The 259,717-nt window shown below is 41.7% G+C and overlaps 2 protein-coding genes across 13 annotated transcripts; both read right to left on the bottom strand.

Moving 5' to 3' along the window:
* Positions 1–2,791: 2,791 nt before the first annotated feature.
* On the bottom strand, positions 2,792–56,175 carry LOC144509904 (intermediate filament family orphan 2-like). Of its 4 annotated transcripts, none has more exons than XM_078238879.1 (10): positions 54,933–56,169; positions 29,775–29,835; positions 27,989–28,099; positions 14,852–14,992; positions 13,887–14,035; positions 9,198–9,318; positions 8,606–8,638; positions 8,010–8,099; positions 7,694–7,824; positions 2,792–6,688 (listed from the first exon to the last, which is right to left on the bottom strand). In XM_078238879.1, the coding sequence occupies exons 1-10, from the start codon at positions 55,826–55,828 to the stop codon at positions 6,583–6,585; spliced, it is 1,839 nt and encodes a 612-aa protein (XP_078095005.1). In that variant the 5' UTR covers positions 55,829–56,169; the 3' UTR covers positions 2,792–6,582. The 4 variants fall into 4 exon arrangements, with proteins under 4 accessions (XP_078095005.1, XP_078095006.1, XP_078095008.1 ...); XM_078238880.1 differs by having other exon boundaries at positions 28,004–28,099; positions 54,933–55,993; XM_078238882.1 differs by lacking the exon at positions 8,606–8,638 and having other exon boundaries at positions 28,004–28,099; positions 54,933–56,175.
* A 21,457-nt stretch (positions 56,176–77,632) lies between these two features.
* Positions 77,633–252,220, bottom strand: ubr4 (ubiquitin protein ligase E3 component n-recognin 4). Of its 9 annotated transcripts, none has more exons than XM_078238861.1 (107): positions 252,066–252,220; positions 235,933–236,030; positions 235,273–235,376; positions 232,157–232,286; positions 231,901–232,040; positions 231,487–231,589; positions 229,662–229,803; positions 229,246–229,370; positions 228,362–228,483; positions 227,240–227,299; positions 224,585–224,775; positions 223,654–223,753; positions 222,689–222,826; positions 221,144–221,261; positions 220,123–220,310; positions 218,019–218,178; positions 216,842–216,927; positions 215,184–215,353; positions 214,516–214,798; positions 211,125–211,269; positions 210,044–210,123; positions 209,641–209,769; positions 208,514–208,696; positions 207,634–207,756; positions 206,409–206,638; positions 205,293–205,414; positions 203,561–203,658; positions 202,367–202,524; positions 201,578–201,790; positions 198,408–198,509; positions 197,791–197,891; positions 195,320–195,518; positions 193,530–193,718; positions 193,204–193,267; positions 192,759–192,950; positions 192,578–192,648; positions 191,266–191,413; positions 187,838–188,071; positions 183,750–183,953; positions 182,855–183,037; positions 180,948–181,106; positions 179,620–179,772; positions 178,588–178,815; positions 176,786–176,943; positions 175,627–175,801; positions 173,443–173,677; positions 171,193–171,356; positions 168,669–168,885; positions 168,062–168,278; positions 163,126–163,158; positions 161,027–161,090; positions 159,710–159,844; positions 159,005–159,179; positions 156,087–156,227; positions 155,428–155,549; positions 155,060–155,171; positions 154,155–154,285; positions 153,630–153,807; positions 152,858–152,962; positions 150,813–150,950; positions 150,030–150,198; positions 149,773–149,869; positions 148,852–148,959; positions 147,761–147,874; positions 145,295–145,504; positions 144,811–144,960; positions 144,471–144,698; positions 142,849–142,927; positions 141,967–142,203; positions 140,595–140,760; positions 134,009–134,153; positions 133,795–133,880; positions 133,554–133,641; positions 132,857–133,050; positions 131,821–132,060; positions 129,636–129,774; positions 129,307–129,432; positions 127,973–128,101; positions 127,411–127,754; positions 124,860–124,950; positions 120,482–120,566; positions 120,135–120,262; positions 119,887–120,016; positions 118,743–118,900; positions 116,722–116,831; positions 115,862–116,003; positions 113,793–113,874; positions 113,517–113,690; positions 112,021–112,142; positions 110,792–110,989; positions 107,623–107,703; positions 107,285–107,372; positions 106,997–107,124; positions 102,042–102,149; positions 100,526–100,645; positions 97,381–97,571; positions 96,853–97,026; positions 96,497–96,596; positions 92,642–92,860; positions 89,739–89,852; positions 89,489–89,631; positions 88,113–88,238; positions 86,799–86,993; positions 85,572–85,796; positions 79,761–79,851; positions 79,148–79,310; positions 77,633–78,046 (listed from the first exon to the last, which is right to left on the bottom strand). In XM_078238861.1, the coding sequence occupies exons 1-107, from the start codon at positions 252,197–252,199 to the stop codon at positions 77,982–77,984; spliced, it is 15,600 nt and encodes a 5,199-aa protein (XP_078094987.1). In that variant the 5' UTR covers positions 252,200–252,220; the 3' UTR covers positions 77,633–77,981. The 9 variants fall into 9 exon arrangements, with proteins under 9 accessions (XP_078094987.1, XP_078094988.1, XP_078094989.1 ...); XM_078238862.1 differs by having other exon boundaries at positions 150,813–150,944; XM_078238863.1 differs by having other exon boundaries at positions 173,476–173,677.
* Positions 252,221–259,717: the final 7,497 nt, after the last annotated feature.

The raw sequence follows: 259,717 nt of genomic DNA, 5'->3' as shown, positions 1-259,717 counted from the left end.
ATTCCACCTTGTTGAATGGCCTCTGAAAATCTAAATATACTGGTTCCACTTTAGCTATCAGAGAAATGGTATTCTGATTGCATTCTTAATTAAGCCAAGAATCCAATGTGCTTTAATAGGCTTCTCAATCTGTTCTGCCATATTCAAGGATTTATGTACACTGAGTCTCTGTTTCTGCACCCATTTTAAAGTTGCATAATTTAGTATATATTGCCTCTCAATCTTCCAACCAAAATATATCACTTTACATTTGTCCGTTACATTTTATTTGCCATTTTTCTACCCATTTCACCAGTATGTCCATTTTGCCAAATGTGTCATGATCCTTATTATTTGCTAAATTTCCAGGTTCCATCTTATCTGCAGGCTTTGAAATTATGTCTTGTATACCCAGGTTCATGCAATTAATGCAAGTGGTAGCCCTGACACCAACTCCCAGGGAATATATATGCTTTCCTCCATTCTGAAAAACAATTGATCACCAATATGCTTCTTTCTGTACCTTGGCCAATTTAAAATCCACACCACCATCCTTTAATCTCATGGGTTTTAATTATGCTTACAAATCTATTACACAGTTCACTGTCAAACACCTTTTGAAAGTCCACTTAATCTTCTCCATTATTTTGAAGTTCGAAGAATGCAATTAAGTCAAACATGATTTGCCTTTAATAAATCCATACTGACTTGTCTAATTAACCTGCATTAATTTTGATGTGTTCATAAATTACAAAGGGACATAATAAAGCAAGTTGTCGAAAACTAAGAGTTCAATGATGGAAATTGTGAAGTCATCCACTTGGACACAACATGGACAGATCAGTATTTTCCAACTGGTGAAGCACTGGACCTTTTGAAAGTATATACATTGGTTATGGAGGGAGTGCTGCATAGCTGCACTAGACCAATACTAAGTTTGGAGGATTAAATGGAGGACAAGTCACATAGGCTAGGCTTGTATTTACTAGAGTATAGATTAAAGATGTCGGAGGTATTTACAATGATTAAAGGAGGATTGATTTTCCCTGGTGGGCAGGGAAGTCCCAAGCAAGGAAGCATAACCTTAAAATTAGAGCTAGATCATTTATGGGTGATTCAAAGAAACAAGGCAGTAAAAGGGAGGGGAAATCTAGAAGTCACCCCAAAAAGTTCAGCAGTTAGAATCAGGAGCAAAACAAAATTTGCACAACTAAATGGATACATTTTTGTTCCGTAAAGGTATGAAAGATATGGAGTCAAGATACAGAACAGCATTACCCGAGCAGCAGAGCAGACGGCTCTCATCCAGATTCTACAAGTGGCACCTTTCTGTCTTGTGTTATTTAAGAAAATAAAACACTTCTGTTCTGTGCAAAAGAACCTACTGTTTCTTCTACGAATCTCTGAAGGAAGCTCAGCCAATATTGTTTGGTAATGTGATTTCAATCTGTCCCTACCAGTTTTGCACTCTGTTGCCCTGCAAAGTTTGTATCTTTTGTATTTGTCCTCGTTGTATTTTGCTAAAATCGTCATCTTTCAAGAGGAAGTGTGCTTCCAAAACATGGCATCGGTATTTAAATAGGGCAATGAATAGATTTCATCTTGGCTCCTGGTTAGAATCAGAACCCAAACTCAGATGTATTTTTGTCTAATTTGAATGAGATGATTGGCACGTACAGATTAAATAGAATTTGATAATGTTATCAGTTTCGACATTTATGCAGTTTACAACATTTGTTGTAGTTTCTCTTTTGTTCCCCCCGCCCCCCCATAAAAACCATTGGCTTCCAAATTAGTGTCCGCAAATCCTTTGTTCTCCATTGGTCCATATAATTAAGACTTAAAAAAATGAATGAAAGTCTTCAATCACAAAAGTGGATAGAAATGGGAGCAGGGTTCCCCACACAGAAAAGTTTAAAACCATCTATGAGAGCTGGCCATTGATTATTTTTCCAGGTTTGCCGTCCGTTCAGCCTCTATTAATGTGTAGCAGCACGTTTTGCATCACATATTTACAGCAGTAAACGAGGTAGGAGATGGCAAGACAAGGACACACTTTTTATATTTCTAACCTTTCAATGTTGGGCATTTACTATCAGAACACATTAACGTGTTCGCAGGATATTGATCATAACTCAATATTCAATTGAATACAATTCAGCGGGGACAAGGCAATTCCAGTGATTTAAGATCCCCACAGGATGGTTGCCAGATTTAGAATCACAGAATTCCTACTGTGCAGAGGAAGGCCATTAGGTCCATCGATCCTGCACCGACAACAATCCCACCCAGGCCCTATCCCTGTGACCCCACGAATTTACCCTTGACACGAAGGGGGCAATTTAGCATGGCCAATCAACCTATCCCGCACATCTTTGGAGTGTGGGCGGAAACCGGAATGCCCCGGAGGAAACCCACGCAGACACGGATTTGCTGAGAAAATGTAGCATTTGCTCCTTCTCACTGGCTTTTCCCCCAATACACATATTTTCGAGGGTAACTGGCCAAGTCCAATACAAATTATAATGTCCAGTGTGATCCATTCAACACGGCAGAAATTTAGCGGCAGCTGTTTCTTTTTGTTTTTGAAAAAAAACACATTAAAAAATTACAATACAGCCACAGGCACAAAATCGATGCAGAAATGTTGCAGCACAAGGGCAAGCGTAATCCAACTAACGGCGTCAAACCCAGTACTGAAGAGCGACTGTAACCGGACACCAGAAATTGCACACATGGGAAATGTTACTTTTCCCACCCAGCGTCATGACCGCCTGATAATAGAAAGCTGCAGTGTCTGCAAACACGAGGTAAATTAATCATCCACTTTATTGCGACCTTTTTGCAGTTTAATTCCATACAGGTATTAACCGAGAATAAATTGACAGTTTTGCACCTTTGATATACCTTTATGGGACCCCACCATGACTGACAGTCAGTGAAGCAAGTCCCATTCACACTTATAAAATAAATTAGCTCACATCCACGTTTGCACAATATACTGGGGATTATAAATAAAATGGCTGGTGCCGAGTTAATGCATTAGAAAACTCCAGGTTACCATTTATACATCGCCACATGGTGGCGACAGCCACGAGAATTAGCGTGCGTTATCGACATTTCAGTTCTTGCTCAGCAGTCAATTGGAGATCGTGTTTCTCTGTCGTTACAAATATCCAAAGAAATAAAACTGAAATGTTAGCATCTTTTAAATGACAAGAAAACAGCAGTCAGATTACTTTGTTGCATCTAATCCCTTTTCACATTAACTCTGAGCAGCCTTGCCAACGAGGAAACAAAGTTCCGCAAAGCAATCGATTTAATAACCACATCAAAGCCACCCTTGCCATGGGTACGAACTTTTAAAAAATATAGGCAACCACGGAGAGCCAGTTGTAGTCACGAAGTAAATTGCACCCAGTGTGGGAGGGGGCACAAATTGCCAAATCAAATCCATTAAACATGCAGTCGTCCCCAAGTCTTTCGTTAACTGCACAGACCACCATGACCAAAGCAAAAAATGGAGTGTATGGAATTTATTTTCAGAGTTTTGAGAGAACAAGAGATTCGTGTAATCCGCATCCCGATTAGATACCAAAACAACACCACACAATCTCTGCCTCATCAAGTAACCATTTCAGCAGATACATTTAACATTCTGGGATCCAATGCATGTTCATTTAAATAAAAGTATTTAAACTATTTACAATACTGTCAAATTGCCAAACCTAACTCCCCAGGGAAATAAGATAGGACATTATCCCATTCGGTGGACTGGCTTCAGGAGAGGACAGGTCGGAGACCCACAACAGGCCAGCTCAGCATTAAGACTTCAGTTAAAACATCCATTTGTTTTTGACCATCAGTTTTCACCGATCTTTGCTCTGCTCACAGGTAAATGGTTCAGTCTTTGAAAAGACAACTAAACAAAGCACATTGGCCAAGAGTGACATTGTTACAAAGTTTAATTTAGTGTTTCACCAGAACCAACCACACTGGATAAAGGCTTTGACTGTGAAAACTGTCACCCAATTGCCAATTTTTAAGATCTAAATTTTAATGAAGACAGATCACTTGGGTACACTAATAGTTAGAAGATTAAAGGAGGAAGTACTTTGCTCTCCTGGATTGTCAAAACATCCATGCTTGGAAAAGCCAGCTGTCCTATTCACAGGTATTGACCATAAAAGCCGCAGTGGGTCTTTTCTCCAGTTATACTCCATTCAATTCAAGCATCCAATGCAAATACAGTACTTCCACAACAGAATGGGTAAATTATAGATTTATTAATTCTAGCTACCATTTACACTTTATACAAGGAACAGGCTTAATGGGTAATTTCACGTTCTTAAAATTCAGTGGTTGTCAAGATGAGGGATTTATAAGTTAAACTTTTTTTTTCATTTTGGCACCAGCATAGGCATTATTCCTTGGGCAACTGCAGAACGACTCAGATGCAGAGTAAAGCTCTTTCTGCTGAGCCAGAGCAATTCTTCCTTTACTTACAAAGTTCCCCTACTGCAGCATCAGTGCCAACTTTACTTATTTTAAAACCACCATATTATGGCCTGAGATAATAAATTTGAAGCAGAATGTATGGGTGGTAGGACAGCATTTAAAACTGACTACACCAGTCAGTCCTACACTAATGTATATCGTCATTAAAATGTAGTTGAGAGAAAGGAGTTCTTTAGCTATTTGAAATTGGGAGTATAACGAGCAATAACTGGCTTCAGGGATTGTTCTCTACAGAACACTTACTCCTTTCTAGCTATAGCTTTAGACAGGTTTTTTGAGTATGTACAAAAATAGAACCTTCATTCCCAGAACTTCACCCAGTCACTGAAATTGTCTTCCGATGACCACATGCTGATAAAAATCTAAAGCAGTTGAGACATTCCCACAAAAAAAATTAAGATGGATATAAATCAGAGGCTTGGTTACCAAGCTGCTGCAATAAACCAACTAAACAGCATCTCAAAATTAGTGGATATGAAGCCTGATGGGAGGTTAGTTATTAAACTGATTTGCTAAAGAATTTGAGAAAATATATAAAATTCAAACAGTAAGGTGCAGGGCACTTTAAAAAAACAAATATATGCAATAATTTTTAAAGTTAATAACAGCAGTTTTTTGTCAATATTTCCAACTCCATGACTCTAAGTCAGGGTGTTACTGATGACAACATATTCTACACCATGGTCAGATTCCAGCATGGGCAACATAGAAGCCCCCTCATTTTAACACTGATACACCCCAGGTAATGCAATTACAAGCAATCAAGTGCCTGCTTTACAAACTGAGCTATTGTGTGTGCTAAACTGATATGGGGCAAAAGACAGCAAGTAAATAACATTTCTGTGCCAAGTATCACCACTTGTGGACGGAATAAAAGTGCTGTGACAGGAACATCCTGCTTGCGAGACCAAGGCTCAAAGCTCAGACGTCCGTGGTGTTGCCTGGTTCTGGATCTTCTCATGTGAAGTTGCTGCTGGTTAATGGATAATCTATTAGAACACACGTTAAAAACTATTGTTATCCATAAATAACATCTCCTGTCAATCAGGATCGTTGAGGTATGTTTTGTTTAAAACTGAATTGCAAAAGGATTCCAAGGATTGCAATTGATATTAAATGCCAAATTTACGGAATAGAAGCACCAAAGTTATCAATTGTTCATGGTCACAGGATCATTTAATCCCATATATTTCTATTCTGTTCAACTTTAAGGCAGATTCCATCTAGCTTCTTTCTGGGGCCACATGGCAAAGAAATGAAGCCCAACAATTCAGAAAAAATCAAGGTGTTCTAGATTATATCACGGTTGTGCCGAATTTGATCTTGTGGGAATAATGGTTAAGCAATCAGATAAATTATCTAGTTTCCAATTTATAAATGTAATCCAATTGTTCAGAAAAGAGCAGCACCCTACACAACTTCTATGATAACTTATGCCCAAATACAACACTGGCAGTATTGAGATATTAAATACAGCCCAATGAAACAATGATTCTGCACAGGTCACAATAATCCAGCCCTTTAGCAGCATCAGTTTACAGAGGATAAAGACAATCGAGGTTTACGTTCATAACTTTCAGTGCAGAATGAATTGACCATGCCAAACAGTCCAAACTGTTTCAGCGATTGCTATGTGATTACAGCAGTTTAATCAGATTCAAATTGTTTACATCAAAGACCTGTAGAAACCCAAAATGGCCAGTGATCCCATCTACCAAATAACATGAACACTCAAGTAAATAAACCACTTATTTAACCCATTCTACAATTATTAACAGCTACCACATGCATTTCAAAAGACACTTTGTTCTCTTTCAGAAATGCTGCAGAGTTCATCTCCCCCAGGGAGGTGAAGGCTCTTGATGTATAAGGCAAGCCACTTGCATAGTAGTCAACATCACGGTGGGTTTCTGCACCAGTTGGGAGTCCTCAATGTTTTTCTGTCTGATGGTACTGTTCTGTACAACACCAATGCTCAGGGCTTGACTATATGTACATGTAAAAAGCCCTTTGCACCCTAGCAAAAATAGGGTTAAAAGGTAATTGCTGTAGGTACAGGCAGGTTGAGTCACATGTATCCATTCATCAGCTCACAGAACTATCGCCTTCACCATCTCGCTCAAACTCATCAGTGATTTCATCTGTGTTCCCTGAGTCACTGCTTGCTGCAGAACTGAATGATGGAGATTTCCTGTTGGGTAGATAGAGAAAAGGAAGTCTCAAATTAATCATTAAAAGTTAACTGGACACAAAATCATTCTCTGAGATCATAGAATCTCAGAGCAGGAGAAGGCCATTCAACTGATATTGGTTCTTTGAAAAAGCTATCAAATTATTCCTACTCTGCAGTTCTTTCCCCATATCCCGATAATTTTTCTCCCTTCAAATATTAATTCAATTCCCTTTTGAAAGTTACTACTGAAATTTGCTTCCACCACCCTTTCGGGCAGTGCATTCCAGAGCCATAATAGAATGACATGCGTGGTTACTTGCATGCACAATTTGGCCAACAGGTTGAACTGATTGAGAGATGCCATGAATTGCAAATCTCCAGAACTTGCTTGGCAAATTACATTGCTCTGCCATTTACTTCCCACAAACAGCATCATGCCCTCACTCCCCCCATTATTTTTGTTAACTTATAGGATCTGCACAGGAAGTTGTGTTTAGTACATTCTCCTTTGTCTCTTTTCATCCTCAATCCGATCTTTCTTTTCCTTTCTATTCTTTTTCCATGATTGGACTAATTAACTCTTTTTTGCCTCAACCGTTCCTCAGTTTCTTTCTCAATTCTTAAATTTCACTGGTGAAGGATTTAGAAAGTCGGTCCTATTCACTGATGTCCCAGATGCCTCATGCCCTCGCCATGCTGTTATCAGCTTGCGCATAGCAAAATTATGGTACAAGGCTTGTGAGCCGAAGGGCGCAAAAGAAAAACTGAGCTCGTTGCCAGACACCTCACTCCAACTATTGCAAACTTGGGTGGGCAATGTTAGAGAAACCATCCAACTCCTGCTGAAACATTCCCACCACTGACCTCCGCATTAAAACATCACGATGTCAGATCTAAAAACAGCTAGATCAGATTAATGTTGAGTTGAATACTGTGCACAAGTAAATGTGTAGCAATTTCCTTTCCTTAGTAAGGTTGGAGAGATTTTTAAAAGTCCGAGAAGTTTATCATGGGCTCTCTTACCTGCCTCCTGACTGTTTAATGAGCCGACGACAGGTTTCCATTTGCACATCGAGGCCACGCTTCATGCTGCACATTTCCATGTATTCATGGAGGTGGCGGTTCATATCGCTTTTGGCACTGGTTAACTCCAGCTAAACCAAAAGAAGATATAGTTACAGTGAAGCACGATCAGTGGGTTGAGGGGTGGAAGAGGAGGCAACTCATACATTGAGTGAGAAAAAAAAATAGGCAGTGGTGAAGTGGATGCAAAGCACGAGATTGTTTTAAAATTAACATTTATGAGGCACTGTGTAATGTATACTGAAATAAATCTCACCTCTATTTGGTCAATGGTTTCCTGATACTCCTTTTCCCTAGTTTTGAAGAGTGATTCCGTTTCTTTGATCACAGTTTCCAATGTTTCATCCTTTGAGTAAAACATTAATACATTTTTAACTCTTCAATATCTATAAATAAGAATAATCCCCTCTGTTTGAGACCAGACTAGATGAACATTAATAAGTGACCCTTCACAAAGTTCGAGATCAGCATGAGCAACAGAAAAGCAAAGCTTCCATTATCGAATCACTTCTGCAAAGAAAACACCTCTTTCAGGCTGACAGATATGATTGCAGTTATTGCCACTGATTGTGTACATTCTTTGTACACAACTGAGATTTAGCACCAAGACCTCAGGTGAATGAACACCTTTGGGATCAAAATGATTCCCCTCTCCATCTATAACCTGCCTCTAATTCTGCCGCCAAATTTGTCCAGAGATACCGGGACCATTGAAGAGGGGAGAGGGCACATCCTGTATTATGGCCGACACTAAGGCAGCAAGCACCACTGAAGATGGAATTACATTACCCATAACTGGCAGTGTTACACCACTCAGATATAGATTTCATGGGAGTACAGGCTAGTACTTACTGTAGTCTCCACATAATGTGCCATCCAGGTAGCCTGGAGGAGGAGGGAAAAGAAAAATCAGAAGCTGGGTAAATAGAGGCCAGGTTATTCAGCCCACTCTAACGGTCGCGAACACACTACCTCTGACAGATAGGAATAACAGCTTATTCACTACCTTATCAGCTGAGAAATGGTTAACAGCAACATTGCAGATAATGCAAGGAGTCAAAAAACAAAATTACACGACTTGCTCACATGCAAATACTGCATCTGGGGTTAGAGTGGTCACTTCAAGATGCAAGGAAAAGGAGGGCAGTACTGGACTCTCTCTGCTTTATGTATTTTAGAGGGGCAAACTACTTATTTACTTTAAATTTACCAATGATTCCAATGAGATCTTAAGCATGAGGAAATATTACCCTAGTTCAATCAGAATCTCTGGGGCAGACATTCATTCTATACAAAGGCTTCACTAATGAATAACAGCCAAATGTAGTGTGGAACTATAGCCTAGTCAGAGCTTTTTGAGACATCTCTTAAAATTCAGAGTATGGTAGGCTCCACACTTAGTCTGCCAGTATACACAGAATTATTCACTTGTAAATAGGAGTACCTCTGCTGGAGGTTCCACGATGGCCGTGTACTCAGCAAAATCTTCCCAAAGCAGTAGGGTCTCTTCATTTTCTTCCCAGCTCAAACTGTCACAGTCGTCCTCAAAGTCAAATGTCTCTCGCCTGGGAAGAAACACAAATGATAAATTCCAGATATACAATGGGTAATGCAGGTTTGTGTTCCAAATGGTTTCTTCGCTCCCGAAGTCATCAAGGAATCAACAAGAGCAGGGAATAATATACAAAGTAGAAGACAACATTTGGTACTATATATAACTCCAACAATCAGGGTGAACAAGAGGAAGAGAATTTTTAAAAAAGCTAAATTTTAAACATGCTGATCAAGTGCAAAAAGACTGCTTTTTAGAAATGGCAAAAAGGGTACTAGAAAAGACGTGGAATAGAATGAAAGGATTGTTTCTGGTTTTGATTAATTTATCCCTTAAAAACATTAGGGTAGAATAAAATAATAAGACCATTTTAGCTGTGAATGTTGTGAAAGACATGGGAGAGAAAGAAGAAAATTCCTAAATTTGAATGTGTAGGAAATGGACAGGAAGAAGGAACAAAAAATTATAAATATACTCAGGAATGCCAGGAAGCAATGAGCTATGCAGGAAGGGATTTGGAGGAAAATAATGCTGGAAACAAAGTAGAAATGTAAAACAACGATCAATGTCAGCAGTAAACAAAAGCTGCAGAGGGAAGCTAGCCCACAAAAAAGGACAATGGATGGTTTTTAAAGTTGGAGAAATTGAACTGTTTAACCATTATTTTTCAACATGGTTCACAAAAGAAATGGGGTGAGAAATACCAGAACTGGAGGCACAGTTTAAACATAAATCTAGAGTGAAATGTTTTGAAATCACAAGGAAACATATCGAGAGGGTTCTTGAAACTCAAAAGCAGTTAAAGCTCCTAGCTTTGATAATTTTCAGTCCAGGATTTTGAAGGAATTGACAGATGACTGAGCCCTATTGCAGATATTTTTCAGGGACTCTGGCCAAATCCCAAAGGTTTGAAAAACTAAGTGTGTGACTCTCATCTTCAATGTACTGAGGGATGTTGCATCAGTTTTTCATAATGCATCCATTCTTAGCTCTTGGGCGTGGTTGGCAAAGCTTGCATTTGTAAGCCAGATCAGATGCAAGGTCAGGTTTCCTTTACTGAAACACTATGTGAACCAGATGATAAGCTGACAGCTTCATTATCACATTTAACAATACCAGCTTTGTATTTCCATATTTTTAAAAACCAAATTAAAATGATCATGTTGTTACAGTAGATTATTAGTCCAGTAACAACCACTGTATGATGCTCTTCCACTGTTTGGAAGTGATTGAAAGGGATGGATTCAAAAAAAGAACTAGAGTAGACATTTCAGTTCTGGGGAAAGGATGGGGTCAAAAGCTAGATCCCAAGAGGTTAAAATGAGAATTAGGAGGCTTATGACAATTGTAAAGGTACGTAATACAGTAGAGAACCAAGCAGAATACAGAGATTCATGAGAACGGTTCCAGGGGTGAGGAACTTCAGTTTATAAAAAATAGATTGGAAAAATCAGTACTGTCTTCCTTTGGAAAAAAAGGAGGTTGAGGAGATTTGATCGAGATATTCAAAATCAGGAGCGATCAGGACCTAGTAGATAGGGAGAAATAGTTCTCATTTGTGAAATAATGGAGAATGCGCGGGCACAGGTTTAAATTCATAATAGTGGTGGTGACGGGAAGAAAAACATTTCATGTAGCAAAGTGATTAACTTCACTGCCTGAATGTGGGTGAAGGCAGGTTGAATTTAAGCATTTAAAAAAGAATATAGTAATGGAAGATGATGAGAGCAATGGCATCAAGTGAAGTTTTCATTTGGAGAGCTGATGCAGACACGATGGGCCAAATGGCCTCCTTCTGCACTGTAATAATATGATTCCGAGCAGAGAGATCTAAAAGAATGAACTGTGAGGGCGGCCAAAGGTGAATAGATTAGTAGCCAACATAAAATTTGAACCTAAAAGTCTTTTAGAAACACCAATATTAAAAAGGGTAGTCAAAGAAAGGGTAGGGCTGCTTAAGTGCCAAAAGTGAGATATTCTTGTGTAAGTGGAGACATGATTGAGGTACTAAACTTTGCATTTGTTTTCAGTAAGAATATACCGCCAAAGCAGTAAATGAAGGAGTAATATAAAAACAGAGAGAGAGAAATATTTAAAAGGTCGTCAATCCTCAAAGTAGAAAAGTCAACTAGCTTAAATAGGATGTATCCTCGGCTACTGAGGCACGAAAGGGTGAACATTATGGAGATTCTGGCCATAATCTTTTGTATATATGGGGATGCTACTAGAGGATTGGAAGAGTGCAACCCAGTGGTTGGTGTTGGAACCCTTGCTCTTTTTGATACATTTTGATATCCTGGCCTTGGGTATGTTTGATGATCAAAACTTGAAAATGAGGATGTTAACAGACTTCAGGGAGACAGACTAATAAAATGGACAGACACTTGGCATTTAACATAGAAGTGTGAAGGGATGTATTTTAGTAGAATGAATGGTGTGTTATAGATCACTCAGGCAGTTTGAGTTCCTGCAGCAAGATGCACTTTTACATGCATGCTGTACTCTGCAGCTATGGATAGCGATGGTAGAGGCTCCAAATTTCTTTCCATCATATGGCTGACCAGGAGTCTCTCCTGCTCTTACCACCTGCCATGTGTGTGTTGGAAAGATTTGCAGATTGGAAACATGTTTGGCCGCATTATGAACCCACCTTCCTGGGTGATCAAGTCCTGGGATGGGACTTGAACCCAGAGCATCTGGTTCAGAAGCAGAAATGCTACCCACTGCGCCACAAGATCACCCTTAGGATGAATGAGGAAAGGCAATTTAAACTAAGTGTACAATTTTATAGGGGATGCAAGAGCAGGGACATCAGTGGGTGTATGCACACAAATCTTGATGCTGGCAGGACAGGTTGAGAATGTTATATTTTTTAAAAAAGCATACAGGATACTTGGCTTTAACAGTGGCACGCATTACAAAAGCAAGGAAGCTTTCAAACACTAGTCATATCCATAGATCTCTGAAGGTTGCCACTCAAGTGGATAGAGCCGTGAAGAAGGCCTATAGTGTGTTGGCGTTCATTAACAGGGGGTTTGAGTTTAAGAGCCGTGGGGTTATACTGCAACTGTACAGGACCTTGGTGAGACCACATTTGGAATATTGTGTGCAGTTCTGGTCACCTCACTACAAGAAGGATGTGGAGACACTGGAAAGAGTGCAAAGGAGATTTACCAGGATGCTGCCTGGTTTGGAGGGTAGGTCTTATGAGGAAAGGTTGAGGGAACTTGGGCTTTTCTCTTTGGAGCGGAGGAGGTTGAGAGGAGACTTGATAGAGGTTTATAAGATGATGAGGGGGATAGATAGAGTGAACGTTCAAAGACTATTTCCTCGGTTGAATGGAGTGGTAACTAGGGGGCATAACTATAGGGTTCATGGTGGGAGATATAGGAAGGATGTCCGAGGTAGGTTTTGTACTCAGAGAGTGGTTGGGGTGTGGAATGGACTGCCTGCAGGGATAGTGGAGTCAGAAACTTTAGGAACATTTAAGAAGCTATTGGATAGGCACATGGAGTACTTCGGGATGATAGGGAGGAAATAGCTTGATCTGGGTTTCAGACAAAGCTCAGCACAACGTTGTGGGCCGAAGGGCCTGTTCTGTGCTGTACTGTTCTATGGTGGAAGATATAGGAAGGATATCAGAGGTAGGTTCTTTACGCAGAGAGTGGTTGGGGTGTGGAATGGACTGCCTGCAGTGATAGTGGAGTCAGACACTTTAGGAACATTTAAGCGGTTATTGGATATGCACATGGAGCACACCAGGATGATAGAGAGTGGGATAGCTTGATCATGGTTTCAGATAAAGCTCGGCACAACATCGTGGGCCGAAGGGCCTGTTCTGTGCTGTACTGTTCTATGTCTATGTCTACTAGTTATAACCTAGCTGAAATCTTGCATCCCAAACTGGGCACCATACTTTAGTAAAGATGTCAAGGCTTTGAGAGAATGCAGAGGAGGTTTACTAGAATGGTAGAAGGGATGCAGGGCTTTAGTCAAATGGGAAGACTAAATAAGCTGAGATGTTGTGCTCAGCACAGAGAAGACTGAGGAGTGATTTAATAGAGGTATTTAAAATCATGAAGGGTTTTGATAGAGCATAAAAAAATAAACCTTTGTGAAAGGTTGTAGGGCACAGATTTAAAATTATTTTCCACAGCTGGGCACTTGCCTCACTCATTTGTACTTTTGCCCCCAATATAGAATTTAGTGAGTAGAAAATTACATATATATCTTCCCATCTATGAAAGCACAGTACAAAAATACACCCACATCTCCATGCTGCAGCACTAGTCACATTTAGTAAAGCATCTCGAAGAGTGTAGCATCAATGATGCATTCCTGAATTGAGAATAACCATTATCCTCCTGCGCATCCTGCCCACAAAGCAATCCAAAATTAAATACATTATGGAACTAAATTAATTGAACTCATAAGGCTTTAAAATAACCACAAAGGATGTTCCTCCTCACCATCTTCCCCATGCTAATAACCAAAGATCAATAGGAAAACCACTTTGGTTTAGTCATAAAAGATAAACTACTTTTTTTTAATACAATGTAACCCGAGGAATATTTTACTTACAGTTGATTGAGCATTCGCTTCATTTCATCAGTTATATTGAGGGATGTGCTGACATCATCATCAGAGTGCCGTGTGGTATCCCCATCAGTTTCTGAGCTCTCATCATCACATGCTGGCTTCTTCTCTTTCTTTTTGCTGACAGTTGCCACCTTAAGGTAAAGAGCAGGATGAAGTTAAAAGAGCAGGATCGCAAAAGGTAGTGACTCCTATCGAGTATAAGAGCAGCAAAATAAAGTAGGTTAACATATGGCTGCAGAAACGATGCATGGGGGAGGGCTTCTGATATCTGGGGCATTAGGACCAGCTCTGGGCAGGATCTGTCAAGATGGGCAAGTTGTACCTCAACGGGACTGGGCTGGAACTAATGACATTGTGGAAAATTAAATAATGCTTTGGAGGAGGGTTTAATCTAATTTCAATATTTGACTTTTTTTTAAAAAAAGGACACAAGGAAAAGACAGATTGGTAGAATTATGAGACAGCTGAGGCAAGAACCATTGTAGTCGACTCAGATGTGAGAAAACCTGGCTCTAAACCAGAAACAACAGGTAATTAAATCAGTTTTCATTTAATATTTTAAAACTGTAAACAAAATTGGAATCATTCTATTTTTCATTTAAGCGCATCTGAGAAAGGCATATCTACTGATTAAATTGCCAACTAATTCTCTCAGAAATTCTATAGAACAGATAGAATTTAAATTTACAATGATATGATTTGTAAAACAGGTGACCAGTTCTTAAGCCTCAGCAAACATTGCTCTGCAGATCCTTTCCTGTAATAAATGATTGCCAAGCAGACAGGCCATGTGAAACAGGAAACTCAGTCTGAGGAGAGCTATTCATTAAATATATTACATCTGAAATCACTCCATGGCAGGGATTGTGTTAACCTACTAATCACCAATATCAAAGGGCTTTACTCCCACGAATATAAACTGAATTTCAATTGCTGTTTTCTTTCACCTGGAACATTTTGCTCATATCCTCCGAGTTTCGCTGCTGTGCCACATCACAGAGTTTGGCAGTGATGTCAATCCTCCGGCAGATATCCATATCCACTTTCATCGCCTTCTCTTGAATCTTGGTATCCAAGTCAGACATTTGCTGCAACGGCACAGAAGGTAATTCTATCATAGGTTTTATGAACTATGCTTTTGGATCGGGTGATGTAAAGTGAAACTCTCATAACTTTGATTAATTCCTGCAGTCAAAGGCAAATCAATGCAAACAAAACTCGCACAAGACAACAGCAAACATTTTTTTTTAAATTGCGCATTTCACAAGGGTATAACAATTACACAAACACTGGCAGCTTTGTTTTTGCTGTTCACTGTATGCATTTTTGATTTTAAAGTAACAAACGTGGTCAGAACCATTTTGTTTCTCCCCAACATAAACCACACTAACAATTGTGCCTCAGAAGTCAAATAGAAGAGTCAACAATTCCATTTATATAGGCGCAAAATGCACTATCAATTCTATTTAATTTTAAAATGTTTATTTTCCAAATATCAAGAGGCAGATTTAATAATTACCCCAACAGACGATCATGTCAACAGACGATCATGTCAACAGACAGCAGAATGTATTACATACAGCCAATCTCAATTACTCATGTTCCCATTATCTGTTCTCACTTGTTGAGAGTTTTCATGGGACCTGGAGAAACAGCAGTGCTTTACAAAGCAACATCACCTGCTTTCAGTTGTTAGTGACATTTTTAGTAGTGTACACAGACTAGCACAAGTAAAACAACAGTATTAAAGGGCTCCGACACAGAAAAAATGTCTACACTCACCAAGATTAAAATAGATGACCTGCTGTGAGAGCCCTAATGCTGTGGTTAGTAGCTGGTACAATAACAATCCAATGTTACATTATGTATATGGCCTGTTCATCAGCATTTCAAACATTGCACATGTTTAAAATATTTGCTGTATCAGCTTACCAATTTGCTTCCAGATATTGAGGGGCACGCACATTAATCTCTTAGGGCAAATATATCAGTGTAGCAACCCTTTAACAAACGATCTAGTTCTTCGACTACAGTTCATTAGTGATATTAAATGAAGCACAGTTTTACAAGTCTTAGCGCTTATCTCATCAAAACTCAGGTTAGCAAGTTCACTTGAGTCAATGATAGTTTAAAAAAGGGTAATGGCAACGTTTTCTTTTGCCCCATATTTCCCTTTACCTTGTGTTATTTTTTCATTAATCTAATGTTTGCTTTAACTTCTCAAATTTGAGAACAGTCTTTAACACGCTAATACTGGAGACAGAATATATTTATTGATCAGAGTTAAATATTTCCCATGCTGGTCTTTATTTTTCCACCCAATTAATTTTGATAGGTCGTTTTACATCCCATTGAAAATAGCCAATTTCAAGCCAAGCTCTTCCTTTTCTTTAAATATTTTCAATAACCAGTTCAGTTATGGTCACTATTTACCAAGTGTTCTCTTACCTTTCTTGCTTTGTTACCCAGAACCATATCATTGCTTCTTTCCTCGTTAGAGCAATACTGAATAACAAAACAGTCCTGCACGTGTCTTATTTACCCCTCCTGTGTTGACCAAAAAAATTCTTATTCCACTCCACATTTGGATATTTGAAATCCCCTATATTTATACTGTAAGCCTCAAAATTATCTACAAATTAAATTGCTATTTCTTACTCTTTGGTGTTCTGTAATACCCTCCCAATACAACAGATTCAGTATTAAAATTTTACAGCCTGGAATAGTTAACTCCCTACCTTGCCTCAGCTGGAGTCAAGTTTTCATTAAAACTACATTCTGGTTTCACAACCTTATTTCCATTGTATCACACATGCAAATAAAATACCATGACCCATCATATTCTTTAGTACGTTTCCCTTTAGTTCTTTTTCACTATTCTAAAATAAAGTGGTGATAATTGAACGTAAATCAAAAGGAGGAACTTACTAGATTTAATAAGTAAAAAAATAAATGTTAAAATAAGACAAAATAGAAAATTAGACCTGGTGGCCTCTCCAGGGTATTAAACAGGGTAGAAGGGAGATTTGTAGACGTTTTACTCATGATCTCAGAAACACTCTCAATTGAGGAACTGATCCCTTAGATTGGAAAATTGTCAATGCCACTCCACTACGGGGAGGTTATTAGAATCTATTTGGCACATAGTGACAGAGCACTTGGGCAAACATGAACTGATTAGAGAACCAACATGGAATAATGGAATGCAAGATACCTCACTATCCTAGCTGAATTGTTGAGCTGACCAACGTGATAGATAAGAGAGACAATCAATAAGTTTCCACACGTGAGTGTATTAACAAAATTGAGTGTGTATGGAAGGGAAGGCAACCCATTAGAAATAGGTGGGAGAGATACTGAAGGATACAGAGAATAGGAATAATGGATATGCTTTCAAATTGGCAGGATACAACTAGTGGTGTCCTACAGGGGTCTACCGTGGGCCTCACTTAGCTGAAGGAAGAGAGATCATGAAGTATACCCAAGTTTGCTGACACCAAGTTAAATAGTACAGTAAGTCATGTGAATAGGAGTGGAAAGTTGCAAACAAATATTGCTGGTTTTGCCTATTCATTTAATCTATGGTAACAAGTGGATATCAAGCAGAATGTGTCAGGTCATCTACTTGGAATCTGAGACACAGATCAATAGTACTTTCTAAATGACAAGCTAGCAACTGGAAAATGAGCAGAGATTTGGGGTTCAAATACAAAAATCACTAAACACTAAAAATGATACAAAACAATTTTGAAAGGCTAATGGAATATTGGGCTTTATCTCAGGGACTGGAATCCAAAGAGGTTGAAATTATGATGGTTATGTAATGCTGTGATGAGCGCAGCATTTGGTTGTCACCATACCTTAGGAAGGAGAGATTGGGCTTGGAGGGGTTACAGCACAGTTTCACCAGAATAGTACTGACTGGAGTAAAGGGGTTAAATTATGGAGACATTTACATGGGCTAGCTGGAATATAGAAGGAGATGATGTAACTGATGTGTCTAAGATGATTGAGAAACTGTTTCCTGTAGGGGGAGTTCAGAACCAAGGGCCAAAACATTAAAATTAGAACTAGGCTGCTTGGGGTGATGTCAGGACGAACCACTTCACACAAGGGGTAGTGGAAATCTGAAAGTCCCTCCCCCCCAAAACTTTTGAGGCGGGTGGGTCAATAAAAATTTTTAAACCGAGATTGATTTTGTTAGACAAAAGGTATAAACAATTACAGACCAAGGCAGGAAACGATACAGATCCATTGTGATCCAATTGAATGGCGAAACATTCTGGAGAGGCTGAGCGTGTACCTAAATGGTCAGTTATTCCAATACAACATTTCTGCCTTACACATGCAACAGCAACTTGCTTCATTCTGTAACAGGGTCAATGTAGAAGATAGTCCCAATGCAGGTCTCATGTTGTTCATTTTAAACTCAAATGTATCAATCATGTGAAAAATTTACAAACGTAAACAACTACATCGTACTTCCCCCGACAAGCACACTGTCTTGACACCTTATCTCAAGTCATAACATTTGATTATAAAGTCATCACTGCTGTATGTCTTTATTCTACTGTACAATATGCTCAAAGGGATCAATGCACTCAAATCCTCCACACACAACCTTGAAACCTGCAAACATTCATTTGGCTGCCAGAATGGAAATTTCTAAACATACAGACACCCAAGCTTTAAGGAATGACAAACTTAATGGCTAGTAAAGATTGAAGCTTCTATATTTACAGCAGGAAGGTCTGTACACTAGCTAAATGTGGGCACAGCACCCAGCAAAATTGCAGTTAAAATTTTTGATCTCAGTCCTAATCTAGTTAGGAAAATGACTGCATCAACCATCTATATGACAGTGATCCAGCTGCTTCTTATTTTCACATGTGGTGCCCTTGCAGCAATCATGGTGTCTCTTCTCCATCATACATTATAAGTGGATTAAACATTCGAACCACTGTTCAACCTTTGAATATGCAGCACTTCCAAAACCAGTGCTTGCAGATTGCACATCGCTATTAATAAAATGCCCACTCACAACCTGCTGTCTAGCCATCCATTTTCTCCTTGAACTCCCAGACAAAACCAATTACAAACATTTATCAGTCCTCATTATGACCAAAGAGTCTTTTGGGTCCATACTAAGTTGCAGTGCCAGCAAACAAACGGCAAAGAATTAAATGTATTCCAGAGCTTAGCACTTTTTCTTTTAAAGTGAGCAGAGGGAGCGGAGAGAGGAAAGATTTTGACAAATTGTCAAGATCATTTGCCTCTGCTTCTGAATTAATCATTGCAGAAAACAGATTTATTTCAAAACTGCAATAGCATTTCTGCTCATAAACCAGTACAATTTTTAAGATCAGCACAATCAAACATTTCTCAAACATAATGAGCCAAGTAGTCTCCGGTGCTGTAAACTTTGACTTGTATTTGATCAATCAAGACACAAAAAGAAACCTTGCATTGATTAAAAAAAGCTCATTCAGCAATCAGAGTTACAAGAGGCTCATTAAAGAAACTATTTGACTTCCACTTCAACTACCATATAACAAACTGCATTCAAGTGGAATGCATCTGAAAGCGGAACCTCCAGCAAAAATCATAGTCACATTCCAGTAGCAATTCTACCAAATATGGCATGAGAATAAACATATCGCAGCTGTGGCTAAATCTTGCACACCCACACTGCTGGGTCTGTAGTCAGCAGAATCAAATATACCATAGATGATAACCATCTGGAGTCTGGGCAAGTCAAAACTCTAATGAGAATTCCAGATAACAAAGACAAAGTTTCAGCTGAAATTTTATTTGAGACATGACATCATCCTGACTCAGCAAGCATGTCATGTCTCAACATTTAGTGTGGATTACTTTATAGTAATTGATCGGTTTTATTTTTTACATTTGGAGTTTGGTTTTACATATGCTGTATTCAAGCCAATGCTACTAATTACTATCAAGAATATCCAGTCAAATGTAATTCTTAAAAATACCCTATGCTGAACTTTTCAGTTGCTATATCTGTTCAGAATACGATTAACTCGGACAATCTTTAGCTGAGTGCCTACTTCAGGGCATTTCTCATCTGTGTCATTTTCAACTTTGATATACCCCCATCAGTGAATCATTAAGGACATGTGATTATTAGCATGAGAAATTGAGGTTCTCGAGCCCAAATTTGTTTCAGAGACATGGGCACTGTTGGCTAGGGCAGCATTGATTGCCTGTCCCTAACTGCCCTAGAGAAGTTGGTGGTGAGCCAACTTCTTAAGCAACTGCAGTTCAGGTGATCTAAGTACACCCACAGTGTTTCTAGGAAGGGAATTCCATGATTTTGACCCAGCAAAAGTGAAGCTTACTTCCCACAAGCAAAATGATCCTTTGTTGCATCCTCCTGGGAACTGTACAATGGGTACTATTTCCCAGCGATAGCACCACAATAGCCTCAAGTTTCATGTAATTTCAGGTCAACTAATTTATGATCAACCACATTTTATTAAAATCAAAAACTACACAACATATCAGATGAGACACATTTCACTCTCTAGACAAGACACCAACTGGACTTTCCGTTACAGTTCAATGAAAAGGCAGAAACTGAGTGGTAGGAGCACATTACATATCACAAACAGAAAGAGATGCTGTAAAGGGAGGTTTAAAGAGGATCAATAAAGTGATAATTGTCAAATATTCAAATGGTCACTCAAGAGTTCACTGGCAGAACAGATTGAAGCTGAAAATCAGTACACCCTATCTAAGTCACCAATGGCAACATACATTTAACATAAAAGCAGCTCCAATCACTCATCAATATAGAAGTGAATTAGAACAGATCGAGCCTCAAAGTGGAGAGATGGTGAAAATTTGGGTTTCGAGAAAGCAAAAGAAAGAAAGGGGCTTGGGGAAGTGTTCCAGAGAGCAGGGATCTGTAGTCAGCAGAATCAAATATACCATAGATGATAACCATCTGGAGTCTGGGCAAGTCAAAACTCAAATGAGAATTCCAAACCTTAAGTCCAAGGTTTAATCATCAGGGTTGGGCTAAGGGCACAATGTCTGAGTCAGTGACTTGGAACTCGTGGGAGGGTCGCAGGATCATAAACGAGTACAGCACGGAAGATTGTCACTCAGATCATCAAGTGGTGCGCCGACTCCTTTGAAGAACAGTCTAGTTAGTCCTACTTCCCCACCCATACCCCATATCTCTACAATTTGTTCTCCTTCAAGTGTTTAACATATTCCCTTCTGGAGTCTTTGATTGAATCTACAGGCAGCACTTTCCAAATCCCAGCCACTCATTCCATGAAAAAGCTTTTCCTGATATCACCTCCATTTGTTTTGTCAACATCTTGACTCTGTGCCCCCAGATTATCAACCCTTCTGCAATTAAAACAGTTGCCCCTTCCTTATTTATCTAAAATTTGAAGCATCTCTATCAAATCTCCTCTTAGCCTTCACTATTCTAAGGAGACAACCTTTAAAATTGTACCATTTATTTTGTATTGTCTCTCATGCATCACCTAACACTCATTTGCTGTGTGTCCACACGGTGCACCAGCCTATTCTCATGAAGTCTATTACTCTAAAAATTTTACAGACGGATATAGATAGGCTAGGAGAATGGGCCAAAATTTGGCACATGGAGTTTAATGTGGATAAGTGTGAGGTTACCCATTTTGGCAGAAAAAATAGAAAGGCAAATTACCTAAATGGAAAGCAGATTCAAAATGCGTGCGGGCAGAGGGATCACGTTCATGAATCACAAAGTCGGTATGCAGGTACAGCATGTAATAAAGGCAAATGGGATGTTGGCATTTATTGCAGAGGCGGGAGTATAAAAATAGAGGTGTTGTTGCAATTGCATAGGGTGTTGGTGAGACCACACCTGGAATAGTGTGCCGAGTTTTGATCTCTTGATTTGAGGAAGGATGTGGTGGCATTGGAACAGTTCAGAGGGGGTTTATCAGATTGATTCTGGGGATGAAAGGGTTGACGTATGAGGAGATTAAACAGTTTGGGCTTATACTTGCTGGAGTTTAGAAGGATGAAGGGGAATCTGATCGAGGTATATAAAATACTAAAAGTGATTGATAAAGTAAGTGTAGACCAAATGTTTCCTCTTCTGGGGCAATCTAGAACAAGAGGTCCCAGGTATAGGTTGAAAGGCAGTACATTTAAAACTGAGATGAGGAGGAACTAGTTCTCGCAGAGGGTGGTGAATTTGTGGAACTCGCTGCCCCATAATACGGGTGGAGTCTGAATCACGAAATGGTTTCAAGAAGCAGATAGATATATTTCTAATAAAAAAGGGATAGGGGGATATGGGGAACAGGTGGGGAGGTGGATTTGAGACCAGGAAGAGATCAGCCATGATCTGATTGAATGGCAGAGCAGGCTTGAAGGGGTGAATTTGCCTACTTCTGCTCCTAATTCCTATGTTCCTACTACTATCTTCCTCACGTTCAAGTCATCTACTAATTTCAAAATTCTAAGCATGAATTTTTATTTATGCCCTTTAAATATGCCTGTGATTGTGGCACAGGCCAGAGAAGACTGTAGAGATGCAGACAGGGATTAAGTTGCATTGAGGAACAAGATGCCGAAGATCAGTGAGGACTGTGGTAACAGATGAGAGAGCCAGAGTTTTACATAAATTGGAGTTTTGGGAGGGTGGACAATGCAAAGTCAGCAATAAGACCGTCAGAAGGATTAAGAGAAGCAACGAAGTGATACAGCTGGGTATTATCAACATATTGAAGCTTACTCCCTGATTTGGAAACTGTTGCAGATGGACAGCATTTACATAATCAAGTGAAATCCTGGAATGAATTGTAATATTTTACTGCGCAAAGTAGTCTCTTGCAGTTGTACCAACTGTCCAAAAGAACATTTAAGAACCATTGACCTGCCTATTTCCTTACAGCTTTTTTTCCATCTTTGAAGGAGGCCAGTTGATACAGCTGTTAAAAAGGCACGTGGGATCGTTGGTTTCACTGGCTGTCTTGTCTGGAGACAATACACATCTTTTTAGCCTGTCTTGATGCTCTCTCCACTCACATTGTTTTGTTTCTTAAAGACTTGATTAGTTGTAAGTATTCGCATTCCAACCATTATTCATGTAAATTGAGTCTGTGTCTTTATATGCTCTGTTTGTGAACAGAATTCCCACTCACCTGAAGAAGGGGCTTGGAGCTCCGAAAGCTTGTGTGGCTTTTGCTACCAAATAAACCTGTTGGACTTTAACCTGGTGTTGTTAAACTTCTTACTGTATAAATAGAGGCAGAGTTCAAAAGGAAGTTACGGTGAACCTTTACAAATCACTGGTTAGGCCTTAACTGGGGTAATATGTTCAATTCTGGGCACCACACTTTAGGAAGGCTTGGAGACAGTGCAGAGATGTACTAGATGAAAAATATATTCAGATAAATGGGTAGACAAGAGAAATTTAGATTTTTCTCCTTAAGCAAAGATGGTTATGTGAAAATTTAATAGAGACAATCAAAATTCTGAGGGCTTTCGACAGAGTAATTTGACAGAAACCATTTCCAGTGGCAAGAGAATCAATAACCAGAGGTAGTTGGCAAAGAACCTCAGAGGGATGAGCAAAATGTTTGTTTAAAAACAAAACACAGCGAGTTACGATAACCTCAATGTGCTTTCGAAAAAGGGTGGTGGAAGCAAAATCAATCATAACTTTCAAAAGGGAGTTGGATAAATACTTGAAGGGACAACAATTATAAGGTGATAGGAAAACAAGAAGGGCATATGGCTTAATGAATGGCTCTAAGAGCTAGCATGCGCAAAATGTGCCAAACAGTGCTCAGTGTTATATAATTCTTTTAAAAACAGCTGTGGATTCCACTTGCACCACCTTCCAGCTGGACATTCCATTTTCTAGCAACCTTGAGTAAAAGAAAATTCTTCTAATAGTTTCCTCCACTCTTGAGGATATTAAATTTATGGCTTCTGCAGTTCTGATTTACCTCATCAAGGCTCCTTAGACAGCATCTTCCAAATCCATGACCACTACCACCTAGAAGGACAAGGGCAGCAGACACATGGGAACGCCACCACCTGGAGGTTCCCCTCCCAAGTCATTCTGACTTGGAAATATAGAACATAGAACATGGAACATTACAGCGCAGTACAGGCCCTTCGGCCCTCGATGTTGTGCCGACCAGTGGTACCAATCTAAAGCCCCTCTAATCTACACTATTCCAATCTCATCCATATGTTTATCCAATAATCATTTGAATGCTCTTAATGTTGACGAGTCCACTACTGCTGCAGACAGGGCATTCCACGCCCTTACTACTCTGAGTAAAGAACCTACCTCTAACATCTGTCCTATATCTATCACCCCTCAATTTAAAGTTGTGTCCCCTCGTGCTAGACAACACCATCCGAGGAAAAAGGCTCTCACTATCCACCCTATCTAATCCTCTGATCATCTTGTATGCCTCTATTAAGTCACCTCTTAACCTTCTTCTCTCTAACGAAAACAACCTCAAGCCCCTCAGCCTTTCCTCATACGATTTTCCCACCATACCAGGCAACATCCTGGTAAATCTCCTCTGCACCCTTTCCAACACTTCCACAACTTTCCTATAATACGGCGACCAGAACTGTACGCAATACTCCAAATGCGGCCGCACCAGAGTTTTGTACAGTTGCAGCATGACCTCCTGGCTCCGAAACTCAATCCCTCTATCAATAAAAGCTAACACACCGTACGCCTTCTTAACAACCCTATCAACCTGGGTGCCAACTTTCAGGGATCTATGCACATGGACACCCAGATCCCTCTGTTCATCCACACTACCAAGTATCTTACCATTAGCCCAGTACTCTGTATTCCTGTTACTCCTTCCAAAGTGAATCACCTCACACTTTTCCGCATTAAACTCCATTTGCCACCTCTCAGCCCAGCTCTGCAGCTTATCTATGTCCCTCTGTAACCTGCCACTTCCCTCCGCACTGTCGACAACTCCACCGACTTTAGTGTCATCCACAAATTTACTAATCCATCCTTCCACGCCCTCATCCAAGTCATTAATAAAAATGACAAACAGCAGTGGCCCCAAAACAGATCCTTGCGTTACACCAGTAGTAACTGAACTCCAGGATGAATATTTCCCATCAACCACCACCCTTTGTTTTCTTACAGCTAGCCAATTCCTGATTCAAACCACTAAATCACCCTCAATCCCATATGTCTGTATTTTCTGCAAAAGCTTACCATGGGGAACCTTATCAAACGCTTTGCTGAAATCCATATACACCACATCAACTGCTTTACCCTCATCCACCTCTTTGGTCACCTTCTCAAAGAACTCAATAAGGTTTGTGAGGCACGACCTACCCTTCACAAAACCGTGCTGACTATCCCTAATCAAATTATTCCTTTCTAGGTGATTATAAATCCTATCACTTATAATCCTTTCCAATACTTTGCCCACAACAGAAGTAAGGCTCACCGGTCTATAATTACCAGGGTTGTCCCTACTCCCCTTCTTGAACAAGGGGACAATATTTGCTATCCTCCAGTCTTCTGGCACTGTTCCTGTAGACAATGACGACACAAAGATCAAAGCCAAAGGCTCTGCAATCTCCTCTCTAGCCTCCCAGAGAATCCTAGGATAAATCCCATCCAGCCCAGGGGACTTATCTATTTTTACCCTTTCCAGAATTGCTAACACCTCCTCCTTATGAACATCAATCCCATCCAATCCAACAGCCTGCATCTAAGTACTCCCCTCGACAACACTGTCCCTCTCCAGTGTGAATACCGACGAAAAATATTCATTTAGTGCCTCTCCTATCTCTTCAGACTCCACGCACAACTTCCCACTCCTGTCCCTGACTGGCCCTAATCTTACCCTAGTCATTCTTTTACTCCTGACATACCTATATAAAGCTTTAGGGTTACCTGCCAAAGACTTCTCATGTCCCCTCCTGGCTCTTAACTCTTTCTTTAGGTCCTTCCTGGCTAACTTGTAACTCTCAAGCGCCCTAACTGAGCCGTCACATCTCATCTTAACAGAAGTCTCCTTCTTCCTCTTCACAAGAGATTCAACCTCCTTAGTAAACCACGGTTCCCTCACACGTCTGCTTCCTCCCTGCCTGACAGGTACATATTTATCAAGGACGCGTAGTAGCTGTTCCTTGAACAAGTTCCACATTACAATTGTGCCCATCCCCTGCAGTTTCCTTCCCCAACCTATGCCAGCTAAATCTCGCCTAATCGCATCATAATTTCCTTTCCCCCAGCTATAACTCTTGCCCTTTGGTATATACCTATCCTTTTCCATTGCTAAAGTAAACGTAATCGAATTGTGGTCACTGTCACCAAAGTGCTCACCTACCTCCAAATCTAACACCTGGCCTGGTTCATTACCCAGTACCAAATCCAATGTGGCCTCGCCTCTTGTTGGTCTATCTACATACTGCATCAGGAAGCCTTCCTGCACACACTGGACAAAAACCGACCCCTCTAAAGTACTCAAACTATAGCTTTTCCAGTCAATATTTGTAAAGTTAAAGTCCCCCAGTACAACTACCCTGTTACTTTCGCTCCTATCCAGAATTATCTTTGCAATCTTTTCCTCTACATCTCTGGAACTTTTCGGAGGTCTATAAAAAACTCCCAACAGGGTGACCTCTCCTTTCCTGTTTCTAACCTCAGCCCAAACTACCTCAGTAGACGAGTCCTCATCAAATGTCCTTTCTGCCACCGTAATACTGTCCTTGACTAACAATGCCACATCTCCCCCTCTTTTACCACCTTCCCTGCACTTACTGAAACATCTAAACCCCGGAACCTGCAACAACCATTCCTGTCCCTGCTCTATCCATGTCTCCGAGATGGCCACAACATCGAAATCCCAGGTACCAACCCATGCTGCAAGCTCACCCACCTTATTCCGGATGCTCCTGGCATTGAAGTATACACACTTCAAACCGCCTTCCTGCCTGCCAGTACACTCCTGCGACTCTGAAACCTCATCCATGACCTCACTACTCTCAACCTCCTCGTACACCGGAGCTACAATTCAGGTACCCACCCCGCTGCTGAATTAGTTTAAACCCTCCCAAAGAGCATTAGCAAATTTCCCCCCCAAGATATTGGTACCCCTCTGGTTCAAGTGCAGACCATCCTGTTTGTAGAGGTCCCACCTACCCCAGAAATCATATATCACTGTTCCCATATATCCCTGTTCCTTCACTGTCGTTGGGTCAAAATCCTGGAACTCCCTTTCGAACAGCACTGTAGGTCTACCTACTCCACAGGGACTACAGCAGCTCAACACCACTGTCGAGGGCAATTAGGGATGGGCAATGAATGCTCCGTCTCAATCTCCTCAGCCAACTGCTCCATAATAAACCCCGAAAGAAGGACAACTCCAAGCATCTTCCTTCCCACCCCTCACAGTAAGACTGCTCCAGAAATGCCCGAATCCCCCCCTGCATTTTCACTCCAAATACCATACAAGTGGATTTCTTCAAATCTGAGTATCTATCTTGTGCATCGGCCCTTACTCCACATTTCTCTATAATTGCTTCTTAGCCCCTGACCGACACCAGTTGCCCACCAAGTCTGTTCTTATTACTTTGCAGTTGTTCCCCCAACTCCCATTCCTTTTTGGATTCCCTCCCCATTCAATTCCTGATCATTGTCTTCCCTTTGCTTCCCTTCCCATGTTGGTTGGTTTCCAGTGGCTTTTTCTCAGAAACAAGAACAAGAGTAGACCACCTAGACTCAAGTCCATTCTGTCAAGTTAGGAAACTCTTCTATGTGCACAGGATGGTCTAAGTTCAAAAGTCTTCCACAAATGGCAGTTGATGTGGGGTCAATGAGGGAAACCAATATCAAACCAAGCTGCAAAAATTAATGCATCTAGTGGGCACAGAAACCTCTTCTCATTTTATACAACATGAGTGAGAGGAGGATAGTTCATGCCATGTATTTCCTTTTAATTAAAAAAATGGATTAAGAGATAACAAAGTTTTTTTATTTTTCATTTATTTTTGGCCACATTACTGCTCATTATGATCTCTATCGTGGCAACTCTTTTGCTCACCTGTAAACTACTTACATCACTCATCAGGCTCTTAAACACAACTAGCTCTGACTTCAACTTTTCCACTTTCTCATTGAGTTCCTTCTGAATGGCTTCAGCTTCCTGAGAATCCTGAAATCACAAGCACAGAGCTCTCAGCTGTCACAAAAAAACCACGGAACAACTGCAAACATTAAATGAAGTACAGGTTTAGTTGTGACATCACAATCAGGAAACCGAGGATGAGCACAGCACGATCAAACCAACTCTGCAACTCTGCAATACAACCTTTTTGTATAGCAAAAAATCACCAGGTTGAAAGCTAGCATTAGCCTTTTCAGACTTGCTTTATTGTGCTGATTAGAATGAAGCATTTTTAAAAATGTAATTCTGAATTACATAAAAGGTTAAAGCATATGCTTTCAACTTTGGAACCCAAGTTTGAATCTACCTCAGACCACAAAAGGGTGTTGTGAAATGAGCCTGAAGCATCAACACAGTAAGGACGTCTGTAATTTGCAATTGGGTACAGAAAGCACATTAATTGACATTTTGATTCAATACAAGAGTAAGGAGGACAGACGTTAGCAGAATGAGCAGATAGGTTGCAGATGTAATTCAATGTGAAGAAGTTATGCGTTTGAGAGATAAAACAAGAAACGGAAAAATGTGGATGGAGTAAAAGTCTTGGTGCAAGTGCCTACAGATTATTCCATAAAAAAAGGCCAACAGTAATTTTGATTTTTATAAATAGCGTGATCACATACAAGACTGAAGATTCATGCAAGGCAATGGTTAGGCCAATGTCAGAGTAGTAGTGTGTGCAGTTTTGAATAACCCATTATATAGTCACAAGAAAACACAAGCTTAGATTCACCAGCAAGATACCATGAATGGAAAACTGTTTCTATCAAGTTCAAGAAAAAAAACTTAAAAGATATTGGCAGAAAATAGATTCCAGTCTCAATTTAAGCAGAGGATGCCATTGTAGTCCTGATTTTGCACAGAGTAGAGGGAAATTAATTTTGGAACTAGAAATCCACTTAATCACATCTCAAATTACAGTGCCCACATTTAAGTGTACAACCATGACTAACAAAAGAAATTAAGGATAATATTAGATCCAAAGGAGTCATAGAAAGTTGCCAGAAAAAGTTGCCCGAGGATTGAGAACAGTTCAGCTGAGATAGCGGGATTGTCATGTGATGAGAGATTGGGTCAACTGGGCCTGTATTCGCTGAAATTTAGAAGAATGAGGGGGGGGGATCTAATTGGAACACAAAATTCTGACGAGGGGATAGACTGGACACAGGGATGTTGTTTCCTCTGGCTAGAATGTTGAGTACAGTAAGAAGTTTAAGAACACCAGGTTAAAGTCCAACAGGTTTATTTGGTAGCAAAAGCCACAGAACATGGGGTCACAATCTCAAGTTACGAGAGGGACAATTTAGAACAGAGATGAGGAAAAACTTCTTCATTCAAGATGGTGGATAACCTGTGGGAATTTTTTTTTTGAAATCACAGAAGGCAGTGAAGGCCAAGTCACTGAACATATTTAAGTGGATAGATTTCTAGATCCTAAAGGTGTTAAGAGGTATGGAGAACACAAGAGTGTTGTGCTGAGATAGAGCATCCGCCACAAACAAATTGAATGGCAGAGCAGATTTGAAAGGCCGAGTGGCCTACTTCTGCTCCTATTTTCCATGTTAACACCCACCGTCCAAAACAACAACCCAAAGCATGCACACACCAATAATTCACTGATATTTTGGACTAACTCATGAAAAATAAAATGTTCATATCTTACCACCTGCAGTGCAGCCACAATTTCCTGCAGATGCTCTCTGAGACCGAGTTCTTGTTCCCACCTAAAAGGTAGAAGACAGATATTGTTACAACAGGAATCATAACACTACAATGATTGAACTAACAGTTTTCAAAGCAACACAGTAACAGCTGAGATAATAGTTGGAGCAAGTACGTCAGATTAATTTTGATGCAAGCCAACTTTTGTTCAATTAGGGAGTACATCTCAGATTATCAACTGCAGGTTACAATCCATTACCTTTCCCAACAGCAGACGCACCATCAGATAAAACACATCAATTTTCTTGACCTTCCTCATGTGCAATAGGATATAGGTATTTAGTTCTGGCCAGCAATTTGGAAAAAATCAACATGTCAATTCTATTTGCACCATTCACTTGCAGGGATGAGCATCAAAACATCAAGTGTCCCTGAAGTCGAATTTAGATCGTATTAGAGAAGCTATCACAACTCCGAGCCACCCAAGGAGCATTTAGTCACCAAAGCAGTTCCAATAATAAGTAATTTCACAACTGCTGATGCAAGTCTTGGATTATGCATCACCTCTGTGGTGGCAAGGTAGAGGATATCTCAGACTCAGTACAGAAAATTCTGACAGGGTGGGTTGGAGGAGAGTATGGTGAGATGATCATGGTCTATGGAAACAATAATAGCATTGAGATCTTATAGAGTTTCAGAATTTAGGTAGGAAACTTGAATAGTTTCTCAAAGGTAGTAATCCCTGGATTCCCCCAGTGTCTTATGCTGGTGTGTATAGGAGAAAAAAAATAAAGCAGATAAACATATGGTTGGAAAATGTTGCCAGAAGGGAGGGCTACAAATTCCTGACATATTGGGACAAGTTCTGGGAAGCAGGATCTGTAAAAGATAGGTTGCATCTGAAAAAGGCTGAATTGGTGCATTTCTGAAGGAAGGAAATGGGACCAATTGTTCAGCTCTTACAAAGAGGTACAATTAGTGAATGGTCTACTTTCACGTCTCACAAATTGTTAATCAGCCCACATGATTGTTAGGAAATGCAAATCGTACGTTTCAAAGAACACACTATCTTTTGATCAAAAGATCAAAGTGGCATGTTTTCTTCACTTGATTACCAGATGCTCGATGTGACCAAATAACAAACAATTATAATTTGCAGACACTAGTCCTTTGGACCTTCTGGACTGTCTAGCCAACTTCCGACAAGTTACGCTGGTGCATCTCTTAATCCAATACCTCTGAAGCCTGTGTGCTGGCAGGAACCAGCACAAGTATTTTTAAATCCAATCAGATTTTACGGTTTCATGTTCCATGCTTTTAATAAGTTCCACATGTTTACACAGAAATGTATATGACCAGAAAAGAAACCCGAGGTTTATTGAGTAGAGTTCATACTTATCGTTTCACTAAAAATATTTTGCACGAATTTCTCATCATACTGAATTTTGAAATGTGTCCTTGAATTTTGTGAACAGAAAAACATTCGTATCCAGATCTCCAAAACCTTTATTCTTAAAAATATTCATTCTCTTTTCAAGACAGAAAAGCCCTAAATTGCTAACTCACTGCACCAAGTTCTGTCCTTTTCAGTCTGGAATTAATCTGATGCATAGCTTTTCTACCTCATCCAAAACCTTAATATCCTTTTAACAATGAGGAGAACAAAACTCTATTCTGGATATGGTCACAAAGCCACAATTTGATAACTATTTCTCTTGCCTTAGAAGTTACACCTTTGGCTGTAGATCCCAACCTTTTATTTTGCTGCCTCTAAACACTATAAAAGGAATAATTGGCAATTTGGTCGTGCAAGTTCACTTGGGGATCAGCAATCATAATATGATAGAATTCTTCATCAAGGTGGAGAGTGACATAGTTAATTCTGAGACTAGGGCCCCGAATCTAAAAAAAAGTTACAATGTATGAGGTGCGAGTTGACAATAAAGAATTGGGGAATGCTACTTAGAGATGACGATGGACAGGCAATGGTAAATATTCAGAGGGCACGAGTGCAACAATTATTCATTCCTGTCACACAAAAATAAAATGGGAAAGATGGCCAAACCATGGTTTACAATGGAAGTTAGAGATCGTATTAGATCCAAGGAAGAGGCATACACGTTGGCCAGAAAAAGCAGCAGAGCTGTGGATTGGGAGCAATTTAGAATTCAGCAAAAAAGGGCAAAGGGAATAAGGGGAAAATAGAGTAGAAGAGTAAGCTTCTGGGGAACATAAATCTGACTGCAAATGCTTTTGTAGGTATGTGAAGAGAAAAAGAATTGGTGAAGACAAATGTAGGTCCCTTGCAGTCAGAAGCAGGGCAGTTTATAATGGGGAACAAAGAAATGGCTGACCAACTAAATACATACTTCGGTTCTGTCTTTGCAAAGGAGGTCACTAATAACCTACCAGAAGTGTTCAGGAACACAGGGTTTACTGAGAGGAAGAAACTGAAGAAATCAGTATTAGTAGGGAAATGATGTTGGGGGAATTAATGGGATTGAAGGCTGATAAATCCTCACGGCCTGATAATCTATATCCCAGAGTACTTAAGCAAAAGGTCCTAGAAATAGTGGATGCATTGGTGGTCATCTTCCAATAGTCTAGACGCTGGAACAGTTCCTACAGATTGGAGGGTAGCAAATGTAACCCTACTATTTAAAAAGGGAGGTTAAAAGAAAACAGGGAATTATAGACCAGTCAGCCCGACATCGGTAGTGGGGAAAAAGCTAGATTCCATGATAAAGGATTTAATAGCGGAGCACTTGGAAAACAGTGGCAGGATCGGACAGAGTCAGCATGGATTTACAAATATTGACAAAATTACTGGAATTCTTTCAGAATGTAACTAGTAGAGTTGATGAGGGGATATGATTTATTTGGACTTTGAGAAGGCTTTTGACCAGGCCCCACATAAGAGATTAGTGTGTAAAATTAAGTGCATGGGATTAGGGATAATGCATTGAGATGGATAGAAAACAGATGGGAAACAGAGTAGGAACAAATGGGTCTTTTCCAAATGGCAGGCAGTGACTAGTGGGGTACCGCAGGGATCAATGTTAGGACCCCAGCTATTCGCAAAGTAAGTTCATGATTTAGATGAGGGAACTAAATGTAATACCTCCAAATTTGCAGATAACACAAAGCTGGGTGGGATGGTGAGTTATAAGGAAGATGTAGAGATGCTTCAATATGATTTAGACAAGTTGAATGAGGGGGCAAATGCATGGCAGATATAATATGGATAATGTGAGGTTATCCAATTAGATAACAAAAACAGGAAGGCAGATTATCTGAATGTCTATAAATTGAGGGGGGGGTGGGGGAGAGGAGGAGGAGAATGTGCAATGAGACTTGGGTGTCCTTGTACACCAGTTGCTGAAAGCACGCAGATGCAGCAGGTGGTGAAGATGACAAATGGTATGTTTGCTTTCATACCAAGAGGATTCAAGTACAGTAGCAGGGATGTCTTGCTGCATTTATACAGGGCCTTGGTGAGACCACACCTGGAAAAGAGTATGCAGTTTTGGTCCCCTTATCTGAGGAAGGATATTTTTGGAGGGAGTGCAGTGATGGTTTACTAGACTGATTCCTGGGATGGCAGGACTGACGTACATGGAGAGATTGAGTTGGTTAGGATACTTGTTGGCATTTAGAAGAATGAGGGGGCCATCTCATAGTGACCAAGTATCTATTAATTTTTAAAAAGTTTTAATTTCTCTTTCTGGGTAGATGCAGGGTAGATGCAGAAAGCATGTTCCCGATGGCCAGGGGTCACAGTCTGAGGATATTGGGAAGACTATTTCGGACTGAGATGAGGAGAAATTTCTTACCCAGAGTGGGGAGCCTGTGGAATTCTCTACTATAAAAACAGCTAAAGCCAAAATGTTGTGTGTTTTCAAGAAGGAGTTAGACATAGCTCTTGAGGCTAAAGGGATCAAAGGATATGGGGGGGAAAAGCGGGAACAGGTTAGTGAATTGGATGATCAGCCGTGATCATAATGAATGGAGAAGCAGGCTCGAAGGGCTGAATGGCTCCTGTTCTTATTTTCTATGTTTCTATACCAAAAGTGCTCAACGCGCTCAGCAAAACCCCTTCCTAAAAATCTTATTTCTGTATTCACATGAATGCATTTCTCTTTTTTTATATAATTCATCCTCAAGGGCAATAAGTGTTGACCTTGCCAGCAATCCCAAGGACAAATTTGAAAATAACTCAACAAGCCAGTTTGTCTAAGGATATATGAATTCTATTTGCATTACAGCGAAGAGTTTGTGCAATCTTCTGTTTCAAATGTCTTGCTCAATGCTTGAATAATCTATTTGTGTACCGATTATTAATTATATTTAGTGAAAAATTAACACAAGTATAACATAATTGACAAAAGAAAAATAGTTAAACATGACTTTACATGGACTAAATTGCAACCTGTTCTGTTCCCCATGCTACTAAAAGTGCTCCAGGCCAGCCTCGAATCTTGCTCGACTGCTGCTAATATTTTAATACCTTTGGTTCAAAACTACGGGACAGAGGGATTAAGATTTAGAATCAGACTGGAGAGCCTTCTTTTAAGTCAACTCTTGAAATACGCTAGAATAAAAAAATCCGTTTATTACCTGTGCAATGCATTTACATTCAGACTGTTCTCAATCCATTCAATCCACTAAATTTGGATAAATATCACCAAAATAACTGTCAGAAAACTGGGACAGTTGTCTGTCTTTGGCATAGAATAAGCTTTTACACTAATTGATTTGCTCAAGGTTCTCTTCAGAAATCTATTCAATTTAGATCCAAGTTGCTCTTCTCAAAATGAATGAGCCTATGATATAAATAGCAAGGCCAGTTCTACTTAATTATTGATATGGTTGGGAAATCCTGGTGAAGCAAACATAAATGCTGCACTGGAGAGAGGAAGAGAGGAAGAGGCTGGTCTGAACTAAGCATTAAAAAAGACCAAACCGCTTGATCTTGTTTGTAGGGCCTTCTATTGTGCATTATTGTGAGGCTAACCAAAAGGTATAAGCAATGGGCTAAGAGGGTCACCTCAAGGGATGGTTGTCCTTGCCCTTTTGCAAGACACCCCAGGCAAGGGTTCCATGACCAATGGTAGTGGAACCAGCAAATTTTCAAGATGTTGATAGAACAGCTGGAGCCTCCAGGGACAACGACTATTTATACGCAGAGAATCCTTCAGAAAGAGGACTTGTGTTTTCTTTTAAGCTAACAGGAAGTGAACAGGAAACCAACTCATATTCTTTTCCTAGTCACATTGCTCATTTCTCATTAAAGCTGAAAATGGAAGGCCCTTGAGCAAATGAACAATGAAGTGCAGCGGCATGGAGAAATGAGCAAAGGACCTTTCCAATATTATATCTAACAGTGCATTTTAAGTAGGACAAAATAAACTCAAAACAATACAAAGGATTATTTTTCTCTACATCACTGGCTGATCAGCCAAGCTCTAGGAAAACAGTACACGGCACAAGAAAAATCGGAAATGCACCGACCATGGTAGAAGAAAATAATACATTAACTCTTCTCTCATATTCACAATGTGAAGAGAAAATCACAATATAAAACTATATACAAAGAAATAAATAATGCTGTGAAAACTATTGAGGTATTCCCCTCTGGTCCATAGCAGGGAAAATGCTGACACACAATTCCCCCGAATGGCCTATTTCTTGTGGCTGAAGAAATCCTCCCAGAGGCAATATGACCTTCCAGAGGAACCCCAACATGGTCTTCATTGCCACAAATCTAAGAAAATTGTCGAGAACAAAACCACAAACTCTTCATTGCATTTGTCAACCTGACCAAGGCATTTGACTCATGTACTGCAACAAGGCCTGGATTGTGCATCAGCTACACTTGAGAATTTTAGAGAAAGCCCATCAGTAATGCCTCTGCCTCATCCTCCAGACACAATGGAGGGACTGTGGAACAAAAACTTGTGTCCTTCTTGAAGCCAGCTCCACACAAATGGCAAAACTCCCACAAAATCAAATTCAATGGGTGGGCATCATGTCTGGATAGCCAAAAAAATCCTCCCTAGCCAGGTCCTGCTTTCAAAGACACTCTGAAACTCTTCTTAAAGCATGGCATCTTTGATATTAATGACTGGGAGGAGCTGACCACTAATCATTCAGAATGGCAACAACTTGACAATCAGGCTGCATCATGCTTTGAGTCATAATTTCTTAATAATGAGGCAGAGCAGTGGCAAAGGAGGAAAGAATAAGAATCAAATCCTAGTTTCAGGACCTGCTTACCTCGTAGAAATTTATGAACCCGAGTAGATGTCAACCATGAATCGAGGGACATTCAGCGACAGCAATAAAATTACTAACCTCCAATAGCTCTCAAGCTCAATACACTTTCCATAATTGACGGTGTGCAGTTGAATCAGGTCCACTCTAAACTGTCCATTCAATGAAACAGGAAATTGGGGAACATAAATACATATAACTTCCATTGTAGATGTCTTTCACAACCTCAAGATAGCTAAAGTGCCTGATTGTGGGCAAAGTACTTTTTATGCACAGTTACTATTGGAATATAAGAAAACATGGCAGCCAATTTGCACTTGGCAAGGAGCAATAAATGTTTCCTAGAACACCAGGAGAACTTGCCCGCTATTCCAGAAGTGTCTTGGCATCTTTTACTTCCACCTGATGAAGCAAATGGGACTCACTGCTCAGCTAACAGAAAGCAGCACTCCCTCAGAACTGCAATTAAAAGTCAGCCTAGCGCATGTACTAAATTCTTGGAGTGGCCTTGAACTCTCAGCCTTCTGATTCAGAAGGAAGTGCTACCAATACAAATATTTCTCCACTGAGTAACACCCAAAAAGGCTTGTCCAAAGGAGGGAAGAAAGAAAAATCAAATGCATGTCCTCACACCTGTGACCTCAGAGCAACATCACACAAGCTGTTTACCTTTAATGGCAATGAGAATGTGCCAGAATTTATATTTATATTGTAGTCTACATTTTGCTTGATAAAACACAAATTTAGAAAGTAAATAACTCACTAAAACATACAAAAATAATTCATTCTAATTTTAGCTTTGACATTATTGTATATGGTCAGAGAATACTTTCCTGCAGAGAATCCTGATGGTACTCTGTTTGAGATATTAAGGATATCCTACTATGATCGGTTAGTTGGTTGATACAATTTGTCCATCAGGGTAGAAATGTATAATGCATTATTCTGCTCCTAGAAGGCGACATTTCCCATGAGCTTACAAAGAGTAATTATTGTTCGACCTATACCTGCACAAATCCAACTTTTACTTTGTATTCTGATTGCAAATCATAACCCAGGCCAATTTAGAGGCTGTGGACATTGAAAATCCCATATTTAATGTTCGAAGAGATTTAGGTTATGTTTTAAATTTCTATATTTTTAATTATTACATACACATTTCCTTTCAACTCACAGATATGCTTGTATCAAAATATAATGTTTTTATGATGTTAACTAGCTATTTCCCCAGTGGCAATATTCACAGTGAGCATGAAGATTTACTGTTTTATAACAGGGATGTTATGCAATACATCCAGACCTCTGATTCATTATCAGAATAAATTATAGAATGTAACAGCACTGGAGGTGGGCACTCTGCCAGCGCTTTGAAAGTGCAATTGCATTTTGTCCCATCACCCCAAACAGTTGCCCATTGCTCTGCAAGTTCCACATTTTCAAATACCTGACCAACTCCCTTTTAAAATTACTTATGGAATCAAATTGCACGTCACTTAGGTAGAGAGTCCAGATCCTGACAACTATAAAAGAGTAAAAAAAAATTCTTCCCTCCTTTTCTGGATCTTTTGCCAATGATTTTAAATCAACAAGCTCTGATTATTTAGAAACCCAAGTGACCTATAAGATTTTTTTTAAAAACACCTTATCAACATTCCCTGGATGTGCTATATAGACACCAAGATGCCTCTGCTCCCTACATTTCAGAATATTACCATTATATGCTGTCTTTCCATAATTGTCTTCCCAAAGTGTATCACTTCTCACCTCTTTGTATTGAGCCTCATTTGCCATGCTTCTGCTCAGTTCATCCTAAAACCTACAAATATCCTCATTACTATATATTAAGTTGCCAAGTTTTATATCATTTGCAAACTTTATAGTGCTGCTCCCTGAATGTAAATCGTTTATTACATTTGAAAAGAGCAATCAACTTAAAACAAACTCTTGGGGACCACCATTGCAAACCACCTCCTAGGCTGAAAAACACTTATCCGTCACCATTCACTGCATCCAGTCACTGGGCCAAATCTGTCACAATCCCCTCAGTTCCATGGGCTTCAATCTTCTTAATAAATGTCCCATGGGCACTTCATAGGAATGCCTTCAGAGTATCATATAACGTCTATTGCACAACCATAGTCAACCTTGTTACCTCAATTAATTCCATCAAGTTACCCGAACAGTAAGAAATCCATGTAGGGTCTTTTCAATAAACTACGGCCTTTCCAAAAAAAAAGTTCATTTTATCCCTGATAATGTTTCCAATAATTTCCCTACCACCCATGTTAGGCTGACTGGTTTGCAGTTTCATAGTTAATCCCTTTCCCCTTCCTTGAATAGTGGCATAACATTAACAACTTTCATATTGTGGCACTAATTCTGTATCCAATGGTGATTGAAAGGTTATGATCAATGCCTCAGCTATTCCTATCTCTACTTCTTTCAGCAACCTAGTGTGCATTCCATCTGGACCAGGTGACTTACCAATAAAGTCCCATTTTATAACAAGTATCCTGGAATTTTATGCAAAAAATGTGGTGTCTTGTGAATGTCTTGAGTATTAGATCTTTTACTATATACTAACTTTAATCCCTTACCCTTTTTGAAATTGCCATTTAAAGCAACAACAGTATGCTGGTTGTCGGTGGACACCCTGGGGGTGGAGATTTCTGCTTATTTGACACAAGTAATTGGGATTTAAATACCCAGCGATAAAAAATGGAAACTTGGGCATTTGTTTTGTTCATAATTATACTACACTACCTATTGGTTCCTAAATCTGAACACATTTGGTTGCCATGGAGAGGTGGCAATAAGAGCTGTGCACAAAAAAATTCCTGCAACTGTATGTGTTCAAAATAGTTGTAAAATTACACCCATAATTTCAGGAGTAGCAAGAAAAAAATCATTTTTGTTTTATTGCTTTTTTTGAGCAACGAGATCATATTTTTTTCAATGTATTTTTACTGCAGTGCATGAGTCATGTTAAAAATTGGAAAGTTTCCAAGGTAGCATATCTTTAGAAATACGTATGTAATGTGCACAAATGGCTTGAAATTTTAATTATCACATCAAAAAATATAGGATGTGAACTTTGGGTGACATGTCCCAATGATATCTCAGGGGAAATTCCAGCCTTGGTGAGTTAGGGTGGATTTTAAGTGCACTGGGAGTTAACCTGGGTTTTTGGTAATCTTGAGGGAATGACTTTATTGCTTGATAGTCTGGGATTGGGGTGAAGCAGCTAGCATGGTCCAATATAACTGTGCTGGAGAATAATGAGTTTGGAAAACTATGAAGGGAGGTTATGCTTCAGTTACACAGAGCACTAATGAGACCACATCTGGACTATTGGTCACCTTATTTAAGGATGTAAATATATTGGAAGCAGTTCAGAGAAGGTTTACCAGACTATTACCTGGAATGGATGGGTTGTCTTATGCAGAAACATTGCACATGCTAGGCTTGTATCTGCTGGAAGCAGATTGTTGAGAAGAGTAAGAGGTGTCTTGATTGAAACATACAAGATCCTGAAGGGTCCTGACAGGATGTGGAGAAAATGTTTCCTCTTGTGGAAGAAGTTGGAACTAAGGGTCATTGTTTAAAAATAAGGGGCTGCCCATTTAGAATCATAGAAACCCTTCAGTGCAGAAAGAGGCCATTTGGCCCATCGAGTCTGCACCGACCACAATCCCACCCAGGCCCTACCCCCATATCCCTACATATTTTACCCGCTAATCCCTCGAATCTACACATCTCAGGACACTAAGGGACAATTTTAGCATGGCCAATCAATCTAACCCGCACATCTTTGGACTGTGGGAGGAAACTGCAGCACCCGGAGGAAACCCACGCAGACACGAGGAGAATGTGCAAACTCCACACAGACGGTGACCCAAGCCGGGAATCGAACCCAGATCCTTGGAGCTGTGAAGCAGCAGTGCTAACCACTGTGCCGCCAGTGATGAAGTGAAACATTTTTTTTTGAGTCTTTGGAACTCTTCCTGACAAGGTGTGGAAACAAAGTCTTTGAATATTTTTAAGGCAGAGCTGGATAGGTTATTAGCAAGCAAGGAGGTGATAGGTTAATCAGGGTAAGCAAGATGCAGATTTGTGGTTACTATCAGGTTAGTCATGATCTTATTGAATGGTCGAGTAGGCTGAAGGGGCCGAATGAAGGGGCCTTGCTCGTATGTTAAGGGGGAATCTATGGTTTGGCAGAACAAGAGGTGCTCTCAAATTCCTTGGATCTTCCACATCACCCAGCTTTCCCCCGAAGTAGTTTTTTCTTTTATAATGGGAAATGTACTACTTCACATTTACTGCATATTGATTTCCACCTGCCACTTTTGTTGACCATGCCACCTATGTAGCAAAATTCCACTGCAGCTTCCTTTGATCTTGTACTATTTACTATGCTTACCTTTTTAGAATGGACCTCAAATATGGACACCAAACTTTCTCGTCTCATATCAAAATCACTGATATGTTATACATGGTGAACAGAAACAAAACCTATGGGATACTACAACATTCCCAACCACAGAGAAACTATCCTTCATTCCGACTGTTTCCCAGTTTCTAAGCAGTTTTTAAATTCAACTTGCAGCCAACAAGTTATGTACCCCTTAGTATTCTCCAATAGTTTCTGGTGTGGAACCTCATGGAAAGCTTTCAAGGTAAATCCGTGTACACCACAACCATTGCTTTTCTCCATCCATGACATCCTTGCCTCCTCAAAGAACTTGGATCAGGTTTGTCAAGCACAGTCCTCCTTTCCGAGATCTTCACTGGTTGTTTCTAACAATCTCCTCTTCATATATTTAATAATTTAATCAGCAATTGACAACTGCAAAATATTTTCAACTACAGATGTGAAACTGGCCTGTAATTATCTGGGTTAGCTTGGTCACCCTTTTTCAAGAAATCTGTGTAGGTATTTATTTCTGTACACTTGCCTCTGCCTCTCTCTCCACTCCCTCTTTCACAATTGTCCCCAAGCAGAATGTGACACCTCTAGACCAAAACACAGGTAAATGCTAGTCTGAGAAACTTTCAAAGGTCAACCTGTTTTTCTTAAGATAAAACTATTCAAAATAGGCTGATGAAAAACACCATCTCTGTGAGCCTTGTTTTGTATATGGTCTCAACTTCAATTTTCCACGTCGTTTACATTGAAACCATTCCCAGAGAACACAAACTGAAACACTTCAATAGAAGCTGAAGCTGACTAAAATGCGCACAGTGTAAATGCACAAAATACAGGTCTGCTTTCTGCTAAGAAATTCAAGGTATGGGTAAAAATTAGGGCTGAATCTCTGCACGGGTTTATCTACCCTGCTGCCATAACTTCAGCAAAAGTGGTGTGGAAATTTTGGAAAAGATTACGAGTGTGAAGGTTTGAAATTCACCGACAGTCTTGTCCTCATGCTGTGCCAGAAACCTGATCAGTTTGGGTGTGGTGGATCCCACCACACCTAATCAGGCGTGGCTGACTCTGTTCCAAGCGTCATTCAAATTTACTTAGTGTAGCTTAATGCAGGATTCCATTTATGACATGCTACAATCTCAATTTAATTGGGTAAGTCTGTACTTGTCAAAAGGACATTTTTGCAGACGAGTGGAAAAGTTCACTCCACTGAAAGCTTAGCAACAGTATTATAATCCACCAATATTCAAGAAACAAACAGTCCCAAGACAATTAGAAAAAAAACAACATAACCTATTTGCCAAGGTAATAGCAAAACAAAACTACTGCTTCCCCATGTAATTTGCAAAACCACCCAAACGCAATGTACTTAAGCTGACTCGTGCAAAATTCAGGGAACAAAACAGTTAATCAAATTAATTTAAAATTCAGAAAGTTTTTGAAAATTATGTTTATATTTCTACAATGATACATAGCCTGTTGACTTTAACAGTATTCCTGCAGCCTCCCAGTCTAACAAAGCAACTACACAGCTGCGATTTCACTGAATTTCCATTAGCTATGGTAATACGGTAATCTCAAAACCACTAAACTAGGAACTAAGTCAGTGTTAGATTTCGGATTTTGCTAGTCTCTGGCTATTCGAGCCAGCTCAAGGATTGTTCAGGCCACTGAATGAGGGAAAAGACTTATGTGAAGGCATTAACTAGTTGGTGCACCAGTATGCCAATGCAGCATGTAGCCCAACAAGCCGGTAAGTTATTTTACATAAAAATTAATGCAAAACAGCTTAAAAAACAAGCAGTCTTTGGACATCACTGGTTTTTAAATAGCCAGATTTGGGACACTGTACTTGTATAATCCAGACGAAGGCAACGGAGACATTTTATATGAGCTGCTCTCATTTGCTCATCAGGTTTCTCTGGGTGGTGGGGAGAAAATAAAAAGGAGAGAACACAAGGTGAACTTGGTTTTTAGATAATTAGCATTGTTCATGTTCTTTTGGAAGACAACTCAAAACCACAACGCTTTCCCCAATATGCATTACCTGTGATTTGATTAAATTCTTGAATAATTCTTGAACAGACAGATGGGTAAGGCTTAGTAGATCCAAAGTACATAAACCACCTCTTTTTCATTCAGCTGTTGCATCATTAAATTCCAACCTTGTATAATCATCTCTTTATTCCAACAAAGACGCAATACCACAAATCAGTTGGTGAGAGAACTGTGGTTTTGATGATACACCCCTACAACACACCACAAGGCTTGCAAACAAGAAAAAGGTGCTCATTAAACATTAGTCAGATTTTGCGAACAACTGTAATATAGAACACACTGTTCAGCTCTCACTTTCTCTGCCCTTCAAGAGTAAATATTAAAACTCGCATGCTACTCTCAAAGTTGTGCGCTCTGGCTAACATATCAGAGAAAAAAATCCAATGGTAACAATTTAATTGTTCATTTATCTCTTTGCATTTGTAAGATTTGTTAGCATAGCAAGAAAGGCTGGCATATTTAGCTCCATCTCAACAACCAGTGCACACTTAAAATACATTGTTAACTATATGAAGTCAATAAATGACTATTTTCTCAAGATACCGTACAGGTCTAATTTATTTGCAAGCTTTCATCCTAAAAAGATAATCCCCATTTCCCCAATTACATTGCAGGTGAGCAGAGAGTACAACCTAAGATTGACAGGTTAAAATCGTCTATCGTAGGAAGGTCATTCTGGAGATAACTTGAATCCCAAAGAGAGCTTGGTCAACACGAAACCCTGAAGTGGATTTATTCAAAAGGTTGTGCACGCTCTTTGTACATATGTAAACAGTCTCTTCTAGACTAGCTCGCAGTCACCCTGGCGTGTGCCATTAGTTCTTTTTCCAAGAATTAAAAAATGGTGAAACCCTAGATTAGAGCAAACCTTCAAGTTCACAATATCAAAAATGTATTACTCATAGTAGCCTCACCCTAGCCCTATCCTACCCAACCCACAACATCATTTAATTATGTGTAGACAAACATGCAAATTCTCAGAATAAATGACAAAATGTTTTCATCGCCAAGTCAACTTTGATGTGTTTTGAGACACACCTTGGCGTTTTGGTGTTGCAACTTGCCTAAAAAAATTAGAATGCAGCGGAATCATAAAACATCATCCTGAAAAAACACTGAATTACAGTCATGACCTCCTCCCAGTAACCACTAAGCTTCTGGCACATTTGAAGTGCAAACAAACTTGAAACAACTTGCGTTTATTTAAAAGTTTCCACTATCTTAGAACAAACAAAGTGCTTCAGATGCAATTAAGTGCTCCTACAATGCAGGCAGTTGATTTGCACACAGCATGGTACCACAAACAGCAATGACATAAATTGCTAGATAATCTGTTTTTGATCATGTTGGCCAGGACAAAGAACTCCCCTGCTCTTTCTCAAATGATGCAATGGGAACATTCATCTGAGAGGTTGGATTGTGCCTTGGTTTAACATCTGCACTGTAGGGATTCTATGATTCTATCTCACCCAGAAAGATAGTACCACAGACAGTGTAGCACTCCCTTGGTACTACACAAAGTAAGAAGTTTAACAACACCAGGTTAAAGTCCAACAGGTTTATTTGGTAGCAAAAGCCACACAAGCTTTCGGAGCTCCAAGCCCGTTCTTCAGGTGAGTGGGAATTCTGTTCACAAACAGGGCATATAAAGACAGACTCAATTTACATGAATAATGGTTGGAATGCGAATACTTACAGCTAATCAAGTCTTTAAGATACAAACAACGTGAGTGGAGAGAGCATCAAGACAGGCTAAAAAGATGTGTATTGATGGCTGTCTTGTCTGGAGACAATACACATCTTTTTAGCCTGTCTTGATGCTCTCTCCACTCACGTTGTTTGTATCTTAAAGACTTGATTAGCTGTAAGTATTCGCATTCCAACCATTATTCATGTAAATTGAGTCTGTGTCTTTATATGCCCTGTTTGTGAACAGAATTCCCACTCACCTGAAGAAGGGGGTTGGAGCTCCGAAAGCTTGTGTGGCTTTTGCTACCAAATAGACCTGTTGGACTTTAACCTGGTGTTGTTAAACTTCTTACTGTGTTTACCCCAGTCCAACGCCGGCATCTCCACATCATGACTACACAAAGTGTCAGCCTGAATTATTTGTTCAAGTCTTTGGAATGGCTTAAACTCTCAACCTTTTGACTGAAGAGGAACAGTACTATCCAAGGCCAGAGTGCAGCTTGGATAACTGGAACAGAAGGAGGCCATTCAATCCTGTTCTGTCATTCAAATTGATCATGCCGACTCAACTCCGTTTACCCCGCCGTCGCTCCATTTCCCCTGATACTTAAAAGTCCATCAATTTCAAAGTCCTAAATATTCGACCATACACCACCTTTGGGGGGGGGGGGGGGGGGGGGTGATATGCAATATAAATTTTACATTTCTACTTTCCTACATGTATTATGTAATGTGATTATGTTATGAATGCCATGATATGTTTGACAATAAGTTATTTCTACCTTCAGTCACATTCCTTTCTCAGGAGATGAAGGAAATTTGGCATGTCCGCTACAACTCTCACCAACTTCTACAGATGCACCGTAGAAAGCATTCTTTCCGGTTATGTCACAGCTTGGTGTGGCTCCTGCTCTGCCCAAGACCGCAAGAAACTACAAAGGGTCATGAACGAAGCCCAGTCCATCACTCAAACCAGCCTCCTATCCACTGACACTGTCTACATTTCCCGCTGCCTCGGAAAAGCAGCCAGCATAATCAAGAACCCACGCACCTCAGACGTTCTCTCTTCCACCAGGAAAAAGATACAAAAGTATGAGATCACGTACCAACCTATTCAAAAACAGCTTCTTTCTTGCTGACATCAGACTTTTGAATGGGCTTACGATGCATTAAGTTGATCTTTCTCTATGCTCTAGCTATGATTGTAACACTATATTCTGCACTCTTTCCTTCCTTACATAAGGTATGCTGTCTGTATAGCGCGCAAGAAACAATACTTTTCACTGTATACAAATAAATGTGACAATAAATCAAATCATTACACATGTATGAAATGCGAGATCTATGCTGCTAGATATAACAGTGCGAACTGTTTAAAATTCTTCGTTCAGGTTTAAAGGAGCCACATGTAAACCCACAGATCTCCTTAATAGTTAAGCAACTTTCTAACAGACAGCTATTTGTTCTACATTCTTCTGCCGGATGCAAGAGATAATTTGATCTCACTACCGAATACAGCGTTAAGACATCATTTCGGTCACTCATTTTTCACCCAACACTTCACACCAGTATTAAATTTCACTTAACCAGGGCATTGGCTCATTTTTTGTAATTCATTTATCCCAAACTTATCACTGCCATTTCTTAGAATATAAAATTATCAACTATTAAACTGCAGCAACACTTATTCAAAACTTGCCAGCGTCATAAAGGAAAGATGATGAATAGCATTTTAAAAATCTTACTGTGTGTCTGGAAGTGACTCCTAATTGGAGAAACTTTTGCTATTATTTTTCTGAATAATCTACAATTTCGACAACTGGTTGCAGCCTCATTTGCCCATTGTTCTTGTACCCATCGACGTAAACCATCCTTTTAATTCCCAAGGCCATTTTATCCTGTCTACAATTAGGATTACCTTCCATGCATTACAAAAATTATAAGACATGTATTTCAGATAAATCTTGAGTTTGGGATCGGGAATCAAATCCTGCAAATGCAAAGAGAGCCCTGGAAACCAAGGTGTTTAATATAACACCGTGTCCACATAACAGACATAGCCTTAGAATCACAGAATCCCTACAGTGCAGAAGGAGGTCATCTGGCCCATCAAGCCCGCACCAACAATCCCACCCAGGTCCCACCCTCCCTAACCTCACCTATTTACCCTGCTAATTGCCCTGACACTAAGGGTCAATTTAGCATGACCAATCAACCTAACGCCCACATCTTTTGAAGCGTGGGAGAAGCTGGAACACCCGGAGGAAATCCATGCAGACAAAGGGAGAGAATGTGCAGACTCCACACAGACGGTGACCCAAGGCCGGAATTGAACCCGAGTCCCTGGCGTTGAGAGGCAGCAGTGCTAACCACTGTATCATCATGCTGCCCAATATACCTTGGTATAAAACAATTCCCCAGATACAATTAGAGGAAGTTGGAATTTTAAACAATAAAAATATCAATGACATTGAGGAGATTACTGTAAATATATGTGGTATTATACAATTTGGATGCTTTTACAGCATAATAAATCTGCCAGTTAAAGATTTAGTGAAAGCTTACTACATTATTTCTAGCCTTCCAAAGAGTAAGATGGCAAAATAAATTGAAAGCAGCTTTTCGGTTTATCCCATAAATGGCAAATGAAAATACACTCCTTTCAGTGAACTTAGCAGAGCCAAACACAAGATTACTCTGAAACACGGGAGACAAAAGTATCTCGAGTAACAAATTACAGACTCCAAAACATAACACCAATCATTAGTATTCGGATCAGAAAGAACTGCAATGTACTATTCAATTTCTGAAGCACCCGACTACAACTGAGTCTCTTTGTAAACAAGCTCTCAGTTCAAAAGAACTTGCAGTTCAGATAAATGAAAGGTTGACAAGAGCTCCAAGCCTGGTGAAACACAACCACACCATTGACATTTGTACAGCAAAATTAAAAACTGGGACAACCAAACAAAAAAGCCTAATTGAGAAAATATTAGAGGTCAATTGTAGTAGGCATTTTTCATTGAGTCAGTGAAAAGCTAGTAAGTTGACAGTACAAGCAGAGTAGTGATTTAAAAGAATTTTCTTAAGCTGCATTAGTGCTGATCCTCAGTCTGGATAAATGGGGAAGTTAGCAGAAGGGGGGCATCATCTGGCTGTAAAACCACCTCCCAATCCAAAATGATCAGCCAGTATTGTGGCGACTCCACCCGTCACAGTAAAAGCCAAAAGAGAAAGAATTAACTTTTTAAAACTAATTTTTAATCCTCTCAAAAACGTCAACAGACCTGTTAGTGTGGCACTAAAATAAATATGTGCGCAATGGTGACAAGTACTCCAATATAGAGATCTGCTTTCCCCGAATGGAGGGTGATGTCAAGCCTGGATGGTAAACATGATAATGCCAGTTCACAATATCAGCATCAAAATCTGTATCTTCAGTTTAAGGCCATCATTTCAAAACTGACTGAACAAGACTGCCAAAATCTGTGCTCATGTGCATATGTTCCTGGAGAGATTACTGCCCTATTATACTAGGTTTCTCGTAGCAGCGTGCATACTTATTTTCATAAATTTCTCCCAAAATCAGAAGAAGGGCATTTCAAAAAATCACACCACTTCCAAGAAACGATGGAGCAAATTTGATTTGTCACATGTATTAGTATACAGTAAAAAGTACTGTTTCTTGCCACTATACAGACAAGGCATACTTTTCATAGAGAAGAAAATGAGAGTGCGCAGAATGTAGTCATAGCCAGAGTGTAGAAAAAGATCAACTTAATGCAAGGTAGGCCCATTCAAAAGTCTGATGGCAGCAGGGAAGAAGCTGTTCTTGTTTCAGTTGGTACGTGACCTCAGACTTTTGTATCTTTTTCCCGACGGAAGAAGGTGGAAGAGAGAATGTCCGGGGTGCGTGGGGTCCTTAATTATGCTGGCTGCTTTGCCAAGGCAGCGGGAAGTGTAGACAGTCAATGGATGGGAGGCTGATTTGCGTGATGGATTGGGCCATGTTCACGACCTTTTGTAGCTTCTTGCGGTCTTGGACAGAGCAGGAGCTGTATCAAGCTGTGATATAACCAGAAAGAATGCTTTTTATGGTGAATCTGTAAAAGTTGGAGAGAGTCGCAGCTGACATGCCAAATTTCCATAGTCTTCTGAAAAAGTAGGTGGGCTTTCTTAACTATAGTGTCGGCAAGGGTGGGGGGGGGGGGGGGGGGAAGAGAGAGAGAGAGAATGAGAGTGAGAGTGAAAGAGACCAGGACAGGTTGTTAGTGATCTGGACACCTAAAACCTTGAAGCTTTCAACCATTTCTACTTCGTACCCGTTGATGTAGACAGGGACACGTTCTCCACTACGCTTCCTGAAGTCGATGACAATCTCCTTTGTTTTTTCGACATTGAGGGAGAGATTATTGTCGTCGCACCAGTTCACCACCTCATTCCTGTATTCTATCTCGTCATTGTTGGAGATCCAACCCACTACAGTGGTGTCATCAGCAAACTTTAAAATCAAGTTGGAGGGGAATGTGGCCACACAGTGGAGTATAGTAGTGGGCTGAGGACACAGCCTTGTTACATTAGAGTGCCTGGCGTTAGTTCACTTGTTTCACTCAAATATGGAAATCTTATTTTGGTTTCAACTCTGTTAGCTTCACTTTATTCCCAGTTCATCTGTGGGTGTCAGATTGTCAGCGCGAATCAGCTGGTTGCATTTTCTCCGTGCAGCAAAAATTTCAAGCCCCAGAGCAGCACTGGGCCAAACTCTCTGGCACACCATTGAGTAAGCGTCACATCAAAGATAGTGTCCTGTCGTATTGTTGAGATGAGATATTAAACCTGAAGTCACATTTGCCAGATTAAATGTTAAGCCCATTTGATGAACAATGCTTCTTTCATTCTCCCCTTCCTCCCACACCTGCCCATGTACTGATAGAATCGGATTTAAACTATCGACACTAAGTTTTACTTGTTTCCTGCTCATTTTCAGTTATAACCAATTATAATGAGCCTACATTATAACATGCTTTTGGATTGTGAAGCTCATTTATAACAAGCAATAAACAAACCATGAGCACAAAGCAGCAGGTATTTGAACTAAAGATTTATCAGACAGGATAGAAAACGCTGCCCATCAAGAGCGAGATGTCAAACATTCACAAACTGTGAAGATAAATACCAAAAAGAAACATTTAACCTGATAATCTGTCACTCAGGAGGAACAGTGAAATAAAGTAAAATTGCCTTGAAACCAAAATAACATCTCCATATTTGATCAGTAAGGCTAGCAAGCTGACAAGACATGTTGCTTAGCTCAATGGGCTGAATGTTCTCCTGTTGTGCTGTATGATTCCATGATCCCTCCATTTATGGATCAGACTCAAGTCCCATAAGTGAAAAATCAGTATATCACCAAAAGCTTTTGTTACAGGAAGGTCCGGAATGAAATATAGCTTAACTTCAGCCAAATGGCACAGTAGGTGCAAAGGTGTCAGTATTTGTTGACAAGGATTAAAATAATTGTGCAAGAGTAACTGGCGAATGTGGCAGAGACATTATGGGATAGGTAAGGACACCATTAAATTAATAGCAAAAATGGAAAAGTCATAAGATTCAGATGATATCTATATCTGAATCCTAAAGGTGGTTTGAGAAAGAAAAGCATTAACCACAAATTTTCAAATGTGTTTGACCACAGTTCAGACCAAAATATTGGAGGCTGGCAGTATTATATATACCCTGTTGAAAAAGGGAAAAATATCTAATTATACAACCACCAGCCATACTTCAGTTGTGAGTAAATTTCTACAGTTCATAATGCAGAATGAAATTTGTGAAAGATATGGATTAATCAGGGGCAATCAGCCATGGATCTGTAATGAGCAAATAGCATTCAATTAGCTTTATTGTGTTTTTCAGGAAATCAAGTTTGGATAAAGAGAATGTGATTTATGTATTTATAATGAGGCACAGGAGGCTTATGGTGTACAGAGATCTATGCTAGAGCCTCTTGCTAACCTCTACATAAGTTTTAACAAAAGAATGATATTGAATATACCAAGTGGGAGCATTACAAACCATTACAGAAAATATAAGAGGTAGGAATTGACAGAGTGGATAGATAAAACTCAGTACAAATATATGCAGTACATTTTGAGAAAAACAATGAAAACGAGGACAGTCCCCAGTACTTATGCGGTCTACACTAACAGACAAATAGCACTACCATTTACCAGTATCATAGGAGCCATTTACAATGCTGCTTGCAACATATTAAGCAGGCAAAAAGGGAGTTCAATAGGCTCTTCAATAAATTTACACTCTTTAATCACCTGCATTTCCAAAATAGCCCTTTACCTTGGTGAATGAATTAAAAAGTAATCAAAACTGAGCTGTGAAAGGGGAAGGGGAAATGGAATGAAACACAATCAAAACTGGCCATGAAGTCATATGTGTTGTTTAATTTAAGCATCCAAATATTGTTTCAGCCAGTCAAAAGTAGATTAAGCTAACTTCAGTCAACTAGACTAAAGCAACACCTATTGCTGACAAAGTAAGGATCAGGCCAAAGGCATTCACTGTTTATATGCAAATGCCACAGCAACCTCAAGCAAAGATACATGTACAATTAAAAAGTGGAAATTGAGACATCACTATCGGAGATATGCTGTCCTGCTTTTTGTAAAAATGGCATTTCTCCGACTGATTTCCCATTCAAATGCATCGAGAGACATGAAATTCACAGTAACTTCATTGCAGTGTTAATGTAAGCCTACCTGTGACACTAATAAATAAACTTTAAACTTTTAAACATTAAATTCCTGTACTTGCCTGGCAGATGCTCAATGAACCTGCCACAGAAAGTTAAATAATTTCAAGTCTAGGTACACTGTGGTAGGTGTTCAATACTACCAATCAACCTCTCTGGCAGTGAAAACAACTATAAGTAGTTCATTTGTGGAATCTTACTCCTCCAGGTTTTAATTGTTGTTGAAGATTTTTTCCAAATTAAAAATATACTTTGTATTTTTCTGCTCACGATTCAATCTTTCTCCCCCTCCCTCTATTTATCACTTCCCAATTTGACAATGGATTTCATTCTCATGCTGTCACAAACACAGGAAAATATCCAAACATAAATTGGACAAAATATATAGACAAGAAAGTTGTGCATCAGAAACACTTAACTAGGTGGTGGACCAGAATCAGTGAGATTCAAGGTTTGACTGGGAATAGCAAAGGCGGACATGAAATAATGGTTTAAGATATACGTTTTAAGGTTCAGTATTGCAACAAATGAAGATTCAAAGACAAGTTGTATTTAGAAAGTAATTTGAATTTCCACCACCAGCCATCCTTCCAACCAAGGCACACAGAAGGAACTGAGTTAGGAAGTGGGAGAAGTCAGAAAAAGGCTCTTTGAAAAAGGCCAACAGGTTTTTGGAATTTATTCATATGTACTGAATATAAAAGCAAAGAGGTGACATTGAACCAATGCAAAACATTTTAGCTATGCCAATGGGACCGCAGCTCTGAACATTTCATTGCTTTAGGAGAATAAAGACCAAAAAAGGTATAGTAATCACCAGCATTATGTAAGAAATTAAAGTTATAGTTAGGATGAAAAAAGATTGCTGATCACTGGAATGTAGAAAAATATTAGGGAGTTATTGGAAAATTATTTAAAAGCTTCAAAATTCAGAACTGATTGAAAAGAAAAATACATTGCTGTTAAATCAATAACAAAAGCATACAAGAGCAAAGGACCAAAAAAAATCTTACAACAGGATAAGAACACAGTTGGTTTCCCACAAATGACTACTGGGGTACAGATCATCATTGAAAAGGGGATTCATTATACATTTGAAAAGCAGAGACAGGCAGGGAACAAGTGAGAGCTAACACAAACAGATGTTAACATAGAAAATAGAAGCAGGAGTAGGCCATTCTGCCCTTTGAGCCTGCTCTGGTCATTCATTTTGATCATGGGTGATCAAATTCAATATCCTGATCCCACCTTCCCCTCCCATATCCCTTTGGTCCCAAGAGCTATATCCAATTTCTTCTTGAAATTACAACGTTTTGGCCTCAACTACTTTCTGTGGGATTTAATTCCACAGATTCATCACTCTCTGGGTGAAGAAATTTCTCCTCACCTCAGTCCTAAAAAGTTTACCCCCTTATCCTCAAACTATGACTCCTAGTCTGGACTCCCCCACCATCAGGAACATTCTGAATCCACCATGTCTAATCCTGTTCGAATTTTATAAGTTTCTTGGAGATGTAATGTGCCAAACATGATTTTATAGTTATTCTTCATATGGATAAACAAATACCCGATTACGTATGGTGGACAAGTGGAGTGCTGGTTCAGTAAACCTCGACAATTCAGTGTAACCTGAGTTAACTCACCTTCAGATCTTCCCATTCCAAGACGGTTGGCAATCAGTAACTCCTCAGAATAATTTGGCATGTTTCAAAAAGGGAAAATGGACCGACTTAATTGGCAGCATCTGAATGTGTGTTTTTAACGTTTATTTTCCTCTTTAGATTCCCTGAACTAGCCAGAGAGCATGCAGAAGACTTATTCGGAGGTTTCTGGGAGTGCTGCTTGGCAACCAAGCGCGAGAAGACGCAAGAGGCACAGGTGGACTCGTCCTCTGATTTGCCCTTCCATCCAATGAAGTACTTCACTTACAATCATGCCAAATACCCTTCCAAAGGCAGGAAGTCATCATGCAAAATTACACCCTTGGATTTTCAGCCTAAACTATTTAGCACAAGCCAACATGCTATGGCTGGGTCTGTTTACTTAATTTACTGTGGTCCTAGGTCAATAAATCTTCAAAAAAAAAGTAAAATCTTATGAGCTAAAATATTTGTCCCACCATTGACTTCTAAATACCTGCAATACAATGCCCAACCCAAACAGTTCAACATTTCTTACATTCAACACATTTCTTTCAGTCACTCCTTGATATTTAAAGTTGCCAAAACCACTAGAAAATATTCCAACCTCAGGTGATCTCATCAAGTCTACTTTCATCAATGATCATATTGGATTGCTAAATTAATCTACTGTGTTTGATAAGTGAATTTGAAATCCAAATTGATTGTATAAAATGGTGTGCAGGTCCATTGAGCAGAGAATTGTTTGGAATTGCAGAAATTTAGGTTTGACAGAGCTAAAAATTAGAAATACTTGGATTAATTTTCTGCATTTAGATGGAAGAAACACAGTTATCTCATTGAATTTATCTGCCTAGTGCATAAACTCTATGTATATAGCTTAAGAGATTTCCTGATTTCTTTAAATAGTTTGTTTTAAGTGTGTTCAGGTTCTGCAGAATAACAAAATCTCAACCGTTGACAATAGTTTCTAAAACTATGCATTAGCAAATGCTGGATTCATAACCTGTGTTCTACAGTTAACTTCCATCCCCTTCAATTATCAAATCTAAAATGAGGACGTGTTTGATCTCCAATTTAGAAATACATTTCATATGTCCCCTCCCATCCAAACAATGGTGGAGTTGCATTATATTGGTAGGCAAAAGATTGTTACGACATCAACATTTCACAACAATGCACAGAAACAATCTAAATCATGAATATGATTCCGCCACGTATAACACTACAAACAAACCTTGCTTGAAATGTGTAACAAATTATTGTGTGCATCAGGTGTCACACATAAACCATCTAGGTAACTAAATAAAAGCCGCGAAACCACACAGGTCATATTTTCATTACAACACTAGCAGTTAGTTTGTGTGCACACAAAGTTTGAAACTCGAGGCTCATTTTGTATCATATTTCAGGACTGATACATTTAATGGTCCTCACACATACTTGGGGATACTGATCGAGTTTAATTTGCTCAAAGAATCTTGCATGTTTGCCCATTTGAAACAGTACTGACTTGTTGGGTTATTTGTAGAGTGGGGAAAAATGAAGTGTCTCCAGCCCACCTTCCCCTGACCCCTGGTGGATCTTTCCAGGTCCATCAATGTTGGCTCTCCACTTGATCACCATTTCTTCAAGACGAGGACCTCGTTAGATCGTGTGTCAAAAATCTTTTGACAAACTCTTCAATAGAAATGGGTCTTGCAGTGTTTTACTACCTTGTGCAAACCAATTTACTAAACCTCAAAATTCACAATTCTTAGTGATCACACTGCGGACTATCAAATGATCCAATGTGACCTTAATAATCCTTTATGAAAGATTCGTTGATGGGTTTCAATTTGACCAGGGCCTCTTTATTGCTCGATAGAAACCATAAACCCGATGAACATCGTTAAGACATTCCAATCTTAGTAAAGGCTCCTCGAAGCAAAGTCAGCAATTCTTAGTTACAATTTTCTAATATATGTGCCATTTCCTTGATTAATGTTTTTAAAATATTGCTAGCAAAAGATCTATTCTTCAGAACAGTCTTGACACTGACTACTGTAACTGCTAATATAAAACATGCATGTGCAATGCTTGACCGTTACATGGCAACATCACACCGATTAGCTATCACTCCCAAACCATCTTTGTTTATTAGCTTCAATGGTGTGGATTTCCAGCAAGTTGCCCTTTAACTCTGAAATATTATAATCCTGCCCACTGTGAGCAGAGTAGCCCAGGCTGCTCATTTATCAGTCTCCCAGCTGCTGCCCATTCTCAGATATTGCACCAAACTCCGCAGTGAAAGCGCTCACTCACTTTTTCTTGTACTCATCCCGCTCCCTCTTCACTTTGGCCAGCACATTGTAGAGGGCCCGCAGCTCGGGGGTGATGGTGTCGATCTGAACACCGACTCCGTCCGGGTGGGTCCAAGACACGCCGGGTCCCTGCACCGTCTCCAGGCCGCCTCCCACCTTCCTGATGTGAGTGAAGCTCCAAATGGTCCCGGGGAGGCGGCTCGAGTAATGGTGGTGAGGCAGGGAGCCCGAACCGGGGGTGTAAGCGGAGCCAGCACCGGGTGTGTAAGCCGAACTGGAACCGGCACCGGGTGTGTAACCGACACCGGGTGTGTAAACCGAACTAGAGCCGGTACCGGGAGTGTAAACCGAATTGGAGCCGGCACCGGGAGTGTAGCCGGTGCCGGGAGTGTAAACCGAATTGGAGCCGGTACCGGGAGTGTAGCCGGCACCCGGTGTGTAAGCTGAATTGGAGCCGGTACCGGGAGTGTAGCCGGCACTGGGAGTGTAACCAGAGCCGGTGCTGGGGGAGAAACCGGTACCCGGCGTGTAAGCGGACCCGGAGCTGGGTGTGTAAGCGGAGCTAGTCGAGTAACTGGAGCCGGCGCCAGATGTGTAGCTATAGCTGCCGGCCGAGTAACTGTAGCCGGAGCAGTAGTCCAGCCGGGTCTGGGTGGCCACTGCCCGGGTGCGGCCCAGCCGGCTCCGCCGCGGCCCCTGGGCCGCCTGCAGCTGCTTCTCCAGCAGCTTGTTGCGCCGCTCCAGCTCATGGACCTTGGCCAGGAAGCAGCGGAAGCGCAGGTTGAGGGTCTTGAGGTGGCTGATGTTGGAGCCCAGGTCGTTCCGCAGCGCCAGGGTGACGGGGTTGGGCTCAGACAGGCCGCAGCTCAGCAGCGGAGGCATCGCCGCCGGGTTCATGGTCAGGGCTGGGGCTTCGGGACTCAGTGAAGCGGCCGCGGGCGGGTGCCCATGGCCCGGGGAAGGAGACGAGCTGGACACAGGGCAGGGCTGGGCCAGACGCCGCCTGGGTCTCAAAAATGGGAGAGCGAAGCTCCAGGGAACACGTCCGCGCTGCTCAGTCTCTTCGGCACAGAATCGCGTCGCGCCCGGCTTCAGGGTGACTGTAGAGCCGCAGCGTCAGAGCGCGCGAGGGGGGCGGGACGGCCACATACCCCACCTCTCGCGCGCGGCTCGGCCCCCTCAGCCTGAGTGCGCAGACTCATCCCCGCGAGCCGGGGCCGCGCGGGCTGGACGCCTTCGCCTGTGCGCAGACTCAACCCCGCGTGCCGGGGTCACGCGCGGCTGCTGTCTGCACCTGCATGCGCTCGCGCTTGAGCGGTTGAGGGAGTTGCTGAAATGTCGAGGCTACCGAAAGAACCCACGCAACCTTGAGGTATTCCCTCGCCACCGTTAAAACATCTTTCACCGAACTTCTCAATAATTTCTGACTGAAATCACTGTCGCACCGTTTTGTTTCCTTTGCAGCATTTTTTTTGTCCCCTGTTTTTATCTTCGGACTGCAGCGGTTCATCACTCTGCCATTCACACCTTTTCTGAACACATCTTTCGTTTCTTTGATTGTCCCATTCCCTTTTGCTCTATTCTATCAACTAGGAGGGTGGTTAGCTCTGCTGCCTCACAGCGCCAGGGACCCGGGTTCAATTCCGGCCTGGGGTCACTGTCTGTGTGGAGTTTGCACGTTCTCCCCGTGTCTTCGTGGGTTTCCTCCGGGTGCTCCGGTTTCCTCTCACAGTCCGAACATGTGCGGGTTTGGTTGATTGGCCATAGTAAATAAGTGGAGTTACGGGGATAGGGCCTGGGTGGGATTGTGGGCTGTGCAGACTGGATGGGCCAAATGGTCTCCATCTGCACTGTCGGGATTCTATAGGTTAGGTGGATTGGCTATGCTAAATCGCCCCTTAATGTCAGTGGGATCAGCAGATAAATACGTGGGGTTACAGGGATAGGGCCTGAGTGGGATTGCTGACAGTGCAGACTCGATGGACCGAATGGCCTTCTGCACTATACGGATTGTCTGAACTCATTTGTCATTTAATGCTTTCTGTCACACCACAACTTTCGATTTTCACTTTCCTCCATATATTTGATCTACTTGAAACCTATTACACTTTCAACTTTTGACAGTTCTGTTCGCAGGTTATCAATCTGAAATGTTAGCCCTGTTTCTCTGTCTGCACAGCTGCCAGACATGCTGAGTATTACAGCATTTTATGTTTTTATTTCAGATTTGTAGCATCGACATGTATTTTGCTTTTCTAACTTTGACCGGGTTTTTAGTCACCTGGCCCAATATCTCTTTCTGTGGCTTGGAGGTTGAATGTCATTTGACATATTTACAATGAAATCATCAGCAAAGAAGTGGCGAGAATTGGATGATAGTGAGTTGAGGAAGAGAATAAACATAGAAAAAACATAATGGGAGACTGGCACAGTGGTTAGCACTGCTGCCTCACAGTGCCAGGGACCGAGGTTCGATTCCAGCCTTGGGTGACTGTGGAGTTTGCACGTTGCCCGGGTGCTACAATTTCCTCCCACAATCCAAAGATGTGCAGGTTAGGTGGATTGGCCATGCACAAATTGCTCCTTGGCGTCCAAAGATGTGTAGGTTCGGTGGATTAGCCATGGTAAAATGCGCGGGATTACAGGGATAGGGTGGGGGGGTGGTTCTGGCTAAGATGCTCTGGCACTGCCAAAGGGGTAAACTGGCACTACCCACCAGGCATTGAGCAGTGCCAAGGGGATGGAACCTATTGGGGGTGAGCAGTGGGTGGGGGGGGGGTGGGCCCACTGCCACTCTGCATTGGGATGACTGAGAGAGGAAGGAAGAGGTGATCGGGGCTGGCCAACTGGGTGGGGGCAGTGCTGTCAGGGTCAGGACTGCTGGAGGGAAGGGCGGGAGGATCGGGAGATCAGGACTGCCCTGGGGGAAGGGAGAATCGTGGCTGGCGGGAGGGGGACATCGGGATTTGCCCGGGGAGGTCTGGGAGGCCAGCGATCAGGGGGTGGTGGGGTGGTCGGTAGGCCAGCAATGGGGGGGGGGGGGGGGGGGGGGTTGAGGGGCTGGCCAGCGATCGGGCTGGCCAGCGATTTGGAGGCTGGCAATCCGGGGCCACTGCGCATGCACCGATCTCCGCATTGACAGATCGCCGCATGCACAGTGGCCCACTCAGCGCTATGCTGCCGGCCTCTCGGGCGGGAATAGGCCCTGCCCACAAATTTCCAGAGTGAATCCCGCTTGGGCACTCTGTGATTTAGTGAGTGTCGGAGATTCATTCTGGAAAGAACGCTAAAAAAACTAACGGGATTTAGTCCCATTTTCCTGCACATTGGGGACTTAGAATTCTTTTGGGAGATTCCCGGCCATAATAGCTCAATCAGTTGGCTAACTGTGGAATCTTAGAAGGAGTTGCAACCACCGAAGGGAATAACAACAAAACAATTTATTAACAAAGTAACTATTTACAGAGAGTGCAAGGGTACGTTGACCTCGGGTGGGATTTTCCAGATTTGGGGCGAGCGCAGCTGGAAAATCCTACCCTCTATGACTGTGTCTAACGCTGATCACCACATATAACTGCAAGCCAGTATTTTCATCTTAGACATCCCTGGGTGGGCGCTGTGTAGTTCCTCCAATAGTCACATTTTTCCCTTAGCACCAGGCAAGTCCTGTTTAACCTTGCAGAAAACAATTATGGTTAGATCTGGAGTAGGAGAATAGGGGAATCATTGACCTCTCCTCATGTGGCCGGAATTTTATGCTTCCACCAGCAACGGGAATCGTCGGCGAGGGCACTAAATTTGGCATGGTCAGAATAGTTTGTTGCCTGCTGGCGATAATTCAGTTTGGAATTTTGTTCTTTCGACTTTGATAACAGGTTAAGGACAGGTCGAGTTTCTTGCTGATTTATGTTGGAGGCCACATTTGTATTAATTTCCATTTAATGAATGCTTCATTAAAAGACCAGCTCACTGGAATTACAAGAGTTATAAGACTGTCCAAGGAGGAGTCAGAGACTATCCTGGGGCTGAGGCCACAATGTCAGGCTACTCGGTGAGACTGCCCTGTCTGCGACAGAGGACACGCTGTCAGGAACATATTGAAGATATTGTTTTGGATCTGTGGCCACGCTATTAGAAGCATACTGAGGAGATTTCTGGGGCTGGGGCCATGTTGTCAGGGACATATTGAAGAGACTGTCTTGCTAAGATCAAGCATCAGATCAAGCCCAAGATGGAGTACAATGCCTTATCTTGTCAGCTTGGACCTTGTTTGTCTCTTTTATGGGGGACCATGAATTGGATTCAATTTGAATTTGATTTTTGGAGAGGCGAGGAATGGATTTGGGTTTGCCCATTCCACTCTGAGCATTGGCTTTGTAACTTTAAGGATGGGGTAAAAAATCAAAAAGATTATTGAAGATACTGTCCTGGGGCTGTGTAGGCCATGATAGAGGGGAAGTCATCTCTGGCAGTGATGGTTGTGCAAGCATAATGTGCAGGATGTGGTCAGTCATTGAACGATTTTGGTCTTGGGGTTGTTGGAGGCATGGTATTCTGAGGCAGGTGGCACAGTTAGGGGAGACACTTTCCGACTGTAAGTTGGGGCTGAAAAGAAATGGGAGTGGTATGGTATGATCTAATGGGGGGGGGGGGGGGGGGGAATGTAGTACCGGAAAGCAAGGGTGGCCTTGAGAAAAGGAGAGGTCAGGTTGACAAGCTATGAGAGCTTAACAATCTCTCAGAAAATGCTGGTTACTTTTAACCATGACGGTGGGTCATCATTGGAAGATACAATAGCCTAGGGACTATGTGTCTGCTGTGGAATGTGCTTAATATTACACAGGCGTATACACACAAGCAACTGCACATAGCGTAGGCCTTTCAACCATGGCGCCAATTAAGTCAATGTCCATGGCATCCTTCAAGAGACTGCAAGGCTCTTGGATATATGCATTACAGCAGCGTTATAATCATTGGATAACAGGATGCAATGATCAATAAAAGAAAGCATGCAGCAAGTTAAAATTGACCTCTATGAGAGGGGTTCAGCAAGACCATCTTGTGATTATTGCCAAACATTTAAACCCTATATTCATTGAAGTGTGCCTCCTGCATTGCTTTGTCATTTGGGAGAGATGTGGCCCAGACAGCTTTGGACACAGCAATCAAACAAAACTTATTCCCTTCATCAATATTGCTGAGCACTGATCAAGAGATGTGCTGGAGAATTGCTTTCATACCATGACAGTCCTCAACATCTCCATCTCATAAAGGTCAATCAATTCTAAGATCCCTAAGTCAATGACCTGCACAATCATGCCATGAATTAAATTTCAATTTGAGCTCTGTGTCTGCTGATGGATTCTGAGGCACCACCAGGAGCCAACTATAATCTTCACACCTAAGTGGATGGGTCACCTCTGGCATTACATACTAATTCTCCTCTAGCAGACATTTCAAATGCCACCGGTTGGATCTAAGTTTCATGGCATTGTGAAAAGCATGGGCAGACTGGACTAAAAAAAAAATTAACAAAAGTGTCTGGTACTGAGGTCTGGGCTTGATTGTGCTACCTCGACACTCATGGCATAGTTTTTCTGTTGATATTTATTTTTCAAGGGTCACAGCTCCACAGTGGCTGTCCCCCTGAGGGAGCACATTGGAAGCGCCAATCTTCGACATCCCTTTTCTCAGCACCTGCCTTCCCCACCAGCGCTCAGCCTTTCACAGCATACGTTTCTTGAAATCATGCTCTGGGGTTGGCCAAGAGTATGTTTCGTGCCCACTTCTGGGTTCACCAAGTACGTGCACCTGATGGGTGAAAAGTTCAGGCTATTAAGTATTTGGCCTGTTTCCATTACGTCATCAGGAGGAGAACCCAGACTACTGTAGGATCTTCACCCAGTGCAACTCCATCAATGTCTTCTCTTGCAAAATCACAATTATTCCGACTGCAGAGAAAGTTCTGTGAGGTTCCATCTTCAGTTGCTTTTACTTTTTCATGTACATGATACCTCTCGGTGACACCATCCATGGCATCTGCCCCGCATCGGAAATTGGCAGGGAGGCGGGGTAAGTATTTTAATTTTAATATAATTTAAATGCAATTAGCGGGCCTGGGCCTGATGTCTCCAGGCCCACTAGCCCTTCCAACACGCTAGAGTATTTCACTCCAGCGGGGTTTACAGTAGCTTCCCACTTCCGGGGAGCTGGTGGCCCAACCCAGCAGGAGTGAAGGGGGGGCAATCAGAGCCCCCCAGAGGGTAAGGAGGTGAGGGAGGTGCCCCTGGGCATTGGCACCCTGGCAGGGGTGCAAGGGGAAAAGTGATAATGCCCAGGTGGCATCTTGGCATTTATCATCAGGCATGGGGCAGTGCTAAGGGGGTGAAGCATATGGGGCAGGGCTTAGGGGGCGATTGGTGGAGGTGGGACTGCCACTCTGCAGTCAGGATCAGTGGGGAAAGGAAGGAGGCCAGCAATCGGGGTGGGCGGTGGGGGCATCCGGTGGGCTGGGCTGGAGATCAGGGTGGTGGTGGGGGGGGGGGGGGGGGGGGCGGAGTGGGGAGGAGTTCGGGGCTGGCCCAGGAATGATCGGGGAGCCAGAGATCAGGCCATGGCGGAGAGCAGGCGTTGTGGGGGTGGTGGGGCTGACCAGCGATCGAGCTAGCCAGCAATTGGGAGGCCATCAGTGTGGGGCCACTGCACATGTGCCGATCTCAACACTGACAGATTGGCGCATGTGCAATGGCCCACTCAGCGCACTGATTTCAACCTCTTCAGCAGAAATAGGCCCCTCGCCCTGAAATTTAATGAAATTCACGCTGGTGACCTCTGCAGTGTACAGAGTGTGGGAGATTCTTTTCTGAACTGCCACTGAAAAAAAACCCAGCGTGTATTACTTCAGTTTTTACATGAATTCGACACTTAGAATTTTTTTGGGAGAATGAGACCCCAGTTTCAAAATGGCAGCCTGAATTATCAATGGGGAAAGTTCCTTGCCTTTTGGAACATGGAATATTTGAAATATTTACTCCGGGAAAACTTTTTGTAGTTTATAGTTGAATCAGCGATTAAATATTTCTGTGTAGAATATAGTGCAAACCCCCCTCAATTCGGATGCCCACCAACTTTAACAATTAAGATATATTCATTTAAAATCTTCAATTATTAATATTGAGGAAATTAACCACCACCATAAAGGATCTCAAAATTCAGCAACATTGTTGCAGATATATATATTACAAGCCAGCTTTTAAAATTCACTTTCATTGTATCATTCCACTTTATTTACTTTCAAGTTTAGGAAAGAAAACGTATAAATGATTCCACCGTAGTTTCCATACCGTGTCCAGTGGCTTATCTGATATATATAAACCTAATGATGTTGTATTGGTTAGTTCTGGTTGAAAAAACTTGACTTGTACATCTGGAGTCTTCTGCCTGTAAGCTTTGTACAAAAAAATGTTTAATTGTAGCCTTTGAGTGTATTTGGCTTTGAAATTTCAGGCTCAGCAAATTCTTGTGTGGGGAGCAGGTGTTGAGTTCAGTAATTGTGAGAAAAATGTTTTATTTTAATTAGGATTATTCACGTTCTAACATATCCTATTCACTAACAGACTACTTATGTAATTGAAAGCTGAAAATTAGGAATATTGCTCATTTCCTCTGCTCAGGGTGTAAACACATTCCACTCTGTAGGGACAGTTCTTGACGTTATGAATACAGGGTGTGTTTTTGAAGGGAGTTCACAACACTATTCCCCTCCAAAAGCAAATTAAATGCGTAGGCATTGGGTGGATGTATAAAATACACAAAGTAACTGAGGCTCAAAAAACCATTACAATAAGAAAATTTCACTGTTACAAGCCTAGGTATAACAAACTAAAAGTGTCTCACAAAACACTTGCTTTACTTTTTGAGCAAGGCAACCAGCTGTTTGTCTCCTGTCTCTGTTAGGCAAAAGAGACTTTAAACATTTGGGTAATTTCAATTTTTATAAACCTCGGATTTCATTCCTGACCGTGGTTCCTTTTTGGGGAGAGGAATTTACATTTATTAAGAACATGGCTTGTGATTGCTGAACCTAATTTCACTAATGCGGCACAGGAATATTCTGACATTGAGGAGACTATTATTCTTGTTGTCTATGCCTTCTTTGACATTGTAGCTTATCCATTTTATTGTTTAACAGAACTCTAATCATTTGGTAGGAATGACGTATGGAGTTTGAGCAGCTGTGTTAACAGCATAATTAATCTTTTATTGTATACTGAATTTTTTTTTCCAATATACATTTTCTATTTGGGGAGGATTACAACTGTTGTGAAAGTGTAAACACAATGATCTGATAGGAGGAGAACTTTGCATGCCAAAGGTGTAAAGTTTATATTAATTTTGTCTCTCATTATAGGCTAAACAAATATTAAAATTAGCTACTCATATTTCCTAGAAGTATTTACTGAAAATTATAATGTGAAATTACTAATTGATTGTTGATGTGCACCAAAAAACCTAGAATATTTTGAGATAGAGGTACTTGATGGGTTAAAAGAAATGATGGTTAGCAATTCCCACATGCCAGATAACTTGCATCACAGGCTTGTGGAAACTCGGAAGGAGACTGTGAGATGGTAGCTAACGTCATGGAAAATATCATTGATCACTGGCAAGTTTGGCAGCTAACAAATTAATTGTTAGTAATGTAGAAATCTAGGAAAGGATTATCAACAGCTTCAAAAACATTACACATCTAAAAAAGCTGATAATATTTGATCTTGATATTTTGAAAACAAGTTTGCTTGTATTGAAGGAAATAACACAGGTTGAAAGGACAATATTAGTGGTATATATGGACTTTGAAGAGGCATTTGACAAAGTACTACATACTGGCAAAATTGCAGCCCATGTGATTAATATAGGCAGTGGCTGATTGAATATGAAATTGATTCCATTGCATTGCATGTGTGCTCTGTCTAAAGGTGTGTGCTTGGCTCATTATCTGCTGATGCTTCATCCTGAGCTTTTTACTTGGCAGTTTTCTTTGTCAGTTGTGGTTTGTCATTGCCGTCCACACTCGGGGACAGGGTGAGAAGGCAAGTCCCAACTCTACCCCAACTGAAACAGGGAATAATGCCATGCTGTTGGTGATATTTTGAATGCTGGCCATCTAGCCAATTGAAATAAATGACCCACCATAAAATTGGTTGGGGATCGGAAAGCAGACAGCAGGGCTGAGAGAGCAATTTTTCAGGCTGGAGAGAAATATTGGGGTCAGTTTTGGGCCCACTGCTCTTTTTTTATGGGACATGGGCGTCACTGGCTGGCCAACATTTATGACCCATCCCTACTTGCCTGAGGGCAGTTGAGAGTCGTGGCACTAGAGTCACATATAGACCAGACCAGGTAAGGACGGCAGATTTCCTTCCCTAAAAGACATTAATGGACCGGCTGGGTTTTTACAACAATCGATAATGGTTTCATGGTCTTCAGTAGTTTCTTAAGTCCAGATATTTTTTATTGAATTCAAATTCCACCATCTGCCATGGCAAGATTCAAACCCAGGTCCCCAGAACACTAGCTGAGTTTCTGGATTAAGTCAGCAAGACCATTAGACCATTGCCTCCCCTTTCTGATAAATATCAATGACATGGACATGGGTGTACAGGGCATAATTTTCAAGTCATGGAGGGTATGAAACTTAGAAATGTAGCAAATAGTCTGGAACATTTAACCGACACACTGGTGAAATAGCTAGAAATATGGCAGATGAAATTTAACACAGATTGTGAAATGAAATTTTGTTAGAAGAATCAATATAAAGTAAATGCTACAATTTTAAGGGAGGCGCAAAACAGAGAACACATACAGAAATCTTTGAAGGTGGCAGGACAAGTTGAGAAAATTGTTAAAAGAGGCATGTGGGATTTTTGGCTTTATTAATAGGGGCACAGAGTTCAGGAGCAAAAATGTTATGTTCAGCTTTTATAAATCACTGTTCATTCCCAGCTGGAGTACTGTGAGCAATTCTAAATCAAGGGGTGAAATTTTCCTGTCCTGCCTGCCACGAGAATTGTAGCAGGTGGGGGGGGGATCATGCAATGGACCATTGACCAGGGTGGGATTTTCCAGTCTTGCAGCGAGCGCAAGGATGAATCAATTCCTATCAGAATCAATCAATGGATTCAAGAAAGAGATAGATAAATATTTGATCAAAAGCAGGATAAAGGGCTAAAGGCAGAGAAATGGAGTTAGGATGAGATGGATATCAGTCATGATCATGTAGAATGGTGGAGCGGGCTCCAAGGGCTGAATTGTCTACTTTCGCTCCTAATTCCTATGAAATACATCAGTTATTGGAGAAGCTAGAAAAACTGGAGTTGTGCTGATTAGAGCAAAGAAGGTTAAAGGGAGACATGATAGGAATGTTTAAAATCATGAGGGGTTTCAATAGAGTAAATAAGGAGAAATTGTTTCCAATGGCAAAAAGCTCGGTAACTAGAGGACACAGCTTTAGCGTAGTAGACAGAAGAATTAAATGGACCATGAGGAAAAATATTTTTCAGCATTGAGACGTTATCATCTCGAAGGCTCTGTGTGAAAGAGCGGTGCCAACAGATTCTAGAATAACTTTCAAAAGAGAACTGGATAATTAAAGGGGGAACACTTGAAGCTCTATGGGTAAAGAGCAAGGCTAATTGTAGATTTTTTCAAAGGGCTGTCATGGGGAAGATGTGTCCAATGGCCTGCTTCTTTGTTTGTGATCCTCATGGTACCTTCAAGGGGGCCTGGATAAACTCAGCAGGTCTGGCAGCAGCTGTGGAGAGAAACTGAGTTAATGGGAGCGATTCTCCCATTCCGACCCGCTAATTTTTTGGTGGGTCGGAATGGGAGACGCGCACGTGCGCCGATTCACGGGATTCGTGCATGCGTTCCCGACGCATGTGCGTCTCCCACCGCCGAAGAGCAGGCGCGGTCGGGACCACGCAGGAAACCGGCGGGAAGACCTATTTTCAATGTGATTTAAATGTCATTATCGAGCCCAGGACTGAATTCTCCGGGCCCAATAGCATCTCCCACCCCGCCAGTGCAATTTCACTCTGCCGGGGTTTAGAGTAGCTCCCCTCTTTGGGGATCTAGCAGGAGACCCCACTGGAATGAAGGGGGAGCAATTGAGGCCCCCCCAGGGAGTCAGGCGGTGGGAGATGATGCCCCCTGGGCATGGGCACCCTGGCACTGCCCAAGGGGCAAAGTGCCCATGCCTGGGGGCCCATTACTGCCCACCGGGCATCAGGCAGTGCCAAGGGGTTGGGGCTTATTGTGGATGGGGCTTCGGTGCGATGGGTGGGGGTGTGGCGTCCTGCTGCCACTCTGCATTGAGATCTGGGCTGGAGGGAGGGAGGCCAGTGACTGGGGCAGGCTGCTTCCCATGGTGGGGGTCAGCCGGGTTGAGGGGGGATTTGCCTCCCAGGGGTGGGGGGGGGGGGCGGGGGGGGCGGGTGGAGATCAGGGTGCTCTGGGACAGGGTGAGGGGCAATGGTCATGGAGGGCTGCGATCGAGCCATGGGGGGGGGGTTGCTGGAGGGGTAGCACTGTCGGGGTCCCATGCTGGCCAGCGATCGAGCTGGCCAGCAAACTGCAGGCTGACAGTTCAGGGCCACTGTGCATGTGCAGCGTTCCAGAACTGTCAGACTCTAGCGTAAATAGACCCTGCCCCCTGACCTTTTAATGATATTCACAGTTGTGACCTCTGCAGTGCACAGAGTGTGGGAGATTCGAGTTTGAACTCCCACTGAAAAAACAATTGTTAATTACACAATTTTTCCTGCCAATTCAGCACTTAGCACCTTTTTGGGAGAATCGCCCCAAATATTTCGGGCTCATCTACAGAACCTGAGGATAAGTAGGACCTTGAAAGACAGGTTCTTTTCCTTCATATAAATCCTGATCTCTGACAGAAAGCAATTGGCAAACCAGTCTTCAAAGATTGCTGCTGTAACCTAGGCATTGCAGTTAGCCTTCCAACAAACAGGCAAATGAGATTTATTTTTTCTTTTAAAAGCTTGAGGGTTTTCTGACCAGCATTGGTTTACATTTAAAGCCAGCTACATTGGCACATAGTATTAATATTACAATGCTGTAATTTATTGTATATTTTCAATATATTCTCTTGCTGTAAGCTGCAAGGCTACAGACCAGATGCTAAAAGATGGGATGAGAATGGATGGCTCATTTATTTTCAGCCAGCGCGGATACGATGGGCTGAACAGCCTCTTTTTGTGCCATAACGTTTCTATGGTTCTAAGTGTCAACCTGTCTTTTGCTGCTTTAAAACCAGGAGCTTTTCTTCTGAAATCTTGGTCCTATTTGGCATTTTCTTCCAGAACAGGCCAATTTAATCTGTCTTGCAGACCTGTCTGGTAGCCGCTTTGTTCAATGTATTCCTGCAGCAGTTTTGGAAACTCTCCAACAGCTGCATGGTCAGCTGAAGCAATCTCCAACATCAACTTGATATTATGCAGCCAGGTACGTTTTTAAAGTGATCAAACCATCCTGTGCTGACTGAGAATCCTTTGGAAGTTGAAGGAGAAGCACCTTCTGCACCACCTTCATTGCCACCGGTAACACTAGCACTACCCTCTTTACTACTTTTTATGTGCTGCTTTATTTATGCTCTGAGTGGACCATTAACCTCCTTTGATGGAGCTCTATCAACGTGGGAAAGACAACACAGTTACATTGTTTTCTATGGCCTATAATTTCAATCTTTTATTTATTTTGGGACCAACATATGTTAAAGTGAGAAATTTTGAACATTAAATTGCAGATGTGCAAAGATTTGGGACTGTGATTGGGTGTACAAACACTTTTGTGTGGGCAAACAAATATGCGATAGAGGGGGTCATGAGCGGTGGGAGTTGACTGTACTTAACACTGAACTCAGGAAAAGGTGGCAGGGGAGTAAAGGAGGAAAAATACATAAATGGGAGGAAATGGAGTGAAAAGTGCAAGACATTCAAAAGCAGAACATCTGGATAAGGGCAGTTGGGAAGAATACGTGGCAAGAGGTCATGAGTGGGGAAAAAGGAGGATGGTAAAGGAAAGTCAACAATGAACAGAGCTGTATATGGAAATAGAAACAAGTAGAAATGGATGAAAATGAAGGAGAAATGAAAAAGAGCACTGGGAGAATTAAAAAGGAGAATCCAGATTTAGCCTTTTTTGTGTGGGAATAGCACAGAAAACCACTGGAAAAGGGAAAGAGGAATCCTATCTTAAATAGATGTCAGGTTGATTTGATTAGAAAGAGATATACCGGCATGAACTAGATAGGCGGGTGAAAAACCATTGTGAACGAACTGTGAATGAAGTAGAATGCTTTTAGAAAATTGAAATAGGTAGGAAAATAATAAATAAGTTTTGAATACATCAGACTGGTCTGTTGATGAGAAACTGTCACTTTGTTTTTCCTTTTTTTAAATGTAAAAATTCACAAATGTTCGTTCAACATTTGGATTTTCCCTTTAAGGGGGTTTTCAATTTTCTTTATTCATTCGAGGGATGTAGGTATCTGTCTAGACCAATATTTATTATCTGTCCCTAATTGCCCTTGAAAAGGTGGTGGCGAGCTGCCTTCTTGAACCACTGCAGTCTATGTGGTGTACGTATACCCACAGTGCTGTTAGGGACTTCCAGGATTTTGACCCAGCGACAGTGAAGGAATGGGCGATATATTTCTCCAAGACAGTGAGTGGCTTGGAGGGGAACTTCAAGGTGGTGGTGTTCCCATGTATCTGCTGCCTTTGCCCTTCTAGATGGTAACAGTCGTGTATTTGGAAGGTGCTATCTAAGGAGCCTTGATAAGTTCCTTCAGTGCATTTTATAGATGGCACACATTGCTGCTACTGTGTGTCGGTGGTGAAGGGAGTGAATGTTTGTGGAAGAGGTGTCTATCAAGCTTTGCCCTGGATGGTGTCAAACTTCTTGAGTGTTGTTGGAGCTGCACTCAAGCAAGGGGAGAGTATTCCTTCACAGTCCTAACTTGTGCCTCGTAGATTGTGGACAGGCTTTGGGGAGTTACTCGCTTCAGAATTCCTAGCCTCTGACCTGTTCTTGGTCAATGGTAACCTCCAGGATGTTGATATTGAAGGATTCAGCAATGGTAATGCCGCTAAATGTCATGGGGCAATGGTTGGATTCTCTCTTGTTGGAGCTGGTTATAGCCTGACACTTGTATGGCATGAATATTACTTACCACTTGTTCGCTCAAGCCTCGGTATTGTCCAAGTCTTGCTATATTTGGATGTGGACTGCTTCAGTGTCTGAGTCGTCATGAATTGAGCTGAATATTATGCAATCATTAACAAACACCCCCTTCTGAGCTGATAACGGAAGGAAGCAGCTGCAGATGGTTGGGCCTGGGACGCTATCCTGAGGAACTTCTGAAGTGATGTCTTAGAGAGCTGAGATGACTGACCTCCAACAACAATCATCTCCCTTTGTGCAAGGTATGATTCCAACCTCCTGATTCCCACTGACTACAATTTTATTCAGTCACTCTCATCTAACCTCTGGAATTCAGCTCTTTTGTCCAATTTTGAACCAAGGTTGTAATGAGGTTCGGAGTGGAGTTGCCCTGGCAGAAACAAAACTGAGCATCCGTGAGCAAGTTATTGCTTAAGCAAGTGTCATTTGATTGCACTGTTGATGACCCCTTTCTTCACTTTACTGATGATTGAGAGTAGACTGATAGGATGACAATTGGCCATGTGGATTTGTGTTCAGGACATACCAGGGTAACATTCGACATTGCTGAGTAAATGCCCATGTTGTAGCTATACTGGAACAGCTTGGCTAGGAGAGTGGAATGGTCTGGTGCACAAGTCTTCAATAGTATTGCTGGAATATTGTCATCACAGAGTGAATCGAATTGGCTGAAGACTGTTGCTGGGGACCTAAGGAGGAGGCCAAGATGGATCATCCACTCGGCCCTTGTGATTGGTAGAGATGCCTGGTTTGAATCTGAAACAAAAGCTTGGCTGTAAACAGTTCTCTGCTGCATTCTCAATGGTAACATCTCTACCAATCGAAGTCCACATGCCAACCACTCAGCACTCTCTTCACAGTGTATAATTTGTTGTCCCCTTATTATTGGCTTATCTTGCATATTGTCCCACAGTCTACTGTCAAGCATCAGCAAAGTGATGGAAGGCATCATCAAGTGTTGTCAAATAACACTTATTCACTAGCAATCTACTCACTATATTCAATTTGGGTTCTGTCAGGAACAGTTAATTCCAGCCTTGGTCCAAACATGGACAAAATGTATGAATTCCAGAGGTGAGGTAAGAGTGAATGCCCTTGTCATCAAGGTAGCATGTGACTGAGTGTGGCATCATGGAGCCCTGGTTAAACTGGAGTCATTGGGAATGAGGGGGCAACTCTACAATGGCTGACCACACCTATCACAAAGGAAGCTGATTGTGGTTCTTGGAGACCAATTATCTCAATCTCTGCACCAGGGATGAGAAATTTCCACCGGAAGGTGGATTTCCGATGTTGGGGTTTAGGAAATCTGCCATTTGCGTCTTTGTTTCTGATGTTCACATTTTAAAGCCTTTAAAGAAAATTGAGACACCAGTTGCACTGATGGTTGCTCCCAGCGGTAACTGCTGCCACTGTCCTTCAGGCAGATTTCTGGCCGATTTCTCAAAAAACAAAATCGGAAGTGCCCGGAGGTGGAAGAAGCTGAGCTCCTGCCCTGCTGTGTGGATCCCCGGCAATGACACCAGCCAAGGAAGAGCCGCAAGCATCCACTGATGGGAAGTGACAGTGACAAGGAACCAAGGATGGACAAGATGGAGAAATCCAGGATATTGGAAAATATGAGTGAATGGGTCTGAGTGGGGAGACTGCGAGGGAATGAATGAGTGTTTCTCGGTGAGAGGGCTGAGTGCTGAGAGAGGGCATGAGTGAGGGAAGGTGGTTTGGGAAGAACGGCTTCTGTTTAGAGGAGATGGGGTAGGGAAGAGGGCTGCTTTGTGTTGGGGGAGGCGGATTGAAAAGAAGGGGTTGTGTGTGTGTGGGGGGGGGGGGGGGGGGGAGAGGTGGCGGAGTGAGGGGAGAGATGAATGTGTTTGTACATGAGTAAAAACTGGGTCACATTAGAAAATAGTTTGAAAAGCACTGCCGTAGTCCTATGCCTTACTTTGCATGTACGTGACCCAGCAAGGTAATGTTCTGTTCTTAGTATGGACTTCATTCAGTATTACATGTACTAACTACATTGAATGCTGAGGTCACCGGTAATTTTATACAAATGCATTGGTCCATACTCTTGAGGGTAATAGAAGGTAAACAAAGGGAGAACTAACATTTCTATTCACTTGAAGTCTATCCATTTGAAGTGGCCTAGAAGCATTTCCATTTCACCACAGATCATTAAAGTGCTTTTAATGATCTGTTGATCTAATGATTTGTCACAAAAAAATTCAAACCGCTTTGTCTTCAGCTACTCTCATTGCTGCTCTGTACACTGCTGCTGGAGTTCCTCAGGGCAGTATCCTAGCCCCAATCACTGATGACTTTTGCCCCAGCATGTCAGCAATTAGTGTGTGTAATGAAGCAATATGTGCCTACATGCAGAAAGACCTGGATAATATTCTGACGTGTACAACATTGGCAACTAAGATTCACAAGTGTTAGACAATAACTATCTCCAACAAGAGAAAGTCTAACCACCTCCCCACGACATTCGATGGCATTGTTGAATCCATCAGCATAGCTCAGAAGCTTAACTGGACCAGCCACATAAATGCTGTGGCTACAAGAACAGATCAAAGATTGGGTATTTTGTTGTGAGTGACTCACTTCCTTGCTCTCAGGAACCTCTCGCCATCTACAGGGCTTAAGTCAGGAGTGTGGTGGAATATTCTTCGCTTGCCTGAATGAGCGCAGCTCCAGAAATACTCAAGAGGCTCAAGAAAATCCAGGAAAAGAAGCCTGCCTGATTGGCACCCATTTCCCATCTTAAACATTCACACGCTTCAGCAGCACACCGTGTCTGCAATGTGTGTCATCTACAAAATGCACTGCAACAACTTCCCAAGGCTTCTTAATCAGCATCTCCCAAACCCACAACCTCTACCATGTAGAAGGACAAGGATAGTACGCACAAAGAACCATCACCTCCAAGCTACACACTATCCATACTTGGAACTATATTGCCATTCCTTCATCATTGCTGGTTTAAAAACCTGAAACTCCCTATCTACTTGTAATGTGGGCGTACCTTCACTACACAGAGAGCAACAATTCAAAAAGGCAGCTCATCACTGCCACCTTTTCAAGGGTAATTAGGGATGGGGCAATAATTGCTGGTTCTGCCAGGAAACCCACATTTGTGGATAAATAAAAAGCACCTTTTTGTGTGCAAGGTTATTTTTCTTTATTTTCATGGAATATGGATGTCGCTGGCTGAGCTAGCATTTATTGCCCATCTCTGAGGGCATTTAAGAGTCAACCACAATGCTGTGGATCTGGAGTCACATGTATGCCTGACTGAGTAAGGATACTAGATTCCCCTTCCTAAAGAACATAAGTGAACCAGATGGGTTTTTACGACCATTGACAATAGTTTCATGGTCATAATTAGATTTTTAATTCCAGATTTTATTATTGAATTCAAATTTCATCATTTGCCATGTGGTGGGATTCAAACTTGGGTCTCCAGAGAATTACCCTGGGTCTCTGGATTACTAGTCTAAGAACAATACCACTATGCCACCGCCTCTCCACAGAAACCATATGATTAAGACAAGTTAGGTAAGCAAACAAAACTGACACACCTTTCGTGCAAAGAGATTATTTAGAGAGTATCCTCTCCCTTAAGGCTTTGGTGAAGAGAACAAAAAGAATAATAGACAAAGTAACAGGGTGTGGAAACATTTTGTATCAGGTTGCGCTAAAGCTTTATGGAAACTTTGAAAAGTGAATAAACTCCACTTTTTGCTACAGAAGCAATAATGATTGCCAAGAATTGAAATGACAATACTCCCCAAACTTGCAATCAGACTTGTCTGAACAGAGGCTTTCCAGCTCATGACGTACGACCTTAAAGAAATGAGTCTTTTAAAAATTAGTCCTTACCTTCTTAATACCTTGCATACCGCAAACACCATACCCAATTGTAGGTACTTCTCTGCCTTTTAATTTAGGTAATAGAATTTTGTGAAATTATCAAAGGGTGCGGCGAGAGAGGATGGCGGGAAGATTCAAGGACAATCAAAGAAATATTCATGTATAGAAACCCGTAGAAGTTTCCAGATTTCATGCCATCTCTCTTTGTGTTAAGACTTAACACCAGTGTGCGCGCCACACCCTTTGGGAACCACTGCCAGTAGTGGGCAATCTGTGGCCTGGGGCCACATGCGGCCCAGAAGACATTTTGTTGACCGTTGCCCAAGTATGGGGGTTGCCACAATCTGCTGATTATTGTCTGTGTAGTTTTTTTTTCCTACTGCTATGAAAACCAAGGCAAACGAAGTGAGTTGCAAATTGATTGCACATACATTGATTGTGAGACCAAAGTATAAATATTTTGTTTTTACCATTTGAAATTGACACTTCTATTAATATGTGATTTTCTGTAATTCATGAGATTTTTGGCATGTATAAATTTATTTCATCTGATTCATGAGGTCATGGTTAGTGAACAAGCCTGATTTCAGCCTTGCAGCCCACTCACTGGCCTAGAAATTTTGCTCAGATAAATTCATGTGCAGTCCGCACACTTAAAATGTCTACATTTAAAACAAATAATCAGTTTCATTGGTCAAAAAAATAAACATGCATTAATGGCAATTTCAAACATGCTAATTAAAGTATCTTAAGTTGTCAGTTTGTTTTGGGCAGAAACAAATATGTTCAGTGGGACAGACTTCACTTCTGAACTCCACCATTTTGGTGCTTGATTTTTTTGATGAACTGAAGCGGAGAATGTGCAACATTGGTTCAGATATTACAGTTTTCCTTACTACAGGAAACTTTCCAACTCATGGATTTCACCAATTACTAATTTGTACTTCTCATCAGTTCCTTCCTGCCTTGCTCTCTTTGACCAATCTTGTCCATTACAACACCTCCTCCACGATCATCCTCAACACCAGTGCCCTACAAAGCTGTGTTCTCAGCCCCCTACTATACTCCTTATACACCTATGACTGTGTGGCCAAATTCCCCTCCAATTCAATTTTCAAGTTTGCTGACCACACCACCGTAGTGGGTCGGATCTCAAACAATGTCGAAACAGTACAGGAATGAGATAGAGAATCTGGTGAACTGGTGTGTTAACAATAATCTCTCCCTCAATGTCAACAAAATGAAGGAGATTGTCATCAACTTCAGGAAGCGTAAAGGAGAACATGCCCCTGTCTACATCAACAGGGACGAAGTAGTAAGGATCGAGAGCTTCAAGTTTTTAGGTGTCCAGATCACCAACAACCTGTCCTGGTCCCCCCATGCCAACACTATGGTTAAGTGTTGCCCCGCTGCCTCGGCAAAGCAGCCAACATAATTAAGGACCCCACGCACCCCGGACATTCTCTCTTCCACCTTTTTTCTTCGGGAAAAAGATACAAAAGTCTGAGGACACGTACCAACCAAAACAAGAACAGCTTCTTCCCTGCTGCTGTCAAGACGTTTGATGGACTTACCTTGCATTAAGTTGATCTTTCTCCACACCCTAGCTATGACTGTAACACTACATTCTGCACTCTCTTGTTTCCTTCTCTGTGAACGGTATGTTTTGTCTGTATAGCGCGCAAGAAGCAATACTTTTTACTGTATTGTAATACAAGTGACAATAATAAATCAAATCAAATTAGACTCACCTCCTGCTCCCTCAATCCTTTCCCTTCCAATTCCAATTTGTCTCCAAAGTCTCTGAAAGGATTATTACTTCCCAAATTCAGTCCCATCTTTTTTTCAATTCATGTTTAAATCCCTCCAGTCAGATTTCCAGCCCTACCACAGCACTGAAGCAGCCCTTATCAAAGTCACAAATTACGCTCTTAAGCTTTCTCTGATAATTCTTCTTGACCTTTCCCTTTGCTGTCGTCCAGCTCAGTAGATCTACCCTTTGTTTGGTTCCATTCTTATGTATCTAATTGTGGGTAGAAAATCACTTGTCGTGGCTTCCACACTGATCTGCCCTTGGCTTCCTGCTACTTCTCATACCATTTAGTGATATCATCCAAAAACATATCAGAGCTGGCAACACAGCTTTCTCACAACAACCTCGCTCGACTGGTCCACTTGTCTCATTTTGTCACAATGCTTGTCTGACATTCAGTACTGGATGAAGAGAAATTTCCTCCAACCAAGCTCTGGGAAAATTGAAGTCAATAGGGGCGATTCTCCTAAAACAATTCTAAGTATCAAATTTGCCTGAAAGCTGGAGTAAATCACGCTGGTTTTTTTCAACGGGAGTTTAAAAAGAATCTCCCACATTCTGTGCACTGCAGAGTGCCTCAGCATGATTCACTCCAGAAATTAGCGGGCAGGGCCTAGTCCCACCCAGTGGACCACTGCGCATCTGTCAGCTCAGAGCGGCGCTTGCAGAGTGGCCCGTCTGCCGGCTTCGCGATTGCTGACCAGCCCTGCAATGCTGGCCCTCTGTCACCCCCCCTTCACATGGCCTGATCACTGGCCCCTCAAGCATGCCTGGGCCCAGCCTTGATCTCCCACCTCCTGCCCCCACCTCAATGCCCAGCCCCGATCACTGGCCTCCCTCCGCTCGATCCAAAAGTGCAGAGTGGCAGTGGGACCCCCCCCCCACGAGACCCTGCCCCATCAGGCCCCACCCCCATTATGCCTTGCTTTATGCCTGGTGGGCAGTGCCAAGATGCCCTCTGGACATTGGCACTTGGACAGTGCAGGGCTGGCACTGCCAAGGTGCCAATACCCAGGCACACCACCCAGATACTTCAGACCCGGCCCGCTAACTGTATTTAAAATATATGGAGATACTGGTTTAAATAATTTATGTGCTTCCCCACCGATTTCTGGTGCGGAGCTGATGCAGCTGGAAATCCGCCGCTGGGAGACGCTATCGGCGGGATGGCCAGTGCAGATCCCACAGATTTGAATCTCCAGGCCCACTGCCTTAATTTTGTGGTGCAGCGGGATGGGAGAATCACCCATTGTCTTTGATCTCTGCGACAATTTCTGCCCTCTGGCCAGTATTTTCATCCCTGGCAACTGTATGAAGCGAAGTCACAACCTTGGTGTTGTGTTTGACCGAGTGATGTGCTTTGTCACCAAGACTGTTTATTTCTATGGCTGGGACATTACCTTTCTCTAACGCTGCCTCAACTTGATTTTAGTAATGCCTTCCTGGCAGGGCTTCCATTTTCCATAAACTTCTGCTCTTCCAAAACTCTGCTGTCCATGCCTTAACTTTGTCTAAAAGTGTTTCACCTACCCTAGCTCCCAATCTGACAATGTTTTAATTATAAAAACCTCATCCTTGTTTTCAAATTCCTCATGGCCACATCCTTCTTGATCTGTGCAATGTCCTCTGATCCTATAGGCCTTTGAGTTTCTTTGTTCCTCATATTCTAGCCTCACGCATATCCTTGATTTTAATTATGCCAGCAGTACAACCACACTTAAAGCTGCCTTGGTCCTAAAATCTGGAATTTCCTCCTTAAAACTCTCTACTGCTCCTTAAAATCTACTTTGATCAAACTTTAGGTTATCTATCCTGATATCTTCTTTTGTGGTTCATGTCAAAAATGTTTTTATTGATGTTGCTCTATATAGGAAGCAAGTTGTTGAAAGCTGCTTAATCTATTTCACTTTAATTCAAAGGGAACGTATGATCTATTAATGCTGCCTTGTAATAGCAGCCATTACCTGGTGTACGAATCACAATTGTGGAGACTGTAGAAACCCTATACACAGGTCTGTTTCTTCCTGATCAGCCTTTTGGTACATGGGATACCTACAATTAGAATTTGAGATGGATACTATTTGAGATATCCAGCAATTTGTTATAGTTTGGTATTGGATAAGATAGTGATGGAATCTCTTAATGATGGGTGAGACTCAGACTTGATCTTAGTGAAATTTAGAGTAGAGCATACTGGAAATACAAGTCAGATGGCATCTGTGGAGAAGGAAACATTTCAGGTCGGAGATCTTTCATCAGAACATATTAGTGAAAGTTGTATTTAGTTGCACCTTTGTCCGCATTCTGTTATAATTGAAACGTGGAATTCGCAAAGTTAAAAGTAGAGCCATCTTCCCCTTTTTGATTTTATCAACTATTAAGAAAAGCCCAAATATGGAGAAAGCAAGAGGATACATTAAGTTCTGGTTATTTTCAGCGAAGTTTCCATGTTGGAACTTGGATGGTTGTATAGTAGATTCTTCCAGATTCTAAGTTCAGAAACCATGGAGTGTTCATCTTGTATATATCCAAGCTGCTGTTGTTTCACAAGCGTCATTACTTGTGAAACAAGTAGTCAATGTTTTCAACTGTGAACATTTCAAATGTGACATTAACCCTAGCCAAGATTTAAGTGTTTTTGCCATTTACTATGCAATTCACAAATAAAATTTTACATGAGCCCTAATCTGAGCTAGAGCTGGACAAGTTAAGTCTGTTTTTTCAATACTGAATCAATTATAAATTGGCATTGAGAAGGATCATGATTTAACTTTATTGGACGAAATAGTGAACTAGAGCTTTAGCACAACATTTAAATAAGCGACATGTTACTGTGAAGTACTGAATACAAGAACAAAATAGGAAATTAAACCAATTGTACTCCATGCAGTCAGGTTAAATGACAATTCCAGTATTATTCCTCTGTACACATGTACGTTAAAATCTTAAATCCAGAATGCTCACACTGAAAGAAGCCGTTGCTGCGGAACTGAGGCAGAAATTAATTTCAACTGCTTTTGAAGAGTGAAAATGCAAACACAATATTTCTAAAAGTACAGTTAAATATTTACTTTGTTTTTGAGTGGATGAATTTGGAACATTTTAGGGGACAGAATTAAGAAGGTCTTTCAGGAAGTTGTCAGGATCTTCAACTTCTGTTAAGAGACCTAAAAAGTAAACACAAAGCATTCATAGATTAAGTGATTCGTGTGGGAATTTGACTAAACACACCACCACAACTAAAAGTCATTAATTGTGTGTAACAAGTTTGGAGAGATTTTTGGGGAAATGTGATAAAACCAGTAAAGACAGGCCTGATCATTCAGTTATAGTACTTATTGGTATAGAAGCCCTACAGTGCAGAAGGAGGCCATTCGAGCCTGCACCACAATAATCCCACCCAGGCCCCATCTCCTTAACTCCACGTATTCACCCTTCTAATATCCCTGACACTGAGGGAGAATTTAGCATGGCCAATCCACCTAACCCACACATCTTTGGAATGTGGGAGGAAACTGGAACATCCAGAGGAAACCCACGCAGACACAGGGAGGACGTGCAAACTCCGCACAGACAGTGACCCAAGCTGGGAATCGAACCTGGGTCCCTGGTGCTATGAGGCAGCAGTACTAACCACTGTGCCACCGTGCTGCCCCATAGAGAGATGCACCACCTGACGGGAGCAAAATTCAAAATCTCATCTGCACAAAGAATATACCTGAAATTCAAATTTGCAATTCTCTGATGTCCACGATCCAAAGAATCATGTTGGTATCAACAACAGTGGATACAATTCTCATGACAAATGTCATCAGGCAGAATGAGCATTTGAGGTCCAAGTAAATCGAGGCATTTTTTTCCTAATCATTCATGAGATGTGGCCATAGTTGGCTGGGCCAGCATTTATTGTCCATTTCTAATTGCATTCTAGAAGGCATTTTAAGAGTCAACCATGTTAGTGGGATCTGGAATCACATGTAGGCCAGAGCAGGAAAGGATGGCAAGTTTCCTTCCCGAAAGGAAGTTAATAAATCAGATGGGTTTTTATGACAATTGGCAATGGTGTCCTGGCCATCATTAGAATTTTATGATTCCAGATATGGTGGGATTTGAACCCAGGTCCCCAGAATTACTAAACAAGCGACAATACCACTATGCAGCTGCCTCCCCCTAATGTTTAGCTACCTTGTTGCTTTGGGAGAAAGGTCCGCAGTTATTTTATACTGGGGTAGAGGAAGGAAATGAATGGACAGTATTTAAATACTAACCTGCAACATCTAGGAATTCAGCAAATGACTCAGCAGGCATGAATTCATCCTGGAAGGTTTTGAGAGATCTGTCTGTTGCCTCATAGATAGGCATGTCATTGTGTCGGATGTATTCGGCAAGAGAGTAGGACCAGCCACCCTCTGTGTTGCTTGTAGGTACCTTCTATAGTGACAAAGTAGAAAAAGACTTCAGAATAAAAGTGTACAATGCAGTAAACAGGAATAATTTGGCTAGTTTATGATGAAGCAGAACATACAGACATTAAGCAGTTTGAGGAAAAAAGTGGCACTGGATGTAAAATGAATGAACATTGAGAATTACATAACCAAACTCTCAGAATAATTAATCCCAACTACAACCCTGGTATCCATAACATAAATCATTATCTCCTCTGATTGCATTTTCAGTTTGGAGTGAAAACATGGAAATTAACTTGAATGAGCCTCATCAGAGCAGATGTGCAAAAACAGGCCAGGACAACGTGCCTGGTGCCTCCCTAAACAGGCCAGGGCAACGTGCCTCGTGTCCTCCTAAACAGGCCAGGGCAATGTCCCTGGTGTCTCAAATAAATCAGTGGAATTTGCTCGATACATCTCCAAATATATACCATACCTTAAATATTCCATACATAAGATCCACTAATCCCCAGCAGAGCAGCACAGGACGGTACACAGAGTATTCCTTCACAGATTTGTCAGACAATCTAAAAAACAACACATTTCATCAAAAATGACACAGAACATACTTCAAACAACTCTAAAATATAATTTTAGTTCATTGTACTTAGAAGCAGAAGAGTAGAGGGACTACTGAAATAGTGTTTAACACTGGTTCACGCAGTCTGCCTTATTCTTTGAAATACATTTAATCTCCACACAATAATAACTATCGTAATTGGCACAGTGGAAAATCACCAATGACATTATCTGTTTAAGAATATTTGTGTAGTTAGCAATCTTTCCTCATGCTACTCGATTGACTTCAAACAAATCTTTACTACACTGCTCTGAGAAGCAAGAAGTTAAAAACAAATAACCCAAAGAGTATAGAAGTATTACCAGTAATGAAACTAAATGAGACTTCAGCTTAGTACTGGCATTCCTGCTCTCAAATCAAAAGTCCATAGGGTTCAAGACTCATTCCAGGATGTCAGCATATAAAAAAGGCTGTTACAAAAACATACAGAACCCTTCACTTTATAAATAGAGATTTAGAATACCAAAGCAAAGATCTTAGAGAGGCTTTTGTTCTGTGAAGAGACAAGAGAAGTTGAAATTTCCCTCCTTACAGGTTTTCAAAGTAATGAGGGATTTTGCTCCAGTAGATAGGGAGAAATTATTTCCAATGGAAGAAAGGTCAGTAACCAGAGGACACAGATTCAAGATAATTGGCAAAAATTCCAGGGCGAAATGAGAAGTTTTTCATACAGTTATGATGATCTAGAATGCATTGCCTCAAAGGGCAGTGGAAGCAAATTTAGGAAATTTAATACACGAAGGGAAAAAAATGTAGGGTTACACACTGAGAATAAGACTAATTGGATAGCTTTTTCAAAGAACTGTCATAGACCCAATTGTCTGAATGGCTTTCTTTTGTGCTTTAGGATTCTATGATTATCTTGGCTAAATCTAGAGAGAAAAATGTTGTATTCTGATAATGTTAAACTGAGGCCCTTATATTTGTTCAAAAGGTCCTTTGGCGCTCGTCAAAGTGGGAGGATGTTCTCTTGGTGTTCATGCCAATAAGTATCCTTCAACCACCATCATCAAAATAGATTAACTGGTCATTTGTCTCTCTGCTATTTGTGGGATTTTGCTATGTGCAAATTGGCTGGAGGGTCTGCCAACAATGATCATACATCAAAAGTAATTCATTGGTTATAAAGAACCTTTTGGCGTACAGAGGATGTTGAAGTTGCTATATAAGTGCAAGTTTGTTATTTTCCATTCCGTAGTAAAATTGTAAAACACAAATATCAGCCAGGAAGAACACAAGGAGGATAGATATGTGAAGCTAACTTTGTTAGCTGGAAATATATTAAAGTAGCATATATGCAAGTATTAGGTCTCTAAGGACCTATTTCTTCAGGCCAGCTTGCACTTGGCAGCATCGAAACATCTAAAACTCTCACCTACCAAAGGAATAATGTTTAATGAAAGATACCTCCTAAAGGTATCCCTCACATTGGTCCAAGAAGCCATAACTTTCTAATAGGTTTCACTATCCTGGAACATCCTGAATGAAGCAAGTTACACTCACCATTCAATTTTTTAAACAGTTGTTTTGCAATGGGTTTGCCTACACTGTCAAGGTTGACAAGACCTTGCCCTTCATTTATCAAGCAGGCCCATGTTCAACGGATCAATACTACCTGAAGCAGCAAACTTCTCATCCAATCATGAGATAGGGCACAAGTGAACTAATCTGCACTATTTATTAGGTGCTGCAAAGACCAAGGATGTAATTTACCTGAACATGGCTAAAGGATTAAATGAAAACCTTGCACCTATCTTCAAAAAGGAAGTGGATGGTGTGAAGGTTATACACTAATAGAGGAAATTATGGACAGAATAGCAATAAAGACGTACTAAAAAGATTTGCATTATTGAAAACTGATAAATCACATGGAATGCATCTTATGTTGTTGAAATAAATGGCAGAGGCTATGGTCACAAACTTTTAATCCTCAGTGAATACAGGAGTAGTACTAGAGAACCAGAAGGCTGCTCATGTTATAGCACTATGCGAGAAAAAGAGGGATCAACCTGAAAACTACAGGCCAGTCAACCTAACATTGATGATGGGAAAGATATTGGAAAACATTATCAGGGATAAAACAGACTTTCACTTGGAAAGGCATGAGTCAATCGAAGAGATTTGTTAAAAGTAAATTGTGTCTGACCAACTTGATTGGACTTTTTGGAGGTTACAGAGAATAATGCAGTCGGTGTTGTATCAAGGACTTCCAGAAGACATTTAACAAAATGTAACACTGAAGCTCATGAAGGTGTTGGAAGCCCATGGTATTAAGGGGAAAGTGGCAGTATAGATATGAATTTGGTTCAGTGACAAGAAACAGAAGGTGTTGGTGGGTAAATAGTTTTCCAGCTGGGAGATGAGAGTGGTGGTCCCAAGGGCCTTGGGTCCATTACTATTGTCACGTACACAAATCCTTATAGGGACAGGCAAAGTTAATAAATTGGTTCAAAATATGGGTTACGTGAGAATAGAATATCAAAGCAATGCGATCATGCTAGAAATCATTGGTGGTGCTTCAGCAGAATATTGTGAATAATTCTGGAACCACATTTCAGGAAAGCCTTTGAAAGGGTACATTTGAGGTTAACCGGGATGTTAGCAGGAATGAGCGTCTTCAGTTATGAGGAGAAGTTGGAAGAGTGTAAGTGGAAGAGTTCTCCTTGGATAAAGGGTTAAGAACTGATCTAACAGAGGTTTTTTAAGAGAGAAAACCCATTTTTCTGGCAAGTGGATCAACAACTAGATGTACTAGATTTAAAATCATTGACAAAGATCTAGATGGGTGATGAGGAGAAATGTATTTTTCAGAGTTTTTTGCATTTGGAATAGTGTCATAGAAGTTGGTGGAAGCTGAATCCATAAATCATTTTAAAAGGGATTGGACATGTATTTGAGGATTAGGAACTTAGTATTGTGGGCAAAAACTAGGGTGTGGTACTAAGCATGACAGTTCTTTCAAACAGCACTGGCACAATGGGCCAAAAGGTGGCAAGTTTCAAATTATTATACAAGTTCAACATATAAGTACAGCTCAGATAAATCTGTATTATTTCCAAGTATATGAAACAGCAAGGGCCAGAGGACACAAAAGGGGCAATTCTCCCATCCTGCTGTGGCAATTGTTCGGTGCAGCAGGCTGGGAGATTCCAGCGGCGCCTGATGCACGGGATCCACGCTCGGCATCCCAGCCTGTGAGCACCTCCCAGTGCCAGATTTCCAGCAGCGTCAACTCCGCGCCGGAAATTGGCAGGGAGGTGAATAAATTATGGTAATTAACATTAACATATATTTAAAATCCTATTGGGGGCCTGGGACTGAAGTCTCCGGGCCCGCTAGCCTCTCCCACCCCACTAGGAGTATTTCACTCCAGCGGGGTTTACAGTAGCTCCCGACTTTCGGGGAACTAGTGACCGACCCCGCTAGAGTGAAGGGGGTGGGGGGGGGTGCAATCGGGGGCCCCCAGAGGGTCTGGCACTGCCAGGGTGCCAATGCCTAGGGGGCATCTTGGCACTGCCCATTGAGCATGGGGCAGTGCCCAGAAGGCGGGGCCTGATGGGCGCAATCGGGGGAGTTTGGGGGGGTCCCACTGCCACTCTGCATAGGAATCAGAGATCAGGGTTGGAGCTGGGTCCAGGACTGATCGGGGGGCCAGCGATCGGGCCGTGAGGAGGGTGGAGGGCTGACGATGCGGGGTTGGCCAAGGATCGAGCTGGCCAGCAATCGGGAGGCCATCAGTGCTGGGCCATTACGCATGTGCTGATCTCGGCACTGACAGATCGGCACATGCAGTGTCCTGCTCAAATCGTGCTGATTTCAGCCTCTCCAGTGGGAATAGGCCACGCCCCCTAGTTTTTAGTGGCCTCTGCAGTGTATAGAATGTGGGAGATTCTTCGCTGAACTCCCACTGAAAGAAATCAGCATGAATTACTCCAGTTTTCAAGCGAATTCTGGCCAAAACGTCGTGAAAATTAAATTTAATATCTAGAAAATGTTTAATGCTTAAAATAAATCCAATGAGGAAATTTATAAAATGGAATAGGTTTGGGGTGTTCAAGATATAGGCTGAGATTCTCCCAAAAAAATTCTAACTGCCGAATTTGTGTAAAAACTGGAGTAAATCCTGTTGTTTTTTTAAAGCGGGATTTTCAAAATGAATCTGCCATACTCAGCACTGCAGAGCACCCTAGTGTGAATCGCGATAAAAGTCTTGGGGCGGAGCCTATTCCCGCCCAAGAGGCCGGCAGCATAGTGCTGAGCCGGCCACTGCATATGCGCCGATCTATCAGAGTGGAGATTGGCTCATGCGCAGTAGCCCCACACTACCGGCCTCCCAATCGCTGGCCAGGCCCATGACCTTGCAACGCTGCCCCTCCAATCCCCCCCAGCCCCGACCGCTGGCTCCCGACGTCTCCGGGTCAGCCCTGACCCCCCCCCCCTCATCAGTCCCAATTTCCTTACCCCACTCCCGCCTCAATGGCCAGCCCCAATCAGCTCCTTCCCTCCCCTGTGCTCAATCCTTGCAGAGTGGCAGCGGGACCCCCCCACCCCCTCTGATCACCCTCAGAGGCCCCACCCCTTCGACACTGCCCAGTGGGCAGTGCCAGGGAGCCAGGCTGGAGGTCCCCCTTTACCCTCAACTTCCTGGGGGGCCTCCAAGGCCTCCCATCATTCAGTGGGGTCAAGCCACTAGCTCCCCATTGATGGGGAGCTGTTGTAAACCCCACTGGAGTGAAACACTCTTGGCCGGGGGTTGAGTGGGGGAAGAGGCTAGCGGGTCCGGAGACATCCCTCCCGGCCCCACTAATAAGATTTAAATTGTGATTCAAATATGGAGATCAGTTCCATGGTGATTTCCGGCACGGAGTTGACGATGCTGGGTATCCGGCGGCCGGAGACTTGCGGAGGCTGTGGCGCCCAGCAGGAAACCTACTAAACGGCCTCTGCTGATGCCTCCTGGCCCGCTGCGTTAGCTGGGAGAATCACCCCCTTAATTTGATGTTGTAATGAGAGTTTAATGTAGACAAGAAGTTGACTTAGATGAGGCAGTTCATTTACAATAAGGGCTTTAATGGACAAGTTTATTTTCTGGTGGAATGGCTCTGTTGGGAGAATTCATTTTCTGGGCCAACATCTTTAAGGGAGAGTTATTTGACTTGGGAAGGGGCTTCAATTGGAGTGTTAACCAAAGAGATGCTTTGAAGTACCCCAATTTTTCTTTGATCCAATGCTGGACTAAATTCCACTGGGCTCAATCTATATCAGTGCCATAACTATATTATATTGAGACAAAGGACTACAAAATTTGCTTACATGAAAAGTAATTTGAAAAATCTATTTACACCCCAATGGATTGGAAGACTCAAAAAATAGCAACATGCAAAGATACAGAATGCCACTGGAATCAAAATTTGCCTGCTATAGCCTGAGTCAACGATCATGTTGCCTTTAAGGAGACAGTGCTCGAGCCAATTTCTTTAAGGGACTGATGTTGATTCCTCAGTATATGTGGAAGGTTTAGACTCAAGAAAATGTCACTTTTGGATTATAACAATATGGACTGGAGAAATTCTCTCAAATAACACTTTCCTGACTTGATGCCTGTAGTAAATAGATTTGCTAGTTATGAAAGTATTGACTTTTCTGCCTCTTTGTTGATTCCCTTACTTGTTGGAGCCGCTTGGTGATGCTTTCCTTGCTTGGGTGGTGACCAAGAGACGTTTTAGAAAATCAAGACGGGTAGCTTTCCATTTCTCAGGTGGGAAAATGTGCAATGCCAGGACTGTGAAATAATGTGCTCCATCAACCTCATAAGCATTTTCAACCCATTTCTCTTTCGGCTGTTCCAAGAAACTCTGTAGGTTTTTCTCCTCTCTTGACGTTGCCCGGGTCCTGTGAAATAATTAAATAATATCAATGTTGTTAGGATTCTGGACCAGAACCCCAAGGTATTTTATGAAGCCAGACGAGACTCCAACAATCTTTCTGTTTTAGCATACATGTGAAGAAAGGGTGCTTCACTCCAGGAGTAATTCCATTGATAAGATAGGGATTTTAAAAAATCAAAACAAGCTTTATTCATAACATAGTTTAAGTATAACTCTAATATAATGAAGTAGTTTAACTCAACAGTTGAACAATCTTTAAACATGGAAAGAAACAACTCTTAAGTTCTAACATCACTATTTTGCCCATTAGTGTCAGGGGGATTAGCAAGGCAAATACACAGGGTTATAGGGATAGGGCCTGGGTGGGATTGTTGTCGGTGCAGACTCGATGGGCTGAATGGCCTCCTTCTGCACTGTAGGGATTCTATGATTCTATTTCAGTTCCAAGTAAGCAACAGTCTTCCCATAGACTAACTTCCCATTGCCCAGGTTTGCTAACAGTATTTAAAGTGGGTTACCACTTTAAATACAGTTAGCAAACCTAAGCAATCTTTAAATTAGTGTAGCAAGTCCTGAAGGTGCAGGAAAACTTTGCATAGAGAGAGCAGACCTCTCTAAACAAGTCCAGTCACCAACGAAATCTAAACTGAAACAGAAACTGTTTCTCTGCCACAAACAATCTCACCCCATTTCTTGTATCAGATGACTCTGTATACCTAAACTCATATTCCATTTCTTCAAAAAGAAACCCTATGGGAAATCTCCATTTATATACAACAGTCCATGAAGCCTTCTGCTAAATAAACACTACATGGCTAAAATGAGTAATCATCCTGCCTTCCAGCATCCGAGCTATGTTTCCCAAACACACCGACTCCGTGTCGAAAAAAAATGAACTTTAAAACATTCCACAAAAATATAAAATATATCAATAGCACAGTATCATCACAATGTCCATGCAATTCATAAAGCAGTTACAATTCAATGAGAAATTTACTATACTTACGTATTAAGAACATAAAGGACTGTATGCATTATGTATGGGATGAGATGGATGTTACTTTCTCTGCCCCCTCCACCAGTATCAACACTGAATGATTGCTCCATTGCAAAACGCAGGAAGAGTAACTTAATATCATGAATGTTTAGCTGGTAGGTGGGTTCACGTTGGCCTGTGCACTCTTGCAAGTATGTATTGTGTCTAAAATCAGAAACAAGATAATCAAATATACAGTACACTACAAAGGAACTTGGCTACCATGCTTAACATCTGAATGCACCTCTGAATTGTACAATACAGAAACAAGTCATTTGACTCAAGACTACATGGTCTTCTTTGTGCATTACCTTGTCTAATCCCGCGATCGGTCTGGGTGGCCGGGGGGGGGGGGGGGGGGGGAGGGGAGGGGAATAAGGGGTGGGGCAATGTTTGTGGTGGCCAGGGGGAGGCATTAGCCGGCCAGGGAGGAACATGGCAGGGGAGCCGCATTCTATCATTTTCTTTGCTGCGCAGTTGAAGGCTCCGATTGGAGCTGCAGGGTTTTGGACATGTTAAGCTCTGCCCATGGACTTCTGCAGCACGACTCAGAATTGCTGATATTTCTGTAGGCAGAGTGTGTATGGGGGCACCTGAGAACGGGTCTAAAAGTCGGATCTGAAACACTCCCAGTTTCAAGTCCACCTGGACTGTTTCCAATGTTTGGCGGAAAAGTAATGAGAGGGGATAAATTTAAAATTATAACAAAAAGAATAGAAGGAAGATTTGGAAAATGTCATTAGACAATCGAATGTAGGATTCTTTGGTTCAAATCCTCGTTATTTTAAGCTGCATATTTCTTTATTTTATATCTTTTCCATAATGAGACGCCCAAAATGACAAAGTAGTAGTTCCAGATCTTTAAAAGTTCAACAAATTCTCTCTTTGCTTTTATATTCTCTGCCTCCAAATAAATGAAGGATTCCAACTGCCTTTTTAAAAATAACTGATGTACATGTAACAGCAAACACTCTGCCAACATCCTCCATTTAAATGCTCATCACATAATACTTATTTTCTTTGCCTATTCTTATTTACATAATATATAAACTTCACAATTTTCTGCAATGAACTGCCCATCCTGTCAGCCTCACTATGTCTTCCTATGGTTTTTGCAACCGTGAGCAAATTTTCTTACATCCCCGCCCCTCAATGTGTGAAATCAGCAAATTTCCAATTGTTTATTCAGTTTCTGGGTTCTTCACTCCCCCGGTATAAATTACAGGGAATATTTCAGAAAGAAAGATCTCAGTTTACGTTTTGTGCTTAAATTAAGTCTCTTACCTTGCCAAACATGTGGCAAATGCTGATTCTGGGACATGTGGACCCCACACAGGAAGTAATCCATTACACTTTGTGTTTGCATTTTGTAATGCAGCGCTTTCCCACTCCTCACGACCACGGGCCAACCTAAAAGGAACAACTCACTAAAGTTAGCCAAATCATCAGTAATTATGTAAATTACATCACAAATTATTGAAACCAATCTCGCTGGGTTAGTACTACCCTTTAGTAAATCAGTGTGACTTAAGTAGAAATATGGGAATTATATATAATTAACTCTTGCACCTATTTTATAACCATTCATTATGTTACAGAAATAAAATCTTATAAAAAATAAAACCAGTCATTTAATATTGGGATTTCCTGATCCAGAGTCTGTAATTTACAAAGCGAGAATTGTACTCAGGACTATGCAAAAAGGTATAATTATCTTGACTTGCCTGTTCTTATGAAGTACTTGAGCAATGGCTTTAAAGGAGGTAAACTTAAAGAGAATTCCACCTGAAAACTAAAAATCTCCAATCCAACTCCAAACTACCTCTGAACCATGTCATGGGTGATTTAGCAGGGAGTAAATAAAACCATTCACTATGCTAGTATGGATAAATCTTTTCATATGAATATTTCTTTCAAACAAGATCTGTAAAAATAACCTTTCTAATGATTATAAAATACAAGTACAGTGATGTACAGTACCAAAATACAGTTCATTTACAAAAAGGATGAGTTTTGATATACCAAATGCCTTCCGCAAACCCTGCCTTCTCTCCATTCCCAATTACTTTGGGAAGTTGTGCATTCCTGCATTGATTACTTAGGTGCAGCGAATCCAGGATAACTGAAAGGGTGGAACTCACTTGTTTATTAGTTTAAACCACAGTAAACAAGGTGCGCTGCCTCAATATCACTCCTCCCCACGCAATTAGTCATGTATTTGCTATGTTCAAATGATCCAATACTCCAAAGTACAAGAACATAAAATTCTGCTCCCTTATATTTTTAAAAATACAGCATTCTTCAAATAAATGTTATGCTACTAAATTAGTGCACAAAGGTTGCTACAACTTTGAGGGACTTGAAGGCCACTCCAATTAGTCCCTTTCTTCAGAATCTTTTCAAATGGTTATCCTTTGCCTTTTTGCGCATCTTTATGGATTCTGCTTCCAACACTGGTGATTAGACATTTTATATTCTAACAACCCACTGTGTTAGAAATCTGTCCGAACTTTTTTTTGTCCTTTTGTTGGTGGCCTGAAAATTCATGCTCTCAAATTTATGCCCTGCAGTTACCATCTCGCTCATTATTTGAAATAGCTATCCTCAATTTATCAAAACATCGCAATCTCAATGGCAAAAAAGGGTAGGGTTACCAATACCTTACTGCAGCAAGGTGACAATCATAGTGGACAATATTGAAATGAGAGACTGTACTGTATCCCTGTTGTTTCCGTGGTTTGTTCTCAAACTCTTCAATAGCGACGCGCTTTGTGAAGGTGTAAATTCCTAACACTTTGGTTGGCTGTAACAGAGAAAATAAGGATCATTCTTTTATGATTGCTAAAAAAGCAGGCATCAATATCATGAAGCTACACGCAACTACATTTCTTCTGAACAAAGTAGGCATACCTGAAATTTATAACCCTCACGGCAAATGCAACATGTCAAACCTGGTTCCTCAATAAGCTCTTCCATTTGCTTCAGTAATGTTGTTGTGGTGACCACCTGACCTTTCTCATTGGTCTGTTTAAAAAGAATATGTAAAACATAAATGCAAAGACTTTAAGTTGTCCAAAAGCGAATTCTGTGATAAGATGCAACCACCTTTAACAGCGTGTTCTTAGTAGCAAGTCCACTTTTAGATGTCTTTTCTCACAACTGTGGGGTTGCTTTAAAGTTGCTGTGCAGCTTTTCCAATTAAAATATGTATTATTAATTGAACAAGTGCTATTATAATTATTAGTTTTTTTCTACCAAGTAACAACTTCATTCTTGATTTTCTTGCTGCACTGCTTCCAAAGTGGACACCTTCAATCATTGCCTTTTTTAAAAATTGTAATCCTTCGGTACTTTATTTCTAATCAAAAAGCCAATTCAAATCACGTCCAATCATGGTCCCCACGAGGGACAAACAAGATCCAAGCTGACAAGACTTTGCGTCCCATCTTGGGCTCGATCAAACAAGATCCAAGCTGAGGCATTGTACCCTCTAACGGGCTTGATCTAATGCTTCATCTTAGCCAAGAGGCCTAGATCACTTTTAAAAATTGCGTCAGATAAAGCCTTGGTTTTACCTCATTGGTTACCCTGATTCTTTACCCTAGCTTAGGGAAACCAGGGTCACAGGTGCCAGCACACCCCCAGTGCAATGGGCTAGCCTCGTCCCTTGTCTGATCATGGTTTCACCCTTCCATGTAATTGCCATACAGAGTGAACATTGCACCTTGGTTATGTTCGGTTTTCCTACAGAAGTAATCCATTTCACAATCATCAGCTCTTATTCTTAAAATGAGAGTGGTTGAGCAGACACTGCTCTCACCATCTGCAAGGTTTGGTACAACTCTGAAGTTGCTAAAATGTATTTATTAGTATCACAAATAGGCTTATATTAACACTGCAATAAAGTTACTGTAAATTATGTTGTTAGTACAGCAACATAAGTGCTGTGGGCTGCAACACTTGCAAGTGAATCCAATAACTATTATGTAAATATCAGCAACACATGCACAAATACAGATGACTGCGCTTTGGCAAAGGATCAAATTGAGAGCTAAAATGAATACCGGTGTGGTGAGAACATAGTTATGTACTGGAGTACATGTAAAGTTAGATTTGTTTGCTTGATTGTAACTTGTTTTATGGCTCACCTAATAATATGCCAATTTAAAATTATACAAGTGGCAAAAGAGGAAGCTCATGGCGTGCCCGAGGCATTCTGCTCACAAAACACAAACAGCTCAAATTGTAATGATCCATGCCATTTTTGTAACAATCTTTCATACCCAAAAAAAAGTTTAGAAAAGTTAGTTGACTTAAAAGTGCACACACACCTGGCAGGATAACTCTAAGGATGCTGAGAGAAATGGGGGAAGGCAAAGTGGAGATCCCTAGAAATGATATAGTGTGTGTCAGAGGACTGTAAAGTGAACTCTATAATATGCATTTACCCAATTTAGTGCAGGCAAGTTAATTTATGTATGGTAATGGAAATTTGGATTCTTAAACTATAATGACATTACAACATTTCCAAATAATGAGAAAGTGATTAAAAGCAACCAACATGGATTTCAGAAAGGAGGTTTTCTTGGAAAACCTGAACGAATTTTGTGAATAGGTGCCAGATATGTCAGATGGTGAAATTCAATAGGTGTGATGTTCAGGATTTTCAAAAAGCTGTCGACAAGGCACAGGCACCCAGGGAGGACCAATAAGCTTGCAATTGTGAAGCAGCTCTTATGACCTCAAGGTGTTCCAAAATATTCAGGTCTGGGACCACTTTTGTCTACTGTGCAGTCAATGTGGTACCCCGAGTTTGCAGAAAATACTAAAACAAGTAGCACAATAAATAATTCCAGAGACCAAAGGAAACTGCAAGTTTGACAAATTGGTGGAATAGATCTTAATGTGGGCAAAACAGCATGATATAAATGGCCAATTAAACAATTTGAGTGACATTGGCTCGCAATAAATATTGGCCAGCACCCCAGGAGAAGCCCCCAAACATTCTGCAAATAGTGCCCTTTATGTCTAAAAGGTTGAACAGAATCTTATTTTAGCATCTCAAATGAAAGTGCAATGAACTGTCAGCCTGGATTGTGTGTTCAAATTCTATAATGAGTCTTTGACCCTACAATCTACTGACCCAGAAATGAGAGTGCTATCATTGAGCCAAAGCTGATACTGAGAAAACTATTGCAGAAGGTTGCATGTAGATATGGAGTTAGAAGGGTAGCAAACTGTATTAAAAACTGCTAAGAATGGAGGAATTAATGAGTAGATGTTAAGGGAAGTTTCTCAAGGATTGAAAATGGGTAGTAGTGCTCCAAAGTATTCAAGGGGCCACATTTGATTACTGTGGACAGCAATGTGGTATTTCAAGTTTGCAGAAAGTACTAAAACAGGAAGCACAATAAATAATTCCAAAGACTAAAGGAAATGACACAAGAATTTTGACAAGTTGGTGGAATAGGAAAAAAAATGGCAGATGGAGTTAAATGCCAGTAAGTGGGGTTGCATGTGCAATTTTGGGAGCCCATGGACTAGGATGAAGAAGTCACGAGAGTACAATGCAATTCACTCAGATACTGCCTATTATGGGGATTCACATTAGTGATTGCAGCAGAGATGATGTCAGAGTTTAAGAACAGGTTGGAAAGGCAAATGAAGTAAAGGGAAATAAAGGGTTGGCAAAAAGGATTATATTGAAATTACAACATGGACATAGGCTATTTAGGTGTTTGCACAAGTTTTGGTCCTAACGCACATGCACGGCCTAGTATCATGCACTTTATTAAACAAGTTTCAATGTTTACCGTCATTCCAAGTGTGCCCAGTGCTTTCTGCCGCATGGCCATTGCCATCCGTTTTTTTTCTGCTCGTGTCTCCTTTCGTGCTGCTTCAATTTTCCTGTTGACTTCTGGGTGTTCCCGCAGTGCTTCCAGTAGATTTTCTGCGAGAGTCCCAATGCCTTCATCACTGGAAACCTGCTCCAGTTTATGCAAGTTTGTGATGGAGTCTGTTCCAATTAACATCTGATAATACAATGGGAGAGAGATAAATTAGTCCAAGATGCCACTGGCATAATAAGTCTGGACTCCAGTGTTTATAGCAATTGCCTCAGGTGCACTTCACTTCCCTGACTTCTATTCACAACATGCTCTCTTTCAGCTGACCCTTCATCCACCTTGATTTCTGAGCAACATTTACTGCGCTCCAGTGTAATGTTCATTCCTGAGACTTTTTAAAAAATTAAATGCTGTCTAGGATGATGTCCCTGTTAGTAATATCAAAATCACGGAGTCTAATAATGAAATCTTGAATGCTAGTGGTCAGTGTCTTTCTGATGAATACCTCCCGGAAGGAGCCATTTATTCTTAGTTAACGATTATTGGTGCATCTTCATTTGTTGTTACAATATTGAAAACTCTTTTACAGCTGAATATTGCTTTATAACAATGTTAATTTCAAACTCCATAAGACCACAAGAGACCATAAGACATAGGAGCGGAAGTAAGGCCATTCGGCCCATCGAGTCCACTCCACCATTCAATCATGGTTGATTTCAACTCCATTTACCCGCTCTCTCCCCATAGCCCTTAATTCCTCGAGAAATCAAGAATTTCCTTTGTTCTGAATTGTTTTTTTAAACATGTTGACTTTGTTGCAAATACAAAAAGTTTTGCACATCAAAATATTGTTGATAAACTTCAAAACCAAAGTAAAATTAGTTGGAGATAAAAACAAATTTGAAAAAATTAGATTCAATATACTCCAACTGCTCAGCTGCAGTTCAGCTTGAGCTGGAAAGAGGTCATCTGGCCTAGACTTGAAATGCCATTGGAGCTGAGGCCATTTAGTTAGAGGTTTACAGCATGGAAACAAGCCCTTCAGCCCAACTTGTCCATTCCGCCCAGTTTTTACCATTAAGCTAGTTCCCAATTGCCCACTTTTGGCCCATGTCCCTCTATACCAATCTTACCCATGTAACTGTCTAAATGCTTCTTAAAAGGCAAAATTGTACCCGCCTTTCCTATTACCTCTGGCAGCTCGTTCCAGACACTCACCACCCTGTATGTGAAAAAAATTGCCCCTCTGGACCCTTTTGTATCTCTTCCCTCTTACCTTAAACCTATGCCCTCTAGTTTTAGACTTCCCTACCTTTGGGAAAAAATGTTGACTATCTACCTTATCTATGTCCCTCATTATTTTATAGACCTCTATAAAATCACTCCTAAGCTTTAGGGAATAAAGTCCCAGTCTATCCAGCCTCTCATTATAACTCAAACCATCAAGTCCCGGTAGCATCCTAGTAAATCTTTTCTGCACTCTTTTTAGTTTAATAATATCATTTCTATAATAGGGTGAGCAGAACTGTACACAATATTCGAAGTGTGGCCTTATCAATGTCTTACACAACTTCAACAAGACGTCCCAACTCCTGTATTCAATGTTCTGGTCAATGAAACCAAGCATGCTGAATATTTCTTCACCACCTTATCCACCTGTGACTCCACTTTCAAGGAGCTATGAACTTGTACCCTTAGATTTCTTTGTTCTATAACTCTCCCCAACGCCTTATCATTAACTGAGTAAGTCCTTCCCTGATTCGAACTACCAAAATGCATCACCTTGCATTTATCTAAATTAAACTCTATCTGCCATTCATCAGTCCACTGGCCCAATTGATCAAGATCCCATTGCAATCCTAGATTACCTTCTTCACTGTCCATTATGCCACCAATCATAGTGTCATCTACAACTTACTAACCAAGCCTTCTAAATTCTCATCCAAATTATTAATATAAATGACAAATAAGAGTGGACCCAGCACCGATCCTTGAGGCACACTGCTGGTCACAGGCCTCCAGTTTGAAAAATCCCTCTATAACCACCTTCTGTCTTGTCATTAAGCCAATTTTGTATCCAATTGGCTACCTCAACCTGGATCCCGTGAGCTTTAACCTTATGCAACAACCTACCATGCGATACCTTGTCAAAGGCCGAGCTAAAGTCCATGTAGACAACGTCGACTGCACTGCCCTCATCTACCTTCTTAATTATCCCTTCAAAAAACTCAGTCAAATTCGTGAGACATGATTTTCCATTCACAAAGTCATGCTGACTGTCCCTAATTAGTCCTTGCCTCTCTAAGTACCTGCAGATCCTCTCTCAGAATACCTTCCAGCAATTTACCCACTACAGATGTTAGGCTTACCGGCCTGTAGTTCCCAGGCTTTTCCCTGCAGCCCCTCCAATCTTCAGGCACCTCACCTGCAGTTGTCGATGATTCAAATATCTCTGCCGGGGACCTGCAATTTCCTCCCTAGTCTCCCACAAGGTCCTGGGGTACACTTCATCAGGTCCCAGGGATTTATCTACCTTGATGCACTTTAAGACTTCCAGCATCTCCTTCTCTGTAATATGTACACTCCTCAAGATCACTGTTAATTTCCCCAAGTTCTCCAATATCCATGCCTTTCTCAACAGTAAATACTGATGAGAAATATTCATGTAGGATCTCACCCATTTCTTGTGGCTCTGCACATAGATGACCTTGCTGATCCTTAAGAGGCCCTATTTTCTCCCTCAGTACTCTTTTGCCCTTTTTGTATTTGTAGAAGCTCTTTGGATTCCTCTTTGCCTCATCTTCAATCTCATGTCCCCTTTTTGCCCTCCTGATTTCTCTCTTAACTCTACTCCAACACCCTCCTTACTCTTCAAGGGATCCACTTGATCCCAGCTGCCTATGCAAGTCAGATGCCTCCTCCTCCATTTTGACCAGGGCCTCAATATTAACTTTCTGTGCTGTCCTCAACCTTCTCTTCTGTCTCCCTATTGCTTTGGGTCCCACATCCCTGCCAAGGTTTAAACCCTCTCGAGTGGCTCTAGCAAATCTCCCCACCAGGATATTAGTCCCCCTCCAGTTCAGGTGTAATCCGTCCCTCTTGAACAGATCACCCCTGCCCCAGAAGAGATTCCAATAATCCACAAATGCCCCCTGCACCAGCTCTCAAGCCATGCATTCATCTGCCTAATCTTCCTATTCTTGCTAGCACGTGGCACCAGCAGTAGTCCAGGAATTACTATCCTCAGGGTCTTGCACTTTAGCCTTCTGCCTAACTCTCTATATTCACACTTCAGGACTCATCCCTTTTCCAGCTATGTCATTGGTACCGATGTGCACAATGACCTCTGACTGCTCACCCTCCCCCTTAAGAATGTCCTGCAACCGCTCAGAGACGTCCTTGACCCTGGCACCAGGGAGGCAACATGCCATCTTGGAGTCTCAATGCCTGTCTGTGCCTCTAACTAGTGAGTCCCCTATTACTACTGCTCGCTTGCTCTTTGCCTGACCCTGCTCTACAGCAGAACCAGGTGTGGTGCCATAGGCCTGGCTGCTGCTAGTATTTTCCAATGCCACCAGGTCACATCTCCTGCACATTATTCTTTTTTCATTTTGCTAATCCTTTGATGACGTGCTTGGGAACTTATGAAATTTGTCCCACAACAGATAAGCATACTACTTGAATTTAGACCCTATTATGGAGGACAAGTTCTCCACAAAATAGCTACCTGCTCTGAGCAACCTAGGAGAACAGGAAATGTACAAGAGCCAGGGAAAGTGTTGATAAATGGGAGAGATGAGAATGAGAGAGATAAAAACTTACTTGTGTAGGAGGGTGCTGCATAGCCAGTCCCCGTAGTAGGCGGAGAATAAAAGGAAGAGCTGGCTTTGATAAGAACTTCTTCCACACATCTGCATCAAGACTATAAGCAGATAACAGTGTAAATGTTAAAACTGGAGTTTCAGTTACTTAGCCAGTTATCAGGAACAGAGTGTCTTTCCAAATATTACATATTTCTATTACCTCTACCCCTGCCTTTCCTCCTGGTGTATACAAAGCCTCACAGGGACCCTTCTATTAACATGTCTTTGACCCCGACAATTTCCCACAAAATATCGCATGACACATCTAAAAACTAAACAATTTTAAACACTTAGTACTGGTGAAATGAATCTCACTTCTTGGCACTTGGAATATGTTTCCGGATATATTCTAAAGCATTCTGGGTTATTCCTTTCTGCAGGATAAGTTCCTTCAACTGATGTCCATTGCTGTTGTTTTTGATTCCTGCAGCAATTTTACAGAAACAATCCAGGAAAACTTTGTCATCTGTGTTATGTTCTTCATCATATCTAAGAACAGCACAACAAAGAGATAGAAAGAATGAGAAAGGCCGTGAATATAACAATCACAGGGAAAACTGGAAAGTGAGGGGAAGCAAGGCTGGGCAGGATGCTCCAACCTTCAGAATAACTTTTAAATCTGTTTGTTTAAATATTTTAGCATAAACAGTGTCTTCTTATTCACATCACTTTAAATCAAAAGTGAAGATGCATCATAAAGTTGCATTGATTCAGGCAAATTAAATGCTCCTCCTCCACTTTCTGTGAATTACTTAGCTCTGCAAAAGTATTGAGTCAAAGTGGTTGGCTCCAAGATGTTCATATGTGTGAATCACCAATCACAGGCCAACAACTGTCTCTTACTTGTCAAAATTACAGTAGGGCTTGAATCGATCAACAAGAATCTGCATTTTCTCCAATTCTCCGAAGGACAGGTATGGGATAATACGCAGCAAACCCTGGAGAACACTGGGATTGGAACGGACAAATGTCGAATTAATCTGGTCCAGCAGCATCACCAGTTGATCTTTGTCTCCTGTCAGCAGCAGGTTACCCTAGTGGCAAGAGATAAATTTAGCTACAGACTTTTATTACACACAAGAGAATTCTATACCTAGAGAAAGAGGATATAATGGTCAACTTTTAGGGTTAATTAAAGCACAGAAACATCTCTATGTCCCGTGAATTGTGTTCTTAAACAGCCCGGATGATTTCAATTCATGAACTTTGAGTTTGGATAGTTGAGTGAATTCTATACTGGCTTTGTCCCTTTTCTCACTGTGTCACAGGGGTCCATCCTTGGTCCTTTCTTACTCTATTCTTTCCCTTGGCAATACCAGAATCGAAGCATACTGTTCCACATAAATGGCGATGCCACCATGGCCGTGCTTTAACCATTCCATCTCTTTGCTCTATTCTTCAGAGCAATTACTCAATTGAACAACTGCCAGCCAATATTAAGGACTGAATGCATCAAACTTTTTTCTAACTTAATATATGCAAAAACTGAAGCCATGCCTTTTGGCTTCCATTCACTCCTGTGTGCTTCTACCCTTATTGCTATCAACCTCCCTGACTGTAACCTTGTGCAAAGTCTTTTGGTGGGAAACCTGAGCCAAGTTTTCTACAACTGCAGACTCAGCAAGATTGTCTGTTTCCACCTTGAGAATATCCTCACTGTCAGAGAAGTTAACAATGCGTTCATCACTTGGGGCCACAATTTCTCCTATGTCCACATTGTCAGCTGTCCTGTCTCAACCCTTCATTAATTGCTGTTCATTCAGTATACCATTCTCTATGTTTTTATTTGCTCAATGTCCATATTTCCCTTACCAATTAATGCAATGGCTTTCTGTATCCCCCCAAAAAGTTTCACCTCAATGTATATTTCCATGTCCTCACCCCACCTCTTTAGTCCTACATTTCCATTCACACTCTCAAGCTTCTTTGTTCCTTGCTTCCTCATCTTTATTCAATCAAATGCTGTCTTTTTCAGCTGTCGTTATTGTGGCCTCCCATTATTCCTGATTACCTCCTCTCTTCACTACATTCAAAAGCGTACTAAAGACCTTTTTCATATACCAACCTTAACTGAAATTGTGATCGGAGGAGCACTTAAAAAAAGGATTTGTTTTCCCTCATTCTTTTTTCTTATGTTTTATTTTTGCCTTTCATTCCCTGCAGAAGCTATACGGGCTCAATGGGTAAGCGCACTAGGGGTTCTGCTTCAGAGTCATTTGGAAAACGTTACTGAGTCCGTTTAAAGGATGTAATAGCAGAGCATTTGAAATGCATCATATAATCAAGCGAAGTCAGCATGGCTTCGTGAAGGGGAAATCATGCCCGACAAATTTATTAGAATTTTTTGAGGTGGCAACGAGCAGGATAGATAAAGAGGAACCAGTAGACATAATATGCTAGGATGTCCAAAAAGCGTTTGATAAAGTATTGCAAAAAAGGTTACTTAAAAGATAAGAGCCGCATGGCATTTCAGGATGGCAAACTGTAACTAGTGGAGTGCCACTAGTTACAGTTTGCCATCCTGAAATGCCATGGGGCTCTTATCTTTTAAGTAACCTTTTTTGGGTATATGCAATAAGGGATCTGTGCTGGGGCCACAATTACTTACAATATATATTAATGACTTGGATGAGGGAAGTGAATTACTATTGCCAAGTTTACAGGTGACACAAAAATAAATGAGAAGGCAAGTGGTGAGGATGACACAAATAGTCTGCAGAGGGATATAGTCTACTTGTGACGCTAATAAATAAATCGGGTTGGGAAATCATGTTGTAGCTGCATAAAATCTTGGTTAGGCCGCATTTGGAGTATTGTGTGGAGTTCTGGTCGCCACACTACCAGAAGGACATGGAAGCTTTGGAGAGAGTGCAAAGAAGATTCACCAGGATGTTGCCTGGTCTTGAAGGTGTTGACTATGAGGAGAGGTTGAATAAATTAGGATTGTTTTCACTGGAAAGATAGAGGTGAGGGGAGACCTGATAGAGGTGTACAAAATTATGAGAGGTATAGACAGGGTGGATAGTCAGAGGCTTTTCCCAAGGTATAAGTGTTAGTTACAAGGGGACACAAGTTTAAGGGAGATGTGCAGGGGTACACAGAGTGGTGGGTGCCTGGAACGCACTGCCAGAGGTGGTGGTGGAAGCAGGTACATTAGCAACATTTAAGAGGCATCTGGATGGATACATGAATAGGGAGGGAATAGAGGGATATGGACCCAGTAAAGAAGATAGTTTATTTTTAGTTTAGTTATGGTATCATGATTGGCATGGGCTTGGAGGGCCTGTTCCTGTGCTGTACTTTTCTTTATTCTTTGTTCCACCTGATTTCTCCTCATGTGACAATTCTGCCACCCCAGGAGTCAGTTTGGGATAAAGGCACATGGGAACACCAAATTCCTCTTCAAGTCAGAAAACATTCTTGGACCTGCATCACCGCAGTTCCATCCTGTTTCAAAATCACTTGCTCAAAACCTCAGAATTCCCGACCCCTAATCTCACTGTGGAAGCACTTACACTATATACACCACAGTGATTCAAGAAGGTGATTCACCACCATCCTCCCAGCTTTGACAGTGATACTTATCCGAAGAATGAATGGCAAATGAATAAGCCTTGCCAGTGAATATCAATATTTAGGGTTTTTTCTGTGAGGCGGAGAGGAGGGAATTACAACCAAATCAGACTCAATCAGTGCCTACACTTGAACTTTCAGCATGACCCACTTTAAGAAGCATCTGGTCCCCTTGTTTTTACCGAGGACACCAGACGAATTGCAGTATAATTACTAATGCCCGAATTGAACTCAACTTGTCTGTTACTGGGATGCTCAAATTAGCGCAACCATTTTTTCTTAATGTTTTATTTTCTTTGTTCTGGGTGCAGACTCCTCGTTGGGAGTTGAATTCCATACAATATTTTAGCTCCACTCTCTCTATTCAAATTGCGGAAGAATCCTCAGCTGTGAAGCATTTGATTAAGATACTCACTCTGTCCTCAGTCAGTGGCTCTGCATTTGCTTCGTCTAGAATTATTTCCATGATGCTCAACACTTGCTCAGCAATTGTTGCACCACCACTGTCTTTACTCTCCTGTTCCGCAAGCAATGCCTAGATTACAAAAAAATGCCTTATTAAACACAACCAACAAACAAAAAGTGTTGAAGAAAATAATTTTGTCAGCAACAGGCAATTTTTTTTTCAAGTTGGTCACATTATGCAAAATATAGGCTTTCAACTTGGGGTTAGAGAATTCCAGGAGGTCATCAGACTTATCTCTGTCTGGGCTCATGGGAGTCATCTGGAGAATCTTGCTCTCTAGATTGTCTCTGCATTTGTCGACTTTTTCTGATATTTCAATTAATCTAAATGAATATTCTACACTTCCTCCAACAATACAACTTCTTATTTTTAAAAGTTGACCCTCTTTCATAAGTTTTGAGTAAAAGGACCCAGGAAATCCATCACTATTAAGAGTCTCCCACACAGAAACATTTTGCTTTGCACAGACAAGACACTAGACTGAGGTGGAACATCTGCTCAAGTGTTCCATTTGAGGAAATTTCTGATGAACATAAACAAATTTAAAATAGGGGCAATTCTCCCGCCTGCCACACTAATTTTTAAATTTTTTAGTGTGGCGGCCGGGAGAATCGGGTGTCGGCCGATTTGCGGGATTCCTGCGAGCGTTTGCACCTCCCAGGCCCGGATTTCTGGCGACATTTGCACAGCACCAGAAATCGGCTGGGAGGCGGGGCTGATATGGAAATTTTATTTTAAATACAATTTAAATGTCTTCACCGGGCCCAGGACTGAATTCACCGGGCCCGCTAGCATTCCCCCCCCCCCCCACCCCCAGTACAATTTTCAACCGGCAGCATTCGGACTAGCTCCCCACTTTCGGGGAACTAGCGGCCCGACCCCACTGGAGTGAAGGGGGGGGCAATTGGGGCCCCCCAGGGGGTTGGTGCCCCCTGGGCATGGGCACCCTGGCAATGCCAGCCTGTGCCCCCGGCATTGCCCAAGGGGCAAAGTGCCGAAGCCCAGGGGGCACCGTGGCACTGCCCATCAGGCATAGGGCAGCACCAAGGGGGCAGAGGCCAGCTGGGGACGGGGTCTAGGGGACGATCTATGGGGGAATCTCGCTGCCACTCTGCAGGGGAATCGGTTGTGGCTGGAGGGAGGCCAGCGATCGGGACGCTCCTGGATAGTGGGGGGCGGGGGGTTGGTTGAGGCTGGCCTGGGAATGCTCGTGGGGATGTCAGGAGGGGCAGCACTGCGAGGGTCCCAGGAACTGTCAGCCTCTGGCGTGAATAGGCCCTGCCCCCCCGAGCTTCTAATTATGTTCACGATTGTGACCTCTGCATTGCACAGTGTGTGGGAGATTCGAGTTTGAAGTTGCACTGAAAGAACAATCGTGATTTACACCAGCTTTCCTGCGATTTCAGCACTTAAAACGTTTTTGGGAGAATCACGCCAATATTTCCATTCGAGATCTGAGACTCACCAGGTTGAGGGTTCCCAGCATTACATTCAGCGGGTTCATCTCTGGTTTAATCAGCTGTTGTCGATTCACCTTCACCTTTACACAGTAACTGAACAGCTTCAGTAGCACCTGAGAAAAAGAGAAAAACTTTGTGACACTTGACTATTGTGAAACATGTAACTCAGCACTGACCCAATGAGTTTAAAGTCTCAGTTCAAGTGACCAACAAATACTCTAGAATACCTCGTACGGCCTTTCCCAAACGAAGCCCTCTGAATAACTCTGTTTGGATTCATTCTGGGGAAGTTGCATGCTAAGAGACTATTCATTTGACGATGATTCACCATGCATGTGGCTTCCTGCAAATATGCAAATCCTGACCAGCTATCAGACTATCAGCTGATTCAAATAATGAAAAAATTAAAACCATAAACCAGCAACAAAACCTGCAGGACAACCGAGTGGGAGTTCAATGTGTGGAGAATGTGGCATTTAAAAAGACACATTACAAGATAGATAATCTATCTCCCTTATTCAGCACTCTCCACAATCTAGCAAAGTAACAGTACAATAATGAACAGAGAAAAGCCGTTGCAGATGCAGAAATGCTAGCCCCAAAGGACACATGCCAAGAACATTATTGACAGCTGCCAAACCTAGTCCATGTTTAGATAACAGATGAGAGTTACTCCACATAGGAGGTTTACAGATCCTATTGACTGACTTGACTTAGTGATATGCAGGAATAGATATGCGGAGTAGGGAGAATGACTTCTGACTGGAACATTGGATTTATTCGCCAGAAGATAATAGCACTGCTGAAAGCATAACTGGACCAGCCAATTAAATACTGTAGCTACACAAGCAAAGGAGAGGCCGGGTACTTTGATGAATGGCTTACATCTCATCCTCTCAAAGACTCTCCACTATCTATAGGGCTCAAGTCAGGAGTGAGAGAGGATACTTTCCACACATCTGGTAAGGTGCGACCACAATACTCCGTAAGTACAGCACAATTGAGGACACAGCTAGCCACTTGATTGGGACCTCTGCTTCTGAACCCATCATTAACACCCTACATTAACAGTGCAGTGAGGCTGTAGTATTTATCATCTATAGGATACTCTGCATCAACTCACCAAGATTCTTTCAACAGCCCTATATCTCTATCAAGGACAAAAGCAGCGATATCATGGGTCTATCATCATCTCCAAATTCCTTCAGTCACACAATATCCAGACCATCAAACCATCATAGGTAAAATCTTTTGGCACACTGAAGTGTAAAATTAAATATAATTGATCAACTAAAATTCATTGCTAATCCTACAAAAGGAAATTCCAGTTTCCCATGATATAAACTGTCACAGAAAGAATAGATCTTGCATTAATGATGGAAGGTCAGTTCAGGTCCCAGTTAGGGACAAATAGTGATCTTGCAGGACTAATGCATTAAATGTCTGGCATGAAGCATACTGATTGAGTCACTAAGTGCTATTCTCCCAGTCATGACCATCAAAAGCAATCCAATATTTTGAATGGAGATAGGCTGCAACCTAATGCCAACCATGAAATATGGAAAGTTATATATTGAACAACATGATTTAGAAGAAAGCTGTTGGACATACATTTTTCATTTGGTATTGATTCCCATCTGGCCCATCAGATTGTTGGGTTGAAGAGGGAGATTCAACATCTTGTGAAGATCTGAGGTGAGAGCCTCACAGGATGGTTTTTTTGTCCGAGTGCTTAGGCGAAACTGCTCCTCAAGCCCAGGATGCAATCACTCAATAATGCTGTTGTATAGGAATGTGCCATATATTGCAGCTGAGGCAGATGCTTCCTTGAAAAGAGCATGGCCATACAACTGGATTCCTTAGAGTGTTCTAAGCCTCGTCTTGTGCTATTTAAAAACAGATCTTGCTTGTCCAAAAAGCTCCTGTCATCAAAGCATAATTGTTATAGCTGTTATGTGGAGATGCCGGCGTTGGACTGGGGTAGGCACAGTAAGGAGTCTCAGAACACCAGGTTAAAGTCCAACAAGTTTATTTGGTAGCACGAGCTTTTGGAGTGCTGCTCCTTCATCAGGTGAAATCACCTGATGAAGGAACAGCGCTCCAAAAGCTTGTGCTACCAAATAAACCTGTTGGACTTTAACCTGGTGTTGTTATAGCTGTTGCCATAGTTTCTGTGAAACTAATACCCAATTCCAGCAGCTCACCCATTTGCAATAATTCTAAGAATTCGCTGCTGCAATGGATGTCAAATATTGTTTATAAGGAATACATCCTGCTTAAAGCAAATGTGATGCACATCAATGTTGTGCTTGGGTAACAAGACCAAGTGATTATAGTCATGAGCAATGGTAAACTGCTAGCTAGCAAAACACTTAAAGTTGCAGGCAGAGCTGATTTCTGACGGTATCACAAAATACCGGTAACTATTTCAATAACAATGGGAAAGAGTAGCTTGGTATTTTTCTGCTTTCACACTCAGAAGATGAGAAGGAGCATTAATCAATGATAGATTGATGTCAGAGATGTTTCAAAAAATCTAAAACTAGGCACTGTAAACATCAACTACTAAGAACTGTGAGAACAATAGCAACTCCTGCAAGAACATTCAAGGGCTACTGTGAAGATAATACTGGGGTCCAGGACATTAATCCTGGATAGTTCAGGCATCCAGAAAATTATTTTTACATATGGTATAGGAGTAATATGCCACATGCAGTCCTGCCCAGAGTCACTGACACCAAAATCAGGTGAAAGTGCCTAACATACCTACCCCTCACCCACCTTTTAGGATTCAGAAAGGGATCATCCTCTCCACAACATTCTGATAAGTCTCTTCCACACTGACTCCCCTTTATAGAGATGCAATATCTGGCCTTTCATTTTCTACCTTCCCATTGTCCAGGGTTCATATACTCCTTTCAAGTGATACTAATTTACTTATATTTTTTAAAAACTTAATATACTGTTTTGCCTTTTCACAGAACAGTCTCCTCTAAACTGGAAACAGCGAATACAGATTGAGTGATTGCTTTGCTGAAGACCTCCATTTAGTCAGCAAGCAAGCATCATGACAGCTTATGACGCTTCCCACTCTGACATTGTCTCCTGTACTGTCCCAATGAAGCTCAATGTAAGCTCAGTGCCTTACCTTTTGATTATATAATTTACAGCCTCCTGGCCTAAAGTTAATAACTTCACAGTTAATAACTGGCGTTCCTCAGGGATCAGTGCTGGGACCTTTGCTGTTTGTAACATATGTAACTGGTTTGATTCGTAAGTTTGCGGACAACACAAAGGTTGGTGGATTTGTGGATAGCGATGAAGACCATCAGAGGATGCAGCAGGATATAGATCAGTTGGAGACTTGGGCAGAGAGATGGCAGATGGAGTTTAATCCGGACAAATGTGAGGTAATGCATTTTGGAAGGTCTAATACAGATAGGAAATATACAGTAATGGCAGAACCCTTAAGAGTATTGTTAGGCAAAGGGATCTGGGTGTACAGGTACACAGGTCACTGAAAGTGGCAATGCAGGTGGAGAAGGTAGTCAAGAAGGCATACGGCATGCTTGCCTTCATAGGCCGGGGCATTGAGTTTAAAAATTGGCAAGTCATGTTGCAGCTTTATAGGACCTTAGGCCGCACTTGGAATATAATGTTCAATTCTGGTCGCCACACTACCAGAAGGATGTGGAGGCTTTGGAGAGGTACAGAAAAGATTTACCAGGATGTTGCCTGGTATGGAGGGCATTAGCTATGAGGAGAGGTTGGAGAAACTTGGTTTGTTCTCACTGGAACGACGGAGGTTGAGTGGCGACCTGATAGAAGTCTACAAGATTATGAGAGGCATGGACAGAGTGGATAGTCAGAAGCTTTTTCCCAGGGTGGAAGAGTCAATTACTAGGGGGCATAGGTTTAAGGTGCGAGGGGCAAGGTTTAAAGGAGATGTACGAGGCAGATTTTTTACAGAGAGAGTAGTGGGTGCCTGGAACTAGTTGCCGGGGGAGGTAGTGGAAGCAGATACGATAGTGACTTTTAAGGGGCGTCTTGACAAATACATGAATAGGACGAGAATAAAGGAATATGGTCCCCAGAAGGGTAGGGGATTTTAGTTCAGTCGGGCAGCATGGTCGGTGCAGGCTTGGAGGGCCGAAGTGCCTGCTCCTGTGCTGTAATGTTCTTTGTTCAGATAATAATCCATTTGCTGGGACAACAGATCGGGGCAACACAGTGGCACTGTGATTAGCACTGCTGCCTCCCAGCGCCAGGGACCCAGGTTCAATGCTGGCCTTGGGTGTCTGTGTGGAGTTTGCACATTCGCCCTTGTCTGAGTGGGTTTCCTCCGGGTGCTCCAGTTTCCTCCCACAGTCCAAAGATGTGCAGGTTAGGTGGATAAGCAGGGTAAATATGTGGGGTTATGGGGAGAGTCAGTGCAGGCTCAATGGGCTGAATGGTCTCCCTCTACACTAAAGGGATTCTATGTTTCAATGAACAGGTGTTAGTAACAGACATACCCTAACTTTTTACTTCCTCTGGACTTATGTTTTGTTTCTCTATGTGCCTTTTCTTGTGCTGTTTAAAAGCGGATCTTGATTATCTAAAATGCTCCTCTTATCAAAGCATAACTGTTGCCACAGTTTCTTTCCCATTGTTATTGCAATAGTTAGATGCACTTTGTGATGCTGTCACAAATCAGATTTTCGAAGTAGTTTGGAGCCAGCCATTTACAATTGCCCACGGTGATAATCGCTGTATTGTCTGATCACTCGAGCACATTAATGCGCATTAGGCAGGATCTGCATCTTATGTCAGGCATCCTTATTGCAGAAGCAAATTCTTAAAATTGGTGAAAATTGCGTTTCTTAGAATTGGTTCCACGAACCTGGACACTAAGCCCCAACATTTGTATAATACATCTAGAAATGATGGGCACAGAAAATACACCACATCTGATACTCACAGTTAAAAGGTGTCTCCCCTGCTTGAAGTCTTTGATCCCAGCCAATCGAGTTAACATACACTCGAGACCGCCACATTGAGCCATTACGCCGGCCATTTTATACACCTCCTCTTCATCCTCTTCTTCATCTACACAGAAAGAACAATAATTATGAGAAAATGACAGTAACTATTGTAGATGTATCACAGGCAGTGAACGTCAGAGCAACAGATATGTCTAGAACATGTTCTTGGGACAAGAGGTAGTGACTGTAAACAGAACCATTACTTGTGTCAGTGATGTTTTTACCTGTAGTTGAATCCAATGATTCGATAAACTCCTCAGTTGCATCTCCAAGAAGTCCTCGCATTCGGTAGATTATACGCATTGGTTCCCCCTGTGCAACATTCAAATAGGTTACTTCCTGAATAATCACTTGGAAGTTAAAGCTCACAGTTACAGTTGAAACAAATGTTTTGGTACCAGACTACATCACACACTGTGTATCTTTTCAAACCATTTTAGTTTATCTATTCAGAGATACCCAACAATTTCCATCCCAATCAAGCAGCCAGTTGTGCTCTCAACGATTGCAGGTTTGTACCTCTATCTCTACTGATCATTCTGTATTGCTGACTTGCACTCACCTCATTAGCTGGACACCAGACTTTCTTATACACTTCAGCCACTGGTAGGTCCAAGCTGATAATTTTGTTGTTTACAAGGAGCTGAAAAATTGCCAGATATTAGATTATCAATATTATATTTACTAAATAAAAGTTATACTGTAAGCAAGAAGAATTACCAGTTCTCTACAACCAAGAGGGCTAGTTCTGAAAGCTGTGTTGCCTGCCCGGTGCCAGTGTTAAGGACGTCTCCACCAAGCAGGAGGAACTTAGGAGTGGGATGGGAAGGATCCAATTGCCATGGTCCACATGGGTACATTGATAGGACTAAGAAAGAGATTCTACCGAGGGAATGAGCACCGAGGAACTAAAAATTACACAGTGGCACAGTGGTTAGCACTGCTGCTTCACAGCGCCAGGGACCCGGGTTCAATTCTAGCTTGGGTCACTGTGTGGAGTTTGCATGTTCTCCCTGTGTCTGCGTGGGTTTCCTCCAGGTGCTCCTGTTTCCTCCCACAGTCCAAAAGATGTGATGGTTAGGTGCATTGGCCATGCTAAATTCTCCCTCCGCGTACCCGAACAGGCGCTGGAGTGTGGCGACTGGGGGATTTTTACAGTAACTTCATGCAGTGTTAATGTAAGCCTAATTGTGACAAATAAATAAACTTTACTTTATAAATTACAAAGCACAACCGCAAAGATAATCATCTCTGGATTACTACCCGAGCTACAAGAAAATTAACTTGGGTAAATAAGAGGAGAAAATTGATTGCATGGGTTAGGGATTGGTGTGGGAGAAATGGGTTTTGATTTGTCGGGCACTAGCACCAGTACTGAGGAAATAAGATCTGTACTGTTGGGACGGTCTTCAGCTGAACTACCCTGAGACTAGTGTTCTGGTGAATTGCATAACCAGGGTTGTATAGAGGGTTTTAAACAAAATAGTGCAGGAGGAGGCCATTTGGCTCATTGAGCTTACACTGACAACAATTCCATGAAGGCTCTATGCCCATAACCCCACGTATTTACCCTGCTAATCCCAAAGGACAATTTAGCATGGCCAATCAACCTACCCCCACAACTTTGGACTGTGGGAATAAACCAAATCCACTGCAGGGATTCTATGTTTCTATGGTTCTTGAGCGGCAACAAGATGGCAGATGGAGAATAATACGGGGAAGTAGGAAGATATTCATTTTGCTTAAAAGAATAGAAAAGCAGAATATTTTTAAAAGGTGTAAAATTTACCAATGTTGATATTCAGAAAGACATGGATGTACACATACACAAGGAATACAAAAAGTTAACATGCAGGTACACCAAGCAGAAGCAAATGGCAACTTGGTCTTTATTGCAAGGGGATTGGAATACAAGAATAAAGAAGTCTTCAATTGTTCCAGTCTTCTATGTGACTACTGTGTGCAATTTTGGTCTCATATTTAAGGAACGATACACTTGCATTGGAGGCAGTGTAGTGAAAGCTTGCTTGACTGATCCCTGGGATGAGATGGCTGTCCTATGATGAAAGATTGAGCAAATTGGGTCTACACTCTCTGGAGTTTATAAGAATGAGAGGTGAGCTCATCAAAACATTCAAGATTACGAAGGGAGCACAGGGCGAGTACGGAGATATTTATCATTTAGGACTGAGGTGAGGAAAAATTTCTTCACTCAAAGGGTTGTGAAGCTTTGGAATTTTCTACTGTAGGTAGAATATCTTTAAGATGGGACAGACAGATTTTTTGTCTCTCGGGGAATTAAGGGGTGTGAGGACTGGGCGGGAAAGTGGAGTTGAAGCCCAAGGTCAGCCATGATTATCTTGAATGAATGGTGCAGCAGGTTCGACAGGCTCTGCTCTTCTCCTGTTCTTATTTGTTACATTTTAACAACATATTTATAACAAATTTTATAAATTGATTCAAACTGATTGAAAATATTATTTGTCAAAAGCAAACGCAACTAAAATTAATCTGGGGGTGGAATTTGTCATTTGATTAACAGGAGAATGTTCTGCTAACATTCTACATTTTCAAAAATTATTCACAGGATGTCGGCATCATTGGCAAAGGCAACAATTATTGTCCATTCCAAATTGCCCTCGAGAACTTTCTTGAACCACTACAGACTGTAGGGTGTAGATACCCCGCAGAGTATTTAGGCAGTTAGTTTCAGGATTTTGACCCAGTGGCAGTTAAGGAACAATAATTTATTTCCAAGGCAAGATAGTGTGCGACTTGGAGAGGAAATTGCAAGTGGTGGAGTTCCCATGTTGGCACTCTTCTGAGCAGTAGAAGTTGCAGGTTTGGAAGATTGTTGTCAAAGGAGCCTTGGCAAGTTGCTGCAATGCATCTTGTATATAGTACATGCTGCAGCCACTATTCGCCAGTGGTAGAGGGAGTGAGCATTTAAGATAGTGGATGGGGTGCCAATCAAAACAGGTTGTTTATACTTAAGTGTTGACCACTTTCCTGAGTGTTGTTGGATTTGCACTCATTCAGGCAAGTGGGGAGCATTCCATTATACTCCTAACTCACGTCTCGCAAATAATGGAAAGGCTTCAGGAAGCCCGGAAGTGAGGTACTCACTGCAGAATTCCTAACATCCTGTAGCCACAGTATGTGGTTGGTCCAGTTACATTTCTGGACCATGGTGACTACATGTTAGTTTACAATCTCAGCCAGATGTTTCTTACAATAGGGAAAGAAAATGACATTGGTTTTCAAAATAAGGTGGTGCAGGATGGGGAAACAAAAAAGCATCAGCACCACCAGCTACTTCAGTTTAGCGCAGAAATATGACAAAGCTACTTCTATAGCATCACTCTGTCAGCTAGTTCCATCACCAAGGAGGACAACAGCAACAATATGGGAACACCATTGCCTCCTAGTTGAATGCCATCCTGATTTGGACATAGATCACCATTCCTTTATTGTCACTGAGACAGTATTCTGGAATTCCCTATGTCACAGTATTGTTGGAGCACTTCTCAGGCTGCAGCATACCAGAGTGGGCCATCACCACCTTATGGGCAATTCAGTAAGGGCAATAAATTCAGCAGTACCCTCATCCCAAGAACAAATGTAAAAATAATGATTGGAACTTTAAATTTACAATGCCGTATGTGGCTTCCAGAATATTATTGGAACCATGGCATCATTTTGTTGCTGTTTCTTTCTGTATTGGTTCGTACCTCCATTCCACTGTCATCTTCTAGCAGTGCTACAAGGTCACAATCCTGACAAATCTTGTTCTTAATGTCTCTCATGAGTGGTCCAATTCCAGGCTCATTGCTACTGTAGGGATTTCCTGGCATCCTGCCTTGTAGGAAATCTTCTTGTTGTGGATCTTTTTCCAATGTTACAAAGAACTCTGTCACTTCGTTTTCCTCCTGCCAAGAGAACAGATCTATTGATAAAGGTGTTCATCTTTATCTTTAATAAATGCAAAATATCATGGATGCTGGAGATCGCAAATCTTTACCCTTGTTTTATCAGTGACGAACATCTCAGATATAGGATTATTCAGTGAGGAAAATTGCTGCATATCCACCCAACGAAGATTGCAAGAGCACTTTTTTAAAAAATCACCATTCAGCTGCTTGTCTGCCCTTCAATCCCAAAACTTCATACCCTGAACTTATTTTCCCTCCAGTCTAGTGATGAACCTCTGTTTTGACACCCCAACATTATCTCTGACCATTACCGAAGGCTGAACCAAACCTTTAGCAACTTGAGTGTACTTTTCGACTGGAAGTTGAACCTCAGATTTGCTCCGTCACAGACCACCTACTTCTCTATATTAGCAGCGTCTTCATCTGTATTGCAGCCCTTCGTGGTTCTGCTCCTCCTTACTTCTGTTAACCTCTTCAAAAGTTACACAAGCCTCACTCTCCAAACTCTTCTACATTCTCCCATTGTCCATCATTGGCGACCATGTCTCTGGCCTCTATACTCTTCCTTAAACGGCCTCCATTCAGTTTCCTTGCTCCTTTAAGACTTCTTAAAACCCACCTCATTGAACAAAGTCACCTCTTCTACTTTCTTCTTTGGCTGAAGATCAATTTTCTCTCCTAAATGTTTATGAAGGACTTGAGACTTCTTACTATATTAAAGGTACAACATAAATACATTTTTCTAGCACTTGTTGCTCAGTTACACTCTAGTTTAACCATCAGAGCTACTGCAGAAGTATATAATGCTTCTATTGTTGGCATGATGGTGACTTAAACAGCACTGAGTAAGGAATTTTACTTGTATTTTGCTTTGACGCGGTTCATTAATACAGCATCCAGTCTTGTAGAACCTTAACCTTCAGGGAGATATGGTTTCTGACTGAACTGTTTATGTATAATTTCCCGATAGGCCAGATGGTTTGTCCAACATACAAATCCATTTACTCTTATGCTTCCTTTGTGCTTACCGGGTAGATGATGCTGCATAGCCTCTCGAAGATGAAGACTGGCGTTCGGTAATCATCAAGACTATATCGTTTAGCAGTTTCAATACAGACAGCCATGAATGCCTTTGTTTCAGACTCTGTACCTACAGAAGTATGTGGGTTAGAATTTGATCAGTGTGATATCTTCTTCACTCTTGAGAGAAACAAGTAGGCTCGAATTTTCACCGAGAGCTTTAAGCACATCAGCCTACCCTGTAAATCCTGCCATCCCAAACAAACCGTTTATTTCTTCTCCCCGTTTACTCTCAATCCCATGAGATCTAATCTTGTGTAATGACTGTTTGCATGACACCTTATCAAATGCCTTCTAAAAATCCACATGTACTACATTTACTCTTCCCTTCATCCACCCTGCTAAATTGAGAAACAGAAATGCCACAAATGTTACTAGTGGGCTCAAACATGGATTAGTGCTGGGCCTCAGCTATTTGCCATTTATATTAATGACTTAGATGAAGAAGCGGAGTGCAGTTTATTGAAGAAATTCAAAATGATTCGAATATTGAAACCAGTTTTTGGGTGAACCACTTCTGGAAGGTGTCATGGTTATGAAGTAGTTCACCAAGGTGACACCAGGGATGACAGGCTTTAATTCTGAGGATAGACTTCTTCTCAGAAGCTCTTCAGAAAAATCTCGATGTGGTCTAATAGAGGTCTTCAAAATTATATAGGCTTTTGAAGATTGGAAGAGCTGTTTCAGAGCCAATCTATACTGTCCTTCACAACCTCGGGATTCTCCAAATCTCTTTTGAAATGTAGTCACTGTTGTAATGCAGAAATGATGTGGAGATGCCGGCGTTGGACTGGGGTAAGCACAGTAAGAAGTCTCACAACACCAGGTTAAAGTCCAACAGGTTTATTTGGTAGCACAAGCCTGTGGCTTGTGCTACCAAATAAACCTGTTGGACTTTAACCTGGTGTCGTAATGCAGAAAGGCAGCAGCCAATTTACACACAGCAAGATCCCACAAACAACTATTTGGCGAGACAAATTGTTTTTAGTGAAGCTGATCAAGGGATAAGATATTGGGAGAACGCTCTCACTCTTCCAACAGCACATGAAAGGGCAGACAGGTCCTTGGTTTAATGTCTTATCCAAAAGACAGCACATCCATAAAATGTAGCACTCCCTCAGTCCTGCACTGGGAATTGTCAGGCTAGATAGCATGTTCAAGTCCCTCGAATAGGACTTGAACCCACAACCTCTGACTCAGCAAGATTTGAATCCACTAGACCACAGCTAACACAGGGCATGCACGATAACTTAGATCACCAGAGCAGGCATCCAAACCAACCGACAGAAATTATGCTCTACCAATTAGAGAAAATACATAACTATATTTATTTTAAAGTGAGAGAGACAGGGAACACTCTCTGAAAAAAGTACTAAACTTTGCTTCCCCTTTAAATGCAAGTAGAGCTCAAGTTTAAGGAATTTTGAATGTGCTTTACTATTACCTGTTGTCATGTCCTCTAACATCTCCAGCAACATGTCTTGTGTTTCATCGATCAGTTTTGTTCGCTGAACCACCAGTTTTCGCAGACACAAGTAGCCATTCAGCACTGTGCCCACCAAGCGACTCTTGAAGTGACGTTTTATCGATTCCACTTCCACAAAAGATGAAAGCAGTGCTGAAATGGCAGCAAAAACAGTGAATATGGAAAATACATGAAATTATTTATTGGTAGGTCAGTGTGCAACCCTGATCTGTAACACTCAAATGTACATCTCACCTGTCAGGCTTTTCAATGCATATCCCTGCTGAAGGTCAGTGCTAAGTGTTGCCTCCTCCAGTGCCAGTAAATGGGCAATTTCCTAAAACACAAATCAGGTGACAGGAGCATTATAACTGATGGACTCAGACACAGTGGACAAAGATGATTCAGCAATTAAAAGATTGCTATTCTTTGATTTCTCAAGAAAATACTGACACCTTGAACGGCCCAGACCCTGGTCACCGTCTAGTATTTCATTCAAATGGACAATTTTCATTAGGGTGGCTTTACAGTGTGGTTATTCTACAATGAATGTCAACACAGCTAAGCTTTATTCTGTCCTCACTTGACATCTACACATGTTCTCCAATAGGAGTCAGGAATCTAACTGCAGGCTAAAACCAGTGAACTCAGCAGAAGCAAATGATGGAATCTGAGAACGTGCTCAGTAATGCACAAGACTAACTTGCTAAGCAATTGGACTAAACCTTGTTGCTCCTCTTAACAGGATTCCTGCTGTCCTCCTGAATGAGAATTTTTAGTTTGTCTCAGTCACTATTGCCTTTTGTTCTGTAAAGAATTAGTGGTAAAGATCTAATTATGAAAAAGAAAGCATTCATATACCTTAATGGCAACATAACAAATGAACAGATGATCTCTTGAATACTGAAGAATTTTGAATGGGACTGGGAAAATTAGATTTACATTAATAAGGAGAAATAAACAATACAATGAAAAGAACAACCCTGAAGCTCTGAGAAAAGGTCACTGGCCTGGTATGTTAACTTTAGTTCTCTCTCTACAGATGCTGCTTGCCTGGCCGAGTATTTCCAGCATTATTTTTCTTTTGATTTCTAATGGTAAGATTTAGCTTCCTTTAAAGTTAAAGGAGGAGATTTATGATTAAATGAATACCGTAGACAACAAGTTATTGCTCAGTTAAACAGGGAGAACACTTACTTCATGTAAAATTCCTGGCAATTTCCATTTCATACTAACACACAATTACACAGGCTGAAATTCTCCTGTCTCGCCTGCCACAGGAATCGTAGTGGGCGAGAGAGAAAATTTGGCGGACGATTTAAAGATCCATTGAGCTCGGGCGGGAATTTCTGGTCTTGGGCGTGCGTGGCCGGAGAATCCAGGGACCCGGGTTCAATTCCAGCATCGGGTGACTGTGTCTGTGTTGAATTTGCACGTGTCTGCGTGGGTTTCCTCCGGGTGCTCTGATTTCTTCCAGATGTGCAGGTTAGGTTGATTGGCCGAAGTAAATTGACCCTTAGTGCCGGGGGCTTAGCAGGGTAACTATGCAGGGTTATAGGGATAGGGCCTGGGTGGGATTGTGGTCAGTGCAGACTCCATGGGCCAAATTGCCTCCTTCAGCACTGTTGGGATTCTGTTCTATGAAACTTCTATAATGAAGTTACACAAACTCTGTTCCCACAGTACTTAAACAGGAAAATTTTGATAACTGGGATTGAACCCTTTGAAGGTGTCCAATGCATGCGCTGTAAAAAGTCTGACATTTCAATGAGGGTAGTATTGCCCAATAACAGACGTTGCTGACAGTAATATTCCAATAAAATGCCGCCCTAAAACAATGGAAGGTAGAGATTCAATTAACCCAATCCCTATAATATCAATCACGCACCCATCTGCCTCCTCAGACTAGAGCTCATATCCCGACCCTTCAGACACGTACAAATAGTAAAATGACAACTCTGAAATGTCACCCTGCCCGTTACAACTGATCTAAACCAGTGTTGTCAGCATATCGGTTGTGCACATCTGCTCTAAACCTGTCTAGGAGCTAATGAACCCAAATAATGCAATAGACTCCCGAGGGATTAACAAGTAATTAGTTTAGCAGCAACTCCCAACCAGACGCACTCGAATAACTCAGGGTGTGGGAGTGAGAAACACTGGTAAACATTTCCTCACTCTGAAGTTTGGGCTGAAGCCAATTAATTGAGACATTAAGCAGGGTGGGGACAAATGGCTGTGCAAATCATGACATAATGTTATGGAAAGGAATTGTACCACCTGAGGATTTTCTGATTTGTTTTGGAATGGAAGCAAAGACAGACCTTTGTGATCAGGTTTCCAATGTATGGCAGCACTCCCCGGGCTGCCAGGTAGATCTTCCAATGAGCTGGTTTGATGAGTTTCTGATAGAGTGCAAGGTATTCAGCTGCACACTCACCGGCAACACTCAGCTCATCCAGGTAACTGACAATACAAAAACAGAAAGTTGAAATCGTAAAGTACCATTTTAATATTGAGCAGGTGTCCCAGTGATTCCATCTATGAACATTGAGTCTTTAAGGTTGCTCACTGATCAGCAAATGGAGTTAGCATTAGTGAAAATCCACAATCCTAGGCTGTGGTTTGTTTTCTTGGAGTTAGGTGTGACTTTAGAGCAACTGCTCAGCCAGTCCCCCGCCAAACCCCATCCAACCCACCCCTTGTTTGTAATTTATTACATCTCTAACTTTTCCCAGATCTGATGAAACGTCACAGACCCAAAATGATATGTTGTCATAACCTGCTGTGTACTTCCAGCCTTTCAGTTTTTATTGCTAAAGAACATGTCCTGTAATTGACATACCAGCTGGAATGGATAACATGTTGACAAGAAAATTAATATTTATATAAAACACTGAAGAAATATCTGTCAAGACTATCTATTTACTTGTTAAAAGTCTAATTTACTTGTAATAAAATCATATCCCTTTACACTTTCCTTCTCTAAGAATTTACAAATGCAAATTTGTTTCATGGATAAGTTCACAGTGCCTGATGAAGCTGGTCTGCCCTTGCTCCAACTTTTGGGGAACTTGGATACCTGATCAAAATGCAAGTCAAAATCACAGATGTTTAATATTGACAAATATCACCAACTGGCTAGAACTGGAGTTGCTGAAAGAACTTTTGAACAGGAACGTACCTGGTAAGAAGATCAAGAACTTGTTGCTTGCGGCTTGGAATGGTGGTAAGTGCCTCCACGATTGTACAGGCAGCCTGCCGTGCAGCTTGTGTTGCAGGAGTGAACAGGACCTGAAAAACAGCAAAGTCAGATGGCTTGTGTCCTACTCATAATGGCACAATGATTTTAGAACAGCAGAAAACAGGCAAGACCATTCATTTTAGGCCCCTCAGCTGCCCAGTCAGCAGGGAAGGGGGACTTACACCCACCCACCCGGGGGGAGGGGGGGCTCGACTACCTAGCCCCAGGGTGCAGGGGGGACTCCACAGGCACCCAACCAGTGAGGGAGACAGACCCCTGACCACCCACTCAGCGGGGAGTGAACAAGTGCAGCATTGCTGTTGAATTCCGTGTCAATGTCAGGGGTAGGATTAGAAGCATATTGCAAAGGTTTGACAGTATGTGAAGAATGAACCTGTTCCTTCCAGATGAATTAGTTCACACGAAGCAAAACTATTGCTATTAGGGGCCACAGCAGGAAAGTTGACTGTGGCTCTCATTTTAATTATGACAGATACATGCCTGGATTCAGGAATCTTGCATCATTTTAAATAAATTATGCACACTTTTACAATAGTGACATCTTTCATTTTGATCTCAATCCCTGTCTCACAATACCTGGTCCACACAACCTCTAGAACACTGGTTGCTTGCATCTGATCTCATCCCCATCATTGCTGAAATCATAAACCACAACCGTATTATTCTGAAATAATTACCTCACACTCTTCCCACCTTCACAAACCTTTGCTAATCCAGAACTCAGGTCCATACTCCCTCCCAGTAATCCACCATCTTTGACCCCAAGTTCCAGAATCTTGTCAAGTCCCAGAAAATCAACACTGGGAATTTTGTCTGCAAATGTTGCTGTGGCTTTGTCTATTGTCGTGTGTGAATTGTTCAGCCACATTTTCCAGCTCAGGCCTTCTGCTGCTGCTCAGGAGTCAGAACTCCTGCCCTCTGGAAATCTCTTCAAAGCTCACTTGGAAACGTATTATGATCAGGAATGCACTGCCTGAAACTGTGGCGAAAGCAGATGCAATGGTAACTTTCGAAAGAGGATTGGATAGAAAGGACAAGGAAAAAAACTGCAATGCTATGGGGAAAGTGCGGCTAACTGGATAGCCTCTTCAAAGAATCAGCAAAGACATATTGATGAATGTCCTCTTCCTGGGTGTATCATCCTATCAGACTTTCCATTGCTTTCTTCCTCCTCCATTTCAGAGGTGTCCCTAAAATTTTCTCTGCACTTTCAGTTCCTCCTTCCCAGCCCATAGGTTCCCCCACCTCCTGCTTGGTGCCCAAGTCTTCCCCTTTGTGAAGTTCCCACATACAGCAATGTGAGAAAGTAATCACAAGCAAGTGGACAAGTCTTTGCGAGTCTTTGTTGGGCACAGGTTTAAAGAGGGCACAGCATTAAATTTGCTGGGACCAATTTTAATTATAATTAACCTATAATCATATCTTAAAGATATGAGTCAATGATCCTCCATTGTGAACAGCCATTCGTGCAGGATTGCAATTGCTGTACTGAACAAAAACAATGGCTGGATTCTCCGGTTCTGCTGCAGTGAATGGAGGTTTGGTTGAATGCCAAATTCTCTGTTATCATTGGCAATGGTGCAGGGCATCCAACATCAGAGAATTCCAGTCTTAGTCTCTCTACAAAATGAAGAAAATGGTAGATTACATGGAATTTACAGCACAGAAACAGGTCATTCTGCCCACCTGGCTTCTGCTGATGTTTATGCTCCTAATCAATGAGACTTCCTGTGTAAAGACTATTACTTGCCAACTTCTCTCTCCCTGTCCTGACCTGGGGAAAAGTTCACTCAGTATGTGAGGGTAGGAAAAAATTGAATATGCTTGTTACAGCTAAACACACATATTGAAGATAATGGGTGGTAAATCTTTGCTGTAAATGGCCCATACCAGTCTTGCTCTTTTACCTTTATCCTCGTGTTACCATCTTTGCCCATTACCTGTCTAAGCCAGTTATTATGTCCTAGTTTGAGGTCTAATGGTGAATTCCTTTTTCCACGTTTGCTCAGGAATTGCTTCCATTTCCATGCGTACTTCTCCATCAGATAGAGGTGTCGTAGCTCAGTTTTACTTTGCGTTTTTCCTTCAGTGTCCAAAGCTGTTTGGGAGTTGGAAATGAATCACAAATCAATCACTGTGTTATCACAAAGCTTTCATCTATGCACAAAAGAATTAACTAATGGACTTCAATCCAGAGGAATGGTTCGAAATGAATCCATCATTTCATCGTCTATTTCGTTCACAATTTTTTTACTGTGCAAGGACCTGATTCTGCATAATTTGCCAACACTTGTTTTGTGTTTCTTAAAATAAAGCAGAGCAGCTCAAGTCACTTAGCCAGGTTCAGTATATTCCCTGGAACTGCACAACTTGACGCTGGCTTGCACCCCTACTCTGTTTGTTACAGGATCCAATATGCTCAGACACATGTCACATCACATTCGATCAAAGTCAACTGAGCAAGGGCAATGGTCCATTATGCAAATTAAGATAACAGTGGCGCAGTGTGTAGACTTTCCAAATACTGCAGTGGGATGGCGATTCGTGCTAGCAAGTTCCGATCAATGTGCTTCTGATCTCAAGCACACCATCAATAGGTGCTGCCAAATGGGTGACCAGTTGTCACAAGTAATTTGAGCCTTTTAAAATATATTCTCTACCAGCTGCATCAAAAGCAGTGCTGACAGAGACTTGGCAGTGATTATCTGCTGCATCCTAAAGCGGGGGAAATGAAGATCAAAGAAAGAAGGAAGAACTCAGCAAACCACTTCATTCCTTAGAGATTATTTAAATGAACGAATATGTCAGTTTCTCCTACTGCTGGAGAAAATGAAGCAATTAAAGTTTTATTTTGGAAATCTTGTGCACAGTAAGCCGTTTAGCTATAGGATTCTGCAGCACAGATAAACACTATAGCATTCCAAATCACCTCAGATTCCTGTTGATAATATATAACAGTATGAACAAAGCATTTCTACTCATCAGGAGTGGTAACTCTTTGTACATACACACCAACCTAGAGATGGACCATTAAAACCTGTAAATATGCTGAAATCAGAAATCATGAATGAAGGTTGTCTCTACCTCTGGCAGGCAGACACTTCTTCCAAGCCTCATATGATGCTTTGGGATCCTTCTTGAGCCATGCTTGAGCCTGTGCATGTATCTCATTGCTATAGGGTTTGACAGTTGTAAGTGTATCAACTGAGGTGTCCTGCAGAAGAGAGCGAGCATAGTGATAAACCAGACAGAGAGAAGCAACTGGATCAATGTATTAGATCAGAGAGCAGATAGGTTGAGTAAGTGTATTCACCACCAGTACGCGGGCTCACCTTGTTTTTCTTACTGGTTGGGGCAGGTGGTTTAATCAGTCGTTGTAGAATACGCAGACACATCAGAGTGATGTTCTCAACAACCACTGGGGTCTTAATATTCACAGCCATCAGATACAGACTCAGAGCTATGGATGGAAAAACAAATCGGGACACAATGCAGTAATTCAAAATCTATGTGGTCCAGCAACAATGCAGTTTTGAATTGATCTAAACTAATTTTCCGTAGACGTTTAGGTTTTATAATGAAAATAAATGTTAAAGACAATGTTTCATTATAACTTAGAAAATGAGACTGCTTGCTATTGTGAGCTTTATTAAATAATTTCACACTGAGTTAAGCTTACCACATCGAAGTCTCAGCTCCCAGCATGCATCTTCTTTTGAAATTGAATCAGTCAGCAACAACATCTCATATTGAAGACTACTAGCCTGAAAGTAGAAATAAACATACCAAATTCAGAGAGAGGGAAAATGTTAATGAGTGTGAAGGTACATGTGAGGAGGTGGGGCATGAGGACGGGTTTGACAGTCTATGAGAATGTGCAAGAATATGTGAGCAAGAAATAGCCAGAAAGCGAGTGTGAATATATGTTTGTTTTTATTTATGTTTAGCCAGTGCTCTCGCGTATCTTCCCCAATTTTCTTTTCCAGAAGTTTTTTTTAATGAGTTTGGTGTAGTTAGGTGGGTGGTGGTAACCATCTTACATCTCAAAGGTATCTCACTCATCCACTTCCTCAAGCAATTTTCCCCAAAATATTCAAATACTGAACTTGTATGTTAAGAGGCTATTAAACACTGCACAGGCAAGCTCAAGCCTGTCTTCACCAAGCGCCCATGGAAAGACAGACTGACTTCGCTCCCAGACAATTAATTACCACAGGGAGACTCTGCTAATTGCTCGTGCATGCAGGCCATGGAGGAGGCACTGAAAGTTAAGCTGTTTCTTTTAGGTGCAGGGACACTTTCAAGATACTTTTTAAAAGCTTTTGAATGCTACTTTGTCAATTTGCTAAGAATCTAACTACTGTACCCCAATATAGAAAGTGGTTCTCTATTTTTAAAGTCACTTTGGAATATAAGAAACATTAGGAATGGGAGCAGGAATAGGCCATTCGTCCCTCAAACCTGTTCCACTAATCAATCTCAATTCCACCTTCCCACACTATCTCCATATCCCTTAATTCCTTTCGTACCCAAAAAACTATCAACCTCGGTTTTGAACATACGGAGCATCTACAGCTCACTGGAGTAGAAAATTTGAAGAAAGTGAAGAAATTTCTCATCTCGTTCCTAAATGACCATGATCTTATCCTGAGACTGAACCCTACTTATAGGATCATAGAGGTTTACAGCATGGAAACAGGTCCTTCGGCCCAACTTGTCCATACCGCCTTTTTTTTAAACCACTAAGCTAGTTCCAATTGCCCATGTTTGGCCCATATCACTCTATACCCATCTTACTCATGTAACTGTCTAAATGCTTTTTAAAAATAGAGCCAGAGAGGCTGGACAATCCAGAAATTACTTCTGGACTGCTCAACCAGGGGAAACATCCTTTCAGCATCCATCCTGTCAAGTTCCTCAAGAATTTTACATGTTTCAACAAGATTGCCTCTCATTCTTTTAAATTCTAGGAAATATAGGTCCAACCTATTCAATTTCTCCTGAGAGGACAATCCTTTGATCCCAGGAATCAGTCTAGTGACCCTTCAATGCGCTCCTTCTAAGGCAAATAAATCTTTCCTTGGGTAAGGAGACTAAATTTGTACTCAGTATTCCAGGTGTGGTCTCACCAAATTCCTATATTATTGTGGTAAGATATCCCAATCCTTTTGTAATAAAAGCCAACATACTACTTGCTTTTCTAATTCTTTACTGTACCTGAACACAGGATTCTCCGAGTACCATTTTCTCACCATTAAAATATACTCTGTTTTTTCCAACAAGCGATTAACTTCACACTCCCCTATATTATATTTGTTTGCCATGTTCTTACCCACTCACTCAACTTTTAAATTGATCAGATTGGCCCAGTGTTCTTTAAGTGGAGCCTCCAGAACACAGGATAATTCCAATTCTGTGCTAATGTGTTGCATCATCTGCACCAACATTAAAGCCTTACATTTTCTCCCCTGCGCTTCTCAACAGGGTTATGGAACAGCAACAAGGAGTCAAAATCCTGGCTCATGGTCCCCTCCCTCAGCAGGTATATAAAGATTAAATAAACCTTTTTGCCCCAGTTGTGATCAGTCGTCTCAACACTGAACATGGCATCAAATGTGAGACCTCAAGGAATTAGAACCATAGAACCATAGAAAATTACAGCTCAGAAACAGGCCTTTTGGCTCTTCTTGTCTGTGCCGAACCATTTTATGCCTAGTCCCACTGACCTGCACTTGGACCATATCTCTCCACACCCCTCTCATCCATGAACCCGTCCAAGTTTTTCTTAAATGTTAAGAAAACACTTGTGTGTGTGGAGTTGTCTGTGTGGAGTTTGCACATTCTCCTCGTGTCTGCGTGGGTTTCCTCCGGGTGCTCCGGTTTCCTCCCACAGTCCAAAGATGTGCGGGTTAGGTTGATTGGCCATGCTAAAATTGCCCCTTAGTGTCCTGAGATGGGTAGGTTGGAGGGATTAGTAGGTAAATATGTAGAGATATGGGGGTAGGGCCTGGGTGGGATTGTGGTCGGTGCAGACTCAATGGGCCGAATGGCCTCTTTCTGTACTGTAGGGTTTCTATTATCTTCTATTCTATTAAAAGTGACCCCGCATTTACCACTTTATCCGGCAGCTCATTCCACACTCCCACCACTCTCTGCGTGAAGAAGCCCCCCCTAATATTCCCTTTAAACCTTTCTCCTTTCACCCTTAACCCATGCCCTCTGGTTTTTTTCTCCCCTAGCCTCAGCGGAAAAAGCCTGCTTGCATTCACTCTATCTATACCCATCAAAATCTTATACACCTCTATCAAATCTCCCCTCAATCTTCTACGCTCCAGGGAATAAAGTCCCAACCTATTCAATCTCTCTCTGTAACTCAGCTTCTCAAGTCCCGGCAACATCCTTGTGAACCATCTCTGCACTCTTTCAATCTTATTTACATCCTTCCTGTAACTAGGTGACCAAAACTGTACACAATACTCCAAATTATATTGCACTATACCATAAGTCATGGTGTCTGGTTGTCACAGGGGAGCTACCAGCTAGTTCACAATGGAATACAGTTTCCACTCAACTGTGCTGTTTTTCTTGGTGCATTTTGCCTGAAATCAGCGTAACCCAAGCAAAAATTGCAGAATTCAATCACGTTAGGTTCAGGTTTCCATAATCATTTGAACTAGTTTAAGAAAAAAAATGACACCAAAAGACAACCTTGCTTAAAAAACTACCCATACCACCTAACTGAATTAATTAACATCCTAGGTTCCGATAACAGCACTTGCTTGAGAAACCTCAAGTTTCCTCAAGTTAAGCTAGTCCTTTGACGTTCAAGAACACAGACAAGACATGTTTTAAAAGCCTTGAAAGTATATATTTTTTTAACAAATCTACAAAGAAGCTGACCATAGTACCCCAATATAACGACCAAATAGCTCTTCATATTTTTTTAAAAGTAATTTAAAATTGGGTTACTGATAGGTTGTGGACTGACACTGACTAAAATACTTTTTACTCAATACTAATTTCCAGGTGTATTAATCAAACTGCATCAAATTACCACTCTTCAAAATGTCAAGGAATATTTTGAAAAAAGTTTAAATTAGGTTTTAAAACACTGCCTAATTGCCTAGTTTCATGTTGCAGATTTTACATTGTGATATGCAAATTATTTTCAGCAAAACGCGGAGGAACTTCTCAAAGCATAGAAATCGCTGATTAAGCCTAAAGTGGAAACTCACTGGCTTGGAATTTGCAAGCCCCAATAATGGCTTAATACTGTGTAGAACTGACAGCACCATCTGAAAGTTGCTGTCAGTGATGCTCTTCTCCTCCATTGGCTGCATCGCTACTCTTTACAGATGGAATCAATTATCAGCCACTGATATGTTGTGATCTTCAACAATTTAAACACTATTTTCACTGTAAGCCCAATGAAAATTTAAGCCAGGAGTAAGTTGAGTTTTTAAGCTTAAGCTTTGTGCATGCGGCCATGCAACAATCAGAAAGGTACCACACACTCTGCTCAATGTTACTGCCTGTAAAATATCGCAGGTGTGCAGTATTTTAATATATAATATATATATTATGTAATACATAAACGTACCATGCACTGAAATAAACTGGTCATGCACAGCAAAGCAAATTAAGAGGGAATATTGGCACTAGGCTACAATTATTGCTTCTGCTTTCCAGCCCTGAAAAATGAATTAAATCTTTTGCTATGAATATTTAAAAATTGGAAATGTTTTTAAAATGATAAAGTTTGGGCTCTGATATTTACATTTCTCCCTTAAAGCAATATGTATGCCTCAGTCTTTATTTCTGTACAATGATTTAAATGTGATTTATAGTCCCTGCTTTCCTATTCTTTGAATTCTTCCACCTGACTAGCTGATCAGCTTGCCTGCCCAATGCTGGATGTCATAGATCCTATGTAGGGAGCGCAGTTTAAAGTGACATTGTGCTCTAAAGCCCGATAAAACTTTGCAGGCAGCTTTTTGAGAACATTGGCAAACACTATTCCTTTCTCTTCAACTGCAGGCCCAAATCCTTATACTCACCAGGTCAGGATTGGCCCAATGTCCTTTCAGTGCAGTTGAAACCTTGGCAATAATTAGGTCGTTCATTTGCTGTGTTGCCTCTGGGTTGTCTCTGTAAGTAAAGAGCAAAATATGATGGTTATATAAATGGAGAAACAATACAGTAACTAAGCAAGTTAACAGCTTCCAGCAAATGCATTAAACATCAGCTTGGCTCAACTGGTAGCACTCTTGCCACAGAATCGAAAGATTGTGGGGGTTCAAGTCCCACACCAGGACTTCAGTCCATAATCTTGGCTGGCATTTCAGTGCAGCAGTGAAGGAGTACTGCCATGTCACTGTTTTACACTAAGATAAATAAGGCTATCAGCCCAACAAGGTAGACATAAAACATCCACTAGCACTATTTAAAGAGCAGCAACAAATTATTTTGGTGATCTTGCCTCCATGCAACAAGCACTCAACATAACAAAATCAGATAAATTGGTTACTTCTGACAAGGTCAGCTGAAGTGTCACCAACATGAAGTGTCTCTCCACATATTCTGCCTGACCTCCTGAGTATTTCCAGCATTTATGTTTTAATTTCAATTGGTCACTGGTTGGAATTTGCTGTGTGCGAATTAGCTGCTATGTTTGTTTGGCATAACAGCAGCAACTACACTTCAAATGTAATTTGTCTGTGAAGGGCTTTAGGATATGCTGAGCACACATAAGGTGCGACATCCTCCTCCTCTCTAGCCACTATCTGAGGCTGAGCTAAACTGATTGCAACTTTAATTTCCTATTCCCATATTATTACTCACACCAAGTTCCTTTCAACTATCATCCCTGTACTATCTGCTCTAGCTTGGCTCCGCGTCCAGCAAAGCCTGGAATTCAAAAGTTTCACCCATGTATTCAAATCCTTCCTTGGCCTCATCCCCAACTTCCCAATCTCTGAAACCTTCTCCAGCCCTCAGATATTTCCGCTCTCCTCCAAATTTGGTTGCGTGCATATTCCCAATTCCCACTGTCCTACAATTGGCAAGCATGTTTGTAGTTGCCTAGTCCATAGGCTTCTCTGCCTCTCCTCCTTTAAGATACTTCTTAAAACCTACCCCTTTGACCAAGCTTTTAGTCACCCACATTAATAGCTCAAATTTTTTTTGATAATGCTGCTATGAAGCATTCAGCATCCTTTACTATGTTAAAGTTGCCATATAAATGCAAGTTTGTTCTTTTGAAACTTTCATTTAAATGTTAACAAATGTAGAAAATACTAGCAGGTGAACGTTAGTCTGACAACTTAAATCCTAGTTGATCCTGCTTTGTCCACCTTCTGTTGTACTTAGATTTAGATCAGGCAAGCTACAAAGCAATGTTCTCCAGTGAGAATACTGACATTTTCCATATAAGTTCAATAATGTGACAGGATTTTTCTCTGATACACTGCTCGGGTCCAGTAATTAATCAAACTGAAATGATTAAATGTTTTAAAAGAACGTTCCAATGATTTCACAGAGCCACGAGCTGTTCCCGTGCCTTTGAACTCAACTAACTTTAAAAATGAAAACCTCGGATTTCAAAGTCCACTTCTTCTGGCTGAGATCTTAGACTACTGAAGGCTGTTGTTGAATATAACTATGCTCTCTCTGGGGATATGCCCGGAATGGGGGTGGAGCAAGGCTGAGCAAAATCCATTAAATTTACAGGAGCAAGTTCTTCATCCCCTTCAGGCTAGAGATGGACAGCACATAAAATATCACTGATGGAAAAGCAAGAGGGGCAGGGCAGCACCGTGTCAGGCTCTTTTTTCAAGTAACTGCACCTTTAAATTCCAGGGTTTGTGTTACTTTGGAGGCTGGCCATGATTATCTTTCAAATCATTTTTAAAGAAAATTCTGATGCTCAACCTCAAGATTCACCTCATTAAAACAGAAGATTGTAGCAACATTTTGGTGCCTTGCATAGAGGCAACAAGATACAAAGCATAGCAGTGGATGCAGTTGCCTCCTGTCTGTCTCCAGCCTGGCATTAGGCAATCCTGCTGTCTTCGTACATTGATACACAGTACTTAACGTACGTGGCAGGTGCAGGGCACAGATTTGGACATTCCTGTTTCTAGGCGGTGTTTGCAGCATTCTCCAAACATTTTTTGAAATCAGACATTCTGCGTACAACGGCTGATGAGAGGAAACAATAACAAAAAGAATGTTGCCACTGCAAGTCTCACAATGACTCTTCAATAACTCCAGTCTTCTGATTTGACATCAACCCTGTGCTGGAGGCTGCAGCTGGGTTCAGTCTGCAGCACAATCAAACACATCTGATAGGAAGAGTAACGGAGAGAGAGACAGAAAGGGCACGGAGAAAAAGGAAAGTCAGCCTATTTTAGATGCATATTTGGTCTGTTTGGATGCAGCACTGCACACTCTGTCTACCTTCTGAAATGATAGTTCCAGAAAAGATTGTTAAATATTCTAACAGATACAACCCAGACACAGAAAACACAGACTATCGATTTCATGTATTGATTGCAGAAACGCTGCCCTTTAATATTTGTCAAGGAGTTGACCCTCCCCCCTACATACCTAGTCAGCAAGCACATCAGTTGTCTGACTTCCTCTCTCATTGAGGCAGTACCACGCCGTAGGTTATAATCGAACAGCTCTCGGATAAGGCCCTGAGAAACTAGGATTTGTCGGATAGTGCTGTTGGTAGCAAGGGCACGAAGCAATGTTATACAGTGCTCAGTAACAGCTGATGCACAACCATAACACTTTGTTGAAGAGGTGTGCCCACAGCCTAGGACAGACAGAGCTCGATACTGACTGGCTGTGAATGTGGGCTGAGCTGACGACCGTGATGACTTTGTTGCAGCTTCTCGTTGATGAAGATCATATTCCAGCAGTTCCTTCCGTGAAGCCAAGACTTTCTGCAAAATAAGTAAAATGTTCAAACTGTTCGATTAGAGTCACACACCCAATTAATCTCTTATTTAAACGCAAGTTCAAAAATCATGCACATTTTTACACCCAGACATTCAATCACCACAATAACAAAACATTTAATCTTAACTGCATTCATCCTGTCCACTGCTTGTTAAGTCTTACATATGTTGGACAAACTTTATATTTCTTTGGGTTTTTCTACCTGAATGATTTTGGACAACTCATCGAAGGATGTCTTACAATCTCCACAATATTCCTGAGCCAGCTGCTGGATGTAGCGATTCACACTTGCTGCTGTTGAACTGATTCCAGCAACACCACTGGTATCATCCTAGGAAATAGGAGAGAACAATGACTAAGGATATTTTTTTGTTCTTCAAAACGCAACCCGTTCCCACAGCTACTAAAAAGATAGGATGCTTGGATTTATAAACGGAATATAAAATACAAAGGAGTTATATTGAACCATTAACAGTCATTGGTTTGGCCCCAGTGGAGTATTGTGGCCAATTCTGAGCGCACTATAGGAAGATGTCAAGGGTAGCGTGCAGCGGAGATTTACGCGACTGGTACCAGGATTGAGGGACTTAAGTTACATGGAGAGTCTGGGAATGTTCTTAAAGCAAAGAAAGTCCAAGTGTTCAATACAGCATTGGAATTTGTTAAGAGTAGATGGGGGAGAAACTGTTTCTCCTGGCAGGATGTTGGTAACCAGAGCACACAGATAGGCAAAAAGCTCCAAATGCAAAGAAGCAGAATTTTCTGTTACACAATGAGTTGGTGAGATCTGGAATACACTGCCTGGAAGATTCAATATGGACTGTCCAAAGGGAACTGGATATATACAAATCATTTGCAGAGTATGGGGGAAGAGCAGTGAATTCAGATTAATTAGACAGAAAGCTTTTGGAGAGCTGGCATTGGGACAATGGGCCAAATGGCCTCCTCCTGTGCTGGGTCATGCTGTGAAATCATAGAAACCCTACAGTGCAGAAGGAGGCCATTCGGCCCATCGAGTCTGCACCGACCACAATCCCACCCAGGCCCTACCCCCACATATTTACCTGCTAAATCCCTCTAACCTACGCATCTCAGGACTCTAAGGGGCAATTTTTAACCTGGCCAATCAACCTAACCCGCACATCTACAGTGAATGTAAATTAACTCAAAATCGTAGCTGTCAAATGTAAAGAACTGAATGGGGTAAATAAATCTTCACCACTTAATCACGGAAAAGACACAATAATTGCTGGACATTCCAGGCATAGCTTGTTTCACATTCTTATTCTAGAGAATTATTTCTGACACTGGAACTCCCTTGCTCCCTCCCTGGATCCATTTACCATCCATCCATGTCTACCTTTAAAAGTAATCTTTAATCGCACCTATTCAGTGCAGTTTTTAGTCGCCACTCTGTTGTGTCTGCTTCTCTTAATATTTCTGTGACGCGCTAGCTGAGATTCCATTCATGACTCAAGGGATATAAATGGGCGAGGTTGTTGTGCTGTCACCCAACCAAAGCAACACACCCTTTACCTGTGGTTTCTCAGGAGCCGCCTCACTGACTTTCACCAACAAAGTTTCAAGCTGTGGCCTGTGTCCCATCAGCTGATGATAAACACGATCAGCTTTATCTAACAAAGTGTTTATGTTTGTGACTGCCTGCAGGACAAAAACCAAAACACAACGTTAGAAAAATGACAACATAGCGATTTAAACAACAGAAAGACAAAATGTATCGAAAGGGCTGGAGTCCATTGAGTTCTTAAGTAGACATTCCCAAAATTTAGTACATCAAAGCGAAAGGATATTAGTTACCGGAAAAGTCAGAAACTGAATGAGAATATTTCCCCAGGCAACCTCACCTTCTTTCTGTCCTCTTCATTTTCAATCGGATCCACTGCGCAGCATGGCTTGGCATGCAGCATGAAATCAAACCGGGCGTATTTGCAGAATCCACAGGCATTACACAGAAATGGATCTTTTTCATCATAGTTAATAGACCTGTAAAGACAAAGCCGAATTACTCATAATGATCAGAATTTGCTCAAGATGTTAGCCTCGCAAGTCAAAAGACTCAACAGGAACTGAAAGCAAGATCATTCTCAAGTCAGAATTCAGTTTTTCAACAGACTACGGAGTCAAATCAAGTTAACTCAGCGCAAATAAAGACAATGTCCTTGGGGTTACTACAGACCAAAAACTGAACTGGGTTAGCCACATAATCACTGTGACTAAAAAGCAGATCAGAGGTTGGGAGTTCTGAGGTTAGCAACTCACTCCTAACCCAGTGTGAAACACTTGCCTGGAGTATGCTCCAACAATATTGAAGAAACTTAACTACTGGATTGTGAGTTACATAATTTCATAGAATCCTCGAACCCCTACAGTGCAGCAGGAGGCCATTCGGCCCATCAAGCATGCACTGGCAACAATCCTACCCACGCCCTATCCCTGTAACCCCACGTAAAGGGGCAATTTAGCATGGCCAATCACCTAACCAACACATCTTTTGGACTGTGGGAGGAAACTGGAGCACCCAGAGGAAACCCACGCAGACACAGGGAGAACATGCAGACTCCACATAGACAGTGACCTAAGCCGGGAATCGATGATGGTAGGGCAGTTGATGTCATATACATGGATTTTAGTAAGGCGTTTGATAACGTCCCCCATGGTCGGCTTATGATGAAAGTGAGGAGGTGTGGGATAGAGGGAAAGTTGGCCGATTGGATAGGTAACTGGCTGTCTGATCGAAGACAGAGGGTGGTGGTGGCTGGAAAATTTTCGGATTGGAGGCAGGTTGCTAGCGGAGTGCCACAGGGATCAGTGCTTGGTCCTCTGCTATTTGTGATTTTTGTTAATGACTTAGAGGAGGGGGCTGAAGGGTGGATCAGTAAATTTGCTGATGACACCAAGATTGGTGGAGTAGTGGATGAGGTGGAGGGCTGTTGTAGGCTGCAAAGAGACATAGATAGGATGCAAAGCTGGGCTGAAAAATGGCAAATGGAGTTTAACCCTGATAAATGTGAGGTGATTCATTTTGGTAGGACTAATTTAAATGTGGATTACAGGGTCAAAGGTAGGGTTCTGAAGACTGTGGAGGAACAGAGAGATCTTGGGGTCCATATCCACAGATCTCTAAAGGTTGCCACTCAAGTGGATAGAGCTGTGAAGAAGGCTTATAGTGTGTTAGCTTTTATCAACAGGGGGTTGGAGTTTAAGAGCCGTGGGGTTATGCTGCAACTGTACAGGACCTTGGTGAGACCACATTTGGAATATTGTGTGCAGTTCTGGTCACCTCACTAGAAGAAGGATGTGGAAGCACTGGAAAGAGTGCAGAGGAGATTTACCAGGATGCTGCCTGGTTTGGAGGGTAGGTCTTATGAGGAAAGGTTGAGGGAGCTAGGGCTGTTCTCTCTGGAGCGGAGGAGGCGGAGGGGAGACTTAATAGAGGTTTATAAAATGATGAAGGGGATAGATAGAGTGAACGTTCAAAGACTATTTCCTCGGGTGGATGGAGCTATTACAAGGGGGCATAACTATAGGGTTCATGGTGGGAGATATAGGAAGGATATCAGAGGTAGGTTCTTTACGCAGAGAGTGGTTGGGGTGTGGAATGGACTGCCTGCAGTGATAGTGGAGTCAGACACTTTAGGAACATTTAAGCGGTTATTGGATAGGCACATGGAGCACACCAGGATGATAGGGAGTGGGATAGCTTGATGTTGGTTTCAGATAAAGCTCGGCACAACATCGTGGGCCGAAGGGCCGTTTCTATGCTGTACTGTTCTATGTTCTTAGGTCCCTGGCACTGTGAGGCAGCAGTGTTAACCACTGTGCCATCGTCTTGCCCCAATTCAGAATGACCACGAAGGGAGATTCACAGAGCAGTGATTGATAGCCAGTAAAATACATTAATACCATCCAAATGTCATAAATACAGCAGCACTAGAGATTTCTCTAAACTCCACAATAAAGTAAGTTTAGTTCTGTTACTGTTTTACTCTCATTTTATCATAGCATCGGCTGTCCATAATCCCCACTCACCTGCATTTGTGACACTGGTACACGTTCTCCCCGCAGTTACCACAGACGCCTGGATTGGCAGGAACGGATGCACTGCAACGTGGACATTGCAAGGTTTCTGTTGATGCCTGGTAATTCTCATAAAAGTCTGCAAATTCAATCATGAGGTTGGATGCTACAATGGGGAGCGGGAGATCGATCTTCACTTCAGTCTGACCTGGTGTTAATTGGACTTTTTTAGCTTTGTGCCAACGAGCAGGCCTAAGGAGAGAAGGTCACGTAGTTGGTGAGGCAAAAATCACTATGTTTGACTTCAGTCACATTATAAACTGTAAAATTTAAAGTATTCGATTATCCTGACATTAAAATCACCTAAAATGATCAAGCAGAAAGGGCAAATACTGCCTTCTGGCTGTGGTTCCCGTTCAAGAAAGAATTTGTAATAATGACAGCCTTTTCAAGTCCTCAGGATGTCCCATAGCACTTCACAGCCAATTATGAAGTGTAGTCACTGCTGGAGAAATGCTGTATCCAATGTATGCATGACAAAACCCTCAAACAACAATGAAATAAATGGCCAGGCATTTGACTTAGTGATGTTGACTAAGGGATAAACATTGGCCAGGACAACAGGAAAACTCCCATGATCTTTTTTGAATAGTGTAATGGGATCCTATACGTCTATTTGAGAGAGCAGATGGTTTCACGTCTCATCGGAGAGAAAGCACTTCTGACAGTGCCACATTCCCTCAGTACTGCACTGGAGCGTCAGGCCAGATTATGTGCTAAGGTCTGTGGAGTGGGGCCTGCAACCCATGAATTCCCACTTCAGAGATGAGAGCGCTACCATCAAATCAAAGCTTTCACCTCAAAGGATAAAGAGTGGCAAGATGATATTTATTAATATAGCCCGAGCACACAATAATTCACTCAGAATCAATATGCCAACTGCACAGACTGCTTATGGATACTTGGAACTTGCACTTTGGAAAGGTTAAGACTAAATATTCAGCCATCATTGTTTACAAGGACATTAATGTCATTGCCAGATACTCACTTATTTTTTAGTTCTACAATAGCTTGCACAGTTCTGTTGTTGTAGTACAGGTTGATGGTGCGAACCATCTTAGTGCGTTTTAGATCTCCAATCTTCACAGTCACTTTGCTGATGGTATGACTGCCAATCAGTTTCACCACTTGCTGCGTGGTCGTGTAGCGTGTGTCTACCTTGATTGATGAAAGTTTAATATTCTGAAGAAAAGAGATAAAATTTTGGTAGTTTTAATTCACGTGGATAAAGTACACGAGAAAACCAATGTACCGAGGCAACTAACAGTTCAGTGTGAGATTCATTCCTTAGGCCAGTTTCAACTATTGATCTCTCTGATGCAAACATTATTCTGAGAAGCCGCTTTACCCAAAAGGGACATCACTCAATCATCGGGAAGTGGGGGGTTTCTGAGAGACGGCATTGTTGACATGCTGATTTAACTGTGACAGACCATATCAACAGAAAGCCATACAATCGGTTTCTTTCAAAACCACCCGAGAAGTAACTGAGCAGATGACTAAACAATATTACTCGTGGAAGAAACTGCTGACAATGACAGAGAGGACCACAAGTCTTTACATCCTCAAGGAACAACTTTCCAGAGGAAAGGATAAAACTTAATGGTAGAGCTTATTGCAATGTCAGGCACATACTGAGCCAGGTGTACTTCTATACTTTCTTCCAGGTGTACTTCTATACTTACAGTGAATGGTACCTCGGGGTTATTACAGACAAGACATGGATCACTTTCTAGGTAATAGCCATCAAACTCGACTAGACCAGACAGCATGCTGGAACAAAACGAAAGCAGAAAAAATAGAAACATTATGAATTATTTAAGCAGCATAAAAGCACACTGCAGCACCTCTTCAACAGTCGCAGATCAACATATGATATACTCATTTATGTCAAAGAACAGACGTTTAAACAAATATATTACTCACTTATAAATGTTGGAGTTGGGGTGGTTGGTGAGAATATGGTTCTGAGTACGAAGAATCTCTACTGCTTTGTGTGAATATTCTTTCAGCTAGGATGAGAACAAAGATGACAAGTCATATTCAGCACCAATAAAATAGGAACTTGCAAAGCAATCAAAATCTCTACAACAATCGTCATATAACAGTCGTCAGCCACACTTTATTGACATTTTCTTACCTTTTTTTCAGTCTGTGGAGTCTTGAGCGAGAAATATCCCAGCAGATCCACAAATTGCGCAGCCTTGCGTCCATAAGCTGGAAGCTCCGGCCAAATTGACCACATCAGGTCCAGTAACAGCTCTTGCTGTGATTTGCCAGAGCTCCTAATCACAACAAATCAAAAAATATAGATATGGGCAATGAATCGAATCACCACCATGAGGTAGTGGGTTCCCATGGCATACCTGACATCACATCTACTTCATGTCCCCTGTTCTCAACCTCCTCAGTACCCCCACTCCAATGCCCCCCATTCCCACTAACCAGCTCCTGATCTGACTCTCCAGACAATTCCCCTCTTTCCCATTGCTGCTGGCTCCACACATGTCCCGATCCTGGACTTCACTCTCTGAAGAGTCACTGCAACATCTGTGGCAACCCAATCCTGAAGCCCTTGGGCTTCACCAAGGGGGTCTAACCAGAACTCTGCACAGCTAAGCACAGCTTCCACCTCATTGTATTGCAGCACCCACGAGACAAAGTCCAACATGCCATTTAAACTTGTTGAGTTATTTTTTCCCATCTGCCCACTAACATTTAGTAATTTCTGTACTTAAGATTCTAAATCTTTCTTGCCATTTAGAAAATACTCTGATCTATCTACCTTGGGTCTGAAGTAGATGACTTTACACTTGCCAAACAGGGTAACAGCATGCAACAGAGCCAAGCAATTTTACAAACACGGATCAGGTAAAAACTCTGCAGTCCTGTCACATCCAGTCGTGAATGGTAGTGGACAATGAAACAACAACCTTAGATTGTGGGGTACAAGACGATCCCATTTTTCCCCAACCCTAAAATAAAATCGCATTTTTTTGTATATACTCAGCATACTTTCAGCCACAACATGCTAAACTTACACTGGTGGTCAGCCTCAACTTTTGGTCCCTCAAATGCAAGTTTTACTTACCTTATAACTGGGTCCAAGGGATCTAGCAGACAATACAGAATGGGTTGCAAAGATGAGCGGGGTTTCAAGGCACACCCACACAGATCAGATCCCACATTGCAAGCAACAAACAGAAATGAGTCTTCCAACAAAACACAACTAGTATGAAGCTAAAAGTCGTAACATTTGATAACTCATCAAGTGATTGTGCTGCAGTGAGAAAATTTGGTGTTAAAGAAAAAAACTGCAAGAACAGAAGGAGGAACCCACCCTGAAGATTTGCATGACCAAATGCGCCATGAGGAGGGATCTTATTGAAACTTACAGAATACTGCGAGGCCTGGATAGAGTGGACGTGGAGAGGATGTTTCTATTAGTAGGAAAAATTAGAACCAGAGGGCACAACCTCAGGCTTATGGGACGAACCTTTAAAACAGAGATGAGGAGGAATTTCTTCAGCCAGCGAGTGGTGAATCTGTGGAACTCTTTGCCGCAGAAGGCTGTGGAGGCCAGGTCATTGGGTGTCTTTAAGACAGAGATAGACGAGTTCTTGATTAATAAGGGGATCAGGGGTTATGGGGAAAAGGCAGGAGAATGGGGATGAGAAAAATATCAGCCATGATTGAATGGCGGGGCAGATTCGATGGGCCGAATGGCCTAATTCTGCTCCTATGTCTTATGAGAAAAGGGACACTGGCCTGATTATGAGAAGCATGTATTGAAATTGGTCCTTGAAAATTGTCAGAAAGGTTTCATTGTCACTAGAAATGCAACGTGGATATACCTTCTTAAGCAGGTCAAATTAAACCTTGACCTGGCAGAGATTTCAGTGCAGAAGCTAATTGTGTAGATGCTTTATGGAATCAAAATTTGATTTGAGTTATTATCGTCCCGTGTATTGAGATATAGTGAAAAGTATTGTTTCTTGCATGCTATACAGGCAAAACATACTGTTCATAAGGTACATAGGGGAGAAGGAAAGGACATAGATATATATATCTATATATCTCTATACATAATGTTGCAGGACAGTTTAGAGGAGTTAGAGTTCAGTTTTAAAAGTGCAGAAGGGGAGTCAAAGATAAAATTAGAGGGTTATACTGGGAACAGCTCGCAAGAGGTCACCACGCTCTGGTGCTATCAGACCAAGATCGCTTAGAGACAACTGCGACATCGTGATGCTAAAATGACCAGATTCCAGCTTTTCATCTCATCAGCAGTAATGACACAAGTACCCATTATGCCACATGTGCAACACGGAGGAAATGCCCATGAATTTCGATGTGCCCAGCAACTGAACTATGCAATGGAAATGTTTGAAAACAGTTCTAGTGAAAACCACAGAGCATTTGATGGCGAAATTCAGTGGTACTCACCTATATGACCAACAGAACAAAATTAATACCTATGGTAACTTTAAAATGTAAAACCATGCCAAAAATCAAGTTCCTACAGGAACTTTTAAGCATGTCCATGACAACGATTGGATGGTTGATGATGGAGTGAAGTTATGGATTGATAATGTGGAATAGGTGCCCCATGGCTTACTGGCATAGGTCATGTTCAGATTCCATATCAACAAGGAGAACAAGGTTTGTCTGAGAGCTAACACCGAAATTGCAGATAAACCAGGGGTTCTAAAGTCAGTAGTTTAATCTTTCAATGCGTGCCTCAACAAGCCATTCATGTTCAAGCCAAAAGGAATAAATGGATGGTTGATGGAGATGCCCCGTCCAAAAGACAGGAAGAAAAAAAATGTGTCAAACTGGCTACTTTATAAAATTATCTTGTATTTAAAATGGACAAACTGACCTGCCTGACTCAAACTGAGAAACTTCTTGCCTTCAGAAACCAGTAGGGACCTCTTTACCTTTAAAGAGGCACGAATGCCCTTTGTGAAAGCAGCAAATCAAATTCCAAAGAAATGCACCAATACCTTTTACATTTCAACGGAGGAACTCTGGCCATGGAGATGCTATGTCTGCAAGAACAAAATGGACGCTGACTCCTATATTAAATATCCTGAGATTCCGGACCTAAAGAAATACATCCTTTGTCCAAAGCCCAGGAGAACGGGTGGGAGGTATGTCACATGACCTCCTCCAAGTTGTTCGACGTGATATTGCTGTGTGGAACTGATACCAGGCAGTCATCCAAGGGGAAAAAGTTTTGTCCAGGTAAATTGCCTGGCCCTCATCTACACACTATACTACTGGAAACATCAGAACTCCTGTATCAGTGTTTGCAAAACTAAATTCATCTCTGCATGCCGTCTTCCATCATGGAAGTCCCCACTCTGGGAAGACTGATCACCCTGCAAGTTTCAGCCTGCTAACCTCTAAAGGGAGACACCATTGGACTTCTGATTCTGGACTCAGGAGACGTTAATCGTGGTCTTGCCCTGTATCTTTTTCTTTCCCTTATCCCTCTTTTAATGTCCAAGTGCAAAAGGGACTGATGTTGCAAAACCTCTTCCTGCATTTTGTGTGTGCGTTTGTGTGTGCGCGTGTGTGTGTATATAAGATAAACCAACCCTCTTCTTTTATCTCATCTCAGATTTGCTGTGGGTTTATTAATAGAGGATTGGATCACTCCAAAATTAAGCATTGGGGAAAATACGCCACCAGTTTTTAAAAATTATTTCATGAGATGTGGGCATCACTGGAAAGAACAGCAGTTGTTGCTCATCCCCAATTGTCCTTGAACGAAGTGGCTTGTTAGGCCATTTCAGAGGGCAGTCAGAGTCAACCACATTGCTGTGGCTCTGGAGTCACATGTAGGCCAAACCAGTAAGGCTGGCAGATTTCCTTTCCTAAAGGACATTAGTGAACCAGATAGTCACCATAGTTTCATGGTCGCCATTACTGAAACTAGCTTTCAACTCCAGGTTTTATTAATTGAATTTAAATTCCACCAGCCATTCCTCTGCACATTAGCCTGGGCCTCTGGATTACTAGTCTGATGACAGTGTCACTACATCATCTTTACGTAAACGGGGGGAAACAAAAATCAAAAAGCACCTGTCTATTTATGGATGGATACAGAGAAGAGAAATCCGGGCTGTTGTTAATCTCCCTCCCGCTTGTGAGAGAGAGGAAAAGCCTTCATAAAGAGTGGAAATACAAATGCTTGATGTCTTGTGTGGTTTTGTCATCAACTAATGGGATGTTAGTGCACAACTGTCATCAGAGCACTCAAAAAATGTGGAATATCCAATTCAATGGGTGGAGTGAGAGATGATTTGTTATGGACGAATGATCCTGAAACTGAAAGCACCGCATTTGATCCAAAGTGGGATGCTTCTGATGATTCCATAGCCAAAAAGTCTCAATGAATTCCATGAACTCTTCATCGGAGGCCGAAGACAATGAATTTAATTGGTTTTCAAATGCTTTCATTGTGGTCAAAGGCATTTGTTAACAATTAATTTAATATGAATTATCAGTTTTATATGTTTTTCATGTTTCAAAATGGCAGCCACCCATCCACACTGGCACTCACATTTTATGTTCAGCATACAAGTAATTCAGTAAGTCCAAATTCAGGAACCTCCAAAACCCCATTTCCAACGGTCAACTTATGTGTCAACATCTACAATAGGACTTCACACTTGCCAAACATTGGAGACAGCATGTGATAGACAGAGTTCAGCAATCCCACAACCAATGGATCAGATCAAAGCTCTGTAGTCCTGGCACATCCAGTCGTAAATGGTGGTAGACAATTAAACAACTATTGTAGCTAGACATACTGTTCCAGTCCAGCTCCAATACTAGTACCATCTGATAATGTGAAAAATTGCTTAGGATTTCCTATCCACAAAAAAACAGGGCAAACCCAATCTGGCCAATTACAACCCATCAGCCTCATCTCAATCATCAGCAAAGTGATGAAAAGTGTCATAGACAGTGCAATCAAGTGACACTTGCGCACCAAATAACCTGCATGCTGATGCTGTTTGGGTTCCGACAGGGCCACTTGGCTCCCGACGTCTATGCAGCCTTGGCCCAAACATAGGCAAAACAGCTGAAACTCAAGAAGGGAGATGAGAGTGACTGTCCTTGACATCAAGGGGAAAACTCAACACTGGTTGTAGTCATACCTATCATAAAGGAAAATGATTGTGGTTATTGGAGGCCAATCATCTCAGCTCCAGGACTGTGGGAAGTACAGGTGTTCCTCAAGGTAGTGTTCCAGGCCTAACCATCTTCAGTTGCTTCATAAATGAACCTTCACTCCATTATGAGGTAACTGATATTTGCACAATGTTCAGAACTGCTCGTAACTCTTCAGATATTGAAGTAGTCCATGTCCATATGCAGCAAGGCCTGGACAACATTCAGGCATGGGCTGATAAGTGACAAATAGCATTCATGCGAAACAAGTGCCGGGCAATGACCATCTCCGACAAGAGAGAATCTAACCATCGCTCTTTGACATTCAGTGCCAATGCCATTACTGGATCACCCACCATCAACACCCTGAGGTGGGGTGCAGAGGGGTTATCATTGACCAGAAACTGAGCTAGATCAGCCATATAAACATTGCAACTACAAAAGCAGGTCAGAGATTGGGATTTCTGATGCAAATAACTTATCTCCTGATTCTCAAAGCTTGCCCACATTCTACAAGGCACAAGTCAAGAATGTGATGGATTACTCTCCACTTGCTTTGATGAGTGCTGCTCCATCAACACTCAAGAGGCACAACACGTCCAGGATAAAAGGGAGACGAGTGACTGCCCTTGACATCAAGGGGAAAACTCAACACTGGTTGTAGTTATACCTATCACAAAGGAAAATGATTGTGGTTGTTGGAGGCTGGATCAGCATCACATCCAACAACACTTCCAATGAACGAACATTCATTCACTAACATACATGGGTAGACATGTGCACTATATACGAGATGCACTGCAGCAACTCATCAAGGGTTCTTCAACAACAGTTTCCAGATCTGAACCTAGAAGGATAAGGGCAGGAAAGGCAGAGGAACATCACCTGAAAGTTCCCCTCCAAGCCACTCACCAGCCTGACTTGGAAATATATCAATATTCTTTCACTGTTATTGGGTTAAAATCCTGGAACTCCTTCCCTAAAACATCGTGTGGTTACCACACCAGGTGGACTGCAATGATTTAGGTTCACCACTGTATTCTCAAGGGCAATTAGGGATAGGTAACAAATGCTGGCATTGTCAGTAACGATTAAAAAAATACTTCCCTACATTGAATTCCATCTTCCAATTTTGCTCACTCAGTTAATGTTCATTTGCAATTTTCTGCTCCCATTTACGCCACTGCGATATCCAACATAGTGATGTTAGAAAACCCCCTAGTATTTGTTGTTAATTTCCATATGTATATCTTTTTCAAGCCTGCCGTGGAAGATAATTGGAGTTCTGCCTCAAAATACTGCTACAACTTTGTCACACTGAAATTGAACTGTGTCTAGTTGGCTATAAACCCAGAAACACCTCCACAATTGACCTCTCTCAGCTGTTGTTATTGTAGCTTCCTACACAGGGCTCTAAGTTCAGCCATACATTGCTTAAACTGTTCAGATTACATAGAGATTACGACACTAACAGGCCATTAGCCCCAAGTGGTGCATGTTGGTGTTTATCCTCTTGGAAATGAAATGGACCCTTGACTTACCTATAGATGTGTAGAGTAAGGCAGTGAGCCTGCCAACGCACAGACGAGGAGTTTGATTCCAATAGGAAACATCGCAAAAACTGAATCAAAGTTTCTTTGTCAGCAAATTTATTCAACTGACTGACCAAAGCTGTGCAGAGTTGATCTTCCTGACTGCTTGTATTCTCTGTCAAAAGCAACGGAGAAAATGTTATCAGCTGGCATGAGAGAGCATGGCATTCCTACTGTTCAGAATTATAGGAACTTGAGTTTTGCTTTTAGATCACTGATAAGGGCACATAAATTGCCCACCCCTAGGTGGGCTGAGTCAATGCACTTCCTTCCTTGTAGTGGTGGTGATTCTACCATGTACACCTATCCAAAATACAAGGAATTCCAGGGTTTTGACCAAAGGACATGAAAGAATAATGATATATGCGCATCTTGGCCTGAGATGCTGCTGCGGTTATTGCTATAGTCTGATTTTATTTTTCTCCCATTAGTATAGTAGGAATATTTTATGTAGTTTTGTGTCTTGCTAGGATACTTCACAGGGTGACAAGTCAGGATACTTCAGAGACTGCAACATTTCCAGGTAGATTCAGCATGGGTTAGAAACAGAGTAAAGCACTTGCAATACTGTCCCATAAACTACTACCAGGGTAGTTACAACAGAGGTTAGATATAGAGTAAAGCTCTGTTCCATCAAGCATTCCCAGGTCAATTGCAGCATTGTCAAGAGGATGATAATGTGTCTCTTTCAACAAAGTTCTTAGCCTTAGAAAGAACCCTGATTGTTTTCCAGTGTAAATGTTTCCATTTCCTATATCAGTCAACCTGTCCTCTTTACAGCATGGCTGCCAATTTTGTTAAATCGTGGCAACCATTGTTTTGTGGACCTGTAATAACTACAAAACAGGCCGAGCGCACCAGACTTCAGAATTTCATGCAGCACTGTCAGCAGAAAACAGTCCAGACCCCCTTCAGTTTGAATTTGACTTTGACCCCAGGTTCAGAAACTGAAAGGACAGCAAATTCACCCACTGCACAGTCACATTTTTATTTACCAGACTGGCACGGGGGGGGGGGGGGGGGGGAATGTAAATATTAGCTGTTTAATATCACATTCCTTAAAAGGAACTCTGAAATCAGTGACACTGAAGGAAAATCCAGAATTCATGCATTATCTGCAGCCATAAGTAATCCAGCTACTGTTTGAGGTTCAAGTCTGTAATCTTTTTCTCTGAACTAAATATCTAAATTCCATTTTTATTTGTTTTAACAGTTATTTTAAACAATATTTTTATTTCACTATAAAATTAATTGTATACGCGAAAGTATATAAAATCCTCCCTACAATGGTTTGTACTGTAACAACGTTCTTTTAGCATACCATCTTTCTCCTTCTCTCGCTCCTCTTTCTTGCTCTTTTTGCTGGAGGATTTGGACTGAGACCCAGTCTGCCCTGAGCTGGAGGAGGCTGCAGTTGTCCCAGTGCCCCCTGTACTGCTGGACGATGTTGTCGAGAGCACTTTACTGCCACAGAGCGCGCATGAAAGCAACTGGAGGAGAACCGGGGAGACTCCTTCATCCACAAGGAAACTAACCTGCAGCAGGAAATATAAAACAGCTGGAGGGGAGGAGAGGAAGGAAAGAGGCAAACATAGATAAAAAGTTTACTTGATTTACTTACAGCATAAACACAAACTTTAATCCCAGCAAAGCTCAAAAAATTTCCTCTGCTGAAATGATGAGAATATTTTGTGGCTGTTTTCTAAAAAGCAATCAATATGCACTTAGTGGAGGGAATGTTGTAATTCATTTAAGATTCATCTATTGTTAAATTTTGGGTGCTTTGAGTGAGATTTTGTGCATAAATCTTTGTAGCAGCAGAGTTAATACATCTTTTTAGAAGAAAATTAGTTGCCTGAAAAAATATTGAAGGTCATGGGATAGATGGATTAAACAAGATGGCTTATATGGCAAAGACTGGCACAGACTTGGTGCACTGTCTATGTCCTGTACCATTCAATTATAACCGGGATGCAGTGATCCCACAGTCTTTACATTAGCTTGAAGGAGTCTGACAGGTCAGCCAAGTCCAGATTTGTGTTTTCTTTGAATCTGGGGTATATCAGAAGAAAAAATGCTGCGTTTTTTTTAAAGTTAGTCAGTCTTGAAACAGAGGAGGGTCTATCTATGGCTGAGGTTCAATGAATTGTTTGTGTGCACACCAACTTTGCAACTTGGAGAAGTTAGCGAACGTTACACTTACAATCATCCTTGAGGCAGAATTTTTGCCAGTTTACTGTCCGTTGGCTGGCAATCTCTGCACAGGCCTTTAGATGCTCCATCTGAAAGAGGCAAAGGGATCAAACTAACATTTAATCACTTTGAATAGAGCAAAGAGTGACAAACATGCACTAGAAGAGATAACAAATAGGTTAGACCAAGGAGAGCCAATGGATGTTATCTATCTTGACTTCCAAAAGGCCTTTGACAAGGTGCCTCACGGGAGACTGCTGAGTAAAATAAGGGCCCATGGTATTCGAGGCAAGGTACTAACATGGATTGACGATTGGCTGTCAGACAGAAGGCAGAGAGTTGGGATAAAAGGTTCTTTCTCAGAATGGCAACCGGTGACAAGTGGTGTCCCGCAGGGTTCAGTGTTGGGGCCACAGCTGTTCTCTTTATATATTAACGATCTAGATGACGGGACTGGGGGCATTCTGGCCAAGTTTGCCGATGATACAAAGATAGGTGGAGGGGGGCAGGTAGTATTGAGGAGGTGGGGAGGCTGCAGAAAGATTTAGACAGTTTAGGAGAGTGGTCCAAGAAGTGGCTGATGAAATTCAACATGGGCAAGTGCGAGGTCGTGCACTTTGGAAAAAAGAATAGAGGCATGGACTATTTTCTAAACGGTGACAAAATTCATAATGCTAAAGTGCAAAGGGACTTGGGAGTCCTAGTCCAGGATTCTCCAAAGGTAAACTTGCAGGTTGAGTCCGTAATTAAGAAAGCAAATGTAATGTTGTCATTTATCTCAAGAGGCTTGGAATACAAAAGCAGGGATGTACTTCTGAGGCTTTATAAAGCACTGGTTAGGCCCCATTTGGAGTACTGTGAGCAATTTTGGGCCCCACACCTCAGGAAGGACATACTGGCACTGGAGCGGGTCCAGCGGAGATTCACACGGATGATCCCAGGAATGGTAGGCCTGACATACGATGAACGTCTGAGGATCGTGGGATTATATTCATTGGAGTTTAGGAGGTTGAGGGGAGATCTGATAGAAACTTACAAGATAATGAACGGCTTAGATAGGATGGACGTAGGGAAGTTGTTTCCATTAACAGGGGAGACTAGGACGCGGGGGCACAGCCTTAGAATAAAAGGGAGTCACTTTAGAACAGAGATGAGGAGAAATTTCTTCAGCCAGAGAGTGGTGGGTCTGTGGAATTCATTGCCACAGAGGGCTGTGGAGGCCGAGACGTTGAGCGTCTTCAAGACAGAAATTGATAAATTCTTGATTTCTCGAGGAATTAAGGGCTATGGGGAGAGAGCGGGTAAATGGAGTTGAAATCAACCATGATTGAATGGTGGAGTGGACTCGATGGGCCGAATGGCCTTACTTCCGCTCCTATGTCTTATGGTCTTATGGTAAATTGAAAATTGGCAGTGTTGAAAAATATAAAATTGATGAAAGATACAGTGTACATTAAACCGTGAACTTGCATTTAGCACTGTTCAAGACACAAAAACCTAAAAAGGCCTCTTAATTCAATATTGCAAATATAATAAACATTTTTACAGTTGCAGATTAATTTTGAGGACTTAGTGGTCTGTGTGAGGCAGAAATTTCAGAACCCTGATTATCTGCAGTAAGCATCAACTTACCAAGCTAATGAGTGTGTCGTACTGCAGAGCAGATCCTGAGGAAGCTGTGACCACACCACCACGCAAATGGATTCCTTGCTCCTCCAGCAGTTTTTTAATTCCTCGGACATGTGAATCAAGTGTGTGCAGATCCCGCAGCTGACGGTACTTCTCCTTTGATCCACAAATGAATAGCAGGAGCTTGCGAACTTGACGACGAACAAAGGGAGTCTGCTGGATCATTAGATACTGGAACAAGAGCAAGCTTTCACTGTTAAAGGAACACAGCAACTGCACAAACATACATGCTAACACAAACAAACAGCTGCTGTTGCAGTGCAATACTGAATCAGGCACTCACTTCAGACAGGAAATAGAACCAAGAATGGTCAAAGATAGGCGGTGGAACCCGAGAGTTAGCATCAGCAATCTTCTTTATTTGGTACGGTAATCTCAGCACCATTTCAGTCAAGAGTTGTGAGTACGCCTCGAACACATCTGCAGCATGACCCTGAAAATCAGCCGATATTAAGGAAGGATTTTAAAAAAGAAAATCCTAAATACTTGTGCCATAGAACCAAACACAATAAAAATTACTAACATATCTGTCAGCTGCAAAAACCTCATGCAAAAATGTGTATTCTTCCTTCCCCATATTCACATAAACTCTACCTTTTATCTCAAATACGTAAACATATATATATATATTATATATATATATATATTCCTGTTCTTCAAACATGTTCTAAATCCATAACTAATTTATTTACCATACTCTAAGCATAATGTCAGTCTTTTTATTGATACTCGACTGCAGGGCCTTTTATTTAATTACAAAGCCTTACCTTCACATATTGTCGCAGGAAGAATGGGCTCATGTCTGGAGGCGATGAAGAAGTGTGGGGTTTCAGGAGCTGACTTGTTACCACAGCTTCTTCTTCACCCTGTTGTGTTTTCCAATAATCCAACAGTGATTTAAGAACATGGAGGCAATAGTCAATGGCTCCTGAACTTAACAATGCAGTGGCTGTGGCATTGGAGATTAATGAGGAAGCCTGCAAGGAATATAATAATTACTTTTGCAACCTCCAGTAAAATATATGCTCCTATTGTCATACCAGTCCAGGCATGAAATATTACATTTATAAAAAACTGTCCCTTTTAAAATGGACCCTAATGAGCTGTTAAGGTGGTCGCCAAAGAATCATCTGACTTTTACAACTTCAGGAAGAGTTTTAACAACACCAGGTTAAAGTCCAACAGGTTTATTTGGTAGCAAATGCCATTAGCTTTTGGAGCCCTGCTCCTTCGTCAGATGGAGTGGTTATCTGCTTCCAAGGCACACAGAGACAAAATCAATTTTCAGAATACTGATTTAGAATGCGAATCTTTACAGCTAATCAAGTCTTAAATATACAGACAATGTGAGTGGAGGGAGCATTAGGCACAGGTTAAAGAAATGTGTATTGTCTCCAGACAGGACAGCCAGTGAGAGTCTGCAAGTCCAGGAGGCAAGCTGTGGGGGTTACCGATAGTGTGACATGAACCCAAGATCCCGGTTTAGGCCGTCCTCGTGTGTGCGGAACTTGGCTATCAGTTTCTGCTCAGCGACTCTGCGCTGTCGTGTGTCGTGAAGGCCGCCTTGGAGAATGCTTACCCGAAGATCAGAGACTGAATGCCCAGGCCGGGCTTTCAGTCTCTGATCTTAGGGTAAGTGTTCTCCAAGGCGGCCTTCACAACACACGACAGCGCAGAGTCGCTGAGCAGAAACTGATAGCCAAGTTCCGCACACATGAGGACGGCCTAAACCGGGATCTTGGGTTCATGTCACACTATCGGTAACCCCCACAGCTTGCCTCCTGGATTTGCAGAATCTCACTGGCTGTCCTGTCTGGAGACAATACACATTTCTTTAAGCTGTGCCTAATGCTCCCTCCACTCACATTGTCTGTATCTTTAAGACTTGATTAGCTGTAAAGATTCACATTCTAAATCAGTATTCTGTAAATTGATTTTGTCTGTGTGTGCCTTGTTTGGGAGCAGATAACCACTCCATCTGACGAAGGAGCAGGGCTCTGAAAGCTAATGGCATTTGCTACCAAATAAACCTGTTGGACTTTAATCTGGTGTTAAAACTCTTACTGTGTTTACCCCAGTCCAACGCCGGCATCTCCACATCATTTTGCAACTTCAACAGCCTAGGAAGCTTACTGGAAAGTTCCAAATTTGATTATAATGGGCAGAGGGCTCCCTTGAATGGACACGTTTAAATAGCACTCTTTGGTGGAATTTCATGCCTGCTATTGTCAAGACTTACTCCAAAACACAAGGAAAATAAACTTGCAGATTCTCTGACTCTGGATCTGCCATGTCATAAAGGATAGCTATTGAGATTGATTATCTACAATGAAGTACTTAAGACCACTATCTATCTTCTAATGTATATCAATGGTTTTTGATCAAGTGACTGAAAATCCTTCAGCACTATGAAAGATCATTTGCCTTCCATTGTGTATTAATGGCCATTCATCATGTGAATGAAACTGTCCTCTGATGTTGAAATCTTTTTATCCACAAAACAGAGAGAGACTGGGCAGTCTGTAATGCATATCAATCGCACCACAATGGCAAAGTCATCTTGCCTTCTAAAGACCGGAGGGGCTTAAAGTTCTTTAAAAGCCTCCTCCAACCAGTTTTTGAACAGTTCTTAGGTCACCTGTAAAAAAAATAGGACCTCTGGTTAACAGCCATCAGGACCTGTCTACACAATCGGCTGAATAGTCTTCACTTTGAATGAAGCCTTCTGGTTTGATACCAGCCATCTGAACCTACCTGAACTTCAATTCTAGTGGGAAGATCTCCATCCTTCTTTCACTATATTCTCAGACACCCAAACTGCTAGCTATTCTGTTTGGTTTTAATATTTGTGGAAGTCCACTACTGTCTCTAATTACATCTTTCCTGGGGATGCCTTGTGATTGACGTAGTGATAGACCTTTCAAGGGCAGTGTGTGAAAAAATAATACCCCTTGTTTAAATCTATGAAAGTCTGCTGCTGTTGACCCCAGACTAGCAGTTTGGGAACACACAGCAGCCTTAGAAATTAAATTACGCTGATTACAGTCAGAAGGGCAAGGACATTGAGGGTTTCAATCTCTCTCGCTCCCCTGTTCTTACACTTTGTTTAAGAACAAATGGTGCATCAGATTTTATAAACTCCCCATAAGTAAAGCAGCTAAAAATATTTCACTAACAGAAATCGTGCAATGATTTGCACAGGTTTGTTCATTCAGTGCAAATCAGCCACTTACCTCAGAAGCAGATTTTGAGCCTGATTTAGTTCGGGACATAAAAACACTGAGAAGCCTCATGATCACCAGGTGCACTTCATTCAGTGGGCTGCGGTCATTCTTCTTAGAAACATCCTGAGCAACACAATTATAAACAGTCAATTCATTAAGAGAGATTCTGAACATCTCAACTTCATTGGTTCTCGAGATAGAGGCAAAACTGGCAAGTTTATAATTACTGGAAGCCACTAATTGCCCCGAGGCAGTGGTGGTGGATTTCCTCTTAAATTACTGCAATCCAGGTGGTAATTGTCCCCATTTTCTTCTTGTTACTGAACTTTAAAAGCACTTGTTTACTGTGGATGATTTGCTGTGTCACTTCAGGGGGCATTAAGAGTCAACCAGGTAGTGTGGGATTGAAGTTGTGTGGGGGCCAGACCAGACAAAAAGTTTGGCCTCCATTCCTTGAATGGCATCATGGAACCACCTAGACTTTTTAGAACAATCTAGTAGCTTTCATGGTTATTCTGTTGGTGCCTGTCCACCAATTTTCTATTTCACAGCTTGCCTTTGCGAAATTACAACACTGAGCTAGTCCAGAAACATAACCACTACACGGTACAATATGAAGAAAGGTGCTGTTTGGGCACCCATTCCCTTCGTCTGCCCATAACTGCTTGGGTTGCTGTGTGTGTAACAGCATTCAGTATAATAAACTACAGCAGCATTTTTACTCAGACTAGTTGATGCAGTTTGCAGATTTCAATGGATTAGTGCATTCAGCATAACTAACACATAAAGTGTTGTAATATTGGGTTTCATCAATACCAATGAACCTCTAAGTCTGAATAATCATTAGAATGTATACCTACACGAACTCTGCTCTGTCACTTCAAGTTCTGGGGACAGGGCCTGGGTGGGATTGTGGTCGGTGCAGACTTGATGGGCCGTGGATGTGGGTGGCAGAAGGGCGAACTCAAGTGTCCAAATTACTATGTAATATCTCCATGTGATCACCACAACTGGCACAAACCTGGGAGCTGCTTATCAATAGAAGGTGCACTTTTAAATGGTGAAAAACACATGAAGATTGACTGCTGAGGGCCCAGTACCTTCTTGTCCATGCACAGTTCTGCAATGAGTTGAGACAGAAGGTTGTCCAAGGCTCCTTTATCTTTCTCATCTTCTCCATCCAGGTCAGCAGTCAGCATTAAGATTACCTGTTGGATGACAGGAAATGTACATAGAAAATGTCAATAACACATGAAGCCTGTGCACAAATTAAAGACATTTCCAAATTTAACAGCACAAAAACTGGTCCCCGATTTTTTTGTTAACTGCATTTCCTCTATGATTGTTATCTGTTAATTTTCTTTTATGATGGTTATTCGTTTTGTTCCTGTAGAATGTTTTGATATTTGTAAAAGGAGTCGAGATGTCAAAGTGTGCTGGAACTGGAAGCGTTCCCTAAACTTGAAGGAGGATCAAGTCCTGACCTACTCCACCAGACAGTTAGTTAGTTCTATTTTAAGAGTTGCTTCATTTTGAAGTGTTTTAACTGGTTTATGTGAAGGGACTGCACTCTATGTTACAGGCTAGGTGTACTACTAATGTTTAAGGGATCAAAGGCCAAATGAAGCAGATGAGAGGTACAAGAGACAATCACTAATCAATGTTGTACAAGGAAATGCAGTGTGTTTAAAATTATGACGGGTTCAATGCTACAAAATGACAATGACAAGGATACAAGCTCAGATTACAGCAATTTTAGTGCATCCACATCCTTTAATTGGCTTTGTGACTGAAGGGAAACAAAAACCGGAGCAAGCCCCAGACATGAAGCACTTAGCATTTTTCCATTCCTGATCCTCGGTGTTACTGCAATTTCTCCAAATGACAACACAATACATTCAGCACTTATCTCTCCAATGGACCTAATATGCCAATTTCTACTCAACATAAAACTACATTTTGTATCACCCTAGAAATGTAAAATAAGTCAGATAAAGTCTGCTGGGACAAACAATTTTCACCTGCATGTAGGGGATGGCTCGAACTCCACCAACGTGACGGAGCTGTGGCAGATGCTGTAAAAGTCTCTCGAGTAGCATCAGACGCACCATGTGGAGCCTGTGAGAGAAGGAGTAGAGGGGATTATTCAACTGCCAGGTCTTTACACAATTTTTCACTGAACTTCTGGTTAAGGTCCGAGGAAATCTAACCGGTCTTAAACTGCACCTGAATTGGAAGAATAACTTTACAATTTTGAGATTAAAACACATTTTCTCACCTGTTGCTTGTATGTAGGTCACCTTCTGTTTCACCTTCTCCTTCTGACCCTTCTCCTTCTTGCTGTCCAGTTGTGGTACTAATGGCTCCAGTGCTGGAACTGACACTGCCTGGTCCTGTAGGATGTCCCTCAACTGTAGTATCTCCATATGCACTGCTGCGTCCAGACACTATATAGATTTTTAAAAAAGGTTAACCGTATCTCGCTATATTATACATATATATGTACATAAAGATATATATATAATACATATATATTATATACACACACACATCATTTACATAGATGCCTATTTATATATACTCCACTATGGGTTATTATGGCTACATGCACTGATGACTGCACAATTATATATTTTGTGTCAATAATTTCTTCCTGGGAACAGTGAGGTAACAAGTGTGTTTAATTTATTTTTCGGGCCCTATTCCTGTTCAGGCTGATTGTGGCATACTGTTGTCTCTACATTACTGTCATCCCTGAAATAACAGAATACCAGGAGTTGCAGTAAGATGGCTGAGGCAACTCTGGTTGCAGAGAATGTAAAGCACAGGTAGTGCAGTGAAGACCTGTTGTGAAAGAATATATTCCAATCCTCAAAATATTCTTAAAATATAAATCAACTAGAAGGCACTTAATGCCTTGGCTCTAAAGATAAAAAGGGATTGTGTGTTCTGCCACCAAGGGATCAGTTACAAAAATGCAAAGTTTTAAACTAATTTCTCTTCCATCTGTTTTATTTTTAAACTGTTAACATCTTACTGCATATTTAGGTCAATTGCTTACCACTGTGTTCTCCAGCAACTGAGTCAACAGCACTGCCCCCGCTCTCTGACCCCACACTGCCACCATGCTCCGCAGGTGATGTTCGCAGCGTCGATCCATCTGTTGCCGCTGTGCTCCCTTCATCATCAGAGGCTGGAGCTAAAAGCATAGCAACGGCTGTTACAGGTAAAAACACCATATTTACAAACCGTGAGCACAAGCACAGACGTTTGAGACAAACATAGCTGCAGATCATGGGCTTGGCACAGCCTTCAGCAGCTTTTCAATATCGCAACTATTAAGCAGCAGGACATTATAGGTACAGAAAGTTTCTAGCAGCTGACCAAACAACAAAACGTTTCTCACATAGACATGAGACCCACAGACAGAAGAAAGATTCATCCTTCAGCACCTGGACATATACTTAATGACCGCCGAAAAAGGCAAAAGGAACTTGGGAACAGAGAGTTTTTTTGCTTGGTGACTAAGAAATTCTTTGATTTTTCTGCGAAACTGACTTTTCCCATTGTCACACAGTCTGGCCGTCCAGCACATTTAAGTACTTAATTTCCATTCAGCTCCCTCTATTAGAAACCATTTACACAGTGAGCATCAGTAGTAGATTTAAACTCAGTCCTCATTAAAACAGATCAGTTTTCAAAAACTGCCTCATTTCATTTATTGGGGATTGTAATTATATAATTAACATCAAGTCACTATACTGCGAGGTATAGATGCAGACTAAATGTTGTGGAAGAGCAGAGGAATTTGCGGGAGGGGTAGAGGTTCGCAGGTCATTAAAGGTTGCACTTCAGGTAGATTAAGCCTTAAAAGAAGCTGACGAAATTCCAGGTTTTATCACAAGAGGTGTATAATACAAGTCATAGGGTAGCAGGGAGCCTATACAAACTTAATTTGATTTCATAAAAATGAGGAGCAACAATGCGAGACATTTTGAACAGAGAGCAGGATAAACATCTTCAGGGTTGCGGCTGAGGCAGAAACTGTGTTGACATTCAGGATTAGGTTGGAGAAATAGGTTAAAGAGTTGACAGGAAACAAGAGCAAGATGACTAAATACAATACTGACATTTGCTTATGGTGGGGTGGTAATCACCAACATGGGCAGGATGGGCCAAATGGCACGTTTCCTTGTGTGTAGATTCATATCATTTTGCTTAGGGCACTCCCACTCCAAAGGAAATACATGACTTTGCAACTTGCAAAACAATTCTAACTATAATTATTCAACTGTGTTTATTTTAAATGCTTGGTTCCCATTTTACTCAATGTTTATTTATTTAACACCTCTCGTGAAGCAGGTGTCCAAATAGTAAAGTCAGAATCTTAACTCCTCCATGGCTGGTTCTTTATCACTTTCCATATCTGTCTCCATCTGTAGGTTATTAGTACCACATTATCACCTTCGAACCAAGAAGGGGGAGGGAATCATCTGAGCTATAGAATGATCTACAACCTATCAATACTCTAATTCATGAAATTTAATTCAAGTGAGGTAAATCAAATGGGAACAATTGTCTTCACCTGTCAGGCTGAAAATTGACAGAACTTCACCTTTTACACATACAGACACAGAAAACGTTGTCTTGACTCGAGAGCTAGCTGAAACAAGCAGATAAAGTGAAGACTCCATGGCTTACCTTAAAAATTCTTATTAGAGTCGATGCTCAACTACCTCAGCTGACATCCAATGACCCTGACTAAGAGTATTAACACAATGGGGGGAGTTTTCCCAGGAATCGTAGTGGGCGGGGGATGGACCATGCAAAGGTCTGTTGACCTCAGGCAGGATTTTCCGATTTTAGGGCGAGCGTGGCCGAAAAATTCCACCCAATATCTTTAACTGTATTAAATTGCACTATTACTTCATTTTATTTAATTCGCAATACAATTTGTAATCACAACTCCACGACACCACAGAGCCAGCTTAAAACGCCCCATCCTGAATCATCAACACTATCCAACAACAACTGATACCATGAAGACCGAGTCAGACAAACATTTTCTTTCTAAAGACCCGTACCAGATTTAGCCATTATAGTTACCTGAGGCTGTGGTATCAGACAGCGTTCCTGCATCCAATGAGGAGGAGCTGGGTGCCTGTCCAGATAGTCCGAGGCTCTGTAGACCCAGTGCACTGCTACTGCTACCTGTTAAAGATAAAAATCAACAGAAATCTGATTCAGGAACCCTGCATTCAATCAGCAGGCATAATAACAAGATGCTGAGCTTGTGTTTACGTAAGCAGAATCATATTCTGGGTCCTGTAAACCAGGCAATGTTTCAAAAATCAATAAAATATTCAATTACAAACATAGCTGGAACAGCATCTCTAAAATCCAGACTGGCTGCACCCAGTCAGTGAGGTGCATGATTTCATAGGTTTCAAATTCACCAGGTCTACAAGTTCACTTACCATCAGTCTCGCCAAAGTAGAGATTAAATAAACTAAGTCAAAGTAACAACCCCGTATGACACATGCTGAATCTGAGCTGCCTGGCTCTGACAAAGGGTCACCACCTGAAACATTAACCTATCTGTTCTCTCTCTCAGGCTTTCCGTGTATTTCCAGTCTGAGTCCAGGTTCTAAACAAGGTGGATGAGCTGAAGGAGCTTTTTCTCATTTTTCTTGTTTTGACTTCTAACACTAGTAGTTTTCACAAACAAAATTCAAAAAAAAAGGATTTTAGGAATCTTTTTTCATTCTGTTCAGTTCTTTGCAAGTCAGCCAAAATGACTGTGCAGATCCCAAGTTTCCCATTGCTCCCTAATTCATAATGCTGTAGATCTGGATGAATCAGAAACATTGTACTGTACCTTGCTGATCTTGCTGCAGGCTAAGGGCTATGGCCAGTTCCACCATCGTCTCATCATCTGCATCTGGAGGGATGTCCAACATTGGCGGGAAGCCCTCTGCTCCCGCTAGCAATGCCTCCAGAGGAGAAGGGTTTCCATTTGTTACATTTTCAGCCGACTCCAAAACCATTGATTCCGACTGGGAAAGAAGGGAAAATGGTGTCATAAGCAGATCAAAAAAAGCAGCAGGAGATTTACAAATGCAAACTTTATTAAAACTGCTGCTGGTCAAAACTAATCAATACATTTTACAGTTTGGCTACTTAACTCATCATGTTCAGTTTCACTACCTAGGAACTGGAGTAACATGTGTTATGATGACGATGTTACCTGTGTGATGTGGTAAAGCGATTTTAGCTTCCTCCTCCCCTGTCCAATCCCCATTCAATGAAAAGTTTCTATGAATTAACTCTAACTACATCTATCCTTTTCTTTTCATCTTTTAGTCAGCGAACAAGACACTGCAGATCTATACAAAGTGCTTACCACCATCTCAAAGTCTCCGTGATCCACTTCACTTTGTTCCTGACTTTCTTGACGGATATTTTCATTGCCTGCCATTCCTGATGGTTGCATTTTATCCTCAGCATCATCATCATCATCATCATCTTTATCACCTGAAAAACAAATGGAGACAGATCTTTAGACTAAAATCATTTGTACTGCAAACTAATGTTCTGTGGCAAAAAACTGGATAAAAGCAAATTGCTGCGGATGCTGGAATCTGAAACCAAGAGAGAAAATGCTGGAAAATCTCAGCAGGCCTGGCAGCATCAAAGTTTGACAAAGGGTCATTTGGACTTGAAACGTCAACTCTTTTCTCTCCTTACAGATGCTGCCAGACCTGCTGAGATTTTCCAACATTTTCTCTTTTCGTTTAATGTTCTGTGGTCACTCACTTGGAATCAGTATGGGCTTGAGTCCAAAGTAACATTTACACTTCAATGCAAAGTCATGCGAACTGGAAAACTTCAAGTGTGCGATGCATGTACACTGAAGTACGCTGGTGTCCTGGGGCAATTTTTACACATTGACATATATATCAATATGACAATATCTTGGTATAACATATACACAACAATGTATTAGAATTCCTATTCCTAACAGTGATTGATTCAAAGTTTTATGTAATGATGAACTGCAAGCATAGTTCTCCACTGTCTTTATTAAGGCAGGGAAGACGCGAGATGAAAAATACATTTTTAATTATCACAAAGGGTGTAATTTTTGTCCTTTAAACAGTACAACTTTATACAGATTTCAAAGCTTGTAAAAGGGAATCAGTATATCCATCATTTTTGTGAACATTAACAGTGTTTGTAACCAGACATTTCAAGATACATTGCATCACTGCATTTTGCTGGGCATTGTTCAGATCTCTCATTCCTTACCCATTGGGGTGTTGCTGCGAGGAGGAGATGGCAGTGTGACATGTCTACGCTTGCTCCGTGGTCTCAATACACGAATTAGCGCCTGTTTACAGGCAAAACTCACTGACTGGTCCTGAGGAAAAAACAATTCAGAATTATTGAGATACAGAACACAAGCAAGTGCCAAGTAAAGGCACAGATACTGTCCCTTCACAAAGGGAACTAGCACCAACATAAAAACCATTTCACAACTGCATAACACTATTGTATATACTCACACTGATTCTCGTTCCTTAATATTAAGAATGTTGCTCATTGGTCACAAAATGTAGCTATAACATTGACCACAGTAAAAAAAAATTATCTCCCGTTAAAACAGAGGGACTTACAGGACACAGCAGCATCTGCATATAAACTTTTGCAGCAGCGTTAATGTAGTCTAGCTCACAGGTACAATATCCATGAATAATGTCAATTAGTGCATTCACTGTTGCCTCAATGTGAGTCAGACCTGTAGAGAAGATTGAAGACCCAGTAAAAACATTACCGAAGGATATTTCCTTCAACTAAACCTTCCAGTATTTAACAATCAGTACAAGTAAAGCAGATGAAGCAGTGAGGTACAGAATATTTACTGAAAAATATTGCTTTATGATGTTCCTTGGAATATTTTGTTATTGTAGGTATTTGAAAAGTTACTTCTCTATGTTGCTAACACTCAGCACTCACTGTAAAAAGGCTAATTGCAATATTTATTTTTCTGAGAAAGTATTTGATATCTTTATGTCGCTACTCCTTACAAATCACAACAATCATAATTAGTATTCTTATCATTTAGACAATGTGAAACATTTGTTTCTTTCACAAAAACAGCACAGATAACTATATTCAGTTAGAATTCTGGCTCCAGTTTTAAAACTTATATTTGACAGGTGGCTAGGATCCTACTTCATTATATTTTGTCCAAATTGTAGTGTGTGTTACTTTACTGATGCACTAAATAAACATGTTGAAACCATGCAGTCATTCTGTTAATTGTTTGTCTTACCAGGCAGGCAGGCAGGAGCCAGGAATGCATTCTTAGGTTTGGAAGCGTGGAGCCTCCAGAAATGAGTGACTAATTGCATAATAAAACTGCAGCCTTCGACTTCTGCATTCCTGTGGGTTTGATCTCTTTCATCTGCTCCTTCTAAAGAAAGGATAAAGGATAATTGGCTTTAGGTAGAATACAACAGGTTTTAAATCTGGTACTCCAGAGCATCTGCCTCACCCTATTTTTGTTACTCCTTCGAAGGTTGTGGCCATAACTAACAAAGCCAGCATTTATTGTTCACCTCTAAGTGCCCTTGAGAAAGCGGCGGTGAGCTGCATTCTTGAACCGCTGAAGTTGTTGTGGTGAATGTGCTCCCACGGTGCTGTCAGGTAGGCAATTTATGTTTTATCATACTTCTTTGTAGCTGTGTGCTACAATAGAGTGGCTTGTTAGATCATTTCAGAGGGGAGTTAAGTTTCATCCACTTGCTTTGGAGCCACATAAAGATCAGCACTTGTGAACCAGTTGAGTTTTTACAACAATCCAGTAGCTTCATGATTACCAAAACTGATATTAGCCTTTTAAGATTTTTTAAAAACAGTTCAAATTACAGAATGCCATGGCGGAATGTGAACTCATGTCTCTAGATTATTAGTCCAGGCTTCTGGCATCACAAGTCTAACAACATAACCACTACAAAGTGTATTCAGCTATTGGTTGAAAATGTTCAAATGAAACCCTGTCATTTGTCTTGATCTGCACTAATGTTAACATACAAGTACTCAGATTAACTGCCCAGCACGCCAACAAGATGCAATGCTCTAACAGGTCTTGACGGCACAATGCTGATTGTTTAACTCCCCATGCATGGTAACCTTCAAGTTAATATAAGGAACACTTCTCTGTTGAAAGTGATTTATCAAATCTGTTTTTGTTTAATCTACACACAAGACCAGACTTCAGTCTTGGCAGAGTATTCACCCACCCAGTAGCAGTTATTACATCATTGTAAAGATTAAAAATTCATCACCAACAGTCAGCATTACGCAATCTTGCTACTGCGGATTCAGAATGGTTAACAGATGCTGCTGGATGAGTGGCAAACATTCATTTTGAATACAGTTTTACTGGAACCAAGATAACAATTTGAGCTGGTGAATAGTAAATGTAGCTTAGTCAAGTGTCTGGATCTTGCTGAAATATCCTGATTATCTGTCAGCTCAGTGGACTAAATGGCTGGCACGTGGCTCAGAATACTGTCAACAATACAGGTTCAATTCCTGTTCCAGCAGCGGTAGACTTGGGATCTGTCTCCTTACCCTGTTCCTGTAAGTGGAAGGTATTCACAAACCACCACTGACAAAAACTGCCAAGAAAATGGCGTCAAGAAAACATCAGCAGACAGCCTTTGGGCAGAGCACACATGAACGAAGCATTACTATCCTATTGTAACTGGTCCACAGTGGAATAGAGACATACAAAATCTGCTTGCATTTGGTGAGATGGGTAATGCAAGACAATGACAATCTAGGATTAAGCATATTATATATTGTACTATAATATCCTCTTACCTTCACCTCCTTTACATTCATTACATCACTTCCTACCATTTCCGTTAACTATAACAGTCCCACATTAAACACATTTTTATTCTCCTTTCCAGATAGATTATTCTTCAAGGAAACTTGGTCATGCTCCCAGCCCAATGGTCAGCTGCCAAACATATTGCAATAGTAAGACAGAGAACATCTATTCCTCAACCTCTTCCTACAGCACTGTTCAAAGCCCCAAACATTTCCTCCCTAACAAACATTAATGTATGTACTTCCTGCAATCTGTTCATGAGAACTTCACCCAAAAGCTAGTGCAGGGCATAAAAAGGGGATCAACAAATCTGGTGAAATGTTGGATCTTTATTTCAGGGGGCTGGAGGCAGCGATACCTCAGTTGTACTAAGCCCTGCTTTGGGCTGCTAACCTCAGCAAAGATTTACTGGCCTTGGGTTGGATACAGATTTACCAGAACCGTACCAAGTCTTGATGGGTTAAATGAGACAAAATGTTGCAAAAATTTGGTTAATAGTCCCTTGAGTTTAGACAATTAAGTAGGCATCTAATTAAGGTACTTGGACTACATCTAGGGCACACTGGAGTGAAATCAGTGGTTTCCGCACCTCCCTCCCCATACAGAGAGTAATAAAAATCTGAAACTCACAACCCAAGCCTCTGGATGTTGGGCCTGTTAGAATTTTCAAGACTGAGTTAGACAGATTTTATTCTGCAAGGATATCAAAAGATATGGAGTTGAAGTATCAGCTAAGACCTAACAGAATAGTGGAACAGGCTCATAGGACTAAATACTCTGCTCCTGTTTTTATACAACATAGTTTTAATGGGAATCTGTAACTGGCGCGTTGGCTATCTTCGCTCAGTTGTTAAGGGGCTGGCTGTGTTGCCTAATTGTCAGCATTTTTATTTAGCATTAATCCTGCATTTTCAATTTTTAAATGTTACTTTTTCAGCGTTCATATGTCCATGCATGCGTGGGTTTGCAAGTGTGGGCACCTGCATCCACATCGGTCTGCATACATGCATGTGCTCAGTTCACAAACTTTTCCCTTCTCCAGCTATCTTCGTGTCATTTTGTCCTCTATCTTTTCGCTGAAATACTGGAATGATGACTGAATATGATCCATTAGCTTTTGGTCACTCGTCACCTTTTCAAAACCAGTTTAGCTGGAAATTTAACCCCTCTGGTTTTTGATATCTGCTTCTATCTTTTCCCTTCCACAATACTATCTTGTTTTATTCGCTTCTTCTCTTCCAGTTTCGAATCCCAATGCAGTGCCTATACTCAGAACACTAACTCATCCATTCTCTTTATTGATGCAGCAGCCTGTTGGGATACTTGCAGTATTTTCTGAATTTGCTCACCTTTATCAGTTTGTGGTGCTTTCACCTCTGTGAAGTGCACGAGGTTATTGGGTCGCATCATTGCAATGGAACGTGCTGTGATTATTAGCCGCTGGAATACTTCTGGATCAAGGTCACGACCATCCTTGTTCCAAGTATTCAGAATCTGCACAGCATTATTCAGCAGAGCTTGATCCTGATCAGACAAAGAGAAGTATTTGAGCACATCTCACTGAGGATAATATAATAGTGTGACTCATACATTACAAGCCAGTTGAATGCCTGCTCTACTTTCACACAATCCTTTTCTGATATTATAAAGAGCACTAGAGCACTTGCAGAACAAAGCATCTCTTGTTGCAACATCTTCTCTTATACATGGTGGCATGTATTTTCTTGCTGAGTTGAAGAATGAAATGGGAAAGCCAAAACAGATTTTGGCATGAAAGCTTAGCTGATTCCATCAACAATCTGAAAGTAGGTCAGCTTCTGACCAGCCCAGTGCTGCGTGGTATTGCTCTGAGCACGCTGTAAATGTACATCTGCATTAAACATTGCAGCCCAGCCAATATCTGGCTTGTGCTCTTCGAAGCCAGTGAAGCTGCAGCAGCGAAGTTTCCACTTCTCAGCCCCATAATAAATACATAGCCCTGCAGACACCGCCAGTGTTAACACAGATTGGCTCCACTTAAGTGTGTGAAAAGCAATTAATCAGGCACACGCTACCTTGTGATTGTGATAACTGCCACGGCTACTGTGCAGACTCGCCAGCAGTCCCTTGGTTTGCTGCTGAACGGTGGATGGAGTTGGCATTGACAGCAATGTGGTGGCCAGTTCCAATGCTGTCTGTTTATTCTTTTCCTGTGAGAGAACAGATACAGTCAGTAAACATTTAAAAGGTAAATTTATATGATCTCAGATTTTACATCAAGTAACTCGTTCTCTATATATCCTCAAATAGAACAAGTGACTTTATTAATGACTTAGAGGAGGGGGCTGAAGGGTGGATCAGTAAATTTGCTGATGACACCAAGATTGGTGGAGTAGTGGATGAGGTGGAGGGGTGTTGTAGGCTGCAAAGAGACATAGATAGGATGCAAAGCTGGGCTGAAAAATGGCAAATGGAGTTTAACCCTGATAAATGTGAGGTGATTCATTTTGGTAGGACTAATTTAAATGTGGATTACAGGGTCAAAGGTAGGGTTCTGAAGACTGTGGAGGAACAGAGAGATCTTGGGGTCCATATCCACAGATCTCTAAAGGTTGCCACTCAAGTGGATAGAGCTGTGAAGAAGGCATATAGTGTGTTAGCTTTTATTAACAGGGGGTTGGAGTTTAAGAGCCGTGGGGTTATGCTGCAACTGTACAGGACCTTGGTGAGACCGCATTTGGAATATTGCGTGCAGTTCTGGTCACCTCACTATAAGAAGGATGTGGAAGCGCTGGAAAGAGTGCAGAGGAGATTTACCAGGATGCTGCCTGGTTCGGAGTGTCGGTCTTATGAGGAAAGGTTGAGGGAGCTGGGGCTGTTCTCTCTGGAGCGGAGGAGATTGAGGGGAGACTTAATAGAGGTTTATAAAATGATGAAGGGGATAGATCGAGTGAACGTTCAAAGACTATTTCCTCGGGTGGATGGAGCTATTACGAGGGGGCATAACTATAGGGTTCATGGTGGGAGATATAGGAAGGATATCAGAGGTAGGTTCTTCACGCAGAGAGTGGTTGGGGTGTGGAATGGACTGCCTGCAGTGATAGTGGAGTCAGACACTTTAGGAACATTTAAGCGGTTATTGGATAGGCACATGGAGCACACCAGGATGGTAGGGAGTGGGATAGCTTGATCTTGGTTTCAGATGAAGGTCGGCACAACATCGTGGGCCGAAGGGCCTGTTCTGTGCTGTACTGTTCTATGTTCTATGTTCTAAGTGGAAAATGAGAAATCAAAGGAAATTTCTAGCAAACAGCCCTTGCTCACTAATTACTAAGCAAGAGCACAAACCCTTTCTCTCCCTTCCCCCATATCACAAAGGCAAATAAGTTTACCTTTTCAGTTGAGGATCCAACAGCAAAGCAGCTTTCCAGCACTTCCATTGAGCTCACCACCAGCCTAAAGAGAAAGGGAAACATGATTTTCAATTGCTGAACTCATTAATGGGACAGGGAGGAGAGTTTCTTACGAATAAACTACACATAAAAGGGCTTTGATACTTCCTAAACTAACAAGTAATATCTCTAGGATAATCCTATTCTTTGGTTGCTCTCACAGAAGATGGAAAGAAGAATGTCTCCAAAATTGGAACACGCTCAATACTTAAGACCAGAATTACCAATATTTTCCTCCAAGGCTCAAATGGTTAATTTACTTCTGATAACTAAGGGCCTGCGCACCATTTCTTAACAGTATATTTAAAAAGCCACTTCAGTTGAAAATTTTTGTTGAGTTCAAACTCACTTCAGGGAAAATAAAGGCAGCCTTGCAGGTGAAGCACACATATCACAAATAGTTGTGTTTTTAAACAAAGGATCATAACTGTATACAAGAACATTAATAGTACAAATTAATGTTTAGAAAAGTTAAATGAATGCGATTACTATAACATTATACAACTTAAGCCGAGAGGGATAATTCAAAGCTTCAGACAATGACTTCCAACGTAAATCAAAATTGCAACAGTGACAAAGGAGAGGCAAATGGATTCTGGGTGAATGGAAACAGTTCTGAAGGAGTACAGGCAGAGCTTTATAAACCTGAAATCCAGCAGACAACATTGGGATATGGATGCACGAAAGTCAAAAGCAAAAATAATTATAAACCCATGCCCAAAAGATCAAGTCCAACAATTCACCTTGTTGCTATATCATTCAATTCCTTCTAAGTTCCTAAACCCATTTATATTACTGCTTCAAATAGTACTTGAATCCTTTATCACACTGAAGATGTTCCATGCTGACCCTGTACCACATTATTCAGTTCTATTCACAATCTTCAAAATCTCAACAAGATCAACTGGGCCTGAGCTTTATTATTCATCCCTGATCGCTGAAAGGGCAACAGGAGCATTCTGATGATCAGGTAACCCAAGTAGTTCAGATGGGAGTCTAATTAATGCCGTATACATCAACATCCCTCTACAAAATCCCTCTAGTCCTGCAGCAAATGACTATACTGACAGTTTAATATAGTGAGTCACTGTAATTGTATCAGCCCACTGCCCCACTCTTCCATTTAGTATTTCCCCCTTTGGATCCTTGTTCTCTTATTTTATTCTCATCCACATTTACAGTCATCTCCCACATTACTAACTTAAGTTAACTGTAATGTCAAAATCCTTCTGAACTGGTAGAGTTCTCTCTCATTACACGCTCTTCCATTTATTCTGGCACTGTCTGCAAAATTATGAAGATTTTACTCTTGAACTCTTGTTCAAACCATTCACATCAAAAACAAAACTTTATCTGCACATCTCCAATTCTGGCTTTTTGCACAGATCCAATTTTAATTGCTCCACTGTTGGGGTCTTCCAGCTTCCGAGGCCTGAAACTATGGAATTCCCTCTCAAACCTTCCCAGCTCTTTACGTCTCTTCCTTCCTTTAAAGGTACCCCGCTAAGACCGACCTCTTTGGACAGGTTTTTGGTCATCTGCCCAATACCTCCTTATGCAGCTTAGTGTCAAATTTTGTTTGATCACCCTCCTGTGAAGCACCATGGGACATTTCACTATGCTAAAGGTGCTATATAAATACAAGTTGCTGTTGATGAATAAAGCTCACCTAGTTAATTTACTCTAAAGGCACTTGCCAATATAACCTCTCAAGAGATAAAAGAACCAAAATACTAACAGCTTTAAAAACCAAATACATGCAAACTGGTGATAGTGTCACAGAATTCAACTGCCCAGTAAGTTATTCATACCTCCACATTGATGGGAAATTTGAGGTCTATCCATACAAGATGTCTGTATGACTTATGATGATTTCATGGATTTAAACATATGTCCTGGGTTCAGTATTATTTTGAAGAGCTCTTCAGGTTCAAATGACAACAATGTGCGTGGTTACTGTTGTTTTAAATAGTGAGATGCCACAAACACAGACACAAACGTAAGAGAGAATAGGATAAAGAGAAAGGAGGGATACTAACCGGTCTAAGGAGCTTAGGGATTCAGTCTCACAACTTTCAGGGAACAACAGAAAAGAAAACCACGTGAGAACTTTAAATAAAGTAAACACAATCCTTTTACCACTTTAGAAAAAGAAACTGAAAGAGAAGATGAGCAGCCAGGCATGCAGAATCTGCACACAGAGGATGTGATGGGTCATGCAATGAGATTGCTGTGAACATTTGGCCATCAGCACAGAATCCTCACAGAAGGATGGCAAGCCTGGTGGAGATGGATTACTTGCAGTTCTCAGATTTTATACCTAGATGATCCCGTTCAGTGCACTGCTTGCAATTGTGGAAACTGAGTCAGTAAGCACACAACCATGTTCACAACCAAGATAAGCAGGTTGTGGGGAAACCCATCGGGAGATTTCAATTTCAAATGGAGAAACATACTGGGGTTTTAAAAAGCATCGTCTGGTTTCCAGTCCGAGCGTGTAGGGTTAGTGTAGAACCTGTTACCATTCAGAAAAACCCTGAAACATTCACAACCACTGACAGCAATACCTGACAGGCTGAAAATACTCAGGAAACATATCCATTTGTTCTGAGTGCTTGCCACTGACAACTTGAGCTGTCAGATTACCCTCACTTCCCCTTCCTCCACTCTAGTCTCTATATTTAAAGGTCTGGTTTTCCTTAAACCCCGATTCCTTGTATCTGTTTTCCAAGTGTAAACACACTATTTGTAATTCAAAACTTGCCATTTTAAATTTATTTTCAAATCTTAAATTGATCACAGTTTTCTTTAAACATCTGGAGTTGACGTTAAACTATCAATGCTTTGAGCAAGACCATAAAGTCCATCAGCTCAACGTAAAAAAAACATAATTTTACGCCCCTCATAGGGTCTTAAGAGATGCCCCTTATCCTTAAGTTTACTCAATCTTTCTCCTTGATTCAACAAAGTGCATTTCTATGGTGCCTTAAAACATAAAAAAACCCACAGCGCTGGGCAGAGCTATAATCAGTCATTTTTTCTCCCTATTCTTTCATGAGATGTGGGCCAGTCCTTCAACGGAGTGGTTTAATAGGCCATTCCAGAGGGCATTTAAGAGTCAAGCACATTACTGTAGACCTGGAGACACATGTAGGCCAGACCAGGTAAGGATGGAAGCTCTCCTTCCCTAAAGGACATTAGTGAACCAGATGGGTTTTTACAACAATCAAGTTTCATGGTCATTACTGAGACTAGCTTTCAATTTCAGATTTTATTAATTGATTTTTAAATTCCACCAGCTGTTGTGGTGGGATTTGAACCCATTTCCCCAGAGCATTAGTCTGGACCTCTGGACGACTGGTTCAGTGATATTCCCACTATGCCACCAATTTAAACTCCATTCCAAAAGATGAGATAATGTGAAGTGAAAAAGGGGAATTTTCAGGGATGATTCTAACAGGGGGAAAGATGAAAGGGTTTAGGGATGGAGTTCCATGGCATTAGGTCTACGTGCCTGAATGCACAACTGTCAAGGTGAGCCAAAGTGAAGGTGGTGGATAGATGCACGAGGCCCAGGTCAAAGAAGATTTTGGGGTTGAAGGGGCAGTGATGTGAAGGGAAGGTTTGTAGTAGATTGCAGGTAAAAGTCTTGCAGGGATTTAAACTTGTGGCTGAGAATTTTGAGACATTGGCCAGCGTAGATCAGTGGGCCCAGAAGAGATTGGTGAGCAGTCTTGGTGCAGAGTGCAATACAGGCAATAGAGTATGAGATTAAATTTACAGAGGATGGAGAGTAGGGGGCTAGTCAAGAGCAAACTGCAATAGTTCAAAGAAATGGATAAGGATTTTGGAGGAACAGGGGTTGAACTAGGTGTGGATGAAAGCACGTTGCAGAGGTGGTTTTTTGATGAGGATCAAATGATCAGCTCAGGATTGAATAGGATGTCACGACTGCAAACAGTCCAACCAAAGATAGTGGTGGGGGAGGGAGGATGGAATCAATGGTATGGATATGGAATTTGTGGTGGGGCCACCGACATGGTTTTGGGTTACCGTGTTTTGTTGAAGGAAACTGTAGCTGTCCGGGTGTTGGACAAACAGTCTGATAACAGAAAAGCAGTGAAGAGGTTGAGAAACATAGAGGCGGCTATCGTTAGCATGAATACAGTTGGATGATATAATGGTGGGGTAGCATGTAGATAAAGTCAATGATCGTTCCTTGGAGGACACTGGAGAAAACAGTGAGAAAATGCAAAGAGCAACCTTTGTAGGAGACCTTTTGGCAATGATAAGCTAGTCATGCATGGAGCTAAGTCGGGGAGGTGAACAGAGGACACTAAAAGGACATGGGTCAAGAGGCATTCAAGGAGACTGCTGTTGTCAGCAATGTCAATGACTGCAGGCAGATCAAGAACATAAAATATACAGTCAGAGAGATGTTATTTGTCAATTTGATTTGGTCTGTTTTGTTGCTGTGGACTGCAGAGTTGAGAGATTCAAATGTGGAAAGTCTGGCATGGATTTGTGAGGCAACAGCACATTTAAGGAGTCAAAAGGGAGGTTGGAAATGGAGCAGTAGCTTGCAAAGTCAAAGAAGTCGAGGGTGGCTGTCTTGTAGGGGTTGACAGTTTTGAAGGGAACAATACCAGAGGAAAAGGAACCACTTACAATGGTAGCTAACACTGGAATCAGGAAGAAAAGCTGGGTGATTAGCAGTTTACTATGATGGGATCAAGGGAGCTGGAAATCAGTCCCACGGACAAGATGAGTTTGGAGAGGGGAGAAAGGAGAGAGGCTAAGGAAAGATGTTGATTCAAGGCTAGAGAGGAAGCATAGTTAATGGGAGATGACGGTGAAGAAGGTGAGGGTGAAGGGAATACATGCCAGGGACTTAAACAGATGTATGATCATGTAGAAAATAAGCATTAGTTATCTTTGCTGTCCAAGATGATCCAGGAATCGTGAGCCGTTTTGGCAGAGGTGAAAGAGGCCTAATTGCACATGATGTGGTCTAGCTCAATAGATGGATGGCTAGTGCAGTTAGCCACCAGATATGCACAAATTTGGCTCTTGGACATGTGGAGCCAAGATGGGACCATACCAGAAGATGGACCAGGATGAGGCAGCTTTCTGGGCACAAGGGCATCAGAAGATAGAGTTGAGGGAGTGGCTGAGCAAATTGACAGATGCAGAAATATTACGGTGAATGAAAATCCTAAGACTAGGCAACTGGGACTTTGTGAGTGCATCTGTAACTTTGGGTAGTTTATTTTACAGAAGCAGATGCAGAAGGTACTGAGGATTGGAAGGGAGTAATTTGGTGAAGAATACAAGAACATTTCTGACCATATTCTTATAAATGATCAAGTGGAGAGGCCACAAGGTTGAGTGAGTATAAATAGGAGGTGAAAAGCTTATGTGGAAGGCAAGTAACACAGTACAGAGGAAAAAAGATGTTGAGATGAAAATTTAAATCAGAGGATTTGGAAATGCTCAGGGGCTAAGAAAGGGAGAATACTTTGTGGAGAAACTTGGTGTGGGGCTCAGTGGGGATGTGGCGCAAAAGAGAGTTGAGAGGAGTTACTGAACAAAAGTTCTCAGAGGGATTAAAAAAGTAGATCACGGCTTGGTAACAAGGGCTAAATTGCTGATAGCAGAGATGGTGAAAAGTATAGTCAGCCACAGAGGCTTTGGTGAAAGGGAAGATGGTGTCAACAATAAACCAAATTTTTGATTTGATTTATTATTGTCACATGTATTAGTATACAGTGAAAAGTATAGTTTCTTGTGCGCTATACAGACAAAGCATACCATACATAGAGAAGGAAATGAGAGGATGCAGAACGTAGCTAGGGTGTAGAGAAAGATTTCAAAGTATAATATCAAATGCAAACATTCAAAATAAGGGATAGTTTTTGGTAATTGTTGATGTGGTAACAGAATTCAAGGGACTGTGCTGGATAGGCAAGCAGAACAGGGAGGTGGGTGAAGTTAGTACCCAACCAACATATTTGGGTGAGTAGGTTACAGGCTAAGTCGGGCAGCATGGTTGGTGCAGGCTTGGAAGGCCAAAGGGTCTGTTCCTGTGTTGTAATTTTCTTTTTTCTTTGTTCTAAGAGGATGAGGCAGCTGGGATTGCTGCCTGCACAAAGTCTGCAATGACCCTTCCGAGGATGCCAAGAGAGGCATAGGGAGTAGCTGAATGTTTATTCAACAGAGATTCATGTCTGCAGCAGAGGCAAAAGAGTAGGGAAGCAGAGAAAGTTATTAGGGGAGCAAATATAAAGGTGGCATGACAGGATGGTGAAGAAACAGGATAGACAAGTCTGAAAGGGGTCAAGAGAAAAAAAAGAGAGAACGGTGCAATACAAGTAACGGGCTCTGATCTGGAATAATAGCCACAACATACACATAAGAATGGATACAGGGAATTCAAATGAAGCATTCATGGCAGAGATTAGGACAGACATGCCCAGGGTTGTAAACAGGACAGAGGAAAAAATGAAAGGAGTAGGAAGAAATGGTTATCTTTGTACATCTAAACACTTCCCAATTCAACTGTATTTTGGAACATAAGAAACATATAAATCCACCTGTGCAGATACTGCAAGCTCAGGACACAATCTGAGATCATGCTGTAATGAAAAGCTTTTCACACAACAGCCACATATGGTTCAGCAAGAAGAAACTCCAATATGCCCAGAATTTGGTTACAGAACAAATGTTGCAAGCGGGACAAAAGATCATTTCTCATGTAAACAATTATTTTGCATCATCATCCTTGTCAATTTTTCTCCATTAGGAGTCAAAAGCTTGGGACAACAAAATGTATTTTGAGATTTGTTATTCAATGGAATCTAATTTACAATGCTGTCAATTTTATGCACATCATTCTTCATTTGTTCCTCACCAACTGAAGAGCAGGAAGTTAGTAAGCAGTTCACATAACTTCAAGCAGTTCCAGCTTGTGCTTACCTCTCGAGGACAGAGCCGCTGGTGGAGGTTGGGGTGGCTGAGTCCACCTCTCCTGTGCTGTTACTCTGGCTGACACTTGGAACAGCGACGTTATTTACCGAGGCCGATGGGAAATCCTCTGGAGGTTCATCGGGCCAACCAAACTGCTCCTTGGTTTTCCCATAGATTTTTATTGAATCTACCATTGTGACCCCAGCTGGATCAACTGAAGCACCAACTGCAAGGACCAGGAAAAAAAAAGAGAAAACATAACATCGAGGTCTTGAATAGAACAAAAGAGATGCACCAGCACGTAAGAAATAAAGATGGTTTAGTCCTAAATCTCTGCCAGAGCTCTAGACTGGGAGAACAGCAATGTACTTATTCCCAAAGAGCAGAAATACCTAACATTTCTTGCATACTCCTAGGCTGAGTTCAGAAAACTGGGACAGAGAGCTAAACAAGTATGCAACAGTTACAGGACGTTAATACAGAAATACACAACCCTGGCCTGTCTCAACAGGGTCATGATTGGTCAGTGCAGAAAAATTTCTATGATACGCCTACAGGATAACATGTTCTATAAACTTGGGATTGCATGCATTTCTACTGGCTAGTTCCCACTTACCAAAAATGGTTAGTTTCTTATCAGCCTGTAATGCTTCTTCACGGGTAAATGGGTAGTCAAACCAACGAGCTCTTGTCAAGTTCAATTGCATTGTGCGGCCAAAAATCTCAATGTACGATGGTGCTCTCTCAATGGCCTGTGTCCCAACCTGGATCCGCATCCCTGTCATTACCATGGTGGCATTGTTGTTGACGCCTTCCACTGTAAATCCACCTGGCTGTAAAGAACCAAGTAGAGAATTTGAATACCAACCAAAGCAGATCAAATCAAGTGCAAATCTACTTACTATTGCCCAATTATTAAACTTCCTCTGGTCCACTGTTACAGATTGACATCTAATGGGGAAGATATGCAAGCATAGGATTAACCATCCTTCTTACACCAACCCACAGCAAACACATTTAAAATGATAGCAATAAACTAAATGAGAATCTTATTACTACTATATGCTACTCTACATTGGAACCTGGTCCACCTCACTGCAGACATTGGAAAAACAAGAAAAGATTTTAGGAAGCTTTTGAAAATAGGAAGGCAACGTTTAGACAAGTTTGAGGTACAGTGAGTGAAAGATATCCATAATGGTGAGGTACAGGGGCTGTGGAACAAGGAGTAAACCGAGAATGGAGTTGTGAATTGTGTGCACAAATATTTGGTTAAAAATCACCAAGGATAAGGATTTTTAAAATTAATTTGCTGAGTGATGAGCTAGTAGAGTTTTGCAAGAATACAAAGCACAGATCTTTCTGGGTGACATGTACCGTGGAGGCCATGTGAGTCAACTTCTGAGATGATAAGGCATGGAGAAGAGACAAGGATACAACCAAGAAATGTGAGGGAAGTGATAAAAAAAAATCTCAGCAACTCAAGTCACTTGAGGGAAGGAAATTTCAGACTAGTATATGTATGTTTGGTCCCTCCAGACTTTGCCTGAGGTGGCAGTTGAGTAGATGGACTGAGCCAAAATGATAGGTGCATAAATGCTTGTATGAAAAGAAGGTTGCCTTCAGTTTTCTGGATACTCAGCTGTTGAAACTGCTGCAATAAGTAAGCATATTGTCATAAGCTTAGTTCATCTAATCACATCCTCAACAGCTGCAGCTGTTGACACCACGTGTATTAGAACCCAGTATTTCCTGTTGCACTTTTAAGATTGATAAAAAGTGGTTGCAGCAAGCAACATAGCAAGGACACAGACGTCTAGCAATATATGTCAACTACAGTTATCATTCTCAGATTACTAACTGCAATACGTCCAATCCAAGTTGCTAAACGAATAGCAGCTCCAGTTACACAGCAAGAAACCTGTAAACATCATCCCCTCACATCACTGATAGCAATCAGCAAAATGTACAGAATGTGAATTTGGCATTTGCTAGTTCCCAATCGTCAGTCTTGATAAGACCATACTGGTTAAGATTTCCAAATCTTGTGTTCTTGTGCTCTAGGAGCTAACTTAATTCAATCTACATTGCCTTAATTTTATCAACATTTTAAAAATCTGTATGGGGCCCTCTTTCTACCTTCTACAAGAAACATTGATTGGCGGCACAGTGTTAGCACTGCTGTCTCACAGCACCAGGGACCTGGATTCAATTCCTGGCTTGGGTCACTGTCTTTGTGGAGTTTGTACATTCTCCCTGTGTCTGTGTGGGTTTCCTCCGGGTGCTCCGGTTTCCTCCCACAGTCCAAAGATGTACAGGTTAGGTGAATTGGCCATGCCAAATTCTCCCTCAGTGTGCCCGGACAGGCACCGGAGCATGGCGGCTAGGGGATTTTCACAGTAACTTCATTTCGGTGTTAATGTAAGACTACTTGTAACTAATAAATAAAACTTTTTTAAAAAGATGTTAAGTCTCAGATTTCCCATCTTTGAATTGATATGGGCGCAGAGAACAATGTCCTTTAGAAAAGAGGTCCAAAACTGCAATAAAATTGCAGATGCAATTATACTTGGTAAAATTAACATTCCAATTTATCATCAAATATACTCAACATGTTACAAACCTCAGTAAACCTGCCTGCATTTGCACATTACATTCCCTTGGTTGTTGATAATCACATAAATTTTCTCCCTTACCAAGCAATCCAAACGTTGCCAAAAGAAAATTCAGAGAATGTATCGAGTAACTATTTCTGGCAGAAGAGCGAGGAACCAGAGAACACAGATTTAATGCAATTGCCAAATTGCCAGAGGCAAAATGAGGAGATTTGTTTTGTTTTACGCAGCTGGTTATGATGTTCTGGAGTGCGACCCAAATTTAATGGCAACTTTCAATAGGGACCTGGTTATATACTTGAAAAGGAGAATGGAACTAATTAGCCCTTTTGTAGACCTGATGAACCAACTGGTCACCAAAGTGCTGTGCCTTCTAGTATTCACTGTCTACACTTTTCATGCTTCCTGCAATATGGAAATATTGGGAGGGTGGGTGAGGTTTGCCAAGTAGTTGACAACAGATCAAAAATTAGCAAAATCTTTTTTGAAAAGAGTTGGTGCTATTGCTGGCTGGTAGACTCATACCTTGGTGCTGGCAACATACATGCCCGTGGAGTTCAGTCGATGTTTAATTTGTTGCATGTTGTACACTTGGAGCAAATCATTTCCCCCAAACTCAACATCGGTCAGTTGCTGGTTGTGTTCAAAGAAATCAATTGGAAATGTTACCTGACTGGACGTGCGGGTTGCTGTGAACAGAGGTACCAAAAGAAACTCATCAGTAGTTAATCAGTTATTCAGGATGCTACTAAAAGCACCTATCATACAATGAATGTTTCCTACTGAGAAAAAGTAAACTTCACTTTTATCTGGCCTTTTTGTTCAGAATTCAAACTACCAAGCATAGGCTCTACATTAATGCATTCAGTTCAAAGATTATCTCACATTGCATATCACTGGAGGCTGTTAAGATTGTTGGATTCTGAAACAGTAATTGTAAAACTAAAAATTCACAAGTAAAGCAAATGCATTTCAAAATATACCTGATTTGTAGGATTGTTTGGTATTTGTTTATAAATATTTAAATATGCATCTCTGAGTCAAAACAAATTACATTCTTAACTGTAAGGGATTAATGTTGTCGGGAGTACTTTTACGCACATTTTATGAAATAATTCTGTCTGTTTCTAATGAGAATCCGTCAGTTGAAGGAGACGACCTCAAACATGATGCTGACTCTCCCTTTCAGATACTAATTGACCTTCAGTATATTTCTGACAGTCAATTAGCATCTGAAAAGAAGTCTGATTGTTGCAGGTGTATGTGTAAAGAGGAAACACCACGGGATAAAATATTGCAATATATTGCAGGTGCCGGAGTGTGGCGACTAGGGGATTTTCACAGTAACTTCATTGCAGTGTGAATGTAAGCCTACTTGTGACTAATAAATAAACACCGTCTTTTATTACAAGGTCTCAATAGTTTGTAATAACAGCCAATTGCAAGAATAGAGAGGACTGGAAAGGAAGTATGACTTCAATCAGGCCATTGAGGTTGGAATATGAACTCCCTGATTGAGTCGTCAATTGATGGGCCGATCAGGGGGTCTTTTTCTTGTATTTAACTGGGAGTGTCAGCTCCTCTGGCACTCCCGAAGGTAGCCTGCTGACTGATAGCACTCTGTGTACTGCAGTTGGAATTGTAAATAAAGAGGTTCTGATGAAGGGACTTCTGCCTCTGAAGACTTATTACAGGAAGCAGCTGCTAAATGTCAGTGGAGCTTAAGTCCCAGCACCACCGCCCATTTGAAATGAGATTAGAAAAATTCTTAACATGCTTTATGCCTTACTTGCCTCAGGTGATACAAGGAGAACTGACTGAGAGGATTTGAAGGTGGCAGTGCACAGGGGATTGTCATTTATCTCAAGAGGCTTGGAATACAAAAGCAGGGATGTACTTCTGAGGCTTTATAAAGCACTGGTTAGGCCCCATTTGGAGTACTGTGAGCAATTTTGGGCCCCACACCTCAGGAAGGACATACTGGCACTGGAGCGGGTCCAGCGGAGATTCACACGGATGATCCCAGGAATGGTAGGCCTGACATACGATGAACGTCTGAGGATCGTGGGATTATATTCATTGGAGTTTAGGAGGTTGAGGGGAGATCTAATAGAAACTTACAAGATAATGAACGGCTTAGATAGGATGGACGTAGGGAAGTTGTTTCCATTAGCAGGGGAGACTAGGACGCGGGGGCACAGCCTTAGAATAAAAGGGAGTCACTTTAGAACAGAGATGAGGAGAAATTTCTTCAGCCAGAGAGTGGTAGGTCTGTGGAATTCATTGCCACAGAGGGCTGTGGAGGCCAAGACGTTGAGCGTCTTCAAGACAGAAATTGATAAATTCTTGATTTCTCGAGAAATTAAGGGCTATGGGGAGAGAGCGGGTAAATGGAGTTGAAATCAACCATGATTGAATGGTGGAGTGGACTCGATGGGCCGAATGGCCTTACTTCCGCTCCTATGTCTTATGGTCTTATGGGATGGAAATAGCTTCAGGAGAGAGAGGCAATAATTAACTAAAGGGTCATCCCCAATTTTTCACCTGTGTTTATCAATTTTGTTCTCACACATTACTGGACTTGGTAACTCAACAGTAAAAATATCACAAAAAAAGCAAAGTTTAATCCCTAAGAATTACTTTAAAAGGTCCTGAAGAGTGGACCAGCCCCTCACTTCAAGCTCGAGAACAGATTGAACAGTTTAGCCAGGATACATTTCCCACGCGAAATACACTATACTCATACATTTTCTCACTATTACTCTCTCCTTTCACCTAAGCAGGGTATTTCCATGAGTTGAACCTTACTGGCAGCTACAGCTTTGCGCTTGCGGACTGGTTTCAAGATGCTGATGACACTGCTGGGCTGCAGCGAAGGCTGTAGCCAATAGGAAGTGTTCTCAACATTTGCCATGTAGATTCGCAGGCTGCCATCCTCACACAAGAGTATCATGGTTGTTCTTTGCTGGTCATTGCTGGCTGTGTGGCGAATTGCAACCATGTCCTGGATCTAAAATATAAAGAGGTGTTGGGGGGAGGTGTTAATGGGGACACAAGAATATCATAGTTTAGGAACAAGCAAATCTCTTTTAAATGCCTTCTCTGAAGACTGTTTACTTGCTAATCTAACCATTTTCATCTTTCCCATTTCTCTACTGTTGAATGCTCCAAACGTGCTTGCTAATGTAAGTGCTATTATTCATTTATCTTCTTTCATTTATAATAAATCACCCTGCTTGGGCCCTCGACATCAATTTAGCAATTCCTAAATTTGAGATCTTCCCCCCCCCTACTCTACAATGGGAATAGTGAAGATTCCGCAGTCCACTCCCTGAAATGTGCAACTCTCTAAGAATGTCTTCAATCCATTCCAAAGTAACACATAGATATTCTACGAGTGCTGTAACTATGCTTGAATGTTAATATTATTTCCTTGTTTTATGGCAATGCTCATACACCCAGCAGCTGAATGACCTGAACAACAACACTGGCTGCACTTGCAGTCACAATAAAACCTGAACACTGGAAATTTGGTAAAATTTAAAAATACAAAGTAGATCACTCCCTATTTTTCCCACCTCTCCTGAAGCAATTCATGCCTTGCTTTCTCTATCTTTGCACCAATCATTTGCAATTGAATTAGGGGAACCCTTTTTATAGGACTGTCCAAAGTAATGAAGAACCACAAACAGTGGTCAAAGCATGGATGTAACCAGAACTACAAAAAGAGGCAACTGGTACATATAATATCCTATTCATAGTAATGCAAGGTCTCCACTCCAAATGCGAACCTGGGCACCGGTTGCCTTCTGGTAAATTTGTTAACTTTCACATGCCAATCCGACTGAATGCTAACAATCTGCTTCATTGCAGGAGTATCAGAGACAATCATGATCCTGTTCCTTCCCGACATTCAGCAAAGGCCACTCACACGGCAGTAATCAGGATTAGGAATTTGGGTTGATTACACCCTCACTAATCCAGGATTCCTGAAGTAAACTCGAACACCCCATCAGGAATCAAACCTGATACAGAACGGGAAGGTATGGCTCAGCTATTCACCGGAAAAAATGAGTCACCGAGGGAAATCCTGAAAGAACTGATTGATAATTCAGTTGGTTACCCTTCATTGGAACTGAAAACGGAGTGCAGAAAAGTCTGTTTCCAGTTATTATATCATCAGTTTCCTCTTTACGACTTAGCATTTCTGCACTTGTGACCTTTAATTATGATTCTTCCCCCTTTCCCGCAGTCATATAAAATGGTTTCTCCTACCTGCCCATGTCGGTATTGATGAAATGGCCCATCTGAAACATTATCTTCCCTTTTTCCAGCTGCGTATTTCCAGTATTTGTTGTTTTAATTTTATTTTGTTACCTCTCAATTTAGGGAAAGAATACAGGATTGGGGAGGGCAAATCAGCAGACAACATTCAGCTGAATTACTCAGCTGTAGGGGGACTGAGGTATCCTTCCTTCACTACAGTCTGAACAGTGAAAAAAGCAGCTGCAATCTTCAGGTCAGCCACTGCACTGAGTCACCAGTTCTGACGGTCAATAAGGCAATGAAAGCAGATGAAAAAGCTGAATCTGAAGCCAGTATAGGAATCAAATAAATTGCAATCGCTGAGCAGTGCCGTGTCTGGATTTGGTGCTTAACAGCCAAATTCATGAATACACATAGCAATATCTGCAGTTCTGACTCTCATTCCCAGGTTAGATATTACATTTCTCTTAGGATGACTTGGTTCTGGTACTGTTATCCCAACTGAAAATAAGTTGCATTAAATTGCATAAGAGGCTTGTGTATTTTGCTGATAGAAAATTATATTAATGCATCCAAAAAAAATAGATTCAGAATAAATCTACAATTAGTAACACTTAAAGGGTTGAATTCTTATCTCTGTCCTTTCAGGCATCAGTTTGTCAAAGGCCTGTGTTCCCTGAGACGGTGACTGACCTTGGCTTTGGCTGGTAGAGTTTTAATCTCCTGGATGAGGAAGGTGTCCGGTTTGACCATGATGACAAGTGGAATTCCAGTGGTCTGTTGCACACAGCAGACCAGGCCAGGATGGTTCATCACCTCTGACCACTGGCATAGGGCAGGAACAGTTTTCCCACTGCCACCATTTGAACTGCAGAGAGGAAAATAAAGGGAGACAAATATGAAGCATAGTTGGTGAATAACACAGATTGAAAAGATAGTGGCACGGTGGTTAGCACTGCTGCCTCACAGCACCAGGTTCAATTCCCGGATTGAGTCACTGTCTGTGTGGAGTCTGCACGTTCTCCCAGTGTCTGTGTGGGTTTCCTCCGGGTGCTCCGGTTTCCTCCCACAGTCCGAAACATGTGTTGGTTAGGTGCATTGGCCATGCTAAATTCTCCCTCAGTGTACCCGAACAGGCGCCAGAGTGTGGCAACGAGGGGATTTTCACAGTAACTTCATTGCAGTGTTAACGTAAGCCTACTTGTGACACTAATAAATAAACTTTAAATAAAATGATGCAACCATCATGGAAGCAGACGGATACCAGGAAAGGGAGGGTGGGAGTGGTGCAGGAGAGAGCAGGTAGTGGCTATGGGAGGGAGAGCAGGGAGGAGATCATGGGAGAGGAGGGCGATGGGAAGGAAAGTAAGAAAGGGGTAAGGAAAAGTGGGGTAATGGAAAACGTGGGAAAGCAGGAAGGGAGAGAGAGAAAAGCAAAGGACAGAGATAGACTGGAGAGAGAGAGAGATATGAATAAGTAGAGTTGATTTAAACTGTCTGAAACTCTCAGATGACTACGTATTAATTCTCAATGGTCCAAAATACAATTGCTGCAAGCAACTCTGGAGAGAACATCTATGTTGATATTTCTGGCCAAGATTCTGTATCTGAAACTTTAACCTATCTGTTCTCTATGGATTTGAGTTTCCAGCATTTACAGTTTTTTGCTTTTTGCCACCATTCTATAAACCAATTTCTGCTGGGGCATTTAGTATTTGACTAATTAATCATTAACATAATCACATTAGTCAGAAACTGTAAAATGTAAAACTAATACAGCAGGTTCCTCAAAGCTGACAAAAGAAATACTTGTCCCTCATCTCCTGAGAAACAGTCCCAAGGCGTCACTTACCTTTTCAGATTGATTGGGAACAGGCGCTGTACTTCCAGTGTTGTGCGACTTAACATGGCAGCAAAGGATTTGCCCTGGCTATAACTAAAAAACAGCATCTGCAGAACATGGGAGTAATAAACAGAGACACCACCACCAGCAACCTGTCCATTGCTGTCCTGGAAAGAACGGGAGAAAGAACTATGTTCAGCTGTATACATAGAACAGAATGCAATGAAAACAACAATCTAATGATGAGTTAATGCACTATATATTTTTTATTTGCACTTGCGATGCCGCTATCACAACAGCTTCAGGTAACAGAGTGATTATGTTCCAGGACTAGCAATACAGAGAAAGTTAATTTAAACTCCACCATGGCAATTTGAAGTTTGAAAAATCTGGAAATATAAAAACTAGTATCAGTAAGAGTGAACATGAGGCTATTAGATGTGATTCCAGTCCCACACCAATATTGTTCACTCTCATCTGCCCTCTGAAGTAACACAGCAAACCTGTTAAATCACTACCTTCTCAGGGCAACAAGGCCCTGAGAAGGTAGTGCCTTTGCGGCAAACCCAATAATGAAAACAAACATTTCTGTAACCTGAAGCACCACTATACATACTTGTGTTGAAATTAAAACATAGAAATGGCCATTTGGTCCAACAAACCCACCTATAACTGATAGCCACCTTTCCATCACCATCTCCCTAACCTATCTTAAATGTTCTTAGTTGTCTACAGGTTCACTGTTGCATCTAAACATTTATTTGCGCTCGTGTATACTATACATCTTGCCATAAAAACACAATATTCCAACAACGATGTTTTGGTCTTATTTACTTATAAAAGTGCTGTTTGTAAGGCCTTGTGCTACTAGTGCATCAGATTAACTGGAAACAATAATCTGGAGACCAGGTAGCTCAACAATGTGGCACCAACATAAAGATAAGCAGGGGCTTGGTTTGGTAGCTTGATGGATCAATCCTTAACACAGAAGAGGAGCAGAAGTTATGATTAAAACTTTTGCTCGATGGTTGAAGGACAGTCTGCAGCAAAAGGTTTCTCAGGTGATAGCTATCCTTGTCTAACTATGAACTGAGAAACCTTCAGAATAGGATGCCTCGCCAGATAATTTCTACATTAAACAGGACATATCTGATTAATATAACTGATAGCCACTGCATAGAACCAATATGTACTAAGATTATTAGAAGAGGTTTATGATCAGCACCTTCCTTTTCCAAATTTGATATTTTTATTTGGGTTATGCAAATACAACACATGATTCTAAGTTTGTGATGCTTGGGAAGTCAGACAATATTATATGTTTCCCACATTACAACAGCAGCTTCACTTCAAAAGGTAGTTAATTAGTTGTACAGGACTTTGGAACATACCAAAGTCATAAAAGGCACCATATAAATTCAAGTCTTTTTTTAAGGCCCAAAGCTCATGACAGCTGCATGAGTAACCTAGCAACCAAAATACTGGAGGTCATTAGAATTTGTTAGGATATGGGTGAGAATGGTAAAACAGTATTTACTGCTCATTTCTAGTAGCCTTGGAGTCACACATAGGCGACCAGGCAGGGACAGCAAGTTATTTTCCTGGTCAGCCCTAAGTTGCTATCTCAGACAACCCAATTCTAATTCCTAGACGAGCCATTCTAGCAACTGAGTTTCATCACTTTCCAGTTACAGTGATGTTCGATTGGAGAAGACTCCCATGGTGCCATCACCAACTAGAAAATAGAAAATGTTGTACCTGCATAAAGTGAGCACACTGTACAAAACTCCACTTAAACATGTTCCACAAACCTTCAGATCCTCGTGTGTGATTTCAAGCACATTGGTGACGTAGAAAGGTCCGTGCTGAGCACTGCTTGCTTCTTCCATCACTTGGGTATAGATATAACCAGCCGAAGACATGATAACAATGATACTCTTCCCTTCCTCATTGAACAAAAACGTTGTGTCGCGGATCTTTGAGCTCGGCAAAAGGAAATAGTACATTGGACTCAAAGCATCAGTGGACAAGTCATAAACCTGCGAGCAGAGGTGAGGACACAACTGGTGAAGGAACTTCAAAATGCACCTGACTTTTCATTTGTTTTTGCTGAAGCAGCTTGTGTTGCAATATTTCACAATTTAAGGATAGCTAAGCCAACACTTGGGTTTTGACGAGTATTTAATGGAATGGTATTTTTTCCACATGCCATATGTTCCTAATATTGCGTTTGTCTCAGATCATGGTAAATTATTACTTTGCAGAATAAATACAGTTTTGGTACAATGCTGCCACTCAGGGATATGAGAATGGGCAACAAATATTCAACCTCCACCCCTTGGGTACTAGATGGCATAGCAACTTGGACACTTGTCACTCTAGGAACTTGGTTCTATTACAGTGCAGAGGTACCTTCACTGTAAGTTGCAAGAGTCCTGAAAGAAATGAGTTTGAGCAGTCACAACCCAGCTTTTGACTAGTCTGCAGCAAATGAACTTTCCATTAATTCAACATAAGGAAAGCTTGTGCAGACCATAGAAGGATTCAGGGACATGTTAGAGCTCTTTTTCTGCCAGTGGGGTGCACAGAAAGTAGATCAACCTGAATGCATTTTATGCTTGACCCAGGAGTGCCTGAAGCCAACAAAGGGTGGCCCAATTAGGAAAAGTTCTATTCTCCATCTTTGGCACCAGTCACTAGAACGAAGGCCAACATATACAAGATAGGAATGAACACGCCTTTTCAGCAAGATACATTCCATTACAAAATGGAGATGCACAAGATGATGATGGAAGAGAAATGCAGAGCAGCAAAAAGATTTAACTCTGCTACCCCAGCCTTACCTTGACAAAATCTGCTGTTATAATTGCAAGCTCTGTCTGTGATCCCGGCAGCCACACTGCTTTAATGATGAAGTTACCAGTGGCGAGTTGTGGATGGAGAACAAGGTGATCGGAGACTGATCCTGAATTGCTGAATGTCAGAACATGACAGTCCTGGAGAATGAGGTACATATAGATTACGATATTGTGAAACCATCAGTCTATATTAAAATGTTAAACATGGAATGGCCCATGAGATGATCCTGAGAAGTAAGTGATCCATGCATGCCCGCTAGGAAATACCTGGAATGTGACTGAGGTCGCTTGTCAGTTACCAATATTACCCTATCAGCCAGGGAATTTTGAATGGGAGAGTGATAGCAGTTTAAAAAATCCTTCCCCAATGTGTTTACTTATGTTAGAGCATGGCTCCATGGTCAACAGCAATGACCTGGGCCCTAACCCAAGGAATCATTATTCACACATGAAATTAGGCAGTAAGCTGAGCAAACTAATTCACTGAGCAGTCAACACATCCAGTCTGATCCTGTCCTCCTTCAATGTCGAATAAGGATCACTAGAGGGAGTGCTGATCAGCGATGACACCTGATATCTTTCCGGAAGACTGTGCTTTCCATCACAGCATCATGTTGTTTCCAACAAGGTGTTCTGAACTTGTGTTTTCAGCAAACGTGACAGGGCAGCACTTAAAGTGGGGCAAAGAGGTAAGATATGGGTGAACTTCAAGCATACAAAGGCTAATACATAACTAGGTTTCAGGCAGTGCATTCCAGATTACAATAACCCACTATGTAAAAATACCAATTTCTCTCTGGACATTTGAGCAATTATATTAAATCTGAATCCAATGGTTGCCAACTCCTCTGCCAGTAGAGACAGTTCTCTATCAAAACTCCTCGTAATTTTGAACACCTCTATTAAATCTCCCCCTTAACCTTCTCCACACTAAGAGGAGCAATCCCGGCTTCTTTTGTAACTGAAGTCCCTCATCTTTGATAGTATTCTAATATACCGCCGCACCCTCAGGTTTTTATGTCCTCTTTAAACTCAAAGCCCAAAATTGGACACATAAATCCAGCTGAGATCCAAAGGGTGATTTCTCAATGTTGAGCATAGCTTCCTTGGTTTTGTACCCTGTGCCTGTATTTATAAAGCCAAGGAGCCTGCATCCTTCTTTTAAAAACAGACATATCAAATTGTTCTGCCACCTTCAAAGATTTGTGTCTGTGAACTAAATGGGATTGTATGCATAGAGGCAGGGACACCATCCCACCTAAACAACTTCAACAAGAGAATCTGGCTTTCTGAAGGTTTCAGACATCACTTACCTTCAGACCACATACAGCGAGGTAATCCTCATTACATGGGTTTCCAGTCAGACTCAGAACAGTGAAAGGAACCGGAGCTGAAGCTAGACGAGTCAAGGTCAGTTTTCGCTTGCTTGAGTCAGCCTGTTTGAGTAAGGCTGATAATTGGAGCACTGTGATCTACAACAAGGAAATAAAATGGTGTCAAATCTGAACTAAAGATGAGTTGTGATTGCATCCTTTGCAAAAATTGGAGCTCCAATGGATTGTCTGTCTGATATACAGTCTTGGATAAGTTTCTGATTCCATGCCTTTCCTTGGGAACGGTCTCAGATTAAACTAGACTTCACACCACTGGCATCCAGTTGGACCCTGAGATGAGGTTCCAACCCCATATGCTCTCCATCACAAAAAGACACACTTCCATAGTATTGCGCATCTCTGCCCCTGCTCCAGCCCAACTGCTGCTGAATCCCTTATCAATGCTCTGACATCGCCAAGTTTTCCAATGTTCTCCTGACTTGGCTTCCTTCCTACCCTCCATAAACATTAGCACATCCAAAGTACTGTCATAGAAATCATAGAAACCCTACAGTACAGAAAGAGGCCATTCGGCCCATCGAGTCTGCACCGACCACAATCCCACCCAGGCCCTACCCCCATATCCCTACATATTTTACCCACTAATCCCTCTAATCTACACATCCCAGGACACTAAGGGGCAATTTTAGCATGGCCAATCAACCTAACCCGCACATCTTTGGACTGTGTCCAAACTAACTGACTAACTAACTGACCAAACTAACAAACTAACTAAGGTGTGTGTCAAACTAACATCATTCCACATCTAGTCTCATTCACTCATCCTTCCTATCCTCTGTTTCTACACTGCTTCCTGGTCTCCCAACTTTTTTTTAAAAATTCATTCATGGGATGTGGGTGTCACTGACTGGCCAGCATTTATTGCCCATCCCTAGTTGCCCAAGGACAGTTGAGAGTCAACCCATACTGCTGTTTGAAATTCTCATCATTGTTTTCAAATTCATTCATGGTCTCACCTTTCCGTATCCTTATAATCTCTTCAGCCATTCAATTATGACCCCAAACTCTCTACTCCTCCAGTTCTAGCCTCCTTTTGTCTAGCACTGGCAGCTGTGCCTTCAAAGCCTAAGACACCAAACTTTAGAATTCCCTCCGCAAAACTCTGCCTTTTCATCTATTTCTCCTCTTTTAAGAGTTCCCTTAAAGTTTACAACTGATCTAGCTCCCATTTATCCATCCTAATATATTTTCTCATTCAGCACATTTTTTTCTTATGCCTCTGTGAAATACTTTGGGATGTTATTTCTACGTTAGTGGTACTCTGCCACAGAAGGTGGGATAATTTAATATTTTTAAGATGGAGGTAATTAGGATTATTGTTAGACAAGAGAATCAAAGGTTATTGGGAATAGACGGCAATGTAGAACTTAAAACACCAACAGATCAGCCACGATCTTATCGAATGGCAGAGCAGGCTCAAGAGGCCAACTGATCTATTTCTGCTCCTATTTTTTATGTTCCTATGTACCAGACAAATGCAAGTTGTTATTAGTTCATTTGGTCATTAGTTCAAATCCAAATGCAGCAAATTGTGAAACTGAATTTGATAAATCAGGCAACTTGTAGAACAGCACCCGCCAGGTTTGTTGAAAAAATCTAATCAAGTTCATTAAGATCCATTAGGAGAAGAACGTCGATGTCTTGTCTGTTCTATACATGACTTCAGTACCGTATGTGGTTGCCTTGCAAACTACCCAGTTGTCAGTTGTAAATGTGGTGTGGCCTTGTCAATGTCGCTCACAGCATATAGAAATTGTCTAAAAAGTGAGTTACAGTAAATTCCATTCCAGGGGGCATTCAAAACTAAATGTGATAATGGAATGCACCTTTCCCTTCTCGTGGCTAACAGCCAGGTGCTGTCGCCGGCCATGTGGAGAGGAGAGCACGCACATCGCCACACGACGCAGCACATGTGCACTGATTAGCTGCCGGATTGTCTGTCCTTGATCTCCACTGTAGTTCATCCGCACATTCTCAAAGGCCCCTTCCTGAGAACCCAGGGTTGGAACCTACAAGATCAAAACATTCAATTAGAAGCATCAGAACATCAAAAACCCAACTTGAATAATTCTCATGAAAACAAATCTTAAAAGAAGCAAGACAAAACTGAGAAGCAAGCAACAGCTCAAATTAGGCAGAATACAAACGACGTTTAAACATTCCCACCCCACTTGATTAAAAAAAAGTGCAATGAGCAAAATTACTCTAAATGTGAGAAGCAGAACTGTCAGAATTCCTCCAACAGCAGTTACTCTACCACAGCCTGCCCTGCAATGCTCTACTAGTAATATAATTTGCCCCTCAAGATAGTACCACATAATCTATTCCTGCCATTCTCCTATATCTCTTTATACTTCCAGGAAAACAATCAGAACCAAAGAGTAAGGCAGTGGGAGCTGCATGATAAAGTAAAGGTGGAAGAATTCGCCAAGCTTCACCCTCACGGAGGACGTTAATTCAACCCTGTAACGTGTCACTACTTTGCAACAATTGTTGTATAAATGTATTACTTATGGGTTTCTGTTTACTGCTAGCATAGTGATGGGAGGACCAGTTCTAACAACCAAATTATATGGTAGGAGTGGTTTGCACCATGTGATTTGACTTTGGATGATAGTGGATTTTTTCACTGCTTGTTACAGAGGAATATCACAGTTCACATGTATTACACAGCATTACATCACTCATCATATTCAATTACTGTACCAAACACTTTCTAACCCTTAACACTCCATTTCCAGTTCCAGGGCGTACCATCAGCTGGTCAGTCATTTCCATGTTCTTCTCCATTGTATGTAGATCATCGAGTGCCTGCTGGGCCCGGCTGCTGCTGCCAACCGCCGAGGCTTGCTGGAAATTTGTCTGGATAGCATCCATCAAGAAGACGAGCATATCGAGGACTAACCCAGCAGTACAGCAACCAGACTGGGAAATGGGAAGAGGAACAAGGTTAGAAGATAGGACAACAACTATGTTCACCTGCCCAAGTTAGGAGGATTAACTGATGCAATGGGTTAGAGATGGGTTCTTTCCCATTTGGAATCTAGGGTGAATCCAACCCAAGCTGCTGAGATGAAAGTCTCTGCTGATTGCAAGAATCTGATGTGAAATTACTCTGCATAGTCTCAACCAAGCTGCCACTGACCAAGTGGCAAGAAGCTCAAAACTATGGATGAATAGCAAGCATAAAAATCACAAAGTGGACAGGTGCAAAAAATATTTTAAAATACTACTGGAACATTTTTTGTCTCAAGGAGACTGGAATACAAAGGGGGCAAGTTATACTTATAACTGTACAGAGCTCTGGTCAGACCCTATCTGTAGTACGTTATCAATTCTGGGCACTGGAACTCAGGAAGGACACATTGGTATTGGAGGAGTGCATAGCAGATTCATCGGACTGTAAATCATGAGGCAGGTTGCATAGACTACATTCATTTGAATCTACAAGGTTAAAGGATAACTGAAGTGAGGTGTTTAAGGTGATTAGAAGATTTGATAGGGAGCGTTTGATGGGACAGTGCAGAGGGATGCATTACTCTGCATTTAATCCATGCTGTACTTGCTATGGGAATGTTTGATGGAACACTATAAAAGGGAGCTTTACTCTGTATTGAACCTGTATTGTTGAAGTACTTATTGCTGCTAAAAGTTCCAGAAATAGAAAGTGATGTATTCCCATCTTTTATCTCACTGATCCACATTATAAAAATGAAGAGAGACTTTTCCTTTATTTACTAGGGAGATTATTAGTGGACTTGCATGTACATGGTAGTAAAGGAAAGCTGATCTTGTTAGGCGTATATTTCACATTTTGTAAGCACAATGACCAGCAATGTTCCTGGGAAAATGTCAACTGGAAGAGGGGGGGGAAAAAACCAATTACTGAGCTACAGCTTCTAATGATGTTACCAACTAAATTAGAAAAACATTGATTTTTTTTCACTTGAGCTCCTCGATTCATGTACTATTCCAGCTGACAATGCCAATATTACTGATATGCTACTCTGACACTTCTCAGAGCAGTTCGGATACTGTTAACATCTACCCATTGCCAAAGCTCCCCACTGACAACGTAATTTGATGTGAAGACACAGAACACCTCCTAACGAGCACCACACCAAGACCATGCTGGAGAAAAACACTTCGTACAGTTAATAGTCAAATATATTGCAAATACATTCTGACCACCCTCATACACCACAGGATGTTTATGATATATTCCAGTGTCTGGTAGTATGAAATATGTCTCTTTACATTGGCACGGTGGCACAGTGGTTCGCACTGCTGCATCACAGCACCATGGACCCGAGTTCAATTCTGGCCTTCAGTGACTGTGTGGATTTTGCATTCTCCCAGTGCCTGCATGAGTTTCCTCGGGATGCTCCAGTTTCCTCCCACAATCCAAAGATGTGCAGGTTAAGCAGATTAGCCATGCAAAATTGACCCTTAGGGCGGAATTTTCCTGTCTCGCCCACCACGGGAATCATAATGGGCGGGACATCGACCATGCAATGGTCTGTTGACCTAGGATAGGACTTTCCCATCATGGGACAAACGCGGCTGGAAAATCCTGCTCTTAGTATCCAAAGATATGCAGGTTAAATGGATTGGCCATGGTAAATGCATGGTGTTACGGGGATAGGGCGGAAAGGATAGTTTGAGTGGAATGCTCTTTCAGAGAGTCGGTGCAAACATGGGCACTGCAGGGATTCTATGGTTCTTTAGTCTTAGCCACATGGTATATCTGCAATTCTTTCCACTTTTATCCATTAACTCTCCACTCTGAATTTAAGTGAACCAATTAAAACATTAAATTTGTAGGTTAGACACACCTTGAACTCCCAAATCACCATGGATACAAATATCCTTTAAAGGTCAAACAATAATTTGATAATGCCATTCAACAGGTTTAATTACAGTGCTCAGAGGGGTTCAGTACAGCAACAAAACAGGAAACACATTGCCAAAACTTGTTAAATGGTACCCAAATTTTCACAGCTCCACCAACAACAGAAACTGGCAAAAAGCAACTGGTTTCAAATCTAGCAAAGAACAAAAATGTTTCTCAGCACTGAAAAGATCTGCACAAAATTAAAAGAACTAAAGATTACTTGAAAACTGCATTAGCATTGGACATATCACTTTCAAACACTGCTCCTCTAAACTATCTCCCCCTCTCCACAGTGCCCCCCTGCATTGATCAATGAGAGCACAAAGAGTAACCAGTGCCCCATTGGAACACACGCACCTTCAATCACAGTAAAAAGTGAACTGCACCCTCTAAAAGATGAGAAATGGGCACTTCCCTGTTACCGGAATCAATTGCTGGGGCTTTGTGAGGGCTTCTGGCTTTCGAATGAAAATGACAACTGAACATATGTTAGGGCAAGTAAAAATCTCAACCACACTGCCACACACACACGCACATGGAGGAGTACTGAGGTGACACAATAATATGTAGCTAAAGTTGAATAACTTCCACACACACACAAACTACCTCACATAGCTACACACACATACACTCACACAGGCCACACAATACAACATCACATAGTCACACCCACACACCCCACACATTAGGAAGGGTGTTAAGAGATTGGGGGGCGGGTACAGGGATGATATCACGGACTTCATTTCGGGATAAGAGAAACTGGGACTGCTCCCCTTAGAGCAGAGAAATTAAAGGGGATAAAAGACATATGTTCAAATTCAATAAAATGTTGTTAAGAGTAAATATGAAAAATTTCAGCAAATGGTGGAAGCAGATTCAATAGCAATTTTCAAAAGGGATTAATTATGTGCTTATATTTTCAGGGATACGAGGAAAGAACAGGCTTGCAGGACAAATTGGACCTGTTCTCTCAAAGAACTGGCACAGGCACTATGGACTGAAGGGCCTTTTATCTGTGCTATAACGTTATTTTCCCCACTAGGTTTTTTCCCTCCCAGAAGTCATTGATTCTTGTTGGGGCTAAATTTTAAGGGGGTCAAATAAAAATGGCCATTTGTCCTGTGAACCTTGACCGTGGATGCCGCTGAGCTATTCCGCTGAAGGTGTGACAAATCCTGTCCTGACTTGATGGTCACATGCAATTTCCAGGTGGTATCAACCGGAAACTACCAAGAACAAGAGCCTTTGTTGATCTCATATTTCTTCCGCACTGTCCCGGGAAATGCAAAAACAATATAGATCCGGGAATCAAATGCAACATGTCCTGATCTGTGCAAGTCAACAGCTCATTACTTTTACTGTATAAGGCACAGGGGACCTGTGGTGTAAAGTTTGCAGAATGATAAGAGTTCCTGAATGCTAATATAACTAAAATCATTATTTCTGAAATCCTTCAAAATGAAGTAGACCATGACCATGGGGCGGCACGGTAGCACAGTGGTTAGCACTGTTGCTTCACAGCTCCAGGGTCCCGGGTTCGATTCCCGGCTCGGGTCACTGTCTGTGTGGAGTTTGCATTTCTCCTCGTGTCTGCATGGGTTTCCTCCGGGTGCTCCGGTTTCCTCCCACAGTCCAAAGATGTGCGGGTTAGGTTGATTGGCCAGGTTAAAAATTGCCCCTTAGAATCCTAAGATGTGTAGGTTAGAGGGATTAGTGGGTAAATATATGGGGGTAGGGCCTGGGTGGGATTGTGGTCGGTGCAGACTCGAAGGGCCGAATGGCCTCCTTCTGCACTGTAGGGTTTCTATGATTTCTATGACAATATCAAAAAGTCTTACAAATTCATTGGCCAACTATTCCACAATAGCACACTGCCTGAGCAGACTTTGTCTCTCAATTTGGACAACGTACTCACCACCTGGCACTGCAGCTCCTCCCTGCATCCCTCGATCTGTTTACACAAAGTACTCTTCTTTGGCTTGTCATCCTCACCGGTCTTGCCATCTGCACTCATCACTTTACATTTATCTGCTGGTGAAGTGCTTTGGTGCCGCAGGGCGCTTTCTGGAACACGGGGCTCATTCTGGAAGGCAGATGATTCCTTCAAGGTAGAGCTGATGCCACTGCTCGGACTCCGTTTTACCAGAGCCTGGGGAAACACCAATATTGTACTTGTCAATTCCATTAAAAAGCACCCACAGAAAAAGGAATTTGGAACAGAGGCAACCAAACTGCAGCCCCAGGCCCTCATTGTTCAGTCCTATTTAAACTGATATTTGTTCGTCTTGTTCAAATGTCATGGGCCTGTAGCTTTAGAAAGGTTGCTTTTATTGCTGTCATCTATTGATGGATAAATCCTAAATTAGACATCAAGATCTGTTAATGTCAGCAACTCAAAATATAAGAATGAATGGGGACAGGAGTTTGACTTTTATATCAGGCTCCAAGGCTCCATGCGTCCCACAATGAAGAAAAAATAATGTAGAAGTCTCCTAAGTTGCATTGGCTTCAACATAATCTTTACTGGCTTTGCATACAAGGCTGGAAATATTTATGGTTAAAAATGGAGAACCCAGTTCAGTTAGTCTGTGGAATTATTTTCCCGAAATCAGTGGAGGCAGGGTTCGTGAATATTTTTTAGGCTGAGTTAGAGTGACTCCCTCTAGGATACAAATATACTAATGACATAGGTAGGGCTGGAAAAGAGCTTCCCTTGAGGGAGTATGAGCAGCTCAGCGCCAAATTAAAGGTAGATCCTTAAACCTGAGCCACAAGCAAATTGGCATACGGTAAATAAGATTAGAGAGATGAATGCATGGCTTAAAGATTGGTGTGGGAGAATGGGTTTTGATTCATGGGCCACTGGCATTAGTACGGGGGAAATGGGAGCTGTGCCGTTGGAACAGTCCACATGGTGGCACAGTAGCACAGTGGTTAGCACTGCTACTTCACAGTGCCAGGGACCTGCGTTCAATTCCCGGCTTGGGTCACTTTCTGTGTGGAGTTTGCATGTTCTCCCTGTGTCTGCATGGGTTTCCGCCAGTTTCCTCCCACATTCTGAAGACGTACTGGTTAGGTACTTTGACTCGAACAAGCGCTGGACTGTGGCGACTAGGGGAGTTTCACAGTAACTTCATTGCAGTGTTAATGCAAGCCTTACTTGTGACTAATAAATAAATTTTAACTTTACTTTTACCTGAACTATGCTACGACCAGTGTTCTGGCAAATTGTATAACTCGGGTGGTAAAGAGGTTTTAAACTGAATAGTGGATAGAAAGCATTACTTGAGAGCAGATATAGTAAAGCGAAACAACAAAGTAATACAGCAGGGCAACAATTTGGGTAATGACTACCAGATAGACACAGGAAGGTGCAGAACATACAATCTTAAGAGTAAACCAGCAGATAAGGCCAGAGATTGCAAAATTGGTAAAACAAAGAGTTTAACACCCTGGATCTGAATGCATGGAACATTTGTAATAAAAGGGATGAGTTGTTAGCACAGATAAAAATAAATATGAATGACCTGATAGGCATTACAGATACATGGTTGAAAGGTGACTAGGCTGAGACTTAAGTGTTGAAGGGTATTTGACATATCAGAATGACAGAAGCTTGGAAACGATGGTAGTGTAGCTCTGGTAATTAAGGGTGGCATTAGTTCAGTACTGGAGTCAGTTTGGATAAAGATTATACATGTTAAAGCTAAGAGGTTACTTGTGGGAGTAGTTTATAGGTGCCTTAACAGTAGTTACACTATAGAAACAGCGTACAGGAAGTAATAAATGAGGCATATAAGAAAGGTACTCAATCATCACGGGTGACTTTAATCTACACGTAGACTGGGAGAATCAATGTAGCCTGGAAAATGAGTTCATAGCGTGTTTTCAGGAGAGCAGTGTGTTCTGGAGCCACCAGGGAGCAAACTATCCTGGACCTGGGTAATGTGCATTGAGACAGGATTAACCAATAACCTCATGGTAAAGGAACCTCAAAGTGCCAGCGATCACAACATGATAGGATGTTAAGTTCAGTTTGAAAGCGAGAAATGTGGGTCCATGACTAGTGTTTTACTCGCCTACTCATGCTCCTAATTGGTATGCATGTCCATTTAACAGTGAATTAAGAGGTCAGGCCCTGGAAACATGAAAAGCATGGGAAGACTGTGACGGAGTAGGGGAGGCTGTGACATAGTGGTATTATCGCTGGAGTAACAATCCAGAGACCCAGGGTAATGCTCTGGGACCTAGATTTAAATCCCACCCTGACAGATGGTAAAATTTGAATTCAATAAAAATCTGGAAGTAAAAGTCTACTGATGACCATGGAACCATTGGCAATTGTTGTAAAAACCCATCTAGTTCACTAATGTCCTGAGTGAAGGAAATCTGTCATCCTTACCTGCTTTGGCCTATTTGTGACTCCAGATCCACAGCAATGTGGTTAATTCTTAAATGCCCTCAGGGATGGGGGCTAAATGCTGGCCCAGCCAGTGACGCCCAAATCCCATGAACAAATTTTAAAAAAAGTTTCTGAGGAATGGTGATGAAGGAAGGGTCGAGGCAGGAGGTGTGGGGGTGGAAATAAATCTTGTCAATGGTCAGGATATGAGGGTTTGAAGTTCAGCTTGGCTTGAGCAGGACTCAAAAATTCAGAATTTTAGTGTTTAGCCTCAGCAAACATCTAGTGTGAAGCCAGAATGACGGTATGGAGTTTTTAGTAAGAACCGAACAGGATGGTTTAGCCAAAAAGTAGAGCTGGCTGATGGTAGAATGTATATGAAAGCTAAAGCCATGTCTATAGTTAATCTAATCAAAAAGTAACATAAATGTGGAACAGGGCTGAAAGATGGAACTGGGGTAGTACTGAAGTGATCCTGTGGGTCAGGTGCAGAAGTCTCCGCTATAGATTTTCTGTTTTTATTAACAGTTGCAAGTATCCAAGACAGGCAGTCCTACAGAGTTGGACCAAAGGAAAGGTATGTAGAATGATTAACTTGGGAAAGTTTGAGAAAAAGATTGTGTGCTTCACAGGGAAGGTCATTGACTGGGGTGGACAGGTAAAGGAATCACAGTGAAAGAGTTTGGAACAGATGTGGTGGGAAAGGTAAACACAGACTTCGGTGGAAGCAGTGAGTCAAGAGAACAATGTAGGTGGAGTGGAGTGGGCCAGGTAGTAGGCACAACTAACATAGGCTTTAAAGACAAGTGAATAACGATACAAATAGAATTTGAAATGCTGCCACCAAATTAATTTGCATAAACATTGACTGACATATGGTACAACGAAGCAGTAAACTGGTTTCATTATTGCCTTCAGTACAAATTATTTTCATCACATACTTGACAAGTTCCATCTTCCTTTGCTCCACAGTCACAGAAGAATGATCCATACTTGGCATAAGAAATCTCATGATCCTTGTGACAGACTTTAGCACAAATGGTGCAAACTCCTACTCCTTCCACCATTTTACAGGTGTGACAGTGGTACCTGAAACAGAAGGTTAAATTGAATCAGTTTACCCTACCCCATTCACAGTCATGCTTAATCTTGAGCAAACACCATTTTAAAACAGATTTGATGTTATATAAGCTTTGTGGTTTACACCATTAGTAAAGAAGAATAGATCACAGAACAGTTTCCTTTCCAAATAGTGGCGAAACAGTGTCCTGTCAAGTGACCTTCTCCCATCATCAAAACCAGTGCAGAAAATTCCATTTGATGTTCTATGCTGAGAGAAGCGTGCTTCAGGACATGACAATGGCAGAACCAATGACAAAAGCACATTTTAGACGATAGCTATATTTGCAACAATGCAGTAATCATCTGAACACATCATCTGCCAATTTCACTCTGATGTACAAAGCTATGAAATTTATCACTGATTCTTATTTCTGCTATTATCTCTGATACAGGAAGTTAATTGTTTATTTTAAAATTTGATTACAGAACCTGTGATCAGACCATATTTATTGCCCATCTTCCTAGATGTCAGGTACCAACAGGGACTTAATTGTAGTCCTCCTACCTGAATCACAGGGCCACATGTTCAAGTTCCACTCCAGAGACAATGACATAATCTAAGTCCAGCAAGGGATTGCTGAATTATCGGAGGTGCCATCTTTCAAGTGGGCATTAAGCCGTGGGCTTGTCTGCCCTCAAGTAAATGTAAAAGATTCCAAGGCACTATTTTGAAGGGGAGCTCTCCTCACTAGCCTGGCCAATTTTCATCCCTTGACCATCAACACTTAAAAGATGATCTGGTTATTATCTCATTGCTGTCTGTGGAAACCTGCTGTATGCACATTGGCTGCCATGTTTCCTACATTACAACTGTAACTATACTTCCAAGGAATTTATTTGATTGTAAAGTGTTTTGGAGCATCCTGAGGCTACAAAAGAGCGTTATGTAAAGGTAAGTCTTTCTATTTTTAGTTATCCTGAGAAGAGAAGACCTTCACCCTGAACCACTGTAGCTCTTAGATTGATGATACTTCCATTCTGGAGGGATTAGGTCCAAGTACAGTTGGGAGAGATTGTCACACTGGGATTATTTTGACTGACCTAAATCCTCCAACCCTACATCGCTCTAGCTGAAGGAAAACTCCTGAAGCTCACACACCATCAGCTTAACAGAAGGATCAATGTTCTCACCAGTGCTGGTTCATGAATTCCTTCTGCGTAATTGTGAATGTGCAGAGCTTGTTACACAAGGAATCTTCATCCTGCAGGGGGAAAAAAATCCACTCATTATGTCTGCAATCCATCTATGATGTTCCTATCAGTTTACAAATACATTGAATAAAACTATTTAGCAGACTTGCAAACTACTCACTGAGTCCTCCGCTTGAGAGTCCTCTTCTTCTACAACCAGATCTTCTACCCAATCGGAATCAACCTCAATCGCTCTTTCCTCACCATCCACTACCAGGTGTGTTGATCCCTGCCCGCTGTTCTGTCGCATTGCATTCATGACATCGGCAAGATAGGACATGATGTGACAAGCACAGTCAAGCATGCCTACATGCTGCACAAGATAAAAATGTTAAACTGGGAGTCAAAAGCAGGTATGTTCAAACTGCTCCCAGGTATAATCATATTGTATGCTCCATGTCCAGTTCATACCCCATAAAGACAGTAAAAAAAATGGCAAAGTTTTTACTGGGGCAAGTTGCAGAAAAACGGACACGATTCGAAAAATAAATTATTTGCAAAATCAGGGATTATGGATTTAAGCACACACCAATTTAACACAACCCTAACATCTCCCCTCAACTCACCTTCCCCTGGGTTACATTCGCTCCCACCTTCTCCAAGACATTCTTCTGGGAAAGATATTTCTTACTGAAAAACAAAGACATAACTATTCACAATCAGAGAAATTGAACATTTCAAACTCGGAACAAATAAATGCAACTCCCACTCACAACACACAAGAAATTTGGTCCAATCTAAAACATTAATGTTTTACAGCACATACAAAACATTTAATTAAAATCAACGCCAAAACTCTAATTCGAACTATTCACCTCAAGGCTTTTTCATAGACTGATGTATTGTGAGTGATGTATTGTAATCACTCACCCAGTTAGTATCACATACTCACCATTTCCCTAACCAGTCTACAGCTGCACGGTGAAGCTGCAAGTGTCCTCCTCCCTGGCCAGCACTGGCCAATGTCGCCATAACAACCATGAGTTCTGGGAATCCTGTTCCATCACCGTTGGACAACATTTCTGCTGCCATGGGAATAAGTGTGTTGAGTAACACAGTACAGACACCTTCTCCAACTTGGCTAAAGAGGAGACAACAACAGGTTAGCATCAAATTAACCATTACTACCAACCAGCAATAGTAACTTTCAATAAAGAATTGGATAAATGCTTGAAGGGGAAAATCTGCAAGGCCATGGGTAAAGAGCTATCCAGTTCTCCAGCTCTAAGAGCTGGCACAGATACAATGGACAAATGACCTCTTGTGGCATAACGGTGTCATTAAACTGATTGGAAGTACAGCTTTCAGTCGTGGGTCCCAGTAATCAAGTTACCGCCACACCAGCAGAGGATTTAAATTCACCAGTGTAATTGTTCACAAGCAGTGCAGTTGGATATTAGTGAAAGCCAGTAACTGCCACAAGTTTTTTTATGATCAGTAATTTCTACTACTTTAGTTACCAGAGAATTGTTTCAGAGAACAGGCTGAAGTCTATACCTTCCAGTTACTGGTATTGAACAAAACTGCCCAAATATCTCACATGTTTTGCTATCATCTGGTAAGGTTTAAAAAGGAAAATATGTTTTCTGACTAGTCACAGAATTGTGTCTGGAAATACAGCTTCCCAGAATTGCATGAGCTTGATTCTGAAGTTTACAATGAATGACTGAAGTATTAGTAAGACATCCTTATGACTAAGAACTCATGGGAATGAAACATTATATACAAGTACAGAAAGCAGAATAAATCCTAGTTCTCTCCAGTTCCAGAAACTGTTTCATGAATCAGCTACTTATATTTATAAAGCATAACTAATATAAAACATTGAAAACCACCTCAAGGAAGGTAGGGAAAATAAAAAAGGGGGAGGAGAATTGGAGTTGTCACTCGAGACTGAAGACAACAGTTCTGAGGCTTTTGGAGTAGGAGAAAGAAAGCTCAAATAGAATGCTCCTAAAAGAATAACCAAAACAGCTGAGGGCTCTATTGTCAGAAGGGAGTCAAGGATTCTGGGGAGCAGGCAGGAAAGTAGACTTAAGGCCATAATAGGAGAACTAGAACTCAATATGGGATAGGGTGCAGGTGCTGCTGCCTTGGACAAATTAGAATTTGTAGAGGATAGAATTCAAGAGGCTACGAAGGATCGCTGGAGTTAGAGTCTGGAGAAGAATGCTTTGGAAGCCATTTCAGTGGGTATATAGTGAGGTGCAGACAGAGGCAAGCAGTATTGCAGCAAAGAAGTAGACAGCCTTTACTATAGCAGGGATATCAGATTTGAAGCTCAACTCTGAACCAAACAGGATATCAAGGTTGTATATGTTTCATGTTAATCTGAGGAAACAGGCCAAGATGGGAAACGAATCAAGTGCCAAGTCTCCCAATTTTAGATGGGAAGCATCTCTGATGGTTTAAAACAGAGTTGAGGTAAATACTTGTTGTCTAAGGGTTGATATCATTTCAGAATGATTTATTAATCATTAAGAATATTGGCAGGAGTGAAAAGTGAGCATGTCGACATGAGTTCTTTCTGTTCTCTACCTGGACCATCCCAGTTTTCTTTCCCTGTAAGTGCCTGCACAGATACTTCAAGCCATCCCTTATGGCACCTGTTACATGCAAAAAAAGTAACCTAAGCACAGCCTTTGCTTCTGAAACCTTGTGCAGGGTTCTGTTTTTAAGTACCTGTTTTCTCTAACGATACATGCAGTCAAAATCTGCAGAAGTTGTCTGTTCTCTTGTACCACATCCAGCTGGTCAGAGTCTTTAGGGGGTGCATGGGTCATTCTTGTGAGCCAGGCATGTAATCGGCTGTGTTCCACGCAAGCCAGCTGAGCAAATGAGCCACACAAATTCAGAAGACTTGGGTTTGGGCTCTTCTCCGCTGAAACAGAAAACAAAGCCAGTGTCACATGTTGTAACCTGTTTCCAAATTTGCAAAGAAGCATCGCCTAGACTGACGGATCAATATTCAGCTTACTTAATGCGTTAAGTAAGCAAAACAGATGAATAAAAGCTCGAGACCTATTTACAATAGCAAAATACCCTCAACTTAAAGGTACAGCAGAACACCACAGATATTAGAAATTTGAAATAAAAACAGAAAATTCTGGAAATACGCAGCAGGTCAAGCCACGTCTGTGGGGATAAATAGAGTCAGGGGCCGGAATCTTACTGTCCCACCTGCCGCGGGAATCGGAGCGGGTGAGGGGTGGACCATGGAAAGGCCTGTTGACCTTGGGTGTGATTTTACGGTTTCAGGACGAGCGAGGCCATAAAATCCCGCCCAACGTTTCAGGTCGATAACCCTTCTTAACAATTCAAAAAAATTAGAAATATAATTCGTTGTAAGCAAGTTCAAAACTAGGGAAAGTTGGGTGGGCAGGGTCTGGGTTGGCAAGAACAAAAGGGAAGGTCTGCACTCGAGGGGTAGGAGGGAAAGAATAAATGATAAAAGGGATGACACTGCAAAGCAAGGAGATGACACTGCAAGTAAAGAAAGAAACAATAGGTCTAGAGGAGGTGGATATGAGAATAGCAGAAGCATTATCAACAGCTGCTGTCCAAAAAAATAAAGCACAGAGATTACAAACTGAAATTACATAATTTAAATTTTGAGCCTAGAAGGAAGTAAAGTACTTGGTTGAAAGATGTGATGCTATTCCTCAAGGGTTCTCTGGACTTCATTTGTACAATGTAGGAGGGCCGAGGACTAAGATTAGAAAGGGAGCAGGATAGGAAATTAAAAATACAGGTGAGCAACAGCCCAGGGTCATGATTGTGTACTGAACGGAGGTGTTCCACAAACCAATCATTTTGTTTTGGACAGCAGCTGTTGATAATGATTCTGCTATTCTCATAACCACCTCCTATAGACCTATTGTTTCTTTCTTTACTTGCAGTGACATCTCCTTGCCTTGCAGTGTCATCCCCTGCCATTCTCACATTCTGATCACTTAATGGACACTTTTAGCACCTTCTCAGCCTTCTGTATCTGCGTTTACATTCCCTTTGTTCAATTCCACCCTCCCCACCCCCCTCATTGTATAAACCTCTGCTGATTCTCTTTGCTCTCAGCTCTGACGAAGGGTCATCTAGACTTGAAATGTTGGCTCTTTTCTCTCCCCATAGATGCTGTCAGGCCTGCTGAAATTTTCCAGCATTTTCTGTTTCTGTATTCTCATTTCCCCTTTAAAAATGGGAGAAGGAAAGCAGCCAACATACAAAATCTTACATTGTTAAAACATTAGGTATGAAACCTAATGTGCAAAAGAAAGAGACACGTTTTATAGGAGTGCAGCCACTGTACACAGGAATTGGAGGTAGCCTTGAGAGGCATTCTAGTTAATACAACACGTTACATTGATCCCCAGATCTAGCAAAGCCCTGCTGAAATTGATGAGCTCAATTTTAACACCTACATTCAATTACTGCTCTCCATAGATTGAATATTTTAATGAATTTCAGCCCAGAAATATATTTTATTGGTTTGCAAATCATGCCTTTTATTGGCAGGACTGTCTGGCACTACTAAAGGCAGACCTTGCCTAGCCCACAGTACAAGAAAATCTTGAGAGACACGAGCAGAGACAGAATTCTGAAGACAATAAATTGAAACAGTTCTTCGTGTCTGTCCCACTTTCAAGCGTTGACAGGTTTTCTGGTTTGCTGAGCCAGCATTACAACAAAATATTCAATTCTTTTATTAGTATTGGTTTTATCAACACACTTCCGACAATGGTTTCACGGTCACCATAGAATCCCCACAATACAGGAGGTCATTCGGCCCATCGAGTTTGTACCGACCACAATCCCACCCAGGCCCTATTCCTGTAACCCCACACATTTACCCTGCTAATCCCCCTGACCCTAGAGTCAATTTAGCATGGCCAATCAATCTAACCCGCACATCTTTGGAGTGTGGGTGGAAACCTGAGCACCCGGAGTATATCCACGCAGACACGGGGAGAATGTGCAAACTCCAAAGTGAGCTACTTGTCACTCTGCACTGACCCTGATCTAGTCGTCAATGTAATTCAACCCAAGAACCCAAAAATGTGACGAGTGACAAAACATTCTTACACCACTTTTCTCAGGTTAGTAACATGCGTTATAATTAGCATTTAACAGCTGAACAAACTGAAGATGCCACTCACCGAGTTGGAAGAGTTTTGTGAAAAACTTCAGCACTCTGTTACAGAATTTAGCTGAGAGGTTCTCATTGGCTGTGGCCATCATGATCTGCACCAGTTCCCCACTGCAAAGGAGAAAGGTAAACCAAAGCTGATAAGCAGACAGGAAAGCAAGTCAGATCAACTTTACTAAACCAATGTAAATCAATGAGGCATGGGCAGCTATCTAGAGGGAGAAAAAATTCACTCAACACACATTTCTGAAAGCTTTTTCAAACTCAAGTATGATGATCTCAGAAATATAATCTTTTGTTTAAATGTACTAATGGTATTGTGCATGATGTTAAAACTCTGTGGATACTGGGATCAACTCCACACTTGTATACACAAGAAACATTTACATCATGACACTCTGCAGACATATCTCAAACAGGGAGAAGGATAAAAACCATGATACGGCCAAAGTAAACAGGATGGGGAAATAAATACCAGTTGTTTAAAAAAGGAAAGATCCACTGAAAGGGACATGGACCAAAAACATTTAACTAGAATGGAACTCTCAAGTCCAACACCCCTCTCATTCCCAGTGCCCAATTTGCATCACTTTTACTTCTCCAGCATGTTTAGCATCCTCCTTTTACCGTTCAGAGAAGAATTCCTCCATGGCTTTGCGTGCCTGGCTGCTCTCCAGTTGCTTCTCCAGATACTGCAAACATTCCTCCAAGATAGTCTCATCCAAACCACTGCGGGAAAGACAGGGTAAAGCCGTTTTTTTTTTTAAATGCTTAATGCTCACTAGCTCTTATTCACTAAGAAACATGCATTGCCCTAAGCTCTGCGTCTTGGACAGAAAGACAGTTTTAAAATCGTGGTTTTTAAATGTAAAATTCCATCCAACTGGAATATGTTACTCAAATGTCTGTCACCCGTTGGCAAGATTCACCTTTCACTTATGTGAAGTAACACAGTAGAAACATACACAAGCCCCAAACACCATATTCTCATCCGAACCCAATACCCTGTGAACCTTACAATATGTGGCTGGCGGTGCTGTGTTCTGTACAAAACCCAACCAACACAAACAAATTATGTTCATGCGACACAGGTCTCCTTTTCCTATGCACTCAAGATATGGAAATGCTGAGGAACATTACAAAAACTATGGACCATACTGGCCAGGCCAGCTTCAATGTGACCAGAAATCATGACTTGCTGCACTACTTAAATCCTGACCTGTACTAAAACAGCACACTTCCACTTATTCCCAATACAAGGCTCAAATCCTGGTTTCCAATGACTGTACTAATTTGAATCTGGAACAAGGGAGCTTGTACAAATCAGTTATCCTAGATTCCTGTGATGCCCTCTAGAGGTGCTCAACCCCAAACAATTTAAAATGTTGATTAATAAGCTATGCAATGCCAAAACAAGCGATTAACTACGGAATATTTAAAACATACTCACAGAGAAAATAGTGCCTTTTATAACCTCACAATAGTTTCACATTCAATTAATTAGCTTTGAAGTGTTATAGTGGCATACACGACAATCAATTTTTGTACAACAATGTCCCATGGATAGCAAATGAGGTGCAGGATTGTAGATCTTTCTCAATGCACTGATTGGCCAGTAGGTCAGGAGAACGTCTCGTTCTTCAAATCATGCCATGTCTTATAAACAAATACTCAGGGCCTTAGTCTATCAGATCTGAAAGAAGGCGCTCTGACAGTATTTCCTTAGTACTGCTAGCGGATAGATAAATTTATGTGCTCCATCCTGCGAGAAGGCTTGATCTCTCAATCCTCTGATTTAGAAATTTAGCTCTACCAATTGAGCCAATCAGGTATCTGGTCTGCTTTTTTGTTTAAATTGCTAACTAACCTTGAGAACATTTACACTCTTTAAAAAAAACTCAGCAAATAGCTTATAAAAAACAGTTAATTTATTGCTTGGGTGAACATATCTTATTTAAGATCCACCATATACAAAGCACAAGTCATGGAAGACTCTCCACTTGCTCGGATGTGTGTAGCTCCAACAACACCGAAGAAGCTCAACACCATCGAGGGCCAAGCTTGCTTGATTGGCACCACATCCACCGCCGACGTACAGGGCATCAATGTGTACAATCTATATGAATCACTACAGCCACTCACAAAGACTCTTCAACAGCACCTTCCAAACCCATGACCTCTACCAATTAGAACTGTGGTTGGCAATCTGTGACTCGAGCCAAATATGTTTCAGTATGGAACCAAATTTGACTCTTTTGTCATTCTCAAAATACACGGAAATTTTAAAATGAAAAATTAGCATAAACAGATCATGACAGAGCTGTGAAAATGGCCCATCAAATAAATGCTAAATTTGAGTTCAGCTACCGATTTTTCATTTGCTTTGGATGGGACAACCAACATATGTGACATTAATCAGCTGTGTATTCTGGGACGATATATTTGTGGACATTTGTGCACAATGAAACTATTACAATATTACTCATGAAAAATCAAACAAGGAGCGAAGACGTCTTTAAAACTGTGCTGAACTTTGTAAATGGGAAAGAAATATAGTTGGATAATCTCACAACAATGTGCAGAATTGGCAAAACTGCACAAATAGGCTGACATGGAGAAACTGGAGCACAATGATAATCTGATTCTGCAAACTTGGAAAGAACGTCCTGTCACATACAACACCATGCAGAACGTCAGCTTGGCCTCACTTTCAATGTTTGGCTCCACTTGTGTGTGCGCAGGCTTTCCCTCATCTGAATCACATCAGAGGGAATTTGCACTCAAGATTGACAGAAGCCAGGCTGAATGCATACATGAAGCTGCATTTCACCAGTTATGTTGTAAACTTCAAAGAAATGTGTGCAAAGATGCAGCAACAGAAGTTCCATTAAATAAAGTCTGTAAGTAAAATGTTAAGTTCCATATTTTCAGTCATGCAAATGGCTGTTCTTATTCTGGCTCTTTATTGACCACTTGTTCGGAATTTTTATACTGAAAGGCTTTTTGGTTTGAAAAGGTTGCTGACCCCTGACCGAGGAGGATGAGGGCAGATGCACAGGAACACCACCATGTGCAAGTTCCCCATCAAGCCAACCACCCTGACTTGGAACTATATCACTATTCCTTTACTGTTGCTGAGTCAAAATCCTGGAGCACCTTTCCTCATAGCACTGTGGGTATACCTACACGATGTGGAGATGCCGGCGTTGGATTGGGGTAAACACAGTAAGGAGTCTAACAACACCAGGTTAAAGTCCAACAGGTTTATTTGGTAGCTAGTGGTGTTTGCTACCAAATAAACCTGTTGGACTTTAACCTGGTGTTGTTAGACTCCTTACTGGGTATACCTACACCACATGGGCAGCTCACCACTGCTCAAGGGCAATTGGAGGGGGGGGAAAAATGCTGCTACTCAATGACATCTACATCCCGCGAAAAAATAATAAAGTGTTTGAGGTGTCAACCTGATAGCTTTATCAGTACAAAAATTGACTGCTATATAGATGGGGAATCTGATACAATGGTTATTCAGTTATAGTGGACATTTCAGCAACTGGCTAACATAGAAAATAGGAACAGGAGTAGGCCATGGCCGTTTGAGCCTACTCCACCATTCATTATGATCATAGCTGATCATCCAACATAATAGCCTGATCCTGCCTTGCACCACTATCCTATGATCCCCTTTGCCCCACTTGGTTATCAGGATATATTGAGCTATAAATTCAGAACTTCTCTTAATTTACAAAATCAAAAGTTTATCTAGCAAACCTTTACTAATTTAAAGCTTGAATTACCTATTGGGGTCAGAGTGGTTAGCAATTATATTATAGCAGCTTGTGATGAGTCGTTCATAGACGCGTGCAAGGAACTCGTCAGATTCTGCAGGTCCAAGAATCCTTTCCAATGACGTGGAGCTGATTTCAGACACGCTTTCGGTGCTGGTCTCCAAGAGCAATGGCAGCAGCGTGTGAATAACCTGTGGAGGGTTCAGTTCATCAGGACACCACCTAGTATGAGATTAGAACAGAAAATTCATGATATGCAAAACTTAATTGAGAGAAGCAATTCAATTCCATGAAAATGGAAGCAGCGCAAGAGAAAAGACAGTCAAAAGTATGGACAACACTGGAAGACATAGTGACAGAATGACAAATAGATTCATACAAATTGGAATGTAAACTAGGGAACAGAGAGAGAGATGAGACTTGCTTTTGGGGGTGGGGTAGAGTCAGGGAAGGTGATACAGCAGACAACAACCCAATACTATCCCCCCACCCTCTGAAACCTCTGATCACAATCCTGCATTTGTGTAGGCAGTAAAATGGAGGAGCTGTTGCCCATCAAGCAATCAGCTCAAAAGCAGCAATGGTGAGGTCTGGAAGCACTCTGAGTGGAAAATTAAGTTTTATCAAATACCTGGCACACATGCACAAGAGCTCAAAGACTGGAGAGCTTACTAGCACAGTATTTTTCACTTTTAGGGGTGCTATGACATAAGCAGATTAATGATCGTTGAGGTTGTCAGGCATTGGGGAAGGGAAATCTCAGAACTAATAGAGTTAAAAAACCACCGACTGACTTACACAATAAGGTCACCGGTAAGCCTGACCAATGACAGGAGAATATGCTTCAGACAGGCAGCAAGTGGCAGACTCTGATTGGACAATGTGCCAAGGTGTGCAGCCTGGATTGCACTAATGTAGCTCTCCGCAGGAATGGTGTCATTTGCAAATGCATTTCGCTACAAAAAAACAAAATCATTAAGAACCAATTTTGCTTAAATTCCTACAAAACATTCAGTTTATTCCTAATTTGCAGAGAATGGCCTCATAGTGCCAATTTTAGGGAGAAATTCCATTTTCTAAGCTAAATAACCCTAACAATCTTTCCTGGTAAAAGCACCAAGGTTAGATGTCATACAATTACATTAAAATAAAACACATAAATAAGTCATTTGGTTCAACGGGTCCAAGTGGTGTTTGTCCACATGAGCAAAAATCCTAATTTCATCAATCTAATTTCCAAATTTATTTGTTCTAATTAAATGTCGATATGGTCTCTGCTTCAGTCACTGATTCTATCCAGTATTTCCAAGTCTCTGCATCAAAAAGTTTCCCTAAATTTCATCTATTCAATCTGTGTGCAAGCCCCCTCATTCTTGATTCTGAAGGACATATTGGCCTTGGAAAGAATGCAGCATAGATTTACCAGAATAATATCTGGATGCCAAGGGTTAAGTTGCAGGGCAGCATCACCCCAATTAATTGCCAAACAGATTTGAGGGGCTAAATTGCCTATCCTTGTTCCTCTATTCTCCTAACCACTGGGAATAGTATTTGTTTTTGTATTTTGTACCAGTTCTCCATCATTTTTAACTGCTCTATTAAATCACCCCATAACCTCATCTGTTCCAATGAAAGCAGTCTAATTTTTCTTGATATTTGTTTTCCCCTCATATCAGGTAGTTTAACCTCGCTCTTCTTAACGTACTTCTCAAGTCTCTAGCAGTCCTTTGATTACAGATGATCAATTAAGTTCTACTTATCCAAACTCTCTGTACCCAGCCTGCTCATGCCCTCCTGTCATACACCAGGACCTTTCTATCAGCAGATATTGATTTTCAGCCTGGGTTCTACTGTTTTTTCTCTCTATAATTTATCTATAATTATTATAATAATATAATCCAAAAGATGGCCATGCTTCCTCAGCATTGTGCTGGTTACCAATATTACAAATCTATTGCGTACCCTGCCAGACGTGAATAACCTTTTACTTACCCACGATCCGATGTTGGGAAACTCATTGGTGTGGATATTGTTCCATGTTTCACACAGTGTCTGTACAGATGATGGTAGGTTCTGTACCACTAACTGAGCTGCAAACACAATCAGCGTGAGAAAATAAAAATAGCAGAGAATTCACCATTAGGCATGATGCAGCATAGGAATTTTACAACGCTACAGCTGATTCTTCAGGTAGAGAAATTCCAAATCTGTACAGCAGTGGTTCCCAACCTTTTCAGTAACACGACACACTTCAACGAGACAAACAATTCCACGGCACACCCACATTTTTTCAGCTGAATCGATTGCTCACAAATGTCACATTTAGTTACATTTACTATGTTTACGGTCTTACAAGAGAGGTGTGCAACATAGTGTATACAACAAGCTAAATAAGGGTCTAATGCATTAAAGTTTCACATCCACCACAGAATACACCATCTTCGACAGCAAGCACAGACACATTTTCAAAATCTGCTCAACTCAATTATTTCTATCTATTCATTGCCCTAAACCTGTTCAACGCGCAAGCATCTGAATCTCGCCTTACTGTGTTATGAATTGAATAAACGGAGAAATCAAGCTTATCCATTTATTCTTACATCAGGAGATATGAAATAGATCCAGAAGATAAATGCGGATATGGTCAATTTCACTGTGTCTGTGAGCTTGTTTTGTCTGGTTTTACTATCAATAAAAAAAGCATGCAAATGCCATTGCTTGGTTTCTATGGTGTCTAGCAAAAACTTTCACGTCATCTCAATTTCACCCTTGGGCAACCTGCGTTTAGAATGTTCACATTTTAGAATCGAAAGACCGATACCTCACTTTTAAAGTATTTGAAGGTTAACTTACACGAGTTTTATGAGTTGCAATTTTGGTTGGATTGAATATTGTTTAAGATGAAACAATATGTTGGTTATGCATTAATTGTCATTACCTTTGTACAAAATTTCACAGCACACTTGGACAGATCTCGTGGCAACACCAGTTGGAAAAATCACTGCTGTACAGTACCCACCTACTTGTACTGTATAGTGGGTGGGGGGGTGACAAGTAATCTCTGAATTGCAGCCTTGAGGTTAATTCTGCCATAATGAGCTTAACATGCTTAAGATGCTTTCCACATCAACTCTCATCCAGTTCTAAGACATAGACCGTCTTCAAAAATCATAGATGATTGACGTTTACAAAAAAGACTTTGCAGCTGTCAAGAGCAATATAACAGTCACCACATGAATTTTGTAAATTTATCACAATGTTCCAGAGAGTTGCATGTGATACAGAAATCCCAAATTCAGTTACAGTCTGCACTAAATTAACCAATCTCAAATAGGAGAGCAGTGGGGACACCCTGATTGACGTCAAAATCTCAAGAGTGGAAGGAAATAGATAAAGAAAAGTAAATCAGCCAGGATTCCTGTGCCCGATCATTTGCAGCAAACTCTGTTGGTGATCAGCATATGCAGACATCAGGTACAGATATTCTTAGTTGTGATGCCAGGTTCACACACTGAAGTGTCGGTAGAGCAAAGCATCAGATAACTGTTGGCAAAACTAGAAGAAGTCAACAGGTGGAGGCAAGAAGGAAAAGACCAGAGGAAAAATAAACTGTCACAAGGACTTTCAAACAAAATAATAGCTGCAGCTCATTCTCTGTTTACTCCAGATGCCACTGGTTACACAGCTAAACAATGTCAAAAACCAAGCCAATTCACGTCCTTACCAACAGAGTTGGTCTTGCAGCGGGTAGATCCAATCGCCAGTGCTGCTGCGTAACCATGCAGCTTCTCCTCCGTTGGACTTTCAGTTGCGCCCTCCTCACTTAGACTCCTCAATAGGTACGATCTAATATCAATTATCAACCAATCAGGATGTAAAACACAACCTTGACAAAAACACTCATTAATGACCATTGTCAAATATTAACACTAAATCACATCATAATTACATTTATCATTTAATGAGTGGTTTACATTTCACACCAAAGATGGAAGCAACTAATTTAACAATATTGCTTCCAGGCAGATCATTGCAGTGGATTAAACTACCCTTTCACTTACATGATCTGAGTTTGAACTTAGCCAAACTGAGACAAAAAGTCTCCTTTTCCTGCAAAATGTGAAGATCCCTAATGAACATTTTGGGTGTTCCAAGCAATTGTGAGCCTATTATGGAGCTATCAATACCTCAACGTGTTGTTCACAGTCACCACCCAATGGCTGCACAGAATCATAGAATCTCTACAATGCAGAAGGAGGCCATTCGGCCAATTGTGTCTGCACCAACAACAATCCCACCCAGGTCCTATCCCCGTTACCCCATATATTTACCCTGCTAATCTCCCGGATTCTAAGGGGAATTTAGCATGGCCAATCAATCTAACCCGCACATCTTTGGAGTGTGGGAGGAAACCGGAGCATCCGGAGGAAACCCATGCAAACAGGGGGAGAACGTGCAAACTCCACACAGAGAGTTACCCGAAGCCGGAACTGAACCTGGGTCCCTGGCGCTAACCACTGTGCAACCCAAGAAGGAGCAGAGAAATTCATACTGGTCCAATAGGAGATATTCATCTCAGGTTGTGGTTGGATTATTGAATGTTGTTAGGAGCAAAGACAAAATTATGCTTAATGTAGCTATCATACACCTGACCAAGAATTGCTGATCTGAGTGCAAAGGGAGCTTCTAATTTATAACTAGCCTGTACAAACTCTGACTTGAAAGAAGCAAACACTGTATGGTTCTTTCCCACCCCACCAACCAGCTAAATTTGACCACGACGCGCAGCATTTCGGCCAGCAACTAATATAATACTTTTGATAGTATTCAAAATTTATACCTGGTAAATGCAGCATAGATGCCAATCAGCTGAAGAGTTGCAGGAAGCAGATTCTTTGTAATCTCGGATGTTTTGTGAGAATCCGTTTCTGCAGCCACCTTGGAGAAATATTCATCCAGAGACACTTGGACCTTTGAAATGACCGCATCGAGCGTGTAGATGGCCTGCAGGTTTGGGAGGCGGCTGAGTGGGAGGATAGCGCTCGCATCAATTCCACAGTAGGAAGAAATCTAAATTTGAAGGAAAAACCTGATTAATCTAATGCATGGGAGTAGTAATATTCAGCAACATGTATGCAATGAATGGTGGCAATGTTTTTGTCAACCAGCAACCTCAAGAAAGAATGAGCCAAACTGAAAAGTAAAACATGTTTCATAAATTAATGACTAATGGGAGTCAAATGGACACATACACCCTGGATCTAGATAAGCTGTTGACTACACTGTTCATCATTTTTCCTGTGCCTTGGAGGCACGCAAGGCAATAATCAATTACATTCAATTCTATTTTGGGCTTTTACGTACAACTTGCTTCAGCCACATCTGCTACTAATGTGTTTGGGCAAGTTGCAAAAGGTTTACCACCAGCTCTTTTCCTCATGGATTCTATTTCAATGTTTGCTTAGAAATCCCTGTGTCAGGCACTCAGAATGGGACCATGTAGGTCCATCTTCTCTTCCAGACTGTTCAGTAGCAGCATCTGTACAGTCTGTAGTACACATGATCACCTGGTTATCACCACCGGGTTAAACTATCTGATGTAGTTTTCTACACTGCAAGCTGGCATGCTTTATTCGGCAATGCTGGTTTTTCACAGGACCATCACTGTGGTGTTGAAAGTCTCTTGCCAGTTTCTTTATGACTGAATACCCCCACATCTCCCCTTTCAGCAGATATTTCTCTGCCTTGAACTTGTTTATTGGTGTAGTTTCTTTCTCAGAGAGCCTCGCTCACCATGAGGGCTGAGCAAGCCCACCCTGCACTCAGTGCCACGATTACACGGAGAATGCAATGTCAATTTTTGCACCCGTGTCAATGATTCTTATCTTCACTTGGCCCAAAAGTATTTTTGGATGATATCATGCCAATGAAGGCAGCACTTGATGTGATAGCCTGAAAAAATTACCACCATATTGGTACTTCCCTCAAAAGTACCAAGATGAAGTTCTCCTCCCACAAAGAAAAACACCCGCCAATCAGAGAACATGCTGGCGTTGTCTTCTTACCTGTCTGGCAACATACTCCTCTGCAAGCTCCACATCATACTTCACAGAGCTGCACTTGGTGACAGCCAGATCCACCAGCGAGCCAGCGTGGTCTGGCTTCATACCCTGTCGTACCAGGTGATCCTTTACCAAAACAAAATCAAACACTGGTCAAATCAAGGTACTAAACAGCTCAGTGAACTGGGATGTGGCATATTGAAAATAACCATGCCTTACCCACTTAATATTTCCTTTACGGTTACATTACTAAATAATTATCCAGCTGCTCTTAATTAAGTTCATAGCTTAATGAAAGCATTTAAAGTTATGATAATCAATCCTACTGACTGTACTTGTAAATGATCTGTACCACACAGCCCAGAGAGATTCAAAGCTTCTTGTCTGTTCTGCTGGGTTAATAGCTAAAGCAATAGTCAATGGACAAGAGTGGCCTCTGCACCCCTGGTTTCTGCCCATAACCTCTACTGAGGAACCCCTTTCGGAAAGTGCATAGCCACCCAGCAAAGACTGGATTTGGCATCCACGTGATGCAGCCACCAGTCTGCCAGCCCAACCACCCCTCACACGTGAAACAATTTGGTCAAGGAAACTGGGAGCCTGGCATGAGGCAGTGCCATAAGGACAGAAGGGGAGAAAATCCAAAATAAAAAAGAAAATACCTAAAGGGCATTTTTTAATAGTCTGTGTCTGGGCCTTCAGACTCTTGTCTAATACATTCTCAAACACTCAACTCTTTCTCCTTTGGCAACTCCCGACCAACTTTGACCACGTGTACATCCCCTTTCCCTACAACTAAAGCTTCACTAAGAGAGATTATTTTTAATCTCCTACGGTCAGCAACCTCCTCACCGTGTTTCCACAAAATATGCATCTTTGGTACCTTGATCCAGGTTACATAGGAGCTGATACAAAGCCGCGATGACCATCGAAGTGTGTGCAGGATGTCGCATTCGCTTAGCTCTGTTGTACTCATTGCCACTTGGTTGACATAGGCTTTCGATGGAGGCATGATACCCAGGATCCTCCACAAGATCAAGAAGTAGTACTGAATGGAGCATGCCTCCTAGAAAGAAAAGTCATTGAGAGATCAGCAAGGAACCCTGAAGTAATGATTCACACAACAGCTACAAGCAAACACTGTCAAAGACAATCCAAAACATACTCAGGCTGGACAAAAAGACACACATTGGACAGGATTTTACACCTTCGCTCGTCCCGAAACCGTAAACTCCCCCCCTGGGGTCAATGGACCTTTCCATGGTCCACCCCTCGCCTGCTCCAATTCCCGTGGCGAGCAGGGTGGTAAAATTCCAGCCATTGGGTAGAATTTCAATTTGTACAACCTACAGTAAATCAACAAATATTTTGCAGCAGATGCATATCACATAAGATTCCCTACTTTTAAGGTTTAATTAGGTTTTAGGAGTATACTCCGAAAATGATTCTTTCCCGCATCAATAATACATTAAAAATGCTGCATGGTTATAATTTTGAAAAGTAATTCAAATGTAGGTGATGCTGTTAAAGCAACATTATGGTGACATAGTTAACAAATGCTAAAAAATTAACTCTACTAACTTAGGATCCATGCCAGCTTTTAAAAATGTGTGCAAAAACTTCAGAAAATTTGCAAAATCTATAACATGTTAGACCAAAACAAATCAGTGAAAGTATTTATCAAAGAATGAGATGAAAGGTCTCCACAGCCAGCTTGGACTGAATGGGGTGCTTGGAATGTCAGCGCTCCAAACTTCTTTTTCCCCCTCACTCTCCATGTCAGAACCAGTAACACAACTTAATAACAACTCAATGAAGTGAACAAGTGCCGGAAACACAACAGCTTTTTAAAAAATTGGATATATGCATGTAAGAAAGAAGTACGGGTAGAAGGAAAGAGCGGGAAGTAAGTGGATAGCTTTCTTAGTTAGCCAGCAGAGACACAATAACCCCATAGCCTCCTTCAGTGCTCCAAGGTTTTACGATTCTAACAGAAGTCTGTGCATTTACCAGGGGTGTTGCATTCTTGTGCTCTTCCCTCTTGAGTGTATCAAACTGTGAGCCAGCTGCTAACAGCAAGATCAGTGATGCATACAAGTCATCATACTTCAAAGCACCAGTGCAAAGAACATCACAGATCTATGGAACAAGAGGGGAGAAAAAAAAGTGAAAAATCAAGTCTCTAAGTGCAGTGTCAAACAATTGGAAAGACAGACTCTGAATAAATATCGAAACCCGTGAAATGCACATTTGTGGCCAAATTTCATACTCCACACAATCTGTCACTGCAGCACATAGTAACATTATAGTTACACAAACAGTTGTAGTAATATTACCATCCTTATATATACAAATTTACAACTTAGAACAGAATTTCACTGCCCGCCACAAACTCCAATTATGTAGCTCTCACCATCTCATCCAATCTGCTCCTGTCATCAGTGGATGTCTCATGTGAAAGAATGCTGTAGAATTTGGGAAACGGTGTAGAATCTGTGGCAAAGAAGCAACTCAGTATCAGCAATAAAAACTCAGCATAGGTGAGAAATTATTCTACGTGCTCTTGCAGTCATATTGCAGACAGTACGAACATGAGAACACAGAAACAAGGGATCCAAGCCCAGTCAGCTCGCTGAAAACCTTGTCCAATATCCAGCTACCCAACCCTCTTGCTCCAATGTCCGGCCCTCTTACTAACTCTGTCCAACAACCAGCCCAATCATCCTAAATAACCAGTGCTTTTGCACCAATATAGTTATTCTGATCACGAGAACCCTTCACTGCTAACATTCACTCATTTTGACCCTCATTCTGTAACAAACTGTTCCCAATGCCTAGCCCTTCACATCTATACTAAACTGCCCTCTTGGTCAGCCTTTTCATTCCAACTATCCCAGACAATCATCATTAATATTCAGCTCCCTGTCATGAAGTCTCCTAGCTCAGATACATCCAACGGGTCTTTAACATGTCCATCCTGTTCCAGAGCTAAACCGATCACTTATTATTTTTCCTTATCAGATTAAGTGCCCCTTTAATTTGTATTTGTTGATTTGATTTATGGATTTCTCTGAATTTTACCCGATTCCTCCTTGCTTTTCACAATGTCAGGGTTAGACTCATTGTACTTTCAATTTCTGACATTTTCTCATTCAATTAATTTCCTCAACCAGAGTACAATCATTCCACGGATCCCTCTTTTCTACAAATATCATTATCGACATTACTCATTATCTGATGTTCCCAATGTCTCACTTTTTCACGCAGTGTGACCATTCTACAATTCTATCCTTTCAGCATGCATATCTTAGTTTGCAGTCCTGGCCAATAGTATTAGTCTAGCTCTGCCATACATTTCCCACTCAATGTTCCTTCCAAGTTGCTTAACGATGCAACATTCCAGAATGTAACGTGTGGTGTGATAAAGAGATCTTACGCAAGGAATAATTACAGGAAACAATGGTCCCACCATATTTCGCCTAGCTTTGCCATACCTGTCCCACTGTGTTTAGCCCAGTTTTCTTCAACCTCTTTAAATCCATGATAAAGTGGCACTTGAACACGTCGGCCAGATTCCTGGGTGCCACCCGTGTTGGAACCAGCACCACATACTGGTGGGGTTAGCAGATTATACTGAATCTACAGCAAAGATTAAACATTCATAATGTCAGCCAAAGACATACGTCCCATATACACCATGATAGTATTGTATTTATGTCATTAAATTCATGTTTTAAACAGCATCTGAAGGAGAGAGAATGACAACAATCTCATGTGCAAACCGAGCAAATGTCTGGTTGAGTTCAGAGCCCCACAACGGAATGACAGGTTCATCTAGGAGGTGACGAGACCGAGGGGAAATAAAACATAGCTATAATGGCGTGTATGACATGAGGCAGAAACATAAACTTAACACCTAGAAAGCAGAGACATCAACAACACAGAAATTTGCAGCATCAATGAAAAAGCAGCAACTAAACAAAACACAGAAACAAACAAACAAAAATACAGAAAACTAGGCTTTAAGAATGAGGGGCAAAAACAAACAAATGCGAGGTTTGGCTTGAGAAAATGAAAATCTGAACAAGACTGAGGATTGAGTCAAAAAATTCATTTCATTTTTTTTGCTGAAATTGCTTAAGTATTTTCACTGACAGTTTAGTGATTATATTCAACGACCATTGCAAGGAAAGGCAAGTGACAAATTGGCAAGGACAGGGTCAGGCTCAGTTACAATACCCCCATAACTGGCTAACTTCTTGACATTCACTGTCTGAAGTAAAAGAGCATTTCGTTGGGCAAAGTGCTGGACCGCAACCACGTGTGGCACCACGCAAAGAAGTCAATGCCACATGAAGAAAAAAATACTTTTAGTGTCATCTTAAAGTAAGGTTAACCAAGAAGTTATTGCCGACCTTTAAATCAATCTGTATTATTGTAACACGTCAAGTGTCACAGCAGGTGAACTGAAACCATCTTTTCCTGGACCTGATGGTTGTCCAAAAGTTAGAAGATTCTCTTTTAGTCCACCTGCAGCTTTTCGCTCTGGAGTTGATCCATGTGAGGTTTATTTACTGTTTCAATGTGTTTATTTAGTATTTCAATTCTTATTCATTTATGGGACATGGGTGTCGCTGGCAGACCAGCATTTATTGTCCATCTCTAGTTGCCCTTGGAGGACAGTTCAGAGTCAACCGCATTGCTGTGGCTCTGGAGTCAAGTGTAGGCCAGACTGGGTAAGGATGGCAGATTTCCTTCCCTAAAGAGCATTAATGAACCAGATGGGTTTTTCCAGCAATCGACAATGGTTTAATAGTCATCAGTAGATTCTTAATTCTAGATTTTGAAAATTGAATTCAAGTTCCACCATCTGCCGTGGCTGGATTCAAACCCGGGTCCCCAGAACATTAGCTGAGTTCTGGATTAATAGTCTAGGATAATGCCACTGGGCCATTGCCTCCCCTATGATTCGTGAAGGGCAAGTCGCGCCTCACAAATTTGAAAGAATTTTTTGAGGAGGTAACTAAGTGTGTTGATGAAGGTAGGGCAGTTGATGTCATATACATGGATTTTAGTAAGGCGTTTGATAAGGTCCCCCATGGTCGGCTTATGATGAAAGTGAGGAGGTGTGGGATAGAGGGAAAGTTGGCCGATTGGATAGGTAACTGGCTGTCTGATCGAAGACAGAGGGTGGTGGTCGATGGAAAATTTTCGGATTGGAGGCAGGTTGCTAGCGGAGTGCGCAGGGATCAGTGCTTGGTCCTCTGCTCTTTGTGATTTTTATTAATGACTTAGAGGAGGGGGCTGAAGGGTGGATCAGTAAATTTGCTGATGACACCAAGATTGGTGGAGTAGTGGATGAGGAGGAGGGCTGATGTAGGCTGCAAAGAGACATAGATAGGATGCAAAGCTGGGCTGAAAAATGGCAAATGGAGTTTAACCCTGATAAATGCGAGGTGATTCATTTTGGTAGGACTAATTTAAATGTGGATTACAGGGTCAAAGGTAGGGTTCTGAAGACTGTGGAGGAACAGAGAGATCTTGGGGTCCATATCCACAGATCTCTGAAGGTTGCCACTCAAGTGGACAGAGCTGTGAAGAAGGCCTATAGTGTGTTAGCTTTTATTAACAGGGGGTTGGAGTTTAAGAGCCATGGGGTTATGCTGCAACTGTACAGGACCTTGGTGAGATCACATTTGGAATATTGTGTGCAGTTCTGGTCACCTCACTATAAGAAGGATGTGGAAGCGCTGGAAAGAGTGCAGAGGAGATTTACCAGGATGCTGCCTGGTTTGGAGGGTAGGTCTTATGAGGAAAGGTTGAGGGAGCTAGGGCTGTTCTCTCTGGAGCGGAGGAGGCTGAGGGGAGACTTAATAGAGGTTTATAAAATGATGAAGGGGATAGATAGAGTGAACGTTCAAAGACTATTTCCTCGGGTGGATGGAGCTATTACAAGGGGGCATAACTATAGGGTTCGTGGTGGGAGATATAGGAAGGATATCAGAGGTAGGTTCTTTCCACAGAGAGTGGTTGGGGTGTGGAATGGACTGCCTGCAGTGACAGTGGAGTCAGACACTTTAGGAACATTTAAACGGTTATTGGATAGGCACATGGAGCACACCAGGATGATAGGGAGTGGGATAGCTTGATCTTGGTTTCAGATAAAGCTCGGCACAACATCGTGGGCCGAAGGGCCTGTTCTGTGCTGTACTGTTCTATGTTCTATGTGTGAAATGCATAATCAGAACATACAAAACACAAGAATTGCTGTGTATAAAGTTTGTCCTGCTGAGTAAATGTGGCTTTGGGGAAGAAAGAGAGAAAGCAACCCAAGGCTTAATTTGTCCTCCCAAGCACTGACTGGAATGCAGCAGGTGCCAAAAAGTCTTCATGAGAGTCAAGTTATCAAGTCACTCAGGAGGCTCTGCCCGAGTCTCTTTTCATTCTGTTCTACAACTGCATTTATTAAACTCCTGCTACAATCAGAATATGAAATAAAACAACTGCCCCAAGATTGCTAAAGTAGTATTAAAAAATAACATGCTATGTTTAGATTTTCAAAATACAGTGCAAACACTCAATAAAGATGTCTAGCTCCATGTCATCTTACTCTTAATGTAATTGAATCCGCAATGCCAGCACGACTAAACAGTGAGCAAAGCACAAGACAGGTTTGGGCGACGTGACCATCAAATGTATTGAGTCAATGCCCTAGACACTGTACCCGTCTTTCATAAATGATGTAAACTTCCTGTAGTTTCATAAACTGCATCACTCATTTAACCTAAACGTTTTGTTCAACAGAATGCAATATGCTCAACATAATGTTGCTAATGGGTTCATTTATAACTTACATATTTAGTTAACAGCAGAATTGGTCCTTACCTGTTCAAATAGGTAGATCGGCACTTTTGAATATTGCTGAAGGATGTATTCAAAAACCAGCAACAATCGGGCTAGTGTCAGTGGCACACACCGAACCTGAGCTTCTGCCTTAGATGCCACTTCAACAATCACCTGTATGCACATTGTGACAACAGCACGGCGACCACTCTCTGAGAAATTATGGAAAATTAGCAGCAGAAGCTGAAGGTGCTCAACATTCAGATCCTCTGAGTCAGTTGGTACTACTCCATGGAATATGTTCTGCTTTAGTGTTCCAATAAACCTAGCAGGATAAAAGACAATCATATTATTTATTTTTCTGTGCTGACTAAAGGTACTCATACAGACAATAAAACTATTGGTAAACAAGTGGTAAACAAGGGATCAGCTACAGATTCCAGAACAGTACAGCCAAAGCAATGGGGCCGATAACTACCTCCATCTGTGACTCTGTATGTAGGTGGATTTTCACTTTCAGTGTCCAATGTCAAAGACAACCATCACCTTCTCTCTCTCACTTCAACAAAATGAACTCTCACATAACGAAAAAATATTAATCCTGTACTCCATTCAGAAGAACAGCAAAATACAAAATACATGACAGGACTCTTCAAGTTTGCTCAATCTTGCTTAATTAAGAGTTTTGTTTAGTATTAAGAATACCTTACCTTTCCCAGATTTTCATACACTCTGGTACATCTGGTTCACCCTGTGCACTGGCTTTGTGCTGCCAAATTAACAGCAGGCGTGCGAGCACAGAAAGACTCTGTGAGTGGATGTATAATGGCCATGGACCCTCAGAGAATGGCGCGATTCCCAGCTGCTGCAGCAGAGTATTCTGAGTAAAATACCATATAGTTATCACCATGATGTTAAATACAATTACCACAATAGACTTATGCATAACACCAGCCTGTTAATCAGCGCAATATTATATATGGAATTCAGTTCAACTGCTGTGCAAAGCTGCTAATGTACTGTGAAATAATGAGAAAAAGATTACTACATAAATAGGCCAATATGCCATATTATAAGATGAAGAATCAAACTACAACAACCGTGTGTTTTTTCAGTTTGCAGAAGAATATGGATTGCAATGCCAACAAGTTAAAAATAGTGAACTGCTCAAAAATAATTAGAAAAAGAATCTAGAGTGTGGTTAAAAACAAGATCAGGAAGGAAACTGAGTCAACTAATTGGGTATAATGTTAGGTAGCACAGACTGGAGACTCAAGAAGAAACGATCACCAAAGATGCTGTTTTATTTCTGTTTAGAATTAGTAACTAGTTCTTTATTTTGCAATGCTGTGAATATAGCAACAAAAAACAATTTGCTGTCATAAACCTGTGTCTGAAAGTTTGACACTCTTATCGTTACTGTCAACTGTATTAAAAAAACTTTCAATCACACAAACCTTCTGAAAAATTGACAATAGTATCTGGGACTGAGACAGACATTTATTTAGTAACAGACATGCATCCAATTCATCCTGAACAGCTGTCGATGGCAGCACTAAAGATAGAAAACAATGACTCCTTTGCAAAATATCCCAATGTTTATTTTAAACCTTTCATATTACATAGGATATAGAGCATAAAGAGACCATATGGCTCAAACAGTCCATAGCAACATTTATGCCCGACTCAAGCCTCCTCCTGACTTTCTACAACTATGAACACAAACCTCTTTTCCCTTCGCCCTTGTAAGCCTATCTTCCTTCCCTTAAATGCTATGCACTTCAAGCACTGTGGTTAAAAATTACACATTCTCACCACTTTTTGGGTAAACCCATATAACATGCTGGATGCAAAGTATGCTGAGTTTCTGGTTTGACCCTGTACACTATTCAAAGGATGGTGGATGGCAATTTAAAGGGGGGGGTGGAGTGCTGCTGCATACATTGAACAATGGCAAAGGTACATCAGCAAACAAAACTGAAATGGCTTTTTACACAACGTTAGAAGTTGGAGTAAGAGAAACTTGTGTTGCAATCCAAACCATACAGAATAAAGAAACACAGAAAGCATGTGACCAGAAAGTCAATCATTCAGCCCTCTCTGCTGCTCCCCTTATATGCAGTACCACAAGGTTATCATTCTGGCCAGTAACCCTGGAAGTAAATTTTCATTTTTAATACACTAACTTATGTAATTCACAAGTGGCCACTTCACATACATCAATAAATTATTCCCACCCTCATGCATTATCGTTCATCTTTAATATCACATGGTGGAATCATTGGTAGGTCAGTGAAGTATACACACAAAAGCATATTGTTAACATTAATTAAGCACATGCACAGCCAGTAATGCACTGTGGACTCACCTGCAGGATAGGTGACGGAAGGTCAGAGGTGACCATAGAATGGTTAAAGTGATATATTGCTGCTGCAAACTCCTCATCCGACGACCCTATGCAAAAATAAAATCTTTGAATGTCGAGAAGAAAGGAGATCGAGGGGTACGACAATACAAAAACATACTTTACCCAAACATGCAAAAAAAACTCAATTTTCAAAATGGAAGCCACTCATCAAGGCTTTAAGAAAGCAGCCAGGGTTGCCTCAAACATAGAAAGTTTCTAATCAGAAACATAATACTCAAGTTAAAGAAGTTTCGAACAAGATGCTTTCCCAAATTCTATCTTGGATACCCATTATCGTAACCTTGTGTTGCAGCTTTCCTTATGGAACTTTAGACAAAGCTTTCTGCAAGTCTCTAAGTATACTATGATATAGGGTTTTCCAACATCTACCTGGGATATCAACTCAGAAGTAAGTCCTTTGTTAAGGCAGCTTCTGTCCATTTTGAAACCGTTGGCTGGCATGTAATAGTTTATTTTTAAGAAGTCGTGATTAATTTTGTTCCTAATAACTGATTCCACTACATTTCCCCAGCTCTGATGAAAGGTCAGTGACCTGAAATGTTAACTGTTTCTCATCCCACTGATACTGCCCGACTTGCGGAGCATTTCCAACATTTTTTTAGATTTCCAGCATCCAGTTATTTCATTTTTGTTTTGATTAAAATCATTCAGCACAGAAAGCCCATTGGGGCTGTGCGAGGTTTGAAACATTCAACCAACTGGTCCCGCACCAGTGTTCTTTCCCCATATCCCCTGAAAACCCGACAGGTTTTCCGCAGTATATTTTTCCTATTTATTGCTCAGGTTGTTTTGTTGGTCCTTTAGTATCACAGTACAATTGCCAAACTCTTACTCATTTCCTCTGTGAATCTTTCCTCACAGTATAACGGGCAAGTGCGTCTCCAGCACTGTTCCTTTTATGGTGGATAGACAGACACAAGGTCCAAAGTCCAAATTACTCACTTCATTCCACTGCATTGCCACATACAGAACCAGTGAGTGAACCAACAGCAACTCCTCTTCCACTTTAAAAATGAGACTTAGAGGTCACAATCAATGTTTAAAGTTTAAGCAGCCGTCTTTGTTCCAAATTCCAGCTAGAGCTCATTGGTTGCCATCACTAAAACAGTTTGCTGACCTTTTGTCCCATCTTTGTCCACATCTTTAATGATGCTGGCTAATGTCATCATGTGCTGTTCAGTCAGAGAAACGCTCAGGTAATTCCGGATAAAGTTGTTCCTCGAGTTGAGCATTGAAGATGTAATTAAGTTAAAAATACTCGAAGCCAGGCTCAGAAACTGAAAGACAATTTTTTAAAAATTAATGTAAATATGCAGATTTTACTAGAGATTGATCATCCTCATTCCCCAGCAACTTCTTCACCGATGTCAGTGCCATTTCCAATAGCCCTGAATGGATATCTAATCCATTCAGCTTTACATATAAACCGTAGAACAGCTATTCTTTGCTAACTTCTCAATTAAGTGCTACTTAAGTCTAAATCTTTATGGTAATAATGGCACGTTGCAAGCCTTACAGGCCAGAAGGTCTCTGAATCAATCCCTAGTCTATGAGGAAAACTCATCAGAGCAGCAACTCAGATGTCATAATTGACCTCAGCATCCTTAAAAAAGGAACTAACTAGGCAGGGTTGCCATTTCTGACACCTTTATGGGATCACTGCTGGAACATGCCCATGCATGAACCAGTGGTGAGGACTGGTGTCTGATGCAAGTATCCCGTTGACACCTATGCCAGGCAAGGTATCTGACAGTAAGTGGTGACCCTTGAACTGCACCTAAGCAGTTATCACCGTCATAATCAAAAAAGTGTAAATTAGAAAGCAACACCTAGAGTCATAGGCCGAAACCTTACCGCCTCGCCTGCTCCAAGGTTTCCAGAGTGGAAATCTCCGTTGGCCTCGGGCAGGGTTTTATAATCTCGCCGAGCGAGGCCATAAAATCCCGCCCATAGAGTCATACAGAGCAGAAAAGGCCCTTCGGCCCATCAAGTCTGCATCAACGGCGTCTACCACGAAAGGCACCCTAATCCCATTTTCCTGCACTTGTCCCATATCCTTGAATATTATATTTCAAGTGCTCATCCAAAAATTTTTTAAGTTGTAAGGTTTCCAGCCTCGACTACCTTCTCAGGCAGTGCATTCCAGATTCCCACAATCCTCTGAGTGAAAAAGCTTTTTCTCAAATCCTCTCTGAATCTTATGCCTTTTACCCTAAAACTATGCCCCTCATGATTGACCCCTCAACCAAGGGGAATAGTTGCTCCCTACTCACCCTGTCCATACCCCTCAATCTTATACGCTTCATTCATGTTCCCCCTTCGCCTTCTCTGCTCTAAAGAAAACAATCCAAGCCTATCTAGTCTCTCTTATAGCTCAACCAGAGCAATAGTTTAACCAGAGTAGTTGGAAGTGAATAGTAGCATCCAATTAGGTTAAGCTATGGAGCCATTTCTGTTCATAGTGATTTAAAGATGCTATAAAACAGATACAATTAATTCTTTAGAGTCTAAAGGAAACAAGAATATCGATCAGATGGGAAAATGGACTAAAATGTGGCAGATAAAATTCGATGCATGTATGAGGTGATACATTTTGGTAAAATACTAACAACAGTAACTGTACATGGAATGGTAGTAGTCTTGGTGCTGTGGAAGAGATGAGAGATTTGGGGGAACAGTTCACAAAATTTCCAAGGCAGCAATTCAGTTTAATGTGAGGGATTTAGAGCAGGAAGCAAACCCCACCCTTTTTCCACACAAAAATTGAGAGCTGTGGAGTTCACTTCCAGTTGGTGGTTGAGGCAGAAACAATGTCAACGTTCATAGTGAGATGGGATAGAGGGATAGAAGGATAGAACCTATCGTGCCTGTGCTGATTCACTGAAAGAGCAGTTGGGCTTATCCACACACTCCTGTTTTTTGTCTGAAACCTTGTAGGCTCCTCATCCTCAAGTACCTGTCCAACTTCCTTTTACAATTATTTATAGAAGAAAAATGGAATAAATGTTTATGGGAACAATGTGAATTTAGAGTGATGCTGACTACTTGGTTGCAATGAAAGATAAACACTGACATTGGTCAAATGATCTGTTTCCATGTTGTAACTTCTATAACATTTCCATGATTCAGTCCGCAACAGGGAACAGCTAAAATACTTGTCCAGATTTGTCAAAGACAGTTCATCTTTACCTTCTATCTAATTGCTGTTGGATATTACTCACCAGCTCAGGGTCTCTGCGACTCGCCAGTATGTTACCGTTCTCTCCAGAACACTGCTTATTTGGACTCTTCAATCGTGGGGAACTCTCCAGAGGTGGTGGTGGGGGAGGAGGGGGAGGTGCTGATTTCTCCTTACTGGGAGAGATGGTCTCCTCAAACCACTGGCCAAGAATTGGCTCACTGTCATCATCTGTAATGCATACAATGCAGAGACACAGCACATTCGTCAAGCACAGGTTAAATAACAAAAATCAAACTTCAAAAATACAACCCACAGGTAGCTTGATTATTAGTGAATTACAACTACAAATTGCAGAAATTTACAGGACAGAAGGAAAACATTCAGCTCATTGTGCTTGTACCAGCTCCCCGAAAGAACTGTTCAATTAGTCCAACACTCCAACTTTCTACGTACCATCTTACATTTTTCTTTTGCAAATATTTTTCCACTTTAAAAATTTGGATTTCTTCCATTATTTGTGGTGTTAAATTCCACACACTAACAGCCTTCTGCATTTCAAAAATCCTAACCTTTATCTTACTGATGATTTATGCCTTCCAGTTACCAATTAATTGTACAGTACAAATAATTAAGTTCTTCCCCGTCCCAGATTTATCTCATCAAATTTTGAGCAACTCTATCAGATCTCCTTTTAACTTTGTTTGGTCTCACTAAAAGAGCCTTAGATTCTCTAGCACTGGAAATTACTGAATACTCAAGACAGAATGTATCACTGGAAGAATGTACACTCACCAATTCGCTGGATATAAACATCCAGATGCTATCAAACAGGTTAAATAGCATCATTAGCTATTTATAAATCAAAGCCTGATTTATAAATAGCTAACCAGAAACGGATATGTATGTTAGAACCTTATTGCAAAGCAGAATACAATTTTATCCCTTAGAAATGTGTCTTGTGTCTCAGCCAAACACCTCACATTAACTACTTTGTTTCGGGGCACCTAAAATCTCACCCATCACTATTATTGTATGTAACTCCTGAGATTTGCTTTTGGTACCTTGGCTACTATCTTCTTCGGTGCTGCTGAAATCATCTTCATAATAAGTGTTCGAATCAGTGGATGCACTGACATCACTACTCACAGAGCCTTTTCGTTGGCGCTGAAGGACACAAGCCTAGGGAGAGAAAAAGGACAAAGAATTAGCAGCAATTCTGCTTCCAGGAGAATTGAAGAGATAGTGTGCTTGTAGGAGACTGGAAAGCAAGGACATGAGACTCCACAGTAAGAATACTGGAAAATATAACAATGAGAGACATGGATATGGGGCCAAATACTACTGAAGTTGAAGGATTTAATACAGAATTTCAAAATTTCAAAGAGCTTTGAATTTCCTCCAGTTAGATAACTAAGGTAACAAGGGGAGGAGAGGTTAGAACGCAGTGGGCTGATGGAGCTTTGAATATCCTTCCATAGGGAGTGGTTGAGACCACTATATCGCTTATGGGAATACTGGCTAAACATCTGAGGCAAAGGAAGCTGCAGAGCTACAGGGAGAGGGATGGCAGTGTGATGAGTTTTGGATTGATACAGGGCTATGGGAAGAGAATGCTGGGCAGTGGGATTAATTTTGATTCATATAGTTCGATGTGGAGAGAGCGACTGAGTAGAATTAGTTCTGGATTTTATACAGTGTAACATGGAGAGAGCAGCGCAGCAGAATTTGTTTTGAATTGATACAAGGGTCATGGGGACAGTGGAGCAGTGAGATTAGTTTTGGATTGATACAGGGATATAGAGAGAGAGATGGCTGGGCAGTGGGATTAGCTTTGAGTTGATGCAGAACTATGTGGAGAGAGCTATGCAACGGGTTTAGTCTTGGATTGATACAGCATTAATGCATAGAGAACAGGATAGTGAATTGAGTTTCAAATTGACACAGGGCTTATTGGCACAGCAGGACAGTGGGATTTGTTTTGGATTGAAACAAAGGGTTATGGATAAAGGGCATTTTTGCAAAAGGAAAACAGTGTTCCACAGGGCTTAGTTTTGGGGTCTTTGCTATTTGTTGTATATATTGATGATTTAGACTTAAATGTGGACTGTTCGATTGGGAAATTTGTAGATGACACAAAAATTGGCCATTTAATTAACTGAAAGTGAAGAGGATAGCTTTTGACTCCAAAATGATATCGATGGGTTGGTTTAGTGGGCAGAGAAGTGGCAAATAAATTCAATCCAGAAAAGTGAGAGATAATGCTTTTGGGGAGGGCAAACAAAGCAAGGGAATACTTAATAAGCAGGAAAGTATTGAGAAGGATTGAGGAAGTGGGACACCTTGGAGTGCATGTCCATAGTTCCTTGATGTTGGCAGGACAGGTGGACAAAGGGTAAGGTATTGAATACAAAAGCAGGGATGTAATGATGGAACTGTATAAAACGATTAGGCCACAGCTAGAGTTTTGTGTACAGTTCTGGTCATCACATTAAAGGAAGGACATAATTGCTCTGGAGACAGTGCAGAAGAGATTTACAAGAATGCTGCCAGGCTTGGAGCCATTTTATTCATTCTATACTGAGACTCTTTGTGGTGCTAGTGATTACCTTCCTGTAAGATGTCGACAACAGTGTGAAAAGCAAGTTGGTGAGTGGGACAGATTCAATCAGTCTCTGCACACGTTGAATAGATGAACTCTGTGCCATGATATTTAGCTCTGCAGGCGGTCCATCACCTCGCCAACCCTGTGAAAATCAAAAGTTACCCATTATGGTTTTCTGTATACAATTCTTACTATCGCAACATTAATTTCTGAGAACACAAGACAGAGTGAGAGTTCTCAGATAACCTGGTCCAATATTAATCCCTCAATCAACACCACCAAAATACACTATTTGGTCATAATAATGGGCGGCACGGTAGCACAGTGGTTAGCACTGCTGCTTCACTGCTCCAGGGACCTGGGTTCGATTCCCGGCTCGGGTCACTGTCTGTGTGGAGTTTGCACATTCTCCTCGTGTCTGCGTGGGTTTCCTCCGGGTGCTCCAGTTTCCTCCCACAGTCCAAAGATGTGCAGGTTAGGTTGATTGACTATGCTAAAATTGCCCCTTAGTGTCCTGGGATGCGTAGGTTAGAGGGATTAGTTGGTAAATATATGGGGGTAGGGCCTGGGTGGGATTGTGGTCGGTGCAGACTCGATGGGTCGAATGGCCTCTTTCTGTGCTGTAGGGTTTCTAAGATTCTAAGATAATCTGGGACCATGTGCAAACTGTCACATTACCTATATTGCAACAGTGTGCGTCAATGGTTACAGTGCATTTTGGGATATAGACATGATATAAATTTCAGTCCATCCTGCTTACTTTTCATACACAATCCCTCATGCATTCAAGCTAGATTACATTTCATCTCTTCAACCATTTTATCCCCTAATGAATCCAAGATCCAGACTAACAACCGTTACTACAAGGCTTCAAATGAACTTGAGAAGCTTTTTTGCAGATGCCATGTCTCTTAGTTAGCAATATAACAGGGGCTTCCCCTCTACAATGTACATATGAGCTCCACTTACCCGGTAAAGAGCCTCAACTTGCAGATCCTGAAAGAGTGATGTCAACAGTTTGATGGCATGATTAGCTAAAACCACAGACAGGACACCAAATCCTTGATGTCTGCAGGAGAAAATAAACTCAGATTAATATCAACCCTTTATAAATAGTTGCAAAAAGGATCAATTTGCAGCATGTCAAATCACTCACTGTACAGAAACCAATGAACAAAAGTATCACAAGTAGAAAGCCAGGTCCCATTTAGTGGATCACATTCTGCACTTATCTCCCTGCAACATCCCATGGTGAGGTTATGAGCTGGAGACCTGCATATAAGCCTCTGCCAGATTTTCTCTGGATTTAATGCTGATCCTTTGTACCAACCAGAATTGGATTTCACAACAGAGGTCATTAGGTGCATGAGTTAGTGCCTCATCACTGTCTCATGACCTTCTGCTGCCTTATTTCAGGGGTAAATATAAAGTTTGCCAAAACTGTCAACATGATAAAACTGAACTAATGAAAACAAACCAAGTGAAATTACAGAGAGAGGTTGGCAAACTGAACACTGGGAATCAGAGATTAACACAGTAAGAAGTTTAACAACACCAGGTTAAAGTCCAACAGGTTTATTTGGTAGCAAAAGCCACACAAGCTTTCGGAGCCTTAAGCTCCACATCAATCTGAGATTAAAACAAGATGCTATTGTGTCAGCATCTGAAAAATAAGACGGTTAATGTAATATTTGGTAAGGGACCCATCATCCATCTGCTCTGTAGTTTCAGAATTTGCCATTTTTATTTGCAGTTAAGTATAGCATTGTTACGCAATGAATGTCAAATCACTATTTCAGGCTGTATAAATGGAAGAGTTCATTACACATTATTATATTTCCTAGCCACCATTTTAAGACATCAGTAATTCTAAAAACTTATCTATGGATTCTTCACTGACCCTTTAACAGGCGCTAGTTTGGGGGACCCAGCTCCTTCCTTCACACGGGCAGCAATGTCACGAACTCGCAGTGCAGCCAGTGGATCTTTCTCTTTACCCTTGTCTGCCAGTGCTGTAGGACTGAGGTTCAGGATCAGGTAGAGGCTGTTTAGCAAACACCAGGCACCCAATAATTGGAAATTCTGATAATGCTGATGAGCGAAGCCACAAAGAATAACTGAGTCAACAACAGTTTACAACTTATTGCTTTCAAAAACACATTATATTTCACAGCAGAGAGGTAGTTTAAAGGGATACCACTGTGCATAGACTACTTACTTACATTCAAATCTTCCCACTGTTCCAGAACTTTTTTCAGTGAAACTCAATTTCAAACAGTACACAAGATTTCCTTCTTTACACTAATAGTTACAATAGATTGTTAAGTTCCATCAACATACCTTCCTGTTTAAAACAGACTGAATTGTGAAAATCAAAGTCTTGCTCATGTTGGTTTAAGTAGTGCATAGCAACACTGAAGAACATCTAGTAAAACATTTAGTGAAAAGGGTGGATACAAGTACTGGTGTCTGCAGTAAGTGTTTGTAGCTCAAGGAGCTTTGGCTCAGATTCATTAAGCTGGAGATGGAGCTGCAGACACAGACGCATCAGGGAGGGGGGAAAGTTACCTGGATGTTTTGTGCCAGGCAGCAGTCACACCACTTAGGTTAGGGTCTTCTGATTTGGTCAGGGACAGGAGGGTGCAACTGCAAGTGAGACAGGTAAGGTGACAGCCTCTGCAATTGTTCAATAGGTTTGAGGTTCTCGCAGGGGTCAGTGTAGTGAGGGCGATTAACATTGTGGCAAAGAGTGAGTGTCGAGATAGCTGTGTTACATGCCAGGGTTTGGGCCGTCTGTTCAGGGCTGGAGAGGAACTTGAAACGAGAGGGGGAGGATCTAGTTGCTGTGATCCATGTCGGTACCAATGACATAGGTAGAACAAGAAAAGAGGCTCTGCACAGTGTATGAGGAGCTGGGCACCAAATCAAAAAGCAGAAACTAAGGATAATCTCTGGATTATTAACTGAGCCTCATGCAAATTGGCATAATTCTCCTCTGTGGGAGTAGTGTTAATCATGGCATACATCAACTCCGGTCTCCCAGATTGCCTGGATCCACTACAGTTCACCTATCGCTGCAACAGGTCCACAGCGGACGGCATCCCCCTAGCACTACACTCAAACCTGGAACACCTGGATAACAAGGACGCTTATGGCAGACTCCTATTTATTGACTACAGTTCAGCCTTCAACACCATTATCCCAACAAAAGTCATGTCAGAAACTCATTGTGGTTGAATGGCCTCCTTCTGTACTGTAGGGATTCTATGATTCTATTCTATGATCTCCAAACTCCGTGGCCTAGGGCTCGGCTCCTCCCTCTGTGACTGGATCCTAGACTTCCTAACCCACAGACAGCAAACAGTAAGGATAGACAACGACACCTCCTCCACTATTATCCTCAACACCGGTGCCCCGCATGACTATGTCCTCAGACCTTTACCATATTCCTTACACACTTGAGTGTGTGACTAAATTCCACTCCAACTCCATTTTCAAGTTTGTTGGTGACAGCACTGTAGAGGGTCGGATCTCAAACAATGATGAGATGGAGTGCAGGAAAGAGATAGAGAATCTAGTGAAATGGTGTGATGACAATAATTTCTCCCTCAATGTCAGTAAAATGAAGGAGATAGTCAATGACTTCAGGAAGCGTAGTGGAAGACATCCCCCTTCCTATATCAATGGTGATGAAGTGGAAATGGTCGAGAGCTTCAGGTTTCTAGGCGTTCAGATCACCAACAACCTGTCCTGGTCCCTCCACGCCAACACTATAGTTAAGAAAACTCACCAACGCCTCTACTTTCTCAGGAGGCTAAGGAAATTCGGCATGTCTGCCACGACTCTCACCAAGTTTTACAGATGCACCATAGAAAGCATCCTTTCTGGATGTATCACAGCTTGGTATGGCTCCTGCTCTGACCAAGACTGCAAGGAACTGCAGAGAGTTGTGAATGAAACCCAATCCATCACGTAAACCAGCCTCCCATTCATTGACTCCATCTACACTTTCCACTGCCTTGGAAAAGCAGCCAGCATAATCAAGGACCCCACGCACCCCGGACATGTTCTCTTCCATTGGGAAAAAGATACAAAAGTCTCAGAACACGTACCAACTGACTCAAGAACAGCTTCCTCCCTGCTGCCATCAGACCTTTGAATGGGCCCACCATATATTAAGCTGATCTTTCTCTACACCCTATCTGTATCAGCGTCACTATATTCTGCACCCTCTCCTTCTCCCCTATGTACTCTATGAATGGTATGTTTTGGCACAAGAAACAATATTTTTCACTGTATCTCAATACATGTGACAATAATAAATCATATCAAAGACACAGTTCTGAGTCATTCTATGCAAGTAACAATAGCGTGTTACATTAACTCAAGAGACATAACTGTTCAGGCCTTGTTGCAGCAATGATCAAATCCCATTTATCCTACCATGGAATAAGGTCACTTTATGCTACTCTGAACTACAACACAACCCCCAAGTAACATTCCATAAACACAACAATTTTTCTCCTTGCTCAGAAAAATGCTGCAGACTCCTTACCTCACCACCTGCACGTCGTGAACTGTTAATTGCTTGGCCAATCATGTCGTAGATTTCTAGCTGTAAATGAAGAACAGTAAATTCATTTAGTGATGTTCTCAGATATAGTATACAGAAGTACCTTAAACTCAGCCTCATACCCACAGTGATTCTGTGCTAAGTTCCGGTAAGGGGCAGTGAAATGGCGTTGGAGCAGTAGCTCCAGTTTGGATGGGCTGAATGACAATCAGCTATGTCCTGATATTAAATAATTTGATAAAAAGATTACATATTATTTCCAATTAGGAAGATCCAAACCAACCCAAGTTCAACAAAACCCTCAGAGATGTCAGACTTAAGTTGTATACTGCTGAGGGAGACAAGGCGTTATTAGCACACTGTCTTTTTAGCTCTTAGACCTTCTCAGATCTCAATACCGCGTCTATGTGAAGTTACTCGGAGCAGTCTCAGTGTAACTCTTTCTAAATATAGTGTTCCACATGTGAAACAACACAAGGACTGCCCTCACCTGGTAGATGTACAAGATAAATGTATTAAGTTTTAAAAACGTGACCGAATCTTCTGGAATCAGAGGTCATTCAATAACAATGTACTCGATATGCACATAATATACTCACATAGCTTGCACAGTACTTCCTATTCTATATATTCCCTACATGGGCAATGCCTTTATACGGCCAATCTTACTATAAATGATCTGCATCCTGCTGAGGACAGGGTCACACTCACTTTTATTTGCGCAACACTGAAGCCAATAAAGTGAAAATAAATCTAACCTTTCCTGAGCCTGATTATTATTTCAAACCTTAAACACTACACATTAGACACGATGGCACAGTGGTTAGCACTGCTGCCTCACAGGGACCCGAGTTCTATTCCCGGTTTGGGTCACTGTCTGTGGAGTTTGCAAATTCTCCGTGTCTGCGTGGGTTTCCTCCGGGTGCTCCGGTCTCCTCCCACAGTCTGAAAGACGTGCTGGTTAGGGTCCATTGACCCGAACAAGCGCCAAAGCGTGGCGACTAGGGGAATTTCACACTAACTTCATTGCAGTGTTAATGTAAACCTTACTTGTGACTAATAAATAAACTTTAGATAGAATGAGCCTGCTTATTCAGCACTTACACATTTCTGTACAATTGTGGCTGCATCATTCTCATAATCATCTTCTTTACTCGTAGACCCGGATCGTACTTGCAGGCTGCTCCCTACGTGTAGAATAGCCATGCACGTTGCAACACTCACTCCTAGCGAGAGGGAACACTGGAAATTAGTCAAAATTAATAATATCACCTTATCCAAAATTTGTCCAACCAATGCAACTCTAGACTGGCAAATGCAAAGTTTTCAAAAATAATTAGTACTGTGGTGGGTAAAACAAAGTAGGAACTCTGCCAAAGGGTTACTGTACCATATATATCACTTCATAATATGGTCCTAACAAAGAAAACAGCACAGGAACAGGCCCTTCGGCCCTCCAAGCCCACGCCGCTCCCTGGTCCAAACTAGACCATTCTTTTGTATCCTTCCATTCCCACTCCGTTCATATGGCTATCTAGAGAAGTCTTAAACGTCCCCAGTGCGTCCGCCTCCACCACGTTGCCCAGCAGCGCATTCCAGGCCCCCACCACCCTGTGTAAAATATGTCCTTCTGCGGCACAGGCTTGGAGGGCCGATGGGCCTGTTTCCTGTGCTGTACTGTTCTTTGTTCTTTGATATCCATGTTAAACCTCCCCCCTCCCCCCAGACGTGAAAAAAAATCACTGTCCCTTGAGTGGTAAACTGAAATAACAAGTGAACAAAAAATGATGCACAAGTTACTAAGGAACAGTAACATTCAATGATCATCTACTGAAACAGCTCAAGGTGAACATGGCAAATCATGATATAGTTGCTTCAATATTCTTGAGTAGATCCCACACCCCCTTTGAACAAGGAAGCATTCATCATGCGAATGTTACCCATGCTACCCAGTACTTGGAGGCTGTTTTCTTCTTTCCCAGACTGACCTGCATACAGACAACTCAGTGCCAATACAGTCACATCCTGCAGCCTTGCAGGAGTCAGTGGCTCAAGAACGGGCAGCGAGAGTGTGTCCAAAGCCATGGTAACATCAATGACCAGGGAATGGAATCTGAAGAAACAGTAAAAAGCCCTTAAAAAATAAACACTGCAGAAATCAAAACTCTATATATACCGGAGTTTAAAGTGAAGAAGTCATCAGATCTGTCAATCAAACTAATTTGCACTGGAATTAACCATTACAATCTACTCAAAAGGAATCTACTTTCACAATTGATGTGGGCCAAGAAACGATCTTATTTATGTTGCTGCACATCAATCACTCAATACATTCTGGCTTATTTAGTCAATGATCTGGTCAAGAATCATATCCATCAGTCCTCAATGATCGTGCATGACTCACCCGTTTCGCACAGCAGTTGCATCTGCAACTGTCGCAGGCATTATGAAAAAGGAATTGGCAGAGACAGCATCCTGAAAACGGTTGATGTAGCGCAGAAAGTAGGGGAGGTTTAAACAGACACGTAGCAACTTCTCAGAACCTCCTACAAAAGGACAGGGGAATAAAATCAACATTCCTCTTTTAACACGGAAGTAAATACATCAATCCCACATATGGAACTAGATCCAATGCAGTCTGATTAAGCATTTGTGTGGTAAATCAGAGTCAGCACATTCAAACCAACTGTCTTTGTAACAATCTAAATTCAATACAACTAAATTTTCATATCCACAGAGAGCAAAGACACCAACCAAAATACTTTGAAAACAGAAATTGTACCAAAGGACTAGAAGGTGGTGAATGTGAAACCCCCACTCAAAAAAGAGATAAGTAAGATCATTATAAATCTGGAAGCTTTCTGTTTTTAGTCGAGAAACTGGTGACCACAGAAAATGGCAAAACCATGGACTAATTTGATACAGTCTATATGGATTTGTAAATGGCAGGTAAGGCTGACTAATTTCATCAAATTACTATACAAAACTGAAATGGTTATGTTACTGGACAAGAAATCTAGAAAAACCCTCAAGGCAGGTTAAGAATTTGAATTTGGTTAAAACAAATAAACCTGAAATAAAAATCTGGTATCTATAAAGAGAAATAAAAATAGAAAATGCTGGAAATATTCAGTAGGTCTGGCAGCATTTGTGGAGCGAGAAAGAGTTAAAATTTCAGGTTGGTCACCTTTCATCAGAACTTGTCCTGATGAAAAGTCATTGACCTGAAACACTAACTTTGTGCCTCGCTCCACAGATGCTGCCAGAACTGCTGATCATTTCCAGCATTTTCTGTTTATATTTCAGAATTCCAGCATCCGCAGTATTTTGCTTTTGTGTCAGTTAAGTGACCATGAGGCCATCAGATTGTTATTAAAAACATTGGTTTACCAATGTTAAAGCCTTCTGCCTGGTCTGACCTATAAATGATGCGGCAAACCATTGCCTTCCAGCATTTGAGCAGTCCTCCACATTAGTTACATCCCTCATTATTTTAAATAATTTGCAAATTTCTACAAAACGTTTAATTCTCAAGTCGAAATAACTTATGGATATGGAAAACAACAACGTAGGACACCACTTCAAACTTGCTGCATGTCTGATAAGCTTTCTTTAACACTTCAGCTGTTTTTGGCTTTATAGCCACCCTTCAATCCATTCTACTCCCTGTCCTGTGTTGAGTTGGTTGATTGCAGAGTAACTGTAATTAGCCTCAGCACCTCTGAACTAAGATAGAAGGGGAAAAAACCAGTGTTAAGGAAAGTGAATTTTGGCTATCAGGGGGACATTGATTGCGATATCATGACTCCCACGTGTCAGAAGTCTGCTGAAATTCAAAGCTCAGATAGAAAGAATAGGTACCCAAGTGAGATACCCAGAGGATTACTGCTCATGCCTGTAAAACAGCACCATAGCAAGAATCAAAGTCTTTGGGAAGTGAGCAGAAACTTGGGTAAGAGGAATAAAATAAGGTGCATTATATTATGTACGTGATGATTGCTCAAAGCAAGTGAGAGTGTTCTGAATGTTTAAACACTGAATTTGACAAAGCCCAAGCATTTCAATAACAGACAGAGACTGGTCAGTTCTGAACAATTACTTCACATTTCAGTTTTTTCAAAAAGATCTTTTTAAATTGATTTTCTTCTATTCACAGAGAATAAATATTGCATTTGAAATAAAAACTCATTACTTCCATGACCATCCTGGGATTTTAATTTTAAACTCACCCAGTGCTTGTAAACTGGATACGTTCTGCGCGATAAATGCACTTTTCATCTTAGCAGCTGAGGCTTGATCAGTTCCAGCCTGTTCATCACTTTCTCCGTCCACCTGACAGGTTAAAAGGATTACACAAAAATTATGAAATGGAATCGTGTTTCTCAACCATCCCTTTCTTCATTAGTGTCTAACACCACCCACCCATACTCCATGTGCTCACTCGATCTATTATACCTCTGTTCCACTTGCCTTATAACCATTTGCAGAGCTAGTTACACTCATGTGAAACACTGCAGCAATGCATGCATGCATCATTATGGGAACACACCCCTGCGCAGCCCATTCCACCCGCTCAGCTTAGAAGGAATACTCTTACAAGGTTCATGTCAAAAGATGCAGTATTTATTTATCCATGTTCGTACCTGAACCACAGGAGGGGGTGCAGATGAGGCTGACACATCTGGATCGAACACGGAGGTTAGTTGGCTTAAAAAATTCATTTGCACTTCTTTTTGTCGAAGTTCAGGTGTCACTGGAGAGATGGACTCTTTCTCATCCTCCACTGTGTAAAAGAGGTTCACAGACAAGCTAAATGTTTGGCAAAACGATCAACAACCGCCTGTGCAGAAATTAAATGTAACCAGAAATAATCTTTAACTTCCCAATTCAAAGACTTACCATCTGAGAGAGTCTTTATTGTCATCGGAAGCTTAGCCGACTTCATCATCGCTGTGAATGTAATGATCTCAGTCCTGTCCAGTCGGCTGCAACCAGTACAAAGGCCTTTGATCAAGAGGATCAAGTGTTTCTGAGGAGGAATTGATAACGATAACAGGACAGGGTCAAAAAGCAGAAATTGTTATACATAATACAAATGTCAAAATAATTTAGCATAAGCTTGGGAAAAATCTTTCTATTCCGACAAAGCCTCTCATGGTTCTGGTTGGATTTATTTAAAATAAGAACATAAGAACTAGGAGCAGGAGTAGGCCATTTGGCCCCTCGAGCCTGCTCCGCCATTCAATAAAGATCATGACTGAACTTTTCATGGACTCAGCTCCACTTACCCACCTGCTCACCATAACCCTTAATTCCTTTACCGTTCAAAATCTATCTTTGCCTTAAAAACATTCAATGAGGTAGCCTCAACTGTTTCACTGGGCAGGGAATTCCACAGATTCACAACCCTTTGTGTGAAGAAGTTCCTCCTCAACTCAGTCCTAAATCTGCTCCCCCTTATTTTGAGTCTATACCCCCTAGTTCTGGTTTCACCCGCCAGTGGAAACAACCTCCCTGTTTCTTTCTTATCTATATCCTTCCTAATTTTATACATTTCTATAAGATCCCCCCTCAGTCTTCTAAATTCAAATGAATATAGTCCCAGTCTACTCAGTATCTCTTCATAAGCCAACCCTCTCAACTCTGGAATCAACCCAGTGAATCTCCTCTGCACCCCCTCCAGTGCCAGTATATCCTCTCAAGTACAAAGAACAAAGAAAATTACAGCACAGGAACAGACCCTTCAGCCCTCCAAGCCTGCACCGACTATGCTGCCCGAAAATTATACATAGTACTCCAGGTGTGTCCTCACCAGCACCTTATGCAGCTGCAACATAACCTCCCTGTTTTTAAACTTCATCCCTCTAGCAATGAAGGACAAAATTCCATGTGCCTTCTTAATTACCTGCTGTACCTGCAAACGATCTTTTTGTGATTCATGCACAAGGACACCCATCTTTTGTTACTTTTCAAGTTCCCTTTCCTGAACCCATTGATTTCTGCTGGAATGCTCAAGCACTGTAACTTCCTGGGTACCATATTTCATCGTTCAAGTACAGGAGCAGGGATGTTTTGCTGAGATTATACAGGGCCTTGGTGAGACCACACATGGAATACTGCGCGCAGTTTTGGTCTACGTATCTGAGGAAGGATATTCTTGCTATGGAGGAAGTGCAGCGAAGGTATACCAGGCTGATTTCTGGGATGGTGGGACTGACAGACGAGGAAAGATCGAGTTTGTTAGGGTTATATTCGCTGGAGTTCAGAAAAATGAGGGGGAATCTCATAGAATATTCTAACAGGACTAGACATGGTAGACGCAGGAAGGATGTTCCCGATGACCAGTGAGTCCAGAACCAGGGGTCACAGTCTCTATCTTATCTATTCTAAATTAAGGGCGGCACGGTAGCACAGTGGTTAGCACTGCTGCTTCACAGCTCCAGGGTCCCGGGTTCGATTCCTGGCTCGGGTCACTGTCTGTGTGGAGTTTGCACATTCTCCTCGTGTCTGCGTGGGTTTCCTCCGGGTGCTCCGGTTTCCTCCCACAGTCCAAAGATGTGCGGGTTAGGTTGATTGGCCATGTTAAATTGCCCCTTAGTGTCCTGGGCTGCGTAGGTTAGAGGGATTAGCGGGTAAATACGTGGGGGTAGGGCCTGGGTGGGATTGTGGTCGGTGCAGACTCGATGGGCCGAATGGCCTCCTTCTGCACTGTAGGGTTTCTATGGTTTCTATGGTTTCAAATGAGTATAGTCGCAGTCTACTCAGTCTCTCCTCATAAGCCAACCTCTCAACTCCAGAATCAACCTAGTGAATCTCCTCCGCACCCCCTCCAGTGCCAGTATATCCTTTCTCAAGTAAGGAGACCAAAACTGTACACAGTATAGGGGGAAACTTATAGAAACATATACAATTAAGAGAATAGGGTAGATAGAAACCTTCCTCCATATGACTTGATGTTGAAGCTGTTCTTAAAGAGAGGGCTTTGACACAGTCAAAGATTGATCCCTTGCATCTGATTTTGAGTCGCCCAGACAAAAAAGATTGATGATTCGCTTGGGAAAAGACTGTATAATATCCTAACATTTGCTCATGGATTAGAGATAAGTCCCCTTCAATTCAGAATTGACATAAAAGCATTCTGGAACGTATACCAATGGAAACTTTGACTTGTTTACTTCAACCTAAATCGGATACATTCTGTAAGGTATCTTAAAAGTTCTAAGCTCCACATTGTCTATTATATTCCTACAAGGTTTTCCATAGGTTCTGTAACTCTGTCACTATTATCCTGTGAGCTTGGTTGTGACCATTGAGCCAATTGTGGCTGCATCCTGTTATCCCTCCCATACTGCGGTATATCCTTTCATTACTTGCATGATGGGAGGTGCTGGATACAATGAATAATCCAAAACAACTGCGATGTTTTTTTTCCCCGTCTCTTCCTACAAGTGATTGTTTGAAATGATCTTGCTGTACTGTACCAATCTTTGAGAGATTTTTATTTGTAAAAAATGAAAAATCTTCAAAAAAAAAATATTTTTAAAAAGAAAGGATTCTAAATCTATGTAGTGATGGGCAGATATCTAATGTAAATTGGCAAGAATGAGGAAATATGCAAGTGAGACAATGAATGATAGGATGCAGTCAAAATTCTGAACAAGTTTGAATTTACATGGACTGGAGCTTGGGCAACCAGAGAGGAGACGAGAGGTGACAATGGCACAAATGAGAGTTTCAGCGGCTGGTGTGGGAAAGGAATGAAAGGTAATTTTTCAAACATCCTTGGATATGGAATTTCTGCTGGAGAATTGGAGGGTTGTCAATATTGCATTTCCGCTCAAGGAGGATGGGAGGGATAAATTAACTATAAATGAGCCATTCTGAAATAGGTAAGCTTATCGAACCCATGTTACAATGAACTTAACGCTCAGCAAGACTTGGCTTAATTAAGGGCCGCCAACAATAATTTACGCAAGGGAATTCAGAGATTTGTAATGGAGTTATGAAATTGTTACCTGGGAAACAGCACATGCTTCATCTGGATTCTCAAGACGCATCAACGAGAATTCAATCAGGACTTTACATGCAGCTGTGACAGACAGCAACTGGTTCCTAGGAACTAGAAATGTCGGAAAAGAAAGAAAGATTAGCATCAGGTACAGTTAAGACTTCCAAAACCTTAAATATTTTAGGAATTAAGAATTGAACAAACATAGCTAGTCTGTATTAACCTGGAAAACTTCAGACACACTTCTGCGAACAAAATGTTTGAATGGGGCTAATTGGATGACCCCTTCAAAGGGCTGACACAGGTATGATGGGCCATATACCTCATGTGTTGTAACATTCCATGATCCTGTAACAGCCCACAAAGCATAGGAATACATCCTAAAACATTTGGATTATTCAAAATACAACTAAACACTGCAAGAGGTGCTATTGTGCTAAAGGGATTAACCCAGATTGGTCAAATGCCAACTTGTGTTGTATCCTTATCTCATTTCCATGTACTGGAGTCACAGTTCCACCCCCAACTCCACCTTGGTTTGGGAACTTTTTCTGAACACAAAGTAAAAGGATTCAAGACTCTTCACACTAATGAGCATTGCTATTCTTTGTGATATACATTTAGAAAGCATCAACAAACAAAAGAATATTTGTTCAAAAACACTTACTCTGTGCACAGACTGTTGAAATATAATGTGCAGACAGAGCCACAAACGAGGAGTAGAAGGGTTCATATTGTTTGTCATGATGCAGAATCTGCTTCTCACTGAAATAAAAAGCAAATAAGTTAGAAACTTTAAAACTAACACAAATACAACCTAACTACACCCAGAGAAAGAAACAGGACGGATCACTTCAGTACACTCATTTCAACATTTTAAATATTCTTTCAAACTATCATCCACTACAAATTTAGCATCAAGTTGTACCCCAGTGGGGTCAAAAAATTATAAACTCTGCTTGTACGTTGCAGCAGCTTTGTAGCTTTTTGATTTGTTTTAAAGTTTATTTATTTGTGTCACAAGTATACTTACATTAACACTGCAATGAAGTTACTGTGAAAACCCCCTAGTTGCCACACTCCGGCGCCTGTTCAGGTACACTGAGGGAGAATTTAGCATGGCCAATGACCTAATCAGCACGTCTTTCGGACAGTGGGAGGAAACCGAAGCACCTAGAGGAAATCCACGCAGACACGAGGAGAACGTGCAGACTCCACACATAGTGACCCAAGATGGGAACTGACTCCCGGGTCCCTGACTCTGAGGCAGCAGTGCTAATTGTGCCACCGTGCCACCCCCAACTTGGGCGCAGAAAGTGGATGACACTGACCATTCTTTGCCTGTACCAAATTGCCAAGATGTTGAATTGCTTTTCTGAACCGTTAGTAGTCCAAGTGGTAATGTTCTTCCGAGAATAGTAATAGAAAAGGAAGTCTTGGATCTGACCCAGGAATAAGACAATGCCAAGTCTGAACGAATAAGTCTGCTTGACCTATGAGTCAAAAGCAAAATTGGGAGGTAACAGATTTGTCCTAACATTGCAGTCCTTGTCTGTCTTGGTGGAAGAGATCACAGGAAATGCGGTGCTTTCAAAATGAGTGAAGTTGAATTATGTCAATTTTGGATAATGCAGCCAGCTGGGGGTAGATATTGAATCCAATCAGACAAATGTCTGTTTAGATAGCGTCAAGTTTCTTGAGTGTTGTTCAAACCTTAACCATTCACACAAGCAGTGAATGTTCCATCACACTCCTGACTGAGTCTTGCAATTCATGGAGAGGATTTGTGGGTCAGAAGCCGTGTACCAGCCTCTGTCCTGCTCTTGTAGCCATACCGTTGGTGTGGATGGCCCGGTTACCAGTTCTGGTCTATGGTGAACCTTAAAATACTGATTTTGAAGAATTTAATGAAGATAGAGTCATTGAAACTTATGGGGAGACGGTCGAGTTTTCTTTTGTTCAAAATGATTATAGAACATAGAACATAGAAAGCCACAGCACAAACAGGCCCTTCGGCCCACAAGTTGCGCTGATCATATCCCTACCTCTAGGCCTATCTATAGCCCTCAATCCCATTAAATCCCATGTACTCATCCAGAAGTCTCTTAAAAGACCCCAACGAGTTTGCCTCCACCACCACCGACGTCAGCCGATTCCACTCACCCACCACCCTCTGAGTGAAAAACTTACCCCTGACATCTCCTCTGTACCTACCCCCCAGCACCTTAAACCTGTGTCCTCTCGTAGCAACCATTTCAGCCCTTGGAAAAAGCCTCTGAGAGTCTACCCTATCCAGACCTCTCAACATCTTGTAAACCTCTATCAGGTCACCTCTCATCCTTCGTCTCTCCAGGGAGAAGAGACCAAGCTCCCTCAACCTATCCTCATAAGGCATGCCCCCCAATCCAGGCAACATCCTTGTAAATCTCCTCTGCACCCTTTCAATGGCTTCAACATCTTTCCTGTAATGAGGTGACCAGAACTGCGCGCAGTACTCCAAGTGGGGTCTAACCAGGGTCCTATAAAGCTGCAGCATTATCTCCCGACTCCTAAACTCAATCCCTCGATTAATGAAGGCTAGTACGCCGTACGCCTTCTTGACCGCATCCTCCACCTGCGAGGCCGATTTAAGAGTCCTATGGACCCGGACCCCAAGGTCCTTCTGATCCTCTACACTGCTAAGAATGGTTTATCTACACTGCTAAGAATGATTTATCTCACAACTGCCACCCAACCTTGAACATTATCCGATCCTGCCATAGCCTAGCATGGACAGCTCCATTGTCTGAAGAGTTGTGAATGGAGATGAGTACTGTGGAATTGGCAGTGAAAAAGCACACTCCAGAGCTCAGAGAATTTCATTGATAAAGCAGTTGAAGATGGCCAGGCTACGGATGCTTCCTTGAAGAACTCCTGCAGTGATATCCTCGGTTGTGCTAAACGGCCTCCAACACCTTAACCATATTCCTTCGTGTCAGGTATAAAATCATTGACCAGTTTTGTTAGGGCTCTCTGACACTATCCTTGGTCAAACGCTGTCTTAACGTCAAGAATAGATACTCATCTTGACATTCAGTTCTCGCATCCACGTCGGGATCAAGGCTATCATGAAGTCTGAGACAAGCGAATCTGGCAGAACCCAAAATGACCAGTAGTACACGATTGCTATTAGGGAGTGTGACCAGGTATTACTTGATGGCACTATCAATGACTCTTTCCATCACTTCACTGATACTTGGGAGAAGGTTCATTCTTGGACACCAATTACTCCATCAGTAAAGTCTCAGGCTTTTAACCAGAAAGTTGAGAGTTCATTCTCCAGCCTCAGCTGATGTTACAATGAATGGGAAAGAAACTTCTTCAGCAATTCCTGGTTCACACTCATGATGTGTTCCTAAAAGTTAACTATGCTAAAAGAAAACGTGTTGAATAAAAATCACTTTCCCATAAGAAAGTTTGTAATAGGGATGGGTTACATTCCTGACCCGTCACTTTAATTTAAAAACCTATTGGCTCTATTAACTACTCACTTTTGGCTCACCGCTTCTTGCCACCCACTCGCAACCCTTCTTGCTCCCTCCTGTTCACCCCATCTCGCTTTCTCCAACCCCCTTATTCCCTCCCACTCGCCATTCCCTTCTTCCTACTCGCTGCCCCTCTGACCTCTTACTGCTCCCTCTTCCAGAACCCTCGCTCATATCTAGGGCTCAGGGGAGGGAGGTGGAGTGAAGCAAGGAGGAATGAGCAATGAATAGAAGGGAGAAAGGGGGCAGGAGGGGCAGTGAGCAAATCGATGGGTGTTTAAATAAATGACTGAGTATGTGTAGGTATAATGCAGCTCCTGGCACACGTGTAGTAATCACATCAAAATGAAACTGGAGGCAGTGTTTTTTTTAAATTCTTTTTATTGATTTTCACAAAGAGATAGGAACAAAGTACAATATAATGAAAGAGCCCCCCCACCCCCTCAGTAATCAAACCAACAAACAAAAACTATGCAAGAGAAAAAAAGGTTCACAAATTGAGAGTCAACAGTAATTAATTGTTTAAAGAAAGAAACAAAAAGGTACCATCTACAAAACATTTCTCAGTGGATCCTCTTATTGTATACTTCATCTTTTCCAAATACAAAGAAGACATTAAAGTCTTCTCATCAGATAGAGCAGTGATAGGCTTAGGGGGGGACCTACAGTTCAACAGAATGCACCTGCGGGCTACATATAGGCAAATGCAATGACTTAATCTTAGTGAAACTAGCCAGTTCAGTTGAAACCCCAAATATGGCTATCAAAAGACAAGGTTGTAAGTCAATATTTAGAGCTTTGGAGAGCGAATCAAAGGAGGACAACAAAAAAAACCAGCCACTTTGGGCACGACCAGAACATGTGGGTATGCTCTGCAGGAGCAAACAAGTACCTGTCACATTTGTTACTTGTGTTAGAAAAAAAAAGTACCAATTCTGGCCCTGATAAAGTGAATTCTAATGCAAAGCTTTAAACTGAATTAAGCTTAGCCGAGCACAGGAGGATGTGGGATTGACACTTAAAAGGGCCTCCTCCCCCCCGTCATCCGCAAAGTTAAGCCCAAGCTCTCCTTCCCAGTCATTTTTATCTTGTGGAAAGGAGAGGGTCCAGAGGATAGCACGAGATCATACAATCTTAAAACAAAACATCCACAGCTTTGAGGCAATGATAACATCCCTTACAATAATGTGTTTGGAGATATTTGCGGAAAGGATGATGCTTATTTATTTTATTCGTGTCACAAGTAGGCTTACATTAACACTGCAATGAAGTTACTGTGAAAATCCCCCAGTTGCCACACTCTGGCGCCTGTTCGGGTAAGGGAGAATTTAGCATGGCCAATGAACCTAACCAGCACATCTTTCGGACTGTGGGAGGAAACAGGAGCACCCGGAGGAAACCCATGCAGACACAGGGAGAACGTGCAAACTCCACACAAACAGTGACCCAAGCTGGGAATCGAACCCGGGTTCCTGGCACTGTGAGGCAACGGTGCTAACCACTGTGCCGTGACGAACAGTGAAAGTAAACAAAATTATGGGTTTGAAGACAACAATAAAGACTAGATTGGGGCAAATTAAATTTGTTTGCAAGCTTGTTAAAACTGGTAAAATCCCTGTCTCCAAACAGATTGGCAAAGCGTTCAGGCCTCCTTGCCTTCCACAAGGCAAACACCGAGTCAAGCTTGAAAGGCAAAAGTGGTTCTTGTAAATAGGGCACAGTAACAAAAGAATGAAAACTTTAAAATGTTACTGAAATTGTTTCCATATTTTTAAAGTAGAAATCACAACAGGGCTTGATGTGTATTTTGAGGAAGAGAAGGATAGTTGGACACAAACTGACGCAGGAAGAGCAGGACTGCGCTTTTATAAGGCACCAATTTATACGTGGATCGTGACACCATATTAAAATCTTCTGCGTATTGACTGCCCAATAATAGTACCTAAGTTAGGTAGAGCTAGCCCACCAACTCCTCTCCTCCTCTGAAGCATCATTCTACAGGCTCAGGTTAGGTAGAGCCAGTCTACCAACTCCTCTCCTCCTCTGAAGCATTGTTCTACAAGCTCTAAGAGTCCTGCCTTCCGAGATAAATCAGCTTATTTACTGTGACAAAATGATCTTGGTTTAAATAAACCAAGAACCTGGGCAGAATGTTCATTTTTAGAGATTGAACTTTGCTGGAGTCGCTAAAGACTGTTGTTCACACCTTAAGTAATGCATACCAACACTGATATATGAAGCGACAAAGTTTCTGAGGCATTTGTTCAGCAATAGGGTTGACTGGAAAACACTAATTTTTGCTGATATTCAATTAGCCAGGCAGTAAGCCAAGGGAGTTAAGACTATTCATTATGTCCTCAATACAGGCGACACAGTTGGTAATAGATAATAGGTCGTCGTCAACAACTAAGGACACACAGTGCTCCACACAGGCTCGGTGGATACGTTTTAACAGTGTTGACCACTTTAAGGCTATCGCCAGGGCAAAGAAAAGAGGAGCCAACGGGCACCCTTGGTGAGTTCCCCTGGACAAAGGGAAGTGTAGAGAGTTAGTGTGCACACTTGCTGTAGAGGAGGTTGTTGTTGTTCATCCATCGTCATCGATGAGGACCTTGACACCATTAGTCATTATGAGGCTGGATGCAGTGTGTCCGAAGATGACTGATCAGGCCAATTCAGGCACAGAATGTCCTGGCACATATTGGGCAAACTTGTGTAGGCGCTGTAGTTGTTGCGCTGGTGGCTCTGTACTTGCGCAGCTCGCGCTTAAGTTGTACTTCAGCATTGCACCTTGCTTCATAAGCTTGACAGCCCTTGTGGATGAGGCAGCGCCAGGCAGGACGGTTTTGTGCCAGAGTTTCCCAGGTGGTCGTGTCTACGTCAAGCGACTTCAGGGAGGCTTCGACTGTATCTTTGTAACGTTTCTTCTGCCCTCCATGCGAGCATCTTCCAGCAGAGAGTCCACCAAAAAGGAGCTGCTTGGGAATGCGCTCGTCCGGCATACGGATGACATGATCTGCTCACCGGGTCTGTGCTCTCATCAGCAGTGTGTGGACTGATGGTAGACTTGCTCTAGAGAGAACTTCAGTGTTTGGTACTTTGTCTTACCATCTGATGCGTAATATTCTGCGAAGACAAGTCAAGTCATGTGGAAATGATTGAGCTGTCTTGCATGCCTTCGATACACAGTCCACGTTTCACAGGCATACAGGAGGGTAGTTAGTACCACGGTGCTGTAGACCTTCAGTTTTGTTGCTGGGCTGATTCCTCGACGTTCCCATACAGTGGAACGCAGTCTACCGAAAGCAGAACTTGCCTTTGCTATTCTGCAGTTAACTTCTGTATCAATAGTCACTGCTCGGGAGAGGATGCTGCCAAGATAAGTGAACTGGTCCACTGCCTGTAGTTTCTGCCCTTTGATTGTGATTTTGGGTTCTGTGTACGGTGCATGAGGAGCAGGCTGGTGCATGACTTCGGTCTTTTTAATGTTGATGGTGAGTCCAAAGTTGTCACAATTTGTCCATACCGACTTGCATCTCTGGCTCTGAGCCAGTACAGTAAGAAGTCTCACAACACCAGGTTAAAGTCCAACAGGTTTATTTGGTAGCAAATACCATAAGCTTTCGGAGCAGAGCTCCTTCGTCAGATGGAGTGGATATCTGTTCTCAAACAGTACACAGACACAGAAATCAAATTACAGAAGTTGTCTCCAGACAGAACAGCTTGTGGAATTCTGCAAGTCCAGGAGGTAACTTCAGCAGTCACGGACATTCAGCCTTGGATCTTCAGGTAAGCGTTCTCCAAGGCGGCCTTTACGACACACAACAGCGCAGAGTCGCTGAGCAGAAACTGATAGCCAAGTTCCGCACACATGAGGACGGCCTAAACCGGGATGTTGGATTTATGTCACATTATCAGTAACCCCCACAGCTTGTTGGATTTATGTCACATTATCAGTAACCCCCACAGCTTACCTCCTGGACTTGCAGAATTCCACAAGCTGTTCTGTCTGGAGACAATACACATCTCTTTAACCTGTGTTGAATGCTCCCTCCACCCACATTGTCTGTACATTTAAGACCTGGCTGGCTGTAGAGATTTGCATTCTAATCAGTATTCTGTAATTTGATTTCTGTGTCTGTGTACTGTTTGAGAACAGATATCCACTCCATCTGACGAAGGAGCTCTGCTCCGAAAGCTTATGGTATTTGCTACCAAATAAACCTGTTGGACTTTAACCTGGTGTTGTGAGACTTCTTACTGTGCTTACCCCAGTCCAACGCCGGCATCTCCACATCTGAGCCAGTATCCAGGGCGCAGTCATCGGCAAAGAGGAAGTCTCTCAGAACAGTCTCCTTCACTTTGGTAATAGCTTGAAGTCTCCTCAGGTTGAAGAGCTTCCCATCCACTCTGTACTTAAGGCTGATTCCAGCAACACTGTTCTGGAAGGCATCATTCAGCATGGCAGTAAACATCATGCTGAACAGTGTGGGTGCGAGCACACAGCCCTGTTTGACGCCATTGGTGACTGGGAATGCCTCAGAGGATTCTCCACCGTCCAGTACTCTGGCCATCATGCCATCATGGAGCTGGCGTACCATCTGAATGAATTTGGGGGGGCAGCCGAACTTTGACATGATCTCCACAGGCCTTGTCGGCTGACAGTGTCGAAGGCTTTCGCGAGGTCAACAAAGATTGTGTAGAGCTTGCGATTCTGCTCCTGACACTTCTCCTGAAGTTGGCACGCGGCAAAAATCATGTCAATAGTCCCGTGACCTTTGCGGAAGCCACACCGTGACTCTGGAAGCAGGCCCAGCTCCAGATGAGTGACCAGATTTAGCAGGACTCTTGCGAGGGTTTTTCCTGCGATGGAAAGCAGCGAGATTCCTTGATGGTTGTCGCATACTTGCCGATTGCCCTTCCTCTTCTGGAGGTGTACGATGGAAGCATCTTCAAGTTCCTGAGGAATGGATCCTTGCTTCCAGAAGGACTGGAACAACTCAGTGAGCTTCTCGATAAGTACAGGACCAGCAGCTTTGTAGATCTCTGTGGGTATGGTGTCTGCCCCTGGGGCTTTGCCACTAGATAGCTGGCTAACAGCTTTCGTGACTTCGGCTACTACCAGTGGATCATTCATGGCGCTGTTGATATCGACCTGGGGAATCCTGTCTATCGCCTCATCGTTAATAGATGACGGTCGGTTGAGGACGGCTTCAAAATGTTCAGCCCATCTCTGCAAGATCTGAGCCCTCTCTGTAATGAGAGTTGTACCATCTGTACTCAGGAGGGGGGAACTCCCAAGAGATTGAGGTCTGTAGAGAGTGTTGAGGGCCTCATGGAACCGTTTCAAGTCGTTTATGTCAGCGTATTCCTGTATTTCATCTGCCTTGGCGCACAGCCAGGCATCCTGCATTTATTCTGGACTGTCCTGCGAGCACTGGTAAAGGCATTTTTCTTGGCAGCTGATGATGGGTCGTTCTGACAGGCACGATGAAGATGGTGCTTTTCAACAAGTAGAGCCTGTACCTCATCGTTCTCATCGAACCAGTCATGCTGCTTGCGGATAAAGGGCCCGAGCATCTTCAGTGCAGATGAATGGACAGCATCCCTGAAGCGTTCCCAGTCGTTCCCCATAGCTGTTTGCATGCGACAGCGGCCACACCCCGGGCAACGGCTTCGACAAGCCGGCTAGACCAGGTGAGAGTAGCCGATGGGTCTCAACCCTCGGTGAGATTGGGAGATGTCTATCCCAGCATAAGACAGACTCCGGCGATTGAGCGGACGAGACCAATGGAAGGTCTAACGGTCAAGAAGGCGGTCTCTGCAAGCGCCGTGGAACGCGAAGAGCAGGACAAGACAGTAAGTGTCCTGGTTACCCACTGCGCCTAGTCCCATCTCCAGCCGTCTCGACTCTGGTCTTGCCACTGGACCCAAATGGGAATTGGGAAGAGAGAATCAGGCTGACGCTGCGCAACTCTCCCTCACTTTAATCCAAATCACGCGCTAGTCTCGACACCATCATCGTAGAGGAGGTACAGAGAAGATGAATGCCCGAAATAAATTTTGAACCAAAACCAAATTTACCCAAAATTGTAAACAGATATTCTCATTCAACCCGATCAAAGGATTAGCCAAAGAAGTTGAGGAAAGTATAATGATGAGAAGATGATGTACATTTGAAAACAGCTGGCACCTCATTACAAAACCAGCTTGATCTTCCAATATTATACCAGGAAGACAAGGTTCGCCCGCCATGGAATCAGAGCTGGCGAGGGGCGGATAAGGGAAATGTCCATTGACCCCGGGTGGGAATTTCCAGTCTCGCTCAAGTGAGGCCATAAAATCCCACCCAATGAGTCATTGAACATATCTAGTAGCAACGGAGCAAGTAGAGCAGCAAACATTTTTCAAAAGTCGATCGGAAAGCCAGCAAGGCCTAGGGCCTTGTCACTTTGCATTAACTTCATGCAGTTTATTAGCTCCTCCAGATGCAAAGGATTGTCCAGGTTTCTATTCACGTCCACATCCACAGATGGAATGTTCAAATTATTTAGAATGTCAGCCATTGTTATACTATCCGACAGGAAGAGGTTAAAGCCAAATTAATATTGAGTTCAGTAGTAAGATTATGTGAGAAGTCGTAGCCTTGGGAGATAAACTGAGAAGCAGACTGGCGCCTGAGTTGGTGGGCCTGAAAGCAACCAGCTCTGTCCCCGTATTCATAAAAAGTCCCCCTTGACTGTAGCAACATATAATCAACTCTACTTATGGGAAGCAGATAGAATTGAGACTGAAGCTTTAGCCTGTCCACATATAACTCAGGAGTGAATGCAATGGAATATTGAGAGTCTAACATTGAGTATTCATGGTGTACACGAGAGAAGTAGAAGTCCTTTTGCGACCAGGTGGAGAAAACGCCAAGGGTCTAAACAACGCAATTAAGTCATAAAGGTGGACAGAGCCTTGGATACACCAGAAGGGGCAAAAGTCTTTGAACATGAACAGTCCAGCCTTAGATCCAAGGCTCAATTTAGATCCCCTCCGAAAATAAGATGGTGGGTGTCTAGGTTGGGACGGGTGGATAGAAGCGATGTAATAAAGGTTGTATCGTCCCAACTAAGGGTGTAGACATTCACCAGAACTACCAGGATTTGGAAAAATGTGCCACTAACTATTGTATAGTGACCTCCAGTGTCTGAGATTATGTTTAAGGGGGAGAGCTGGATTTTTTTGTTGATTAGAATTGCCATCCCCCCAGCTTTGCTGTTGTTAGAATGAAACACCTGGCCAATCCATGCTTTGCGCAATCTGGTATGATCCTTAACACGAACCTCAGTCTCCTGAGGAAAAGCAACATCAGTGCTAAGGATCTTGAGGGCACTTTAGAACATTTTACTGGGCCATTCAATCCCCTAACATTCCATGTAACTATCTGATTGAGAGTCCCATACCACCTTGATCGCCTGCTTTAATCATGCATGTGGGATGACTTTAAAAATGGGTCAGTAACTTGAATGGGGAAGAAAACAAAACCAAGAGGATCCATTACATAATGAAAATGACCAAATACGAAAAGATTTTTCGTTACTATCAACATACCCCCAAAACAACCGGCACTCTTCCAAACTACTAGAACAAAAACCAAACAACGTGGTAATAAACCTATAACGAAATAAAACATAAATCAAGTCCTAAGCTTGATAACCAAGATGAGCAGCGGGCGTTCAATTTTGCACATCATCCATTGGCTAAACAACCTTGTTTGTGGACACGCCCCGGCAGATAAACTATATTATGTAACACACCAATGAAAAGTTGCTCATTATAATCACATGGTAGTTAGAGCTCAAATGCATTTGAATGAGTGAACATGCCCTTAACATTGAGCTTATTAAGTGGCTAGTACAGGCATTCAAATACATGATACCCCAAACAACACCCAAAACTTATCAACCTCTTGGCAAGCTCAGCAATTAAACTCAGCTGTGTCTAATATTTCGTCTTGAATCAGAGTAGCCAAATATTTTAACCATTATTGAAAGAATCAACCAAGATCACCATGCAGAAACGGGGGCATGCAGCATTAAATTGTTGCGAAAAAATAACCCGACTGTCATTCCCCATAGCCAGAGTACGGACCGAGACAAGAGACTGGTTTGTGGGTCCACACTTAGTGACTGTTAGAGAGATTCAAAATATCCTGGGACTAAGGCACTAATAAAGACTATTAAAACAGAGTGGATTAACTTAGGATAAGAATCACAGACAGTCTTTTACGTATATTTTACATGTCTGCATAGAAACACACACAACCACAGTTAAAGAATTTAAACATGTATTTCTGAAAAGTGTTACAGCTTGTCTATTGGCACAGAGTTCTAAGGCATCATGGGAAAATAGTCCAGTAAAGTGAACCACTTTCTTTATAACAATACACTCACAGAAGCATACCTCTTATCGACATGGACTTTAGACAGTCCTCATGAATAGAAAATTCATGAATAAATTTTAAGCCAAGGACGAAGTTAGCAAACTCAGGCAGCTTAGTGAATAGACAAAGCCTTCAACCAAATAAGATGGTCTGGAACCTTAACAAGTAGCCATGGGAAAGGCAGTCAAAAATCACTTGTAACCACTATTCCATGCGGTCAGAGGATAACTATAATTGGCTAAGGTTCCTGACATTTACTAATGATGATTGACTGGTACCAATGATGGTTGGTTCATTTCCGACTGGGATGAGCCAGTGGCTATGTAAAATGACTTTTGGAAATTGTATAATTATATTGCCAAAGTGATGTAACTTCAGAGAAGTGTTGGGTTGCCCAGCCCTCCTCACCCAGCGTATGTTAGCCAATTAAGAAATGTCTTTCACCAGGATACTGCAGTCGTGAATCTTTGTATTAGCAAAAGTTAAGCTCAAAAACCCCAACAGTGACCCTGAATATAACCAACAATGAGTATTATCGAAAGAGCTTAATTTCCAGTTGCTACTCCCATCAAATCACTGAGGCATCAAATAGTAAGCCCGTCAAGAATTGATCTTCTCTGTTAAATGTGATTTGGAGATAGGCAAGGTGAATCAATCCAATACTTACTCCTTTCTTGTCCAGCATAGATTTGATGTTGTTAAATGCTACTCGTCTCCTTGCCAGGTCTGCATTGTCAGCCACAGTAAATCCTGATTACATGGCCTTACTAAGTGACATCATGGTGCCCATCTGAGAATGAGTTCCTTCTCTTTGTGGCGATGGAACTGTACTACAATGGCTTGTTGGGGACTTTGGCTCGCAACGACACGCTCTCCTTAATCACAACAGTCAGCTAGGACTCCAACGTACAGATCCTGTCACCGTGGTCCGAGATGGCCGCTTCAGTGTCAGTAAGGGTGTTGGCGTGAGGATCGACGGCTGAACGAATGGTGTCAAGGGAAGACCAAAGAGGACACAGCAACGCTTCCAATGAATTTTTCAGCTCCAGAGGCAAACTTCATCAGGATTTGACAAGCTCAGTGATAAGAACTTCACTCAAAGTTTCAGTTGTCAAAAGTGTGGGGGAGCTGGTCGCCATTTTAACTGTAGCTGTCTCGGCAGGCGTGCCTTTATCATTCATTTTTTTCCTGCCTGAATGTTTTAAATTCTTGGGCATATCATAAACTTAGTACCCAAGGGCTAAAGAGGTGGCAGAAAAAAACTGAGGTACACATCTGTATGGTGTAGCATTTTCTGCTAAAATGAGTGCATGTTGCTAACAGAAGAGGCCATTTAGGCCCTCAGGCCTGCTCCTCTATTCAAACTAGGCCATGACTGAAATGTATTTCAACTTAATACACCAGCCACTACCCCATATCTTGATACGCTTAGCCAACAAAAATCTAGCAATCTTAATTCTTCGAATTTCAACTGAACCCAAGCCTCCACAGCTTAAATTCAGAGTAACTGCAGCCACATCTCTGGTAGTCAGCAGTTTCAGTTGGTCTATACTGATCTTGTACATCTGCATTTTGAGATGGGGCTTCTGTCTGAATCCTTGGTGGTGCTCTAACAAACACTGCAGTCTAAGATTCTTAAGGCTTGTCTGCCTCATCATAAAGAATTGTGTCCAGAGTTGATCAAGTATGGCAGACTCCTGTAAAGGTTTGCACTTTTGAACTGTGTCACAAAGAACGCATTCAATGTTAACTAAAGACCAAGAGGATGTCCTGGTTCCAAGACAGAAAGTTTAAACTGCAGTGTTTAGCACTTGAAGGCAGTTCACCATCACCTGCACAAAGGCAATAAATACTGGCCTTGCCAAAGACATAGGCATTTCAAGAACGAATTTCAAAAAAGCAGGACGATGCCTATGTCCAATTCTGCCTTGCTGGATGTACTGGTAAGAAACTGATATCTTAACAGCGATTTTTAGCACGTTTCAAAGCGCTTTCGAACCAATCAGGCACCTCCAAAGTAGGTACTGTTGTAATGTAGGAAATTTGGGAACCAATTAGCATGCCGCAAGCTCCCACAAGTAACAATGAGAAATATGACCAGAAAATGTAGTTTTTGCAATGTTGGTTAAGGAATATCGAACTGGGGAGGACACCCCTATATTTCATTAAATAGTGCCATTGGATATTTTACATCCACCCAAGGCGGCAGACAAGGCCTTGGTTTAATGTTTCATCTGGAAAAAGGAACTTCCAGCAGTGTAAGTTTCCCCGAGTGCTTCAGTATGTGTGCCTGTATTGTGTGACAGGTCTCTTGGCAAGGCCTTCTGACACAGAGGCAGAAGTGCTGTTTACTGTGCCAACTTTATTTGAACAATAGCATAAAGAAAGTCAGTGCCAGACTCCACATCAGCATCACTATGCAGAATTCTTTAAAATTGTTTTACACTGAGAATTTATAAAACAGGTAGTCTGTTCCACAAGCAGCCTCAAATTAACCTGCAGATCAGTGAGGATAATTAATCCCCTTATTCCATGTCTCACTGTACCACAACGGCCTGGCAAAACATCATGCACTAACCAGTTATCAAGTTCTGCCCGAGGGAGGCACACTTGTACACTTGTATTTGGCAGAGTGCACAACAACAAGCTTGTAAACAGCAATTGCAAATGAAGTGGCATAACTTCCCTCGGTTGCCGCACCCACTAAAATGGCTCTCTCAGAAGACCACAGAACAAAATGTTTTTCAATTAGATAAGCTTACTGTCACCATCTGAACAGAGGATCCTCACCACCTCTGGGCTTTTTAATGTGTCCCCTATCTGTAGACAGTGATTAAACTGCAAGTCACTGAGCTGAATTCCTGAGTCCTATTATATTGCAAACGCAGAGACGATGAAATGCTTCATCATTCCCATCCAGCTTCACGCTATTTATATCTCTTATGTATTCAGAGGAGTAGTAGCTTATTTTTCAAACAGGATTATGCAATCACAGCTGTCACCAGTACACATTTGGGCTGTCTTCGTTTGCCAGAAGGAGCACAGTTCCATTCACGGATAAAAATACTCCCAAAACTTTAAACTGGAGGGCAGTTTAGGGGTACTTTTTAATCCATTTTATATTGGAAAATATCCTGCAAGAACAGTAGTCATTATTTAAGCACATTTTAACCATACTGGAAGATCTTCAGTTGACAGTATGGTCTGCCATGTTCAGGGCTCTCAGAATATGATGGGCTGTCGTTTTGAATGGTGCTATCATAGTGATATCATGAGGCAGTCCAGCATGGAGGGAGCCCCAGCAATCAAAGCTCAGAAACCCAACATTTTCAAAAGTATAACTGTTGGTGTACATTGTGATGGGGCTGCTCCAAATAGAGAGAAACTCTAAAATGTGGTAATGAAATTAAGGATGTATAATGAAAATGTGATAGGGTGTACAAGAAATTAAATGAAGTCGCATTAAACTATTTCATACCTTGCCCAATCAGCCCACCCTGTATCCGAAAAGATTTCAATGGACTAAATAATAAAAATTAGTGTTATGGAATCAGGGTGATCTGGCAATGTAGGTTGGGAGATTGGATGCATCAAGTGGGGGTAAAAGGAATATACTGACTGTCAGATGTGACCTTTTGGAATTCCCCAGCGATCTTTACTCGGTTTCAGTATTTCATCATATACTGCATATCAATGACTGATGAGGAAACGCAAATTATGTAGACGAAAACAGGAAGATACAAGGGGACAGAACTGACTAAGTAGGAAAAATGATAATGGAGTTGAATGTGGGCAAGTAAGAGGTTTTCCATTTTCCACCTGGAACAGTTCAGAATACTTACCTAGTGGTGAAAGGTCAGGAACTGTGGAGGAGCAACAGGACCTGGGTATTTAGACTACAGATCAGCAAAAGCTAGCACAAAAGGTACAAAATAATAATCAATCAATCAGGCTCCCAAAATGTTGGCCTTCATCTCAAGTGGACTGGAATACAAAAAAAAGGAATCTATGCTTCATTATTACCGACACCATCTGGCACACTGTGTTGTTTTAGGCACCAAACCTCAAGGAGGTGATGATCTTAGAAGGGAAATAGTGCAGAATTAGCAGAAGACCAGGACATGAGAACAGGTCACACAAACTTAGTTTCTATTGTTTTTAGTTTTGAAGATTGACCTGCATGCAATCTGATTGGGATTTGATAGGACAGATCCAATCTAACTAAATAGCAGAACAGGCTAGAGGGAGTGAACGGCCCAATCTTGTTCCTAAGTTGCCCACTTGCAAACTTTCCATTCCTGACTCCAGCCTCTTGCAAATCTTCCTCCCTTGGCTCCAACCACTGAGGCTGTGACTTCAACTCAGTCCCAGGCTCTGGAATTGCTTCTCTAAACCTTTTCAACTCCCTTCCATCCTTCAACACCCTCCTGAAAAGTCAATTTCTCAAATCTAGTGTTGTCACCTCCCTGATACTAGACTCCTGCCTACTTAAAAGTAGATGAAGTGACTCAGGTATTTTTTTTCTACATTGTAGACGCTTTAAAAATGCAAATCATACCTTGAATAAAAGGGAAGGGGTGCGGTGTAGAGCACAGCCCCACCCCCCCTCTTTGCTTCAGATGCGAGAAAGTTCCCGGCTGTTCGCCCAGGCCGGAGGTTCTGCGCCTATTTCTTGGCTCCCGCCCGTTATCCCTCTGGCAGCAGGAGCGGAGTCCGCAGCCAGTGTGCCTAGGCCGTTCCGGCATCTGTGATGCGAGGCCAGGCCTCAGGGGCTCATTGCTCGGGCCCTCCCTGTCGGGCAACCTGCACCCACCCCCCGCGCCTGTGCACGGCCTCCCACTTTACCTATTAATGACCGAGCTGAAGAGCTGAGAGATGTCCCGCGGCTCGAAGGTGGAGTAGGAGGCGGCAAGGAGCGGACGCACGGCAGCACTCCAGTCGGGATCAGGCTCCGGAGCCGGGCCCGAGTTCAGCGCCATCTTCCGCAGCCTTGCTGGTGCAACACACTAAACATTCCGGGCAGCCCCGCGCAGGCGCGTTACCCACTGGTGCGCCGCTCAAAGCGGTCCAGGTAGCCAGACTTTACCCCAGTAGCAGAGAAAGGCCTAGGATCTAGCTACTCTAACACAGGGGGAAACAGACGCTATGAATGGCCTATCTGGATAACTTTAGTCCATTTACGCGTCTCGGTTCCTTTCCCCAACAGGAAGTCATCAATCTCAGTTTTGCAAGCTTTTCAATTGAGTGTCCCCGGCCACAACGTTTTGCACAGAAGGTTCCAGATTTTCACTACTTTTTGTGCTCCCTGAACAGTCTAGTTCTAACTTAAGGTTATGTCTCCTTGTTGTGGACTCTCCCAATACAGAAAATAATTACCTCCTATCAATCCTTTAATCATTTCTAAACCTCAGTTACATCAGTCTTCTGTACCCAGAATACAAGCCGAATTTCTGCAACCCGTGCTTATAATTTAACCCTTTCTGCCCCTGTATCATTCTGGGGAATTTGTCACATCCCCTCCAAGGCCAATATATTGTTAATGTCCAGAACGGAACAGTACAACACAAGGCATAAAAGCAGAAGTAGGCTATTTGGCCCAATGAGTGCTCTGTATTTCAATAATCATAGAAACCCTACAGTGCAGAAAGAGGCCATTCGGCCCATCGAGTCTGCACCGACCACAATCCCACCCAGGCCATTCCCACATCCCTACATATTTTACCCACTAATCCCTCTAACCTACGCATCTCAGGTCACTAAGGGGCAATTTTAGCATGGCCAATCAACCTAACCTGCACATCTTTGGACTGACTAACCTGATAATCCTCAACTTTCCCACTTTACCCCATCACCAGCCCTCTTCACTACACCCAGAGAAGAAATGCCTTCACATTGTTGTCTTAAATAGGTGATCGTTACTCGGAGATTATGCCCTCTAGTTCAAGACTCTCCCACAAGGTTAAACAACCTCTCAGCATTACCCTGTCAAACCCCCCTCGAGAATCCTATATGTCTCAATAAGATTGCCTCTCATTTTTCTAAACTCTAATGAATACAGGCCCAATCTACTTCAACCTCTCATTAGAAAATCCCTCCATAGTTAGGATCAACCTCGTTAACCTTCTCTGGATCGTCTCCAATGCATCTCACCTTTGATAAGGGAACCAGAATTGTTCGCAGTATACCAGGTGTGGTCTAACTAGTGTCTTGTGTAGTTTTAGCAAGACATCCCTATTTTTATACTCCATTCCCTTTGAAATAAAGGCCAACATTCCATTTGCCTTCCCTATTACCTGAACTTGCATGCTAATCTTACACGAGGACCCCCAATCCCTGAGCTGCAGCTTTCTGCAATCTTTTTCCATTTACATAATTAGCAGCTCCTGCCTGTCTATATACTTCTGTAGACTGTCATCTTGACCACTTGCCTTCCCAGCTAATTTTGTACCATCCAGAAACTTGACAATAATACTTCCCTCATCCAAGTCATTAATATGTTGTAAATAAATGTGGTCCCAGCACATATCACTGTGGCACTCCATTCGTTAGAAGTTGCCATCCTGAAATGCCTCTCTTATCCCAAATCTCTTGCTTATTTCAGTTACTTTATTCATGCTAATATACAACCCCCCAATCCAAAAGACTCTTCAGTAGCCTTTTGTGTGGTACTTTTATCGAATGTTTTTTGGAAATCCAAGTGTATTACATTTACTGGTTCCCCTCATTAACAACTCAAAGAATTCTAATAAATTTGTCAGGCATTATTTCCCCTTCATGAAGCCATGCTGACTCTTATGTATTTCTAAGTGCTCTACTGCTACATCCTTTATAATGGTCTCTCCGACATTTTCCCAATGACAGATGTCAAGTTTGCCTTCTTCCCTTTTTGAATGAAGGTAATACATTGAGAATTTTCCAATCCTCTGGGATTTTTTCCAGAATTTAAGGATTCTTGGAAGTTTAGTATCAGTGCATCCACTGTCCCTGCAGCTCGTTCCTTTACTATCCTGGGATGCAACCCATCAAGTCCAGAAAACTCATCAGCTTTTAGCCCCATTAGTTTCCCCCGTACATTTTCTCCAGTCATTATTATTGTATTTATTCTCCCCCACCCCACTTTTGTCCCTTGATTGTTTAGTGTTTTTGGAATGCTATTAGTGTATTCTACTGTGAAAATGGACACTATTTATTTCACTCCTCTGCCATTTCCTGGTTCCTCAATATTATTTCCCCAGTCTCATTCTCTAAGGGGCCTAAGGTTCACTTTGACCCCTGTCTTCCTTTTTATGTTTAAAGAAGCTCTTACTGGCTGTTTTTATATTACTTACTAGTTTACCCTCAGTTTATCTTCTCTCTCTTTTTCGTTCATTTTTTGTTGGTTTTTAAAATTTTCCCAATCCTCTGGCTTACCACTAATCTTTGCCACATTGTATATTTTTTCTTTCATCTTAATACTATTAACTTCCTAGGTTAACCATGGTTGATTTATCCTCTTCCTAGAATCCTTCTTTCCCACTGGGATATATCTTTGCTGTGAGTCATTAACTAGTTTCATACATATCTGCCATTGCTGATCAACCATCTTTTTTGCTAAACTCCTTTTCCAGTCCACTCCAGCCAACTCTGCTCTGATTCCTTTGTAATTACCCATATTTAAATTTAGCTCTGTTGCTTCTGACCCTAGTTTCCCACTCTCAAAGCGAATGCTAAATTCTACCATGTTATAGTGGTCACTGTTCCCCAGGGGATCTTTTACTCATTGGTTATTAAATCTGTCTCATTACACATTTCCAGATCTAAAAACACCTGATCCCTGGTTGGATCCCACAACATATTGTTCCAGAAAACTGTCCAGAATACAGTCTATTAATTCTTCCTCATGGCTATCTCTAATCACAGTAAGAAGTTTAACAACACCAGGTTAAAGTCCAACAGGTTTATTTGGTAGCAAAAGCCACACAAGCTTTCGGAGCTCCAAGCCCCTTCTTCAGGTGGGTGGAAATTCTGTTCACAAACAGGGCATATAAAGACACAGACTCAATTTACATGAATAATGGTTGGAATGCGAATACTTACAACTAATCAAGTCTTTAAGAAACAAAACAACGTGAGTGGAGAGAGCATCAAGACAGGCTAAAAAGATGTGTATTGTCTCAGACAAGACAGCCAGTGAAACTGCAGGTCCAGGCAACTGTGGGGGTTACAGATAGTGTGACATGAACCCAATATCCCGGTTGAGGCCGTCCTCGTGTGTGCGGAACTTGGCTATCAGTCTCTGCTCAGCGACTCTGCGCCGTCGTGTGTCGCGAAGACCGCCTTGGAGAACGCTTACCCGAATAGCAGATCACGAGGACGGCCTCAACCGGGATATTGGGTTCATGTCACACTATCTGTAACCCCCACAGTTGCCTGGACCCCTAGAGTTTCACTGGCTGTCTTGTCTGGAGACAATACACATCTTTTTAGCCTGTCTTGATGCTCTCTCCACTCACGTTGTTTTGTTTCTTAAAGACTTGATTAGCTGTAAGTATTCGCATTCCAACCATTATTCATGTAAATTGAGTCTGTGTCTTTATATGCCCTGTTTGTGAACAGAATTCCCACTCACCTGAAGAAGGGGCTTGGAGCTCCGAAAGCTTGTGTGGCTTTTGCTACCAAATAAACCTGTTGGACTTTAACCTGGTGTTGTTAAACCTCTTACTGTGTTTACCCCAGTCCAACGCCGGCATCTCCACATCTTATCTCTAATCATCCATGATTAATGTACTGACCTTTTTCCCATGCCCTCATTATCTGCCAATTTATTCTCCATCCTACAGTATAGCTACTGTTTTGGGGGGCCTATAGACTATTCCCACCAGTGTATTCTTCCCCTTGTTATTTCTCATCTCCACCAATATGGATTCTACATCTTCCAATCCAAGATCATTTCTTGCTGTAGTATTTATTCTATCTCAAACTATCCAAGCTAACCCACTACCCTTTCCTTCCTGCCTGTCCTTACGAAGTCACATACCTCTGAATAATTGGTTCGCAGCTTTGATCTCCTTGTAACCACATCTCTGTAATTAATTTATTTTGTGCCAAAATCTACATGCATATAAGTTAAGGGCCACTAATTTTGCTCCCCCGCCACCCCCCCCCCCCCCCCCTCCCCCACCCACCCCACCCCCTTTGACTCTCTTTGCTGTTATTTTTTGTTTGTAGATTCTGTCTCTCCTGTCACACTCTGGGTATTACCCAAATAGCTGCCATATCCTTTTGCTTTGTAAGCCTACATATCCCTTCTCCAGAACCATCCCCACTCCATTTAGTTTAAAGCCGTCTCTACTTCCCCAGCTAAGTGGTTTGCAAGAACACTAGTCCTAGCACAGTTCAGATATAGACTATCCCAACAGTACAGCCCACACTTTCCCCAGTACTGATGCCAGCGCCCCACAAACCGAAACCCACTCTTCCTACACCAGTCTTTGAGCCACATATTCATCTAATTTTATGTACCCTATTCCAATTTGCACATGGTTCAGATAATAATCCAGAGATTATAACCTTGGAGGTTGATTTTTAATTTAATGCCTAGCTCCTCAAACTCTATACATAACCTCTTTCTTCATTCTACCCATGTCATTGGTACCTACATGGACCACAACAACAGGATCCTCCCTCTCCCACTGCAAGTTCTGCCCCAGCCTGGTGCATATGTTCCAAACCGTAGCATCAGGCAGGCAACATAGGCATCTGGACTCTGGCTCTTGGCTGTAGAGAATTGTCAATCTCTTCACAACACTGTCCCCTACTACCACTAGATTTTTACATGCTTCTCCCCACTTGAATGGCTTCCTGTACCACGGTGTCATTGCCAGTCAGCTCATCCACCCTGCAGCCCCCACTCTCATCCAAACAAGCTGAGATAACCTCAAACCTGTTGGACAATATCAGACACTGACACTCCTGCCCTTCGGGTCCTCATACTTGCCTCGCATGCAGTCACACACCCCTATCCCTGACCACTTTCCAAACCTGAAGACCCTATCCTAAGTGGTGTGATCACCTCCTGAAACAAGGCATCCAGGTAACTCTCCCCCCTCATTGATGTGCTGCAACGTCCACACCTCAGCCTCCAGCTCAATGACTCTGAGCCAAAGTTCCTCAAGTCACAAACACTTACTGCAGATGTGTTTGCCCTGGATCATTATGTTATCCAGGAGTTCCCACATTCTGCAGCCTTGGAACATCACCTGTCCTGCCATCCTTAATGTGTTCTAAATAATTATTTAATAAAACTATTTACTTATTTATGGTGCATTTTATATAACTTAGATAACCACCAAGATGTGCACTGTTTAAAACCCTAATGTGCACTCCATTTTTTTTGTTTTACTTGTAACTCTGTTCTATTTTGAGCTACTTGTATCACCTTACTATATTAGGCCCCAACTTTCCCTTATTCCAGAGGCAAGTTTTTCACACACTATCCCTTCACACTGAGCACTTACCGGTCAATCAACTTACCAGTTTCTTGTGACCTCACGGTTATGTCTTTCTTCCCCCGCTGCTGCCTCACAGCAGCCGAAATACTCACCAAATATCCTCTACCCCTGGAAGACCAATTTCTGAAGGGTAAAAAGTTAGAAAGCAAAAAAAAAGGGCACCTCTTTGCCCTCTGCCCCAGATTCCTAGTATTCTCCAAATTCCTATATATGCTCACTCGAATTGTATCTCACTCAGGTGATGTCTTTCTCCCACTGCTCTTGCAACCACTTACTGATCTCTAAAGTATTCTAAATTAAGTTTAATCAGAGTGTATACAACTGTAACTAAACTTCCAGCCCTCAAAACAACAGCCAACATTCCAGTAGTCTTGTGAATTATATTTTGTACCTATTCACTAACTTTAGTACTTTCTGTATTGGACCCCTCAATAACTCTGATCCTTCAAGGTTCCAAAGTGGATGACCAAATACTTCGCATTTTGAACTCCATCTGCAAAAGTTTTATCCACTTAATTAAGTGCATCGCACTCACTTGCCACATGGATAGCTTCAGTTAGCAGCTCAGTAATAAAGAAACGTTAAACAATTATGTGTTGTTAGTACCTCTTACTGCATGGCCTCCACTCCCTGTCTAGTTTACAACTGTCACATCACATCTGTAATCTCGCCCCAGTCCTCAAGATGCTTAATAAAGATAAATAGTCTTCAATGGAAATGATACACATCCCTAGGTCAAGAGGAATGGAAAAGAAACTATCAACATAAAGGAATACTAAAAATGGGATGGTTAGGTCATCAGTTACGTCAAAGCTACAACATGGAAATAGGTAATTTGGCCAAAGTGGTCTGTACCAGATTTTATTACCCATACCAGCCTCCTCTCACTATAATTATCTCTCCCCCATCGTGTATGAGCTGTTATGCTGAAAAAGTCAAACCAAATTTGTCTGAGTGAACTTTGAAATTGCTGATAAGGTGGAACGCTTGGTTGTATCAAGAGTGTTTTTTAAAAAAAATTATTTCATGGGAGAAGATGAGAGCATCACTGGCAAAGCCTTCATTCATTGTCCATCCCCAATTGCCCTTGAACTAAACATTTCAGAGGACAGTTAGAGGTCAACCACATTGCTGTAAGTCAGGAGTCATAGAGTCATAGAATCATAGAATCCTAGAGTGCAGAAGGAGGCCATTTGGCCCATCGAGTCTGCACCAACCACAATCCCACCCAGGCCCTAACCCCATAACCCCATGCATTTACCCTAGCTAGCCCCCCTGACACTAAAGGGCAATTTAGCATGGCCAATGGCACATCTTTGGACTGTGGGAGGAGATCAAGCACCCGGAGGAAACCCACGCAGACATGGGGAGAATGTGCAGACTCCACACAGACAGTGACCCAAGTCACATATAGGTCAGGTAAGGATGACTGATTTCCTTCCCTAAAAGGCTGTTAGTGAAGCAGATGGGTCTTTAGAACAATCAATAATAGTTTCATGGTCACCATTAGAGAGCTTCCAGATTTATTAATTGCATTAAATTCCATTAGCTGCCATGGTGGATTTGAACTCACATTCCCAGAACATTAACCTGGGCGTCTGAATTACTAGTTCAGTGCTATTACCATTATGCCACCATCTCCCATCACTTGAAACAACAGGAGCACTTATACTCAAAACATTTCATTAAAATTGCATCTGCTTTGTGCTTATTCCTCCTAAAGCTGAAGAGACCAACTTAAGAGAAATCCATGAAAGTCCATACTTTTGATCTGAGGAAAGAATTCCTAAATTTTAAATTAGATCTTTAACGAATGTACTCACTTTTACATTGTACCAGCCTTGGTTCAATAACAACATTCTTGCTGTGTGTTTGAGCCCCATGCCAAGACTTGGGCACATAATCTGGGTTGACGTTTCAGTGCTATACCATCAGAGAGGCTGTCTGCCCATTCAGGTGGTACAAATCATCACATGGCATTACTGGAGTATTCCACAGATGCCCTGG

This window comes from Mustelus asterias, chromosome 22 (genome assembly GCF_964213995.1).
Source record: "Mustelus asterias chromosome 22, sMusAst1.hap1.1, whole genome shotgun sequence".
In the NCBI taxonomy this organism is placed as follows: Eukaryota; Metazoa; Chordata; class Chondrichthyes; order Carcharhiniformes; family Triakidae; genus Mustelus; species Mustelus asterias.
This window is presented reverse-complemented; position numbering and strand designations above follow the sequence as displayed.

Coding starts and splice junctions, on each gene's coding strand:
- ubr4 (XM_078238861.1), bottom strand. CDS start 252,199: ATGGCGCTGAACTCGGGCCCGGCTCCGGAGCCTGATCCCGACTGGAGT. Junction 227,300..228,361: donor CCACAATTGTACAGAAATGT/GTAAGTGCTGAA, acceptor CTTCATTTACAG/CTAGAAATCTACGACATGAT. Junction 159,845..161,026: donor TTGGATCCTCAACTGAAAAG/GTAAACTTATTT, acceptor GTTCTCTCACAG/GAAAAGAATAAACAGACAGC.
- LOC144509904 (XM_078238879.1), bottom strand. CDS start 55,828: ATGAACCCGGCGGCGATGCCTCCGCTGCTGAGCTGCGGCCTGTCTGAG. Junction 28,100..29,774: donor TTGTGGCTGCACTGCAGGTG/GTAAGATATGAA, acceptor TTGTGATTTCAG/GATTCTCAGGAAGCTGAAGC. Junction 7,825..8,009: donor AAACCATTGACCAAATAGAG/GTGAGATTTATT, acceptor CTTTTGGTTTAG/CTGGAGTTAACCAGTGCCAA.